This window comes from Panthera pardus, unplaced genomic scaffold (genome assembly GCF_024362965.1).
Source record: "Panthera pardus isolate Hobbes unplaced genomic scaffold, ASM2436296v1 HiC_scaffold_22, whole genome shotgun sequence".
In the NCBI taxonomy this organism is placed as follows: Eukaryota; Metazoa; Chordata; class Mammalia; order Carnivora; family Felidae; genus Panthera; species Panthera pardus.
In genome coordinates, this window is record NW_026526788.1 from 76,881,687 (window position 1) to 77,170,044 (window position 288,358).

Genomic DNA, 288,358 nt, shown 5'->3' on the forward strand with positions numbered 1-288,358 from the left:
CAGGAGGGGGAGGTAGTCCCCCTCCCTGCCCTTTGCGGCATGGCGTGGCCCATGGGACAGTAACATGACGCCAAAAATCCCACCAACAGTTGACGTATGAGAGCTGAAACTACGGCAGGGTGAGAGGCTCAGATTCCCACCCTTCCCCTGGAACCCCCCCCCCCCCCCCCCCGCCAACCCGATCCCCATGCCCTGGGGCTCAGCACCCCTGTAGCCTGGGCAGTGCCCGTGGGCAAGAGAGGCAACTTCGGGCTCAAACCAGCGGATCAAACAGACCACAGCTCTGCTCTAGGTCACCGGCCATTAACGTGGCTCCTCCCATCAGTCCGGCTGGTCACAGCTGCCCGGACGCTCTCTCCTGATGTCATTAAGAAACTGCTTTCATAGCACACCAGCGGCGGAGAAGCCCTGTCAGGGATTTCCTAAAAAGCCCCTGAGACGGCCGAGCACTGCACGCACGCGGCCCGGACAGGCAGATGTCCCCCGCTACCCCTGGGGCGCTCCAGGGACCAGCAACCCCAGTGTCACCTGGGAGCTCTTAGAAATGTAGAATCTCAGGCTCCGTCCAGATTGCCGCGCCACCTCCACACGTGACAAGGTCGCAGGTGGCTCGTAGGCACATTAGAGCTCAAGAAACACGCATTCACGGAGATCGTGGCATTTCAGCCAAACCATCCGAGGTAACAACCAGCTCCCGGCGTGGTATCATTTGCGAGGCTGGCTCTATCCTCAAAGCCACTTGGAAACAGGATGTGGGGAGGGGGGTGAGGAGGAAGTGCCGTCTTTGGTTTGAATCCTGTTAAATACGGACTACACACGGGTGATGCCGAGCCCGACTCCTCTCCGTGTGCGGGGTGGGCAAGGAGGCTGGGATCGCTGTGGCTCCCGATAGGGCTCCGCATAAGACAGGCCCACGGTTCCCACCTCAAACTCACAGGGAAACGGGAAGCTACCCAGCAGACAAGCCAGGCCAGTCCCATTTTTGTACTGCTTTTTCCAATGCGCTCAATTATAATGGCAATTGTTATCGTGGGGTTCACAGCTACACTTACTGAAAGTTGAAAAGCCCGCAAATGTATGCAGTTCACTCTTGTAATTGCCCCCACGAGCCCTCGTTCTTGAACCTGTGGCCCCACGGACGGTTTGTGCTGGAAGTTCGGTGATCAGAACCTGGGCAAGGTTCTAATGAGCTTCAGAAAGTTCCACGTGGCAGGTGGAGGGAAAAAACAAGCAGGGAACCCAGAGCTGGACGCTAAGCCTGGAGCCGGGGATGAACAGCACCGGGGATGAACACACTGGAGCCTGGGGTGTGAAAGGCAGGAGGGGCCGGGGACCTACATGTAACCTGCACAGCCCAGCCAGGAGAGTTCTCCGGCAGGTTGCCAGTGAACTTGAGGCAGGGTTTGCAGAGCATGGTCGGCTGCCTCTCATTCCCAGGGCCATCCCCCCCATTGGCCTCTCTGTCCAGTTTCATTTGGGTTCACTGAGCATGCCCAGAACAGGCAAATCCATAGAGACAGAGAGCTTAGTGGTTGCAGGGCCTTGGGGGCGGTGGCAGGAGAGGCTACCAGGAAAGGGCTTTTCTTCTGGGATGATGAAAATATTCTGGAACTCTACATGGGTGTGATAGAACATAACACTGTGAATACAGTGAATGCTACCAAAATGTACATTTTAAAACAATTATTCTTGTGTGTATTTTACTTCAATAAAGAAGTGAAAAAGTCTAAGGCCCCAGAGGTCACGCATTTAAATCGAAGAGGGGGGCGCCTGGGTGGCTCGGCTGGTTAAGCGTCCGACTTAGGCTCAGGTCATGATCTCGCGGTTTGTGAGTTTGAGCCCCGCTGACAGCTCGGAGCCTGGAGCCTGTTTCCGATTCTGTGTCTCCCTCTCTCTGCCCCTCCCCCGCTCACGCTCTGTCTCTGTCTCAAAAATAAATAAACATTAAATCTAAGAGGATATTTGTCTCCTTCGGGTGGAAAGATCTTCCCGGCTTTGGTTTGTAAGACCCTCTCGAGACCCTCCAGAGCCAGTCACGGCCTCAATGTTCACAGATGCCCCCAATTCAGGAAGGAAGGCAGAAGGCCACGGCTGGGCTTCTGAACGCACTCGCTGTTTCTGTCACTCTGGGCAAGACGCGTAATGTCCTCAAGCCTCAGTGTCCCTTATCTAGAATGGCTGAGGATGGTTAGTTCTACGTGCTTCATAGGAGATCGTAAAGAACAAAGCCAACAGGGCCACGAAAGCCACCCAAACACCCCGCGCCGTCATGAAAGTAGGTTTGCTGTCAGGCAAGGAGCTAGAAGCAGCCTGCTGATTGTAGGAGAAAACCCACACAAAGGAGATCCACGGGGATCCCCAAGAATCCATTCGGTCCAGCCCCCAGCCTCCTGGGGAGAATGGCTGTGCCGGGCTATGGGGCTCTGATACATTCACTGGTTCGAAAACTATTTTGAGGATGCCAGTTCTAGGCCAAACGCCCACGTAGGTGTTTGTTGTGGAAACGGAACAAGATGGATGAAAATCTCTGCCCATGTGGAACGTTCCTTCTGATCCCAGGGACAAGCAGTGGGCATGCAGGTGCCAACGTGAGGCTCCATTACTCACTACCCTTGTGCACACCTTCACCAGGCAAACGTTCGGGAGCCGCCCCTCTAGGCCGATGGAAGAAGACAGGGCCCCTCTGTGGGCAATGCAGGGTGATCGTGAGGCCGTACACGAAGACTCATCTGAACAAGGCAGTCACCCGATCCACCTGCCCATCTCGCAGAAATGCCACTTTTCGGAGACTAGCATTGTCCCGTGCGCTGTGCCATTTAAGTTATAGAAGCTCTGTGAAGCCAGAAGCCATAGGATTGGCGTGACTAGTTTATCAGACCACTGGTCAACCCAGGAAAGCAGAAAGGCAGTGGCAGCAAAGACACAGGTATACACCAGGTGCCCAGAAGAGAAGGGGGCACAGAACAGGAGGTCTGGGCCAGAGTATAATGTCCATCCCTGGCCAACCTGGCTCACGGGGCCAGAATACCTGCTGGGTCCCTAGGAGAGCAAGGGTGCTTAGGGTAGTGAGGAAGTGGGGGAGACAGAAAGCTGGGGAACATCCTCTAGACTCATGACCACAAGATCAGAGCCAGGAAGAGCCCCGATAATGCCAGTTGTGACATGAGAGGGATAAGACATTAAGTCACTGACTCCAGTGGATACATCAGCCCAGATGAGCTCAGATCAACCAGATAACTCAGTTCACTAAACAAGGGTTTGGGCTCAAAGGAAGCCGCACGCCCTGCAGGGTTCGGAGGGCGCTGGGACCCAGGACAGGTAAGTCTGGATGAAGAGAGGGGAGGGGTGTGGGAAGCGGACCAGGCAAGGACTAACCTGCAGACGAGGGGTGCAGGGTGCCGGGGTGGGAGCACAGGCCAGAGAGGGGCTAGCCCGGGGGAGCAGGGCTCTTGAGGGGAGGGGAGGGGAGGGGAAGGGCGGTGGGGAGTAGACACCTGCCGCTGTCTATGAATAATGAATAAGGAGAGTGGGAGGGGAGGGGGAGAAGATGGAGGGAGAGAAAGGGAGAGGGAAGAGAGGGAAGGCGGGGGCGGTGGGGAAGGAAGGGGAGGCAAGGAGGGTGGGACTGAGTACAGAGAAGGGGATGGGCCACTCAAGGACCCGGGAGCGGCCTGTGCCAGCCCGCTGCAGTCCGGCTTGGCTCGCGGCCTCCCCAGCCTGCCCACAGCCCGTCAATGCCGCTTTTGTGACCCGTGACCCAGGTACAAGACCCAGCCCCTCCTCCGCCACCAACGGGGAGCTCAGCTCAAGGCCTCACATCATCTGGTACCCCGCGCGGCGGGTCATAGGGCAGGGAGGCAGCCTCTCTCACTGGCACCAGAAGCTGCAAACAACCAACTTATCACTGCCCCTTTGTGTGGGAACAATGGGGTCCCCAAGAGCTCTGCCGGCCAGAGAGAGGAAGTCTCAGGACAATGACCTCCCTTCCCCCATTTCCTAGTCTGTGTGACAATGTGGGGATGGAAGAAATCTCAGTGCTGCAGAGTCCCGGTGGCTCAGTGACCCCGGCGGGCCCAAGTTCCCACCTGTATATTGTCATCGCCTGCGACGCAGTGACTGCTGGGCCATCTTCTTAGCCGGCGTGTGGCCTCCAGAATGCCTCACACCTCAGCCTTACCTCCTGCTCTATTTTTTATCACCTTTGGACACCACAGCATCTACTTACTTGATTGTTGTCGGACTCTCTTTAGTGAAATGCAAGCTCACTGGAAACAGAGAATTTATCTTGTTCAGCGCAGAATTCCCTGGCATTTAGTAGGCGCTCAATAAATATTTGTGGAAGGAATCTGCCCCCCCCCAACTTCCCACAATGCATTTTGCTCTCCCTCACCCCTAAAGACTCTGAGCTCCACTCATGCTGTTCCACTGGTCTAGAACACACTTCCAGCCCCTCCTTCGTCTGGACAGGTGTCACTTACTCTCCAGCGTTCAGCTCAAGGGATTCACAGCCCCACTGTGGGCTCAGTGCCTCCGTCCTGGCCAGTAGATTTGCCACAGCGCGTTGAAATGATCAGCTTCTGTACAACTGTTTCATCCAACGGGACTGGAAACTCCTCGCGGACAGGAGAAAAAAAACGCTATCTTTTAATTTCACTAACTTCAAATTAATCTTCAGCATTTCCAACAATTAGAAACACAGGCCCCACACCACAGCAGCATTAGCAGTTACCTGTGATTACTGGCCCCAAGCTGTCTTATAACTGTTGCAGACATTGTAAAACGGCATTTACCCTCCTCCTTACCTTGAAATGTAGTTAATACTATATTTGTTACTGTAGTCATTATCCCCATATGGACTTTCATTAATACAGAAGCATATGTGCTATTATACCACACACGCTTAATATTTTCATAGCCATGTAAATTGTATCTGAATACATTCGGCGTCCTTTGTGATCTTGTGTATTTTATTTTATGCATTTAAAACCATCATTCTGAGAAGGTCACTGGATGACCGAGGGGTGCCTGAACTCCCGGAGGTCAGCCCGCCTCTAGGATTTGGGTCTCCCGTGATGAATAAGAATAGGTAAATCTCCCCTAGAGCCGCGCTCCGTGGGGTGAGACGGAGAGTGAACACGAGCACAAGTGAATAATAATGTAACTTCACATCGTGAGCATTACGGTAAGAAAATAGAGCAGGGTAAGGGATACAGACAGAGGAGGGACTGTCTGGATGGTGGGTCAGGAAAGGCTCTCAGAAGGCAGCATGTGTGAGCAGAGATCTGGAGGAGAAAACGTGAGCAGTACAAAGAACTGAAAGGACGCCATGGCAAATGCAAAGGCCCTGAGGTAGGCCTGAGAGGGCTGTGCTGCCTTGTGGCTAGAGGAAGCTGGATGGGGGATGGAGATATGGAAGGGTAGCCGACTGGGCCAGGCCCATAGGACTCTACCGGCCTGGGACAGAGCTGGGGTTTCATCCCAAGTGTGATGGGGGCTACCCGGGGTGTGACAGCAAAAAAAAAAAAAAAAAAAAAGCAACAACAACAGAGAATTTCCCAATCAAATTTACAGCTGAAAAGATCATTTGGAGGCTGCCTGGGTGGCTCAGTCGGTTAAGCGTCCAACTCTTGATTTCGGCTCAGGTCACGATTCATGGTTCGTGAGATCAAGCCTGGCCAACAGGCTCTGTGCTGACAGCATGGGGCCTGCTTGGGATTCTCTCCCTCCCTCTCTCTCTCTGCCCCCCACTCACACTCTGCCTCTCTCTCAAAATAAATAAACATTTTTTTTTTAAACTAAAAACAAGAGAAGATCATTTTGACTGCCAGAGGGAGATGGAAACAGAGGCTGGTGAAGAAGCCATTGTATTCACCCAGCCAAGAAACAATGGAGCCGTGGCCCAGCATGGGAGCTGGAGAGAGGATAAAAAGTGGCTGGGTCTGGAATATATTTTGAAAACACAGATGACAGGACTTCTGATGGCCTGGAGTGGGGAGGGCCCGGGAGGAGGGCTGAAAGAGAAGAGCCCAGCATCTCCCGGCTGGGGGCCTCGACAGAGGAGGGCAGCAATGCCAAGATGGAGAAGCCAGAGAGAGGAGCGAGTGGGGGCAGCGCGGGCCTGGAGCTCTGCGCCCAGCCGCGTGGGTACCAAACGCCAAGTCCCCACACCCTGGGCCAACCGACATGCCCATCCCCGTCCGGCTCTACCCGTAAGGCAAATCCTCTGCCCTGGCCGAGTCCCTCTGCCCCTTAATGCCCCCCGTCTCCCACTCCACTCTCGCCTGAGGACCCCAGTCCTCTGCTCACACGCGAGGGCCCAGAGAAAGCCCCCTCTTCCATGCAGACTCCCTGCGGTCCCTCTTTCCTCCGAACCCCTGGTTCCTCTAGGTCCCTCCTTTTGACTCGGCGCGGCCTGCCTGCTTCTGCTCACTTTTCTTCCACCCTCTCTCCAAGTTCTATCAGTCCCTTCGGGGTGGGAGAGGCGTCCCCATGATGCTCAGAAGAGCATCGCGCCCAGGGAGATGTTCCTGGGCTAGTCTCGACACATCGCAGATGGTGTATGACAGATCAGAGGGTCCTTGGGTCTGCCCGCAGCTGAAGCCACTGGTTTTGAAATCACTCAGTGTTTTTGAAATCACTCAGTGTTCACGTCTCCCAACGTGAACACTGAGTGAAAAACAACTCACTGGGTTATCATCTAAAACGCGACTTTTCAGAGTGTCCGCGAAGTTCTGAAACTCTTTTAAGGATATTCCAGAATCATCTCAAGCAGAAAACCCAGCATGGAGTTCGTTCCATCAGTAGGCCAGATACCCATCTGGCCAACACCCAGCTTGTTTGGAATTTCTTCACTAGCTTTCAGATCACCTTGGCAAGGCAAAACGCGGGTGTTGCCTTTTAGAGGCAAGCCTCCGCATCTACCGTGTCCTCACGCTAAGGAGGGGAGAGACGATTCTCGGTGTCTCTAGGCTGTCGGCTTTGTTTCTGCTACACAACCAGGGTACCGAGCCTTGGAGGTTAGTTCCGTGTAACAGTGTGTAAATCACACGTCCGCAAACACTGCAACGTGGCCTTCGTCCTCAGCATGGAGATCTCCCGTTGTCGGCCAGATTAGAAACGTACAGCTTGCTCTCAACGGCCCGCTGCCGTTTCATGATAAGACACAACCCTAAGAGCCGGCGCGCCGTTGAGACAACCCGTAAGTTCAAGAGCACGATCCGTTTTCATCACGAAAGCCCCCTTCCTTCCCAAGCAACCACCAGACACACTCACCGCTGGCTACGCGCACCGCAGATTCGGCAGGGAGATCCAGCAGCTTCCAAGGATTAAAGATGGGGTGATGTCACAGCAGCCCCACATCGTGGTGATCCGAGGAATGCTTTCACCTGGTGACTTCAATGCGTCTTTGACAGAGGGACGGGGTGACTGGAGGCTGGACTCGTTCAGGATTCCACAAACAACTAGGAAGCCTTTGAACATGAGGGCAGTGGGGCAGGTGCGGAAAACTGGGGCCTGCTCTCCTCCTCCAATGTACTTGAACTCTAGTCGAGGAGGTGAGAGAAATTCACCAGCCCCTGCTCCCATGTGCCACGTGGAGGTACAGACAGTCGCCAGCTTCTCGTCCAGCCGCGGGGAAGGGCTTCAGGGGGAACCCGGACGTGAGAAATGATCCCGGGGACGTGACAGGTGCCATGTTTCAGACTTCAGGCCGTGGTTCTGATTGGTTCTTCCAATTCTCTGCTTCTGGAAAGTGATATTAGAGCAGGCTTCCAGAAAGACAGAGTCAAATTTGTATCCCAGCCCAGGCACCCAGCCACTTTTTCACCTCGGCACATTCTGCACCTCTCTGATGCTCAGTTTCCTCCTTTGTAAAAGAGGGATAAGACTTTAAGGGGTGCTCGGAATAAAGAGGAGAGAGAGATGGTTCTGAAGTTCAGAGAAGCATGCCTGGCACACAGCATTTGCTCAGGAAATAGTAACTATTGATCTTAGGAAGCAAGACGCACATGGTCATTGGAAGACAGAGAACATTCTAGGGCAGGGTCTCAGGAAGGGCAGCCATGAGCACAAGCCGGCCTAGAAGTATCCCTATGGAGATGCATCTGCTCAGCCTTTTTTGCCACTCTTCTGGTGTCATGACACAGGCCGGTGTTCGCAGCCGTGGACAGACCTGCCAGCCTCCCCGCCCCCATCCCCAGGCCTGCTCTGCGCCCACCAAGCAGCACAGGGCGGAGGGAAGGCCGAATGCCAGGGAGAAGAAAGCCTTGATGAATGTGAAACAGACCAAGGAAAGCTTTGCAGGCCAAATAGATTTTTTGCAGCCTATTGATTTTGGAAGCCCATTTGCAGAACTCATCTAAGGCTCGTCCTGGAGGCCTGTCCGCAGCCCGGCGCCTGGAAAAACGAAGCAGAACACTTGTTAATTCCTTCTGTGGCTCTGCGGCCACCGCGCTGTGCCAGCCCCCGCTCTGCCGGCTGCAGGGCTCGCTCGTTCCACACCTCTGCTCCTCTGGCCATCCTGGGGACCTGCGTGAGACAGCCAATTCCCCGCCTGGGTTACAGAAAACCGCAGGTTCGTGAGCAGCCCAGGGAGGCAGCTGAGGCCAGTGGGACATATTAATCCCCTTCTTTCTACCTGCACTTTTCTCTGAATAAAAATGCACTTCAGAATGGTAAGAGGTAAGTAGGACAGTGAGCCTGATCAACCTTATGAAAGTTTTAGCCTCAAAAATATGCACCAGTCACGTACCCACTTTATCGGCTTGCGGTTAGAACAGTGACCCACCTGGCTGGTCACGCTGCAGGCACCCCAAATCTAGACCTGTATTCCAGCCTTCTTCTGTATGGACGAGGCAGATTCAAACAAAGCCAGTTAGCGTCATCAGACCCACCGCAGGTTTTACCTGTAGACGTAAGGTCAGTTATCACGGCCGATTTGCCATCTTTAAAGACGCCCCTGTTTTTGTTTCTTACAGGTTTCTTTAGTTAGGTAACCAGACCGAGGGTTGACTCTCGACTCTGACACCTACTAAGTGCTCGATCTTGGGACAACAAAACCTCTACATGTTTTGTGGGCACCATCTGGGAATGTTACCTCCTCTGTACAATTGCTGAAAAACGTTTTTCAGGGAAGCCACAGTACCTCGTTACTGAACCATTGGTGAACTCAGAAAAAAGAAGCCGTCAATTAGGTCATTTATTTATTATTTAGTATTATTTATTTATTATTTTTAAGAGAGAGAGAGAGAGAGAGAGAGCACGAGCAGGGGAGGGGCAGAGAGAGAAGGAGACACAGAAGCCGAAGCAGGCTCCAGGCTCGGAGATGCGGGCACAGAGCCCGACGCGGGGCTCGAACTCACAAACCGCGAGATCGTGACCTGAGCTGAAGTCGGACGCTTAACCGACTGAGCCACCCAGGCGCCCCCGCAGTGCTTTCTTATCACTTAGGACAGGCCTATCAACCTGCCATCTATTTTTGTATGGCCCACAAGCTAAGAATGGCTTTTATATTTGTAAATGGTTTTTAAAAAAATACACAATAAAATAATACTTCATGACGCACAAATGGTATGAAATTTAAATTTCAGTGTCCATAGATGAATGTTATAGGGTATTTATACACATAGAAGAACACAGTCATGCCTCTCCCCTTATATGTTGTCTATGGTGCCACAACGGCAGAGCTGAGTGGTTGTGACAGAGACCGTCTGGCTCACAAAGCCTAAAACACTTACTCTCTGGCCCTTTATAGAAAAATGTTGCCAATCCCTGACTTATAATACTTATTTTATACTCATCAAGAGAAATCTTTTAGATTTATTTACTTTTTTAATCATACACCATTCTATTGCATTCTTGATGAAATAAGATATATAAGTGAGTTTTAAATAGGCTAGAACATTAAATCTTCTCGTTCAGAGCCCTATTCTCAATTATCTTTTTTTTTAAAGTTGTACTTATTTAAGTAATCTCTACACCCAACGTGGGGCTCAAACTCACGACCCCGAGATCAAGAGTCACACGCTCTACCACTTGAGCTGGCCGGGTGCCCCCCTCAATTATCTTTTTATTTTACTAAAAAAAAATTTTTTTTATTTTTTTGATTTTTTTAAATTTACATCCAAATTAGTTAGCATGTAGTGCAACAATGATTTCAGGAGTAGATTCCTTAATGCCCCTGACCCATGTAGCCCATCCCCCCTCCCACACTCCCTCCAGTAACCCTCTGTTTGTTCTCCATATTTATGAGTCTCTTCTGTTTTGTTCCCCTCCCTTTTCTTACATTATTTTTGTTTCCCTTCCCTTATGTTCATCTGTTTTGTCTCTTTAAGTCCTCATATGAGTGAAGTCCTATGATTTTTGTCTTTCTCTGATTGACTAATTTCACTTAGCATAATACCCTCCGGTTCCGTCCAGTTGCAAATGGCAAGATTTCATTCTTTTTGACTGCCGAGCAATACCCCATTGTATATGTATACCACATCTTCTTTATCCATTCATCCATCGATGGACATTTGGGCTCTTTCCATACTGTGGTTATTGTCGATAGTGCTGCTATAGACATGGGGGTGCACGTGTCCCTTCGAAACAGCACGCCCGTATCCCGTGGATAAATGCCCAGTAGTGCCATTGCTGGGTAGTTCTAATTTTAGTTTTTTGAGGAGCCTCGATACTATTTTCCAGAGTGGCTGCACCACCTTGCATTCCCATCAACAATTCTTTTTCATGTTTATTTATTTTTGAGAGAGAGAGCATGAGCGGAGGAGTGGCAGAGAGAGAGACACAGAATCCGAAGCAGGCTCCAGGCTCCGAGCTGTCAGCACAGAGCCCGACGCGGGGCTCAAACCCATGAACCGTGAGATCATGACCTGAGCCCAAGTCAGTAGCTGAACCCACGGAGCCACCCAGGCGCCCCTCTCAATTATCTTTTTAATCGACACTTGTCACCATCTATGTTTCTCCACACAACACTGTACTCTGTGCCTGTCGGAGACACAGCATTTTTAAAATCCTCATTCTGGCGTATGTAGCTTCTCTTAATTCTCCTCCTTATCTCCGGGATTTTTATCAAAGGTGCTGACTTACAAGAACTGATGTTCACGCACAGGTAGCGACGTCTACAGCTGGCTCTGTGACAGCCGGCTGGGATAAAACCACGCTGGTTTTCTCCTGGTAAAAAGTGCGAGCGTTGGGGGAATGTGCACTTTCGAGTGTGTGAAACCCGAGGCTTGGCACGTTGCCTGGCCTGAAGGAACACTCAGTCCACGCGAGGTTCCCTCTCGCCATACCCTCGTCCCTTTCCCCTTGCAACCAAGAAAAGTTGCTGAGACGCGTTGGTTGCAAGCAACAGAAACCGGCTGGCAGTGATTTAAGAGTTTCCTTGGGGGGGCGCCTGGGTGGCTCGGTCGGTTAAGCGTCCGACTTCGGCTCAGGTCATGATCTCACGGTCCGTGAGTTCGAGCCCCGCGTCGGGCTCTGTGCTGACAGCTCGGAGCCTGGAGCCTGCTTCCGGTTCTGTGTCTCCCTCTCTCTCTGCCCCTCCCCTGTTCATGCTCCTCTGTCTCAAAAATAAATAAACGTTAAAAAAAATTAAAAAAAAAAAAAGAGTTTCCTTGGAAGGGTGGAGACTGAAAGAACGGCTGACCACCTGCTTCCAGCTTTTAGAGCGGGGGGAAGCCCTTCAAGAAAGAACCTGGAGCAACCTTCCCATTGGAGCAGGGCTGGGTGTGGATCCTGGAGGGGCACTGGGATTCGGCGGGGGGCGGGTAGGAGGCTGGCCGGGAGGCATGCAGTCACCATCTGTTTGTTGGGTGCCCACCACCTACTGGGCACTGTGCATACAGGATGCGTGGGGGGCGAGGGGGCATCGCTCAGGAAGAGTGATGGGAGATACAGGCACAGGAGTAGAGGCCGGTTTCTGGAAGATCTTAGTGTATAAAAAGCCCCCAGTTTTTATAAACAGGATCCCGTCCAAAGCTCTAGAAGGCTTGTTTGGTTATCCCGGCCCTAGCTTTTCACGACCTGGGGGGCGGCCAGTTTAGTGGATGCACCGTGTGTCCTTGACTCTCCAGATGGTTCCCATCTTCAGACTCGACTTAGGAGCCCGGATGAGGGGTGTGTGGATGCCCACTCCCACCGAGGACGCTGAGAAAGCAAAGGCAAGGGCCTGGCGCCCGGGAAGGAGGGCTCCCTGGGCAGGAAGGTGCTGCGCTGGGAGGCCCGGCGGGCAGCCAGCCGCTCGGTGGTATGAAACAGCCCAGAGTTTCCGCGGGGAGAGCCAAGCGTGGAAGCAGCTCTTAAAGCGTCGCTTCCAACCGTCGGGGCGGCCAGGGAGCGCGGTGCCAAGTGCGAGACTGACAGAGAGACCCAGGGGAGCCTCGGAATCAACACTTGGCCCGGGGGGTCTGGCCGCAGGTCAGCAACAACACGGGCGGCAGCGATAGCAGGAAGGGAGCACCCGGGTTCCGGAGGGGAGAGTGGAAACCCACATCCGCCCGGCCGACCCCCTCCCTGGGAACAGCGCTACCTTTGTGCTCCTTCCAGAGCCACGCTGTGTGTCAGGGAGCGCAGGTACTCACCTCCTCCGGCGGGAGAAACACCTCCTCCGTCTGGGAGAAACTGCTTTGCAAGGGAAAAGTGCTGTGATGGTGCAAAACCCCACACCTGCCGGTCTGACTCGGTTGAGTGGCTGCTTCCAAAACTCGCGACAGGAAAACGTTCCTGCTCTCATGGCCTTACTCTGAAGGACGTACTAGTTCGGGTCTCTCCGGGGAAGGCGGGGGCAACCCGAAGCCGGGGGAGCCGGGGCCTCCCACAGGCATAGCGCGGAGCGTGTTGGTCCTGGGAAGCCCCACAGAGCAGAGGAACGGGGCGGGGGCTGCTTTATAAACCAGGCCCTCTAGAAGGTTCTTCTCTTTGGCCTCATAAAACCTCCTCCCCAACCAGTTCCCCTGCCTGATCCCCCCACTCTGTTCATTCAACTCAGTTTAACCCATATTAATTGAGCAACTACTAGGAGGCAGGCCCTGTTGGGGCTTTGGGGGGCTAGATCAGTGAATGAAATAGAGGAACATCCCTGCTTTAACCGAGATCGCATTCTAGGTGAGGGGGGCTTGGGGGACAATAAAATAAATAATAAGCACAATATACAGGTAATTTATACAGCCTGGCACAGGGATCCTGTGGGCATTAGCAGAGTCGATAGATGGAAAAGCTCGAGAACCATGAGTTTTCACACCTAGCGCTCATCAGGCATCAGCTAATGTTATCAGAGGCAGCGGACTGGAAGGGCTGAGATCCGGCTCTCAAACCAGATGCCCGGCTTCCGACCCCGCCTCTGCTGTGACCCCCTGCAGGGCCTGGGCAGAGTAGCTCACTTCTCTGGGCTGAGGTCTCCCCTCTGGGCAGTGGGGAGAATGGTAGTACTTAGGCTGGGGGCTGCCCCCCGGGGATTAACTGAGACGATAAAGCAAAGCCCTCAGTGTGGTTCAGCCACGGCTTCCTTGCCCTGTGCTTGTTGGCCGAGGTTGTTAACCCTCTTTTCTCCACACCCCCCTGCACCGGCTGCTGACTATTGAAACCAGAGCCTCCTTAAGGGCCAGCTGCGATGTCACCCTCTGTTTACAGCATAGAGTGTGCTGGGAAGCCCCACAGAGCAGAGGAATGGGGCAGGGGCTGCTTCATAAATCACACCCTCTAGAAGGTTCTAGACTGCTTACTCTGCCCAAGGCACTGTGCCGCTTTGGTTTTAAACTCCTTATTTTGAAATAATTTCAAGCTGACAGTTGAAAGTTGCAGGAATAATACAGGGGAGCCTCCATATACCCCTTAACCAGATTCATCATTTTTTAACGTTTTGCCACATGTGTTTTATCGCCATCTTTTTTTTTTTTTTCCTGGATCGTCTCATAAAGACCGCAGACATCATGCTCCTTTGCCCTTTATACTTCTGTGTGTGATGCTTAAAAACGAGGACATTCTTTCGGGTAACCACAGCACAGTTCTCAAATTCTGGAATTTCACATTGAGAATAATACTTTAATCGAAAGTTCAAATTCCAGTTTTGTCCATTGTCCCAATTATGTCTCTTCCAGCATTTTTTCCTCTAGTTCAGCATCCCGTCCAGAATCATTACTGCATTAGTTGTCATGTGTGCTTGGGGACTTAGGATTCACTTCACAGCCATGGAGTTCTGTCCCTAACATTTAAAGGCCCCGGGCAGGAGCCCTAAAGGAGACACACGAGCCATAGGTCTAAATATCTAAAGGATATTTTTGTTCAAAATAACATTCACTGAAATACGTTCTCTCTTCCTGCTTTGACAGATAGGCTCTCGTAACCACTGGGAGATCCATTTTCCAGTGTAGAATTCCTGAAGTCCCTGGGGTTCTCTGTGCCGGAATCCATGACTTGGGAAGAATGGCCCCCTCTCTCGGACCTGTAGCCTGCCCCCTTTCTCTTGCCATCCGGACTCTGTCCACATCACTAGGAGCTTTGTATGCACACAAGTAGACACCCCATTCTGCCCTTCCGAGTTTCATCTGTGCCCACAAATGGCTGCCCTTTGGACCACCGCTTGGACTCAGGGGCATGCATACGAGTGACGTGACAGGGAAGAGGCCTCCTCAGGTCCACGTGGACCGAGAATTCTGGCCTTGGTTACCGTTGGCATTGGCCATCTGTGGCACGACTTGAGAGAGGAGAGGAGGCATGGGCTCCAGGTGACTATGTCCCTGGGGCCCCACAGATTCCTTATTCTGTGGAGATGGGTGGCTCGTAGGACAGTCAGAACAGGGTCCTGAAATCGAACAGAGGTCCCTCTGTGTAGGTCAGAGGGTGGTGTCAAAAACATGGTCTCCATGTTCAAGAGCTTGGAGTCTAACAATGAAGATACACAGATAATCATAATCCTATGAAGTCAGTGCTCAGGGAGAGGTGAGCCCACACCATTACTACCCCCTCAGAGCCCTTTTCTTCCTCTAACCTGGCAATCCTTTACTTGCCCCTGTCATGGTTGCAGCTCGGTCATCTGTGTAGGCACCGTTACCCTCCTTGGCTTGCCTTGATGGTAAGAACTGGACTTTTTGGCGCTGCATTTCTTTCTTTTTAAAAAAAAATTTTTTTAATGTTTATTCATTTTTGGGAGAGAGAGACAGAATGTGAGCAGGAGAGGGGCAGAGGGATACAGAGACACAGTATCTGAAGCAGGCTCCAGGCTCTGAGCTGTCAGCACAGAGCCCGACATGGGGCTGGAACTCACAAGCCATGAGATCGTGACCTGAACGGAAGTCGGACGCTCAACCGACTGAGCCACCCAGGTGCCCCTGGCTCTGCATTTCTTAGCACTCAGTATAGTGTGTGCACCAGCATAGGCCTCCAGAAGACAAGGACTGGATGAATAAACAAAGGCACAGCTGATAAATGGATGGAGAGGTGGGTGGGAAGATGGATGAATGGACTGCTTTATGGAGAGATGGATGATTAGATGGGTGGCTGGGTGAATGGATGGATGTTTGGATGGGTGAATGGGTAGTGGATGGACAGCCATGTGATTGGACAGGTGTATGTACCTGTGGCTGGATGGATGGATAGATGAGTGGACAGATGTTTAGATGGGTGGATGAAGGATGAATGGTCAATTTCTGATCTTTCTTGAATGGCAGATCAAGGGAAGGGCAGTGACAAGAACCATCAGTCCTGTAAAGGGCCCAGAGGTGGTTATGTGACTGGCCAAAGTCACCAGAGGGTGTCAGCAGCAGAGCTGAAAAGACAACCTGAAATTCTTGACTTCTGGAATCACCACTTTTGCCATGGAATGGAGCACCTTCCAACCTACAAGCATCGTCCAGCCTGACTCTCCCCCCAGACTCGCACAGAAGTCGAAGCGCTCTATACCGCCACAAAACTGGGTCATCGACAATTAATCTCTCCAAGTTTCCATGTGAAATCTCCTGCTACATGCCTAAGAATTTTTAAAATTCTTTTAAAAATATATATTTCTCATTAGCCCTTCCTGCTGCCTCAGCTTTCAGCAAAAACTTAGAGCATAAAAGCCAATTTACCACATGCTCCCAAACGATTCACGGATTTGAAACAGCAACAAAGACTAGGACTGGCCACATGCAGGAAAAAAAAAAAAAAAAAAAAAGAGAGACGACAAAGAAGATTAATTGCCTTTGGAAATAGAAGATAATCATTGGGAGCACAGTGATAGTCTGTGCCAGTGGGAAAGCATTTTCAGAAATACCATGTTAGTGTCACAGAGAGCTGGGCTCAAGCTCCCCCTGTGACATCAAAGAGCCAAGTCATGTGGCTGGTAACGGGATGGGTGGGGGTGGGGAGGGGGAAGGCCTAATGATAGTCCTGTTCTTGCTAGCTCTGCCCATTTTGGCATCAGAATGTCCCCTCCAGGGGCAACCTGGACAAATGGCCAGGTGACTCTCACCTGGAGAACTGTTCAGCTTTTGGGGCTTCTTAAGGGCTGGGGAGGACCCTGAGGCAGGGTGGAGGGTGGTGGGCAGCAGTCAGCGGCTGCAGCATCTGACCCCAGGAGAGAACAAGAGAAAGAGAAGCAGAGTAAGCGGGAGAGAACTCACTCCGCGCTCTCTCCTGGACTTCTTCCAGACCTCCAGGGGCCCGCACCTTCCCCCTCTCCCCCCGGCCCTCCCACTGGCACGAGCAGCCAGCTCCCAAGGAGCCACCGGGACAGGAAGCAGCGGCAGGTCCACAGCTGGGTGCTGGGAAGCTGGCGCACGGGAGGCTGAGGATGGGAGGAAATTTGTTTTGGATGTGGCACCCAGATGGTGGGGGTGCGGGGGGAGAGGAGCGGGGCGAGATAAGAAGACACAGTGATTTAACCAGAAAGAGGGGGGTTGCTCGGGGCCAGGAGTGTTAGATCCCTCCCATCACAGCTGCAGAAACAGCTTTCCTTCTGCCAGCTCTCCACGGCACATGGAGCGTCATGATTCACTCGGCCCACAGTCTAATAACCACCTGTCCACGATGGCAGCCGCCAGCCACACGTGGCTATGAAGCACGTGAAAAGTGGCCCATCCCAACTGAGACGACCCAGGAGCGTGAAATGCACTCCTGATTTCCAAGAGCTAGTATGAAAAAGAAAAAATGTACAGTATCCCACTAATGAACTTTGTATTGATTACGTATTGAAACAATACTATGTGCATACACGGTTTAAACAAAAGAAATAAACGTTGATTTTGCTGTTTGGGGGCACCTGGGTGGCTCAGTTGGTTGAGCATCTGACTCCTGGTTTTGGCTCAGGTCACGATCCTGGGACTGAGCCCCATATCAGGCTCCACACTGAGCGCGGAGGGTGGAGCCTGCTTGAGCTTCTCTCTCAATCCGTCTGCCTCCCTCCCTTGCTTGTGCTTTCTCTCTCTCTCTCTAAGTAAAAACAAAAATCCACTGTTTCCTTTTACTTTCTTGAATGTGGTGACGAAAATATTGGAAATTACAGATGTGGCTCATATTCGTGGCTCACATTGTATCTTCACTGATCAGTGCTGGTCTGTGGCCTTATTTACTAAGTCCGCCTCCAATAATTCCATCAAATTCAATCAATACTTGAGGTGAAGGGTACCACCCAGGGTATAAAGATGTTCTCAAAGCATTGCTGCATATCAGAATCGCTTGGTGAGCTCTTAAAACTGCCCCCCACTTGGCTGTACACAGACTAACGATGTCAGAATCTCTAGGCGCGCGACCCTAGACCTTAGTGTTCTTTTAAAGCCCTCCACAGGGTTCCAACATGCGGTCAGATTGAGAACCAGAGCTTTAACATATGGGGCTCAATATTAAGTGAAACAGAAGGATCTGAAATACTACTGTGTAAAGCAGCCTGGGATAATTAGTCAATGTGGGAGATTCCAGAGCCATGGAGGAGAGGAGAGGAAGGTGCAGCTCCTTTTGGGAATCAGGGTGAAGGGGGATTTGGATAAGGCCTTGAGTTGGGGGCTTCCAGGTTGAAATGGGCTGAGGGTGCAGGTGAATTGCCAGGCAAAGAGGATGCCATGGACAAATCCCCGGACGAGGGAAGATCCCAGGGTGGGAAGGTGGCTGGGAGGCCAGAGAGTTTCTGGATCCTATGGAGCTCCAGGAAGAGGTGATTCTCCTCGAGAGATCAAGGTTGGAAAGGTAGTGGGCCAGAACCTACAGGTCACTGAAACCCGGGATTCAGGACTGAGGAAGCCTAGAACGGCTGAGTGAAGGAGTTGGGCACTCGGATGGTGATTTGGAGGGTGACAGATTTGGTGGGGGGAGGAGGGAAGAGGGACAAGAGAGGCAGAGCCACGTGGCTTGGCTCTCCAACTAAATGGTCACCCTTCCAGGGGGGCCATGCCCTAGCCCAGTTCTGAGCAGGCTCACAGCAAGTGTTGGTGGAATAAAGCAAATAGTCAAGAGTTTCAAAGAAACTGCTGGTAGTCTGCTCCCACCTGGTTGCTAGAAAAAGGAGGGAAAGGTAAGAGTATTACCTTCAGTTTTCCCAAAGTTTTCGGTTTTGCCCTCCATGAAGCAACCCTTCAAGGCACTGGTGTTTGCCCACAGTGATCCGCGGGGACAAGCTAAGGGCCCGCTGTGGTTCTCAAGAGCAGGCCTCACGTTGGCACCTGTGCCCTCCAGGCCATGGTCCCCGCTTGCTGCTGGAGAAACCCTGCAGGAGCAGGTGTATTTCCAAAGTCATGACTCCTTGTCCCCACGGGCAGCTAACCTGGGCCAGCCCACCCCACCCTCTCCCTCAATTCTGTGTGTCCTTGCTTACCAACCTGCAACAACATCTCATCCCGACCAAAAATAGCCCCTTCACCCATGCACACCTTTTTTTTTTTTTTAAGTTTATTGATTTATTTTGAGAGAGAGACGGCGGGTGGGGGGGCGGCAGGGCGCAGAGAGAGAGAGAGAGAGAGAGAGAGGATCCTGACGCGGGGCTCGAACTCACGAACCATGAGATCACGGCCTGAGCCTCAACCGAGAGTCAGACACTTAACTGCCTGAGCCACCCAGCACCCCAACCCACGTGCAACTTCTAAGGCAGTAAATCATGAACCGCTGCTTTGAGTTGTCGAAACGTTTAGAATCACGTCTTCCAGGAAAAGACATCAGTCCTCTGAAGCTGGCCCCTCTGCCAAGCTGACTGTGATCTGCTTTCCGGGGCCTCCAGTGTCGGAGCAGAGACCAGCTCGGGGAATGAAGTCCCAGGGCATGCTCACAGGACGAGGCCTGAAGAATACAGACCCGCTGCTGAGGATGCTAAGACCACCTTGCTCTCTGGTCTCAGCAAGTCAGGCCCTGGGCTTTCCTTTCTGCTTCTCTATTCTATTAATGCATCAGTTGCTACAGCAGATAATAATGCTCAGGGCTGCGGGAGGAATTGAACTTTAACCCACCAAACCGTGGATGAGAGTAAAGGACGCAGTGGGGGAGACGGGAACGGTCAGCTAGGACGTAGACAGGGTGGCCTACATCCGGCCTGTCCGTGTTCCACCCACCCCAGAAGCCTGGGGGTGGGAGGAGCCAGCCAGGTTGTCCCAGCGCATGAGACACGACCTGAAAAATGACCAAATACACGGGTTCCTATGGCACTTGCCACGGGGACGGAATTGAAATGCAGACAGAATACAATTTAGTGGATTTTCCTCGAAGAGATTTTCGCCTACGGCTAATTCCGACTCTTACTTTACAGACAGGAAGGCAGCTCGGAGAGTTTTAAGTGGTTAACTGAATCCGCACAATACAAACAGGCCCCAGGCCGTCCAAATTTGCACCTATTTGCAAGCCGACGGGGGTGCAAAATTGTTCCCGCAGTTGCAGCTTGCTCACGGAGTCTTTTTCCTGCTCGACCAGTTCAGACTATATCTCCGGAGCATCAGTCATGCTCACTGCTGCAGGATACAGTATCTGGCAGACAGTAGTTGCTCGATAAACGTTTTTGAAAACATGACAGAGAAGACAGAAGCGTTCTTCTTAAGGGACCCGCAGACCGGTGTGGACGGGGCTACAAACAAACCGTGGCAGTGCGGCGTGCAAGGTGCCTGAGTGCGTGGTGGCAGCTTGGCCTCCAAAGGAAGACAGCGCAGGCTGTCCGGCAGAGGTGGCGGGACGTGGGTGTTGGAGGTGAGTTTATTGGGTTTGCCCAGATGACAAGGGGGCAGGGCATTCCGCGAAAGGAAAGCCCACCGGGTTCGTTCAAGGAAAAGCAGCTGATTCCAGCCTGTGAGTATGGTGCCACCGTCACCGTCCTAGGGGCCTAGCAGGTGGGCACGCACTGTCGTGCAGCTCACCACCAGACTTGTGAACAGTCAGTGTTGCACCCGAGCTGATGAGGCTAGTTACACACCCAGTGACTGACACCAGGGAAAAATAACGAGCACCGCCTTTCTAAAGACCAGCTCTGATCCCAGCCGGCCTCAGTCTGCAGACTTGACGGGCTCCCTGCTGCCCAGGAAAATCCCCCCGCCTGCCGTGTGAGACCTTATTAACCTGGCCCAGGCTGCCCTTCTGCCCTCACCTCAGGCCCCCTGCCTGGTCCTCTCTGACTCGGCCACATGGCCAGGTTGTGCACACTAACTCTGGCCAGTTACCCCACCTGAACAGTGTCCCTGCTTCGGGTCCACTCAACTAGTCCTTCTTCGAGACCCATGTGAATCTACTCTCTGGGTCTTTCTTCAGTGCTCTACATCAGTGGTTCTCTATTCCGATTGGTCAGTAGGCTGCCTCAGGGCCCTTTAAAACATCGCCAGATCTGACTGGCCCCAGACCATTGAATCAGACTCTCTGGGTGGGGCCTGGGTCTCATAGTTCTGGAGGCTTGAAGTCTAAGACCAACGTGTCAGTTGGATTGGTTCCTTCGGAGGCCTCACTCTTGGCATGTAGATGGCGTCTTCTCCCTGTGCCTTTCTGTCATCTTCCCTCTGTGCCGAGCTCTTGGCCCAAATATCCCCCTTGATAAGGACACAAGTCATATTGGACTAGGACCTACCCTAATGACTTCGTTTTAATTCAATTACCTTTCTAAAGGCCCTGTCTCCGAGCCAGGTCACATTCTGAGCTGCTGGGAGTTAGAACAGACAGCATATGAATTTTATGGATTGAGTTATGGAACACAGCTCAGCCCCAACAGGGGCTGTAGTCACTTCTCAGGTGCTGCCAGCCTATAGCCAGGCTCAGGACCTTGTTCTAAGCTGACGGGGCGGCCAGCACCTGCTAATGCTCCTGATAACACACTGGGGCGTCAGGAATTCTGTTCCGCTCTGAGGAACAGCATTCTGAGCACTGTGGTTTAAACAAATTAAGAGTTCCTTTTTCCTGTGTTAAGGAAGCACAGAAGGGGCGCCTGGGTGGCCCTGTCGGTTAAGCGTCTGACTCTTAACTTCGGCTCCGGTCGCGATCTCACAGTTCGCGAGTTCAACCCCTGCATCAGGCTCTGCGTGACACTAACAGCATAGAGCCTGCCTCCGATTCTCTCTCCCTCTCCCTCTGTCTCTCTGCCCTTCCCCCTGCTGCCACATGCTACCTCTCTTACTCTCTCAAAATAAATGAACTTAAAAAAGCACAGCACAGATAGGAGTCCTGGCAGAGGTCCAGTTAAACTTTCAGACCCCTCCCAGGTTATATTTTGTATTCTTTTTCTCAAAAAAGGCCCCCCTCAACTGGAGAAGCCTCAGGCCTCACAAAAGCCGGCTCTGTCCCACAGAACTACTCCAGGGTGGGGAAGGCTTCCTCACAGAGTCCCCAGGGACCCCGGCTCCTTCCAGTTCGTCTCTGGCCGTCCCCAATATGTGACTTTGATCCTTAGGGTCACCGCATCACGATTCTGTTCCCACTTAAGCAATTCCCCAAAAGGCCCAAGCTTCTGTTTACATCTTACTGGTCAGAACGGGGACGCATGGTCCCCTAGCTGCAAGGGAGCTGGGACTGTGGTTCTTCAGCTGGGCTCGTTTTCTCCCAGAACAAGAGGACAGACACGTAGCACTGTCCACTGCGGCTCTCCACATCTGCGGTGTCTGACCGGTCCCCTGTCTGTTTCCCACTTAGATCTGCTCGTGCCCTCAGCCGTGTGGGAGCTGGCCCAGAGGAGGAGGTGGCCTGTGGCCGGGACCTGAAGGACAGATAATGTAGCAACATCGGAGACAACAGGAAGGACATCCAGGGAGGAGGGAACAGCATGAGCAAAGGCACGGGCATGGAAAAGAACGGGTCTGGGGGTAGCTGGTAAAGGGTTTGGCATGGTTCCAATACAGGGTAGTGAGACAGAAGGTGAAGACAAAGCGGGAGGGCCTCAAAGCCTCTATAACCCTGATTCACCAAATAGCCCTGATTCACTAGTCATAGAAATGGCACCTGGGGGCTTTCAGAGCTAGCTCGACTGAAGGACTACCTTTGGCTGCATGACTCAGCCTGACAACGTGTTCACTCAGCCATTCACCATAAATCCCGGATGGAAAACAACCCTGGCCTCGTTTTCTATAAACTTCCCCCATGAGGCGCCTGGATGGCTCGGTCAGTTAAGCATTCGACTCTTGATTTCGGCTCAGGTCATGATCTCACAGTTCACGAGTTCAAGCCCTACATCAGGCTCTGCGCTGAATGTGCAGAGCCTGCTTGGGATTCTCTCTCTCTCCCCCTCTCTCGGCCCCCTCTCCCGCTTGTGCTCTCTCTCTCTCTCTCTCAAAATAAATAATCTTTAAAAAATACATAAATAAAATTCCTCCTGAAGATGCATATTTGGGAGAGAGGAAATATTCTATGCAGATAGTCTATTGCATTTATCACCCTTTACCCTTCCCTCTATCTCCGCATACACGCTTTTGACAACTTCGAGGGCAAGTGTGCCTTTACTAGCCTGGGCATGCTCACTGCCCACACTTGCTGCTTTCCTGGAGCTGAGCCATCAGCGGCACTTTGTTACAGAAACTGTGGCAAGACAGACATAGGACACGGCCAGCAGGGCAGGTACGGGGCACTGCTCTGCTTCAGTGGGGGACAGACTCCTGACATCACTTCCCCATCCCAGCTCAGGGCTGGGTCAGAACAAGGTGGGTGCTGAGCCGGGCAGCGTCAGTTGGGGGAGCAAGGCGAAAGCTTCCGGCAATCTCCCTGTGGCTGATCCCGGCCCGGGGTGAACAGGGGAGGTAAGACACGCCTTGTCTCTGAAAGGGACAGAAGTGGCACCAGAAACTGACAGATCTGAGGCTCGTACCTGAGGTCATCTGTCTTTAGGTTCCCAGGTTGTCCCGGCATGCCAGGAGCCCCTGGCGGATACCTACACACACACCCCCGTCCCCCAACCCCCTTCCCCCATCCTGGGACATGCCCTGGACGTGCCTTGAAGACTCGCGTGACTTGGGTGGGGTCGGAAAGTCCTCCAGGACCCAGAGAGCAGGTGCGGAAGATTCTCTCCCTCCTCCCTGAGCACTGCGGTGAGTGGGACTCCTCCCAGGAGGAGCCAGGGGGGCTTCCCTTCCCCAGCTGGCTGCCTGGAGAAGCTAGGGATTCATGCACTGCTTCGGAAGGACACAGGGCGTGGAGGGGCTGAAGGGGAAAACAAGTCCCCTTCATAGGTGTTTCTTTCACTTACAGGAAAACCAAGCTCGTAGGCTGTTCCCACCAAAGCAGGTCTAAGGGAGTGGAGGCAAATCTGAGCCCCGAGCCAAGGAGCTTCTCACCACCCTTAATGCCATAGTTTTTTCGGTCACTGAATGAAGTAAAACCCCTTTGATGAACACCACTAGCAAGGGTGACTGTAACCACAGAGAAGTCAGGAAGGTCTTCTTGGTTGAGTTCCTCAAAATGCCCGTATTCCAGGGCTACTCTTGTTTTATTTATTTTTTGAGAGAGAGAGAGAGAGAGGGAGTGGGGGAGGGACACAGAGAGAGGGGGACAGAGGATCTGAAGCGGGCTCAGTGCTGACAGACTGACAGCAGCAAGCGTGACACGGGGCTCGAACCCACAAACTGCAAGATCACGACCTGAGTCGAAGTCAGACGCTCAACCGACCGAGCCACCCAGGGGCCTCCTGAGGTTACTCTTACACCCACCAGCTTGAGAAGCACTTGCCCATCCCCGGGGGAGGATGTGTAGCATGAAAGTTACAGCCTGGGCTCAAATCCAGACCACCATGGTGTGGCCCCAGACTACTTGCTTGACCCCTCCGTGCCTCGGTTTTCTCACCTGTAAAACAGGTGCAATGGTACTAACTTGACAGCGTGGCTCAAAGGAAATAAGGCATTTGATGTGCTTAGCACACTTCCTGGCACATGGTAGAGCCTCCAGAAAGAAAATCGGGGGTGCCTGGGTGGCTCAGTCGGTGAAGCGTCCGACTTCGGCTCAGGTCACGATCTCACGGCTCGTGAGTTCGAGCCCCACGTCGGGCTCTGTGCTGACAGCTCGGAGCCTGAAGCCTACTTTGAATTCTGGCGTCTCCCTCTCGCTCTGCCCCTCCCCTGCTCATGCTCTGCCTCTCTCTCTCTCTCTCTCTCAAAAATAAATAAACCTTGAAAAAAGTTTTTAAAGAAAGAAAATTGGCTACTTTTGTTGACGGAACGTTAGAACATTTGAGAGATGCCTAGGTTAATGGAAATAGTTTTCTTCCTTGGAATGCAGGCTGCCAGCTTTCCTGTCCTGCCGGGGGTCACAACCCTCCCTGTTCCTCTGAGCACCATCTCCCAACTCAGAGGGGGCTCCACCAACCCTCCCGCAAGCCGTCACTAATACATGCCCTGAGCGGCAAGTTTTTGGTGGTAAGGAATGTGAATGAGCTTAAGCGCGTCTCCTTACCACGGAGACCCAAGGAGCTGAGAGCAAAGACTTACCCGGTACCTGCAGAGAAGACCACATACAAATGACTTTGCTTAAACGTAAGGAGGTGCTCAACCTTCGTCATGAAAAACAAAAATACGGCACAATTTACATCCTGTTAGATACCATATTTCACCTCCCCGATGTGCAAGGCTCAAAAGGATTGCAAACAACCCACATGTCCATTTTTAGGAGGCTGATTAGGTTTATTGCAGGCCATGCAGACCACGAAGAAGAATGGAGGAAACATTATCCGAGGTGTTTGCTCAAATCGAGCAGCAGTGAGTATAATGTGCTACAGGTAAGGAGGAGTCACAGAGCATTTGTATGTGTGACGGGGTCTGTGTGGACCATCTCTGGAATATTCCCACCAAATCAAGGGAAAGCAGTGGAGGCCTCTGGGGAAGGAACTAGGACCAGGTGGGGTCTGCACTCCCTTTGTTACCTCTTGACTTTCTGCTTTGAAAACTTTTATCCTATTTTGTGCGTGGCTGGAGAAGAGCAATTTAAGTATTTTAACCCACAGCAGCAGGGTGAAAGCAGGCCTAGATTTCAAAATAGGAAATTCCGAGTCTTTTCACAAAATACACATGACACAAAGCCTATGAATGCGCATCGAAATCAAAGTCTGTGCCAAAACGCTGCTTGCTTAGTGTGATGTCTGGCGGTGGGGGGTGAGGGTTTTGCAGGAGCTATTCGCCTTGGGACCAGATGGAAGTTTCTAGTTAAACTCTTGCCCAGTCATGGGGAGGCCAACTTCCTAACACAGTTGGGGCTGGAATGCGCAACAGAATCTCTCGAATTTTCTAGGCCCAAGCAGGATGTAACGTGGGGCCCTTAGGGAGGACAACCACCAAGTCGTAAGTTCGTCCTGGGGAAGAACCGGGCCCCTCACGCACACCGGAAGGCTGTTTTGTGTCGTCGTGACCACCAAGGGTAGCTCTAGCTTTGGTCAGAGCTGACAGAGGAAACCCCGTTGTCCCACTTCCTTGGGTCCCTCGGTCCCTCTCCTCCCCCGGCCCTCCGTGGCTAACGGAGTCAGACACTCCCTCAGCAGGGCCCCAGGAGCCCGCAGGGAGAGCTCCAGACCAGGGCCCTGAGGCCGCTCCCTGGCCCAATGCTGGCGTCGTTTCCCTTCACGGAGGTCCTGAGAGGCTGTGTCTTAGTGAGCTCAGGCTGCCGTAACAAGATTCCACAGAGTGGGGGGCTTAAACCCCCACATTCATTTCTCAGTTCTGGAGGCTGGAGGTCCGAGAGCAAGGTGCCAGAAGATTCAGTGCCTGGCGAGAGCAGATTTGGCGTCTGGCTGGCAAAAGGCCCCCTTCTCGCTGTGTCCTCACATTGTGATGAGAAAGAAAGCTGTTGTGTCCCTTTCCTCTTTTTATAAGACACGAATCCTCTCATGACCTCACCTGAAGCTAATCCTCTCCCGAAGGTTCCATCTCCAAATACCACCACACAGGGGGTTAGGGCCTCGACACAAACATTGAGTCCATTAACGGTGGCACCCCAAAGCCCATAAAGGCTGGAGAGAGAGGTTCAAGGTTGATGTACCCTCAGAGCACAGTTTACCTTCAGTGCGTGAGGATTTGGGTTTATCAGATGATATTATGAGCCTGGGAAGAAAGATCCAGGGATCCAGGCTCTCATCTGGCCACTCCAGGATTTTCCCCACCAGAACGTCACAAGTGTGTCCCAAAGGTAATTGCTTTTCTCTGACTTGGTGACTGTTGGGGTTAAGGGAAGTGGGGGAAAAAGGAGCCAAAGATGACCCCAGAGTTTCAAGAGAATGGGGGTGGGTGACAGGAAGGGCAGCTGAAGAAGGTTCTGGTTTCCTGGTGATGCGGGGTGCGTGGGACGTCGGACATGGGGGTGGCATTCAAGTCCGGCCGTGTTGGGTTAACGTACTGGGCAAGTCAGGACATCAGGGAAAGATACTCGGTAAGAATCGCAAAAGTAGGAGGCAGATACCTGAAGGCACCTGACAGGCAGAGACCGAGCCCCTAAGAAGTTCACGTGCAGAAAGCACCTGGGACAGCACAGCTGGGGTTGCCTCCCCAGGCAGCACGTGACAGCCTCCCTTCCACTGATAACCCCCAAGTAAGGAGCAGGAGACGGAAGCAGCACAGTCTGAGCCTGAATCCTGTGCTGAACTGAGCCTCCGTTTTTACACGCATAAAACGGGCACAAAACGCCTTCCCCAGAAGAGTGTGCGGTGATGTGTTTCAAAGCATGGTGCCTGGCATTTAATAAGGACTTAGCAAATATCTTATTACTATTAAATTATCATGTTAATCATATTAAATTATTTAAATATCAAAATTAATATTATTTAATGTAAAATTAAATATAGTATACATATAATGACCTATTTACTATATATGTAATTACATATTATATATGACATAATAGTATAACTAATATATTATATATCATGGCAATCTATTATATTAATGTTATATAGTGTGTTATATAACATTTATATATTAAATATTTGATATTATTATTTATTATCTGATATATTATTATTATTATTAACTGCTGTATAGTGGTTAATAGCGAGGCCCCTGGAGTCAGACCATAGAGGTTCAAACCCCTAGTGGTTAAATCTCAGTTTTCATCGGTAAAATGAGGCTGTCGTGAGGGTTAGCTGAGCTCCCAGGTGACCAGCACTCAGGACAGTGCGGGTATAGAAGTGTTAGCTACTGTCACTCAGCTGAGTGCTGACGCTACTGGGCATGGAGCCGGACAAGGGTCTTAGCAAGCAGGGCATCTGTCTGTCCGTGATGGCGACCTTACTCTCTCAACATACAATACAGTATGGCATCTTTCTTCTCTCTTACCACTTCTTTTTAAAATTTTTTTTAACATTTATTTATTATTGAGAGAGAGAGAGAGACAGAGCATGAACATGGGAGAGGCAGAGAGAGGGGGGAGACACAGAATACGAAGCAGGCCCCGGGCTCTGAGCTGTCAGCACAGAGCCCGAGGCGGGGCTCGAACCCACAAACCGCGAGATAATGACCTGAGCCGAAGTCTGACGCTTCACCGACTGAGCCACCCAGACGCCCTTCTCTCTCTCTCTCACTTCTTAAGTGAGGTTGTTAGATATAGGTCCTGCTTTACCTCCTACTCACCTTCCTGGAGCTGGAGGCTGCTATCACACAGAGGGCCCTCTGGCCCCAGGGGGGGATGTGGCCGGCCATCCACCAGCCTGTGTCTGCCAGGCAGGAAGCCTGGATGCAGGATGGACGCCCTCCTCTTGGGAGACCCTGCCGCCCACCCAGGGAGCTTATGGCCGAGACGGGAGCCTCTTAGGGAGAAAATTAAAGTGCCAACTTCTATGCCCCAATGCAGCAGCCGGTCGGCTCAGACCGGAGGCCAAAATTCAGAAACAGCCTGTGAAAAGGGGCCTGGCCATCTGTGGGAGAAGGGTCACAAAAAACAGGCAAGGCTGGAGGTGGGGGTGGAGGAAGCAGCCTCCTTCTCACCTGTTCAAAGGACCAAGAGGAGACAAGGACAGAAACAGGCTCCGAGGGGAAGAAAGGTGGGCTGGGAAGGGTCCCCGTGGTCCTCTGGGGGGACAGCTCTCCTGGCTCCTTGGGACAGTGAGGGGAGAGGGGTGTGCAGCCACAGAGCTCGGGTTGTCAGGCTCGTTTCCCAAAGAAATGGAAAACCCTCAACTCTGAAGCCGAACCCGGGTGAGATGGAGAGAAAATGCCTGGGGAGTGAACCCTGAACCTCCAAATCTGGGGCCTGGAGTTTTGGGTTTCCTGAAGCGCCTCTCGACCCCAAGGCCTTCTAGTCAAATCTAACTCACAGGGGTTGGCTGTTCTGCGGGTTTGGGGACTTCACTGTTGGTGCCGTCGTGTTTTGCCACCCCTGAAGAGGCCCGGCCCCGAATGCCAGGACGTGGAGACAGAAGCGAACTGAGATCCAGGGTCCGGGGTCGTCTGAGGCTGTAAGGTAGGTCCTGGCGGCCTGGCCGCATGAATAGGAGACATTTCACAGGCTTCCCAGAACCTGCACAAGGTGACAGCCCCTTGTTTCCTGAGCCTGAAGGAAGAGCAGACTGTCTCCCGGCTGCCGGAGAATCTCGTTTCTACACGTACCAGGAGGCTCATTAACTCTGGGTCTCAGAACGGGTCACCATGTGATGGTTCAACCCCAGGGTACCTCAGCCGTTCACACTGGCCCACGGGGTCCTGCCTCCGTGCCTTTGCTTCTGCAGTTCCCGCCACCTGGGGTGTCCCTGTCCCTCCCCCACAGACACCAACACTTCCCTGGTCAAAGTCCTTCCTTGGCATTGAGAGAGCTGAGTGACACAGCGAATGTGACGTGCCCAGCAGGGGACTGGAAGGGCAGGTCCACAGGATGCTGGGAGTCTCAGGGCTGAATGTGCCTGAGATTTATGGGGACAGTAGAGCGGGCTCCTGGTGGCACCCAAGGAATCAGCTTAAAACGTCCCAGCTCTAGAGCAGGAAAGAGAACCCCCAGTATCGGGAGAAGGGGACAGGTGCCAAGACGGGGGGGGGGGGGTGGTCAGCCTCTGACGGAGGGCAGCACAGCCCTGCCCAGCCCAGAAGTCAGCCGACAGGAAGCCCCTAGGCGCAGAGAAACACATAGCACGGCCAGAGAAGGGGCTACGGCTCCCTGGCCCCTTAAACAATGGCATTTGTAAGAAACTTTTTTATTTTGAAATAATAATAGATACACAGGAAGCTGCAAAAATAGGGCAGAGAGGGCCTTCGTACCCTTCACCCCCTTTCCCCCCCTTGATAACATCTTGTGTCACTAAAGTCCAACATCAAAACCAGGAAGCCGACGACGGGACAATTCACAGCCCTCATTCAGAGGGAAACAATGGCATTTCAGTCACCTCGCAAAATGGCTTTAAACAATGGCTATGTTACCGGCAACTTCCGCGCTGCGCTTAAAATGACTTGGCCGCGCATTCGTGGTATTCGTGCTGTGGATGTTCAGGAAACTCTGGGCTCCCCTCTGCCATCATTTCCTGACAAGAGAGTCTGAGGCAGGTGGAAAAAGACATCGGCCCCTCCCTCTTTCCCTCAGTTTCACCAGAAGCCACGGAGAGCAGGCTGACGAGGGAGATGAGGAGACAGAAGACAGAGGTGGCCGGCGAGCCCTCCTGTTCTTGCCTCGTCCTTCGGCGCCCTGTCCTGGGCTTTTTAGGAACGTAATGCTCGGGCAGACGCGGTGCCGAACCTCCACGTGAATGGTGGGTTGTCCAGCCTCTTGCCTGCCCTTCCTAGGAAATGTCCCTGCAGTCCGTGCCATCGCCTTTAGAGCGGCCCGTGCCTCAGTTTTCTCATCTGTGCAATGGACGTAATAACAGAACCTACCTCATAGGAGCACCGGGAGGATTCAATGAGGTGATACTTGTAAAGAGTTTGGAACGCAGTGGGCACACAGTAAAGGGATATATGTGCCTGATAAACGGTCAATAAAAGTTAAAATAAAAGAGGGGCTCCTGGGTGGCTCAGTTGGTTGAGCATCCAACTCTTTGATTTCGGCCCAGGTCGTGACCTCAACGGTTTGTGAGGTGGGGCCCCGCATCCTGCTCTGTGCAGGCTCCAAGCACGGAGTCGGCTTGGGATTCTCTCCCTCCCTCTCGCTCTGCCCCTCCCCTGCTCTCTCTCTCTCTCTCTCTCAAAATAAAATAAACTTAAATATAAATATATCTATAAGTGACTTTTCAGGAAAGCCAAGCCAGTGTTCAGGTTTTTCCAAACAGCCTGGAGTACATGAGGCTTTGGGAGAGCATATAATTCATATGGGGGACTTTTTTGCTTATCAAATCAATATGATATGCAAATAAACTGGAGATGATTGACGGTTATTAACCACATGCTCTGAATGTGGCTGTATTTGACAACAACCATCAGCTCCACCCCCGCCCCCCGCCCCGACCATGGGCCTTGTCTGTCAGTAACGTTTTTGACCCTTGTCCTGGTCCCTGTCCTCCTTCCTCCTGGGATTGGCAAGACCCAACTATGCCAGGCCTGCAGAGTCGCCATCGGCGTATCCACGAGGCTGGGGGTGAATCTGGAAATTTATTCAATACTTCGTTTCCTTGTTAGAAAGTCGGTGGGTCCGCCCTGAAAGGACACAGGCCAAATGCTATGGGGGAATTTCTAACAATAGAATGAGGATTCCGCTTAGTGGCCATTTCAGGACAACCAGAAATGATCCGATCCCAGAACGGGCCATGCCCTGGGGCACATCTGCTGACTGAGGCTTGCTGGAAAGGCCTGCTGCCCAGGGCTTGACCCTCAGCTGGACCACGCTCTCCCTGGTGCCGTTCAGAGAAATCCTTTTCAGGTCAGACCATGGCAGCTGGGACGGGGAAGGAGGAGGTTAAACAGATTATGTGCTCAACAGCGACAAGCTCCTAATAGAGCCTATTCAAAGGAGACCTAAGACCCACGGATTCCGCAGCAGAATCTGGCAAACCCACAGTTCTTTATTTCATTCGAGCGGTTGAAAAGGAAAGCTGAGATTTTTTTTTTTCATTGTGGTAAATTGTAAATAACATGAAGTTTACCATGTTAACCGTTTTTAAATGTACAATTCAGTGGCATTAATTACATCCACATTCATCATAACGCATGCTCGCGTGCGCTCGTTCTCCCAAAATAAATAAATAGATGTTAAAAACACTTTTTTTGAAGTACCTAGGACAGCGCCTGCACGTAAGTGAGTTTGGGGAACGAACATTATTCACGGGATACGAAGACAAGCCTGGGCCCTGATTTCAGGTTGCTCGTAATCTAGAAGAGATGGTTTCTAGCCACGAGCTGAGGAAGGTGTCACCGATCACGGGGGATGTGGCATTTGACCTGGGGTTCCGGTGGGTATAGACGGGGATGAAGCCCAGGCATTGGGATTCGACCAGGGCATTAGAGAGGAGTGTGCACCAGCCCCGTGCCACAGCCCCGGTGCTCACACGTTCACGTCATGGTGCCCAGGGAGCTTGTTAGAAACACAGATTTTTCTGGCTCCCTCCCCAGAGACAGCGGCTTAGGAGGTGTGGAGTGGGGCTGGGAAGCTGCGGTTCTAGCCAGTCCTTTGGGGGTTCCTGGTGGGAGTGGTTCTCAGGTATGGCTTGGAGATTGCTGGCCAGATCGGAAGGAATCTAGTTAGGAGGGCTCAAGTTCAGATGAGTTAAGCCTCCGAAGGTCTTGAACTGGGGCGCCTGGGTGGCCCAGTCAGTAAAGCATCTGATTCTTGATTTCTGCTCAGGTCATGATCTCACAGCTTGGGAGTTGGGGCCCTGTGTCAGGCTCTGCACGGACAGCACGGAGCCTGCTTGGGATTCTCTCTCTCTGCCCCTCTCTCTGCCCCTACCCTGCTCGTACTCACTTTCCCTCTCTCTCTCTCTCTCAAAATAAATAAATAAACAAAAAAAAAAAAGAAGGTCTTGAGCCAGAGTGAAGGTGTGGGTGGAAACGGAAGTTCAAAGGAGAGAAAATAGGAAATAGAACAGGCATTCTGATGCACACCGCCATGGGGGTGAACCTGGAAGGTTGACACCGAGTGAAGGAAGCCAGGCAGGAAAGGCCCCCGTTGTCTGCTTCCACTTACATGAAATGTGCAGAATAGGGAAGTCTGTAGAGACAGAAATCAGACTAGCGGTAGCCAGGGTTTGGGGGAGGGGAGAGGGGGGTGATTGCCGATGGGGACAAGGCTTCTTTTAGGGGCGATAAAAAGGTTCTGGAAGTAGACAGTGGTGACGAGCGCACAATGTTGTGAATACACCGCCTACCACGGAACTATCCCCCTGAGACTTGTGAAGAGGGTGCATTTTCTCATACGTGTATTTCACCACAATGAAACTAAAAGGTAACTGAGCATATATTCACACGGGTCCATCTTATAGAAAGTAAAAGGTGACTTTTCCCCCATCCCAGCATGGAGCACGTGGTCTGTGGTCCCAGCCAAAGAGCGTTTTGGTGTGTTTTACGTAAATTACTTTGAAGGTGTTTACTCAGGACCTCTGCAGGGGACTTTTGCGAAAACAAAGTCAAGAGAAATACAGCCTAAGGTGTAAGGATACGCTGAAATGCAGACACACAATCTCTCTCTCTGTGGGCACACACCGCGTCGTCTTGAGGGAGGTCCGCCATCAAAGCTGTTCCCCTCTCTTATTTTTACTGGCAGGGGAGAGCAGGAGGCGGAAAGGAATAACAGCAGACTTTGGGGCCTTCTGAGCAGAACCGGTGCTCTGGCTTGCAGCAAAGAGGACAGAACCCTAGGTGATGGGGCCCAGGCCCCGAAGCCTCCGGGATGTGGCTTAGAGAGCTCAGGTTTGCCACGGCTCCTAAGTCTCAGGGGCTATATTTCCCCTTCTTTGAAGGAAGCAGAGCAGCAGAATCCATCCCCAACCAAGAGGCAAGGCCTTGGAAACCAAGCTGACGGCCTGGCCAGCTCTCGTGGCAGATACTCAAGTGCCCATGGAGCCAGCCAAGACAAACACTCGGGGGCTTTCAAACAGTCTCTAAAAGCCATGTGCACGTAGCACCCACTTCCTGTGCCCACCTGAAGGCGGGCAGGGTCGACCCACCGCCTGCAAAGATGACCCCGTGCCCACAGGTGGGCTTCTTCAGGAAGGAACACCATCAGAAATATTAGTTTAGCTGCTGGCCCCGAGGGGTGAGAAAGCTACAAAGCCCCGGTGGGTAGAAAGGACTGGTGTTTTCTTTTTCTCTCCTCACTGTTGGTTACGAGCTCTGATGAAAGGGTGGACTCTGGTCCCCCTCTTGCTCAGCCATCCCCAGGAAAGGGAAAGCCAAGGAGAGCCAGCAAAGCCAGGAACCTGCCACGAATGGTGCAGAGTCAGCAGAAAGTGGTCTCCCTTGATGTGGAAAGAAATTGTTGCTTGGGACTTACTGAGCCCTTCCAGAAGGTTACATTTTAGGAATCTCCACGCCTCAATGCTCTGCTTTGGCTCCACAGACCTAGAGAGACCCTGGCTGTGTATTCTTTCCAGAGGTAGGCAAGCACGCCTGACATGGCTTGGTTTAACCCAAATCCATTCATTCATTCATTCATTCATTCATTCATTCTTCACTGAGTGTGTTCTCTGTATATAGAACTGGCCCAGGGGGCACCTGGGTGGCTCAGCTGGTTAAGCGTCCGACTTCCACTGGGATCATGATCTCATAGTTCGTGGGTTCGAGCCCCGCATCAGGCTCTATGCTGACACCTCAGAGCCTGGAACCTGCTTCAGATTCATTCTCTCTCTCTCTCTCTCTCTCTCTCTCTCTCTCTGCCCCTCCCCCACTTGCACGCTGTCTCTGTCTCTCTCTGTCTCTCAAAAATAAATTTAAAAAAACATTTAAAAACCATGAGAACTGGCCCAGGTACAGTGAAGGCCCAAACCCAGCACCTGGGCCCAGTGCCCCATAAGTAGAAGACAGTGAATACATACCTGCTGAACAATGAATGAACGAATGAAACTTGGGCTTCAAGAAATTCACAACCCAGTTTGGATGGCAAAACCTACACGGATAAGGTTGACCCCATGAAATAAATAACATCATGAGGGGAGTCAGATTAGGGGTCAGAACGTGCATGGATGGTTCAAGCTTGTGGGAGGGAGGGAGGTTCTTTGTTGGTGTGAGAAAGTCATCACGGGAAAGTTAGATTTGAAAGGAGCTGAAGAGTGAGAACGTGGGGAAGGGATGAGAGAAGGCATGTGAGCATGCAAATAAGCATGGCGTGTCGGGGAGATGGTACATAGAACATTCTGGAAGAAGAGGTGCAGAGAGCCTCAGGACAGGGAACCAGGCAGGCCGCCAGAAGAGTGTGTGCTGTCTGCCCGCAAGGGGAGCCTTGGCAGGCTTTGGCTTGTGCTACAAGACCTAAAGGTAGATTTTGGATAGATTACGCCGTCAGATCCAGGATGAGCTGGAAAGAGAATGAAATTGGAGGCAGGAAACCAGCCCGAGTGATGGCCATGAACTTTTGCCAGGTCTCGGACTCCTCCTAGCATCCACCGGGGACCGACCACAAGCCCCCTCCTCACCAAGACAAGTCTCCACACATAAAAACTGTGTATATGCTCTCAAGGAGTGGTCGCAACCCTAAAACCCATTCGTGGACTCTCTAGGGTCCAGGGACCTCCCAGGCTAAACATCCCTCTGTTAGGGAAACTAACCTTTTTTGAATCCCTGTGTGCGCCAAGCTGGATTCTTTACAGAAGGCTGGAGAATGATTTTGCATGAGGGTTGAAGGGGAGGAGCAGATACTTTAAGGGTTAAGCACGAAGCTTGGAGAAGGGCAGCAGTGGCCGCTTGCCCAAACCATCAGTACGTGCTGGCCAGGGTGTGGACGAGTGGCAATGCCATGTCTCGACACTGAAGACACTATGGGACCTTTGGCATATGGCTGTGTGTGTCACCTGCAACACAGAACTGAGCAGGTGTACTTTCTACGGGGAACTGAGCAAAAGCACGTTACGTCAGTGAAAAGAACATGATGAACTAGGCATTTGACATGTAAAACTATTGAACATGTTTTCTTCTTGTTATTAAACCCGTACCCCTCTAGCTAAATACTTGTTCTCAAACGTGACACATCCTTTGTGTGGGGGGCGTGTTCTGTTTTTCTGAAGAGCCAGAGGCATCCCTATGGACGTTTGGTTGTTGTTGAACGTGTACTCCCATGATGCTGATGGGCTCTGGGGGGCTGGTATGGGGTGTGGTTTGCCAAGACACAACTAGGGCATAAGGATCAATTCTAAGAGGAAGAGGGAAAGAATTTAAAGTTCTGTGATTCGTACGTAAACCTAAAACAAACGTGATATGAGAAGGCCAATAAACTAGAATTTTATGCACACACACACACACACACACACACACACACACACACACACAAAGTGGATTATGCACTTCCAAGTTGTCATCGACAGTTTGGGGGTCATAGAAAACGAGCAAGCAAGAGAACGCGAAGGCCTCCAAACCTTTAGAAGAGGAGGCCTCCACCAGCTTTCCATCATGTCATGGGGAATCCAGGCGATTCTTCAAGGGGAAGGTTTAAAGAATTTTTAAGAGAAAGTCCCCTTTGATAGAGTTTGCACCAAATGTGTTCTAACAGCTGCATTCACGGGAGACCCAGCTGCGCTCTTTAAACACAGTATTCAGCCCGCAAAGCATTGTATGGAAGGAACAAGAGGCCTTTGAAGTTGGTTGTGTTTCTTCGGGTGGCTTAGATTTTCCTGGGTGACTGGTTTTCACATATCCATCTTCTGGTTCTAACTTGGCCTCCACCAGCCCAGTGACTTCGGCTCTACCTTGTTGCTTATTAACTAGGAGCAATGCATGTGGGGCTTTTAGGTGCTTTCAAGAACTTTGCCATTGTAACGGGGCTGATTTATGGTTCTGCTTTTATAGATCCAGCTCTGCTCAATTTGCCCGGAGACGCGGAGGGCGCTCTCCCGGACAATGCGTCGATTACTCATGGATCCCAAGCGAGGCACAAAGGAAGGGGAAACCCAGCTGCCCCGGAGGCCGATGCTGTCCCCTCCCAGGTCAGGAGTCCTGGATAGAACATGGCCAACAACCTGTGGGCGAGACGATAGAATTCCCCGCTCGAGGGCAACTGAGTCATGCAACACACAGGCGGGTGGCCGTTCCTTACCACTAGGATCGTTCGATGCTCTTCAAGAAAAACAAACATGCCTCTCACCAACAGGAGGAAGTCGCTTCACGATTGCTCATCACTATTTTCTTCTCACCCTGCCTGACGGCCAACACTTCATCTGTTACGTTTCGCAACCAACGCGAAGGGAGAAATAAGCAGCCCTCGCTTCCGAGAAGGGAGAAGAGCCAAGCCCTCTCATCAGCCAGACAGGTCTCTTCTGGGTGAAAATAAAAATTGCCAGCGTGGACACCCAGGGCGAATCCAGCCCGAAAGGCTCCCCGCAGCTCCGTGGAGGGTTGGCTGGGGTTGCAAAGGGAGGGTCTAGGCTGACCCGTCCTACTTCCCACCACTGCTTAGGCTGTTTCTTCCTCAACTAGAAGGCCTTTGGGATTTTTCAAAGGCATTTTAAAGGAGTCTCGCCCACTCCTGTACTCGAACCAAGGAGCCGAGAAGACAAACGTTTTCTGCTTCTCTTACTTACTACGACTACTTACTGTCTTCAGCTTCTTCTTATTATTATTACTAATATCCTTCTTATTATTATACAGCTAGGTTTTAAGTCTTTGCATGAATAGTGTGTGTGCCATTTCTTAGCTTTATTTACTGGCATTTATTGAGGATGGCCTCCTTCCCTTTTGCTTTTTAAAATTTACTTTTAATTTAAAAAATCTTTTTATTTGAAAAAAATGTTTCAGGGGCGCCTGGGTGGCTCAGTCGGTTGAGCCTCCAACTTTGGCTCAGGTCATGATCTCACGGTTTGTGAGTTCAAGCCCCACGTCGGGCTCTGTGCTGACCGCTCGGAGCCTGGAGCCTGCTTCGGATTCTGGGTCTCCCTGTCTCTCTCTGCCCCTCTCCCCGCTCTCAAAAATAAAGATTAAAAATTTTTTCATTAAAAAGAGAAAAAGAAAAAGAAAAAAAATGCTTAAGCACAACACCAATCCCAGCCTCGGACCCTGAAGGAAAAGTGACCGCTCACGAAGGCCAGAGTCTTCAACACCTACTCCGTCCCCCACCCCACCGTCTGATGGTGGCACGTCAGGGACAGCTCCCTTTATTGTAGCATTTGCCTCCAGGTATAGAAATCTTGAACAACTGCCCTTGCAGGCGAATCTGCAAACTGCCTGAGCTTGCCACATGTGGAAGGGGAAAGGGAGGCCCACACATTGCCAGGTTTCTGCTGGAGGGCATTAAATCTCAAGGGCCAACACAAAGGAGGCTTTGCTCAGAGCACAGACCCCAATTCGTTTACGTTGCGGCATAGGCTGTGGACCCCATACTATTTTGGATTTTTAAAATAAATAGCCCTGAGGGGAAAGCTGGCTTTACATCAAAACACAGAAATTTAATTTTAACTTCCATGAATACAGCTATTAACACACGGTCCCTTTCGGGTGAGAAGGACTCCTACCAGCAGAGGCCTCGGCTAGGACTGGAGCTCATGTGTTTCCAGAATAGTCCGGCGGGTGCATCTGAGACTGTGGGTTTTAAAAAGTGAAAATAACACTGCACAACACAGTACCTTTTGCTTGTCTCTCTCTCATTCAGAAAATTCTTTCCAGATCCTATCATCTTGAGTGAGGGAACCACTGGAGAAGAAACCAGTGCTCTGAATGGAAAGTCACATGACTACCAACTCTGAAGGGGACCATCCCAGACCATGGCGCTGAACGCTGAGTTCTGGCGGAGGGCAAGCTCTCAAAGCAGATTGCAAAAAGACGGTACGAAGGCAGCGCTGAGCATGTGGCCCAACACAGGATTCATCCAAAAGAAACAATCACTCTGCTCGGAGGGGAGTTTGGGTGGAGGCGGAGTTCATCAGGCTAACATGAGTGGATTTAGCAAAATAGTTTGTGTGTCAGAAAGGGCACAAGACAATTTTAAAGAAGCCTGCACCGTACCGTGGAGAGACCTTCTTCCTCAACTGTATTTTTCTGCAATATTCCCACGTTTTTGATTTTTTTTAAACATTTTTAAATGTTTTTATTTATTGTTGAGAGAGAAACAGAGTGAGTGGGAGAGGGGCAGAGAGGGAGAAGGAGACACAGAATCTGAAGCAGGCTCCAAGATCTGAGCTGTTGGCACAGAGCCCGGTGCGGGGCTCGAACTCACGAGCCATTGAGATCACGACCCAAGCCGAGGTCAGAAGCTCAACCGATTGAGCCACGCCGGCGCTCCTCGATTTTTAAGACATTTCCTGAGCAGCAAAAGGGAAATTTCCCGGTAACATCTTTAATTCATTTGCCCTGTGTCGAAAATATTATTTTCCTACTAAAGGCTGATCTCTTGTACTGTGTCCTTCCATATTACCACACACCCCATCTAAGAAATCAATAAGACATGCTTGGCTAGGGAGGCATATCTCTTCCGTTATCAAAAGTCCTAGGGGCGCCTGGGAGGCTTAATCAGTTGAGCGTCTGACTCTTGATTTTGGCTCAGGTCACGACCCCAGGGTCATGGGATCAAGCCCTGCATGGGGCCCTGTGCTGAGTGTGGAACCTGCCTAAGATTCTCTCTGTCACTCTCCTTCTGTCCCTCCCTTGCTCGCAGGCACACACACAGGCACTCTCTCTCAAAATTAATTCATTTAATTTAATTAACAAATTTAATTACTTATTAAAATAAGAGTTCTAGATTCAGTTTAAGCCTATATGCTGAATATAGCCTGAATGGGTTTGAAATTGTGGCTCAACCCACAAAGTGTTTTCTATAGAATACCTGGATATGATAAACACATTGTCCACTAGGGCAGAAGAGGCCTCTTGGTTCATGTAGTTCATAACCACCACCTTGTCTCCTCCCCACACTAGCCAGGATAGGCAGAAGGATTCAGTCGGTTAAGTCCTAGACTAGAAATATCACAACTTGTATTTTAATGCGGGATCTTTCTTTATGAGCTTGGACGAGTTAATTGACATCCTGTTTCCTGACTTCACTTCTCGGCAAAATGGAGGCTTTAGAAGTTTCAGTCGCGGAATGAAATGATTATAATTCGAATATAACACTTCTTTGTAAATCAAGGTCAAGTTTAGGAATTTATGAGAATTATTTGCTTGTTCCCCAAACTGCCCGGCCCCAGCCTCCCTCCGTCTTAGCTGAAAACCCCAGCCTGGCCTCTGAGGCTCAGAATGGATCCCTTTTTTCCTTCGTCTCCTCCGTCCCCAACCTTTGGGGACATTTTGCAAATGTTTCCACTAACTCCTCTATTGATGTCTACTTTGTGCCCACACTGGCCCTCCCCCTGGCATGGCCATGGCATGACTGTAAGAAATGGATATCTAAGGGGTGCCTGGGTGGCTCAGTCGGTTAAGCGTCCAACTTCAGCTCAGGACATGATCTCACAGTTTATGAGTTCGAGCCCCGCAATGGGTTCTGTGCTGACAGCTCAGAGCCTGGAGCCTGCTTCGGATTCTGTGTCTCCCTCTCTCTCTGCCCCTCCCCTGCTCACACTCTGTCTCTCTGTCTGTCTCTCTTTCTCTGTCTCTCTCTCTCAAAAATAAATAAATGTTTAAAAAAAATAAAAAGAGAAAAGGATATCTAAGAAAGACTGCTTTTCACAAAGATCTGCTGCCTCAGTTTCCCCGCCTCTGTAAGGATGTGTATCATAACCCTGTGTTGTGTGCATGCATATGGACCCAGCCATTTGCACGTCGGCCTTGAATTCCTTACAAGATGCTAGGCTCTGGCTTATTTTTTTAATTGCTTATTACATGTGTCACTTCAGAAGAGGGGTAGCTGTAATAAGAACAAAAAAAAAAAGCTAGGGGCGAGTTTGTAAGGAAAATGACACCAATTACCGCACATCCAGATCACAGCTCCGAAAAAGTAGCTGAGGACAGGAATTAAGATGATGAAGCTTTTTAAGCCTTGTAAGTACAACTCTTTGAAACCCACTATCTTTCAAAGACATCATAATGATCTTGCCATCATGACTTCAAACAGTCTTAATGAAACCCACAGAGAAAGGTATGCACAGCCTCTCAGTGGTGAGGGGGAAAGATTCGTTTAGAAAATTAGTAGAAAGTAGACAAGTCATTACACGTAGCCATCCTGTTGCTACAATAAATTATGGCATTGTTGGAGGCTTTTATAAAATTAGATACCGCGGCAGCAAGAAAAAAATGAAACCCTGTCTCATTTATCGGCAGGATCAGTGGGAACTGAAATAATTCCATCCTGAGAGAGGATTAGATTCTAACCTTTCCAAAAAAAAAAAAATGTCATTGAAATGAAAAAGCCCATCTAACATGGGGCTTCGTGCTGGAGCCTGAGCCTGCCTCCGAGATGTGGACTGTGATGGGCTCCCGGCTTGCCTGTTCCTGCAGGTGCTGACGAGATGATGTCTTCCTTATCCACCTGCCTGTCTCGCATCCAGGCTAGATGACAGCTAATAGCCAGCAGCTCAGAGCGGGGAGCAGCCTGGCTGGCTTGAACTAGTTTAAAATGACACAATGTAGCTTCCTTATCCCACGTTTCGATAGGTTCGCGGCTCCCCTCACGGATCAGATACCCAGGGGAAAGGATCTCTGGGATCATTTTAAATGCTCAGCTCCCTCTTTAAGGAGCATATAGCGACCATCTTGATCTAATTAAACTGCAAAGAAAAATGTCTATTCCGGTGGCCTCCCAGACCACGGGTGACACCAGCTCAGGATTTGGTTTACATGCTGGCCTCGTCTGGACTAGAGGAACTGTATCTTCTGAAATTCTTTTTGCTAACTGATATGCCTCCTTCTTGGCTCAAAAGAGCCTTTGCTTAAGTGCCCGCCTTTCACATCCTTTGCGTGCATATGCGCTCGATGCTGAGGCCCGGAAAACAGCCCGGGGACCAGGCTGAGGACCCCGTCACTACTGGGTGTCTCTCCTTACGAAGCATCCAGGAAGCCTTCCGCTTCTTCGCTGCTCTCCGGGTGAGAAAGCGCAGCAGCCAAGACCCAAATCCAGAAACTGCAGCCACCAAAGCGCTTCTGGGAAAATCAGCTGGAAGAAACCTTAGAAGCCGCTCGGTCACGTCTCCCACTTTGTGAATGAAAAAAACGGAGGGACAGAGATGTCTCGCCGTTGCGGGATCCGACGGCACCCCTCCCTCCCCCGGACCCTGTGGTGGCTTCCCAGCTCTCTTGCCACTTTTCACCCTGGAATGCTTTCTCACCCACTTGGGCTGCTCCTCCGTGGGAGGCCCACCCGAGCCGTGAGGAGGCAACACGAGGAGGACTAAGGCCCTGGCCAACAGCCGCCGGCCAATAGCCCGCAAGAGCGAGCCAGCCAAGGGAGTGAGCCAGCTGATGCCACGTGGAGCAAAGACGAGCTGTCCCCACCAACCCCTGCCCCAATTGCAGAGTCCTGGGCGAAGAAACGGTGGTCTTAAGTCACCTCGTTTTAGGGTGGTTTACTGCACAGCAATGGATAACCAACCACTATCTGAAATAACCTCGGTCACACACTTGTTAACTTTCCATCACCTTCCTCCCCTTCCCCTGTGTCCCCCTTAGGAGGTAAGTTCCGTGATCTTACCCATGTTCATCCCGGGATCTCCAGCACTCAGACGGTGCCCGGCCCCCACTACACACTCAATAAATGTTAATTGTATGAATGAATGAATGAATGAATGAATGAGTCATACAAGTTTTTTTTTTTAATGTTTGTTTTTAAGCGAGAGAGTGAATGCAAGCTGGGGAGGGGCAGGGAGAGAGGGAGACAGAGGATCTGAAGCAGGCTCCACGCTGACGACAGAGAGCCTGATGTGGGACTCGAACTCGTGAACCGCGAGATCATGACCTGAGCTGAAGTCGGTTGCCCAACCGACTGGGCCACCCAGGCGCCCCAAAGTACGTCTTTAATTCCTAAGGAAACATGCTCAAGACTAAACACATCCCTAGCTAACCATTCAGGGACTGATTTCCTGTGGAGACAGAGGTACCATAGTGGACTCTTACTGAGCTCATCGATGGCCCAAACGCTGCATTCAGCCCTTCATATGCTGAATGGGTCCTTGTCACTACCCTATGAGATGCCAAGACACAGAGATGGAGAGAGGGTCTCCAACGGGCCCAAGGTCACTCAGCTAAGTGACTGGTCAAGCTGGGGGGCCGGACAGGCTAGCGCGGCCTTCGGAGAGTGGATAAAGGATCCTTCCTCCTGCCTTGAAGACTGAGTGGCCCCCTGCTGGTCTTATCAGCATGGTCGCCCACATCTCCCTGTTCCTGGGAGCAGGCTGGAGGGTGCCGCTGTCGTCATTCTCCTAGAATGGGGACAGCCTCCCATCAAAGGCTGGGCAGGTTAAGGAAGCAAATAGCTCATCTTCTTCTGAAGCCAGAAGTTTCCAGCAGAAATCCAGCCCAACAATTAAGGCACGGGGTTGCCTTGGGGCAGAAGCTGGTGTCTGGGTGGAGGGGGAAATGTCTCCAGTTCCACACAGAGAAACTCATGGATTTGAGGTAGCTGGTCCGGCCGTGATGAGAGCCACCCAGCTGTCGTCCGTAGGGCATGGCCTCCTGTCAACCACTCTGTCTTCGGCTCAGTGCCACACGCAGTTACCAGGCATCCAGCATGACCTGGGTGTTGTGCTGAGTGAGACCTTCCCTCATGTTGTCAGAAAAGTCAAGGGGAGCCTGGGGGCTCAGTCGGTTAAGCGTCTGACTCTTGGTTTCAGCTCACGTCCTGATCTCGCGATTCGTGAGTTCGAGCGCCGCGTTGGGCTCTGTGCTGGCAGCTTGGAGCTTGCTTGGGATTGTCTGTCTCCCTCTCTCTGCCCCTCCCTTGCTCGTATGCGCTCTCTCTCTCTCTCTCTCTCAAATAAAGAAATAAAAAAAAGTAGAGCCTAAGAGTAGGCAGCGATCAGAAGGAAGGAGTGCGGAGGGTCCCATACTCAGAAGCAAAGAAAAATTCTTTTTCTTCTTTTTGGTCTTCTATTTCAGGATTCAGGCAGAAACCCACCCAAAGGCACCAGCTATGATGACCCTTCATAGGAGCCCCGTGGCCAGTGGGGCACACAGAGGCTTCAAACAGAGGCAAAATAAGCAGCCATCCGGCCTGGCACAAGCCAACAGAGTTTCTGCTTCCCGGGCTGGTTTGTGCCAACCTGGGTGCCTTTTATCTACACCCCCCGCCCCCACCAGCCACTGCCTAGAGCCCACATTCTCCCTCTACACCCAGCTTCCTGGGATTGGCAGGAATGACGTGCCCGGATGGAGGATGGGTGTGGGGAGAAATGCTTTCCGGGGCCTTCAGGTCATAGCAAGGCACCAGTGATCCGAGGGAGGACGGATTCCCTGACAGGCGCGGAGTCGAAGAAATAGCACCACGTCGAGGCTGAATCTACTCCAGTGCTCACCATGCAAGGGGCAGAGTGCAGGACAGCAAGCTCTGCGGACTGGGGCTGCTCGTCGGGGCCCTGGGACAAAGGCTCTTTCAGGTGGCTTTCTGAGGGTCATGAGAAAAGCTGCCCTCCCTGAGTAATGTGAGCAAATCTCCAGTGGAGCGGAAAACAGTGGCTGCACCAGACTCAGGTTCTCTTTAAAAATGGTTCCACACAGGGGCGCCTGGGTGGCTCAGTCGGTTAAGCGTCCGACTTCGGCTCAGGTCATGATCTCTCGGTCTGTGAGTTCGAGCCCCGCGTCGGGCTCTGTGCTGACAGCTCAGAGCCTGGAGCCTGCTTTGGATTCTGTGTCTCCCTCTCTCTCTGCCCCTCCCCTGCTCATGCTCCGTCTCTCTCTCTCTCTTCTCTCTCTCAAAAATCAATAAACATTAAAAAAAAATGTTTTTAAAATGGTGCCATATCCTCAGTGTTTTAAGGCACAAACAAAAGGAAACAGTAATTATCCTTGCTTATTCCCCACGTCAAATTTATAAACACGCCATCCTGAACCATCAACAGGTACGGCCGTAAGCTCCAGAAGACCGTCTTTCTTCTTTAGTGCCTCTAGGTTAAACTTAGAAAATTGTCTAAGTTTGAAATTTTCACAGGGCTAAAAAGGGAGAGGGGGCTTTTTACCCACACTTGATATTTTTAGCCCAGCAGAGAGCTTGAATTCTCAGGCTCCAGAAATCACGGGAACTGGACCGAGGTCCTGGCTGTCACTGCCCAGCTGGGTGGCCCAGGCACCTTTCTTAACCCCTCTCACCTGCAGGTTCCTTTTCTATCAAACATGGACCATCACGTCGATGATATGGATGGCTTCCCCGGGAGCCTGCATGGAGATTCCAGCCTTTGCTACCTGTTCTGCGTGTGTCAGGTTGAGGGCGACAGGAGACTCAGAGCAAAGGACAGTCGCATTCACCAAGTACCTCTGAGGTTGGCACGACTGTGAACTTTTTATTCAAGAGGAAACTGAGGTGCAAACAGCACGGGCGGGCAGCCCAGAGCCGCAGTGCAAGGGAGGGGCTGCTGGGGATACGGGTAAAATAGACGTCTTTTGATTGCTAGCCCACAGGACAGTGACAGGGACAGGGGTGGGGAGGGCAGCACAGAGGGCATCCAGTTCAAGGATATAGAAGGATATATTTCCAATCTTCCAAGTCATTCCCTCCGAGTAAGTAAAAATGGGTCAATTGCTAATATTGTTCTTCACTTCAAATTTTAATGAAATGAACTCTAGTATGGCTATAACTTACAGATAAAGTTCAGGAAAGTATTTCTCTCTCCTTAAGAATGGGTATCCAGACTACCTCTTGTCTCTTTTTTAAAAAGCAGCATTTCTAAAACAAAAAAACAAAAAAACAAAACAAAACAAAAACAAACAACAACAAAAAACAACAACAAAGCAGAACTTCTGATTTTTAGCTGGGCACGTGGTTACTCGGAATAGAAACCAGATCTCCCTGACTCACTTGCAACCAGATATAATGAAGCTATAATTTAACTTCTAGCAAGCAGGATGTTAGAGGAAGTGTAGTGTGCAGCTTTCCCCCTTTTCCTGCTGATCGGTAGGTTAATGGAATGGCTGGAGCTCAAGCAGCCATTTTGCACCACGAGTACAAGCTAAACCTGGCAGAGAAGCAAGACAGAAGAAGCCAAGTGGATCATGGGGCCACCATCTCAACCTAGATTGTCTATCCTTGGACTGTTAAAGGAGAAAAAAATAAACTTCTCTCTCATATAAGCCCATATTACTTTGGGTTTTCTGTCACAGCCAGATCTAATCCTGACCACCTTTCCATATATTCTCCCATAGAACCATATCTAACCACTATCACCCTTTTCCCCCTATGTGATTGGTGATCTCTCTTTCTGACTTTATTTTTTAAATCTCTCTCACTAATTACATGCCATTATTTCAAGATGTCAAACTTTGGAAACAGTATACAAATGATGAATCCACATCGTAGTAATATAGTCACTTACCCTGATGGCACCACAGAAAACTCCTACAGGGATTTTTGTGGCCTTAAAAGAAAGTAGCTTTGGAGATACTGAAATGAACAGGGAGGTGAAGTCCATTTACCATGACTCTTGGGTACAAGAGCTTAAGTCCTGTTAGCTCAGACGCTTCCATGGTCCCTCCAGACTAAGTGAACAGACTAGAGCCTGTTAAGAATTCTCACTATGGGGGCGCCCGGGTGGCTTAGTGAGTTAAGTGTCCTCTCTTGAGTTCGGCTCATGGTTCATGAGTTTGAGCCCCGCACGAGGCTCTGCGCTGATGGTGTGGAGCCTGCTTGGGATTCTCTCTCTCCTTCTCTCTCTGAATCTCTCTCGGTCTCTCTTTCAAAATAAGTAAATAAACTTAAAAAAAATTTTTTTTAAATAATCACTATGTCCCTACCCAGAACCAAATCACCTTCGCCAAGAAGTTTAGATACCTGGTGGATTCTGTGTTTGTGCTTTAAAGACCCTTGATGAGTTGAATGGGAAATCTTGATGTTTACCAAGATTTTCAGAACAATTTTATATACCCTAGAAAACACTCGTTTGTGCTACCACCCGAGAACAAGATTTTACTGGTGGGACTGACACCCCCAGCTTTCTCCCAGTCTCCACCTTCCTGAGACCTCTCGAAAAACAATCATGTATCCAGCTGTACCTGCGAAAGGCTTAAAAGTATCAGCATTTCACCGTTGTTTGGGGACGGCTGAACGAATTTCTATACTTCCCAACGTTCATGTAGACAGTAAGGGCATTTTTATTTTAGCAAACCAGCTTACCCCTTCTCCTATCTCCCCTCCCCCCAAAAAAACAGAACTCACCCTGACCTCACCGTCTCATTCACAGGAGCAGGCTCCTTGGCCCTCACCCCGACGTCTGCCTCGAGTTTTCCTCTAACGTATTGCCAAGGAAGTGTTTGCAATTTTCCAAAATGCAACCCTGACGGAATTACCGAAAGACATTCAGCAAAGGAAAGTAAATAAAAAAATAAAATGCAGGAGCCTAAAATATTTCAAATGCCATGATCATCTATCATGAGCTGACTCTCCTTGGAAAAAAAACAAGACATAAATAGCTCCTTGTGCACAGGCGACCTCTCTACGACGTCAAACATCCACGTGTGCGTGCGTGTGTGAGGGTGATGCTGGTTTTGATATCGATTTGAGCAAGTGCTTTAAGAAAAAACTTTCCTGGAAGCTATTACAAGTTGTACCTTGGACTCAAAATTAACTTAGAATGCAGTCCTGAGGCTCGCACTTACTCATCTGGTGACTGTGCTTGTGTCCCAGGGAGTAGGGTCCTTGGAGCAAGGCGGAGCAAGGCTGAGAAAGGCTGAGGAAGGCTGAGGAAGGCTGAGGAAAGCTGAGGAAGGCTGAGGAAGGCTGAGGAAGGCTGAGGAAGGGTACGACAACGGCCTACAAAGAAAGGCCTAAGGCGCACGGGATTGATTGGGACTGCGGAAGACAGAGTGGGGGAAGCCTTAGAAACAACCAGCAGGCAGAGGAAGCTCCTAGAAACCTTGTGTGTCCTCCATTTTGGGAGAAGACGTTCCCAGTAAGAGGCTTGGAGCAAAGAACGAAAGATTAAGGTACAATGACAGCATGATTTCTTAGCCAGTAGAATAATTCGTCAAGGGACAGGGCACCAGAAAAGGCAGTCGTCGCTTATTCTCCGCGTGTCTTTTAAAGGCCAGAGAGGCCACTCACCTGGGCCCAGAGCTGAGGGTCACAGAAGACATCTCTGCTTGCAGTGTGACCACGGAAAACCAGGTCACCTCAGGTTCCAGATTTCATGTCCTTGGGGTAGGCAGCTTCGTGCGAAGGTGACAGTCGTGAAGTCTCTAGAAGCAGAGGGACACGTGTTGCATGAGCACCGGGCAGAGCTTACGGTCTGTGAAGTCCCAGCTTCAGCAAGCCCGGAGCCTCCTGGGCTATGTGACTACGTCAACAATAGCGCCTTGGTGGTGAAGCCCTCGCCTGAAAGCATTATTTGTAATTTTTTTTCTTGTCTTTACTTCTTTTAAATCTTTTGAGAGAGAGAGAGAGAGAGAGAGAGAGAGAGAGAGTGCGAGCCGGGAGCCGGGGAGGGTTAGAGAAAGAAGGAGACGCAGAATCCCAAGCAGGCTCCGGGCTCCGAGCGGTCAGCACAGAGCCCGACGCGGGGCTCGAACCCACGAACCTCGAGATCGTGACCTGGGCCGAAGTCGGACGCTCAGCCGACAGAGCCACCCAGGCGCCCCTGAAAGTATTTATTTTAATGGAAAATAAACACCGTTCGGTAAACTCAAGCAAAAATGGGAAAATACCCCATTTATTCCAATATGGCTCTGAAAAAGGCCACTTGGAAAACCTGCCAGGAGACCCCAAGAGATGCAGGGTGGTTTCGGGGCCTCGCAAAGAGTAACTTCTTCCCTCTTGATTCCCGCTGTAAATACAGTTTGGGCTCTGAGTGTAGACTGGCCCACCACGCACAGCCACGGCTGATGCTATTACCAAGGCATAAAAGGGAGGAAGTTCAAAGTTATGAACACCACTGTAAGAGTAACACACGTCGTGCAATCCGTTTGTAAAGTGTGCTACTGAACATCGTGTTAACTTTTATGGTCTCTATTCCACATGTGTGATGTGAAAAGGTTATAGCAGGAGAGGGAGTCATAATTCTGAGTTTTCGGATAGTTATGACTTTCAAGTGAGAGTGAGATGTCCACTCTTTCTCCCCTGCTTGTTCTTGCCCTCCGGTTGAGTCTGCCTTTCACTGTATCTTCGTATCTCAGAACTTTTCTGGCAGATTCTTTATTTCAATACAGAGATTATTTACTTCTGTCCCCCCAATATATTTATTTAAGCGTCTTTAGGACAAGTGGAGCTTCAGGAGATACAGAAGGGGCTGAATACCTTGCGGGGTCTCCATTTGATGGTAATCACAGAGCATAGCAATGTGCTAAGCAGCTTATGACCATTATATTTTATCCCCCACATTTTATACGAAAGGCAGTATCCCATTTTCTAGATGTACGTCCCGAGGCTCACACAGCTAATACTAGCCACGAAGTAGTGGGAGCTAGGTCTGAACTCGTTAAAAAACATTTTTTTAATGTTTATTTATTTTTGAGAGAGGGAGACAGAGTGAGAGTGGGGGAGGGGCAGAGAGAGGCGGGGCCACAGACTCCGAAGCAGGCGGGCTCTGAGCTGTTAGCACAGAGCCCAATGGGGGACACGAACTCACAAACTGTGAGATCATGACCTGAGCTGAAGTCAGACGCCTAACCGACTGAGCCACGCAGGCGCCCCTGAACCCACGTTTAAATAACCAAAAGCTCATTCTCTCTTCTATCATCCGAAAGCAGAATTTTCTGGCATCCCAAGCTAGGTCTTGAAGAATATGTAGGTTTTATTTTTGAAACCCTTTCTTTTGTTTTTTGCTTTCTTTTTCCAGGCAAAATATATTTAATATTAAAAATTCAGGAAACGCAGAACGAAGAAAAAAAAACGCATGCATGACTCCAGTACCCAGAAATTACCACTCAGCATATTTTAGTGTCTTTTCCTCAAAAGTTTTTCTTTTTTTTTCCTTTTTGTCTGAATAAGAGCTTTTGTTTCTTGTTTATTACACAAGTGTCGTTCTTGTGCGTGAATGGTTTGATGATTTTCTTGTTTTAATGTATCATAAACTGGCCCAGGTGGGGAGAGCGCAGCAGGTGAGAGGCAGGTGAGTGGAAAGGCGTGTGGGGAGGTGGACGCAGCAAAGACAGGGCACGGGGCATCCAGGACACCACAGAGTGTGGCGGACACATCTGAGAGGCGGGGGGCTCTGAGCGGGAGCTCACCGATGCTTGGCTTCAGGGTTAGGACACTGTGCTGTAAGCCACATACGTGTGAACTCTTTAGCATATGGATGGCAGCTAACAACACGAAATACACCTGGATGGCTTCTGATCGGGGGACGGACGTAGGGCAAAGGTGCCCTACGTATGTTATCCAAGCAGCAGTGCAAGGTGGGGCGGCAGGGGGCACAGAGGGTTCTTCTTACAACATCCACCCGCGGAAGCAAGGGCCATCTGAAGGCAGGCAGGTGCAGACTATGAAGAAGGAAGAATATGGATGCATGACACATGGACATCTTCCGCGGAGCTGGACAGGTATTGTGACCCCAAACTCCAAAAGCAGGAGACCAGCCCAAAGCTTCGGGTTGGAAGGGCTGAAAAGAACACCGAACTGTTTCCGGTTTGGTTTTTAGATTCTCATTTGGGACCAATTTCGGGCAAGAAAGAACCTCCACTACCCTCCTAAGACAAATTTGCATTATACTTAAATAATTTTGCACATTGTTACCACTTCTCATGCATGGGGCAATTTATCCATGTGACCACATCTTGGCACAGAATTCTCGGCTTCCTCCTGAAAGCCGCGGACAGAGGTGGAGGCTGATCGCGACACGGGGAGGCTGGATTTCACAAGTGGTGGGTGTGAAAGCACTCAGGACTGTGGCCCTGGGAATAAGTGATTGCAAACATCGCCATGTGGGTCGTGTCCCTGGTATGAGAATTATTTGTTTCCATGTCTCATTCCTCTTGTGAATTTCTTGAGCACAAACCATGTGTCGTCTGTCTTCTAAGCACCTGGTACAACAGGACACAGGTGAGCACTTGATAAATGGTTCTTGAATGAAGGCATAAATGGCAAGAAATTGGGTGTGTGTGTGTGTGTGTGTGTGTGTGTAACCACATGTACGTGTATACGTGTATATCTATATATAGTTGTCTACGTATGAATAGATGTACATGTGTATATATATATATATATATATATACATATATATTCATCTATCAAGTTGTACTTGCCCCTCGTCTGGCTGTACTACCCCCATTCCTGACCTAAGCAGCTTAAGAAAGAGATCTTGGTTACTCATGAGTGCCTCATCCTACTAAACAGGAAGGCCTTGCTTCATGCAGGGGTTGTGAAAGAAATCCCCTGCAAATCGGAATTTCTACACTGACTCCGATTCTCAATGTACCGAAGGAGTCTGTGATTTAATGCATCACTCACCCATATGTTTGCAAGGTGCATTTTAGAGAAATGGAAATCACCAACCTTAAATTTGTCTGTCTTCAGATCCAGGGTTGATGCTTAAAATTGGGGCACGCCTACCCCTTTCTGCCTCAAACTTTGCTCATCCCCCCGAGCAGTTGGAACAGGGGCTTCCCTTGCTCGCTTGCATAGGGCAGGGGTGGCTTGGTAGAACATAGCATAGGATCCATGTGGGGAGGCTCCTGGGCCCCCAAACATTGGGGTTCCTAGGATGCGTAATAAGAATGAGTCTATCGGGGCTCCTGGGTGGCTCGGTCATTTAGGCGTCGGACTTCGGCTCAGGTCATGATCTCACAGTTTGTGGTTCGAGCCCCGCATCGGGCTCTGTGCTGACAGCTCAGAGCCTGGAGCCTGCTTCCGATTCTCTGTCTCTCTCTCTCTCTCTGCCCCTTCCCACCTCGTGCTCTGTCTCTCTCTCTCTCTCAAAAATAAACATAAAAAAGAAAAAAAGAATGGGCGTATCATCCGTATCGTATTTAGCACAGAAGTTTTACAAAATAATGCACTAGTTCAACATCTGCTCCATTAAATGTGCCAATAACATGTAACATTGAAGTCGGATGCTAGTATAAAGGAAAAAGCTGGGCCGCTCAGAAGGGAGCCGACAACTTTGGGAGCTAATGTTGCTTCAACGGCAGGATCTTCGGCTTGGGAATGTGACACGTGTTTTTCTCCAGAGAGAGAGGAAAAGGGAGAGAGTTTGGCCCTCACGGGACCTTCTTACCTGCTTCTTCTGTCACGCGTCTGGCAGAGCTGAGAAATTGTCTGCCAGGGCCGCCATAACAAAATGCCTCAGACTGGGGGGCCTAACCAATGGAAATTTATGTTCTCACAGCTTTGGAGGCTGGAAGTCCAACACCAAAGTGCTGGCTGGTTTCGTTTCTTCTGAGGCCTCTCCTCCTTGGCTTGCCGACGGCCGCCTTCTTGCTGTGTCCTTACGTGGTCGTCTTCCTGTTCACGTGTACTTCTGGCGCCTCTTTGTGGTCCCTCCTCTTCGTAAGGACACCCATCACATTGGACTAGGGCTCACCCTGACAGCCTTATTTTAACTTAACGTCCTCAAAGATCCCGTCTCCAAAGGCAGTCACATGCTAAGGGGTCTGGGGTTATAACTTCAGCATATGAATTTGTAGGAGGACGCGTTTTGGCTCGTAACGCAAGAACATTCTCCACAGCAATGCTGAACCCGGCATCCTCTCCAGCCCATCTAGAGTGTGAGGCCCAGGAGACAGAAACACCTGCCTGCCAGTTCCTTCCTCCCCCACAACAACAAACTGGGCCGATAAGAAAACCTCCTCTTTGCAAAGCCCTTACCCCAGGAGCGGTGCCGTGAGCCTGAAACCTGTCTCTAAGATACGCAGTGTCCACCGGGGAGTAAAGCGGCTCCCCTCCCCCATGTAATTAACTCTCCATGCTGAAGCTACTCCCCGGGATGGATCCCCATTGCCTTCTTCCCCCCACCCATCTCTGGCCCAGTGAAAAGCAAGTTAGGCGATTATGCAGACCCATGAATTCATAATTCAAAATAAACCCATCAAAACATTTGCTCTTACTTTTAACCCCATTGTACCCCGAGTGGAAATGTTAACACACAACAGCAGAAGAGATAAATATGGCAGACAAAAGTTTTCCCACAGCCTTTAGCCCCTTAAACATTCTAATCCCATCGAGGATATTTATGCCTGGCCAAACACTGCCCCCGGGGGCTGGGCTCCTGCCGGCGGCCCCTCACAGCGCCCGCTGCCTTTGTAGAGACCAGCTGCCCGTTGCTATGGCGATTTGGTTACGGAAGGGCAACGCAGGGCACCTAACCCAAGTGCTTTTTTAACCAAACCGCATGCTTATTAAAAGAAAGGAGAAAGTTTCCATTAAAATATCTGGGCTGATTACATTTGGAAACTTAATAACATGTGTTGACTCAAATAACTCCCATTGAATTGAACCTCAGCAGGACTTAAGAGTTCACCGGGGGAACAAATATCTCTGATGAAACTTGGCATCTTAACCCTGTTTAACATTTTAATTAAGAAGGGAAAATTCGGTGTCATTTGCTTTTCTGCGGTCTCCAGGAGCGGCAGGGGACATGCTTGAGAATTCCTCCAAGAGGGAAGGCGGAAAGAAATACATTAGCTAATTAGGGATGAGGCAAACATCTATATACAAGATATATACGCCACTGCTCGCTTTCCTTGCCCGACTTTTCCGCTGCTCCTCTCTTTCCAGACGGGCTCTCTCAGAAGAGGATGCATGAACGTGCTTCTTTTTAATACTGTTAATGGAGAATTAAAGTATTGCTTGAGTCTTTTATTCTACGAAGCTAGAGAAAAGCTGGGACAGGGGCACGCATCTACAGACAGCCCCGCTCTTGGGAAATACCCAGAATTTGGTAACTTCAGAAAAACTCTTCCCAAGCCCTCCTTTCATAACCATCAAAAACTCATCTTTTTTTATGAGCATTTCTTTTTTCTAGCCAGGCAGGCACCCTGGGGAAAATTTGTTAGGATGGCCCAGTTAAGTAGAAAATATTATCTTCCCTGTTTTGCAAATGAGCCTGTGAAAGGGGGTTGATTGAAACGGCAGCCAGGCAAAGTTGGGGCGCGGGGACAGTGGTCGCGTCTACACCCACCCCGCCTGGCTACCGGATCGTCCCGGTCCTGGAAAAAAAGCAAATTGAAATAAGCAAGAGTAGAAAAATCAGTTTGGCCAGAGGATGTAGAGAGAGATTTTCAGTGTATTTCCGACTCCCAAGAGTAGCAGGCAGAGACTTAGCTGTTTTATTTTGTGTCGCTTTCCTCCGCAACACGGAGTCAAACCCGCACCCTGAATTTTTGTTAATTTTAAGCTCCTTCCTCCTTTTGAGGTCCCTTAATATGCAGCCTAGTGCTGTACCCCTGGGACTTTACCTCCTGGGAACCTGCCCTGCCCTGCCTGGTCCGATGTCTCCTGCGGGGCCCCCGGGGAAAGCAATCCCCCCCAACCCCCTCCATCGCGGGGCCCCAAAGGGATGGGGAACAACTGAACTATGTGTTAATTGCGTTAAGGCGCTTTCTCTAATGAAATAGTGGCTTTCTCCATAGCAACGGTGATTAAAAGATGCAGAATGGCGGGTCCTCCAGGGCCCGTCTGTCTGGGAAGTGATTGCCACTTTACAGAACAATTCAGTCCAGATAGAAGTTTATTGTGCACATTCCGCCTAAGCTGACTGCTCAGGTCACACTTCCCAAAGCCACTTTCTCTCCCTCTGAGCGCTATTTTCAGGCTGACTTGGGGGAGGGGACCACGGGATATTTGCCGCCAGGCTGGGGGTGGGGAGTGTAGTTGGGGGCTGTTTGGAGCTGGGGGTGGGGGAGAAAGAGATCTGACCTGCTAGGGCTCTCCTTCAGAGGATGGGGGAGAAACGAAACCCAAAGCCTGCAGCTTGAATGTAAGTCCATGCTAAAGAAGCCCCATGCTTCATTAAGCACCTTAAAAAATGCTCGTTGAAATGCCCAGAGGGGGTAAGGTGAATTCCCTTTCCATTTTTGTGCCCCTACTAAAGCACACAGCATTCCTATTTTATACACTAGAGGGTAAGTGATTCTCCAAGTTGGAGGGAGGGGGGCAAATAAACATTATCTGGACTGCAAATGCAGAAGAGGGTGACATAATGGTCCTAACAGATTGCAGGGTCTCAAACAGGCGGCGGGGGGTGGGGGCGGAGGCATCCTTCCCGCTGCTCTCTCTTGCTTCTTTTTTTTTTCTTTTATTTTTTTAAAAAATATTTTATTTCTGAGACAGATGGAGACAGAGCATGAGCAGGGGAGGGGCAGGGAGAGCAGGAGACACACAATCCGAAGCGGGCTCCAGGCCCTGAGCTGTCAGCACAGAGCCCGATGCGGGGCTCGAACTCACAAACCGTGAGATCATGACCTGAGCTGAAGTCGGACGCTCAACCGACCGAGCCACCCAGGCTCTTTCACACCCTCTCTTGCTTCTTGCACACCAGGTTCTGGGTCTCCTCTTGTAGGCAGACCTGAAAGGTGAGGCTTGGATCCTTCACTTGTGCCGCTGCCTGCGACCCAGCTCGCACACGCCCGCACCGCCTCTGATGCCCGCATACGGAGGGACCATCAAGCCCGCACTTCAGGGACCAGTGAACTAAAACTTGCCAGGAGGCCCTCCCGGTAGGAAGAGCACGTTTTGGAACATGAAAAGAAACTAAATAAAACCGTGATTTACAGATCCAGACTCAAGCCCGAACACAGCCCCAAATACGTTCTCAACGTACAGTGGAATCAGATTTCAATGTTTCCGATAGAAGCGCATAGGAGTCCCCAGGTCGCGGTTAGATTCCCGGCTCTGCCTGACCTCGGCCAAATTACCGAATCCTCAAGTTTCTCCATTTGAGAAAAGGAGATGAGAATTACAGGAGAGAGCTATGTCGAACATTCACTTCTGGCGTGCGGCACATGTTCACAATTTATAAGTAATAATAATTATTGTTATGCAGCGAAATGCCCTGTTACATTTGTATAGCACTGTATGGCTGACCAAGTGCTTCTAGGACCTTTCCTCTTATCATCTCCCTAACGACCCTGGGCTGTTCCAGAAGCCAGGGCTGTGCCTAGCTGACTGGCAGGTCAAGCAGAAAAGGCCGGTTGCCGGGGACAAAACAGGCAGAGAAATCCAAACTTCCAGACCCAGCCCTGGGAGCTGGGAATGTTCTAGGCTATGGGATACAGAGCTGAACAAGAACAAGGCAGTCCTGCCCTCCTGGGGCTGACAGTTCAGGGCCACGTTGGAGAGGTGGAGGACGCAGAGGGAGTGCACGCCAGAGGCAGCTGACCCCGGCCCAAGGAAGGCTTCGTGACTCCCTTTTATTCACAAAATTTTAAAGATAACACACTTAACGGGCCTTTAAGTGTTTAGATTTCTCTGGGAAATAAAAGTGCTATTTATGCTGGCATCGAGTAGAATTATTCACACTTTGAAAAGTGTTTGAAGCAAATTGGAGGAAGGCCACAGATCTAAATATTTATAATGCCAAGAAATCTGTGTGCTTCTGTGATTTGTGTTCGACCTAGGAACTCACTCATTTTAAAAATGATGATGACCCAAACTTTCTAATCCTAAGGGAAAACTTCAAATTCTAAACAAAAGCTAATACACAATTTACCTTGGGCAAAAAGCCTTCTAAATGCACTTTGTACCTGGCCCGTCCGTCTGGGTATTTAATACAAATACTCAACATTCCTCAAAGGTATTTACCCAAACAGCTGCAGGGTAATGACCCAAACAGCTCCCAAACAGGAGCATCAGTTACAGATCAGTTACAGAAGACTCCAGGGGTCTGTGGGACTGAGCCGCCCTGACAGCAGACAATCTGTCCTACCCTTGAAGTGTGGGACTTCAATGTGGTCCAAGAATCAACAGGTTCTGCCTCACCTAGGAGCCTGTTAGAATACAACACTCCAACATTCCCCCCACCCCCCAACCCCATGTCTACTCAATCAGAATCTCCATTTTAAAACAAGATCCTGGGTGATTCCTATGATACGAAATTTGGAGACTTTGGAATCACTGTGGCACATCTTTATTTCTCCATCTTTTATGATACCACCTTCTACATGCAGCCTGTATATACGTTATTTCTCATCACAGACTGCAAGCTTCTTGTACATCTTGCCTACAGTAGGTACACAAAACTCTCAGTTAAATGAATGAGCCAACGAACTAATAATGAATGAATGAATGAATGAATGAATGAATGATTTATTACTGAGGGGTACTTGTTAACCTCCCACTGGCCAGAGATGGTATTTAGGAGCTTCAAGAAGGATAGGGGCGCCTGGGTGGCTCGGTCGGTTGGGCGTCCGACTTCGGCTCAGGTCACAATCTCGCGGTCCGTGAGTTCGAGCCCCGCATCGGGCCCTGGGCTGACAGCTCAGAGCCTGGAGCCTGTTTCAGATTCTATGTCTCCCTCTTCCTATGACCCTCCCCTGTTCATGCTCTCTCTCTCTGTCTGTCTCAAAAATAAATACATGTTAAAAAAAAAAAATTAAAAAAAAAAAGGATAACAATCACAATGGATTAAAATTCATAAAATATGTTCAAATATGTTAAATATGCTAAAATCTACAAGTTCAGAATATATGTGTGTATTCACACAAATACATATCACGAGGACAGTACAGGAAGGACTTCTAGGGAAACTGTTATAAAGTTCTATTTCATGATCTGCATGGGATTTACAGAGGCATATGCTTTATTACAGCTTATTAAGTTATTTTTTTAAAAGATGCATGGGAATCATGCTGAGGTGCCATGATTGTGACTCTGTGGCTGTGCTACCAATGAGAAGGACACCAAATTGGCCACATCCCCTTAACCAGTCTCAACCCAGAATTAAGAAGAAAGTTTAGACACGCTTATATATAAGCTATTTTTTAATTTCTCCAGCTAAATTGTTGAAATAGTTCTTCTATTTCCACTTCATTGGAATTAAGTATATTTATAACTTAAATTTTATATGTTGAGTCAAAAGTAGAGATTTCCCCCAAATTATATAGATTGTCCTCATCAGTCTTGTCTCCCAGTGTTTGTTTATGAGACTTCTTTTTTTCTAAAACAGTACAAACCTTGGATGTCAAGGTTTTAATCTTTGACAGTGTGATACTACAAAGAAATTGCCTTTCTTCAGTTATTGTCCAGTTCAATCATCTTCATATGTCCTTAAACTGTACTAGTCATTTGTTATTTCATCGTAATCTGCGGTTTGTTTTTTTCTTTTTTTTTCATTTCCCTTGGAATATTAGTGTCTTTGTTACTGGTTCCTAAGAGATCTTTTATGACTAAGGATGTTAACCATTTGCCACACATTGCAAATGAAATACCATGTTTTTTCCCCAAAAATTTTACGATGATATTTTACTTTTTGGTTGTACAGAAGCTGTGTATTGAAATATAATAATGTTGTGCTTCACACCTTTTGTGTTTTGTGTTTGTATTTAAGACACGTTTGGGGGCGCCTGGGTGGCTCAGTCAGTTGAGCGTCTGACTTCAGCTCAGGTCATGATCTCACACTCCATGAGTTCGAGCCCCGCGTCGGGCTCTGTGATGACAGCTCAGAGCCTGGAGCCCGCTTCGGATTCTGTGTCTCCCTCTCTCTCTGCCCCTCCCCTGCTCGTGCTCTGTCTCTCTCTCTCAAAAAATAAATAAACATTAAAAAAAATTTTAAAAAGATAAATAAAGGCTATTTCCAGTTTCTGCAGCCTCAAACCACAATTATTGCAAATTCATGTGTGCACCTCCAGAAAATAATTTATGCAAATATGTATGTGTAGTATATCCATAAGTATATATGAATAGTCCTCAGAATATTTTTACATAAATTATATATTGTATACAGATCGGTCTTTATATTGCATTTGTCAATGATATATTTGGGGAAGATTTCTATTTTAGCACGTATAGCTATGCTTCATTCTTTTCTCTTTTTTCTTTTTATTTATTTATTTTGAGAGAGAGCAAGTGGGGGAGGGGCAGAGAGAGAGGGAGAGAGAGAATCCCATGCAGGCTCCATGCTGTCAGTACAGAGCCCGAGGCGGGGCTTGAGCCCACGAACCGTGAGAGCATGACCTGAGCCGAAATCAAGAGGTGGACACTTACAAGGATGGGGCTGAGTTGAATAAGCGACTGACTCTTGATTTCGGCTCAGGTCACGATCTCCCGGTTCGTGAGTCTGAGCCCCGCCTCAGGCTCTGCGCTGACAGCATGGAGCCTGCTTGGGATTCTGTCTCTCCTGATCATGCTGTCTCTCTAAATAAATAAATAAATAAATAAATAAATAAATAAATAAACAAACAAACAAACAAACATTCGAAAATAAAAAGAGCTGGACACTTGACCAACTGAGCCACCCAGCCACCCTGGTACTTCATTCTTTTTAATAGTTGAGTATTTTATCATATATCTGTTCCGTGATTTATTTAACTATCCTTTATTGGTACCACTTAGGTTTCTTGCCGTGTTGTGCTACCACAGACATCTGAAGTGAACATCCTGGCACGCAGACCGTTGTGTGCCTTCCAAGTATGTCCATAGGGTGGATTTCTTAGCAACGAAATTGCTACGCGAAAGGATATGGGCTTTTTGCATTTTGAGAGACGTTGTCAAAATGGCCTCTCTGCTTTCACAAAGTTTTATGCTCCCCGCAACAATGGACTTACTGCCTATCTTCCCATGTTATTCATAGCACAGGTTATTACTATAGACTTGCATTCTTGACAGTTTTGCAAGAGAAAAACTCATGCATCACTGATGGTTTGACTTGCGTTTCTTCCAGTGGGGGGTGAAGTTGTTTATTATATCATGTGCTTATTGCTAACTCTGATTTTTTTCTGTGACCTAAACATTTAAGTTGTTTGTACATTGTTTTTTTCTTATGAGACGTATCACACTTCCTCTTAAGGGGATCAGAAACCTGGATTTCTGACCTCAAGGATGCCTTTCGTATTGCCAGAAGGATTAATTTCATATGGCGTACGATTAGCTTCTCTATTTTAAAATCTGATCACTCTGAAGGGTTCACCCTTAGACAGTGTGGTCAGATAACATAAGAGAGAACCGGTCACGATACTCCCTTACCATCTTTTTTATCGTTTCTGACATCTATTTAGCCATGATAAAATTTAACCTAATTCCTAATAATTTTGTCCTTATGCAAATTATTTGGATTTAAGCTCCCTCTTCCCCAATTCCAGCAAAAGGCGAGCACATGAACACACCTCACCACCTTGCACGTTAAATAAAAACATGAAAACATATCATAAGCATACCGCACCTCTCAGAGACCCAATTTCCCCATCTGTAATAGAAGAGGGTTGAACTAGATGTTCCCTGAATTTGCAGGTCTTTTTAGATCCAAAATCCCGTGAGGCTGTGCCCACAAACCAGGAGCTCAAACAGAATTAGTTTAGGCCTAAAACGAGGCCAGGTTATGCAGAAAGAGAATAATATCTAGCGTGAAAACCTGACAACAGGTGACCAAAGATTCCTTTAGTCTTATGGCAACGGGACGTATAAAGATACTTGCAGACCAACCCTATCTAGACTTCACAGCTTCCAAAACCTTCTTCGCAACCGTGGACGAGGGTACTCAAACTCCACTGAATCCCTCCTTTGTTGGCTGAATCCTCTGTGAGATCCTAATTCCCTGTGCACATGCAATTAATTGTCCCAAATACAAACTGAGAGTCGAAGACACTCAAGCAAATCCCTACATCGTGTGCTCTTCAACTGAAAACCCATTTCAGTAAGCATATTGCTGGCAAGAGTGTTAGCATTATTATTCTGAGACTGGCGGGGCTGTTGTGGGATAAAATCAATGAGTAATTATGTTGGTATCATCGGGAACCGGGATTCTTCGACATGGAGAAAAGAGAGGTAGGTAGATATGAGATTGGTCCGGTTAAGTAAGATATTTCGAGTCCGAGGGTGCCTGGGTGGCTCAATCGGTCAAGCGTCTGACTCTTGATTTCAGCTCAGGTCATGATCTTACAGTTCATGTGTTCAGCAAGGGATTCTCTCTCCCTTTCTCTCTGCCCTTCCCCCACTCACGCTATCTCTGTCTCTCTCAAAAATAAATTAATTAATTTTAAAAAAGATATATAGAATCCTAAATGTGGATTGGAAATATTAAGAACCCATCCAATTTTTTTTTTAATCATTTGTTAGGTTTGTCTCTTGAAAAGGCCTAAAGTGACTCCCAGCCCAGTAGCAGTGAATGTCCTTAGTACTAAGAAACTTCAGGACTCATAGTTAAGTGGCTTGATCCCAAAGTGCTCCCAGAAATTTGCAAGACGAGCTCAGAACAACCTGTCATCCCAAAAGGCACAGAAGCTTTCAAAGACTTTTGGGATTCTGTCAAAAGGCCACAACAACAAATTTGAAAAGGCACCCATGGCACAAAGATAGGATAATTCATTGAGCAATCACTTAAGAACAATAACCATAATGGATTAAAACCCACCAACCCTGCTTAAATCCACAAATTCATATGATATTTTAAAACAAACTTATTGGTTATCTTTGGAATATGCTAGGAAACCAACTCTTTATTTTAAAAGTTGCTAGATAGCAAGCATGAAGCACTTAGCCTAGCTTTTCTCTATGAACTGTGCTTTGGGGTCACATAGTTGATGAGGTAAGTTATCTTTATAGGTAAAAAATGAAGATGAAAAGATAAAATTAGACTAGCATCATTTTCAACCCCTAATCAAATAACGGATCTGGGCAATAATCACTAATGGCTGCTAATATCAAAAAAGAGAAACAACCAGATGTATTTTTTAAATGTTTATTTATTTATTTCTGAGAGAGAGCATGAGTGGGGTAGGGGCAGAGAGAGAGGGAGAGAGAATCCCAAGCAGGCTTAGTGTTGTCAGCACAGAACCCAATGTGGGGCTTGATCTCATGAACCGTGAGATCATGACCTGGCTGAAATCAAGAGTCAGATAGATGCCTAACTGACTGAGCTACCCAGGTGCCCCCCAGTCATTTTTTTTTAACTCTTACTGGGAGAACACACTGTTACCTATGAAGGAGTCTTATTAAAAAACTCAAACCTGGATTTCATTAAGTCTTGAGATGGAATCAGCAATTGACAAAAGGTACAGGGGAAAGAGGAACATGTTCAGTGACACCATGGGGACATGCCTAACAAAATCTGGACTTTGAGAAACTCTGCGGGACAAGTAACCAAGTTTCTTCAACAAGTAACTTCCAAGGTTGGTAGGGGGGTGTGCAGAGGGGACTCATAGATGAAAACAAACTTAAGAGATGTTATTAACTGATTGCAATGAGTGGACCTAATTTAGATCCCAATTTGAACAATTAGTAAAACATTTTATAAGATAATTGAGGAAGGGTTAACGTGGAACCCTTCCATGTCAGTCACTGACATGGAAGAATTATTGATGATTGCAAAAATAGAGCTGTGATAAGGAATGCCAGTGGTTTGTGGTTAAATATGAACATACATCTTTTAAACATATACCCTGTACTGATGGAATGACATCAGAGTTTTATTCAAAATAATTCAGGATGTGGGGCGCCTGGGTGGCTCAGTTGGTTAAGTGTCTGACTCTTGATTTTGGCTTAGGTCATGATCTCATGGTTTGTGGGATCGAGCTCCCAGTTGGACTCCATGCTGACTGCACAGAGCATGCTTAGAATTCTTTCTCTTTCCCTCTCTCTGCTCCTCCCTGACCCGTGCAGGTGCACATACTCTCTCTCTCAAAATAAATAGACTTAAAAAAAAAATTCAGGATTGGGAGGGTAAGGGGGAATAGACAAAATACATGAGATGATTATTGTGGAGGCTGTATGGTAAGTATATGGAGGCTTGTTATATTATTCTAATTTGTATATTTGAAATCTTCCACAATGAAAAATTTATCTTTTTTTTAGTAGAATTACCTGCAATTCCAAGGGTGCTGGTCTCTACTTTCTGATCTGACATTGGACACCCTGAATAAGCCCACTGGGCCCTCTTAATAATCCCGTAAATGAATAACATATGAAACATAACAACCTCGTGAAATTGACATTCCTCATGAGGTCCATGGGAGGGACTATTGCTGTTCTCGCTTATACAATAGCCTCTTTGACCTAAAGAAATACACCCTGACCAAAGATACCCTGAAAAGGACCTCCCTATACACACACACACACACACACGCAGACACACACACACACACACCCTTAAGACAGGGGTGGAGAAGTGTCATTATAATTAATGACAGTTCTAGAAGTCCAACTCCCTCCTTTCCATCATTAAACTCTGAAAGCTCAACCTTTCCTCCTCTGGGAGTCTTCATTCCTGGAGAAATGAGTGTATGTTGCATAGGGGAAGAGCCCAGACAATACTTTCAAGGGATTTAATCCAGCCTTCAACTGGGATATGAAGACAAGCTCGGGCAGCTCATGCAGCCAGCATCAGAGAGCATCCCCCCCTTGGCCTGTGGACTTTTCCTCTGACCGTTTCTCTACTCTCGCTTATTACCATTGGGTTACTTGTGAATTGGTTCATTAACCCGATGGAGAGACGGTACAACAGTGACTTTAGTCCATAAACGAGACATGGCCCCTATTGCAAAATGTTTGCATCATAACCGTCCCATTCCGCAGAGGGACACCTTCTTGATGACTGTAGCCTGTGAAGCTGTACCTTTTAAATAACTTGCAACATAGAATCAAAAGGACGTTCTCTTTTGTTGCAGCCTCTTTTCAATTATTATAGGGTAGTATATCAGTAATATAAAGGCATATAAATTCATTTTGTTTTAAAAGGTAAATTATAATTGCCTCACATGGGCTGGAAACAAGTTAAGTGTTCTCCAGTTCCTTGTAATCACCAACTTCGTTTTCTACTGGAAAGTGGGAAAAAGCGTGGAAGGTTGACTTGTTTCCTTGGTGGTCAAAAGCGAATGAGTCCCTGCTGCCTAAATGCACTCAGTGAGCAGTCCTAGACTGGAAGGAAAAAAAAGATCTACAGAAGACATTATTGGAGAAATCCCCCACATTAGATCTACTGTAAATAACTCTTGTGCTAATGTTTAATTTCCTGAGCCTGATCATTGTACTATGACCATATGAGACAGAGAGAAAGAGAAAGAAAAAGAGAAAGGCAAAGTATTAATAATGAGGAATCTGCGTAAAAGATTTGCAGTGGGGGGCGCCTGGGTGGCCCAGTAGGTTAAGGGTCTGACTTCAGCTCAGGTCATGATTTCACGGTTCGTGAGTTCGAGCCCCACGTGGGGCTCTGTGCTGACGGCTCAGAGCCTGGAGCCTGCTTCGGATTCTGTGTTTCCCTCTCTCTGTGCCCTTCCCCTGCTCATGCTCGGTCTCTCAAAAATAAATAAACTTAAAAAAAAAATTTTTTTTAAAGATTGGCAATGGTTCTTTGCACTGTTCTTACAAATTTTCCACCAGCTTGAAATTACTTAAAAATACAACATTTTAAGTCACAATGAGGAATCTGAGACCCAGGCCCACTGGCACCAGAACCAGGACTTCCCATGGTGGCCCGGTGCTGTGCCGTGCCCTGTGAGCAAGGTGGTGTGTGATTCCAAGCAGAGAGGGGAACAGGCAGCCAAGGAAGAAGTGATTCCTTCTAAAGGGCAGGAGATGAACGGAGTCAAAAGCGAGAGCCGTCAGCACTCTCTTAGGCCAGATGGCTAGGGACCTTTATTACCAAAACAAAATAACAGCTATCAGAGCAAAACAAATATTCTGTATGGTTTAATCTTTATTTTTACAGGATTTGGCAGGAGCCATGAGGTCTGGAACGGTGGGCCATTTGGAGAACTCTGTATTTATTAAAATGATCTGGACACTGCCTCTTATTATTCTTTGTCTTCCTTTGAAACAGGAGTGGAAAATCTCCTGATAAATGGGCAGCCCGCGGTCCAGATTTGTGTCACTAACTACTCACATATCCTTTTAAGCTCCAACACCAAAAGGTACTCCTATAATTCACCTTCTTGAGACCCTAGGTTCTCAGCTACCTAAACTTGCTAGAACTCTTGTGCCAAGTACAGCACACGGACCCTGGGGCATGTCAACGACAGGTTTCAACTGGAAAGCTTCATCTAAAAGAATCTTATAAATACTGTAAATTTACTACATGGGATCTAATTCATCCTTCTTAGAAGAGAGATGGAGTTTCTAACCTTAGAGTTCACGTTTTGTTATTCTACAAGTTCCACATAGTTTACAAAGTTAACTTCTTCTGCCAAATACTGAAATTCATCTTCCTGAAACACTGCGACAAACAACCATGTTGCTATATCATAATGTAAGCTTAATTTAAAATTGTTTTAGGGGCGCCTGGGTGGCTCAGTTGGTTGAGCGTCCGACTTCGGCTCAGGTCATGATCTCACAGTTCATGAGTTCGAGCCCCATATCGGGCTCTGTGCTGACGGCTCAGAGCCTGGAACCTGCTTCGGATTCAGTGTCTCCCTCTCTCTATGCCCCTCCCCCACTCACACTCTGTGTCTCTCTCTCACAAGTAAATAAACATTAAAAATAAAATAAAATAAAATAAAATAAAATAAAATAAAATAAAATAAAATAAAATAAAATAAAATAAAATAGTTCTGGGACGCCTGGGTGGCTCAGTTGGTTGGGCATCTGAATCGTGATTTCAACTCAGGTCATGATCTCAGGGTTGTGGGATCGAGCCCCATGTTTGAGCTAACAGCACGGAACCTGCTTGGGATTCTACCTCTCTGCCCCTCCCCTCCCTGTGCATGTACTCTCTCTCTCTCAAAATAAATAAATAAACATTAAAAATATATTTAAAAAATTTAACTGTTAAAATACACATAACAAAACCTACTATCTTATCCATTTAAAATGTACAGCTCAGGGCGCCTGGGTGGCCTCAGTCATTAAGCAAGCATCTGACTTTAGCTCAGGTCATGAGCTCACTTTTTTTTTCTTTAATATAATTTATTGCCTTTACCTCACGGTTCTTGAGTTCGAGCCCCACATTGGGTGAGCTTGGGCCTCACATTGGGTGAACACAAGCCCTGCTTTGGATGAGCCCCACTTCTCTCTCTCTCTCTCTCTCCCTCTATCCCTCCTGGGATTCTCTCTCTCTCTCTCTCTCTCTCTCTGCCTCTCACTCACTTGCGCCTTCTCTCTCAAAAATAAATACAATACAATACAATACAATACAATACAATACAATACAATAAAATACACAGATCAGTAGTGTTACATATATTCACACTATTAGGCAACCAATATCCAGGACTTTTTCATCTTGCAAAACTGAAACCCTGTACCACGAAATAACAACTCCCCATGCGCTTTCCCCAGCCCTGGCCACCACCATTCTTCTCCCTGTCTCCATGAACTTGACTCCTCTTGATATAACCGTGGAATCACACAGTATTTGGCTTTTTGTGACTCCCTTGTTCCGCTTAGCATAATGTCCTCAAGTTCCATCTATGTTGTAGCAGGTGTTAGAACGCACTTGCTTCTGAAGGCTGAATGGTACTCCATTGTATGTATTTACATTTTGTTCACCTATTCTTCCATGAACAGATGCCTGGGCTGTCCTCACCCTCTGGCCGTTGGGAATAACGTTACCGTGAACGCAGATGGACAAATCTCTCTGTGAGATCCTGTTTTCAATTCTTTTGTATATATACCCACAAGTGGAATTGTTAGATTATATGGCAACCCTCTTTCTAATTTTTTGAGGAATCACCTTATTTTCATAGAAGCTGCACCATCGTTACATTCCCACCAACAGTGCGCAAGGGCTTGCAACTTCCCCGCGTCCTCGTCAACACTTGTTCTGTTCTGATTTTTCTATAATTAGCCATCCTACGGAGGGTGAGGTTAAACTTTTACCTTTAGTATTCAATTATGCAGTGAAAGCCTGGCCCAAAGAAATAGCAGGAACCAGCCAAAAGGCATGGAACGCATTATCTTTTTTTTTTTTTTTAAGAGTTTATGTAATTTCTACACCCAACGTGGGGCTTGAACTTACACCCCCAAGATCAAGAGTCGCACGCTCCGCCAACTAAACCAGCCAGGTGCCCCTACCTTAGCTTATTTTAAGAAGAAATGTCCTTTGCCAGTTATCTAACAAGACATCACTGCATTGGAGAAAAGACTGAAGCTAGCAAGCCCATGAGGAGCCTGCTGGAGTAGCAGAGCTGAGAGCAAACAGGTGGCGATCTTTGCCAGCCTCAGGGTAACAAAAGGATCGAGATGCTAGAACCACATTGGAGATGAGATGGATAGGGCTTTTCAGGTGACTCTAGGCTGCACACAAAAGAGAGGAGTCCATGATAGCACCAAGGCTGCAAGGTGGGTGACCTGGGGAATTAATGGCATTCCTAGACCAAGAGTAAAGGACCAGGAGCAGGTGGGGAGCACCCAGCTGCAGGGAAGCAGCTCAGGAATGAAGGTGTCAGCGAGAGGAAGTGCGAGCAGAGGGAAGAACGTGGCAGGTGACCCCACGAGGACACCCTTGGAGGAGGGAAGCCGAAATCACAGGGCGTTAGTAGAACAAAGAAATTTTTATTAATCTGTCCCGCGTAGGGTTGTGCTGCCAACTATTTCACCTTGAGCAGAGCCAGAAACCCTCCCCAGCTTTGGCTGCAGTGGTCCAGCGAAGGCATCTGCAAGAACAGGCTGATAAGCAGCTCCCAGCCCCCTGGCTGCAGCCTGCGTGGGGACCCTCAACAAATCCTTTTTCAAAATGAAATCCACGGGGGGCGGGGGGGTCAGTGCTCCTAAAAAAGCCAAGGGAGTCTCTTGCTACCGCCAGCAGGTCGGTGGTACCTCCTTACTGGGGGTGCGGGCGAGGCCCAGCGCTCTCTCCACCAGCAGGGCAATGAGGGCCAGTCATGGAGGGGAAAGGTAAGAACATCTGAAGTACATTCTTCAAGCTGGAAACGCACGCTACCTTGCTTCGATACATACGTGTTGTCAACAGGATAAGGGGCCAGCCGATCCCCCAGGGAATGTAATTTGGCGGTACAGTCAGTGTTTCTCAGCCACCGCAGCAAGGAAAGAACATGGTGTGCAGAAATGGTTGATGTCCTAGCATTCTGCCTCCTATAGAACGAGCAACAAGTTTACATTTCAACAACAGTAACTACCCTTGGCCTATCACACATAATGAATATTTGCAGAATGTGGGCGCACGTCTGCGGGTCTATGTGGGCTTGCGTGCAAGCTAGACACATTTGGTTTTCATTGTCCTTGACGGACTCGAGGAGTGAAAGCTCTCTCTTCCCTGGGGAGCACGTGTGGGTCAGCCCATACATTTTTCCAAGCACAGCATGTGGTTTCCGTCACATGTCCCTTAGTAATGTCCGTGGGAGCGGTGTGGGGGTCTGGGAACGTGTGGCCCCACAACTCCCTGAGGAAAGGGGGCCTTAGTGCCAGATTCAGTAGCCGGGGCAACACGTTACAAGGTGTCTTATTCCCGAGCAGGTTCGCGTGGTTCTGATGTCAGTGGCTGACTAGATTACCCGTGCCCCCGGTATCAGGACCTTGCCTATAGATATGTGTTTAATGGCGACACCATAAAGAGGTGGGCTGAGGACAGGGGAGAGCAGATGGGCCCTCCTGGTGGGCAGAAAGCAGGCAGAGACTCAGAACGTCCAACATCAGCCTCTTCCAAACCAGCAAAGGGACAGTCAGGGCTCCAGCAGGACAAAAGTGAGCACACACCTAAGAAAGGGGTCGGTGGGATTTTCCTGTTTTGTTCTTACCAAGGGGAGGAACAAAACCAAAGCCACATTTAAATAAAATGCATACTTGCTTTTTTTAAAAAATCATTTGAGGGGCGCCTGGGCGGTTCAGTCGGCTGAGCGTCCGACTTCGGCTCGAGTCATGAACTCGCGGTTTGTGGGTTCGAGCCCTGCGTCGGGCTCCGTGCTGACAGCTCAGAGCCTGGAGCCTGCTTCGGATTCTGTGTCTCCCTCTCTTTCTGCCCCTCCCCTGCTCACACTCTGTCTCTCTCTCTCAAAAATAAATAAACATTAAAAAAATTAAACATCATTTGAGACATGTCCCAGTCACCTTATGTTTCCATACTTCTAAAGAAAGAAAATATGGGCTACAATGGATATTCTCAAAGAAAAATATGGAGTGACCTTAGCTGAGAAGGCCTAGAATATTAAGGCCAGGGATATGTAGAATCTCACAATTTCCTTGGTCCTTCCTCATTTTTATCTTCTTTTTCCCTCTGGTAAAGCCTATTCAATCATTCAGAAAGTGTTCACCGAGAGCCCAGTAGGGGCTGTTCTGGGCCCGACAATGGAGCAGCGGGCAAGCCAGAGCCGACCTCTTCTCCCAGAGCTACCAGTCCTCTGGGGAGACAGACAGACACACAGACAGACAGCAAGACGAACAGGAAACGTGGTCGGTAGGGAGCAGGCCTAACACAAGAATGCAACAACGTTCTAACGGTTGTGTTGAAAGCCAATGGTTGGGTGCTAACTTTGAATAGAGGAGACAGAGGCCTCGAGGGGAAACAGGCGGAGCCAGATCAAGGAGAACAGCATTGTGGGCAGGAGGGGCCGCTGGGACCCAGCACAGCGAGGGGGGTGCCTTGTTCCTTCTCAGGCCAGGTCTGGAGAGGGTAGGACGCCTGGCCAAGTCCACAGGTGCTTGGCGTCAGAGGCAGGGTGAGGACTAGGTCTCCCCCTAGTCCCCTGCTCTCCTCCTCGGCCCCACAGACACGCGTTTTCCTTTTACCATCAAGTCAATTACCTTAGCCCTGCCTCCTTTCTTACCTCCGGTGACGCCCCACGCCGACCTTCCAGCTACAGTTGCCATCTTTCCGGATCACACGTCCTGCTTGGGTCAACAACAGGTCCCTCTAGCCCCTCACAATCAAAAGGCGGCTCTCTCTTGTGGCCTTTTCACCCAAGAACACACCGATCGCCGTCCAGGGGTCCGACCACAGTGGCGACGGCCTGCGGTCACGGTGGCCGCTCACCCCAGGAAGAGGAGGGCTGCAGGGAGCCTGGCTCCGGCCACACGGGAGGGGCAGTGGGGGCGGGGCGCAGAAGAAAGAGCTTCCCCTCTCTCACGGCCACAGCTGACACCTGTTCATCGGTGGGCCCAGAACTCTGACCACGCGCCCCAGCAGCAAAGGCTTCTGAGCGTCGTAGCGGACGCTGCCCGGCGCCCGGACCCCAGCGGCTCACCCTACCGGGTTGCTGAGGCGTTGCCACGGAAACCATCCGGCCCGCGAGGTGACGGTCCCCACGGTCCCCACCCGGCCTGGGCCCCCACCTCAGCTGAGCCCAGGCCTGCTCAGCCCCTTCCCAGGTGCAGCTCTGCTTCCTCCCTCCCCTGCTCCTCAGAGAACACCCTGGATACACCCCCTACCCAACGACCCCCTGTCGGGCTGTGTCCAGGGGAAATCTGACCCAAAACGAGCCTGTTTACCTCTCCAACACACATGGTTATTTACTTACAGATTAAATCCACGTGCAACGCTCAGATTTTCCTCTTCTGGGGACATTCCTCTTCTGCTGTTTCTTTCTTCTTCCTCTTCTTCGTTTTTAATGTTTATTTATTTTTGAGAGAATGCAAGCAGGGGAGGGGCAGAGAGAGAAGGGAAGAGAGGATCCAAAGCAGGCTCTGTGCAGACAGCAGTGAGCTCTCTGTGGGGGCTCGAACTCATGAACCGCGAGATCATGACCTGAGCCGATGTCTGACGCTCAACCGACTGAGCGCACCCTACCCGCCCGCCCCCGCCAGGTGCCCTGGCCTTTCTGTGCGGCCTCCCCACTGGGTGTTCCCTATGGGGGAGGCTTAGGATTCCGGAACGGTCCATCCCAGGTGTCCAGGTGAAAACAACAAACCAATTTAGCTGATGGTAAGAAATCAGCTGGCTTCTCGATTTTGCGGTGGGCGTGCTCTGCTTGCATCCTGGGAGATCAGGAGGTGGCCTCTCCTCTCTGGCTGGGACACTGTTCCTTCCAGCCACGGCTACTCTCCCCTGCCATCCAGAGGGGTTCCCCGGTCGGGGAGGGGGGCGCCTGGGTGGCTCGGTCCATTAAGCGTCTGATGCTTGGTTCCGGTCGAAGTCATGATCTCACAGTTCGTGAGTTCAAGCCCCACGTCGGGCTCTGTGCTGGCAGTGCGGAGCCTGCTTGGGAGTCTCCCTCTTTGCCCCTCCCCCACTCGCTCTCTCTTTCTCTCTCAGAATAAAGAAACTTTTAAAAAAACAAAGCAAAGTGGTTCTGGGCTGCCGGAGAGAAGGAGCCCCGCACACGCGGCCAGAGTCCACACCCGCCCCTCAGGGGGTGCTGTACTAGGCCTTCCAGCTAAGCACCCATGATTTCCTTTCAGAGTCTTTATATTTCAGCCAAATGAAACTGCACGCTGCCCCCAAAGTATTTCGGCCTCCACTTGGGGGCTTTATTCCATTCCTTCTGCCAGGAACCCTGACCCTCCTTTCTGAAAATCGACTGTGGGTCAAAGATCAACTCCCTCAAGAAACCGCTTTGACTGCCTTCAGCCACATGCAAGCTTTTCCTCCCCAGGGTGTCCATAGGATTTCATCTGTGCCCTCAGAGCGGTTCTCATCCCACCCCATGGGTTCGGGTCTCCCCTCCGGGACTGCGGCCTCCAAAAGGGCAAAGGCCACACCTGTTCCATCTCGGATCCTTAGTAACTCCGTGTGTCCTTGTGTTCGTGGTTTCATTCACTCAACACGCTGCTTCCAAAGGCCGTCCCCGAACACCCTATGCAAAGTGGTCTCTCGGGCTACCGAACACAACCCAGCGTTTTGCCTCTCTGCTTACTGTGAATTGTCTCTCCAGAGAAGGTGATTCCAAGAAGACAGGGGCTCGGAGTTGTTCACCTCTGTGGTTCACACTATACTCGGGACAGGACAGGCGCTCAGACAGCCGTCGGGTGAATAAATCAACCAAAAGATGAATGCATGAAGCCTGTGTGCGTGGCCTGGATGTTGCAGAGAGCTTTCTGAGAGCAAGCAGGTTGAGAGCCCCAGGCCTCCGGGAGAGATGTGCGTCTGCAGCCCCGGGTGTGCTGGGTCAACACGAGGGCTGTCTGCCCCGGAACCACCCCTCCCTGCCAGCCAGTTGTAACGGGCACGTTCTGCCAGTGGGCGATGCGGAGGTTCTCCGCGAATGTCCCGTGTCCTCATCGCTCGAAGCCGGTCACAATCCCCATGCGCTGAGCAGCGCAGCTCACGGAGTTGGGCCAGTTCTTGCGCCCTTGGGAGCCTCAAGGAGAAGCAGCGGCCGCAGAAAAGTTAGGAGGAGTTAACAGAGGTTAAGACCAAGTGAAAGAAATGGCCGCGAAATAGGCATCATGAAGGCTCAGCCTCACTTCGGCACCTCGGGCTCAAGGAATCCGCTGGCCTGGGAGGTCCCGTGGGAAAGGGAGGCTGTACCACCCGTGCACTTGGGGGCCGGGGAGGGCTCTCTTCTGCACTTGCAGTGGGTCATTTGCAAGGGTTTTCTTCTCCTTTCAGGACCTCAGCGGGTGCAGGAGGACTGATCCCCCGGAGCAGAGCGTGTCCGCATGTGTAAGAGTGCCTTTGTGTCCCCTGTAAGAATGTCTTACCATATGCGAAATGAATTAAGAGGAAAAGTCCAAATTAAATAGGGATTACCCTGATCCCCTTTAAGAATTTTCAACTCATATTGGTGCATTTTTTTTTTTTTCTTTTTTTGGTATGAGAGCACTAAACCAAAACAGGCCTGCCCTCAAGTACTGGGGTCCACATAGCCATTAGACCAGGAATTCATTATGCGAAACAGCCAAATGTCCCCAGACGATGGCTCTCCGCATGTGTCCCCGCTTGCTTGCCAAGGCACGTCAGCCCTCACACACGGGATCCTTTATTCCTTTCTCTCACTGTTCCTTTGGCAGCAGGTGACCATGAAGGTACCTGTCGAGGCACAAATATCCACATAAGCATAATCTTCACCTCTGCTAACATCCGAAGCGATTCACGAACGTGTTCACCCCCCCACCCATCTGTGAATATACAAGCAGCCAGAACAATGGATGCGTTTCCTACAGATAATCCTTGGCCCATTAACAAGCAAGCAGACTGGCACCCTTCTAAGGTCACGAAGAAAAACTCCTCATCTATGTACATCAAATTTACAACCCTTCTTTATGGGCATTTCCGTTGTTCTTAATGTGTTAAGAGCCCGCGAGGTTCGATAGATCCCACTGTGGGCTCACTTCTCGGGAATGCTGTCTAAACATTCCCACTGAGTGCTGTGAAACTGACCCCAAGGAGCGGACCAGACCCATCCTGGCGTCCTGGGAGCTGGGTCTCAGCACCCACGTGACCCAAAGCACACTTTCTCTAGGGAGGTTCCTCGAATGAATCCAGTCTCTGGCCGGCTTTCCGAGAGCAACGTGCATCATTTCCATGGCCCGCCTTGCGTTTAGTTTCTTGGTTGTCTCCAGCCTTAAGAAAGAACTGCCAGATGAGGAAGGACTTCGGATATTGTAGACCAGGCACTCGTTGGGAGGCGCCATCTGGTCTGGACCTTGCCGATTTGAGTGTCAGCCGCTGGAGATTGGGCAAGACGGATGAGGGGACAGACCCAACGGAGGTCAAGAAACAGGCAAAAGACTGCTGAGAGTAGGGTTTATGGAAGGCAGATGTAGCCAAAAAAAAACCAAAACAAAACAAAAAAAACAAGGTTGAAAAATACGTTGGGCATGCCAGTGGGGCACAGAGATACGTCATCAGATGTGTGTTGGGCCCATGAACTGGCTGGGAAGGCTGGCAGGCTATGGCAATGATCCTGGTAAAAGGGACCGGGGCCTGCAGTAGCCCAGTGAGACTGCAGACACGGGGGAAAATGCAGGTGAGACTGGGATGCTGAGTCAGGCCTGGCCATCACGTAGCTAAGTCACCAATCATACAAACGCTGAGGATGTGCGATTTCCCTTTCCTGATTGCTTTCGGCGCAGAAAGGAGACTTAATTCAAAGACCACCCAAACCTGAAAAAAAAAAAATCAAGGATATGGGAAGTAGGAAATGCAATTTATATCAAAAACATTGGCCCAAATGAACCAAAGGAAAAGTTCACTTTCCCCTCTCTAGACGGGAGGGGAGAAAAAGGGCAAGGAAGTTTCTTTCTGCCCCCTGGTGGCTTTCGGGAAAATTGAACGGAAAGGGCAGAAAGAAGAGAGGGGACCAGTTTGTCCAACTCGTGTCCAATGTCAACTGAGCAAACAGCACTCCAACCACAGCGAAGGCGTTTCAGGCATCCTGACATCTCAGCCCTTCTGCCTGAGGTTGGCGAGCGGAGGTCGGGCCACCGGCCGTGTCGTCTGCTGAGCGTGAGCGGGGGGCTCTGCGCGGCGCCCAGCGGGACGGGGGGAGGCGGCCGCTGAGATTCCAACTCCGCTTCCATCGGGCTTCCACTGAGCCGTTGCTAGAACGTGATCTGTGAGCAGAGCGGCTCTGACAATGCTCAGGAAACAGCTCCACTGGCCGCCGTGTCGAATCGCATTGGCCCAGGGGCCGGGCACACAGCTCTGCACATAGCAGAATGCACTTTTAATTAGATCAGGGATTTTTGGTTTGGGGTGGGTTTTGTTGTTGTTGTTGTTGTTGTTGATGGTGGTGGTGGTGGTGGTAAAAGCTGCAAATCTATTTCCAACGTTCATCTTTCTAGATCGCCTTTTGCTCCCCGCGAAAGGCAGCATTCCACGGTCCTGCGCAACATCACTCCTTTTCCACTCGAAAAAACGTGCTTTGGATCTCCTGACCTTTTTGATAATGCTCTTCAGCTAACGTGTGGCTCTGTGAAAAGCCACTTCTAAGAGGTAATGCCTCTTCCAGAATTTGCCTTCCGAGTGCAGCGGAACAATGCAGAAGGACGAAGAAAAGCAGGAGCAGTTGGGGGGCTGGCTGAAAACAGTCCAGTCATTACCAGGTCGGCTGTAACTGGATACGGCAGCCTGCTGTGCAGAGCAAACAGCACAGCCCACAAAATGCTGCTGCTTTTCCAGATATCCTGTTGTTCAGTTTTGTCTCCAACAAAACAAACAAAAATGCGCATAATTGTACCAGGCCTCAAAACCCATTTTATTCTCCCAGTATACCAAGGAAATCCGGAATAGTGGCGCCACTGGAGTGAGGCTCTCCGTGGGTTCCTATGAATAATTGTTTATCCACATTCTGTCAGGCAAAGGCCAGCCAATGGAAAGTGCTCCCCCTCCTAACACGTGAGCGTCCTTTGCGAACGGGCATTTAACATGGATTCTAACTCCCTCGTCTTGAAGACCTGTTTCAATATGGTGAATTTTGCAGATAACTGTAATTTATCCACTAATAGATTCTTCTTGTTGCCTGAACGATTTCGAACAGAAATATGTGAATGCATTATACCATCTTGTTCCTGGGTTAGAGGATACCGAATGTACTCTGTTTCCTTGACAATTTCAGCATCGCCATTACCGAAGTCAACGATGACGGACCCGACACTGTTGGTGCTCAGGGGCCGTTCAGATGTTTGGGGTCCTACGCCTCGGATTAGTGGGGTGTACTCTTTCTTTTTTCTTTAATATTTTGTTACAACTTGGTGACCTTTCTTTTGGTCCACATCCGCTTTGGGCAGGGCGTCACGGGCCGCAGAGCCGTGGACCAGCGAGGCGGCGTGCTCAGCCTTCTACAAGGCAACTGCCCTCGACTCCTACCAGCGGGGCCCCCGCCTGCCCAACTCATCTCTCCTGATGAGGAAGCCGAGGTTTGCCCGCCTTCTGGTCCTTGCCTAAGGCCACACCATTAGTTAGGTGATCCTGGGACTTGAACCCAGTCCAGCTTGAAGGGTCCCCTCCCCCACGCCGTGTTTTGGTTTCTGGTTTTTGGTTTTAACTTATTAAGGTGGATAAAAGGGTCTGTTTGCTAGTGGAATGTGGCCAGAAGGTTGCTTTAGGCCTAGTGTTGCTCACCGCCCGCCCCCCCCCCCCAGTCCATCTGCCCTCCTCCAGAGCAGACTCCCAGCACCGCCGTCCACGGAGACCGTGTTGAACGTCAGCGTATATACAGCAAGAGCTGGCCAGGAGCTGATGCGCACCCTTCCGTTAATACGTCATTTCCTGTTCACTTTATTCTTTTACTTTGGAACCAAAACTTTCTTCTCCTTATGCCACGTAGCCCGAGTGGCTTTCCCATGGGTAAGGATGCCCTTTAGTGCCTGGATTCGAGCCCACTTGAGCTTCCAAGAGGCAAGTTTCTTTCTTTCCTTCTTCTTCTTCTTTTTTTTTTTTTAACCTTACTTTTGGATACTCCCATTTATGTTCCAGATGGTGAAGTGGCTAGATAAGCAACCTGCCGATAAGCCAGGCCCAAGATTCATCATCACTCACCGATAATGCTGACATATAGCAGTTTCCGTATCTTAACAAAGGCAACCAAGGGGTAATACAAATGAATAATGAGCTCGTTATAGTAAGCTCAGAGTGTTCTCCGGACTTTTTCCTCTAAACTCGGATCCTTTATTTCTAAACTTTCTCGACAGCATCTTTGGTGACATTATCAGAAATATTAATTGCCCCAAGCATGAACCACCAGCTGCTGTAGACGCGAAGCTCGTAATTACACACAGTTGGCCACACACTGATGTTTCTCTGGCCTTCTTATAAACAGCGTGGGGAATGGAATTAAGTAAATCACAACGTGGCTCTCAAGAATAGGCAGAAGGCCAGGGAGACCAGCGACGGTAATTCTTAATTCCTGCAGATACTGTCCCTCACCCTGTGCAGAGCCCTGGGGCCACTGGCCGACACCAGGGTCTCCTTCAGCCCTCCCCACCGCCAGCTCTGCTCCTGGGTGGCCACACACGGTTTCATGAAGTGAATCCGGACGAATGTCTCCGGGTCTAAATAACACGCCTCTAGCGAAATTCCACGAAGACCCCCACGTTGAGAACACGGATACGCGGTTTTGGTCAGAAGTAGGCTTACTAGGAAAAACAACAGTAATCAAAATCACCCTTAAAAATGCAACACTAAATTGGGGCGCCTGGGTGGCTCAGTCAGTTAAGCCTCTGACTTATGCTCAAGTCGTGATCTTGCACTCTGTGAGTTCGAGCCCCGCGTCGGGCTCTGTGCTGACAGCTCAGAGCCTGGAGGCTGCTTTGGATTCTGTGTCTCCTTCTCCCTCTGCCCCTCTGCCCTCATGCTCTGTCTCTTTCTCTCTCTCTCAAAAATAAATAAACATTAAAAAAATGGAATCTAAAGGAATAAAAAAAAATCTTTAAGGCAGACCCGCAAATCGATTGAATCTGTCCTCTGGTGAGGTAACCACCACCTGTGTATTAAACAGTACAAGAGAAATGTTGTAATGAGGATTTATTTTTCCCATTTCCTTCCTTTTTTTTTTTTTTTTTTTAAGGTTTACTCATTTTTCAGAGACAGAGAGAGACAGAGTGTGAGCAAGGGAGGGAGGGGCAGAGAGAGGGAGACACAGAATCTGAAGCAGACTCCAAGCTCTGAGCTGACGTGGGGCTCGAACTCACAGACCGTGAGATCCTGACCTGAGTTGAAGTCGGATGCTTGACCGACTGAGCCACCCAGGCGCCCCTATTTTTCCCATTTTCTTTCGCACACAGGCCACTGCATACTTTTGGGTAGACTTCTTGTGAGAGATGCATTTAAATCCTTTTACTGGCATAGATTCAAAGATTTTTATTGATAAACTTATTTAAAAAATTTCTGCGTAATCAAAATAAACATGTAACTACAACAGTTTGAATTCTCTGAAAGAGAATATGAGATGCCATCTAAAAATGGAAATAATGAAAGAGCAGGGGTGCCTGGGTGGCTCAGTCGGTCAAGCGTCCAACTTCAGCTCAGGTCATGATCTCACGGTTTGTGGGTGGAGCCCCGAGTCGGGCTCTGTGCTGACAGCTCGGAGCCTGGAGCCTGCTTCGGATTCTGTGTCTCCCTCTCTCTCTGCCCCTCCCCTGCTCCTGTTCTCTCTCTCTCAAAATAATTGACATTAAAAAAATTTAAAAAGAAAGAGCAGAAATACTTTAGAAATATTTCTGGATTAATATCTCAGTCATTCAAATTTTTAAACATGATCTCTGCACATAGTTGAACTTTATTTTTTTTTATTTTTTATTTTTTAAAATTTACATCCAAATTAGTTAGCATATAGTGCAACAGTGATTTCAGGAGTAGATTCCTTAATTTCCCTTACCCATTTAGCCCATCCCCCCTCCCACAACCCCTCCAGTAACCCTCAGTTTGTTCTCTGTATTTATGAGTCTCTTCTGTTTTGTCCCCCTCCCTGTTTTTATATTATTTTTGTTTCCTTTCCCTTATGTTCATCTGTTTTGTCTCTTAAAGTCCTCATATGAGTCAAGTCATATGATTTTTGGCTTTCTCTAATTTCACTTAGCAGAATACCCTCCAGTTCCATCCACGTAGTTGCAAATGGCAAGATTTCATTCTTTTTGATTGCTGAGTAATACTCCATTGTATATATGTACCACATCTTCTTTATCCATTCATCCATCGATGGACATTTGGGCTCTTTCCATACTTTGGCTATTGTCGATAGTGCTGCTATAGACATGGGGTACATGTGTCCCTTCGAAACAGCACATCTGTATCCTGTGGATAAATGCCCAGTAGTACAATTGCTGGGTCGTAAGGTAGTTCTCTTTTTAGTTTTTTGAGGAACCTCCATACTGTTTTCCAGAGTGGCTGCACCAGCTTGCATTCCCACCAACAATGCAAAAGAGATCCTCTTTCTCCGCATCCTCGCCAACATCTGTTGTTGCCTGAGTGGTGAACATGAGCCATTCTGACAGGTGTGAGGTGCTATCTCATTGTGGTTTTGATTTGTATTCCCCTGATGATGAGTGATGTTGAGCATTTCTTCATGTGTCGGTTGGCCATCTGGATGTCTTCTTTGGAGAAGTGTCTATTCATGTCTTTCGCCCATTTCTTCACTGGATTATTTGTTTTTTGGGTGTTGAGTTTGATAAGTTCTTTATAGATTTTGGATACTAACCCTTTATCTGATATGTCATTTGCAAATATCTTCTCCCATTCTGTCGGTTGCCTTTTAGTTTTGCTGATTGTTTCCTTCGCTGTGCAGAAGTTCTTATTTTGATGAGGCCCCAGTAGTTCATTTTTGCTTTTGTTTCCATTGCCTCCGGAGACGTGTTGAGTAAGAAGTTGCTGCGGGCAAGGTCAAAGACGTTTTTGCCTGCTTTCTCCTCGAGGATTTTGATAGCTTCCTGTCTTTCATCCACTTTATTTTTGTGTATGGTGTAAGAAAGCGGTCCAGGTTCATTCTTTTGCATGTCGCTGTCCAGTTTTCCCAGCACCACTTGCTGAAGAGACCGTCTTTATTCCATTGGGATATTCTTTCCTGCTTTGTCAAAGATCAGTTGGCCATATGTTTGGGGGTCCCTTTCTGGGTTCTCTATTCTGTTCCATTGACCTGCGTGTCTATTCTTGTGCCACATAGTTGAACTTTAAATCACAATGACATGGCAGTTATCTTAGGAAACTGGGGCAGCCTCCTGGTAATGAGATACTGCAAATTCATACATTATGTGTAGCTGTACTTTAATCAAAGATGGAACTAGACTGCACGATGTAAATTATAATGAGAGACCAGAAAGTGCCAAAATAAGTTGCCCTAAATGTTTGTTCTGCTGTGTTAGTTCCACGGTGTTTTGCTATGTAGACACGTAAAATAGATATCATCAAGCCCTGACATTTTCATTTTGTAAGATGGCCTTTCTGCAGCACTGTCCAGGTACACTTGCAACAGTAGAATGCCTCTGTATCTGCCCTGTCCAGGGTGGCAGGCTCTGGTGGGTTGAACGGTGTGCCCCACAGGGGCACCTGGCTGGCTCAGTAGGTAGAGCATGTGACTCTTGATCTCGGGGTCATGAGTCTAAGCTCCATGTTGGGCATGGTGTCTACTTAAAAAAAAAAAAAAAAAAAGAATTGTGTCCCCCCACCCAAAACAGTATGTTGGAAGTCCTGACCCTAGGTGACTGTGAATATGACCTTATTTGGAATTAGGGTCTTTGCCGATGTATGAAGATAAAGTCATGCTAGATTGGGGTGGGCCCTAAACTCAATAGGACTGGTGTCCTTATGAGAAGATGACCTAGAGAAATGCACAGACAGGAGACGGCCTTGGGAACCCGGAGGAAGAGGGAGTAAAGCAGCTGCCAGCCAAGGGACAGCAAGCGTTCCTGGTAATCACCAGCAGTTGGAAGGTGCCAGGAAAGGTTCTCCCTGGATCCATCAGAGCGAGCATGGCCCTGCCGGTACCTTGATTTTGGACGTCCAGCCCCCAGAACGGTGAGAGAACAAATACGTGTTATTTTCAGGCACCCAGGTTGTGGTAAGTTGTTAGGGCAGCCCCTGGGCCACACATGGCTAGCCACCGAGCCCCTGCAACGTAGCTAGTGAGGCTGAGGAACTGAATTTTAATTAAAACTTTTTTTTTAATGTTTATTTTTGGCAGAGACGGGGGTTGGTGAGGAGGGGCAGAGAGTGAGGGAGACACAGAATCTGAAGCAGGTCCCAGCCTGTGAGCTGTCAGCACAGAGCCCGACGCGGGGCTCGAACTCACGGACTGCGAGATCACGACCTGCGCCGAAGTCAGGCAGGCACGTAACCGACGGAGCCACCCAGGCGCCCCTGAATTTTAATTTTAATTAAGTAAGTGGACATATGCGGCTAATGCGGACAGAAAAGCTCCATCAGTTTGTAGGGCTCCTACAATAGTCTTACAAATCTAAACCCTTTCACGGCTGACCCTTGAACAAGACGGGCTTGGGGCACCAACCGCCTGTGAGTCAAACATCTGCAGATAACCTTGACTTCCCCCAAACTTACCTTCTAACGCCTACTGTTGACCAGAGGCTTACCAATAACATCAACAGTCAATTAACACATATTTTCTACGTTATACGTATTATATATTGTATTCCTACAATAAACTCTTAGAGAAAACAAAATGTCATTAAGAAAACCAAGGAAGATACATTTACAGTACTGTATTTATTGAAAAAATCTGCATGTAAGTGGACGCATGTACCGTTCAAACCCATGCTGGTCAAGAGTCAGATGTATTGATTCTTGGAATTAGAATAAATCACACTGTTACTAGTGAGCTTTAATCAAGCACACGCTCTCTTTCACTGTATATGTATGTACATATAATCTCTGCTTTAATGGTCAATAAAATAACATCAGCAACAGCTTCTAATTCCAGTCTGGCCACCTCTGAACATTTTTAAATGTGCTTGAAAAGTGTTGGGAACCGTCCACGTAGAACTGAGCGAAGATCCTTGAGCTCTGAATTCACAAATCGAAATGCTTTTTATTTCATGATCCAAAAGCTCCATTAGTCAAGAGATGCTATTCAGACCCCCTGAATACTGAATTAACAAAGTATGATGAATGGGACTTCATGAAGTATTCATGAGTCCTCATCTAACGTTAATTAAATAAAATTTTATAAAAGGCCAATGTTAAATGATTTCAAAACCCTGGCCCAGACTGACAAAAGCATGAAAAATGCAGGGTCAGGAGAAAATGTGATCCAAAATCACATAGTTGGACTGTGCGAGCTGGGAGCACAACATTTGTACCTTCTTGGTATAATGGCTTTAGCTTGCGGCATAGAAATAATTTTAGAAACCGCTTTTTGTCCATTGGCTCTAATCAAACTGTAATGATCAGAGAAACAAAGCTATTTGTGCTAGTCACTCCTGGTCTGCTTTATGCATGCTAGACGTGGGAAGGAAAGGGTGTCTTTCTCTCCTCCTCCAAGGTGGCTGAAACATTGATTTTTGAATTCCAAATTAGAGAGTGATTATTAAAAATCACAAATGCCACATAACATTAAAACTTGCTGTGCACTACTAGGTATTTATCTGAGGGATACAGGTGTGCTGTTTCATAGGGGCACATGCACCCCAATATTTATAGCAGCACTATCGACAATAGCCAAAGGATGGAAAGAGCCCAAATGTCCATTGATGGATGAATGGATGAAGACGATGTGGTATATAGATATATAGATATTGATACAGATATAGATATAGATATAGACAGATATAACGGAGTATTACTCAACAATCAAAAAGCATGAAATCTTGCCATCTGCAACTACGTGGATGGAACTGGAGGGTATTATTATTCTGCTAAGTGAAATTAGTCAGAGAAAGACAACAATCACAGGACTTCACTCCTATGAGGACTTGAAGAGACAAGACAGATGAACACAAGGGAAGGGAAGCAAAAGTAGTATAAAAACAGGGAGGGGGACAAAACAGAAGAGACTCTTAAATACAGAGACCAAACTGAGGGTTGCTGGCGGGGTGATGGGTGGGGGGATGGGCTAAATGGGCAAGGGGGCATTAAGGAGGACACTTGCTGGGATGAGCACTGGGTGTTATATTGTAGGGGATGAATCACTGGAATCTACTCCTGAAATCATTATTGCACTATATGCTAACTAACTTGGATGTAAATTTAAAAATAAATAAATAAATAAATAAATAAATAAATAAATAAATAAATAAATAAATAAATAAAGAGAGACCTAGAGGGATATGTTGTTTAAAGGAAATAATAGCGAATTACTTTATAACATAAATTATTACCCCTTCAAAAAACTAAATCTCAATGGAAGTAAAGAAAAAAAGGTCATTATTTTTCTCATATTAAATTGCACATTTTCTGAAAAAAAAAAAAAGGTTTACTGTGCATTTATGCATATCTATACTGCGCACAGAAAATTGCACATTTTCTAAAAAAGAAAAAGAAAAAAAAAAGAAAAACGATTTCATTTTGTTTTCTAAGAGCGCACCCCTGTGGAACTGTTTCTTCACACCGCAGGTGATGTGCTGAGGAAACCAATTGGTATAAATCTGCAAGCTATTTTGAAGCTCTGAAAGAATAAGAATTTGGCATGCAAACTATATTTAGCAACTTTAATTCTTGGTCTAATTGAAGCCATCAATAGGAAACGATTTCCTGGACGGGGCTGGACTGAGGATACTGCCCGTGACAACCAACTGGACATAAACATACGATCGTACTGAGAATTCAATCTGAAGAAGCCAACAGCTAAAAAGCTTAGCTAAATTAGCAACTGCCCACCCTCTCCACATTCTAATTTTAAGGACCTCTGTTGTCTAAAGAATCAATGAATCGGAAACTTGTTTTAAATAACGTCAAGTTTTTAAGACATTTTCTAACTAGAAATTTTAGAGATGTGCAGACTGTAAAAATGGTATCATCTCCCAGAAAATATTTAGCTGAGAGATAACGAGAGAAAGGGACACTAAGTTTTAAAAGCTACACATTTCTTGGGGCACCTGGGTGGCTCAGTCGGTTGAGTGTCTGACTCTTGATTTCGGCTCAGGTCAGGATCCCAGGGTCGTGGAATCAAGTCCCACATCAGGTTCCGCACTGCGTGTGGAGACTGCTTAAGATTCTCTCTTTCCCCCTCTGCCCCTCTCCCCTGCTCATGTGTGCTCTCTCTCCAAAAAAAAAAAAAAAAAAAAAAAGGTGCACATTTCCTGAACCTTCAAGTTAGGAGAAAACCCCTGCTGTCCAGGGAAAGGCATAGGGGCTGGGAAAAATGAGGAGTAGGAACCATGTGACCGAATGTTACAAGCAACTGATGAAAGATATGAATGTCGGTCAGTTACAACTCCGAGTGCCCATAAGGAGGGGCTGACGTCTTAAGACTCCTTTCTCAAAAGGTACTAGACATAGCAGAATATTATCGAACAGCTATTAAAATGATTATATTCTTCCTCATTTAGCTTCATGTTCACAGATTAATATGTTCAAATATATTAAATAGATGAAAAAAAAAATAAAACCCTATACATGACATGATTCCATTTTTATTTAAAAATAAAAACACAGGGGCGCCTGGGTGGCTCAGTCGGTTAAGCGTCTGACTTCGACTCAGGTCATGATCTCACGGTCCGTGAGTTCGAGCCCCGTGTCAGGCTCTGTGCTGACAGCTCAGAGCCTGGAGCCTGTTTCAGATTCTGTGTCTCCCTCTCTCTCTGACCCTGCCCCGTTCATGCTCTGTCTCTGTCTCAAAAATAAACATTAAAAATAAATAAATAAATAAATAAATAAATAAATAAATAAATAAATAAATAAATAAAAACACATACATACACGTAGACTGAAAAAACTATGAACGGGTACACACATCAAAGTGTTAACCGTAGTGGTGGTGCTTGCTGATAGGATGGGAAGTGATTTTGTATCTTCTTTTGTGTACTTTTCTACACGGTCTAAGTGCTCCCTGGTGAACACCGTACACTTCAGGTAAGAAAAACAACAACGCAAATTTCCATTCTAGAAAAAAAACATGTCAGTGGGAATTCTAACCAATATTTCAATCACTTGGAAAATCGTACACCTACTAGGGTCCTCTTTACTGTAAAAAGACAAAACATTTGTAAACATATTTCATAAATACACTGTGTACTATTATGAACCATTAAAGCGTACTTTGTTTTATGAGATATTAATGAAAATTTCTCTGTAAACTAAGCTTTTTAAGACAAATTATATTTCAGTTTGCTACTTAAATGCCACTTCTAATCCCTTTGGGTAAGAGAATGTCTATTCCCTAATTTATCTTGTGAAACCCGGATGTTTTGCTTAAAGTGAGATTTATTTTATTTTTATTTATTCCTAAGAAAGGAATCCATCATGCTTTGATTTAGGTAACCAAATGATCTAGAATTCCAATTACTGTAAATTAGATATTACGATTCATACAGCCAGTGTTTTACCTCTGTTTTCTGAATATTCACTACAGGTAAAATGTATTAAAAAATTTAAGAGTATGGAAACATAGGTCTTTTAAGTATCGACCAGCACGAGCCACTGCGGATAGAAACAGCTTTATTTTTTTCCACTTAAGCTTTATCAAATGGACTATTCAAAAAGCATACACAAGAGCAAAAAAAAATATATCACATGCAATCAAACTTGTTTTGCTTTACAGTCACTGGTTTTCTTTTGGAGAAGAATACACATTTGAATAACTTCTAATTCAAACATTTCCCATATGTTTCCATTTCATTTCCTTCTTTAAAGTTAGCAACAAACAACACATTCTAGATAACTGGTCATCACATTCTTTCTCACTTTTATTCATACTGAGATAGTATAAAGACTATAAAATCAAACCATATACTGTTCAGAAATCTGAAAAGCTTCATTTACAGAATAGATTCCAATGTGTTAAGAAACCACACACAAGTGCTGTTTTGCAAAATGGATAAAAAATAGGAAAAGTTGTCTGAAAGCAAAGATAAACAGTAATAATTTCTTATCTAAATAATTTTAATCAAATGAATAATATATTCATTTGGTAATAGCCTCTATCTTTCATAGAATATAAAAAAAGTGCTCAGATTACATTTAAAAAAATAACAAAAATCTCACAGAACTGAAAGAATTTAAATAAAGATAGTAGCATGGGGACATCTCGATTTCATTTCTGCTCCCAAGACAAGGAGGCAGCAGATGTGAATTTACCTGAATCCAGAAAGGGACTACAACTCTGAGACTAAATGTGCAGCTGCCAGCCTTGAAAAGATAAAGATAGAAACTGTCTTTGAAAGGTTCTCGAGTGTCCTTCTTTGGATGAAAGCCATTAACATAAAACCAGATTTCTCAGCTAGACTGCATGTCGACTGACAAAGCTGGGTGGCTCTCCTTGTTGTCCTTGTCTAGCACTCTTAATACTCACTCAGCTAGGGCTCAAAAGAACAAATAATTAACTCATCAGGATCAATACACTATCTATTCCCAGAACGGCACATGAACGCAGCAAGTGAGCAGAAGAATCTTTGCGCCCAGCTCTGGCAGTTCACTGCAGCCGACCTTGAACGTCCGCCTCAGGGGCAGCACCGTGGTTCCCCGACAGGGGTGACTGATCGCTTTCCTCTGAAGGAACCTTAACTGAATTCTGCAGGAGGAAACCACGCTTGTGGCAAGATGGAAGAGTCCAGTCTTCTCTTCATGGGATACTCAAGAGTTGTGATCGCCAACAGTGCCCTTCTACCTGCCAACCGCGAAGATGTGATGCAGCACCTAACGACGAGGACATTCCAAGGCCAAGGGTACTATGGACCAAGCCTACCCTGCTGGCTTCACTGGTACTGAGATTACTCACAACACCTCTGAAATCCTATTCTGAAACTTCTTTCAAAATTCAGGTATGTCCACAAAACAGCATGTGGAGCATAATTCTATTTATGTTGAAATTATACATGCATGCGTGTGGATATACAGAACAATTCTCTCTTTCTCTGGTATGGTAGAATTTCAGATTACTTTTACATTCTAATTTATAGTTTTATTAATGTTTTAATTGCTTACAGTGAGTACCATTTTGTCATCAGAAAACAACTAAGCTATCTTCATTTTATTACTATTTTCTAATGTTCGTTTTGTTTTGAGAGAGAGAGGGACAGAGCCTGAGCAGGGGAGGAGCAGAGAGAGAGGGAGACACAGAATCCCAAGCAGGCTCCAGGGTCTGAGCTGTCAGCACAGAGCCTGACGTGAGGCTTGAACTCACGGACCGTGAGATCATGACCTGAACCGAAGTCAAGACAAGACGGTTAACCGACTGAGCCACCCAGGTGCCCCAAGCTGTCTTCATTTTAGAGGGAAAAAGAAAAAAAAGTTCTATAGACTCTGAAGGCAGTTCCAAATACGAGTCTATCAAATACTCTTGGGAGACTTATTTTGCGGAACAAAATTCCAAAAGAATGCCAAACCCACGCTATCAGAAAAAATGGCTTTCCTCGCTACCCTATCTTCAGTTAGCCAGGTACCTGCCCATGGCAGGTGTTAACACAGACACACATACACGCACACATCACACACACACCCTATCTGAATGAATAAATACACAGTTTATTTAGATGTTGAATTTCTAGACGTGTGATTTTTAAAATCATTCTTAGGATCTTTCCCTTAGCTAACTGAAATTATTTTCTAATGTTTTATCTAAAATCAGCGCATCTAGGAGAAAAGTTTAAAATCAGTAGTGGGTTTCCAAGTACTAACTTTTATAATATGTGTGTTTTTTTAAAAAAGATCAATAGAAAAGAGGCAAAATGGGGTATGAAATGAACTAGTGGCCGAGCAGCTGGCTGCAGAAGACGGGGAGGAGCTGATACAGAGCACAAGAAACCAACGCTGCTCTGTCGCTCATGGTCTCCAACCCAACTCAGTTCTAACTACAGACTGAGACGTGCGAGTCTCCTCTTCCTTCCCGGCACAGTGCCTGTCACCTTGACGGTGGTGGACGAGGGACACTGGCTGACTGGGTGAGGGGCCAAAGAAAAGCAAGTGAGAGGGGAAAACAGAAGCCGGCCTCTGCCTCAAATTCCTGAGTGCAGCACCTGCTCCGTGACTCGCAAACCAGAGGGCAAGGCACGGATTGTTCACCTCGTGCCCCAGAACAGAGGTCAGAAGATTCCTGGGCTTCGTTCCGTGTGACCTGTAGTGCAGCTAGTAGTCCGATATTAACTAATTTTTAATCAGCAACCAAAGACGAGTGTCCTGAGTTCGAAGGAATGAAAAATTTAGTGTATGTTTACTTCTGGCGGGTCTTACTAGGCCAAGGCAGGAGCCAATATTTTACAAAAACAAAATGAAAAAACCAAAACAATCACAAAGAAAACTCCATTTCTTAGATTTTTAGAAATACGGCAAATCATCTACACAACATGTATTTTGCTGTCCAAACTGGGACACTCTTGTAGTAATCGTTCTAGGAAAAACTAATCCCGTCAAGACAACAGACACGATGGCGACTGTCCTGGGTAGATGAGTATCTGATGTTCACATGACATCCTTTCTTCAATGTTTATATTCTTTTGAGTTTTCTATTAACTACATAACATTCAGCAGTAATTTAATACTCAACACCGAATAACAACACAGTCTCGTTCTCCTGAGAAGACGTTTTCCAAGTGGTGAGACAGACCCCCTCGCTGTCCTCCCCACACGTAAGGTTTTGTAGCATAAACTAATGTGTTGAATGGATCTGAGAAGTCTGTTGGAATTTCTTTGACAAAAAAAAGCACAACAGTGATTGAAATTACTTAAGATCCACTTACTAGCTTTACTTTCCAAAATAGTAACATGAGAAGTTTATACCGTATCTTGCTCATAAAACAAACTTCCAAAATGATAAGCCCCAATTATGAGGCTAGGTCGCGACGTATTTTTAAAATCTTTGTATTAACCAGGAGATTCTCACAAATACATTGCCACAAAATATTTTAGAAAAGCCATATCATAGTCAAAATAAAAAAGTCTAATCTGTGGGCGGGTCCGGAACGTCCCCGGAGGGAGGGGCATGTACCGTGCGGCGCGCGTCATCACGGGCACAGGGTGGGTGCCCGGGCGGGAGCGGGGCGGCGCGGGTTCAGTTCCGGAACAGCAGCATCCGCTCGGAGCACGTCTGCCCCACCAGCCTCGCGTACTGCAGCACAGCGGCCTCCTCGCCCGGGTCTTTCTGCTGTTTCTTGTAAACGCCGTAAGGCATTATGGCTTTCTTGTAGAACACCTGCAAACGGTCAGGGTCTTTACTGCGACCTTCATCCACTGCAATAAGAAAGAAAATATTCATTAAGAAAGTCTCATGTCCAGCTACTTCTCATTTCTGAATTTAAAAATGTTTAATTTCTGGGGCGCCTGGGAGGCTCGTCGGTTGAGCGTCCGACTTCAGCTCAGGTCATGATCTCGCAGTTCGTGGGTTCGAGCCCCGCGTCGGGCTCCGTGCTGGCAGCTCAGAGCCTGGAGCCTGCTTCGGGTTCTGCGTCTCCCTCTCTCTCTCTCTGCCCCTCCCCTGCTCACGCTCTCTCTCTCAAAATATTAAAAACAAATGTTTAATTTGAGTAATAATTATGTGTTGATGTTCTCCTCGAGCTGTGTATGTTTAAACGAGGGCGTGCGGCATGAACATTAAGATGAACCTGAGTATGTTAATAAATAAATGCCCTGACAAAAGGTGATAAATTCCCTCCCCTAAGAGAGCTGGAACATCCGGAAGAGAACTGCATGCAATTAAACAACCGGCCTTGAACACATTCCTTTCTCCTAACGGGAAAGTTTACAACTCTCTAGCATCTTTCCTGGGTCTGAACTGAACGGACCTTGCCTGTCCCCAAGCCAACGTACTGAGGTTCTCATCACTGCAACAAAGCTTTCTGCAACCCAGCGGCTTGGCTGACTCGAGCCGAGCAGGTCAGCGCACTGGGCAGGCAGGGTCCGGGGGCAGCGGGCAGATTCTTCCGGCTTTCGTGGAGGATGCGGCAGGGACGGCCAGTGGCTGCGGCTCTCGCTTCTCCTCTTTTCTCACAGAAACAAATCCCTGGTTTCTGCAGGACACAACGGTCGCCTGGAGGAAAGCCTGATTCCCAGCTGCTCCTGCTGTCGGGTGCGGCCTCGTGACCAAGCTCTGGCCAACAGGATACGAGCAGGAGTGTCTTGTGGCAGTTTCTAGGAATCCTTTAAAAGAACAGCTGGTCTTGTGCCCTCTCCCGCTTTTATTTTTCAACCCTTCCTTCACTGTGCTGCCTGCTTCATGAACGTCATGGCAGGGCTGCCCACCTGTCTCCTCCTGAGCTCGAGACTATGAGATTTCTCTTAGGTCAACAAAAACTAACGCAAGAAGGAACTCCGGTACCAGAGGACTCCGTGGGCTAAAGCTACCAGGGCAGCCCTGGACTGCCGATGTAAAGAATTTCATAGAAAAAAAGAAACTCCCTGGTTTCAGCCAATTTACTCTAGGTCTCAATTAATGGCAGCTGCTCCTAATTCCAGCGGATACAGGGACCACCCCGACGGTGTGTACTTCAACGTATAATGTCTTTTATCAGGGACTTGGCCAGGCCACTTCCAAGAACCATCCTCCAGCTGCGGTTCTCAATCCTGAGTACATACTGGGTCTCATGACTGCCTGTATATCTCACCGACAGTTAATATGGGGCTGAATGATAAAGCACCAGAGAAATCTTGTGAAAGTGGTTTTATGAGTAGAAAGTTGAAGAAGACATTTATGATATAATACTCCCTGCATATCCCCCTCTCCCTTGAGCACTAGGCATATAACCACCAATTCCTCTTGCCCACAGGTCCTGTCCCTATGCTATAATAAAAGCACATTTTGGCACTGGAAACGTCTCAAAAATTCTTTCTTGACCGTTCATTCGTGGCCCTACATAATGTCTACATTTATAAAATGATGTGTAACCATTTAAACATTTACCCTAAAATATTTCAGGACAAACACACTTTTAACATTCAAACTGATGGAACATTCTAGCAAATAAAAATGTAAAATCTGATATGCCATCATCTTATTTTATCTAGAACGAATGCCACTCTTTTATTCTTTGCTAATATGACACATAAAAATAGAAAATTAGGAAAATCCCCACCATGCAGAATTTATATGAACTATTTTTTAATGTTTATTTTTTTATTAAAAAATTTTTTTAATGTTTATTTTTTTGAAGAGATGGAGAGACAGAGCGTGAGTGGGGAAGGGGCACAGAGAGAGAGAGGGAGATACAGAATCCGAAGCAGGCTTCAGGCTCTGAGCTGTCAGCACAGAGCCCGACGTGGGGCTTGAACCCACGTATCACAAGATCATGACCTGAGCCAAAGTCAGACACTCAACCAGCTGAGTCGTTGGCTCAGTAAATGGAATGCAGAGCCACAAGGCGTCGGTAAGAGAAACAAAGGGAAAGATATTATCATAAATTTTTAAAAACCTGACATTTCAGTAACTTGAACTAACTCAATGAATTCTCTGGGAATTAGTCATCAACAAAATTACCAAATATTCAATAAGCACATTAATTTTTAAATTAATCTTTTTCTAATCATAAAAGTTATGCAAATTGCACTACTAGGTATTTACCCAGAGAATACAAAAATACAGATTCGAAGGGGGTACATGCACCCCGATGTTAACAGCAGCATTATCTACAGTAGCCAAATTATGGAAAGAGCCCAAATGTCCATCCACTGATAAAGGAATTGTGGTATGTGTATATATGTCTATATATTAGAATATTACTCAGCTATCAAAAAGAATGACATCTTGCCATTTGCCACAACATGGATAGAGCTAAAGTGTATTATGCTAAGTGAAATAAGTCAGAGAAAGACAAATACCGTATGATTTCAACTCACGTGTGGAATTTAAGAAATAAAACAGATGAACACAGGAGAAGGGAAAAAAAAAAAGAGAGGGAGGCAAACCATAAAAGACTCGTAACAATAGAGAACCGAGGGTTGCTGGAGGCAAGGTGGGTGGGGGGATGAGCATTAAGGAGGGTACTTGTGATGAGTACTGGGTGTTATATGTAACTGATGAATCACTAAATTCTACTCCTGAAACTAATTATTAAGTATATGTTAACTAGAATTTAAGCAAAAACTTAAAAAAAAGTAACGCTTGTAAAAACTCAAATAATCCAGAAATAAAAAAATTGAACGATGTCAGCACATGGAACCCTTTCTCCCCCACTCCTCTTTTCCTCAGCAAACTTCCACCCACGTTATCGGTGTTCGACAATTTCAGAGGATACATTTAAATATTAGGAGTTTCGGATCACATTCTATCCATACCTTAAATTAAGGCCAGAAAATCAAATCAATCACCCTTTCAGTGGATATACTGTATTAAACTTCAGAAACCGCCGATTATCCTTATAGCGAAAATACGATGCGCTTTTCTCGGCTTAACGATCTGCAGTGTTACTGTCCCTAGTTGCATCTGCAATGAAGGTTAATTCTGATTCGCGGCACATTTTATGTTATTAGTATTAAAACCAATTTAAAACCTAAACAAGAAATATTCTGCCAGATTCTTCCATCCAAGTACTAACCAGGCCCGGCCCTGCTTAGCTTCCGAGATCAGACGAGATCGGGCGCCTTCAGGGTGGTATGGCCGTAGACACTGCCAGATTCTTAAGACACCAAAAATGTGGATTTATTTACTGAAGTAAAACAACAACAACAACAACAACAAAAAAAGCATTCCCGCACCCTCACAAAACGTTTGTGATCATCCTGAATCGCTTGCCTGGTAAGTGTCATCGGTGCTGGTAGACAAAACCCCACACAGCTAAAGCCACGTGGCACAACAGGCCTCTTCTTCAGGTGACTCGAAATTGACTAGAAAAATAAGCCACTCTGAGATTAAAGGCCATCTGCCATCTCATCCAAGGGACACTGCCAGCTTACTGACAAGTCTTAGAAAGGTGTGCCAACAAGGACCTCTTGTACCCTTTCTTTCTCCAATGTATCAATCACAGTTTTGTAAGATAAAAACCAAAGGCAATCCCGCAAACTCTCAGAGTTGAGTATCTGATCACTGGCAATACAAATATGCTGCTAAATCTATGATGTTTTAATCTTCAAGGGAATCTCGTCACGATGGGCAACGACTGCTGGATTTTCCCCAGCTTTTTATTTGCAAGGGATGAACTGCACCTCACAGGCGCTTTCCGACGAAAAGAATCTAGAGCTCACGGCTTTACTTCTTCTTACAGGGATTTACCTCATTCGTGATTCTCCTAACGTCTAGGCTTCCCAGAAAATGATGAAATGGTCTATTTTCTTACCTTCATTATTTACTGGTAGAGCATTATTTCACAAACATGAAAACAAGTTACATGCTTGACAGTTTCTCAGGACGATGGCCGTGCAGACGGCAAATGTGGCAACGCGAATGAAGCCAAAGTTGAGTGAAACTGTGATGCAACAGAAAGTGTGTGGAATTGTGAAGGCATGAAAGAACCCACTCTGAAACCAGACTCAACTATGGGAAGTTCACTATCAAGCATGATTTAGAGTATCTTCATGTGACAAGAGGTATTAACAAACGTTTCGATCACTATGGGGAAGGGGGAGAATCCGTGAAAGGCAGATTTCAGCGCGGGCAGCAAAGGGCCGGGCAAGGGAACGCGTGGCACATGTGACAGAAATGAACTCCACTCGGCAGCTACTTGGTCAAGTTCACTTGGTGGGAGGCTCAAAAAATTGCTCTGGGAATCCAAAAGCAGTCGGGGAGAATTACACATTTTCATAATCTATAAGGAATAATGTTGCTAGTCATTTCTCTTGGAATATTCTTTTGGACAAAATGAAAACAAATCTAAACTTAGCTTATGTAAAATACCATGGAATAGCTTTATTGACATATAATTCTCCTACAATTCATCCATTTAAAGCGTACGATTCAATGGTCTTTAGTGTATTCACAGACTTGTGCAGCCATCAAAACAAGCAATTTTAGAGCATTTTCAGCATCCCAGAAAGTAACCCTACACCTACTAACAGTCGCTCCCCACCCCTCCTCAGCTTCCCTAGCCCCAGGCAATACCAGTCTATTTTCAGTCTCCACATGCAATCTTTTGTGACTTACTTCTTTCACTTGGCACAGTTCGCCCACGCTGCAGCATATAATTGCACTTCATTCCTTTTTATTGCCAAATAATATGCCATTGTATGGACACGCTGCTTTTTACTTATCCAGTTGATGGGCACGTGGGTTACTTATACTTTTAAACTATTACGACTAACGTTATGAACATTCAGGTCAAAGTTTTTGTGTGCTTTCACTTCTCTTAGATATATACCAAGGACTGAAACTGCTGGGTCATAGGAAAACTCTACATTGAACCTACTGAAGAAAGGCTAGACTGCTGTCCAAAGTGGCTGCACCGTTTTATATTCTATCAGCAGTGTAGAAAGGTTCGAATTTCTTCACATCCTCATCGACACTGACATTACAGCCATCCCTAGTGTGAATGAAGTAATATCTTACCACGGTTTTGGTTTGCATTTCCCTGATGGCTAATGATGTTGAGTTTCTTTTTATGTGCTTGTTGGCCATTCACGGATCTTCTTTAGAGGGATGTACATTCATGTCATTTGCCCATTTTTAAACTGAGCTTTTTATGGAGTTCTAAGAGTTGTTTGTGTATCCCGGATACTAGATCCTCACCAGATAGATGATCTATGAAAACATCCTTCCATTCTATGGACTCTGTACTTTGTTGATGTGTCTCTTGAAGTGTGAAAGTTTTAAAATTTTGATGAAGCCTAATTTATTCATTTTTTTCCTTTTGTTACTTGTGCTTCTGGTGTGATATTTAAGAAATCACTGCCTAATCCAAGGTTAGGAAAATTTACTCCTATTTTTTCTAAGAGTTTTATGGTTTAGCTCTTACATTTTGGTACAATCCATTTTGAGTTAATTTTTGCATATACTATGAAATAGGGAACAAGTTTCATTCTTTTGTATGTGGTGATCCAGTTCACCCAGGACCATTTGTTGAAAAGATTCTTTTTCTCTCACTGAAATGTCTTGGTATCATTTCTGGAAATCAGCTGATCATAAATATGAGAGCTAACTTCTGGACTCTCAATTCTAGTCCACGGATATATAGGTCTATGTGTCACAACCACATAATTTTAACCTTATTCTTTTTCATGACTGTTTTGGTTATTCTGGATTCCTTTAATTTTCACATGAATTTTGGAATCACCTGTCAATTTATGCACAGAAGCCAGCTGTTATTTTTTAAACTTATTTACTTCTGGGAGAGTGCAAGCAGGGGAGGGGCAGACAGAGGGGGACAGAGGATCCAAAGTGGGCTCTGGGCTGACAGGCTGACAGCAGCCAGCCCGATGTGGGGCTCGAACTCATGAACCGAAAGATTATGACCTGAGCCGAAGTCGGACACTCAACCAAGTGAGCCCTACCAGCTGTCATTTTAATTGGGATCGCATTTAGTCTGTAGATCAGTTTGAGGAGTACTGCCATCTTCCCAATATTAAGTCATCCAATCCATAAACATTGGATGTTTTTCCATTTACTTAGGTCTTTTGTAATTTCTTTCAATATTTTGTATTTTTCAGATTATAAGTTTTATACTTCTCTGTTAAATTTATTCCTAACAGTAATTCTATCTTTTTACCCCTTTTGAGGCAGGGGGTGGGGGGGGAAGGGGCAGAGAGAGAAGGAGACACAGAATCTGAAGCAGGATCCAAGTTCTGAGCTGTCAGCACAGAGCCTGACGTGGAGCTTGAACTCACAGACCACGAGATCATGGCCTGAGCCGAAGTCAGACACTTAACCAAATGAGCCACCCAGGTGCCCCAGAAAATCATCATTTGGCAACCATCTCAGTAATAAATGATTCAAGCAAGAATCATCAATGGATATAAAAACTGGTAGATAGAAGTTTGATAAAATAGGATATTTACAATGTCTCAAAGTATCTCCCTATAAAATATCAATTTCTTATTAACATATACAAAATGCTAATTTTACAGTGGAGACACTTGACATTATTATACCAAGTGATACAAATTCAAGTCCCCAGCAGTGAGATGGATTGACAGTGCGACTGACTCCTCGGATGATGCAGTGAGAACGCAGCATCAGTTCTAGGGTGTTCTTGCCAAAACGAAGTAACCTGCGTCCAATTATGAAGAAACGTAACAGAAATTGATGAACAGAAATTAAGGAACGTTCTAGAAAGCAACTGGACTTCAAAAATGTCTTCAAAAATGTCAAGGTAATGAAAGCCAGGGTGTACTAAGGAACTGTTCTAGATCAAAGGAGACTAAAGGGACATGACAACAAATGTAGCCCACAACACTGACTTTTACTCTGGTTTGGTCTGCCTGTGTGTACATGGGCTTCTGTGTAATACACGGTGCTAACAGAACATTGCTACCGTGCTCGTCTGGATGGCTGCCTGTGTGGAAAAGTATCCCTGCTCTCAGGCAATATATACATTGAAGTATTTAAGGATGACGGTGCAAGAGATCTTCAACTTATTCCCAAATGGTTCAGAAAAAAATACAGAGTAGGGGAAAATGAGAAGGCAAACGTGGTAACACGTTCACAACTGGGGAATCTGAGTGAAGGGTGTGCAGTTCCTCGTATTAGTCTTAAACTTTTTCTGTACATCTGCAATTATTTCAGAATAAAAAATTAACAGGCTAAACTATGTTCTTCAGCCTCTCATCATATTCTATGTGTATATTTTTAAACCCAAGCATTACATTTACACTTTTTAATTGTTAAATTTTGTCCGGACATGCTCTCATCACTACAACCTATGGAGGTATTTTCAGATTCTGTTTCTTCTGTCAGGGAGCAGAGTTATCAAGATGAAGAATAAAAATCTTAAGTAGAGTCCTGAGAAAAAGAAACTGTAAAAGGTAATACTGTATTTAATATAAGTTAATACATGGATATCTGACAATTTTTTTATTATCAAATATACTGAATTAGTTCCTTTTATGATCTATGATGTTCAGTTGATTTAACAAATTAGTTTTCATTTTATTTTTTAAAGTTAATTTATTTTGAGAGAGAGAGAGCGCGCACAAGTGCACAAATAGGGGAGAGGCAGAGAGAGAGGGAGAAAGAGAATCCCAAGCAGGTTCCATGCTGACGCGTGGCTCCAAATCACCAACTATAAGATCATGACTTGAGCCAAAATCAAGAGCTAGTTGCTTACAGACTGAGCCACCCAGGCACCCCTAGTTTTTTTTTTAATCAACAGCTTTAAATTCCACATGTGACAGTTTGTTAAAGTTAATACAATAATAGGTAATCTCACTGGTAACCTCACTGATAGGTAACCCCATTGGGTCACAAACAAAGCCATTAAAAATGAAAGCCATAAAATAACTTCCAGTGACTGAACTTGACATTGAGTTAACTTTGCTTCTTTCCAAGGGAACCGAGCTAGACACGTCCAAAAGTACCTTCAAAGGGCAAAAACCTTTAAGAATTTCCAGGGGCATAAAATTAAATTCAAAATTACAAAATTACAAAATTTTTACCTACAGGCAAATACAAATTCATTTTTCTTTGCCAAAGGCCTCATTCCAGGAATCTGTCCTCTTCCCCATTCTTGGCCTCAACCCATCTGCAAACAATCTCTGTAAGTTACAGTACCTCCTTCTACTAGTTCCTTTTTACTAACTTTCATAAAAGCTTAAGACTGCCACCTGGCAGAAACAAACAAAACTCTGACCCCTGCTCACCCTCCAGTTAATCTTATTCTACTTTTCTCTCCTTCGTTAAAGGGTATTTAATGTCCATTTCCTCGTGTCCCACCCACTGCACAATCTGTCTCGCTGTGTGTCTCAGCCCCGTCCAGTCTACTCTCTTCACTAAGGGCAAAGGTCTCACTGTTCTTGAATACGGCGAACACGGTTCCGTCCTCGTCTCCCTCAGCAAAGCGTAAACTCAGAAGACCACCTCCCTCCTCCCTGAAATCCACTCCAGCCTTTCTGACGCCACGCACCCTGCTTCTTCTCTTTCCACCAGGGCAATTCTTTGCCTGATCGTTCCATGTTAGGAGTTACACAGTATTCCGTTCTAGGTCATCCTCTCTTTTTGCTCTACACTTTCTCCCTAGGAAACCTTAACCATGTTCATGGATTCAATTTCCATCACTTAAGTCTGACCTCCCAATCCTCAGGTTCCAGCCTAAATCTTTCTTTTGAGCCCTAGGAGACTCGATAATACTAAGTGGAGCAGAGGTGGGAGGCTATAGTCTACAACTTGTCTTCTGCTGGGCAAATTCACATGCTCTTGGGCAGAGCAATTCTTATTTTAGGGATGTGTCCTGCAGAAATATTAGTATGTGTGCAAAAAGATGTATATTTAAAAGTATGTTGTAGCGTTATTTGTAATAGCAAAAAATTTACAACTTAAATGTCCGTCAATGAGGTAACTATTATCAATAACGTGTATCATTGTCTGCAGCCATTAAAAAAGAACAAGTAAACACATGTATACCATATGGCCCCATAATTATGCTTCTCGGTATTTCCCCAAATGAGCTGAAAATTTTTTAAGTTTTTTTTTTTAATGTTTATTTATTTTTGAGAGAGAGAAAGAGAGAGAGCAAGTGCACACAAGCAGGGGAGGGGCAGAGAGAGAGAAGAGACAGAATCTGAAGCAGGCTCCGGCCTCCGAGCTGTCAGCACATAGCCTGATGTGGGGCTCAAACCCAGAAACTGTGAGATCATGACCTAAGCCGAAGTCAGATGCTCAACAGACTGAGCCACCTAGGGGCCCCTAAGGTTTTTTTTAAGATTTATTTTTTAAATAAGCTCTACACCCAATGTGGGGCTCAAACTTGTGACCCCAGATCAAGAGTCACATGTTCTACTGACTGAGCCAGTCAGGTACCCCAAGGAACGGAAAACTATGTCCACACAAGAACCTACAAACAAATGTTTAGAGCAGCTTTATTCATAAGTGCCAAGATACAGAAGCAACCAAAATGTGCTGCAATGAGTGAATGAATGAACACACTGGGTGATACATTCATACAATGGACTATCATTCAGTGATGAAAAGACAGCAATTTTCAAGCCATGAAACAACACGGAGGAACTTCAAATGCATATTACTAAGTGAAAGAAGCCGATCTGACGAGGCTACGTACCTTATGATTCCAACTATGTGACACTGTGGAAAAGGCAAAACTATAGAGACAGTAAAAAAAATCAGTGGTGGCCAAGGGTTGGTGGCTTTGAAGCGGGGATGAACAGGTGGAACACAGAGGGTATTTAGGGCAACGAAACTATTCTGCAGGCTCCTGTAATGGGGGATACATATCATTACACATCGTACATCATACAATGTACACCACGAAGAGTGGATCCCATTGTCAACCATGGACTTCAGTTAATAATAATGGATCGATATTGGCTTATCAACTGTATCGAATAGATCTCACTAATGCAAGATGTTAATAATAGGGGAAATGGGAGGTGGGCGTTGGAGGACAGATGGAAACTCTCTGTACTTTCTGCTCAGTTTTTCTGTAGACTTAAAACTGATCAAAAAAAAGTCTAGTAATAAAAAAAACTACAAATGAGAAAAATGTGAGATAATGACAACAGGGGAAAGTGGGTGCGGGGGGTACAGGAGAATGCTCTATACTATCTTTGCCATTTTTCTGTAAAGTTTAAACTCTTCTAAGAAAGTTTACTTTTAAAAGGAATGAGGAAGTTCGTGATAAAACATTTTCACGATAACCTAATTTTAATGTAAAAAACCAAGCCACAGGATATTTTAGAAGGATTTAATTTACACATATAAATTCTAGGTTTAAATAAATGATGTGATTAAAAATTAAAATTAGAAAATATACGCACAGGAAAAAACCCAAACTTCCCACCAAACTTCAATAGTGCTTACCTCTGCAGAGCCTGGGGTGTGGATATGTATGCTTATATGCATGTGCACTGGGATATGTTGTGGGATTTTAACTTTCCACACCATATTTTTAATAATAACAATCATATAATCAATCATGTTTCTAGTAAAGAAAATTTTCAACACAAAGAAGCCACCTAGGGCTAAAGTGCTGGTGAATAAATAAATATGAAGCGTCCAGCACAAGACCGATGCTAAAAGCAGCAACAGAGCTACAATTACTGTTGATAGAATTCCCACTTCGGTCACTTCGCCCTTATTTAAAGAGAGTGCTCACATCTGTGCGGCTTTTAGCAGGTGAAGCCGTGAGTCAGAGCTGGGTAAGGAGAACGCCTGCCTGCCGTGTTCTCGGGTACAGGGGGGAGCTTCTGAGTCAGCTGACGGGGACTGCACACAGCACACGGACCTGCCTCAATGCGAAGTCACCCCTGAAGGCTCATCTAGACTTCTGGACCAATGAATCGTCCAGCAGGCAGAAGAAAGCTCTGCCAGTCGCCCAAATAAAACACATATTACAAATAGTAAGCTAAATTCTAGCACGCTGGTCCTCAACTTTGGCTGCATACTAGAATCACGGGGGACGTTTTAGGAAATTCTGACGCTCAGGATCTCTACGGACCATCGGAGTCCCTGGGAGTGGGGCCTACAGGCAACGGCACAGAAACACCCCATCATGTAGTCAGACATGTAGGAGATCTTAAAAAACACACCGGCGCATGAATCTAAGGGTGCGTTAACAATTTCTTGCAATTGCCTTTAAAAACAGTGCTCTAAGACAGGGAAATTACCAAAACAGACAAAAAGCAAACCCATGACAAAAACCAAAAACCAAGGCTATAGCAGGGAATTTCTCCACTGCCACATTCATGTGGCCATTTTTCATTTCTGCTCCTATTAAAGCCTCAGAATGGAGAGAGTGACCCTCTGGTGTGCCTTAGCTACAGTGCAAATAAGAACGTACAAAATAACCTCAGTTGTCCTTTCACATCTTCTATAATAATGCTGTGATCCACTGTTTTTGTGTTAGAAATCAGCAGATTTCCATTTAATTTTATTCGTAATTTGATAAAGTGACTCTGTGGAGACTGAAAAAAAAAAACTCCAACATATTAACATAGATGAGAGAAGAGGAGACAGAGATGATTATCGATAGTTCCTTAAAAGTCAATTTAAGACCATCACAACATTAGGAGTAAGGGGCACAGTGGTGTCATCTATTGTAAGTGCCTTTTTATTGTCACAGCTTTATGATTTTGAAATCTGGTTTTCTTTTGGATTTTTAAACCTGAAACTAGGTGTTGTCATCTCTCTGAAAGTTAATCAAGTAAGTAGTATTAGCGATACAAATAAGCCTTTTTACAAAACTTGGATCAGATTTTATCATGTTTGATTTTTGCTAAATTTTCTCAATTACTCATTTGCTGCATATTAACTACCAGTAGCATGCATTAATGGTCTTCATAGTATAGCTGTAAATGCACAGCTGAAACAGGAATAATAGTTTACACGTTCCTAACCAGTTAAAAAAAAAATACTTCTTAGGACTTTTTTTGAGAGAGAAGGAAGAGAACACGCATGAGTAGGGGAGAGGAGTAGAGGGAGAGAGAATCTTAAGCAGGTTCCACTCCCAGCACGGAGCCCCACGTGGGGCTTGATCTCACTACCATGAGATCATGACCTGAGTTGAAGTCAAGAGTCGGATGCTAAAGGTTAAACAAAAAATAAAAAAAAGGGGGGGGGGGCGCGCCTGGGTGGCTCAGTTGGTTAAGTGTCCGACTTCGGCTCAGGTCATGATCTCACGGTTCATGAGTTTGAGCCCCGTGTTGGGCTCTGTGCTCACAGCTCGGAGCCTGGAGCCTGCTTCGGATTCTGTGACTCCCGCTCACTCTGCCCCTCCTCTACTCATGCTCTGTCTCTCTCAAAAAATAAACATTAATTTTTTTTTTTAAAGAGTTGGACGCTTAACCAACTGAGCCACCCAGGCACCCTGGCATTTTATTATTATTTTTTTCTAATTAAGACAAGAGAAGACAGGGGCTTTCACTTCCAGCAAGATGAGGCGCACCTACTTTTCTGCACTGCCCCACTGAGGATGACAGAAAACCCTGGACATTATGCATAAAACGTAAGAAGACACTGGAACAGGAGGGAAGGCGCAGCCCGGTAGGGACTCGGAGGCCCGAGGAATGATAAGGCGGTGAGCGTCCTGGGCTCTTTCTGCCTCATGTATTCCAGAGGGGATCCTGGAAAAGCTGGTGACCCTGAAAAGCCAATACACAGAGACAAAAAAAAATGTAGCAAGAAAAAAAGCTTTCTGAGAATAATCTCAAAAAACATACTGTCCCAACTCACCCAATATGAAATAATATAAATAGCCCTATAACTAACTAGTAAAGAGATTGGATTTGTAATTAATTTCCAAAAAAGTAATCTCTAGGCCCCAATGGGCTCCCTGGAGAATTCTACCAAACATTTAAATAAGAATTAACACACCAATTCTACACAATCTCTTTCAGAAAATAAAAGCAGGAACCTAAATTAGACAAAGCACAAGTAAAGAAAATCGCAAACCAGTACTCCTTATGAATACGGATGCAAAAATCCTTTATGAGATGTTAGCAAAAAAGAATTCAGCAGTTGCATTTATCCCAGGTATGCAAGGCTGATTCAGTATTTGAAAGCTAACCAATATAATCTACCATATTAACAGTTTAGAGAAAACAATCACAGTCACATCAAATGAGGCAGAAAATACACCTGACGGATTCAACAACCAACCATGCATGTTAAAAAGTCTCAGAAAACTAGGATTGAAGGGGGATTTCCTCAACTCGATAAAGAATGAATGCTTTCCCCCTAAGATCAGAAACAAGGCAAGGATGTCTGCTCTATTTTTATTCAAGGTAGTGCTGGAAGTTGCCACTGCAATAAGGTAAAAAAAGGAACAAACATGCACCCAGATGGGAAAAGAAGAAATAAAATTGACCCTATTTGCATGTAACATAGCTGTCTATGCACAAAACCTCAAAGATGCTGTAAAACAAATCCTCCTAGAAATCCAAGTGAGCCCAGCAAAGTCACAGGATAAACATCAACATACACCAATCAAATGAACTACAAATCACATACCTGCTATGGTTATTAATATCTGGGATATAAAGAACTCCTAACACTCCACAACAAACCCCAAATAAGTTGATTCAAAAACAGGCAAAAGACATGAATAGACATTTCTCCAAAGAAGACACACAGGTGGCCAAAGAGCACATGGAAAGATGTTCAACATCAGTCACCATTAGAGAAATGCAAATAGAAACCACAATAAAATAACGCTTCCCACCCAGATGGCTATTGTCAAAAAAACAGAAAACAGCAAGCGTTGGAGAGGATGTGGAAAAACTGGAACACTTGCACTCGGCTGATGGGAATGTGAAATGGTGTGGCCATGGGGAAAAACGGTATGGTGGTTCCTCAAAAAAATAAAATTAGAATTACCATATAATCCAGCAATTCCATTTCTGGACATATATCCAAAAAACAGAAAGGGTTTCAAAGAGATATTTGGAGACCCGTGTTCAGAGCAACATTATTTGCAACAGCCAAAAGGTGGAAACAACCCAAGTGTCCACGAATGGATGAATGGATAAACAAAATGTGGTGTATACATACAATGGGATATCATTCAACCTTAAAGAGAAATGAAATGCTAACATCTGCTATGACATGAGTGAACCCTGAAGGCACTGTGCTAAGTGAAATACGCCAGTCACAGAAGGACAAATAATGTACAATATCACTCCTATGAAAAACTTAATAATCAAGCTCATAGAGACAGCAATTAGAATTATGGTTGCCCGGAGCTGGGAGAAAAGGAACAGAAGTTAGTGTTTAATGGGTACAGAGTTTCGATACGGGACGATGAAACAAATTCTGGAGAGGGATGGTGGTGATATTGTACAATGTGAATGTACTTAATGCCACTGAACTACACACTTAAAAATAGTTAAAATGGTGAATCTTATGTTGTGTGTATTTTGCCACGATCGAAACAAATATTTTAAAAGGCCCACTGTATTCAATAAACAATAAACATGTGGAAATTATGAAATATAAAAAACCACGCCATTTATAATTACTTGGAAAAAGAAATACCTCTAAACCTAAAAGAAATATATGGGACTTGCATGCTGAAACCCACACAACGCTGCTGGAAGAAATCAAAGATCTAAATGAATGGACAGATGTTCCATTTTATGGACTGAAAAACTTGTGATAAAAATACTAATTCTCTCCCAGCTGATCTATAGATGTAACACAGTTCCTAACAAAATCCTTGCAAGTATTTTTATGGATACAGGCAAGATTATTCTCGAATGTATGCAGAAAGACTAGGAGAGCTGAAACAATTCTGAAAAAGAATAAAGTTGAAAAAGAATCATTCGACTGAATTTTACGTCTTGTTACATAGCTACAGTAATCAAGACTGTAGGGGCGCCTGGGTGGCTCAGCTGGTTGAGCGTCTGACTTCGACTCAGGTCATGATCTCATGGTTGGTGGGTTCAAGCTCCACATTGGGCTTTGCACGGAGAGCATGGAGCCTGCTACGGATTCTCTGTCTCCCGCTCTCTGCCCCAACCCACTCATGTGTGTTCTTGCTCTCTCACAAAAATAAACATTAAAAAAAAAAAAAAAAGACTGTGTAATATTTACACATTACACAGGTAGACACACGGATCTGTGGGACACAACAGAGTATCCAGAAACAGCCCCACACAAGTATGGCCAACTGATTTTTGACAAAGACGCAAAAGCAATTCAGTGGAGGAAGAGACTTCCCAGCAAACAGTTTTGGAGCAACTCGATATGCACAGCCAAAAAACTAAATCTTGATCTAAACTGCACATCTCAAAAAAAATTAACTCGGAATGAATCACAGACTTAAACGTTACCTGTAAAAGTATAAAACTAACAGGAGAAAAATATTTGACACCTAGGGCTTACTGAAGAGTTCTTAGACATGAAACCAAAAGCATGATTCATAAAGGAGAAAAATGATAAGTTGGACAGTATTAAAATTAAAAACTTTTGCTCTGTGAAAATCTGTTAAAAGGATAAAAAAACAGGCTACTAAAGACTGATATTTAAAGTATATAAAGAAGTGGGGCGCCTGGGTGGCTTGGTCGGTTAAGCGTCTGACTTCGGCTCAGGTCATGATCTCACGGTCCGTGAGTTTGAGCCCCGTGTCGGGCTCTGTGCTGACTGCTCAGAGCCTGGAGCCTGTTTCCGATTCTGTGTCTCCCTCTCTCTGACCCTCCCCTGTTCATGCTCTGTCTCTCTCTGTCTCAAAAATAAATAAACGTTAAAAAAAATTAAAAAAAAAAAAAAAAAAAAAAAAAAAAAAGAAGGGCACCTGGGTGGCTCAGTGGATTAAACAACTGACTCTTGGTTTCTGCTCAGGTCATGATCTCATGGTTTGTGAGTTCGAGCCCACACAGTGGCCTCGGCTGCTGCCAGTGAAGAACCTGCTTGGGATTCTCTCTCTCTTCCTCCCTCTCTGCCCCTCCCCTGCTCATGCACGCACTCTTTCTCTCACTCTCTCTCTCAAAATAAATAAATAAACCTTAAAAAAGTATATAAAGAGGGGCTGGCTGGCTCAGTTGGAAGAGTGTGCAACTTTCAATCTTAAGAGTCGTGAGTTCGAGCCCCATGTTCAGTGTAGAGATTAAACTTTAAAAAAAATAAATAAAGAACTCTTATAACCCAACAATATAAAAACAAACAATCCCTTTAGAAAAATGCACAAAAGACAGGAGGATACATTTCACCGAAGGGAAAATATGGATGGCAAATAAGCACATGAAAAGATGTCCATCAGCCATTAGGGAAACGCAAATTAAGACCATAGTGAGATACTGCTATCCACCTGTTAGAACAGCTAAAACAAAAACATAGAAACAAAACCAGTGCTGGCAAGAACGTGAAGGAACGGTGTCTTTCATACATGGTGGTGGTAATATAAAACGGCACAACTCTGGAAACCAACTTGGCAGCTTCTTAAGAAACTAAACCTACTTTTACCATACAACTTGGCAATTACACTCTTGGTCATTCATCCCAGAGAAGCGAAAATTAAGTTCACACAAAAACCTGTATAACAAATGTTTATGCAGGGTTTTTCTGGTGATAGTCATAACCTGGAAAAGCACAGAAATCCTTCAACAGGTAAATAAACAAACAAGCTGGGGCACAACGATCATCCACACCATGGACCACTACGCAGCAGTAAGTAGGAATGGATTAATAGATTAAGAAAGACAGAAAGACACACACACACACACACATACTCTACCCACCACTCTCCCCCGCACATACAGAGGAGAAGAGAGGGAAATTACAAAGGAAATATAGTACAATATCTAAGACATTCCCACTGGGCCATGTCTTTGTACTTTAGCATGAAGATCCTTAACCTCTGAGATTAGTAGTCAAAGGTAGTGTTTCAGGATTTTATTGATTTTCATAAGCTAAAACAAAACTATAGCATCTTAAGTGCAAATTTGAAATATTTTCAGGATTTATTATATATTGTGTTCTTTAAAACAATCTGCTTTTGAACCTTAAGATCAATTACTTCTCTGTGGCTTAAAGTTCAAACAATGCTATGAACCGTATATACTCTGATCAATAAAGCCAAAATTCAGTAAGTCTGATCTGACTTAATAAAGCAATAATTCATTGTGCTTAATTTTTAATAATTTTTTATTCAAGATGAGTGGAGGATTTATAAGCTATTTCCTTAACTGAAAAAAAAATCGTATCGGACCTTTCATTATCCACTGCAATTAAGAGCAATCTCAAAATGAGACTCTATACATTCACTGTTTTAACGTATCTTGATAGAATGAACAAACATCTCAAGCGTCTTAAACATAAAAAACTCCAGTCTTAAAGCAAACTAGGATATCTGTAAGGATGGCACCCACCTTGTTGAAGCTTGCAAAAATTCTGAAATAAAGAAACATTTAATACCCACAAATGAAACTAAGGCTATCAGGGGAAGAAAAAAAATGCAACCAAAAGAAAACATCAAATCGGGTCCCTCAAAAATCTTCACAAAAAGCTGAGTGAGATAAGTGATGGAAAGTCAGTCACAGCCATCTCTCTCTGCTGTAAATAGTGATTTTCTGAATATTAAAATGAAGACAGTCTGTGGGGGTTAGGTTACCTACGAACCATGCTTAATGCAAACACAGGTGCTGGCTCCCTGGGAAGAAAGCTTAGAAGCAGCTCCTCCCTCAGCCCCAGGTTCAGCAGCCAGGACCATCCAGCTATCCTATAATCCTAAGGCTTTTTCATACTCAAAAACATACCTTAGATTTTATTTTTAATCCCAAACAATGGTGGGAATGCAAAGGCCAATGAACAGAGTTAATGGCTATCATCCAAGTTTCCAAGATCTTTTAGGCAAATTAGAGACAATGTAACTCTTACTTTGCTTAGAAAAATGCAGTTTCAAATCTCAGCAATTTTGTCCCTGTGAGGCATCTTATGTCCACTTAGTTTTTTCTTCTATTAAGACCATTTAAAAATGGTGCTACCCCTGGCAACCAGCTTTGTTCAGGTAAACTTGACAAATAAAAATTAGAATTGCATACACTTAAGGTGTACAGCATGCTATTTTGATATATGTACACACTGTGAAATGACTACCACAATCAACCTAATTAACACATCCATCAAAAGTGTTCAAAAAATTGTTTTAATGTTTGTTTATTTTTGAGAGAGAGACAGAGAGAGCGCGCAAGCGGGAGACAGGCAGAGAGAGAGAGAAAGACACAGAATCCAAAGCAGCCTGTGGGCTCTGAGATGTCACAACGAGCCCGACGTGGGGCTTGAACCCACCAACTACGACATCATGACCTGAGCCGAGGTCGGACACTTAACCGACTGAGCCACCCAGATGCCCCTCGATAGTGCTTTTTAATGAAGAAAAAACCTATTACAGGAACAATATTTTGATTGCTCTCTGTCATCTTATATGTGGATGGTCTTCCCATCCTAACAGTAAACTCCCTGAGGATGGGAAGCAAATCTTGTACTTCTTTGTAGCCTCAAGGTCCAGGCACCATGCACCCTCGATCCTGGAGATACAAAGTGCTGAGTAGGCATCCACTAAATGCCTGTGGTTCATGGTGCTGATCTCAGACTCCAGACTAGCAACACATCTTCACAGCAACTATCCAGCTTTTATCAACTATCTTGTTAATTAGTACCTCATGTTTATTACTCAATGTCTGAATTCCCAAATTAAATCATTCTTGGATTATTTTGTTTCTGAATATGTAATAAATATTGAAATTGATCGGGTCACAATCGCTTTGAATTGTGCTCTGTTTAATCTGTTTTTAGAACAAGAATGGTATCTGACATCTACATAAAACTCCTGTTAATTAGCCACAATAAAATGTAAAGAAATGATGCTAACTGTAAACAATCCATCAAACACAACCTAAGTCCATCTGGAATGAAAAGGCTGTGTCTCACGCTTCACGTCCTAGACCAGTATATGTCTGCTTCTCCAGAGGGACTAAGAATTTTAGAAACAGAGACACTGCATGGAGAATACCCATGTTCCAGATCTTTTATGAACTGGCAGGGCTCAACTGATGATTTATATGAAGAGAGGAATTTGGGCCCAAACCCAGCAGTGAACCACAGCCAAGGTCAACTGCTTAAGCAGCATTTACGGACACTTGTGAGGCAGCCGTGAGCTAGGAATTACTTAGATGCCGTTCAAAGGCCCTGTTGGTTATTGGTCCCCAATCCAGGGAGGATAATCGCTGAGTGTGTTTTGGTTCTATCTTTGGATGCAAGATTGGAGACTGCAACCCACTTCCTCAGGGGAAACGCCCTTCTCCAAGGTGATAAACAAACTCAACCAAAGAAGCTTTGCCACATTTCCTTCCGGTATATTATCCTCCTGCTTGGAGGAAGAAAGGTTTTTTTCACCCTGCACAGCCACGCAGGTTTTGCCGTTTTTGCCTCTTTTTAAAAAATTTTTTATGTTTATTCATTTTTGAAAGACAGAGAGAGACAGAGCACAAGCAGGGGTGGGGCGGAGAGAGAGGGGGACACAGAATCTGAAGCACACTCCAGGCTCTGAGCTGTCAGCACAGAGCCCAACGTGGGGCCTGAACTCACGAACCACAAGATCGTGACCTGAGCCGAAGTCAGACGCTCAACCAACTGAGCCACCCAGGTGCCCCAGCTGTTTTAGCTTTAATTATCAGATCCTCCTATGCCTTCCTTGAGTTGCCAGTCCAGTGGATTGTTCCATGTTCTTCCAGAGTTTCTGCTGTGCTTTCATTAGTCTACAATTGCGTGTGATGAAATCCATCTGTTGCTTGCTGACTCCAATCTCCCCAAATGACTTGATGCTCTTGGTTTTCATTTTCATTACAGTGCACTGAAAAGATCTACTCTGAAGCAAAATGTTTGAACAATGAAGAGGTGTGTGATGGGAACTATAATAAGATTAAAACTCCTTTCTTGGCATTAAATAAGCTAACGGGTAACCAACTCAGGCGAAATCTTACCAGTGATACATAGAACCTCTGGACAACAACAGGAGAGTTCTCTTTTGTTCCACCAGGCCACTCCTGGGACTTTCCGTGTCCTTCATCAGCTCTGACAGGTCTGACACAGAAACTGAGTTTTTGTGTTCATGCTGCTCAGGTACACGATTTATTCATGAATCCCTAAAACTTGAGACTTTCTAAAGTAAATTCCAGTTTTTTTTTTTAAGTTTAAAATAAATCTTTAAGAACGCTTCCTACATCTCAAATACTTCTTCCTAAGACTTGAGCCTGTTATAGAACTTTTGGGCAACAACGTAAGAGGACAGAATCTGAGGCCTTTTATAGAACAGTGTTGCTCAGTCCTTTGAATCCAAGCACGTTTCTGTGACGTATTTTTTAAGAATCTCGACTATTCCCTTAAAGTATTTTGAAAAACAAAATAAAGTATTGTGACTAAAAACGAATAAAGCAGTGTTACAAAGCACTGTACTTAGTTCATACACACTCCTCTTTGGAAACCAATTTCTTTCAAAAATACAGCTGATCCTTGAACAATACAAGTTTGAGGTATGTGGATCTAGGTACATGCAGACTTTTTTTTTTTTTTTTTTTTTTTGATAAATACAGTACAGGACTGTAAATGTATTTTCTCCTCCTTATGATTTTCTTAAAATTTTTTTCTAGCTGACTTTATTGTAAGAATACAGGATATAATGCATATAACATACCAATTATGCATTCACTGACCATTTACGTCACTGGTAAGGCTTCTGGTCAACAGGAGGCTCTTAGTAAAGTTTCAGCAGAGTCAACACTTACATGCTGATTTTCAGCTGGACGGATGAGGGTACTCCTAACTCCTGTGTTATTTTCAGAAGTGTCAACTTCTGTATTTTCGGAAGGGTCAACTGTATTTTCAGAAGTGTGCAGTTGCGAAAGAAATGGCTACAGTTTGTAGTTAAAGCCAGGCCTACGGTCCCAAAGCAAACACTGGACCACTGGCAAATTCAGAAAGTGCAAATAAACTAAATAGTCCCTTCTGATTTTCCTTGCTTTCTTGAATGCAGTTTGAGTGCTTTAAGAAAACATGTTCAAAAATCCTAATTTTAAAAATGAAAATATAACACAGATGATTAGCTGTACTGCAAGAGAGTCTTTGTTTTGTCAAAGAATTCGCAATAATGGATTTAACAACAGGGTATTTTTGGTTTTGTTTTGTTTTTTAGAGAGACAGAGAGAGAGCGTGTACACATGTGAGAGTATGAGTGGGGGAGGGGCAGAGAGAAAATCCCAAGCAGACTCCACGCTGTCAGTGCAGAGCCCGACGTGGGGCTTGAACTTCTGAACCTCAAGATCATGACCTGAGCCAAAATCAAGAGTTGGACACTTAACTGACTGAGCCACCCAGGCGCCCCAACAGGGTGTTTTTTAAAAGAGACATTAAAAGATAGAGCTCAATTTATAATCACTAGATCCCATTTGACTTTTCCGAAACCATTATTTTATAGAACAAAGATTATGCAAATTTGGTGAACCAGCTCAGATACACTTCTTTACATTTAGTCAGTAGATCACAGCACCTCACCCCTCCCTCCACACACCCTCTAACTGCATTAACCCGAAAGACCTTGTTTTTTGGTTTCATTCAGTTTTGAGGAATCACCTGGCATTGCTTTAAGATGTGTATCAAAGCTCCCACATGAACAATAACTCGCTTCAGACTGAGAAGGCCTGTGCAGAAGACAGGTGGAGAAAGAGCCGAGGACAAAGTTCAAAGGGCATAGCGTTCCCGAGCTCTCCCTGGCACCTGCATCACGGGCTTCCATAGCCACTGTCATACTTACAACCGACTCCTTGGAAGAGAGGTGTCTTGACGAAGGGAATGTAACTTAGATCTGAACATGAAATTAGAACTCAGAGTTCCTGATGCCAAGGTTCAGACGACTGCAGTAAACTCTGCTGCTGTCTGCTCAAAGAAATGATCTATGCAACTTAACATTAAGTAAGCAAAAAAGAAATTAAAAGAGGAAAACACAAGTGGTATTGATTTAAATTTCCCCTAACATACTCAAATCGTGTTTACTTAGAGTAAAATATGTTTTAAAGGGCATCTGTGACTGCATCATAAAATCAACGGACATAGTATTTCAGTCCAGAGTTTGTCAAAAGAGGTAAGCCTCTAAGGTCGTATCTTTCTTCAAAGGCAGACACATCTGGAGAATCCAGACACTTGGTAGACAAAGACAGTTATGTAACAAACAACAGTGAGGAGGTGTTTTAAAAATTGGGCATACAACTGTGTAGTTTGCTAAGATACATGATAAACAGTAATATTATTGTGTGATACCACAGAATACAATTTTGTTTAGTTTTATATGCAGTTGTCAGTTAACTATCTAGCTAGGACATAATCTTTAGAATACCTGATCAGTAAAATTACAAGCTGAGGCCCCAGTAAAATATAAAAACACGAGAATCCTGACCAAGATGGACAGCAGACCACTTACGAGAACATAAAGGTCTGTGCGACCATCCTGAATCCACATCTGCCACAGCAGAGGAGAGGCGGAGAACCATTCTGGCACCTCGCCAATGTACTGGTGACTTTTCTCACCCAAAGCCCATGTATGTGTGCATACACAAGGCTAAAACACAAAACGAAAACCATGAGCAAAACTGCTATCTTAGTTACTAATATCACTGGAATTAAGAAACAGAGAGGCCTGTCAGCAACTGACCAAGAAAGCCTGGAGAGACAGAAGTGCTCTTAAATAGAAAGAAACCAATTCAAACTTGTACCATTTTTTTCTTGCCTGTAGTCCAGTTTTTGCCTATGGCCCAACACTTCCTCAGGCTTTTGATGAGTGGGCCCATTATTTCAAACACACCAACTACACCTGACAGGCTCAAAATATCCGATCTAGAGCCCCCACCCAAAGCTGTCTAGGGTAGTAACTGGTCATTCAAATATGGCCACTCAGGACGGTAACGTAGCTGTGTGGGGCACATTCCTCGGTCTGTCCTCAGCTCTCAGGGCCAGGGATCGCTGCACGTACATACCACATACACACAATATCCACCACTCGGCAAAGGACTCTCAACAACTACAACTGTGAGATGTTCAGAGAGTAATTTAAATAGGTCCTTCCAGGGACAGGAATACTCTTACTACACTCGCCCAACTCAACTTCTTTCTACTACTAATCAGTTGTTTGCCTCACGAATACTGATCGACAGGTAACAGCAATAGTCAGCGAGGTGAATGTGAGTCAGTGGAAGGATGAATTAAGATGACAAATGCTAAGTGATGAGCACAACAGGTGGACCAACCAATATTCATCGTGGCAATCGCTGCTACCATGACTACGTCTATCAGAACAGAAGGAGAACAAAGTTGGAGTGAGAATCCAGAGCTTTCCCCCCCCATCCTCATCTCTCAATCCTAGAACCAACTCAAAAATACTGGAGTGCCTCCCATGAGTAAAGATGAGTAATGGTCAGCACAGCTTTGTTTCAGCTGTGTTTGCGAGAAACGCGGAAATGTGTACTGTCACACTGGAAAATCCCTTTTTTACAGTGGACCATATTCAAGAGTTTGGAAAACACTTTCTTAAAGACTTGGCCTCATCTGAAACTGCAACTTGAATCTTCTGCTCCTAATAGAACAGAGAAGGCGGGTGAAAGGGTTCACTGTAGTGAAGTCCAGCACAACTATGGAAAATGCTACAAGGTTTATGTGATGCTTATCACTTGATGCTTCAGAATCGTATACCTTACCTTTATGTAATGCATTCTAGTTTTTTAATAGTGTGATCCTCACAAAAAGTCCTAAACATTTGGAGGTCCCAAAACATACTCGAATCCTTTTCTTCGGGGTACTGAGTTTTAGTTCTTTACGTATTTTGGATGTTAACCCTTTATCAGATATGTCAATCTTCTCCCATTAAATAGGTTGCCTTTTAGTTTTGTCGTTTCCTTTGCTATAAAGAAGCTTTTAATTTGTATGAAGTCCCAATACCTTATTTTTGCTTTTGTTTCCCCTGCCTCAGGAGACCTGTCTAGAAGGAAGTCGTTGCAGCCAATGTCAAAGAGCTTACTGCCTATGTTCTCTTCTAGGATTTTTATGGTTGCAGGTCTCACATTTAGGTCTTTAATCCATTTTGAATGTATTTTTGTGTATGTTGGTGGGAATGCAAACTGGTGTGGACATTTTGGGAAACAATATGGAGGTTCCTCCAAAAGTGAAAACTACCCTATGATCCAACAGTTGCACTACTAGGTATTTACCCAAAGAATATAAAAATACTAATTCAAAGGCATACACGCACCCTGACGTTTACAGGAGCATTATCCACAACAGCCAAATTATGGAAACGGCCCAAGTGTCCACCAACCGATGAATGGATCAAGAAGATGTGGCATATATGTACACATATACGTATACACATACATATATATATATACACATACATATATACACACACACATACACACATATACACACATACATACACACAATGGAATAGTAGCCATAAGAAAGAATGAAATCTTGTCATGTGCAATGACACGGATGGAGCTAGAAAGTATTACATTAAGCAAAATAAGTCAGAGAAAGACAAATACTGTATGATTTCATTCGTAAGTGGAATTTAAGAAACAAATGAGCAAAGGGGAAAAAAAGAGAGAGAGGCAAACCAAGAAACAGACTCAACTACAGAGAACAAAGTGATGGTTACGAGAGAGGTTGGTGGCAGGGGGTGGGGGGGTGGGTTAAACGGGTGATGGGGACTAAGGTCTGCACTTGTTATGATGAGCACTGGGTAAGGTACGGAAGGGCTGAATCACTGTATTGTATCCCTGAAACTAGTATTACGCTCTATGTTAACTAACTGGACTTTAAATAAAAACCTTAAAATTTTTTTAAAAAAATCCTTCATTTCATGTAGTCTGAATGCCCCACTTCACAGATAATGAAACTGAGGCTGAGAAACTCGTGACCCACCTAAAGTCACAAAGCTAGCGTGTGGCAGAACTACTGTCTTCATACTTCTACTTTAAATACTGTCACTAGGCATTCATGCTCCAGTGACCTGCTATTATATGGGAGTAATGGTTAAGTATTAAATATAAATAAAGTTAATAGACTGGTTTTGGAAGTTGTGAATAAATAATCAGAAAATGCTACGAAAGATACTAAAAATTCAACTGAATGTAACTACCATTCAACTCGCGATTTGGACGACCCTAAGAACACAACAATGTGGTATGTTGGTCAACGTGACAATCCCATCAGCTCAAGGACCTTTAGAGTTAGTTAGAATCAATGACCCACCTTAAGACCTAAACGCAATGCACATTCCAGTTAAGACATAACCTTTTGGGCTCAAGGAAGGCAAACTGTAGTCAGCAGACCATGTAATCAGGTAAGAACACACTTGGTCATGGGCTACGTGTCCACCTCTTTGAGATACGAGGTCACTGAAGAGGCACTGTAAATAGACTCTGGTTTTGTCTTTCAACCTGGAAAAAACCGAATTAAGAAGGAAAATGTCTGAGGGGCCCTTGGGTGACTTAGCCGGTTAAGCGTCCGACTTTAGCTCAGGTCACGATCTCGGGGTTCATGAGCTCAAGCCCTGGATCAGGCTGTGTGCTGACAGCTCAGAGCCTGGAGCCTGCTTTGGATTCTGTGTCTCCCTCTCTCTCTCTCTCTGCCCCTCCCTCGCTCATGCTCTCTCTCTCTCAAAAATAAACATTAATTTTTCTTTTAAGAAAGACTCATTTTTTAAAATAAAATAGTAAAGAAGATGGAGTGTATCACATCTGCAGGAGGATAAGCACTATTTCATGAGACTCTGGCTTCAAATCTATATATATATGGACATGACACTTGCACACACACATAAGCACCGTGTACTAGCTGGAGATATAAACTATGTATTTTTCAAGGGGTTGTAGTTAAAACTGTAAAAAAACAAAGATAGACAGGTGTTCTCAAGATCACTGTCTGTACAAAATGAGCTTTTTCTGGAAAACAGAACTCTATTTGTTCTCTATCCTATACTGACGGGCGGGAGGCCCTTGATCTTGTGTTTATGTTGCCGGGGGCTAGAAACATCAGAATTGTTTGATAAATAAGAAGGAGCTTCACTTAGGGACATCACCACTCTTGCATCTAAATGGCACCAAGGAACGGAAATCTCCGGCCGGTCCCTGTGGACTGCCATCCTCGTTCCTTCAGTCTTCTTCAAATAACTCCACCTTAATGCGACTTAGGCTCCCCAAACCCCAGGCCAAAGCTTGTCATGCCTCCAAACTGTAAAATCAGACCCTCTTTCTTCTCTGGACACCATTTCCTATCCTTGCAGGGAGTTGTCAGCCCATCATCCTGGTTTTGGGACCTCCAGTCCTTTGACCCCTTCTATGACATGTAGCTCCATTTGTCCCTTCAGTTCCTTTCTAACTGAATTCAGATGCCATCACCATACTCCCACCATTTCGTTGCCAACAACCTTCAATTCTTGCCCTTCCACGGCAACGGCCTGACAAGCCCACACCCTGGAAGCCAGACAACGGTCTGCCTTCCCCAGGCCGTCAGAGAAGCATCTCCTCTACATGATCTCACCCTCACGGACTCTGACAAGGACTGGCCATCAGCTCTGTCTCCCATTCTTCTTACCCTGCCATCTCCCCCCTCCACCAGCACCCATTCCAAACGGAAAAGAAAAGGTACCAAATGAGAAAGCATCCAACTTGCTGCCACCACACCAATCTATTTCTCTTCAGTGCACTGAGCCCTTCCTCACCCTCTCCTACAACAAAGGGTCCTTACGATCTAAGGCTGGTCTTCCTGTGTCCTTGATTTTCCTTGTGCTTCGTCCCAGAGACCTTGATACACTGATTTCCACCTCTCTCTTACTGTTCATCCTTCTCTTTGCTAACTCCCATCTGCTTTTGACAATGTTCAAGTCTCTCCCACTTTTTTAAAAGTCTTCTGCCATCAGATTTACCTCTCTAGAGTTACTATCTTCAAAATTCATATTTGATCATGGTCGCCTTCTTAACTTCCACTCAGTTTTTAAGCCTTGACGACACTATTTTATCCTCGTCCAAACGAACACAGGTCTTGCCAGGATCCTCCAAAGATGCTTCCCAAGCCCTGTTGGCAGAATCGGACACTGCCATTGCTCCCCGTTTCTTGAGCATGCTTCACGTGGCTTCCATGACCCCACACTCCTTTGGCCTCTTCATCATCTACTCAGTCATTCCATAGTGGGGTTCCATAGTGGGGTTCCTCGGGCTTCTCGTCTAGGACTGTCGTTCTTCACTCCGAACTAGGGCATATTCACTCGTAAGACTTCCACACACGTACTAGTGCCTCCTTCCCAGCCTGTTCATCAGTTTAAGGTCGGTATGTCCACCTGCCTCCCCAACGTCTCTGTCCATGTCTCCAAACACCCCCGATTCAACATGTCCAAGCCGAACTCACCATTCCTCTCCTCCTCCCCCCCAAATCTGCCCCTCTGTTCATGTGCTTCATGTCACAAATGAAGAGTAAGCATTAACTCAGTTCGTGTCACAACCTAAACTCTCTCCCCTCACCCTCGCCATACACAATCAACCAGCCGGTTCCATGTACCCCACCTCCTGAATATCCTTAGCATCCGTTTGCTCCCATCCCATTCCCAACAGTTACCACCCACGTCCAGGCCACCATCATCCTTTGCTTGGAGTACTGTGTGCAAAACCCTCCTGATTAGTCTTCCTACCTCCGGTCTGAGTCCTGGTCACTCTCCACATGTGGAGTAGAAATGACAGAACGTCCGGATGCCATCGGGTGCCTAAACCCTCCCCTGGCCTTCCGGTGCTCTCAGGAGAAACATCGAAGTCCTTACAATGAGCAGTCCTTCGCTAGCCAGCTAGATCTCCCCCACCCAGCCTGCCCCCCAAACTCTAGGTGTGCTCTCTGCCCCCTGGGCCTTCTGAACATGCTGTTGTCTCTCCCTGAAGCTCTTGCATTCCCTTCCTCTAAAAATTCTGAGACGTCATCCAAGAAGCGTTCCCTGCCCTCCCACACCCTGCGCAGATCTGAGCTGAGGCCCCTCCTACGTGAACTAACTGCACCTCTCTCCCCCAACAGGCCGCTTATCACACTTCACGAAAACTGCATGATGGCTGTCTGCGTCCTCCGCAAGCCCTCTGAGGGCGGGAGGACTAATTTACCTCCCCGTCATAAAGCGTAATACCCGGCTGAGTAAGTATTTGTTGAGTGAGTGATTTTATGAATTCTTCACATTTATGATTCTAATCCTGCCTGGCTCCTCCAACTACTTTTTACGTCCACTACTTCCTCGTGTTCACGGTCCGGATGCGATCTGCGCCAGCGCGGCTGACACGGTCAGCTAACGCGAGGGACGTGCCGCCTCGACCCGCACTTCTTCTGGATTAGACACTCCTTGGGCACTGCCCTGTAGCCTCGAGCCCCATCTCTGACTCGCGGCGCCCCTACTGTGCACGGTTCTGTGAAGGGTCCACCGGCCCGCCCTGCTTCCTTTCAGATGCAGCGGCCCGCTCTCCATTTGCACAGGTACAAAGGACAGGGCAGAGACACTAACACCCCGTGAGCTAATCAACAGCCAGTGGAGAACGAAAGCCAGGTGAGCACATACGTCTTCCTTTGGTCCCTCAGGCAGTCGATTCTGAAATAGGTTTCTCAAGGGACTGACGTCCAGTCGCTAAAGTGCCGGACCGCACCGTGCGCACACACACTTCCGTTATCTTCTCCTCCTCCCTTCGCTAGTTCACCCGCACCAGCCCCCACTCCCGCTCCCATCAACGCAAGCCCGCACGTCAGGATCTGCTTCTGGAAGGAAACCCGGCCGAGAGTCGCTTCGGCATCAGAATTTTTCCTCTTGCTTTTTTATTTTGGTAGCAGTTAGCGGAGCAGGTGGCTTTACTTCTTTCCCGATTGTCAACAGGTCCTTCCTAATTTCCGACAAATTTCATCTTGTTATCAGTGAACACGCTACAGAAGCATGAACAAGTCAAGTCTCCCATAAATGGTACCTATTTCAAATGGATGGCAGCTAGGAAAACACATTTCTTACAAGAACAGGAATTCTACCCCAGTTTCCATATTTGTATTAAAAACATTTTGCTGGCATCACATAAAAGAACACTCCTAAAATAAACAGACCTTCTCGTACCTTCATGTTATAGCTTATTTTCCTGCAGAGAGACTGAATATTAACGGACACAAGAGAGAATCTGAACAGTTTCAAAATACCTTGCAGACAAACGCAGTGACTTCATTCTTATATTGGAGCTGGGTGTGCGTGATCTAAGAAACCTTCGGACCGTGGCTTGTCTTTGTCTCAGCTCCTCCAGTAGCCAGCAGACACTGCGCTGAACAGCAAATGATGCAGGCTCCAAAATAGAGCATCAAACCCCCTTCCAGAATTTTTTCCCACTAAGCTAATGATTCACGTTCTGTTACAATGGAGCCACAAGTTAAACCAGGAACACTCACTGATAATTCACAAGTGTTCAATGAATGGCACGACTTAGGGTTGATGACAAGCTTGATGGCATCGAAGGATAGGATCTTCTGCCCCTTCTTTACTATTTCATCTTTAATCGTTATTCCATCAGGTGTCCGAGATCGCTGAATTTATGGGCTAAGCAGAGTTTAATTTAAATTCTCTGTTTTTATCCTTGCCTTCCAACATCAAAGTTTTTAAATTTTTAAAATGTGTTTAAGACCAGAATGCATTGAAATCATTAATGCTTACAGAATGTCACTGCTTTTTGAGTAGTAAAACATTTTTACTTTCATTACGATAAAGTATCCCTGTGAAGTAGTTACAGGTCTTCTCAAAATTTTCTGAAGTCCATGGGAGAGGGTATTAAAAGAACTCTGTTGTTGTCATATATCCATGACAGTAATCTTGTTTTTATCAAAAAGCAGGTGGAACTGATGCCTTCTAACTCTGACACATAGGTGTGCACCCCACTTATAATATATTTAATGCCTACAAGCGAGATGCCACAAAGCTCCCTAACAAATAAAAACAAGTCTCTTACGTACTCCATGGCTTTGCCCAGTACTGCGGTGCACAGACTGAACCACATTTCCTCTACGTCATTAAGATTCACATTTTCACACATTCTGGTATTTCTGAAACCCAGATGCGTCTTACAACTGACAGAGTCATAGTCTAACTGGCAACATTTTTTCTTTCTTAGCGGTACGTAAGATAGAGGACTTAAAACGGACGGTGTCTTCCATTCAACGGCGTATCATCGTTCAGCCAGCACTTAAGCGGCTGTGGGCTTTATTTTTATTCTCTAAGTGACATTTTGGACAACCTCTTCGTTACATTCAAAAATGTCAGTTTCTTTATTCAAACGAACAAAGCACTACTCTAAGACGCCACACATTAAAGCCAGGCAGAACTAGCATTTTTTTTAGACACAGTCTGAAGTGTATTGGTAGTTTCCGGCCTACTGGAATGATTTCAAAATGGATTAATTAATGATTTCAAAATCATAGGATTAATTCAATTTTAAAAACTGGGTGACCGTAAAAGGAATTGTTTATTTTTAAAAATTGATCTGTTCCATAAGAAAAGACAACAGGATCAGGGAAATCTTTCTTTAACAGCTAAACGGAAACCTCAAGTCTGCTTTTCAAAGTTTTTCAGAGCTATTTCAGTCCGCCTCTGGCCAGGGCTCCAGCCAGCTTCGGTCACTGGCTTACTGCTCGCGCGTGCTTTACTGAGCAAAGACTGCCCGGTAAAAATTTGCAAAGCAGTAGTTTTAAAATTTCTCTTGTGCGAGACTGGCTGTAAAACACCGAAAAAATGCACACGGTCTTTGCAACTGTTGGAAGTTTACCTTAAAAGTCCGTCTCAGGTTTTCTGGTAGAAAGCGCACACACTAAAATGTTACAATCCTTCAGTGTTACGCACAAATATCGTAGGAAAGGCCTCTCTCCTTGCTCCTCTCTGTCCTCATTAGAAGACCGTGTCACAAGGGGGGAAACCTCGTTTCTCACTTTTAAGCCAGCAGTCGTGTTAGTGCTACACTAACATCTGGATTAGAAAGGGTACCTCTGAGAAACGGGTAAGCGGGAAAAGAGAGGAACGCTAGAACGAAGAAGCATTTTTCAGCAGACAGAGAGTAAACTGAAAACTTACAAGGCTTTAACTTTCTATGTTTCTACGTTTGATGTTTTCCACGTCAAAAATACGTTCTCCAGGTTCACCAAATCCAAACAAGCCGAATTTCCGAGAACATTTTGTCTCGACGCCGGGCTTCGGCCGCTCCTGTCTCCACCCAGCTACGTCCCGGCACCACCGCCTTCACCGGCAACAAAGAACTTATGTTTACTAAGCGTCCAGCAATCGAACATCATTCACTCTGCGACTTCAAGCGGGAAGTCATCCTCAGATCCAGCTTCACTGCACACCTCTGGTAACTAAGGAAGACACTGTCCACTTAATTGTAACTTCTCACCGCAGCGCATTTTTAGGAACCCTCGGAAGTTCCGGTTTATCTTTCTGTCATTCTGCGTTACTTCCTAGTGACCAAGGCGACACTGTGGCTGAGGGTACACCCTTTGGAGGGACCGTGAACACAGTATTCAGGAAGCGAGACCGGGCTTGGAGACACCAGGCAAGCGAATACAGTCAGAATTCTTTCTGAACCTGATCATCCCACACGCGGTCAGAGTGGGACTTGCTTTCTCGATGGGCATTTACGACAGAAACCACGACACTATAGAAAAAGTGCCAGGGAACCATGCCAGCAAGAAAGAAGAAGGCAGTAAAGAGAAGAGACAAATGAAAGCATCAAGTAACACAGATTTGAGTCTTGGAAGTTCAGGGTTGAGCTCCTTACACTTAGATTTTCATTAACTGGCTGCAAAAGGTAAATGTCTTAGAAATCCTCTAACTTGGAGAAATGCAGCAAGCACTAAGACAACATCAGGTGCTGTCCTTTTTACAGCAAACTTAAATTCAATATTCTGATATCATGACTTAGACAAATTAGGAAATTTCTTGCAATCAGTTTCAAGTATGTATAGAAAAGAGGGAGTGAAATCTAGACTAATCTGTGGTAAAATGTCTATACTGCTGTAATTATCAGTAGAGACAGAAATAAAGATCATTCTACTTAGCTTCTTTGAAATAAATGCTAAAAATAAGTACTCATAAAAATGAAAGAGCAATATCTGAATTAAAATTATTTTAAATCTCTGGTTAAAAAACAAGCATCCGCTGATATTTTCGCGGTAAATAATATCTGAGGAGGTCAATCACGAAACATTCCATCACGTGCTGAGGATCAACTGGGGTAACGCAGGAGGAACCGGAGATGGTACTTGGGAACCAGCATATGCTCAGTGAGGTTATCCTTTTTTACGAGTCTGGAACCAAAGGGACTTTTTCTAAGTAGGCTCCACGCCCAGTGTGCGGCTTGAACTCCCGACCCCGAGATCAAGAGTCACATGCTCTACCGACTAAGCCAGCGAGACCCCCCCAAAAGGATTCTACTACCAACGATAAATAGTATAACACCTGTACGACATTAAGAGTCAAATCAAACCATAATTTATCATGGTCCTCAAACCAGCTCCAAAACATCCGCTTTGCTTCCAATGCCTCTTATGAAGTATCGGTGGCAGACACTGCCTGTCACCTAAGTAGTGGCATTTGTCAGCTGAAGCCCCAAATCAGTGGCCCAGTAGGTTTTGCCTTACTAAAAGGAAGAAGAGACACAGAGTACTCAGAAAAAAACAACACAAGTGTGAAGGATGATTCCTGCTCTGTTGTTTAACCAAGGTATGCAGAGAAAAAAGATCCGGATGAGAGCATAAAAATACTGACAGTGATTACTGCTGTAGAGAGAGATCGATGGGCCGTTCCAATATTTCTTCCTGGCATGGTTTTATGCATTTGGATAAATCTTCTACTACTGTTCCCAGTAAACATTTTTTAAAGATAATTCAAACAAAAGAGGCAACATGTAACTGTAATGCAGGATTTTTGAATTCTACACATATCCAACTATCAATTTAATAAGCAACCTGACAGATTTTTTACTTAAGAATGGTGTGAGAAACTTCTAAATTCCTTTCTTTGGAGTAGGCAGAGTTCCTGAATTCAAAAACAAAAGACCTATTTATGAACCAAGGGACGTCTTTAGAATTTTCCAAGTTGCTCCCTTTTGTCGGCCCCTCCCCCCCACCATACACGAAAGCAGTAACTACAACAGGTTTTTACCCTTATGCACACTTCCTAGTTAAGCAAATAACCATATAACCCCAAACCTCCAAAATGCGGGAGGTAGGGGAGTAGGGGGTGGAGGGCAGGGAGGAGTAGGATTTCCAGAGGCTTACATCAATTCAGGAGAGAGGGAAATGCAATTTTTCTTACAAGTGGCTCCTGATACGCCTTGTAGCCGAACTGTTTTTACAGAGACCTGTGGCGATCAGCTGTGCCTTCTGCAGAGTAATGTAACTACTGAACAGCTGGGAGGAGAAACAGATTTAGTGGAAAAAAGCACCATGCCGACTAACAACGGTGTCCATATTAAACTCTGTATTTTGTCTGAGTCGGAGTTTGGGTCACGTAAAAGTAAAACGGACCCAAGAGAAGAGAACGGTTTCTCACAGATTGCCATTTAAATCTCAAATGACCATGTTTCACAGCATGCTCAATACCTTTCAGCATGTAACTGCATTTTAATTTCCTAAAACCACAGGACGTAAGTCTGATTTCAAATAGTGTCTGGACTGTGATATTCAATACTGATAAAACTGTACGGTGTTCTCTTGCAAGTTCCAAAGACTCAGCATACGGAAAAGGATCTTCCTTTTCTTTGAAGAAGAAAACTTAGTCCTCTGACTTTGGTAAATGGATTCTAAACAATGAATATGTTAAGACCTAGAGCTTATGCCGTAAGAACTGGAATGTAACAGATTACAGGAGAAAAGCATGTCGTGCACACTCTTCACTCACCATGGTGTAGTCCCGTCGAAATGAGACTTCAAATTTTCTTTGCCATGAAATGCTCCTCAGTGCTAACTTCAGAAAATGAATTTGAAGTCTATTAACACGAATAAATCTTTACTTGAATGTTCAGTGCATGGAAATTACTCAGTTAGTTACCTTTTCAGCTTTCTACAACAGACAGAGCCTGTGATTGTTTTAATCTCCAAATACTATATAAGAGAAGCAACCTTTAAAATAGATCCAGGAAAGAAAAAGGGGACAGTGAAACTGCGTCTTAAGTTTGGGAGTCAGAAACCAATTCGTGATCATTTTTATTTAGTTGGAAGGAACTTATCCACTTTTGTATGTGAACGTGAAATAATGCAGTAGGACGGTTAGCTGTTCTCACCAGAAGGAAATGACTCTGAGCTGCCCTTGAGAAAAGCTAAAAAGGAAAAAACAATTTTTTTTGAAGGGACAGCAGGTAAGTATTTGCTTTCCTCTGAACTACCACTGCCTTTCGCTTTGAGCCTGACTCAAACGCTGACAAATTCAGTACGGCTGTCTGTAAGCAACGCGTCTGTCTGTCTGATCAGTCAGGTGTAATTCTACTTAAAATGAAATAATGAAATGCTGACAATCGGAGGTGCAGAACTATAAAGCCCTGGTTGTTCTACAAACCCTAAATGTCTAGGAAGCCTGGGGTGACCTCGGGGTGTCTGGTGTAGGAGTCAGGTGGGTCCCTACGGCCGCTTGTTCATCAGATTCTAAGGTATCACCATGTGTAAGAAGTGCCCACTCTTGATTGCATAACAGCTTTTCAAGGAGATGCCAAAATACAATGAAACATGAACCAATTTTCCTTTTTTGGAAATAAAAAACCTCATTTGTGGCGGGGGGCGGGGGTGGTAAAGAACGCACATCCTAGAACAGAAGAAATTCCTGCATTTCTTTGCTTGTCCCTTTGTCTTCCTATTTGATCTTTCCATTTACTCCCTGCCCCTCCCCCGGCCTTTCCGTTTCCCTTTTCTGATTTTTCTCCAAGCTTAGACCACGGGTGACTAGACAGAAAATGTGACTGTTAACTGTGCACCGGGCGCCTCCTCTGGCAGACGTCAGTGAGGCACAGGGGGGACACCCAGGAACTCCAGTCTGAGGAAAACACACATGGGGAGTCGATGCCCACCACGAGCACAACTCGCGCCTGATGGACAAAGCCGCGGGGGAACGCAGGGAGGGTGAGAAAGGCTGCTGAAAACTGAGCGAGATCTAGACAAAAGGGAGGTGACTAGAACTGCGTTATTTTTCTGGAGACAGGAATCAGAGCAAATAAAGGAAATGCAGATGAAAGCCCGTGGCAGAGTCTACGGGACATCGCGCGCTCATTTGCCCAGCCATCGCCAACCCAGCAAGACGAGGGGGCTAGCCTCAGTGTGCCTGTCTTACTCTAATCTTCATGACAGCTCAGCAAGGTAGGTTCTATTATTATCTTAATTCTGAAGGTCGGGAATCTGAGGCCTGGAAGATCACGAAATTGCCCAAGGGCACACAATTTACAGGCTGATGATGGAGCCAGGACCCACCTGCAGGGAGTCTGACCCCAGGCTGTATGTGCAAGTGTCTGTGCCTACCACCAGTGCACAGACTATCCAAATGGGGAGTACCAAGAGATAAGACATGGCTAGGGCTGGACTGCGTGCGCAGGAGGTGGAAGAAGGGACGGGAGAGGAGAAGCACCAAAGATGTAAGAAAAAGTCAACAAAGTATTGTCAACAACAACAAAAGTACTGTCACAAAACCCATCCCAGCCTGTTGGCCTTCGGGAAACCATTCCCCGGCCTTGTTCAGTCGAACTGGTCAGTATTTCTATCTTCTTTACCTAAACTAAACAGTCTAGGGAAGAATTTTTATGCACTGTGACAGCTGTAGCAGAAATGGAAGGTGGTACCAATGCTCAAAGTAGAAGGAGACGGGTTAGTAAGGAGCAGAAGCACATGAGGTTTCTGCATTTATTTCCAGAAGCGAGAGTGTTGTGTGTGTGCACATGTGGTATCTCCCGGTCTTACACACACATGCGCGCGCACACACACCATACACATTCTACGATAGATGAAAAGCTACCTGGACCCTATTAAGAGCCAAAGCCACACACAAGGAACCCAAAAACAATGCCAAGGATTTCTGGCAGAGCTCTGCTCCAAACGTACCTGCTTCTGGGTCCCGGTTGAAACGGCAGTACTTTGAGTTCTCAAGTGAAGGCAGGCACTGTTCGATGGGCACCCAAACATACGTCTCAGGACACAACAAATCAGAAGGTCTATACTGACCCTAAAGAGAAGTGAAGGAACAAGAACACAGGCTTTACAAACACAGTAACTTCCTGGTTACAAGGCTCCAGAGTTCCAGGAAAGGTTTTAATCACAAATTTAAACAAAGTCAACCAGAAACAGCTTTACTGTAAATACTAGCTGTCTCTAGTAACTGCTTTCCTATCTCAAGAATGCACATTTGATTCAAAAGCTCTCTAAAAGCAATGCATCACTATTTGTGATGCCTGCATTGATGTGGAAGATTTGAGTTTCTACTTCCTTTTGGAAGAAATATTTAATATAGGATTCTTGCTGAGCTGACTGCAAAGAATACCCAGTTTCAAAATCAAAGTGAAATGTCTTTTCATATATGAAAGCATAATTTATATATGGAGTGAACTCATTTTCAAAAATGAAATTTTAGAAGTTTTTAATTTGTAGATTTAGTTGATAACACTGATTCCATTCCAATGTACTAAAAACTACTGCTTTGTCAAGAAACTTTCATGAACAATCTAAACTGATATATGTAAAGTTTAAAAAACATTACAGAAATTTTAGAGAAACGTCTATAATTCTCTAGCTTCTTCAAAAATGCCATTTTGCAAGAATGTTTTATATAGTTATAGCCCAATTATGTACCCCAAGTCTAAAACAAAGACTACACACGAGATGCTGAAGAAAAAAAATCATTTGCCCACAGGTACAAATTATGTGAAATCATTTAGTGAAAAATTTCAGGAGTACCAAAGTTAGTTAAAAATTCCAAATATCTCTTCTCTAAAATTGCAAACTTCAAAACTCATTATAGAGGTTAAAATCCAGTGCGGTGTCTCCCAATTCTGTTTGGTACAACAGAACGCTTACCCGTGTTATGTAATCTTTTATTTCCTAACCTACTCCATTTTGGTTTTTTTAATGATGCTCCTGAGCCATAAAAAATGCTTTTATGAACGGCAAATGGGTCACAATTTCAGAGTTTGAAAAACACTATCGAATGCCAAACGCTCTACAAAGAATACCGCTGTTATGGGCTCCACACTGTCACATACCTTTATGACAGACCGGCGCTCTGTAACCGGCCCGCCACGTGGTCACTGTATGAAGCCCCACTCAGACGTACAAGAAACACCACACCCCCCAGAATTTGAAGCAGTCAGAAGTCCGCAAGCTAATGGGGGAGACCGTACAGAGAGAGTGTGTGCAAACTAGTTTCTTCTTGAGAAGCCGGGAGAGAGTTCAAGAAGGATACGGAGTTTTATTGCGGATTTAACAGACTGACTGCAGTTAAGTCCAGGGCAGGATGAAAAGGAATGAGAACAATCTAGAAGAAGGGAACAGTAAAAACAGAGACGCAGAGTTGCAAGATCACCCTGAGGAACAGGAAATAGCGGGGCATTGCAGAAATGGAGAGGTAGGTTGGGACCAGATTCTGTGAAGCCTCAGAATTCAAGTTTTGAACTCTATTCTGGATGAAATGGGAATGCTTGCTGGACAGGAGGAAGACCAGAACTCAGGTCTGTGACCCTGCTTTTTCCAGACTGTTCACTGCCCTGCTGATGCCTCACCGCCCTGGCACGGGCAACGTCATCCATAGGGGCAGCTCTCCAGGTGGTGCATATATTCGTCCAACATGAAAATTCACAACACAGGATTATTTGAGATGAATGAATAATTAGCAGGTGCAATAAAGCCCAATATTCAATGATACCTATCTTGTTAAAAGCAAGATTCATTCAGAAAGTGTTTTCTTGGTGGAAAGCAGCAGCATGATATGACAATGTCCTTATTAACAAATCTGAAAAACCAGCAGTCTAAAAGCACTGGGTCTAAACCTTTTTTATTTTCCTTTTGGGTCATAGACCATTTTGAAAGCCTGATGAGGAGGAAAAAGCTAAGTTTAAAAAGCTAAGCATAGTTCTACAGAAAAAGAAAAAAGGAGTAAATTTTCTTCACCTTGCAGTATACAAAGATTTCTTAGTGCACAAAAAGCATAAACCATTAAAAACAACAACAACAGGGGCGCTGGGTGGCTCGGTCGGTTAAGCGTCCGACTTCGGCTCAGGTCATGATCTCACGGTCCGTGAGTTCGAGCCCCGCGTTGGGCTCTGTGCTGACAGCTCAGAGCCTGGAGCCTGTTTCAGATTCTGTGTCTCCCTCTCTCTCTGCTCCTCCCCTGTTCATGCTCTGTCTCTCTCTGTCTCAAAAATAAATAAACGTTAAAAAAAATTTTTTTTAATAAAAACAACAACAACACTAATGAGCTGGACTTCATGACCATTATATACTGCATTAAAAAATTAAGAAAATAAATAGGGAGCAGGGCGCCTGGGTGGCTCAGTCAGTTGAGCGTCTGACTTTGGCTCACGTCATGATCTCACGGTTGGTGAGTTCATGCCCCGCGTCGGGCTCTGTGCTGACAGCTCGGGGCCTGGAGCCTGCTTCGGATTCTGTGTCTCCCCCCGTCTCTTCCCCTCCCTTGCTCACACTCTCTCAAAAATAAACATTAAAAAAAAAAAGAAGAAATAGGCAAGCGAAAGACTAAGAGAAAATATTAACAAAACATATATTAGAAAACATAGCTGTATCTAAAACGTATCAAAAATTTAACAACTCAAGAATAAAAAAATCATTTTTAAAAAGGCACCAAATATATATGAATATAAATGAATGTTTAGTAAGTACCTGAAAACATATTCAGTATCAGTTACCAGAAATGCCATTAAAACCATAATAACATACCACTGCATAACCACCAGAATGGCTAAAATTAAGCCATTAATTTTAAACTGAGTAACAAGTTTTGGCAAGGATCTGGACTATGTAGAACTTGGATATTGTTGGTTTAAAACGGTAGAACCATTTGGGAAAATACATTCTTGGACATGTATCATCTGTGAATATGTCCAGGATAAATTCCTTGAATTGGAATTGATGGCTGTAAGGGTTTTTATGTTTTATTAGCCCAAAACTATTTTCCACTGAAGTTGTGCCATTTTACATTTCCATCAGCAACATATGTACACAGTGCTAACTTCCTCAAATCCTTACCAACACAGCCTATAATCAAAACTTTCAATCTCTGCCAATCTGAGAAATGGCATTTCATTGTGGTTTGAATTTGCATTACATAGCATTCCATAAGTTGAAAGGATTTGCATTTCCTTTTCCATAAAGTTGGCCCCCTCTGTTGTTAGATTTCTGGTTTTGTTATTTGAAAAACTCTTTATATATTAAAGAAATTCACCCTTGGTTTGCAAAATATGTTGTACTTCCCTAGCTTATCTATCTTTTGACTCTGTATGGTATTTTCTTTCACCATGTGGAAATCTGATAAGTGGTCAAACATATCATTTGTTAAAACAGTGTCTAAGTTTTGCAATATGATTTTAAAAAGTCACTGTCACTCAAATATTATAAAAACATTTACATGTTCTTTTCAGTGCTTTTATGGTTTCATAATTTTACATTCACATGTATGCTCCATCTGGAATTTATTTTGGTGTAAGGTATAAGAAAAGGATCTAACCTAATTTCTTTCAGATGTTTACCAAGTGGCCTCAACATCATTTTAGAACCGTTGTTTCCCCCGCTGATTTAAACGCCTTTTTGATAACTTACTAAATTTCCATATATATTTAGATCTCTTTCAGCACTTCCTATTTATTTAGACACTATCTGTCTATTCATGTACCAATGCCACACAGTTTTAACTATTAAAGCTTGATATTGTATTTTAATCTCTAGTAGATCTAACCATCCCCCTACGACTGCTCTTCACATGTGCAGAATTTCCCGGCTCTTCTTGTGTAATTTTTCTAAAATTCTGTACTTAGGGGGCAGGGCGCCTGACTGGCTCAGTCAGTAGAGCGTGTGACCCTTGATCTCAGGGTTTTGAGTTCAAGCCCCACGTCGGGTACCGTAGAGATTACTTAAAAGACAGAATCTTAAAAAATAAATAAAATAAAATAAAATTCTGTACTTAGTACAAAAATATTACCAATATGAACAAGGAAACAGTAATAAAAATGTTATGGTGTATCTTGTCTGTTGTGATGGAGGGACACAGAAGCAGAGAACCCCAAGAATGTCTAGTAAAAAAACAGATGCAGATTCATCCACAGACACCTGAACCCAATGTCTGCCTTTAACGGTGACAGTGACATTCAAAAACAGTCACTGACCACGAAACGAATCCTCACTGTGCGGCAGACGCTGGGTGGCTGGGAGCAGAATGATGAACAGACGAGTGCCTCTAGGTAACTCACCATCTCCCGGTAGCGACAGACCAGGACAAAGATGAAGCGCACGCCAGGTTATAGCAAGTAGGATTGAGTGCAGGGGGTCAGGGTTTCTAAAATGTCACGTTCTTTTCAGGCAATACTTGCTCACAACAGCGGGTCGGATAGCTTCTTTTTAACTCTTTAAATACTTCATTTATCTCGCTGAAGAGTCACAAATGAATACATTTTGACTTCTGCTCATCATCCGAAATCAAGTGTTCAGATTAGGTGAAGACATCATTTTTCTCCAAAGCGTAGGCTTATCTCAGGGCTTTGCGGCAGCTATTCTCCCGAGCCACCAAAGAATACAAAGAGTTTTATGAAATAAACCACTTTGAAACATTACGCTTTCTAACATTTCTAACATTAGCTGGTTGAGAGGGAGGGGAGGGAAGTACTTAAAGCTCCACTGAAAGTCACCGTCACACAAATGAGAAACGCAAGGGCCTGGAATCTGCCCTGCCTTTGCAGCTAGTGTGAGAAAATGAGAAATGTCTGTGTTAAGAATGTAATTACTTAAGGATTTGGACATACTTTCCTGTAGTCAGAAGAAAAAATATTTAATCAGCCCCTAAGTACGTTCATTCATACTGGAACAATGAGGCGAAAGCAGATTAATCCTCTCCTAGGGTGCAGACTCTTTGCAAAGAAGAAGAAATCAGAGTTACCATAGATTTCTCAAGTACTCGAAATTCTGAAAACGTAATTGGTCTGACAGGGCTTATCTCACAATTTTTCTGAGCGTTCCTGCAATCTGATGTACAATTTCAGAAGAGGAGCCCCAGAATCACCACGCCCCATCTCACAACCGCCCCGTCTCACAACCACCCCATCTCACGACCCCCCCATCTCACGACCCCCCCGTCTCACGACCACCATCTGACAAGGACAGGGCCCCAGGGGCCAGCAAAGGCACCGGTTCCAGGAGGGGAGGCTCCGGATGACGCACTTCAAGAAGCCTGGGCAACGTAAAAGCTATCTTCTAAGAAGCCCAAATTTAGAGGAGGGAAGGCCTAGTCCTCATTATTAATTACACATTTCTGGGAGGGACAACCACTCCGGTCAAAGTCCTCAAAGGGAAGCAAGTTCGGTGACCTCTGACCTACAGCTTCACCAACAGAAATCACTTCTGCAGCTGGTTATAAACCATTTTAGGGCAGACAACAAAAAGGAACATGAAACAAACTGAGGGCCTCTACATTTTGAGTTATCACAGAAGAGTGAATGTTTTGCTTGGAGTGCTCAGCAATAATCAATGTTCCATTCCATGACTGTATTCAATGATTTCATTTCATTTAAAGAAAACCACTTAGACTATTGGTAAAACCCAAATTATGCTTATACAACCCCACCAAAAGAAGAGAAAAAATTAGGATATGGTCATAATATTTCAGTCAACTTTACTAGGCTGTCATAGATTGAAATTCAAGGAAATTCCAAAGTTAAAGCTAAAACGGGGGTGGGAGTGGGGGTGGTAAATACATTTCCTGTTCTATTTCTATTAAAAATAACTGCTTCTTTTGGAATAAGAGGCATTCAATTTTGGGTTTTGGTCAATAGAACGAACAGGTATTCTTTTCACTTGCATGCTTTAGACCATAATTTGAAGAACATTATCATATTGATCTAATTTTCTAGCCTGTAGATGACTCACAAAATAAACCGTATGGAGACTATCTTAGTGTAGCAAAATGTATTAATCAAAAGTCGACCTAAGAATTACATTCATTTTGCTAACCAGAGGTTGAAAACATCTTGCTATCATTTCTTACCAAGTAAGAGTCACACAGGTATGTAAAGTGCATATAAAAAGGGTGTCTGGAATAGTCTGATTTCACAATTGTTAACAATTTCAGCAAGGATACTTTAAAACAGACGAACATCCTTTACTTCTAATGAAAACACAGCCAAGAACACTAAGACTTTCCCTTAAGGTATAACTAGTTAAAAACCTGGATCTTTTTTTTTTTAAAAGAAATGTTTGTTTGTTTGTTTATTTATTTATTTATTTATTTAGAGAGAGAGAGAGAGAGAGAGAGAGAGAGCAAGCACATGTGTGCAAGAGCTGGGGAGAGGCAGAGAGAAAGAGAATCCGAAGCAGGCTCTGCGATGTCAGTGCAGAGCCCAATGTGGGACTCAAATTCACAAAATGTGAGATCATGACCTGAGCTGAAATCAAGAGTCGGGCGCTTAACTGACTGAGCCACCCAGGTGCCCCTAAAAACCTGGATCTTCATTTTTTTTAATGTTTACTTATTTTTGAGACCGAGAGAGAGGGAGACACAGAATCCAAAGCAGGCTCCAGGCTGTCAGCACAGAGACCGATGTGGGGCTCAAATTCATCAACCACAAGATCATGACCTGAGCCGAAGTTGGACGCTCAACCAACTGAGCCACCCAGGCGCTCCCAAAACCTGGATCTTTAAAGGTAAAATCTACCTTAGGTAGATGGAGGAAAAACAAAAAAAAAACGGTTCTAGCCAGCCCTGGCAATCGACCACTTTTTGTAATTTTTTTTTGAGATGCAATGCACATACCATAAAATTCACCTTTTTAAGGTGTACAGTTCATTGTGCTTCGTGTATTTTGCAAGGTTGTGCAATCAACACCACTACCTAATCCCATAACGTTTTTATCATTCTTTAAAAAAAAAAAAAAAAGCTCTCTACCCATTAGCAGTCCCTTCTCTCTCACTAAGGCCCTGGCAACCATTAACTCTACTGGCAATCCATTTTAAAATGGGGAGTATTTGTTTACGCTGCCACACTTCTGTTAGAGGCAGAGCAAAACCCAAAGCCACAGCACTGCCTACGAGGCCCTAAGTGATGTGACCCATGTTACCCTTCCGGCTTGTCTTCTACGACTTTTTCCTTCCTTCGTCATTCCACTCTGGCTGCACTGGCTTCCTGGTTGCTCCCACCTCAGGCTTCTGGCTATTTTCTCTGCTGGTCTTACAGATATTCCCAAGACTGTCATCCACTTTAAGTTTTTGCTCCAGTGCCACCTTCTCAAGGAAGCCCACCTCTCCCTCCTATTTTCTTCCGTAGGACTTACCGCCTTTTAACACTCTTCCTCCTACTTACTTATTAGATCCATAGGAAACTCCTTGCAGGGTCAGGAGTTTTAGTCTGATTTTTTCACTGACGTATCCCCAAACCTTACTCATCAGCTGACTGCTGGCTGGATGAATGCAGGACACTCGGCCCGGAGGCCTTTTCTACTTCCTTCTCTGAACACAGACGTCACTTTGAATACGCCCTTCTTACACATAGGAATCGACCAGTGTCTGCTCAACTTGTATTTATGAGGCAGCTTCACTGCATTTTTACTGTACAGAAACAGTTCCCAACCTTTAGGAGTTCTGTGAATTACCACTGGATACTAAAAAGTACATGATCACGACAGGATCTAGAAGAGTCACTGAAATCTAAACGGCGGTTGTCATACTTGAGAACGTCAGAAACTTCTAGTTCGCGTCAATTTAGCTTTTTCCCCCTCAGAGCTGAAAATATTCCTTTCCTTATTTTACTGGTATACACTGTCTTTTTAAAAAAAATGCATAGCTTGTTAAGTTTCATTTTAGGAAAAAGGAGGGGGAGACATGACCTGAGAAAAGACCTCCTCGTCTGTGCAGAGTTCAGCAGTGTCACTCTGGTGACGACAAGAGCATGAACAATGTCGGGGCGCCTGGGTGGCTCAGTCGGTTGAGCGTCCGACTTCAGCTCAGGTCATGATCTCACAGCTCGTGAGTTCGAGCCCCGCGTCGGGCCTTGTGCTGACAGCCTGGAGCCTGCTTCAGATTCTGTGTCTCCCTCTCTCTCTGCCCCTAACCCGTTCGCATTCTGTCTCTGTCTCTCTCAAAAATAAAAATAAACATTAAAAAAAATTTTTTTAAAGAACATGAACAACAAGCTCCCCCAGCGTTTAAGCACAGCCTCCGTAATGACTCTGCACATCCCAGGAGCTAAATCTCCGAATAAATGACAAAGGTAATGAAAACAGATGCTGTTTCTACTGTGCAGATGAAACAGGAAGGTCCTGTAATGGTAGCAATGAACTCAGACCTAGACTCCTGATCCCCTTTCTCTTTCTATACCTAAATGCTAAGATATTCGCAATTGTTAAAAAGTATTTTCTCGGGGCGCCTGGGTGGCGCAGTCGGTTGAGCGTCCGACTTCAGCCAGGTCACGATCTCGCGGTCCGTGAGTTCGAGCCCCGCGTCAGGCTCTGGGCTGATGGCTCGGAGCCTGGAGCCTGTTTCCGATTCTGTGTCTCCCTCTCTCTCTGCCCCTCCCCCGTTCATGCTCTGTCTCTCTCTGTCCCAAAAATAAAAAAAATAAAAAACGTTGAAAAAAAAAAATTAAAAAAAAAAAAAAAAAGTATTTTCTCTCTTTTCATATTTACTTTTGAGAGAGACAGAGCATGAGTGGAGAAGGGGCAGGGAGCAAGGGAGACACAGAATCCAAAGCAGGCTCCAGGCTCTGAGCTGTCAGCACAGAGCCTGACATGGGATGGGGCTCAAATTCATGAACCATGAGATCATGACCCGAGTCGAGGTCGGAGGCTTAACCGACTGAGCCACCCAGGCGCCCCAAAAGTATTTTCAAAATAACTTCCCAAAACCTTAAAATCACAACTGAGTCCAACATGAACAGGACTCTGCTTGTCATCAAGGGTGGAAAGATGGAATGAGCCTCGCGAGGCACTCATGATCAGCTGGGGAAAAGGGAGGCATGGGATCCCGTGACTTGTGTAGCCAGGGGCAAATGCAGGGTGGTAGGTACAAGGTGCCATGGAAGGACAAAGAGCTGCGATGTGGCTGTGATACCTGGCACAGCAACAAGGACTATAAACAAGCTGCAGGTCAAACACAAGGCGGAGACAACCAGCTTTCTTGGGAGACTCCTCAGAAGAGGTCCCTTCTGTAGCATGTCCAAGTCTGAGTGGTACCATGTTTGGAAAAAATGTCAGGCACTTACCAAAAGCAAAAACAGACCCAAGACCCACATGGCTGTCTCCTTCCTGAGCCCCCAAATACATGTCCGTCAAAATTTCACCAAATAGGAAATGTGATGGGAAACCGTTTCGGTTCCACAGATTAGTAGTATGTGGTCCTGTGTCTGTGGCTTGTGGATGCTTCAAAAATCAATGTCTCTTCAGCTTTACACTCAAAATGTTAGGTTAGTTATAAAGATCAATTCCATCTTTTCTCTGAACAAATGCCAGCTTCCATAAATTCAAATTTATTGCCAGCGTGTATCTTTCTTAATATGGAATGACATATTCGAAGTAACTTTCAAGCTCATGTATGGATCCTAATGTAACTTAGTATTATCTAGAGAAATATTATGAAACTGACAGCTTCAAAATAACATTCCGGTTTATCTTATCACACCTTAGATTCCTACAGAAGGACTTCTTACAATTCAATGTACAACTGATCAAAAATAAAAGCTTATTACTAACCACCCCTTTTAAATAAATGTGGGGTATTAAAAGGTATACTCTTTGATTATAGCAAATCCAGAAATACATTATTTTCTTTTAAAGGGCTCCAACATCTTTTAGAAGCCTTTTCACTTCACCTTTATAAGACGACATATATGAACCTCTATGCATTCGGGACTACACGTTTGCAAATCTGACATGTAAGAATTCTCTTTGAATGTTACATTGTCTTTGTACGAATTTAAACAACATGCAAATGAGAAATTATTTCTTTAATTAAAGTTAAAGGAATTGAGACTGTTATTTTTCTCAGAAAAAAAAAATCAGAGAAAAGTAAAGAAATGCTTTCATATGATATTCACCCAAGTTAGCATTCTTGGCTTTTAATTGGAAACATCTGGGGATGGGCTTGGCAGATTGCAATAAAATTGAAGTTACCAATTCACACCCTGCCATTTTGAGGGTATTTTGTTTTTACAGTTTTCAAATTAAAACCAAACGGACTTTCCTTTGAACTCTGGTCCTGAAGCAAAGATCTTTATGAGATTTCACTCTCAAAAATACTTTATAAATATTTTGAAAAATACGAAGGATTTTGCAAGTATTTGAGGAGAGGATAAACCAGCAGAGTTTATTTTAAAAGTTCAAGTTAAATTAAAATGTAAGAACACTAAAAAGGCAGTATTACTTAAACACACACACACACACACACACACACACACACACACACACACACACACACAGAGTAAACCCTAGTAGCACTGAACAAAGAAGAAGTAAGTTACCAGACATTTAAGTCTTTTTATCAGGTAAAGGTGATATCAGTATCCTATGTTTCTACAATAAACCTATTTATTTTACTAAAACCAATTGCTTAAAGAGAAGCTCTAACACTACATAAACAAAAATAGCTCAAAATAATCCATTAGAGTGGGCTGTACCTACACAGAAAACGAGTAAGAACAAGGGCTTATTAAATCCAGTCTTTTCCCTGAAAGACAACACCAATGCAATCCCATCCACAAAGCACTACAGCAGACCCCTTGCTCCCTGATTTCATTACATAAACAGAGATTGACTTTATCAGTCCCCAAGAGAGTGCTTGAGAAGTAACTCTAGCTGCTCTGTTTTCAGAAACTGTGTTTGGATTGTGCCACGCTCAGTTGGCGAGGTGAGCGGAGACCAGTGAAGACAAAGGGCCTAAACATCTGAATCCATTTGTGTTCCCTGAGTTCTGAGAGCCAACAGATGTACTCCATGTGCTGCTGGGCTAAGCTTTGAAAATTTAAAAATACATATTTTTCCCACTGACAAACAGAAAGTGATGGTATTCTGTGTTTCTTTAATTAAAATCCAAGAGTTTGCAAAGGCTCCAGGACTTACTTTAAAGCTTCCTTAAGACTGGGCTATTTATTTTACTATTAGTGAATAATAGAGAATAAAGATTCTAATTCAGTTTTAATCACAATCTTTGCTTTTATTTTGGAAACCCTGGGTTAATCTTTTTTCTTCTAGAAAATACAAAGAAGGCTTGTGAAGAAAAGATTCAGGGAGTCAACTTACAGCCCAAATTTAATTTCAAACTGAAGGGTCATAAGTTGAAAAGGATGAAGAAAAAAAGAGAATGAAAGACGAAGACAGAGAAAATAATATAAGAGAAAACGAAAAGGTGAAATCCAAAGCTGCTTTAATTTCTGTTAAAGATCAAATATTCATGTGAATATCGTGTATGTGTGTGTATATTAAATTTGGCCTTCACCATACTAGGAAGAACAATCAGGATAGACGTTTGCTTTGTCGGGTTTCAGGCTGTTGCGTAAGAAGCGGCACTGAGAGTCACTGGTTCTGTCCCTACCGTAGGCGGAGATGTCCTTACCTGGACCACAGCGAGAGGGACTGATTTCAAGTTCTCCTGCTCTGAATCCATCCTCCTACTGCCAACAGAGAGAACTGTCTGTGTAAATGCCCCATTTAAAGCCCCTTACTGGCGCTCCAATATGTATAGCAAAGTAGGATAATCCTTTTTAAGGTAAAAAAAAAAAAAAAAAAAAAAAGTCACAGGCCTTTATAAGATAGTATTGTAATTTTAGTTAAAGCAGATGAGAAATAACATAAGATAAAAAGCCACTACAAATTCATGAATGCTTTTAAATGAGTATGGATTTTACCAATGACAACAGGTCTTAAATGTGTTTGCACAAGGACAGTACTACACTCACGGGTGTATCAATCTACACCCACAACATGTATACGGACGCACAGACTTCTCGCTCCCTGGTTTAGCGACATCACGCACCCTGAGTGAATGGCACAAGATGTGCTTTCAGCCTGCTTGCTTATCTGGGCACACTCACCGCAGGGTACTCACATCTAGGCACCAGGAGGACTACTCACTTGGGTCTAAATGCCTCCAGTGGACCTAAGTGCTGTCTACTCTTTCTCTGCCAAGCTCTCCTCGGACTCTGCTTCACCTCACCACCAACTGCTCTCACCCCCGGACAGAATCATCCCACACGCTCTCTTTCCTGCAAGTCAACGGGTTATTATTAAATGCCTACCATCTGCCAGGCTCTAAGGTAAGGTCTTGGGCATGCCATGGTGAATAACAACACTCACGAGTTTCAGTTCTCAGGGAACTCCTAGTCTACAAAGGGAGAGGACTTTAAGAAAATCATCACACAGAAACATATCATTACAAAGTGTGGCAAACACTGTGAAGAAAAAGCACTCAGAGAGTACAACAGGGAGACCTAATTTAGACTGGGAGTGTCAGGGCTGGTGTCTTTAGCGGGTATCTGGGTTTGTACAGAAGTTTTTTCTAGAACTTAATACGAAGCTACTGGAGTGGTCTGTTTACGTGCTGTTTCTCTTACTTCTGCAACCTCCCACCTCCCTTCCCCAACCTCAACTTGGGAGTTTCTGGAGAGCTGGGAGTACATCATTTCTTTGCATTCCTTGTGCCTAGGCAGAATTCCTTATATGGACTGAGTTCTCAATAAATACATATTGAATATGTATTAAATTAAACTGAATGTGTCAAATTGTGTTTCTTAAAATAGGCAATCAGATCATTTTAAAACTAGAAGGGCTGTAGACCTCCCGAGTCAGTATCCAGTTTCATTTTAATATTTAAAAAGGGAGGGGGGACAGAGAAGTTAAGTGACTTAAGGCCAATGACTGGTAAAGGCAAGATCATAAGCTCAATCTTAATATTCTTTTTTCTGTTAAAATTCCCAAGGTAAAGCCAGACAGAAGTATGAACACCTACGTGTGTCAGCAAAGTCCTATGTTCCTGTTTATGAAGATTTGCCTAATCAGAATCATTTAGAATCTGGACCCATTAGAAACATACAACCAGCAGTATTTTTCCAACATTCTTTAAGTTGATATGCCTTGAGTCAAACAAATGCTAACAGCAATTCACCACAAATACACAGCTTTAATAACGTCAGTAAGCCGTATCTGATTGATCGTGTCTCTAACTGAAGCTATTACTTTTTTCCAGTAAACATTTTTCAATGCCTGAAAACCTTAATCGTAAAAGTCTGTTTAATTACACCCCTGAGGGAAATAAGAAGTTAGCTATAACCTCATATTTATCCCCAGGGTGTGATCTTTGGTAATCATTCCTTTTTTTCTGCCTGATGGAAAATTCATCACAAATGACTTAAACGCCTCAAGTCTGAGGATAACCTTTCCCCTCCCCGCTGTAGCGGTAGGAGGGCGGGTAGAATTTACATCCTGTCCCCTTGGATGTCATCAGTATTCTGTGTGTCTGTGTAAGGAAGTACTTGGTAGAAGGTCAATGTGACAGCTGAAGTGCCCACACTTCAGCAAGCTCAGAACATATCTGGTAGATTACTTCCTCCTTTTCTACATGATCAGTTATAGAATTATGATGAACACAACGACTTTTAACTTAGTATTTGACGGGGTGAGCAAATCAAGTCCAGTCATAGAACTGTAGATAAGTTATTGTGAATGATTTCTTATGTCACAAACACCCAATAATCTTGGGTGCCAACTTGCGAACCCTCATGTCTGCATTTCTTCTAAGACATCCAGCCTAAAATATCACACTGGTCCAAACTCAACCATGTCGCTAGAATAAAATTTAGAGTTGTACAGCTCCCCAAGATCACAGCAATCATTAATGTCCTTATAAATGCTACAATTTTATCCATTATTTTGCCCATGACAAAACCATCTATGCACCAAATACAAAAAAATCTTTATGACGTATTAAGAATTTTTCACATTTTCATGTAGGGTCTGAAAGTGTTATTTAGAACTCAATTTTATTTTATTGTTATTTTTTTAAATTTCTTTTGATGTTTATTCACTTTTGAGAGAGAGGAAGAGACAGAGCACGAGTGGGGGAGGGGCAGAGAGAAGGGGAAACACAGAATCCAAAGCAAGCTCCAGGCTCCGAGCTCCGAGCTATCAGCACAGAGCCCGATGTGGAGTTCAAAACCACGAACTGTGAGATCATGACCTGAGCCGAAGTTGGACACTTAACCGACTGAGCCACCCAGGCACCCCTAGAATTCAATTTTAAAATATATGTATATAAAAGCAAAGTGTTCAATGGTTAAACCATTAAAAAAAGTTCCCCTACTTTCACTTTATACAAGAAATACATTATCCTAAAAATTTTTTTTAATTTTTTTGATGTTTTTATTTTATTTTTGAGAGAGAGAGAGAAACAGAGTGTGAGTGAGGGAGGGGCAGAGAGAGAGGGAGACGCAGAATCAGAAGCAGGCTCCAGGCTCCGAGCTGTCAGCACAGAGCCTGACGTGGGGCTCGAACTCACAAACTGCGAGATCATGACCTGAGCTGAAGTCAGATGCTCAACCGACTGAGCCACCCAGACGCCCCCATCCTAAAATATTAAGGAGCCAATCAGCACCTCTCTACCCAATAACAGTTTGGTGTAATCGAAACAGTATAATCATCTTGTCAGTTTACCATGTCAGAACTCTCTGGGAACAGAATAAAAATTAAAGCTGAAATCCACAATTTCCAGATGTGGGAAAGTATTATTTTGACAAGTTACTATTCGACAGAGCCTGGGATTATGATATTGGTATGGTTTTGAGCCTGAAAGTGTGAAGCACTGAGGATTGTTTAGAAGCTGTCAATCCACAGGCAGGCCGTAGGCTTCTGGGGACGCAGCCTCTGGGTAATACAACGTGGACCACAGCACACACTCCAGCAATGATTCTTCTGTATCGGTACGAGCTCACAGGTATACAGATACTTAAGGTGTTTCAATCCACTACAGTTATCCTTTCTGATGTTCAAACTGGCCATAGTTTGGCCAGTGAGAGTCAATTTCAGTTGGCCCCTGAGAGCTTCGGATATAATTCTAGTTGCTAATGATGTCTATGCCCGCTGATTTCATTTCATCCTCATAGAGACTGTTTATTCAAGTTTTCACTATCCTCTGACATCACTGTGTATTTCTGGGCTATAGATTCGACAATCTATCACTAAATGAATTAAGCTTCCATCCAGTTATTTAACCGTAGTTTTGGGGAACAGTATAGTCTCTAAGCTTCCTTCCCATAATAACAGCACGAGGCACTTACAAGATGAATGCAAAGGATCACATAAGACAGAATTAAACGTCATCTTTCCAAAGCACTTTTAGTAAAATATCTACCCTTAACTGAAAGGCATATTTAAAAAATGTCTAAAAACTAAATCAAATGCATTAGGAAAAAGGAAATTAATTATATTTTCAGATCAAATTTGGGTAAAATAACTAAATAAAGAAATGTTTTTTCTTTGTATAACTTGAAGTCACCAGTTCTTAGTAAAAATTATGTCTGCGTGTATAATTAAATAAATAATGTTGGTATTAGTAAAAATCATGACAATAAGCTAATCTTTACTGAGTGGTGACTATGGGCTGGGCACTACACCAAGCACTACACATACTGCCTCATTAATCCTTACAATCATCCTATAAGGAGTAGTGATGATTATTCCCATTTTACAGATGAAGACACTGAGGCTTAGAAAGTCTGTACATACAATAAGGCATGTAACCAAGATTTGAACTCAGCTCTTTGTCTTTGGAAACTTGACCTTAACTGCTTTCTCCTAATGAAATGGTAATTCATGTTTAAATTCTATTTAAAAATATATTTGTAGTCCAACTTTCAATAGTATTTCATTAACAAAACGCATGTTTAAATCGAAGATGTTTACAAACAACTGGAATTATGGAATTATGTTTTAAAAATCCTACTGTTCAGGAGCACCTGAGTGGCTCAGATGGTTAAGCATCTGACCTCGGCTCAGGTCATGATCTCACGGTTTGTGAGTTCAAGCCCCGCATGGGGCTCTCTGCTGTTAACACAGACCCGCTTCAGAGCCTCTCTCCCCTCCCCACCCTGCCACTCCCCCAACTCACGTGCACGTACACTCTCTCTCTCAAAAATAAATAAACATTTTTTTAAAAATTAAAAAAACTGGGGCGCCTGGGTGGCTCAGTCGGTTAAGCGTCCTACTTCGGCTCAGGGCATGATCTCACGGCTCCTGAGTTCGAGCCCTGCGTCGGGCTCTGTGCTGACAGCTCGGAGCCTGGAGGCTGCTTCGGATTCTGTGTCTCCCTCTCTCTCTGCCCCTAGCCCACTCACATTCTGTCTCTGTCTGTCTCAAAAATAAGTAAACATTAAAAAAATTAAAAAAAAAACTAAACTAAATCCTACTGATCATAAGAAATTGTGAAAAAGATTCTACCCCTGGGTAAAAGGTTGGGGGAACAGGATATCCATAGTCTCTATGACCCCACAGATTACTCACGAACTGCAAAGGGGAAAAAGCAGCTCTACAGACAGATGGACTTGTGATATCCTGAGACTGACACAGCATCACCTCAGTAGTATTTGCACTAAAAAGTTTTACCTGAATAAAATTGTGAAGAAATAATGACAAATCCAAATTATGAGACATTTACGAGACACTGAACTATTCAAAAATGTCAATGTTGTAAAAGCAACAACAACAAAAAAGCAAAGTTACAGTTCTAGAGTAAATGATACTTAAAAAAAAAAAAAAAAAAAAAAAAAAACAGGGACGCCTGGGTGGCTCAGTCAGTTAGCATCTGACTCTTGGTTTTGGCTCAGGTCATGATCTCATGGTTTGGGAGTTCAAGCCAGGCATCGGGCTCTGTGGCTTTTAATTTTCTCCCTCTCTCTCCGCCCCTCCCCTGTTCACTCACGTGCTCTCTCTCTCTCTCTCAAAATAAACTTTAAAAAAAAAACCCATAAAACGGAATGAAATCTATAGTCTTTAATAAGATCCCTGATTGAGAGAAAGAAAGAGTATTATTGGGACAACCGGGAAATGTGAATATTAATTTCACATTTGATTGTATTGTTTCAAGAATATTAAATTTCTTGAGCATGATCACGGTACATGGTTTAGTACAAGAGTATCCTTGTCCTTAGGAAACCCGTGCTGAAACACTTAGGATGACTGTCATGATCTCTGAAACTAACTTTAACATAGCTTAGCAGAAAAATACATACACATGGAAAATTATAGATGTATACAAAGAGATGAAGTGGTAAGATGCTGATCACTGGTGGCTCTAGGTGAAGGTGTCCAGGTGTTTACCGTACTGTTCTTTCAACTTTTCTGCAGGTGTGAAGTTTTCAAAATTTGGAGGGAAAATCAGATTCGATAAATACATACTTTTCTCTACCATGCATCTGTGCACACTCCACGGCATTCTGTCCCTTTCTTGTAGAACCAACCACATTTGATCTCGCAGGATCGTTTGCAAGTGTTTACTCTGTCAAAAAGCTATGTGCAGACAGGGCCTAGATCTACCTCATCAGGACCAGCGGAGTGACTTACTCACTGAAGATCTTCAAAGTGCCTCATTCAAAGCAGGTCTAGTAAACGTGGGCTGAATTAAACACTTGTTTCTTCTGAGATATTACCATATGGGTGATGATAAATAGTTTTTTACAGTATTAAAAAGGACTCACAACAGAAGTATTTCATGACTGATAAACTATACTATATAATCCCTAAACTTAGAATCGTTTGAAAACTATTAAATAGCTGAAAAGTTAAATTAAAAAAAAGTACACAGAGGTGATCAAACAATCACCACTGTTTAGTCTGTAAACCACTCTGGAATAACTCATGGTTATTATGTCATATAGTGTACTTTTAAAATTATATAGGTAAATTATGTAGCTATTTTAAAATTTGTATCCCAAGTTGGGAATATGTGTTCTAGAGGCACCAGGGTAAATTTACCATTGAACTTCACATAGCAAACTGTCCTGACAAGTGGGTTTTGTGATGACAGGAGAACAGCTATCAGGTGCTAGATGATGAGGATGACCATGATGTTCACTTCAATGTGTACAGGCTGGATCATCAGGGCCATAAAATAAAAGCAGGGCAGTGGCATACTGTAAAGTAGGGGTCAGCAAATCATGGCCATGGGCCCAAACTGGCCTGCTGTTCATTTACATATGGCCCACAACCTAAGAATGGTTCTTACATTTTTAATGGTTGAAAATAAATCAAAAGAAAAATACTACTTTATGACAGATGAAAATTATATGACATCCGACTTTCAATGTCCATAAATTAAGTTTTACTAGAGCACAGCCATGCCCATTTGTTTATGTATTTTTTATGGCTGCTTTTGCTACAAAGGCAGACCATATGGCCTGTAAACCTAGAATATTTACTATCTGGCCCTTTATAGAATAAATGCCAGAGACAGAAATTTCAATATCCAGTAGACATCGAGGACCCATGGGTATGTTTATCCTGTGATATTCATGGAGTGCTATGCTTTTGTGTGCTTTTCTGTATGTGTCGTATGCCTCAATAAAAAGGCTTCTTAAAAAAATCCTATTATAGTGAATTTAAGGGTGTATGAAAGAGATAACATTCCCATGTTTCCAAAATTAAACATATAAGACAGTGACTTTCTAAAGGTGCTGTCAGAACCAAGGTTTGACCTCCAGACTATGGATGGGCAGATATGGAAACTACAGAGATCAACCTGAACAAGTCATTTAAAGACAGTTCCAGAAACTAAAAGCAACCTAGGCAAGGAGGCAGTAACAGCAGGACCCAACTCAAGGAGCAGACACACGGACATAGGTTGGGGTTTAACAGTAAGACTCTAGGACCCAGCAGGACTAGAAGAGTGAGGAGAATGAATACGGTTTTAACACTTAAACGGCCACTATGAAAGTGCACAAGCCCAAAGCCATATCCAACTACTCTCTAATCTTACTCATTCGCCAAGATTGAAGGCTTGTGAACTCTATGGCAATACCCACTGGTTAGACCTACTTAATCACAATTTGCTTGAGTATCTTCAATTATAAATAGTACCGAATAATTTACAGTAAACGCCACCACACCCCAAGTGAGCAGGAGTAGTGGCAGGTTAACTGAAAATGCCCTTACAGTGTGTATGGAGGAAAATGCACATAAACACGCATACCTTCAACACTTGACTGCATACATCAGCCATTCTTTGATTTAGGACCACGCCCTTTCTTCGGGGAGGCATCCCTGTGACTTTCAGTCACTGGTTCTTTAAAATACAGTGAGAACTTACAGGTTAGGAAGTGAGAATCTTTCCAGATTTTTATGGATTTTTTTTTTTTTTTTTTTTTTTTTTACTGGAAACACTTTTAGTTATCTTATCCGCAACTAATTTGGCAGTATTTTTTTTTTTATGATTCATCTTTGAATCTATCTAAAGTGCTCAAATTAAGTTTAATGCAAATAACTACTTTTTAAAACAGCGTTCAATGGTTTAATTTCCAATTGAGTTATATCATTACAATAACAAGTAAAATTGGCATTAAAAAACTGACGAAAACGGACATGCACGTGTACCGAAGCGTAGCGTGCCAGCCATCAGCATTAGACCGCCAGGGGCTTCGTTGGGTAAGTTTTATGGAGGGAATGGAAGGCATCAACAGATAAAATGAACACATAAATCACAGATTCAAGGCACTGGGCAGGGAGAAGCAAGCCAGAGCCGGGGCTATTAAAGCAGGGAACAACACTGCCCTAGACACACAGCGACAGAGTTCTTAGGTTCCGTGGGCAGAGGCAAACAGCTGAAAAGGTGCATCTGCAGGAAGATTCGGTGACCCTTCTCAGGGGTGGAAAGGAAAAAGCGGAACAAAGTCGGGACAGAGCCATGCTTCACTGTCGATGGCCTGAGAGGAAATACAGCTAAAGAAGGAAAAAAAAAAGGAACAAAAATGGCAAAAGACAATTACCTACTTTCATATTGTTTGATGTGTTCCTCATTTTCCTGTCAGAATGTCCTCTTAAGAGAAATAAATTTTAAAAGAGAACTTTTATTTGCCTTATTACAAAGAGGGCTGACATCACTGAGCTATTCCATTTTCCTTACAATCCTCTTGAGAACTTGCAAACTCAGGCTGGAAGTACTGAAGGAACAAAAGCCACCTGTAGCGCTTTAACTTGAAATTAAAATAGCCTCAAGAGATCAGCACTACTGACTCCTAAAAGGTAGCACAAAATGTACCAGTGCCTACACAGATCCAGAGAACGGTGGGAATGGGGAGACTGACTTACATTTTATCAATTCACAAAATGAACTAATGGCAATCAAATCAAATTTTAACGTAAAAACTTAAGAGGAACAGGAAAATTAAAATAGAAAATCACTGGTTTATGTCTCCTGAAACAGAAGTATCCTTCGTTATATGCCAGCGTATGTTTACAAATCTAATTTTAAGCAGCTTCCGGTAGATGGCCTTCTTCTACTCCCCACGGGAGAACATTTCCCCAAGGAAGAGACACACTGCGGATGGATTCCTTACTGAATGTGCACAAGAACTAATTCTGCGATAATGTCTCAAAAGGAAACACGCAAAAAGATGTCTGCCATGCCTTATTTGTAACAAAACAAGTGGAATGAACTTAAATGTATGCTCAGTAAATTACGGCACATTATTATGACACTTGCAGTCACCTAAAATCGGGGGTATACAAAAAAGGTTTAAGGAGAATGGGACAACGCTCGTGAAACCAGTGAGAAAAAGGTGGAAAAGAAGATTGCGTGTATCACCTAATAACCATGCGGGAGAAAGACAGTCTGCGTATTTACCAAAGCCTAAGGACACACAGCAAAACGTCACCAGCGATTAGCTCTGGGTGAGAGAAGCGCAAGCAACTTTTATTTTTAATACTCCCTTTATTCCCTTTTCCACAAGAGGAATTACTTTTAAAATTAAAAAAAGAAAAGAAAGAATGAGAATGGAAAGGGGAAGAGCACATAGAAGAAAGCAGGAAATAATCATTTCAAGGAAGGGGGTTCTGGAACTGCACAAGCCACTCCACTCAGTCTCCTTTATAATCCTCGCGGCCCCAGAAGTGAGAACAAACGCCAGCAGTTAAGGAGAGCTGAGAGGTCTTCTCAGAAACATTTACATATTTTACCTGGGAAAGCAGGTCTGGACTTCAAGCAAGTCCACAATATTCAATAAAATGCAGGAGCCCCTCCACCTCTTGGAGCTGGTAACCCACAACATCATTTTCCCTGTCAAGTGGGAAGCCGAAGACGCCCACGCGCACACACAGCCCGGTGGCCGCCACTGATACAGCGTCCAGGGGCTTCAACTGGCCAAGCACACCACCAAAAATAACCACTAAGTCCGCACACACGGGTCTGAGATGACAACTACGTCACCATCCACCGTAAGACACACACCCAGGACTTTAAAAACGAGGGGGAGAAAAATGCAGGTCTTGGGAGGGTTGAGATACGGACTCAGAGGACCCGTGGCCACTCAGAGCGCTTTCAAAACCCACGCAGAAGCCTTCACATTGGAAATGCGCCGCGAGGGCAGTCGCAGAGGACAGCAGGCCGCGGCTCTGGCCTACATGTGCCCGCGGGCGAGTTCTCCGGCACTAACTAGCTGTCCGCCCACCGGCCATCTGTGTCCCGGGCTGCTCATCTATGAGACGGTGACAATGCAAACGCCTGTGTCTAGGAGCGTGTCTAGGAATCAACTGTGTGAGTAACTACACAACACTTATGTATATAGGGGGCGCCCGGGTGGCTCAGTCAGTTGAGCATCCGACCGGCTCAGGTCATGATCTCACAGTTCGCGGGTTTGAGCCCCATTATCAGGCTCTCGGCTGTCAGTACGGAGCCCACTTCAGATCCTCTGTCCCCCTCTCTCTCTGCCCCTCCCCCCCCAAAATAAAGAAACTTAAAATTCTTTAAACATGAAAAAAAATCATATAATATAATCAACTTACTTTCAAGTAAAAAAACAAAAATTAAAAAAATAATATGTATTATGTTATGTACGTGTAAATTATATAACCACACACATTCAGGTATCTGTGTGTACATGGTCGGGGGGCGGGGAGAACAACAGGATAGCAGATGGAGTAAAATGTTACCAATAAGTGAATCTGAGAGAAGGGTATGAGGATATCCTTTTATCACTTTTATTCTTGCACCTTTTCTCGAAGTTAGAAAGTATTTCCAAATAATGAAATAAAAACAAGGTCTACCATTCGACTGTTAATTGTAACAATAAGGCAGTGGGCCCTCTGGTCTTCCTACCTCACCGAGAATACTACGTGAGGGCCTGGGGCCACATCTGCAAGTGGCAAGGTGTCCAAAGCGGAAGTGGATTAATGCTCCCAAAACCGGTAAAACTGCCTGAGTCTCATCTAAGGCTCGCCAACTCTACTACTCGGACCTCAACAAAGGACTGAACGAAGCTTTTGGAATGAGTTTATCAGACTTCAGCTGAATGAAAGCAATAAAAAGGGGCGCCTGGGTGGCTCAGTCGGTTGAGTGTCCGACCTCGGCTCAGGTCATGATCTCGCGGTTGGTGAGTTCGAGCCCCACACTGGGCTCGCTGCTATCACCACAGAGCCTGCTTTGGATCCTCTGTCCCTCCGTCTCTGCCCCTCCCTCACTTACATTCTCTCTCAACAATAAACATTTAAAAGTAAAGTAATAAAAATACTTAGAATCTCTCTAGATCCTTCTTTCTAGGAATCAATATGAAAAAAAATTGATCATGCTTATGCTGTTTTTTCTCCCTTGTGAGCCAAGAGCAGTGCAACTACAAGGTGCTGAACTAGGATGCAGAACCCTGAATACAGAGAAGGCAGAAATGTCCCTTCTCTGGGCCTAATTCCAAATTCTTAACTAAAATATGTGGCTACGATCTATGTGATTCCATACTAATACCAGAGGCATTACAAGCACCCCCAGGACGTCCTTTGGAAGTTTTCCTCAGTTCACCCAAAAGTCATGGGAAATAAATTAAAAGATAAGAGAAAATAAACGGTAAGAAAAAAGGGGAAAAGGGATGCATTATTTTGCAGAGTCTCCTAATACTTCTCATTACTTGGCTCACCACGGTGGTCATGAGGCCCTTTAAAACTTTTTCCACCTCCAATTCAAAGAAATGCAGCCGGTGAGTTTCAGTGAATTACACGTTTCTAATTTTCATTATTTCAACTTCTTATTTTGTTCCCTAAGAATATTAGTGAAAAGCTTCACTGGGGAATTAGTGAAAAAAGAAAATACACATTCTCTACTGTTTGATTTTTTTCTACACCAATGCCCTCTCCCTCGCTTCAATCCTTCACCCTAATTTGGTTTGAAAACCAAGTTGAAAATTTTGCCTGGCTTAGCCGCACATGTGGTCAGCGGCAACAAGCCCTGGAAAAACTAAGTTATTCAAACTAAGTTAAACTTGGTAGTTCCAGGTTCTAAAAGTGACTGTTACATCACCCAGGAAAAACTATAAACTCATTAGCACCACCTCGGTCTCAGTGCTCATAGAGCTAGGCCAGGAGAGTTGAGACGGCCCTCTGTCTCTGAGGGATAAAGGTCCTTTATCTTCTGGGACAACAAAGATCTGTTTTGTCATCATTTTGTTTTTCAAAATTCTCAGGGAAAACAAAATCTCAACCTTAGCAATCTGTTCCAGTATTTTAAAACTTCAGATAATGTAACGTTCTCTACCATCCGCTCACACTCGTTTTTAAGTCAGTCTTTCTCTTTCTTTCTTTCTCTTTCTTTCTCTCTTTCTCTTTCTTTCTTTCTCTTTCTTTCTCTCTTTCTTTCTTTCTCTCTTTCTTTCTTTCTCTCTCTCTTTCTTTCTTTCTCTTTTCTTTCTTTCTCTCTTTCTTTCTCTCTTTCTCTCTTTCTTTCTTTCTTTCTTTTTCTTTCTTTCTTTCTCTCTTTCTTCTGTAGAATTTATCTCACTAAATACTACACCAAGCCCAGGCACAAACATGGTTAAATAACTACTCGTTTGAACTCCCCATCACAATCTTACCGACGACATCTCAGAAACAGAGGATAAAATGTTTCTCTGACCGGAAAGATTAAAGACTATTTATCTGGTCCTGTTCATACAGAATAATTTACCAGCTCTTTCCTGTCTTATTCTCCATCTCAAACTTGGCTGGGCACATGGTTTATGTGGACACACCTATCAGGTACTGACCACAACACGGAGCGCCCAAGGAAACAGCACAGCCGTTGGCCTCTCTAAAGCATCCAGGCTGCTGGGAGACAAGTTTCTTAGTTTGGCACCTGGCCTTGAAGAAACAAAGAAATTCGCTCAGGTGATCCAGTAAGTATCTGGTACTGATGGTGGAGGGGAACACAACATTTCAGGGAGGCACATAGGAAAATGAGGGCAGAAATCTTACCCATGTAGGGTCAGGCTCCAGACGATTCCAGGCTATCCAGGAAGAAGAGGAAATCCAGGCCAGATGAAGGCCTCATGGGTAACATCATAATTCAAGAACTGGCAAGCAGGTCCAAAAAGAGGTTATCTATGTCCCCTCAGCAGCAGGAGGCCCCAATCTGTATTTTCATCTGCTATTTGCCGACTCTGCTTCTCCTCCCCCTAATCTCGCCGCCCTCTCATCTTGGTATCTGTTGATTCACAGATCCCTTTGAAAACCAGATGAAAGAAATCTCAGGACTCTATCCTCAACATAAATGTGCACGTAGACAAAAGTTTGCCCACAATCCAAACGTTATGGACCTGTGCTTATGAAGCCTTAAACTCACTCTGAGCTTTTGCCACGGTTTCTCTAGGTGGCACTGTGTGGGACTATCCCTACTGAGTACTGATCCTCCCTATAACCTCAACCGAAACTTCCTTCTAAGAGAGGATCTCACTGATTTGGTCCCCCACTACTCAGTGGGCAAAGCTTTACTGCCAAGTCCTACGTGACACTAATCCACCCTAGACTGACCACCTTTGCGTCAGGCACTCATGCCCAGTCCGACAGTGATTAAGATGGCAGTGTTTGACAGTCACCAGGCATGGTGGTCTAAACGCAAAGGCTGCATTTCTTTTGACAGAGTCTATAGGAATAGCAAGTTCCCTCAGAAAAGGGGTATGGGCATGGCGGACATCTGAGCGCAATGGACTTCTCCATGCAGACCAAACATAATAGAAAAAAAAATGGAGGATATTAAGTGCAAACCACCACATGGGTCCCAGATTAAATCATAAAAATTACAGGCACATATATATGTACATATATACCCACACACATATATATGACTAACGGTTGAAGGGATGCCAATAAAGAATGGTTAAGGTGGGATAAGGCAGACCATTGGACTTTTACATTTATATTCTTTTTTACAAGAAAGAAATGAACTTGAAGAAAGAATGAAAGAAGCACACCCCGGTGGACAAAGGTGTGTCTAAAGGCCAATGGTGAGGAATCAGGAAGCAAAGGGGAACCCCTGAAGACCAAGCAGAAGAATCTAGATGTAAGAGAACTGTGTGCGACACCACAGATTTTCTAGCAACATGGACTCGTGCATAGTATAAATCATCCTTAAACGGCTCTGGGGTGACACTGGCACAGGATGGAAGGTGGGGAGCAGTCCCCCAGCAGTGGTCACGGAGCTTCCTCTGCTTCTCAGTGTGGTCATTTTCTTTTTTTTTTTTAATTAAAAAAAATTTTTTTTGACATTTATTTTATTATTGAGAGACAAGAGCATGAGCAGGGAAGGGGCAGAGAAAGGAGGAGACACAGAATCCAAAGGAGGTTCCAGGCTCTGAGCTGTCAGCACAGAGCCCAACGCGGGGCTTGAACTCACAAACCGCGAGATCATGACCTGAGCTGAAGTCGGACGCTTAACCGACTGAACCACCCAGGTGCCCCTTTTTAATTTTTTTAAATGTTTATTTACTTTTGAGAGAGATACAGACAGAACCCAAGTGGGGGAGGGGCAGAGAGCGAGGGAGACACAGAATCCAAAACAGGCTCTAGGCTCCGAGCTGTCAGCACAGAGCCCGACGCGGGGCTCAAACTCACAAACTGTGAGATCATGACCCGAGCCGAAGTTGGATGCTTAACTGACTGAGTCACCCAGGTGTCCCTCAGCATGGTCATTTTCAATGCACTGCTCTATATCCAAGATAATTATGCTACTCAAGATTGCTTCCCTTTGGCTAATACACAAACTCAGACTGCAAGGCTTTTGAAGTGTCACATACGAGAATCTTATCACTGCCTTATTTTTGCATATGAAGACCTAAGAACCAAGAGAACATCTGTAGGTACAAGAAGGAAAGAAGATCTGTGCCGTGATGTAAAGTCCTGGAGGGGTGGGAACTGGTTTCATTCTAGCATCAACACTGAGGTAGAATACCCAGCAAGATAAACAGTAGTTGAACACGTAAAACATATGTGCTTCTCTAAGACACCTTAGTTCCAAACACGCTAGGCTGAAGCACATCAACACAGAATGTGCCAAATCTCAATCCCAGTAAAGCTGAAAACGAGCATAACCTCCTCTCTGACTACGTCGATGGCAACACTGTGCTTCCGCACTAAAAAAGATGAACTGAATATAGCTGCTAGGATAAGTTCACGTGGCTATTAGGCTGTCAAGTTGTTTTTTGTTTCCTACAAAGCAAGGAAAACAGAATGACTTATAAATACTAAAGACAGACCCTACCATGCATATAAGAACTAGGAAAAGAAAGCATCACATTTTGGAATCTTTGACCTTATTCGTTGTTGTTGCTGTTCCTTCTGAGAGACCTCAAGATTTGCCAGCTATATCTCATAGTACAGAAACATTAAATTACTTTTAAGTTGACATGAAGGCCACCCATAAACCCCCTAGAGAAAATTTAAGACAGTCCTGGAGCCATCAGTGAGTATATGGCTCCACAGGGTTAGGAATTAGAGACAAGAAACTTCTCTTTGGTGGGTCATACAGGATGGTTTGTTTCAAGACCATTATGGTGAACCCCAAATTAATCCTTCTGACAGCTCCTTTCTGACAGCAACAGTCAAATTACCCGTGGTAATTCAGCAACAAGCGCTACAGACTTTAATGGCAAGTGGGTGACCTTTAAACGGGGATTCCAAACCTTGGTAGGACGGAGAATTCTTTGGGCCAGAGGCTGTCATGTGTACAGCAGAATGTGTCGCAGCACCCTGGGCCTCTACTCACTAGATGCCAGTAGCACACGGACCCCTCCCCCGCTGTCCTAATTAAAAGGGTCTCTAGATATGGGGCAGGGCTGGGTGCAAAACTGCTCAACGGAGAACCACTGTTTAAGGGCAAGCAGCAACTGGAACTCTGGGTGGGAAGCCTCTCACTGCCCCACTCTAGCTAATACGTATGTTCGATCATGAAATGAGTTAATGTGAGTTAAAAATAGCGTTTAGACTATTAAATTTACATAACACAATTATCAAGACTAGGAAAGACTATACCGTATTGTTATCTCAAGGGCTTTACACACAATGAACTTTTTTCAATTAGATACATTTCTAAACCAACCTGTTTAAAAATAAACTTTTTGGGGCGCCTGGGTGGCTCAGTCGGTTGAGCATCTGACTTTGGCTCAGGCCATCATCTCACGGCTTGTGAGTTCGAGCCCCGTGTCAGGCTCTGTGCTGACAGCTCAGAGCCTGGAGCCTGCCTCGGATTCTGTGTCTCCCTCTCTCTCGGCCCTCCCCTGTTCGTGCTCTGTCCCTCTCTGTCTCAAAAATAAATAAAACATTAAAAAAAATAAAAATAAAAAAATTAGTACATAAACCTTTTAATTCAAATATAACCCATATATAATATAATACAGGACTGCCACTTCAGAATTCCAAAGCATTTGCAATGCTTTTCCAGTCTGAATAACCAACGCAAGAGTATCTTCACTGCTCACCTGACAGTTCAAACACAACTTTCTCATTACCTTAAAAGAAAACCATCTTTTAATGAACTTACCTTTAATGAACATTGCTGAAATCATAAAGAGATCTATCCTGTAGAAATGCCAAAGGATACCACTTTATTTGGCCTAGATACGTACTTTCCCTCTAACCAATCATCCAATTAAGTCATCGTTCTCACATGGCCATCCGTCCATTTGTCCAAAGATTTACTGAACATTTACTATAAATCAGGGATTGCTGCTAAAATTGAATAATACACGAGCTCAAACTCCACCTCCTGAGACGTGTAGAGGCTAAAGAAACAGACAGATGGGAACACAGGGATTTATAATACAATACAGTCCGGCAAGGTTTCAGAGCGGGAGCAAACCGGAGATGAATCTTGTAAAGGGAAAGGAGCAAAGCAGAGCATCACTGTGTTAATATGCTGGCACAGAGAAGGTATTTTAAAAGCATGACACAGAAACCAGAAGTCATAGAGGAAAAGGATTAATAAACTGGGTGACATAAAAAATATTAACTTCCGTATAATAAGTTATATGGCATAAACAATGATATAAAGCAAATGACAAAATGGGATGTGACTGGCAAATGAGAAATGTTTGAGATGACAACTGCGAATACACAAAGAACTTTTCATTGTGGTTTGAATCATTCTTGTAACTGAATTTTCACATAACCTATCATCCTGTTTCAATGAAAGAGGTTCTCTGCATCTCCACGACCTTTTATTTTTTAAGTTATTTGGAAGAAATGTACAAGAGCAAATGACTTACTTGCACAGCCCTTGGTACTGAAATCAAACATTCCCTGTAGAATAGGCTGGCCAGTGTCACTCTATAGGGAGAAACCTAAAGTTAAATGAGGTATTTGCTCATTTAACAGAATCAAGAAGAAGTCTCAAAAAGGGGAAGCCGAGACGTTTTATCACGATACAAATATAATGACACAGAAGTTATTTAATTGAATTCTTTATTAAACTGGTTATGTTTAGGGCAGTGCCCTTAAGAAACTAAGAGTAATTACTCATCTGGGAGAAAATAATTCAGTCTTGGCATTTAGCACAACCATACACAAAAAACTGCAGATTACTGAAGAGTGAAAGGTAAAACTGAAACTCTTAGAAGGAAAGAAAACATTTCCATGGCCACAGAAAAGGCGAAATTTTCTTGAACCCGACACAAAAGCCCTAAAGATAAATTGGACTACATTAAAATTAGGAATTTATGCTCATCAAAAGACACCATTAAGAGGAGAAAAAAAAAAAGGCAAGGAGTGAGTGGAAGAAAGTATCTGTAAAACACGTATGCAACAAAGGATTCTCATCCAGAATGCCAGAAGGACTTCTACAAATAAGAGACCGACAACAGATAAACGGGCCAAAGACTCGAAGAGACAACTCCCAAACGGCCAGGAGACACATGATAAGGCCTTCAACTTTGTCAGTCAATGTCAAAATGCAAATCAACACCACGGTGCACCCCCCACATTCCACTATCAGGATGGGAAGCACCTGGACCTTTCCTCTGCTGTGAGTAAAAGTGTAAATTAATACAGTCACTTAAACGACGGGCAGTAGGAGCTAAACCCATGATCTAGCAAGTCCGTACCTAGGTCTAAGCCCATCAAAAATACCTACATATGTCCAACCAAAGACAGGTCTTCACATTGCGCTTCCGTTAGCCAAACCCAGAAACAGTCCATCCCTAGGAGAATGGGCGTACAGGCAATAAGAATAAACCACCTACTGTTACACACAACCACATCAATAAACCTCACAAATATACTGCTGAGTGGAACAAGTCAGTCACAAAATAAAATACAATGAGTGATTCCACGTAAAATATAAAAACAGGCAAGATGAATCTACTGTAGTCATCTTTGAGGTGGGATAATAATTAGTGGGGGCATGAAACAGGCTTGTGGGGGGCTGGCATATTCTGCTTCTTGATCTTGGTGTTGGTCGCACAGTTGGAGACTGAAAATTTATCAAGCTGTGCAATTAAGAACAGTGCACATTTCTGTAGACACATCACATTTCAATAACCAGTTTAAAGAAAAAAAAAACCCAGAGAGAGGCAGCAGAAAGAATTCTTGGAAAATCTAAACCGGACCACTGAGAGAGGACTTCACATTTTTCCTAAGCTCAGTGCTCCAACTAGAGGACCCATGAAGAAGCCAGCTCCCTACACACTTCTATATACCGCTTTTCCTTCACTTCCCAGTTTTATTCCTTCAGACAGATGCCTGCCTTCCACATGCAATGCACGTCAGTAAAGTCACTGAGCACCTTGTATGTGCCAGTTAATGTGCTGGGCACTGAGGACAGCGACAGATCAGCCCTGGTTTGCTGGAGGACCTGACAAGCAGGAACCATGTCTGATCACATTCCTCTTGCCTTGGCATCTAGCACGATGTCTTCTACAGAGCAGGCCCTCCACAAACACTGACTGATCACGTACACCTACAAACAACTGGACCGCAAGGAGAGCTACAGGTAACACACTCGGAAATGCCAAGAGTTCACAGGATCCGAAAGGCTGCCCCCGGCTTCGCTCAGTGCCCAGGGAGGAGAGCTGGTGGGGGCAGCCGGGAGGAGATACAGAGACTGGCTTCCCTGAAGAAGTGGCACAGGACTGTGGTCTGGAAAGGACGCTCCCAGCTGGGGACAAGAACACGGCGGGATAGGAACAGGAGGCAAGAGGCAGCACAACGCCTGACGGAAGGGAGGCTCCAGAGCATGTAAAGTCGTGCCTGACAGCTGGGGAAAGGGGTTGCGGGCAGGAGAAAAGCAAACTTTCTTTTTCAGGAGGTCAGGGCAGAGCTCGGTGGTAGTATTTTCCAAAAGCTCCAAAGACCATGGCTGTTTTTCAAGGATTAGAAATCATGCACTGCACCAAGCTTATTATTTCACTGTGGACAGATGGGAAAGGGATGGGAAAAGACACACGATCAAATACACTTCTATTCCCCAGTTAACATTTACTTTTAGTTAATATGCAAGCATTTTAGGATACTTCAAAATTACAAGTTGTAACTCATAACTCTGATAAACAAAGCCATTTATACGAACTTCAATTCAAACTCCCCCTTATTTTACTAAAATTAAAATGTGAGGAGAGCCTGGCGGGCTCAGTCAGTAAAGCATGTGACTCTCGGTCTCGGGGTTGTAAGTTGAAGCCCCATGTTGGGTGTAGAACCTACTTTACAAGATAAAGTCTTTTTTGAAAAAATATGAGTTAATTCAAACTCTGGGCAAGCTAAGCATATTGAACTTCAATTTTCTCATTTGTAATGAGAAACTTAAAAACACATGACCCATAAGGAACTGCTTTTTGACTCTGATGTGGCAAATTTCCACCTGTGACAATTTTAGAAGCAAGAATTTGTGATGAGCATGTGAATTCTTTTACCTCCCACGGCCTGCAGGAGGCATCAAAAATCCCTTACTAAAATTATTCGGTGGTCATTTTTTCTCCTGACTATGTCTAACTCACTGGACATTTAACATCCAGAAAAAGAGATGCTGAGTCAAAAACCCCAGAGTTTTGTTCTGTGCTGTGGGTAGCTGATGAGATCATTTGTATTTCTTTCAGACCAACAGTAGCAAAGTCACTACCACGTGTACCCAAATGCATCACCCCGGGCTGCAATACTGTAGTAAAATAACACATGCTAATTTGTCTGGTCAGGAAACTGAAACGCGTGGGAGCTTGTGGGAGCCTGGGGATTTCAACAGCCCGTGATTCTGCAGATGCAGCTTTGTAAACCCCAAGTTTTTCCCCGTAGCTGCTTTTGTAACAGTAATGCCAGCTACCTCCTTTCAGGCAAGCCCCTGCAGAATTCCAGGGGTGCTGTCTGACCACGATCGTGCTGAGGCACCGAGCTGAAGAATGATTAATCACAGATGAATTCGCTTTTTGTTTCTTTTCTGACATTTCCGAACCCTTTCTGATGTTTCAACTATCTGATGTCTGGCCATGTCATGCTACCAAAGCAGACTGCCTGAAGTCACTGTTTACTTTGGCCCACATACAAGTCTGGATAGGAATTTAGTCAAAACACCTCTTTCACATCACAGAATGGCCTTACGGCAGAACTCCGAGAGACAACACGAAGGAGTTTGAAACATTACACCTACCATCATTTCCATTTACTCCAATTTTTACTTTTAAGGAAATCGAACAGTTTTAAAACGTACGGGAAGGGGCCACACTGGAAGAGTATAAAGTAAGCTTTACAGGTAAACATTAAACAGTTTGGAAGCACGGGAAAACTCATTTAAAAACTGTTTAGAAAACAAACCAGACAGATTTAAACCAACAGCTCGATTTTTAAGAGCATATAAAATAATAATGTATGGCTATATATGTATATAAACTATATAACATATCTACAGAAGCTGCATAATGCATCTATAAAATAAACAAGCACAAAGCAGCAGCCGCGTTCCTGGTGGTTAGGCAGAGTGAAGAGAAAACCTGCTCAGGTGCTCACCCTCAGATTTCCTGTGCTCCAGAAAGTGACTCCTCCCATCACCAAGCAGAGCTGTGCTCAGTCAGTTCCCTGCCCCTCACCAGCGGCAGGCTCAGGAACAGACAAGAGGCGCAACTCCGAGAGGTAAAATGAGCGAAGTGGGCCAGGAGGCTTCTTGGTGAGAGATACAGACAACCGCACACACGCTGGGAGCACTGCTGTCAAAGAAAACCAGAAACTCACAAGCGTGGGTGAGAATGTGGGGAAGTCAGAACCTGTGTGCACAGCCGCCTCGGAAAACAGCGCGGTGAGTCTTCAAAAAGTTAAACATAAAACTGCCATATCATCCAGCAATTCCACTTCTGGGAAGATACACAAAGGAACTGAAAGCAGAAACCCGAACAGGTATCTGCACACCCGTGTTTGTAGCAGCATTACTCACAATCGCCAAAAGGTGGGAACACCCTGAGCGTCCGTCAGCCGGTGAACGCATAAACATAACGTGGCATCTGGGTACAACGGGGTGTTATTTGCCTTAAAAAGGAGGGAAATTCTTACACTTGCTACAACATGGAAGAACCGTGAGGACATCATGCTAAGTTAAATAAGCCAGTCACGAAACGACAGATAGTGCAGGACTCCAGTCACCGGAGGCACCTAGCACAGTCAAATTCAGAGACGAAAGTAGAATGTGGGCACCAGGGGCTGTCGGGGAGGGAGCGGGGAGCTACTGTCTCACAGATACAGAGTGTCAGTTTTGCAAGCTGAGAAGAGTCCTGGAGATGGATGGTGGTGGTGGCTGCACAGCCACACGAACGTAACCTCTAGAAGAACCTCTAGGACGTAACCTCTAAAACCGTATACTTCAGAATGGTTAAGATGGCCAATTTTGTTACATATATTTGACCACAATTAAAAATATTTGTTAAGAAAATGAGAGGCACAGGAGAAGACATAGCTCTTTTCTGATTCTAGCCACTACTAATGGCTTGTGATGCCCAAATGGGCAGCCCAAATGTCCTTCTGGGCACCACGAGAGAAGCAGACCTGGAAGACGGGCGTCACCGGGCTCGGTGGCCAGAAAGCTGCACCCTCCCCGCCTACTGTGGCAGGAGGACTCCTCCAGGGAGAGACTCTTCTAGGTTGAAAACACAATTTCTGTTCATGTCAGCCAGCTCCTGAGCCCCCAAACTGGCACTGATTTATGCTACAACTATACCGAACCCCATGAACATGGCCATGATTATTACAACAGTTAATGTGAACACTAATAACATATCAAGAAATTTCCTTTCATTAATGACTATTTTCAGCTCTCATTCAATTCATCTGTGACTATCCTATGCCTTACTTCTAAGACTATAGGCCCAGACAAAACACATCTTACTCTGGGGTGCCTAGGTGGCTCAGTCCATTGAGTGTCTGACTTTAGCTCAGGTCATGATCTCGAAGTTCGCGAGTTTGAGCCTTGTGTCAGGCTCTGTGCTGACGGCTTGGAGCCTGGAGCCTGCTTCGGACTCTGTGTCTCCCTCTCTCTCTGCCCCTCCCCTGCTCACACTCTATCTCTCTCAAAAACAAAGAAACAGTAAAAAAAAAAAATTTTAAAAACATTATCTTACCATGCAATGTTTTTGTAAATCAATCTTTTACACACACATACACACACACGGAAAATCATAAGAATTCATTAAATATGCATGTCAGAGAATGTGATGCACAAAAAGAATAGTGCTATAAGCTAGCCAACCACGCACACTCCGAGAGGAGAATTTACAGCAACGTGCTCCACTTACGTAACTATGAAGACGGCCACATGATGATTTTCATCTTGCAGTGTTCATCACTAGCAAGACAAGCAAAATCAAAACACATCATCATGTCAAGAAATGCGTTGTAGGCTCGAGTCAGGGTATTAAACGAAATGCCTTACAAAGATGAATTCACCTAAGCCAACTCGGCACATCTCTAGGTATGACCGCATATGGAAATGAAGTGACTTCGCCGAAACTCTCTCACACTGAGCCATCACAAACTTCTCAGATCAGTTCGGCTCAATTCAGGGTCAATTCTGAGCCTGCACAGCTCAACACAGAATGATTTCTATCTACATGGACATCTCCATCCTACAACATGTGTTTCAGTCATCTGCTACCGAGTACTAAACCACTCCAAATCTCAGTGGCTGAAAACCGCACTAATTTATTATTCCTCGTGATTCTGTGAGCTGGCTACAGCTCAGTCAGGGGGTTCTCGCGTCGGTATCTCTTAGGCTCAGTCAAGGTAGCGGCATTCAGCCAGAAGCTCGGCGGGGGCCGAAACCCCCAGGATGCTGCTGCCATCTCTGTCCAGCAGCAGGCGGCCCTTTTACATGATGACGGCTGGCTCCCCCGGCAGAGGAAGGGAAAGCTGCCAGCCCTCTTAAGGTGTGGGCCTCAAGCCCCCCGAGAGTTCGTTCCGTGGTATCCTGTTTGTGCGAGTCACAAGGCCAGTCCAATTGAGGGAAACAGAATCTACTTCTGATGGACGGAACGGCACGCACACACCAGGTGAGAGGAACTGATGACGACACCCTTGGAAACCAGCTACCGAGCCACGTCCTCCCTACACATAACGAGAAACTCGTCACTTCAGCATGCCTTCGTGAAAGCCCATTACTCAATAAAAAGAGAGCAGGTAAAACCCGCTCTTCTGCGTACCCTGGACCTGCCGTTACATGCTTTCACTTGCTCTGCTTCATATAATCGGTGTACTAGGCGGTAAAGGCTGTAACTGAACAGGCCCAAATCTACGCGAGAAAAATCCAAATGAAACATCACTCTGGTCTCGGGTCCAGTTCGGTACCCCTGGGCGCCACTTCGCGCACTGTGCGATCTACGCGCCCCCTCGGCTGTAACCTCCATCGGGGCAGGGCATCCGCACCGTTTACAGCTGTATTCCCAGTGTCTGCAGGATCTACGACACTGCTCCTTCTCGGTGACCGAAAATATGCCTATTTGAAGATCTACTCCTTCTTTCTTTAATACCCAATAGAAAACACTTCTGTAGATTTTTCTACGTGTGGCAAAAACACGCCGTTACTGATGCTTTAAACACTTAGCTATGCTCCAAGGAAGAAGATATACTTTTAACTACCATTGTAGTTACATGCTAAATTTACCCTCACTAAACCTTGAAAACGAGAGATTTTATAATAGTGTGCCATTCATTTTCTGTGAGTTATCTTTTGCTGGTGTCTAGTTCTGGGCCCTCAAATTGCAACGTGAACTATTCATGCCGGAACCAGCATCTACCTTGCGATTCTGAACAGCACATTTCTAATTGAGAATTCCCACTTTTATAAGCAGTTGTGCTAGTCCTTCATAACTGAGAGTTCTCATTTGCTGAAAATATAATAAAATATCCTCTGGTGAAATGAAAATATCTATAAGTGGAACAGAACAGCCATTTTATTCTACCCACAAACATCTGAGCTCAGACTTTTTCGGCCCTCAATGGACAAGGCCAAAATGAAGAGACACCCTGTGGCACAACACGGGACTGATTCCTGAGAGGTTCACCACTCTTAGCAGCAACCCCAAAGAGTTCAGTGCCACTTTCCTCCAAACAAAAGGCAAGTGTCCACAATTCTACAAATTTCCATAAAGGGAGGCAGAACTGGTATGAACTAGCATAAGCCTCTGCTTCTCCCCAGCATCTGAACTAAAGTAAGAAGTCTGGTTAATAGCACAAGCAGGCCACTTGGAAATTTGGGTGCCATTTATCAGCATATAAACACAGAACCTTGACAGGTCTCAACGAAAGCACAGGTAACGATTCTGTGCATGCTACCCAACTGGGAAGGTGCTATCCTATCAGTGCAGGAAGATTCTATACTCAAGTTGAGATAAAAACACAATATATCCTGGGGTGCCTGGCTCGTTGTTGGTAGAACATACAACTCCTGACCTCAGGGTTGTGAGTTCAAGCCCCACACTGGGTGTAGAGCTTACTTAAAAACAACAACAATGATATATCTCATTTCTACATCGTTCCCATTTTACAGTTGCAAAAACCGAGACCAGCTATAGTTAAGCAACTTCTCCAAAGTGTTGCACACTCCTGTACCGCCACCTCCCTTCGATGCCAGAGTACTTAGCGGTATTCCATGATATCCAGTCATAGTCCGTTAGAACTGCCTGCGTGTCTTAACAAAGTTCTAACCTATTTGCAAAGCAGAAGCTATCCTATTCACACTCAGTAAACACTTGCGAAACAAATGAGGGAGTTTCTCACTATTCCACATGCTTCTCAACCCTCAGTGCTAGTATTGCTTCTCATTAAGTCAATAAATGTCCACTGAAAGTTAAACATCTCCTGTGTGGCAGGCACACTGTTAGGTACTTGCATACGTGATGAAGATAAACATCACGAGGGTCTCACGAGCATATGCACAGGAGACAGACTTGGATTTTGGAAAGAACTGTAGACTGCTAAGGGAGGAGGGGGTGGGGTGGGTGGGTGGGTGGTCAAGTCTAGCCTTAGTGTCCCGTACAGGTTATTGGAGCAAGTGACCGCTAGGCTGCGGAACGATGAATGAGGAGTTTGCAAGCATGGAGGATGTATAGAGAGAGAGAGAGAAACAAGAGATCAGTAAGGGTAAAGGGAACACCCAGCTGGAAGACTCCAGTCACTCAGCCTTAGACGTTCCAGGACCCAGATAACAAAGCGTAGATACGAACTTCTTCAATATGAGTGATTCTCACTTTAATAAACAGAAAAGAGCCAACTTTAAAATGAGAAGTAATCATTTTTCCGGTTCATTATTAGGCTCTGAGATGTGAAAAATTAATCTGGTGTGGTGGTTCTCAACCTTGCCTTCACATTAGAATCCTCCGAGCATTAAAAAAACAATTGATGCCCTTGGTTGAGCTCCAAATCTTAGAAGATAGGGCCCAATTATCAGTATCTTTGTAAAGTTCCCCAGGTCATCCTATGGGGCACCTGAGTGGCTCAGCTGGTTGAGTGTCCGACTCTTGATTTTGGTTCAACTTATGATCCCAGGGTCATGTGATCGAGCCCCGCATCAGGATTTGTGCTAAGTGTGGAGCCTGCTTGAGATTCTCTCTTCTCTCTCTCTCTCTCTCTCTCTCTCTGCCCCTCTCCCCCACTGGAATGTGTGCACACGCTCTCTCAAAAAAAAAAAAAAAAAAAAAAAAAAAAGTTCCACAGGTCACTCTAAAGGATAGCCAAATGGATGACAGCAACAACTCAAAAGCAAAGCAGCACTGAGCCTTGGTCTGGTCCTGAAATGACCCCTCACCTTCCCATGGGCTGACTTCCTGTCAATCAAATCTCAGCCTCAACATGACTCCTCAGAGAGGCCCGCCCTGACCCCGACTCTAAAGGAGCCACACCTAGTATGTGCCACATAACACAGTGCTTATTCCTGACGTCTGTCTTATTACCTTGTTGTAGGTGTTCCAACAGAATGGAAGTTCCTTGAGACTAGGGATCTTGCTGCATTTCCAGTAGGAGGTCAGGAAGTACTTTATGAATGAACGAATGAAGTAAGCCAGAGGACAGTTAGGCATGGGGGTATCTCTCATGGAAATGGAATTTAAAAAATAATATCCTGAAGCTATAATTCTGAGAAATTTCGGTTGCGTATGATTAAGCCAGACTGACCGAACGGCACGGAGAACATTTTTTAATTCTTAACTAAAAACTAGACAAGCCAGATGTCTATTTCCAAGCAGAGCTCTACCTAAGAAGGAGACTGAAGAACACACAGTATTTACTCTGGACTGGAGTCAACAAAGGTGGGATTAAAAGTCTTCATGCAGAGGGAAGGGGGGATGAAAATATGGTCACCATTTCCATGAATAGCAAAAAAAGAAGAAATAGGTCAAAATATGGAGCAATCAAGATTTGACTTTAGGCATGAGGAAAAACTCGCTGAGGGAAATCCTGTGACACTACAGCAGCCATTACAGATGAGAAGTAAAAGTGAAATTTCTGCGGGTCCCTAAGACTGGCATAAAAATGCTTCCATTTAGAAGGGTCGCGCACAAGTACACAGAGGAAGATGAATATCCAAGATGGCTAGAATTTTCTTCTGATTGTTATTATTGTCCTACAACATCTATAGTACCTGAGTTTCCTACCTGAGCTTCTTTAGATCTGGTATCACAAAAATGAGCTAGAAGGAAAAAATACTAGTAAGAACAGTACCGAGTAAGTATTTTTGGAAAGCAGAAATATGTCCATGCTTTTCCTTCTTCATAGAATATATGTTTAGGGGCATCTGGGTGGCTCGGTCAGTTAAGCATCCGACTTCAGCTCAGGTCATGATCTCGCAGTTAGTGGGTTTGAGCCCCACGTCGAGCTCTGTGCTGATGGCTCGGAGCCTGAGGCTTGGAGCCTGCCTCACATTCTATGTCTCCCTCTCTTTCTGCCCCTCCCCTGCTTGTGCTCTGTCTCTCAAAAAATAAATAAACATTTAAAAATTTTTTAAAAAGAACATATGTTTGGACCTATCAACTAAATTAATAATGCAGACATAAAGGAAATATTCGAATATTAAATTCACAAGTTACCTACGATATACACTTAAATATGAGATGAAATGCCAGCAGAGTGCCTTGACCAGACTACCTGGGCTGTCAGCATAAAACCAGCAAGGTAATGTGTATCACCCTTCTTTCAAAGCCAGTTCTGTTAGATCCACAGCTTCTAACAATGGAAACATCCCTTCCCCATACTTGCCGTACTTAACATCAACACTCTGGAACCACTTTTGTTCGTTCCCATATATAGTTAATCACCAAGTTTTACGGAGTATTCCTTTGTACGGGGGGGGGGGGGGGGGGGGTGGAATTTACCGGTTAACAAGATTTAAGAGATCTATCAACCAAACTGTACAGGCCTCGTCTGGGTTCAAAGTCAAACTGCAAAACAAACGGACACTGACTAGATACAGAAAGGTACTTAGAAATACCATTAATACTTTTGAGGTGTGATGATAAGACTGCGTGTATTTTCAAAATGCTCTTGTCTTTTAGAAATACACACCATGAACAGATGAAATGATATTCTGGATTTGTTCCAAAATAATTCAAAAGATGATGGAGGAGGGAATGGGGAAGAAAGAACAGATGAAACAAGAGGCACTGATGGGCTAAAGCTGGATAATAGGTACACGGGGTTCAAGTACACTTTTCAATTTGGTTTATGTTTTAAAAATTTCCCTACCTTAAAAAAGTCATAACTTATATATTCGGATATGTTTTTTGATGTGTAAATGCGATGCACTTGGCTGGGAAAAGGGTTCCCAGCTGCCTAAATACCTCAGAGAAGCTTTCAAGTCATTCAGAGTCCTCTGTTTACCCATTTTTTTATAGGACTAGGCCCTGGGCAAATCCTTACTTCTCTGCTCCTTCTCTTTGCTATGTGCTTCCCCATCAGCCCTACTCTACATCAGGCCACTTACCAAACCACTGGCCTGACCTGTTTTCATGTAAAATGCTTCCCATCTTCACCTAGATTACAAGTTTTCAGAGGAAGATTCATGTTTACATCTTTTTGCCTCTTCAGAGCTTAAAGCAGTGTTCTAAGTAGAGCGAAGGTGTTCGGTTACTGCTTTTCAGGTGGGCAGGATATAGGGAGTCTGCTCCTTCACACTTCTCTGTACCTCCCAGAGTTTTTACACACAGTAGGCCACTAATCCTTAGGAAACATCAAAGAGTTTCATTAAAGAGAATATAAAAGGCAAAACTGTTTTAAAAGGGAAATTCTGAAATACAGTTAAATCTCACAATAGTACGATGAATTACAAAGTCAGAGCGGTAAATGCCGTGGTTCTCACTACAGAAAGCTTAATTTCTGAGGCAGCAAAGCGTTATCCTTAATTAACCCATGTTCAAAACCCAAATCCTGTGCCCTGAAACAAAAATTAAAGATTCATCTTTCTATAATGAAAACCTTATGAACATTTGCATTACTATTATTATTTTTATTATTGAAAATACCTCACTGCTTACATTGAGCTCCAATTTTTCTGGACTGTGACTGGGTCCAAAGGAAACAAAGCTAAAACAGAAGGGAGGGACAAAATAAATGGGGCGGTGGGGGGAAGGGTCAGGATCCACCCGGAAATGGTAGATTCCTACTAGTTGGGTATACCCCAAGTAAGCAGGGCCCTGCTGAATGTTCCAGAATACCTGGGATTTTTAAATATTTGGTTAATTTCTACAAATTAACCTGTATTAAGCAAATATTAAGCACCTATGTGTCCAGCAGTGTTCTAAGCCATGAACAAGCCAGATTTCATGCAAAGTTCATGGAATAACTCATGACATACATTCGAAATACGCAACCAAGTTAACCTCAAATGATGAGAAACCAGAAAAGCACTAATTTTCATGAAATGTATGTACAAGCAGACACGTGAAAATCAGCTTTACCTTGTATTTCATCTTGGGACATGAATGAATGTAGAAACCCATATAATAATAGCTGAGTTGAGATGTTTTCTGATGAAGTTGCCTCGTGAAAGCAATTTCTCTGCCAAAAGAAGAATAAAGATGAAGGCACAGTTAAATCTAGCTCCAATATTCAAAGTACTATGTAATCTGATGTCAAATATCTGATGACATCTGAAATTGTGACATTAGGCTATTAAGAAACTCCAAGTGTTGAAAGAAAAACAATTTCCAAAGTACTGTAAGATAACTTTTACTAAAGAAAGATATAACAACACTACATTAGTTTGAGCAAATGCATCTAAGTTCATGCTTTACACTTTATAGAGCTAATTAGTTGATCAAAAATTCAAAGAGCATAAAAAGAGATCTATTTAGTACATTACTCATTATCCCCTGGAGTTCTCAAAAGATTAGGTTTATCAAGTTAAAAACAGTGCAACAAATTTTACAAAACTCAAAAGCCAACACATTTCAGGAAAAATGACTCTGATTATGACCATTTACACGCACATCCTTGCAAGTGTGTCTGCTGTAGGACTCTCTCCTACATCGAGACGCTACTCTAATATTTATTTTCCCTAAAACTAAACAGTGGAAAAAAACTATGCTATCTCACCACTTTTCCTGTTTGTTGGGCATAGGCGAGGATTAACCGAACAAAGAAGCTGTCAGCAATGTCCATGCTTGGAGTGGTTTTCATTTGTATCAGGATAAATCTGGGCACGGAACTTCATCCTACCCGCCCAAGTGAATGACTGGCTGTATTTAAGAGTTTTAAGCAAAACTTCAGTACATTTCTAAAGTAAGAGAAAAGTTGTTTCATTTTTACGTTTGTTTCTTGAAGATTTTCTTCTTTTCTTTCTCTCTTTTCTTCTTTCTCTTTTGTAGCAACAAATGCTTGAAATTCAAGTGAATAGCCTGTGCATTTTACAAGTTCACATTTAAATCACTGAAAAGGTGTGACCCTACAAATTCATCTGTAAAATAAAAGTATCTCTAAATCCAAGCAGACTGAACGTTAGTGGCCTATAACAGAATAAATCCTACCAACCCTAGAACGAATCCACTTGAAAGGTTCAAAGTGAGGAAGGACGCCGGGCCACAACGGCACTCCGCTTGGTCCTGCGCTGCCACTCCCTCCCTCAGCTGTCCGGGCCCAAACCTAGGAGCCATCCTCAACCAATCTTCTCCTCTCACTCCCATGTCCGACCCATGTCGACAAATCCAGCCGGCTCAACCTCCAAAATTTACGGGGGGTCTGACCGCTTGTCATTACCTCCACCGCAGCCACTATGGTCCAAGCCCGCATCCTGGCTCCCCTGGCTGACTGCAACTGACTGGCTTCCCAGTGTGCTCTCTTGCCCCTCTATAAATCCCGCAGAGTGGTAACCAGTCGTCGTTTTACAATATTAATCAGATCAGGTAACCTCCCTATATCTTACCTTCAGATTTTTGCACAGCTGGCTCCTTTCCTTTTTTTCTGGGCTCCTCCAATGTCACCTGACCAAGAGGTCTTTCCTGACCACCTTATTCAAAAAGGACCTCACCCTGGCACTGTGACTACTTTTGTCACAGCATAACGGAGTATCTAAATTTATGTTGTTGGTATTCTCATTACGATCTGCTTTGACAAAGCTGGAAACCCTGTCTTATTCACTTCTATGAATCATGCCCAGGACACATAGATTCTTCTCAAATAAATATGTTAAACAAATGAACTCATTTCTAAAATCCACCTTGCTAACAAAACATAAATTAATGCCATGTTCATGATCCCCAATTCAAACATTTTTTTAAATCTACAGACTAGGTTATATAAAAATCTATACTAATTATACATTAAAATACAAAAACTAAATTCATTGTAAATTGCTTAAGAAATTGAAGGAATGGAGGGGCAACTAAATGAGTTTCACTGAAATACACTATAATCAATAACAGAATTGGCAATTTACAACCTACTCTCCCCAATTTTGCTTGGAAATGTCAATCTCCTGGCTGCCTTTCCTCTTCCATAAACTCAGCAACTCAGATCCCCCAGACCACTACAAACAAGTGACGAGGCTGTAATCCAGTGGCAGCCTCCCCGCTCTCAACTGGCAACAATGTTCGTGCTCTCAGTCTCCTTTGCTTCCTCCTCAAAGCTCTCCAGCTCTAGCCGGAGATCTACCAAATCTACCAAATCTCTATCTCTTAGAGATCTACCAAACAGTAAATAGAACTCTTTATAATTTTGCTGGGAATTGATTATTTACTATCTCAAATGCAGCAGGATTTCTATATCTCCTGGTTTATTGAGGCATGAAATGATATTTCATACATAGGCTGGGATTCACTATGTGGGAATAAATATTCATAATGTTTATCTGAGAAGTCTAAACAAATCCATAAGCTACATACTGTAAAGTGGAAAAGTAGATACAAAAATAAAAGAAGAAGGAAAATAGCAATGATTACAAAGTGCTGACTGATTCTGGTACAAAAAAAAAGTAGCTTTTCTGAAATAAATACACTCTTCTAAAGTTACAAAATGTAAATGTTTCAAATGATCAATTTCAATTTCATTGATGCCATCAGGAGTCACGAATATTCTTAATTAGCTTATACAAAAATGCAATTAAATACAAAGGAAAAATAAAGGAATATTACAGGGATCAGTCGTAAACAGTGTATAATTGTGAATCGCTATAACTTATCATTAAGAGATGGCTCAGGTTGAAAATACCAAGATGGAGAATTTTTCTTTGGCCCACTAAAACACACAAAATCTATTATGGACCAGACTTTTCACAAAAATCAAACAGTAATTAAAGAAAAATACCCACTTTTCCAATTTTATAATTCAGAAAAAAGTACATACAGAATTAATAAAAGAAATAATCTCAAAATGTATCTTCCTATGATGTGAGATTGTGACCATCAGACACAGAGACTGGGAAAAGTGAAAATACTGACACAATGAGAAACAGAGACTCAAGTTCCCACATAAGCAACAGAAAAATAATTTTCAATCTTCCTTCCCTTCTGTACCACACATATTCACAGATACGAAGGAATAAAAACAGACCCAGTATTTTCATGGAAAAAGACCCCAATCCTTTTACCATTAGGATAATGCAAAATATCCAGCCGATGCTGCATATATCTGCATCCATGGACATGCAAGGGAAATAATCTTTTGATGAGGGCCAGAGAATTAAGCGGACAGTCAGGGACTTGCCACTCCTATTCTGTATACTTTCTATAATTGTATATTCCTTCCAACAGATTTACATTGCTTGAATTCATTTATATGAGATTCATTTAACCTTTAATTATGAAAAAATATCTATAATAATGATGACAAAAAATATGTAAATACTAGAATATTTAAGGGACATTGAGTGGTTTTTGATAGGGGAGCTTAAATAAAGACATAAACAAAAACACCCCACAAATACAATGACTTCTCCTACACTAGATTACATGGATAGCTTAAAAAGCTAGGGAATTACCATCGGGCACTACCCTCAGTTCTAAAAGTGGTATTTCTAAATATTGATATATGAGAGACTACTATAGCAACAAAATTATTATGAACTATCAAATAGGATTTCTGCTGTTATATGATGAAATATAATCAAGTGAGGAATTATCTGAAGTTCTGTATGACCCATTACAGCTGTCAAAAGTAATCTTACCGTAGTGCAGAGTAGACACCCAAAGACAGAAATGAATAATCAGGATCGTAGTACAAATATACAGATGACACACAGTATGGAAGGATGTCAATCACCCCCACAGCAATGATTCTCCCGTCAAGCCAATACTGCTGGTGAAAGGAGCCATAACCACAATCTGGTCCATTAGGGGGATTCTCCGCCTGTGAAAAAGCAGACATACATGTGAACAGTTTCTTTTCGTTTCTTTTTAATATTTATTTATTTTGGGGTAAGCACAAGTGGGGGAGGGGACAGAGGATCCAAAGCGGGTTCTGTGCTGACAGGCTGACAGCAGTGAGCTCAGTGTAGGGCTGGAACTCATAAATCACGAATCATGACCTGAGCCAAACTGGGACACTCGACTGACTGAGCCATCTAGGTGCCCCTTTTTTTTTTTTTTTTTTTTTTAAAGATTTTTACTTTTAAGTAATCGCTACAACTCAATGTGGGGCTCAAACCCACAACCCCAGGATCAAGAGTCACAAGCTCCACTGACTGAGTCAGCCAGGTGCCCCTATCATCTTTTTCTTTATATTAAAAATCTTAATAATTGTCCTGTTATACTTCTACTTTGTAACTCCTAAAATTTCCTGCTGTCATCATCCTCTGCAGTCACACCCTACAAAACTTTTTACTTGTAGAAACACTGACCAAACAAAAGAATGAGAAAAAGAAATAAACTTAAGGTTTTTTAACCTTGTTTAAAAATTTAACAGTAGGAAATACAAATTTTACAGGATAAGTAAATATTAAAGTCTATTTTTCAGTTCCACACAAAAGCTGAGACAGAAATGGTGCAGGAAAGAAAGACGGGGAACACAGAAGGAGAGGGGTGGGTGAGAACAGAACTGCCCCTATACCATCGGCCAGGCCTCATCTGTGACGACCCTCGCACTGGCAAGGCATATGATCCCATTATCTTTTGTAGGTAAGAGTTCCTGTGTAAATAAAAAAGTCTAGGACACTTCCCTTTATGAGCCAAAGGAAAATAATTTCCTTACCATTATCTTAATGTAACTATAATCCCACAAAAGAAACTTAGAGATTTCAGAGTATAACCTTTTATCTGTAAATAATTGAGTGACACTTTTCATTTTAAGATTCAATGTTTTTAAATATTTATTTATTTTGAGAGAGAGAGCGAGCAAGCGAGGGAGAGGCAGAGAGAGGGAGAGGCAGTCCCAAGCAGTTTCCATGCTATCAGCACAGAGCCCAGCGGGGGGGTGATCTCATAAACCGTCAGATCATGACCTGAGCCAAAATCAATAGTCAGACGCTTAATCGACTGAGCCACCCGGAAGCCCCAAAATTCAATATGATTTTAAATATAACTGTTACTAAATGAAAATTATGATGCAACATGAAACAATGCTTTGGTAGAGACTAAATGGATGTTAGAGATTAACAATTTAAGTGAACAAATACAACATACACTATATATATATATATATATATATATATATATATATATATATACACACACACACATGTATATCACATACATCATTTTCACACAGCTAAAATCACAGATAACATGTATACACAAAAGCCGGAAGAGAGAGGTGCCCAGGTGGCCCAGTCGGTTAAGCATCTGACTTGAGCTCAGGTCATGACCTCACTGTTTGAGAGTCTGAGCCCTGCATCAGGCTCTCTGCTGTCAGCACGGAGCCCACTTTGGATCCTGTCCCCTTCTCTGCCATTCCCCTGCTCGCACACACACTCGCTCTCATCGCTCTCAAAAATAAAAATAAACACTAAAAAAAACGTAGAAGAGAATGAAGAAAAATGAAAAAGTCAGTTTACTAATATTAAAACCAGAAAAAAGACACTACAAGACAGGAAATCTACAGATCAGTATCTCTCATAACACAGATGCAAAAATCCTCACCAAAATCTTAGCAAATTAAATCCAACAATGTATGAAACAAATTATACACCACGACAAAGTGGGATTTATTCCAGGTATGGAAAGCTGGTTCAACATTAAAAAAGTAATTTAAAATAAAAAGCAGTTAATCATGGAAAGATGCTAAAGGAAAAAATCATATATCAATTGACGCAGAAAATACCTCTGACAAAATCCAGCATCCAGTTATGACTAAAACTCAACAAACCAGGAAGAGAAAAGAACTTCATCAGCTTAATAAAGAACATATACAACAAATCTACAGCTGACATCACACTTAATAAGAAAATTGATGCTTTCCCCAGTAAGATTCCCTTATTCAACATCATACTGAAAATGCTAGTGTAATAAAACAAAAAAAAGGAAATAAAAGGTATTAAGATTGGGAAGGAAAAGAATAAAACTGTCTTTATTCACAAATGACATGATTTACTATGTAGAAAATCCCAAAGAGTCAATAACAACAAAAAATGGAAATAATAAGCCATCATAGCAAGGTCACAGGACACAAAGCTAACAATCAAAAGCCATTTGCTTTACTACATACCAGCTATAACTGGAATATGAAATTAACAACCCACTGCCATTTTATAAAACCAAAAAAAAAAAAATTACATGCCTAAATATAAATCTAACAAAGTATGTACAGGATATATATGCAGAAAACTGACAAAATGAAACAAAGAGATGGTAAATAAGTGTAAAAATATTATCTGTTAATAGATTGTAAGACTCAATATTGTTAAGCTGTCCATTTTCCCAAGTTGGTTTATACATTTAATGCAATCCCAATCCAAATCTCAGCAAACTATTTTGTAGGTATAAACAAATTTGTTCTAATGTTCATATAAATAGGCAGAAGACCTAGAATAACTAACATAATACTGAAGAAAACAAGTTGAAGGTCTGACACTGCCTACGTCGAGACTTACTGTAAAGCTACAGTGATCAAGATAGGGTCTATACTGGCCAAATAAGAGAAGAGTAGAACAATGTAACAGAACTAAAGCCCAGAAATAAGCCCACATAAACATGGTGGGCTTATCCTCTGACAAAGGAGCAAAGACAGTCCAAGAGAGAAAGGACAGTCTTTCTAACAAATGATGCCGGAACAATTAAACATCCAAATGCAAGAAAATCCAAATGTAGACAAAGACCTTACAGCTTTCAAAAATTCAGCTCAAACTGCACCACAGACCTAAATATAAAATGCAAAACTATAAAACTTCTAGATGATAACAAAAGGAGAAAATCTGGGTGACCTTGGGTTTTGCGATGAGTTTTTAGATGCAATGCCAGAAGCACAAACCATGAAAGAAATAACTGATAAGCTGGACTTCATTAAATTTAAAAACTGCTCTCTCTACAAAGACACTGCTAGGAAAATAAAAAGTTAAACCACTGACTGGAGAAAATTGCAACACATGTATCGGATAAAGGACTGGTATTCAAAAATAGAAAGATTGTTAAAATTCAACAGTAAGAAAACAAACAGCCCAATTAAAAACTGGGCAAAGTATCTGAGCAAACACCTCACCAAAGAAGATGTACAGGTGGCAAATAAGCATATGAAAAGATGCTCAACATCATCTGCTAGGGAACCGAAATTAAAACACACACACACACACACACACACACACACACACCCCGAGCTACTACTACTCAACTATTAGAATGGCTGAAATCCAAAAACCTGAATCAAATGCTGGCGAGGACGCAGAACAGTAGGAACTCGGATTCACTGATGATGATGATGGAATGTAAAATGGTACAGATACTTCAGAGGACAGTTTGGGACTTTCCAGTAAAGATAAACATAGCGTTACCATATAAAGTAGTAATCACGCTCTTAGGTATTTATCCAATTTGTCTGACAACTTGGGTCACGCAAAACCTAAAGGCCTGCATGCAAATGTTCATAACAATGTTATTCATAATTGCCCCAAACTGTAAGCAACCAAGATATCCTTCAATAGGTGATAAACCATGACACATGGAATATTATTCATCAAAAGAAATAAACTATCAAGCCACAAATACACAAAATGAAGAAACCTTACATGCATATTGCTAAGTGAAAGAAGCCAGTCTGAAAATGCTCCGTACATACATTCCAGATACATCCAGTAAAAGGCAAAACTACAGAGGCAGTAAAAAAATCATTGGTTGCCAAGAATTTGGGGGATTTGGAGCAGGGGACTTTTAGGATAAAACTATTCTCTATAGTTCTGTACTAGTGGATACTTGACATTATGCACTTACCAAAACTCAGAACTTTATAAACACAAAGTGAGCCTTAATGGACGCAAGCTAAAAGAAAATCTTTTAGGAGATTAAGGGATCCCGGGAAGGAATGGAGACAGGACAGAGAATCTACCTGTATTACAAATGTATGAAACAACCTGACTGAAAGAGGTCGGTCGGGAGGGGAAAGGTGCTGACTTCAGTAACCTTTGGGGTAAGAATGAAGGCAAAAGGAAATCCGCACATAAGCATTGTATTCTACCTGATAAAGTTGTTTTCCACGAGACTGCAGGTTAACAACTGTGACACTGATACACGTGCCTACTATAAAGTGATGGAGGTGATGGGAACCAAGTTTCTCACCGTTGAAGTCGTAATTTACAGATAAGCAAGGGGAAGAGGCCAGAACGACCCACAGGGTGATGGATTAGTATTGGAGACAAGCGTAAGAACTCACGTTTAGCTTAATACAGACAAGATGGTTACATACAGAAATATTTATAGGTCTGTATATATCATAGATATGTTCAGACAAGGGTTAGTATGCACACACGTTTCTTTACTCTGCCAGATGAGAAGGCCTAAATAAAGGAAACCCTAGTAGCAAGAAGCACATCTAGCACTCAGATCTTGGTTTCTCCATGCTGTAGTAAAAGGAACAAGGCTCTTTGGAAAAATGGCCAATTCCAGGACTGGGACAGGAAGAGCCCGTTTAAGATGAGCCTACTTCATCGTGTGGTGCCAAAAAAGAAAGAAAGTACTTAACAAACAAAAAGAAACACGCACTGATGGAGTTATATCAAAGAGGCACAGAAGGCGACTGAAAAAGCTCCCAATGGCCAAAGCTGGAACAATTTGAGCAAAAAAAAAAAAAAAAAAAAAAAAAAATAGTGTTAGATTACAACCCAAAGTATAAAATTAATATCCGTAAGTCCATACTGACATACACGATTGAAAAAACTAATAAATGAGGAAGAAAGACGAATCTCCCATGCAGAAGAATTCCAAAGAGTTCAGGTAGACAGTCTGCCCTAAAGGTAAGGGAGCATTACTCCCTATGAAGTGTGGGCTACGCACAGGAACTCCCTTTCAGAGTACCTTCCAGAGGTATGGGAAGGAACTTAAGAGAGTAACTGCACAGGTGAGCAAGGTCTACAACAGCAAATGAGAGGACCGACTAAGGTGCTAGCACTATTCATGATTTCTAAACCTTCCACTGCTACAGCTAAAAATGTTGTTCAGACAAGAAATACATCTTGAAACTTTTAACAGCTTCCGCCAATAATAAATTACGTCAAACCCCAGTTTTAGCATTTACTATCATATAGGTTTAGTCTTCAGAAAGATATTATTATTTCCCTGGAAATAGGTACAGTTTAAAGAGCAGAACAGGCAACAAACAGAAGCATTAACAAAAAAAAAAAAAAAAAAAAAAAAAAAGGATATTAACCCATTAAAACTACAACACCACAACTGACACCCATATTCTAAATTGCTAATGGACTTGAAGTCAAATCACTTGTCTCAGAAGCTAGGCTGCTCCAAATATGTAATAAGAAATACACAGATTCCTATACATCACTGAATTTTATGAAAGCCATCTTTTAGATGTAAGTCAGCCCTGAGGCTCTTGGAAATGAAGCTCCCTGTCTTTAAAAGTAATCGTGTAGGAGAGCAATCCCACAGTGACAGGGAGACAAACTGTCAGTCCACGGCACATGAGGTGGGGAGCCTGTCCAACGTCGGGCAGTCAAAAGCTAACTAAATGACTCTGAAATGAACCCGAATTCTTCCACAATTTCAGTTTAGTACGTCATTCTAGGACTCACTAAATCCAATGTGTGCATTCATTCATTAAAAATGTATTTATCAAAGACATAATACATATGGACTTAATAATGGGCATGTTCTCAATAAGTAAATAACCAAAAGACCACGTTAACCCTAAATATAAATCAATCCTGCTTGCTGTACAAGCTTGAAATCTTTTTCCAAACTGCAGCTACCTTCTGAGTTTCCAATTTTAATCATGTCATCCATTCCTGGGACCTCCCATTTAATAACCTCCCATTTGCTTCACTGTTTGTTCTTCTGTGAGTCCACCCATGACCAACATACCCTACCACAGGCATTATTCTCGTGTCTCAATGCCCGTGGAAGTTAACAGTCTTCTCCCTCTGTAAAACCCGCATCTATTTATACAGGTATGGGCTACCTTATAATTATTGAGGAAAAAAGAAGCCACAGGACTATCTACTCTGACCCCCTACTACATCCAGACAAAGAAACAAGAAACCCAGGAGTCAATTAAGTAATACAATCATCATGAAACTATGGAGTTATAAACTGATTCACAAACTATCTTCTTAGCCCCTAGGTCGATGCTATTTTTATGCTATGATAAGAGTATCAGCTAATCATCTAATTCATCGTTTAAATATCCTCACTTTCGAATATCTCTAGGATATACAAGTCACTAAACAAGGCAATATAAAAAACAAACTATTCAATGCATGGTTTTCAACAGCTTTTCTTAAAACCTATTTTGCTGCATTCTTTTTCATTCCAACATGTTTTCTGACAATTAAAATATGAATGATTTCCTTTTCTCCCTTGTGGGAGCTTCAATGACCTAATTTTTTTTTTAAAAAAGCAGATTTGATAAATGGAAAACAATCTCAGTAAAGGCAGGTAAGAAGCTATTTTCCAAAAAGTACATCTGGTTGTTTCCGCAGTACTGATTAATAATGATTTACTATTCCCCAAATGGTAACTCAATCAATACTTCCAAGTTTTGCAACAGGTTAAATGGCAGCTGTGGAAATGGGCTGATGGTGAACCTGAACTATTGATTCCCTTGGCTCTCTGTGAAGATGGGACAGCCGGAACCCCTAGATCACTCACTTCTGGCTAGGAAATCTGGAAAAAATTCTGGGCCAGGCACCTGGGTGGCTCAGTCGGTTAAGATCTGACTTGGGCTCAGGAGTCCCCAGCTGGTGAGCTCGAGCCCCGCCTCAGGTGAGCCCTGCTTCTCTCTCTCTCTCTCTCTCTCTCTCTCTCTCTCTCTCTGCCCCTCGTGGGACTCTCTCTGTCTCTCGCTCCCTCTCTCTCCATCCTTGCTCACTTGCACCCTCTCTCACTCAAAACAAAACAAAACAAAACAAAAAGCAAATGAAAAAAAATTCTGGGGGCGCCTGGGTGGCTCTGTCGGTTAAGCGTCCGACTTCGGCTCAGGTCATGATCTCACGGTCCGTGATTTCGAGCCCCGCGTCGGGCTCTGTGCTGACAGCTCAGAGCCTGGGGCCTGTTTCAGATTCTGTGTCTCCCTCTCTCTCTGCCCCTCCCCTGTTCATGCTCTGTCTCAAAAATAAATAAACGTTAAAAAAAAAAAAAATTCTGGGCCTACCATGTGTCCAATACCATAAACTGAACTGATTTAACTAAGATTCTTCATGCTTGTCTATGAACATACACACATTTGCTGAATCAGCTGACCTAAAAGCGCAATAGGCTTCCCTCAAATGCGATCCCTTAGCTCAAACTTTTTTTTGGAAAGAATACAGGAATTTGAGTGTTAGAGTAAGGCGATAAAAACAAAGAACAATGAGTAAATTTGTGAAATGAGAAATCAGCAGAACTCCTGGTTATGTCTCCCCTGGGCATTCAGCAACATCCCTGAAACCCAGACTCATGGGCTTATGACGCCATATGTTTCAATATGCTATTACCTGGATACCTGTTGGTTTTTATAAGTAGCAGCCAGAAATTACCTTTATGGCAAACGTATGTATTTTCAGCAAATACAGACTTGTCACCCTCACCCCCACTAGGTCAGAAAGATCCACATCTTACAACAGCCCCTTCGCTTAATTCTCCAAGGGGCTCAGTCCCCCAGCCTCGGAGAGGCCTCTCCAAGTCAGTGACCATTCTGTATTTTTATTTCCTTAAGAATCCTATTTCAATACTTGGGATTGTCGCATTTCTTCAACGTTTTACCTAAAGCCTATTAATTGTTAACACCCTTCAACCGCTACTTAAAAACACAGAAGGTGATACAATTACAGATTGTAATTACGCAGGAAAGTACACTTTATTTGAGAACCAACAGAGGCACAATGACACAGGTATCATGTAAATCAACAGCTCTCAAATTTCTTGGTCTCAAAATCCCTTTAACTTACAAATCTTATTGAAGACCGGGAGATTTTGCTTACTGGAGATATAAGGAGTTTAGGAGATATTTATTGCACTAGATGTTAAAACTAGTATTTTTAAAAAGATGTATTTGTTATTCGCTTAAAAATACCAATGAATCCAGTACATGTTAACATTGTTAAAAAAACAACTACTATATTTTCCAAAAAAATTTAGTGAGAAAAACGGCACTGATTTACATTTCTGGAAATCTCTTTGAAGTCCAGCTTGGCAGAGGAGAGTGGAATCTTCTATCCGCTTCTGCATTTGCTGTCATCACGCAGCCTCTGGGAAACATCCCCACAAATTCATAAGAGGATGAGACAATACAGAAGAGAAAAACGCTAATAAAATATAATTTTGACCTCGAGGATCCCTTGCTAAGGCTTCAGGGACCACCAGGGATTGCAGGATGTTTCTGAGAAGCCCTCGCATAAATGAATTTTTAAAATCTACAGGCAGCGGGGAAAGGTATAAGCAGAAAGCAGTAAGCTACCACAGAAAGGGAGGAGGGCTGAGGGACTCGAGTCCAGGATTCTGAATGAAAGGATCTGGATTTGAGCCCTAACTCCACAGTACACTTTCTGGCTATTTAACCTCAGCAAGGCAATAACTACTTTCAAAAGTACCCATTTCTGCCATTGTTTTGAAGTAGGCTCCATGCCCAACGTGTGGCTTGAACTCACAACCCTGAGATCAAGAGTCGTGTGCTCTAGGGCCTGAGCCAGCCAGGCGCCCCGGTGTTTCTGCATTTTAAAAACAGGAATCATACTACTGCTCACCCTCAAAGGGCACTGTGAAAAACAAATGATAACGTAAAAATAAAAGCAGACCGTGAGCAAACTTGGGTCGGTTTTGCTTTTGGTTTTAAGGGGTCTGAATGGCACATCCTCAAAGACTACGTCTATGAAATTACATCAGTAGCTCATTTAACAGAAGTTACTTAAAACTGATAGCAGTGATCTTTAATTTCCTCATAAATAAGTCAGTGATGTGATTAACAGTATTTCATCATTTATCTTTCTCACGCCTGCAGTTTGCACAGTTCCGCATATGTGAGAGGGTAAGCAGAGCTGTTTTTCAGAAGCTCCTCCATTTCCAGGATTTAGCTGATAACAGGAAAAAATATAATAAAGCCCGCCATTAGCTATAGAAAAGAAAAGAATGTCTTAAACATTGGGGAAGAATGGCAAGGTTTATGGATAAATGAGCTACGCGGTACGATACCGAAGGCTCTACGTAGAAATGACATCAATATTAATAGGCCAATCCAGTCTTCTAGTTAAACTGCTCCCCAAATGGGTATATTTACTCTGATGAAGTACACCTGTCTCCTGACCCACCTGCCTCCACATACTTCAGTTATGCTTAAAACAAACACTATTAAGACTCAAAGGGGGCGCCTGGGTGGCGCAGTCGGTTAAGCGTCCGACTTCAGCCAGGTCACGATCTCGCGGTCCGTGAGTTCGAGCCCCGCGTCAGGCTCTGGGCTGATGGCTCGGAGCCTGGGGCCTGTTTCCGATTCTGTGTCTCCCTCTCTCTCTGCCCCTCCCCCGTTCATGCTCTGTCTCTCTCTGTCCCAAAAATAAATAAAAAAAAAATAAAAAATAAAAAACGTTGAAGACTCAAAGGAACAGACAAAGAGGGAGTCATTCGTCAGGCACCAGAGGCAGCATCTGTTGGAGAGACTTAATCACAGGTTCAAAGACAGTAACAGGGAAAGTCTTCACAGGGTTTAGGAGAGCAGAACCTGAGTTGTCCTCGCAAGGCATCCCCGAGGACCTCTCCCAAATCACACCTGTTCACACAAAAATCTATAATTAGACAATATGTGCCCCGAATTTTTTTTAAAACAAGTTTACGGAGGCCCCCACAGGTAATTACCTTAAGCACCTGATTAAAAGTCTGCACTGTTTTAAAATAATTTATTCTTCCAATTGCTTCACCTTTGTGAAGTGTTTCATGAAACACTGCACTGAAGGTCAGATTCCTTTTAAAAATAAACACCCAAAAATGTGCTAAACCACTACGATATCGAAATCTACCTGATTTCTTAAAAAGAAAACCCAAAACTAAATTTGAAAATTTGAGATGATATGGTCTATAAGAAATAAAGAAAATAAACGAAGTTGGAAAATACAAACAGGAACACTCTTGGTTCCTACATATCACACAGCTGCACAAGCAAGTGATTTAAAAACCAAACATAGGGGCGCCTGGGTGGCTCGGTCGGTTAAGCGTCCGACTTCGGCTCAGGTCATGATCTCACGGTCCGTGGGTTCGAGCCCCGCATTGGGCTCTGTGCTGACCGCTCAGGGCCTGGAGCCTGTTTCAGATTCTGTGTCTCCCTCTCTCTGTGACCCTCCCCCGTTCATGCTCTGTCTCTGTCTCAAAAATAAATAAACGTTAAAAAAAAAAATTAAAAAAAAAAAAAACAAACATAACCAGTTCCTAGTCTGTTGGCAATCAATCAGTACACTAAAGATGCCCAACCAATTAAACACTTATATTGATCACCATCTACATTCCAGTTCAAAGACAATTACAGTTAAATGATGCTAATAAAAAAGTGCATATAAAAGTAACTATTTTCTGTTATTCTATTCTTCTTGAGAGAGAGAAAGGGAATTCGAGAAGGGGAGAAGGACAGAGGCTTTCGAAAGGGGGTGGGGAAGGATGGGAGGGGGAGGGAAAGGGAGAGAGAGAGAATATCTCAAGCAGGCTCCACGTTCAGCACAGAGTCCAATGCGGTGTTGGACCCCACCATTATGAGATCATGACCTGAGCCAAAATCAAGAGTTGGACGCTTCACTGACTGAGCCACCCAAGGGCCCCGTTATTCTGTTTTAAGCAACACTTTCTCTGCTCATAAAGAAAGCCTATGAAAGCTAATTTTACTAAGTAACATAAATGACATAATTCCTATAGCCTTAAGCTGAGGAAGAATTCCTTTGATGTTCCTATTCACACAATTCTCTCGAGTTCTATACAGTACTTTATACTGGGTAATCCTCCAAATGCCTCAATTTCATCAGAATCCCTGAGTTAATAAAGATTATCTAGTCATTAGAAAGGAACAAACCATACCAACTGCTTCAATTTTTGTTGATAATCTCAATAAACAACTAAATAGAATCTAACTTAAAAATTTGAATCCGCTCAGACTGAATTAAGATCATGACAACCTCTGTTCACTTCCAAATTGGGAGAAGGAGCCAAATTAAACAAAACTGTAAAATAAAAGAAGTTAATTACAGTACATTCACATGAGGAACTATTATGTAGTAGTTAAAAACTATTCTTACCGAGAGTTTTTAATAACATTATAAACATTTCTCCAAGTAAAACTGTGACGTAAGGTGGCATATATGATCCAAACCACATGAAAAATGTCTTTCTCCATGTATGTACCTACAACCCCCACACAAACTTAAAAAGATGGAAAAAAAACATCGAGGGCTGTCACCACAGGGTTCATGAATGATACTTTTCTTAGTCTTCTCCACTTTCCACATTTTTTAATGAAAATGCACGAATGTACAATCAAGAGCTTTAAAAACCAAGGTTGAAGAACTACTAGTGTTAAAAAGAAGTGTGGTGGGGGGCGCCTGGGTGGCTCAGTCGGTTGGGCGTCCGACTTCAGCTCAGGTCACGATCTCACGGTCCATGAGTTCGAGCCCCGCGTCGGGCTCTGGGCTGACGGCTCAGAGCCTGGAGCCTGCTTCCGATTCTGTGTCTCCCTCTCTCTCTGCCCCTCCCCCGTTCATGCTGTGTCTCTCTCTGTCTCAAAAATAAATAAACGTTTAAAAAAAAAAAAATTAAAAAAAAAAAAGAAGTGTGGTGGCTGCAATCTGATAAAGGCCAAAGAAATTACCGGGCGTCCTTGAAGCGCAGTTCTGGGCTTGATTTTCTATTGATGGGAGTTATTTTACAATCTGTTTGGGGCAGAGGTTAACTTACAGATTTCTGTCCAGTGGAACAGATAACCCAAAAGGTTGCAGTTTAATGCCCTGTAAGCCAGTAATCAGTTGTTTTTATCTAGCCTAGCAATCTCATCTCAATCTCTTATTCAATTAAATTGTGTGTGTGTCTATATATGTGTATCAGCATATTTTCACAAACGCTCCCTGCATCAGTTTTAATATGCTACTGGTTCTTGTGCTAATTAATGAGTCAAGTAAAATATAACACGTGTTCGTGCTCTATCTGCATGAAGATCGTGATTGTACCTTTCTGAAGATTTAGTTTAGCAATTCTGGCAGTCGGCCACCGAGCAGCTCAAGTGAACTCGCTTGGTGGACACAGAAGGGCCCCCAGGGTCTGTGAAGCCTCATCTTTTCTGGGCTCTCAAAGACATTTCCCCGGAGCAACAGAGCTTCAGCTTGGCTGTGTTTCTCTTCTTCTCCCTCTCTACGAAGTCTGTGCTTTTGTTTTCGTTTCTGGTTCTTCTACTACCAGTGAGCACGTCCCCCTTAGTGGCAGTAATATCTGGATTCGGTTTACGGTCTGTTGGATGGATGACGTAGATCTATTCTCTGCTGGATGAGAGGAGACGGAGACTCTGGTTTGTTAGTCCGCGTCTGTGTATTTGTCGAGTTCAATCCTTTAAGGAGAACAACAGCTCCTTGAGATCTGAATCCATGACTTTGTGTCCACTTGTGACCTGTAGCTCAAGTTGCAGAGCTGAAGCTCAGAGATCTACTACATGTTTGTGAATTCGTGGTTCAAAAAAGTCTTTATTTCTCATTGTAGGTGAAATATTTTCCTCCCTTCAGAGGGTATTAACGAATCACACTACCAGGTCTCCTTATTAGAGGAGCTCTGTTAAATTGATTTACAGGCACGAGTACACATTTACGTAAATCAAATATTCTCCAAATTCACAGAAAATAAACTCCTTACAGAAACTGCTAGCTCAGAAACATTTTTAAGATAAATCAAACTGGCTTAATGATTTGGATTTAAGAAAGGAAAAAGGTAGGCCTTTTCTCAGATTAGTATTAAGTATAATATAGGAATAGATTTTTAAAATAATCCTCAGAGTTTGTTTCCTAATGAAGACGATGGTCTACACTTCCCAAACTACTCTCTGGTTTGTTCATCAAAAAAGTTAACATCGTTCCTACATAATGCTCGTGATTCGAAATTTTAAATTTGTGTTCAACTGAATTAAATTGCAATTCTGACATTTAAAAATATTTCATAATTGTGGTGAAATACACATAACATTTACCATCTTAACCATTTTTAATGTACAATTCGGGGGCACCGAGTGTACATTCACGCTGTCGTGCAACCATCACCACCCACCCACAAAACTTTCTCATCATCCCAAACCGAAACCCCGTATCCACTAAACAGTAACACCGCCCCCTTCCCCCGCCCCCCCCAGACCTTGGTAACCTCTGTTCTACTCTCTGTCTCTATGAATTTGCCTACTCTAGGTACTTAAGGTAAGTGGAATCACACAGTATTTGCCTTTTTGTGACTGGCTTACTTCACTTCGCATAATATCCTTAAGGTCCATCCATGATGCAGCCTGTGTCAGAATCTCCTTTTTTAAGGCTGAATATTATGCCATGTTATGCACATACCACGTTTCGTTTATCTCTTCATCGGTCCAGAGCCACCTGGGTTGCTTCTACCTTCTGGCTATTGTGAATAATGCCTCTGTAAACAGTGGTTTGTAATACCCGAGTCCCTATTTTTAATTTTTTGTGTATATACCTAGAAAACTGCTGGATCATGGGGTAAATCGATTTTCAATTTTGTAAGGAACTGCCTCTGGTTTCCCAGAGAGGCTGCACCGTTTTACAAGCCTACCAGCAGTGCACGGGTTTCAATTTCTCCACATCCATGCCAACCTTTGTTGTTTGCTGTATTTTTGATAAGAGCCATCCTAATGGGTGTGAAGGTGGTATCTTATCGTGGTTTTAATTTGTAGCTCCCTAATGATTAGTAATGTTGAGCAAATGACAAACATTTTTATGTGTTAGGTTTTGTGGCGGCTTAAATGGAACTTCTAAGATTCTTATAGAATTTTAAAACATGGATTAATAGGGGTGCCTGGGTGGCTCAGTCGGTTAAGTGTCTGACTTCAGCTCAGGTCATGGTCTCACAGTTCATGAGCTCAAGTGCCCTGCACTGGGCACTGTGCCGACAGCTCAGAGCCTGGAACCTGCTTCAGAATCTGTGTCTCCCTCTCTCTCTGCTCCTCCCCCACTCATATGCGGTCTCTCTCTCTCTCTCTCTCTCTCTCTCTCACACACACACACACACACAAACAAATTAATAAAATAAAAAACATTAAAATTTTTTTAATGTGGATTAATATAAATCAACAAATCTGACAGACAACCTTTGGATAACTAAGTAGTTTCTAAGCAAGAATGAATACTACAACACTGAGTATAATATTTATAAACTTGTCCTGCTTGATTTACACATGCTATAGAATGACTGTATCTTCGGATCATGTCATTAAACATGCTCATCTTTGCTACTGTGAGAAGATGTAAGAGGGATGCATAAGAAATTTGTGGTGTTTGTTTTTAGGTACTTTCCCAGTCTGCTCAGATGCTTCTAGATGACAGAGTTCTCAATGACCCACCTCTGAGTTTTGAGAACCCAAAGCTATTACTTTATTAAAAGATATAATTCATATGTACAGTTGAGACCATATTGAAGGCAAAAATAAGAAACACATTTGGGTAAGCAAGATAACAGGAAAACACTTGTTTTTATAGAAGAAAGTGAACACAATTGTTCTAAGTGTCCGCTTGCTTCAGAACATAAAGCACAATGAAAGACAGAGCTGGAGGGACTACAAGTTTTAAGTTGAGTAAAATGTGTATTATTTGCCTAATTTCTTTTTTTTTTTTTTTTTAACATTTATTTATTTTTGGGACAGAGAGAGACGGGGAGGAGCAGAGAGAGAGGGAGACACAGAATTGGGAGCAGGCTCCAGGCTCTGAGCCATCAGCCCAGAACCCGACGCGGGGCTCGAACTCACGAACCGTGAGATCGTGACCTGAGCCGAAGTCGGACGCTCAACCGACTGAGCCACCCAAGCGCCCCTATTTGCCTAATTTCTAACATTTGAGTCTGAAAAGCAGCTACAGTTGACCCTCGAACAACATGGGAGTTGGGACACCAACATACCCCCAGCACAGTTGGAAATTCACAAGTAACCTTTGACTCCCCCAAACAACTACTAGGAGCCTACTATTGACAGGAAGTCTGATAATAGAAACAGTCAATTATTTTATGTTATAGGTATTATACTGTATAAGAATACAGTAATAAAGTAATATAATAAAGTAAGCTAGGGAAAATAAGATGTTATTAATAAAACCATAAGAAAAAGAAATACATTTACAGTACTGTAAAAAAAAAAAAGTCTGTGTATTAATGGATCCACACAGTTCAAACCTGTGTTGCTCAAGAGTTAACTGTATAAAATGTGTTAAAATGTTGGCTAAGTTCACTCAGTTTTGAAGGAGCTCTTTATTTGAGATACCCCTACTCTATAAGTGAGAAAGTGAGGCTCAGGGTAATGAAGGGGCTTGTCCAAGGTCACAAGACCCATTTACAGGAATGAGAAGGGCGGAAACCTGGAATTCTCAACCTCAGTTCGGTGTTTTTCTCACTGGCCACTGCTTCTGTGGTGTCCCATGTCAAAACAATCATAATATTTAACATGTTCTAGTCAATGCAATGAATTAAGGTATTTTCAGCAACTTACTAAGCCAAGGATGAATCAAGAAATGTATTTCTCAGTGACATAAATCATAGGAAATGAAATGCTTCAAAGCAAGCACAAAAGTTTACCCTAACATTTATAACTGAAAACTAGAAGTACTGTAAAGACGAAAATTTGAACTTTACAAAGAGCTTAAATCACGGAGGAATGGTTTATAGCAAATGTGTTTTAGTAAGTGTGACAGGAATAAGAAAGGAATTTATTTTTGCATTTTCATCACAGCATACATAAAAATGAAGATGTTAATCTGTTAATGGTTTTCTTTACTTTGACATTCCCTTATATTTTTAAATCCTAGCTATCCAACAAAAAGACTTCTGGTGAGACACCACAAAACACTTACAAGGAAAAATAACAGAACTCCAAACTTCACAATTCTACAAATGAGTCCATATTTATTAAACTCTACAACAAACACCTTAGACTCGAGAGTCACGATCTTAACAAAGGGCCCCCCTCCTTCACACCAGTTCAGTCAAGAATCTTGCTTCTCCGGTCTTTCTTACAGAGGGGGAAAGCAGCCCCCAGTGACAACCCAAACCGATATTTTTACTTAGAAGTGAATGACTGCAAACATCAAACAAGACTGACATCCCCGTGGAAACTAATCCACCCCAGGATTTTCCATTCAAACATCTTCTGAAGCATTCACGCACACTTAATGGGTAATGAAAATTGTCCAGGCAGATGACCCTAATTTTGAACACAGTTGGAAGATCCTCGGACCAATGATGAAAACCACTACCTGCTTAAAGGAAGAAGACTGATCTGCCAAAACGATATCTTGAATGGACTTCGGTTTTAAGATGCCTAAATGGATCTAAGTCCCATGCCAGAAAAATCTTCAACAAGGAAATTTATGGCATCTTTCTACTTAATGTCTGGTTTTCTATTCTGGTATGCTTTCTTTTATTCTCAGAATAAATTTTGATATATATATATATATATATATATATATATATATATATATATATATTTTTTTTTTTTTTTTTTTTTTTTTTTACTTACAGGAGGTTGGTTTCCCTAAAAAGACTTCCAGATAATATAACTTCACTATAAAAAAAAGGTTTCAAATAACACTGGCTCAACTATCATGTGATGTCCAGAAACAAGCTGGAAGCAAGTTTGTCTACTCAACAACAGTTACTGAGTGCCCGAGTGAGCCCAGAACACTATTCTGACTGCCACATGAAAGACTTGGTTCAAGCACGATCTACTGAGGCGAATAGAGTGCAAAAAGGAAGGTCTTCAGTTCAACAGATTCTCTGTCAGTGGCCTCACTAGCAGTCCCGCCCCAGCCACAACTGCCCAATAACCTCCAGACCTGACCAGATGGGAGAGTAATCACATGATCATCCCAGTGCACTCGGGGATCTGGCTCCAGAATTCTCACCGGTGCTTCTGCCCGACACCACTCAACCTGATTCCACAGTATGTGGGACTCAGCCTGAAAATGACAGAACTCTTTCCCAAGCCACGGAACTAGGAAAAAAACAGCATTTATATCTCACTTTTGCCCAGTGGATCAAGCCACGGCCTAGCTTTTGTTTTCTGATTGTTCAGTACCAAGAGCAGCCTGATGACCGTTCTCCAAGATCTAGCCCCCGTTCAGACACCTCTGTCTGCCCTGGTCCCGGCCCTTGAAACACAACTGGTGCTCCCAGACACCCTACCAGACAGCAGGTGAAAGCTTCCCCCAGGTCACCAGCTCAACCCTCTCCCTAGCCCTCTCTCCACAGATCTCCAGGTCAAGCCAGCTCTCTGGATATCTCAGCATCCCCCTTATTCGGTAAAATTGTTTGCACTCTCTCCCTCCCCAAGTTTAGGGGCTCAACGTTCTCCACCTCACCCTCCACGACCACCTCTATGAGGTCCCTCCAATGCCAGAGGACCCAGTTTGGGGAAGAGCCATCCCCTCTTCCGAGCTCTGGCCGCTGGAGAGATCCTGCCATCTACCAGAGCCACCCCCAGCAGTGATACTTGATTTGCTGACAGACTGCAGAGATGGTTACTTTCTCTTGGTCCTTTTTTTTCTCGACGGCAAAACGAATGCTCCCAGCCAGTGACTCAGGGGGCAGATCCCCACCCCTGCTACGTGCAGCTTGCCATCGGTGCATATCCACACACCTAACTGGACACACTGCCCCAGTTTACCACAGAGCTCCAAGTGAGAAGGAAAAGAGCTCTCAACTTCAAAAAAAAAGCTTGGAGAAAGGGGGCCGGGGGGTGTCTGGGTGGCCAAGTTGGTTAAGGGTCTGACTTCGGCTCAGGTCACACTCTCACGGTTAGTGAGTTCAAGCCCCCTGCTGGGCTCTGTGCTGACAGTTCAGAGCCTGGAGTCTGCTTCGGATTCTCTCTCTCTCTCTCTCTCTCTCTGACCCTCCCCCACTCATACTCTGTATAAGACGGTCTTCTAAGCTATCAAAAAATACTAATGGCTAACATGTAAATTGAGACTATTAACTACATAGTTAATATTTAAATATTAATTAAAACATATCTATTTCAATACAGAATACCACCTTGCTGAATACTGCAAGTGTGCACCTGTCTACACCACAACTAGGGACATGGCAAAGATGCAAGATGTCAAGCTGAATCAGATCTTTTCTACACATGTTAGAAAACTAAAGGATGAAGAAATGATATACGCCTTTTCTCCCCAGCTTTATTTACACACGACAAAATTCACCCATTTTAAGTGTAGAATTCGGTGATTTTTTTTTAATTTTGTGAATTTTAATATTCATTTATTTTTGGGAGACAGAGAGACAGAGTGCAAGCAGGGGAGAGGCAGAGACAGAGGGAGGCACAGAATCTGAAGCAGGCTCCGAGCTGTCAGCACAGAGCTCAACACAGGGCTCAAACCCATGAAGCATGGGATCGTGACCTGGGCCGAAGTTGGACGCTCTGACTGAGCCACCCAGGTGCACCTGCATTCTGTGATTTTTAGCAAATTTATAGAATTGTGGAACCATCACCACAGTGAAATTTGGGACCATCTCTATCACCACCCCCCCCAAAATTCCTGTGAGACCCATTTGCAGCCAGTCCTCTAGTCCTACCTCTAATCCCATTGATCTGCTTTCTGATTCTCTGAATTTCCCTTTTGTGGGTGATTCATTTAAACGAAAACACACAATATGCAGCCTCCTGTGTCTGGCTTCTTTCACCGAGCATAATGTTTTTAAGGTTCAACCATGTCGCAGCCTGGATCAGAATTTGTGCCTGTTTATTGCTGAACAGTATTCCACTGGACGCATGGACATTTAGCCATTCGCCATTTGATGGACATTGGGAATTATTTCCAGGTTTGGCCATTATGAATAACGCTACTGTGAACTTTCACATCCAAGTCTTTGTTTGGATGTATACTTTCCTTCTGCTTGGGTATATTCCTGTATTTTGGGGTCATATAGTATCCCTATCTTTAATATTTTGAGGAAATGTGAAACCACAGCTATAGCATTTTAACAATCACGCCACAATGTATACAGTTGCCAATTTCTCCACATCTTGCTGACACCTGTTACTGTCTTCTGATTATCGCCATTCTAGTGGGTTTGTGGTGGTATCTCTTTGTGGTTTTAATCTGCCTTTCCCTAATGGATGGTGAGCATCTTTTCATATGCTTATTAACTATTTGTATGTTTTCTCTGGTGAAATATATAATCAAGTTTTTGCCTATTTTTTCAAATGTTTATTTATTTTGAGAGAGAGTAAGAGTGAGTGGGGTAGGGGGAGAGAATCCCAAGCAGGCTCCACACTGTCAGCACAGACCTGATGTGGTGCTCAATCCCACAAACAGTGAGATCATGACCTAAGCCAAAAATAAGAGTCGGATGCTTAACCAACTGAGCCATCCACGTGCCCCTATTTTTTTTTTAACTACACTGTTTACCTTATTATGAGTTCTTTCTGTTACTGAATCTAAATTAATTCCATTTAATTTTTTTTTAATCTTTTTTTTTAAATGTTTATTTTTGAGAGTGAGAGACAGCACGAGTGGGGGAGTGGCAGAGAGAGTGGGAGTCACTGAATCGGAAGCAGGCTCCAGGCTCTGAGTGCTCAGCATAGAGCCCAAGGCAGGGCTCAAACTCACAAACTGTGAGATCATGACCTGAGCTGAAGTCTGACACTAAACCGACTGAGCCACCCAGCGCCCCTAATGTTTATTTATTTTTGAGAAGTGTGGGGGGGGGGGAGGGGAGAACGAGAGAGAGAGAACGAGCACGAGTGCAGGAAGCAGCAGAGTGAGGATAACACAGATTCCGAAGCAGGCTCCAGGCTCCGAGCTGTCAGCACTGAGCCCGATGCAGGGCCTGAACCCACGAACCATGAGATCATGACCTGAGCCAAAGTCAGACGCTTCATCAACTGAGCCACCTAGGTGCCCCAATTCCATTTTGACCAGAGATTATTTCAATCCTTTTCAATTACTAAAATTTGTATAATGGCACAAATCTGTATAATGGTATGGATTATAATCCATAATATATAATGGTCTCATCTTAGTGAATGTTCCCTGTGTATCTGAAAAAAATATGTAGTTTGTAATTCCTGGGTATAGTGTTCAATAGAACTTAATACCTACATATGACCCCTAGCTACATACATGCTTCGGACAGTGCAGATACAGAACACGTCCATATAGCAGAGTTATGGTTCAGATCGTTTCTATTTAGTGTCATCAACAGGGCTGGATTCAAGTGGACAACTTGCTATTCGTTTTCTGTTCATCTCACTTATTCTTTGTTCACCTTTCCTTCTTTTTCTGCCTTTCATGAGACTGAAAACATGTTCTCATGGCAATGATCTCCACTATCGGCTTATCAACTGTATCTCCTTGTTTTTAAGGCTGCCCTAAGGCAGCAGTCTTCGACAAGGAGCCAATTTACCCCTCTGGGACATGTGGCAAAGTCTGGAGACATTCTGTTTCAACTCAGGGGGAGGGTGCTAATGGCACCTACCAGGTAGAAGCCAGAGATGTCGGTAAGAAAGACCCCATGCCCAAGACAGCGCCCACAAAAAAGATTTAACCGATCCCAAGTGCCAAGAGTGCCAAGCTTGAGAAACTTGCTCTTGGGTTTACAAAATACATCTCGAACTTATCACTGTCTTCCTTCAAATGTTGTATCACTTCGGGTAGTATAACAATCTTACAGCATTACCACAGGAGGGGGGATGGGTGAAACAGGTGATGGGGATTAAGGAGCGCACTTGTCACGATGAGCACCGAGTGATGTCTGGAAGTGTCGAATCGCTATATTGCACACCTGAAACTAATACAACACTGTACGTTAACTAATTGGGATTAAAAACTTTTTAAAAAAGGATATTATGGCAGTATTCCATTTTCTCCTTTCTACCTTGTTACTGTTGCCACAAACCAACAGCTGTGACGTTGAGCTCAGCCAATCTACCTCTCTGGGCCCAATTTTTCTTAGAACGAAATTGGGAACATCTATGCCACCGACACCCTGTGAGAATTAAAACAGCAGAAGCCAAGAGCTTAGCTTGGTACCCATCCGCTACAGGTGCCAACATTTCGCTAAGCTATTACGATACCTGTTGAATGAAGACTTTAACTGGTTCGAAATCAAGGAACAGAAGGACACACCTGAACAGAAACCTAAGCAACCTACATGCACACAGGGTGAAGCGTCAGACAAACACCTCTCCTACAGCTCTCCGCCTCCAAAGGGCCAACGAGACTGCACCCTACCGGACTGGCTGGCCAACTCCGATTCGGAAGAGAATTTCAAGAATCTTTTAGCCTCTGATATATAATCCCTTTTATTTACCTACATTTAATTGAAGACATCTGTAGGTGGTGCCACACAAAACGTAATTCAGACTCAGAAATGTCAATAAAAATGTCTGTGAGGGAGAGGTCCGATGTAAACCTAGCAGGGGAGCGCACATCAGCAGCCACAGAGCCACATGAAATTAGAAATATAATGGAAATATGTTGCCTGACTTGACGAGGTGATAAAAGCTCTTTTCCCATAAAGCTTAATGAGCTCTATTAGTTTTCAGCTTACAGGAATGTAAAAGGGTCAGCCCCACAGAGGGAAGTAACTGACTCCCCACACATGGCTCCATTCAAATGACAGCAGATCAAATTACTGATGTAATTACTATAACCTGACAATTTCGTTAGATTCATGTGGCAGTTAACTGTTTAGGACTTACAACAAAGGGACATGGTTCATTCACAGTTCTGTGGACAGAGTGAAGTTTAAAGTCTCCTTCGTTTTCAACTGCAAGTCTCATGTATTTTACAATCTCCACCAGAATTATTTTTCTTTTGATCAAATTTACGGAAGGTGTTTGGGTATTTACCACATGTGTAATTTTCCTTCTTCAGCTAAAACATAAGCCCAATGGCAAAATTAAACATTTAGGACTCCTAACACTCTCCAACTTTGGCTTGCTTTGGCTCTCAGGCTCTGCGTAGTGGCAAAGGGACCAGAATCCTGAGCTCAGTGCTGTTGGAAATCTGGGGGTAGCAGCCACTAACTCTGCCCACAGGCAGCCGCCCCGTGAAACTCCAGGCTAGCAAAATTTCAACAGAAAGCTCTCCAAGTATTTCCCAAATACTTCAAGAAAAGTAAAGCACATTGGTCATCTCTAATTTTGATTTTTTTTCCCCTTTCCCATGTCCATAAGCTCAGTACAAAAACAGATATTTAACCAAGTAAAACACAACTCTAGATTATTAAGCGGAAAAAGCAGATCGGTCAGAAGATGACAAAAACTATCACTAAAATTTCATCATATCTTCCCTTGTCTTTCACCAAAAATTAAAGTTTCCGTACATAGGGATTCCCAATATTTAGCCAGATGTGATTTTAAAAAATATTTGTTCGGTGCAACTCTAGGTGTATGGTTGTGAAAACTCTAAGCCCTATCCCTGAGAGCATCCAAAGATGGAAAAGACAAAGATCCTGATCTTCAACGGCTACAATCTTGCCAGGAAGACCGTTTACCATACTGAAACACGAATATTAGGCCTCGTGTGTGTTTAGCTGACTCCTGCCAAGTTATGGATAAAAAGCCTGCTGCTTGCGGCCTCAGCCCCGCCTGGCTTATTCATTCATTCGTTCATCCATCCACTCAACAAATATTTATCCACTGCCTCCGATGTACTACTTACTATACTTAGAAACACAAGGCAGCAAGAAAAACAGGGTCCTCTTTCATCGGGCTTGCATTTGAGAGAAGTCTGTAAGTGAAATCTATTCAGAAGTCTCTTTGCCACTGTTTAGTGATATTGCCCCAACGCAGTGGACATCAAGCCCCAGCCTCCTTATTCACTCCGTGTCCGAATCAGTCAGACCATTCTTCCTGGTTACTCCTCAGAAGCTCTTGCTGAAATCAAGCGTCCAGCCTTAAACCTCATCAGCATTCTCCTCACCTGAGCTCCTGCAATTTCCTCACCTGCCTTTTTCCCCCCCAAGACTAGACCCTGTTTGCACATCAATCAGAGACTTCCCTGATGTACTTCCCAAACGCTGACTATAAGAGCCACCGCTAAAAACCTACCAAGGTATCTCTTCTCCCCACTGTGGCTCCCTCACAGAAAAGAAAAGGGTAAAACAATGTAACATGTTGTGTATCTCCTTCCTAACTAATTTCTGTATGCTTAAATTATTTTTCAATTGAGATCTGCATTATAATTTTGCACCCTACCTCTATCTCAACATAGCAAAAGTATCTTACGTTGTTTTGTTCATCAATATGTACTCACCAACACGTATATGCAGGATGCCTATCTTAATGGCTGTAGAATGTTCTATCAATAATATGGCTAGCTGTACCATTATTTACTTGACCTTCTCCTAATGCTCCTCATTTACACTGTTTATAAATTTTTCACCATAATGCTATAATAAACATTTATGCCAGTTTTGTCCCCAACTTTATTTCTCTGGCAGTGATTCTTAGACAAGAATTATTCAAGCACACAACTGCAAGGTATGAATTTATAGGTCTTAACATAGATGCCTAAACCCATTTCTGTAAATGGTAAAGTTTAAAAACATCCCATCTCCCCAGGCATTCATTTAAAAAAAAAAAAAAAAAAGATATCTTGATAGGTAAAAAACCATGTATCACTATTGTTTTAAACTACATTTGTTTGATTACTTACAAGGTTAAACTTTTAAAACATTTATTACCATTTGTATTTCACATAAACTATCTCATAAAATCCAACCAAAAATCATGCAAAAAAATAGTACATTTATATTAAGTATAATAACCTTTTTATCACACTTTCCCCAAACTGCCTTTTAACTATACCTGTTTTCATGAAGAAAATTAAGGATTTTTAACAGAAGCAAATCTTATTTTTCTATCCTTTCCTTTGTGATACTTCTCATTCTGCTATGCTTTAAAAATGCTTCATCAACTAAAGAGGAGATTATATAATTTATACTGTCGTCAAGTTTCTTATGGTTTGGATTTTAATTTTTGCACTAAATTTTACTTAAAATTCTATGTGACAGGCATTGTGCTCAGTGTTTCCCATACGCTATTTCATTTCATTTTAATAACCATGAAGTCTTACCATTTCCACTTTTAGATTAACCAAAAAATGCAATGACTTACTCATGGGCCAACCAAGCCTCCATTACTCCCAAGTAAGAGAAGGGAAAGGCAGAAACAGAGTCTTACTGTGTGGGCTGCAGTACAGCCCAAGAGGAAAATACAAAATATTACTAAGGTTTGAGTAGCACTTTCAAAACCGCTGCCATGTCCACTGCTTCACTGGTGAAGGAGGAATTATCATTTGCATTCAAAGATAAGGAAAGCCAGGTTCAGGGAAGTTGCGATTTGCCCAGTGTGGCTAGTGAGGGAAGGTAGGCTCTGAAATCAAGCTTTGGTTCTGAGTGCAAGCATCTCTCCACACTCTCCTCTGCCTTCTCTTTCCTCCTCCTTCCTCAAAGCCTCACCCAACTTCTACAAGTTATCCTACAAGTTATCCGGATAACCGGTTATCCACATCAACTCACAGGACAGCTGCCGCCCTGAATACCTTTATCTCACAATGTTACCACTGCAGTCTCCTCTCTACACTGCAGAACCTTGATGATGGCTGAATGTGAAAGTGGATGAAGCAATGAGAGAGGGAGGGGAGGGGCACGAAGGGGAGGGAGGGGAGGGAGGGGAGGGAGAGGGGAGAGAGGGAGGGAGGAGGGAAAGGGAGAAGGAGGGAGAGGGGAGAGGAGGGAGGAGGGAAAGGGAGTCAGAGGGGGAGGGGGAGGGAGGAGGGAAAGGGAGACAGAGGGAGAGAACATGCCTGTGTTTAAGAGAAGCTCAGTAAGTCCTTTGCTCTTCCCTTATCAATTTGGGGGTTTGAAATAGCGCTCTTAAACCAACAGAAACTTCCCTGACAACGCCCCCTCCACCCATGACCCCTCTAGCTCTCTTTTAACGCCAGCACAGTTAAGACAGAGTAAGGCTAGTGTAACTTACTAAGGAAGCAGATACAATAAGGCTTTTTACAATGAAAGACTGATTTCAGTTTGCTTAAAGAAAGAAAATGTACTTAAAAAGAAGCAACGACCAGTTATAAAGGTGAACAGTTCTGTAACTTACTGGAATTCATCTCATTCATCAACATTCATACGTGTGAAAACAAAATGATCACCTCTAAACTATCAAATAAATGCCTAACAAAACATACCAATAGTGACGTGTCCAATTAGCAATTCTAGTATGAAGGTCAGTGAATAAACGCTTACCTCCAAAGGTGAGCTGCAAAGGAATCTTGTGAACTGCAGAGCCACATTTGAACCGAATCCATTTCATCCAATAAATGGGCAGCAAAAGACAACAAAAAAAGAAAAATTATTATTACATGTTTTTTCAGTAACAGCATCTAAAGTAAACCTTAAAGTCTCTAAAATTAATGGTTTTAATACATTGTGTAACTCATCCACAGGTAGAAAAAAGTTCAATCTACCCATAGCTGGTACTGAGCTACCTGAATTAAAGTAAACATTTTTAAAAACCTGTACAGAAACCAAATTAAAGCACAACAAATTAGTCCTAAAAGCTTTCATTTTTTAAAGTTTCATCTTACAACCCTTCCAAGGGAGGGATGAGCAACCTTCCTGATGATGAATGCCACTGGCAAAACTAAGTCAAGGCTGAGAGAAGGAAAAGACAGACACTAAAGGGGAACCAAGAAAAAAACTAACAAGTCAAGACCAGGAGAGGAGGCTGGGTGAGCAAGAGGGAAAAAGGGGAGTCACCCCCACCCGGGGGCCTGGCTGCCGTGATACCCCCTCCTGTCTTCCCTTCTCTTGTGCAGCCCACGTGCACCGTTGGTCTCTCTGCTGTCGCTTTCTTTGACACAGGGAGGCTTACAGAATTTCAGCTCAAATGTGAAACATGCTAAGCGTTATACACTTGCTGGTTCTCAGCATTTAAAGAAAAAAACAAAAATCTTGGAGGGGCAGCGGGGAGCCACGGACAGACCACAAAGCAAGCTGCTGGTCAGCTCAGAAATGAGGACTGTCACACAACTTCATACATATTCATGATGCTAATTCATAATGTTTTTTAGGTATTATTTATAAAATCAACATTTCAAATCCTCTGAGAGTTACTTGAGAGTTACTGTAATAATAAAATGCCCAAGTAGTATAAACTCTTGATCTTTCTAAATGCAAAACAACCACAATAAAATGCAATAGCAGGCCCGTTTCCAAGCACTCTTGAACTTCCTCTCCACAACAAAGCTAGCTAGTACTCATAGGGAATACAGATAATTTGATTCTCCTTTAGAGATACACACTGAAATATTTCTCAATGAAATTACATGATGTCTGGGATTTCCTTCAAAATCACTGGGGGTCGGAGGAAACTATTGTAGGGAAGTGTACAGATAAAACAAGACCGGCCGTTCTATTAAACCGGCAAGGACCGGAAATGAATATATGCAGATTCCTTATACGACTCCTACTTTGTGAATATTTCCATTTTTCTATAATAAAGTTTAAAAAAGTACGATCAGACACTTCCTCCCCGCAAAACTAGAGCAACTACGTCTGTAAAATGCTAGCAACGTACACCAAAGCCATGTAATTAACTAGTATCATCCAGGCCCTAGGTAACAGGGTGTACTTAAGTATTTTCTTAATTTAAATATCAATATGCAATTAGATATTAACTGTTAAGAGAACTTTCTACTGAGGGTTGATGGGTGGGAGGGAGGGGAGGGTGGGTGATGGGTATTGATTGAGGAGGGCACCTTTTGGGATGAGCACTGGGTGTTGTATGCAAACCAATTTGACAATAAACTTCATATATTGAAAAAAAATAAAAAAATAAAAAAATTAAAATTAAAATTAAAAAAAAGAGAACTTTCTGAAAGTGCAAGATATACCACAACTTTATTTTTTCTGAGTAAGCTCTATGCCCAACGTGGGGTCTGAACTCATGACCCCGAGATCAAAGTCACAAACTCTACCACTGAGCCACTCAGGTGCCCCTAAGATATACCAAAATTCTAAGTTTTCATAATGCTGGTAGGAAACAAATTAATTCTTTTGAAATTTGAAGTGCAACCTTGTGGTCTCAGATTCTTTTCACAGTCGCCCAACAAGAGACAAGCCCTCCTACCCTTCCTCCTAGGAGTAAAAAGTGGTAACTGAAAGGCCAGCTAGTTGCAACAGTGGAGAAAAATGAGGTTCGGCGAATGTGTATTTCAGAATGAGAAATGTACTATCTCACAGTGTCTGTGCTTTTTCTCCACCATGTGCGTGCTAACTACAGTTACACATTAAACTTGAGAACTTAGGAGTAGTTCTGTTTCAGAAGCAAGTGATGTATCAGTTGGGATGGAGGTTACTTTAAATAACAATAAACAGAAGCACATAAATTACTCTCCAAGAAAACTAAGGTCTCCTTGCCGTTCCAATAACTTACATACATCTTTGTCACAGGTGTATATAATACTCCTGTCACAGCTTTTTCAAAACAGACCTAAAATTTCTCACCCTGTTGGGAGCTGCCAAAACATGAAGTACTAATAAGTAAAAGTTCTGAATTCCCAAAGCAGTAAAAACAGAATAAGAAATCACAAGGCGCACACTCTCCTATTCAAAGGACATGAGAAAGGTCCAAAAATGCTGCTTCTTGATTAGTGCACCAGAAAACCCACTGCCAGAGCCCTTCATTTAATTAGTAAATTCTTTCATTGTGAAATTACACATGACATTCAAGACAAATGGTAATACTCTGAAAAAGAACTATAAAAAGAGCAAACATAACTGCAAAATCTGTTTCGTACATACACTGTACCTGACAACAGAAAAAGACACATGTTATCTAGAAACAGAGGCCTTCTAACAAATCCCATCACAGCGTCTGATCAGTATGAAAATGGCTCAGTGCTACTCTCACAACAACAACAAAGATTATGGCCACCGTCAACAATCCACATTAATACCACTTTTCTAACACGGTTATACTAATGTAGCTATTTTAAAAATATTATGTTATGGGCACAGTTAGCTAGTAAGTTTAAGGAAAGATCCTATTTTAGATATTTAGGCAAAATGTTGAGAAAATAAAGAATTTACTATGTTTATAAAATATCTGACTTTACAGACAGGAACGTACTTCATCATTCTAGAAACAACTGGAGGTAAATACAGCCATAGTCTTTTGTCTTTCTATGTGTCTATTTTAAAGACCACTTCTAAGAAATGTTGATTTAATATAGCTGGAAACAGAACAGTCAGCCTGATATTTGGCTTTTCAAACGCAGACAGGTAAGATTTCCCATAACAACATTAATAACATTATTACTTGGGACTCACTTGCTAAAATTCACAAAAATTTTAATTGTCAGTGATTCTGTCTACTCTCGCATTTTTTTTTAAAATACGGATTATGTTCTGTATTTAGCATCCATGCATAAAGAGCCTCGGTACTATTTCAAAAATCTCTCAGGCCTCTAAAAAAGGGAAAAGGATAGACCCAGAACAGTCTCATGTTCCACAGCTACTTACTGACCTTGCTTCTCTTCCAAGCGTCCTCACCACTTCCAGCCACATCGGTAGCTGTGCGGTAACACATCATTCCTTCCAGAGAAGCACTTAACGCTTACCAAAATTTTCTCAACAGTTTTCCAAGCACACAAAATTGTAGTTTAACTTCCTGTCAGTTATGATTAGCAAGTTCTTTCTTTTCCCAAGCCTTGCTGTTAACCCTGCCAGTTATGCTGGTGGAAAGGGTGGGGGCAGCAGGGTAGGAAACAAAGGGAGCAAAGAACGTCCACTACCGGTTTTGTCAAAATATTCCTGTACAACGATAATCATCTATTGATCTTCGTAACATAAGACATTCAACACATAAGAATTTAAGCTACTATATTCCTCAAATGCCTTTCCTGTTTCATCAGGAACCATGTTAAATTCCTATATTTTAACAAAAAAGGAACACTAGACAGCAATTTTTACAAGATAAGCCAGTTTTTTTCTAAACTGAAGAGCATCAGTGAGTTATACCTATTTGTCAAAGTAGAATTGCTTTGCTTAGAACTACTTGCTTATAACTACTCAAGTAGAGTACTCATACAAAGTACTACTCTGTCTCTCTCTCTCTCTCTCTCTCTCTCCTTCAAAAATAAATAAACATTAAAACAAACAAACAAACAAACAAAAAAAAGGTCCAACTCTTGATTTGGGTTCAGGCCCTGATCTCAAGGTCACAGGGTCGAGTCCCAGGTCGGGTCTCCTTGCTGACAGCTTGCAGCCTGCTTGGGATTCTCTCTCTCCTGCTCCCTGCCCCTCCCCGACTTGTGCTCACTTTCTCTCTCTCAAAATAAACTTAAAAAAAAAAAAAAAAAAGAAAAATACATTCACAAGTAACATAAATGAGGAGGACATCCCATGCTCTGTTCCCCAGCCTCACCAGCGTCCCTGCCCCCGTGTGAGCATGTCCCGCCTCTCCTGTGGACTGAAACATACCGCCTGACAAAATACACAGGTGCAGGCTCTTTATCCAGGCGTCTGCCAAGAAGCCCCTCCCCTCAGAGCCTCTTCCCCATCGCCTTAGGTAACTGTCACCATCACCAACTCTATCCCTCCCCTCTTCTTCATTAACTGTCAGCACATATTACCCTGACACTATACTTTTTATCTTTCTCACTAGCGTATAATCTGAGGGTAAGAAATTTTCTGTCTTGTTCACGATGTTGCATCCCTAGAGTCTAAAATAATGCCTGGCACAAAGCAGGGACTCAATATTTGCTGCTTAAATGACTACATGCATTCATTCTTTCATGATTTAATTCATAAACGAATAAATGAATATTCACGTTCTTTCCTTTCTCCCCTATGTTTCTTCATGGCCTCTGGCTACTTTGTAGAATTGGATCACATCTGGTCAAGGTGAGATGCCATAACCAGAGAGAAGCAGTCACCAGTAACCAAGAACTGCTATCACTGAAGAAACCACCTGTGCCCTTCTCATTTGATCTTCTCAGGAGGGCCAGTGTCCTCCAGGAACACCTTTAATTTCCTGCAGGGAAACTTCCAGTAAGATTTTTTCTTTTTTTAAGTTTATTTTTAGAGAGACACAGTGCAAGCAGGGGAGGGGCAGAGGGAGAGAGAGAATCCCAAGCAGTCTCCCTGCCCAGCACAGAGCCCAACATGGGGCTCAATCCCATGACCCTGGGATCATGACCTGACCCAAAATCAAGAGCTGGACGCTTAACCGACTGAGCCCCTCCAGTAAGTATCTTTGAGAAACAACCACTCAAGAGACTGAAGGCAAAACCAGGGATCATTTTAAATGCCACTAAGTTGGGTGAAAGAATTCAAATTGCCCTTGAAAAACTGGGTGTCTTCCAAATATCCGGGTAAGAATTAGGGATAAGCAGAAAATACAAAACCTAGAAATAAAAATCAGCAGGAAACAATAATCAAAACAAAATTTATTTTAAAAGCCCTCTGATTAGGGTTGCCTAGGTGGCTCAGTTGGTTAAATGTCCGTCCGGCTCTTGGTATCAGCTCAGGTCATGATCTCACAGTTCTTGGGATCAAGCCCCACATCAGGCTCTGTGCTGACAGCACGGAGCTTGTTTGGGATTCTCTCTCTATCCCTCCCTCTCTCTGCCCCTCAGCCGTGCAAGCACACACTCTCTCTCACTCACTCTCACTCACTCTCTCTCTCACTCTAAATAAAAACAGGGGCATCTGGATGGCTCAGTCGGTTAAGCATCTGACTTCAGCTTAGGTCATGATCTCACAGTTCATGAGTTCGAGCCCCACATCGGGCTCTGTGCTGAATGCTCAGAGCCTGGAGCCTGCGTCAGATTCTGGGTCTCCCTCTCTCTCTGCCCCTCCTCCGCTCGTGCTCTGTCTCTCTCTGTCACTCAAAAATAAATAAACATTAAAAATTGTTAAAAATAAATAAAAATAATAAAACCTTAAAGTAATAAAACAAAAGCCCTCTGGTCAAGATACTAAGAAATAGAATATATGATCACTAATTTATCATTTAAGTATTCATTTTTATTTGTAAGTATTTAAGTATTATTTAATTACTAAAAGCTAATACTTAATTCTATTAACATATTAATAATGGTTATAGGTACCACTTACACACTTATCAAATCACTTATTTCACGCAAGATCCAGTGTCTCCACATCACACTAGGTACATATATTTCCAATAATTTTTATTATTAGTATTTTAACATTAGGATATTAATGCAAACTTATGAAAAGATGTTTTTAAAAGAATTTTTAAATTCATTTTATTTAAGCTAAAATGAACGAAGGACCATGTCTTATCCACCTCTGCATCCCCAGAACCTACCACAGTGACTGGAACATGCTAAGAATTAAATGTTTATATGACTGAATAGAAAAATCACGCTTCTCCACAGCCCAGAAGAAACGAACATGGAGCCATGCTAAGTATAAACTTTTGACCAATTTCTAGAATGACTGTCATAAAAACATATATATATACACAAATACACACACACACACACACACACACACACACACACACACCAATATTTACAGACCTATACAAATATATCTCCCCTATTTCCCTTAAGGCAGAATTATGCTCTGGATAAATAGGTATAGAATACATACTTTTTACTTTTACAACTACTGACTAAAATAAAGTCAACTACTTTTTAGTCGTGCAAGCAGTTGCCTAAAATTATTTGGCATATCAAATGAATTACCATAGCAAAAACACAAACTCTCCTTGTTTAGACTAGTTATCAATAGGCGGTATTGTTCGCTTGTTAGGTCATTACCAGGAGGTCATAAAACTTGAGGTTCCGCAGATTTAATGGCAAAAGCAGAGCTAACATACAAGAGCTAAAGACAAATTGTGCTCAACGACAAGATTACTCCTATCACCTGAGCTTTGCACTCACTAACACGTGCTTAACTCATTGTAGGCAGATTTCTCAACACTCTCTTTCAGGAAATCCAAAACAGCTTTTACTTATTACAGAAGGACAACTGTCAAGGGCTTTTGACATCATTTGCATTCTCCTTTTGCTTCACGTCACGAGTTTCAAGAACACGATTTTCCTTCTGAGTAGTTTTCCATTTGGCAAGAGGTGAGCTCCCTCTCCAGCTGTTTCTCAAGAACAAGCCACTCGGCTGCTCACTCCTGCAGCGCATGCTCACTGGGCCCCTACTCGGTGCCAGACGCTCTGCTGAGCACTGCGAGTTTCTTCGGGTTCTGGCACCAGATTTTTAGAAGTAGGTGTAACAGCACAAAGTATGCTACACATTATGACAGAATAATGAGCTAATTTTTCAGAAGGAGAGAGATATACTCTAAGAATAGGCAGGATGCTCTATTACAAGTGGAAAGAAAACAACAACACAGAAACAGCCACAGTTCCTTTTTCTCCCCTTGTAAGTAAAGCAATTCAGAAATAAATGTTTAGGGGCACCTGGGTGGCTCAGTCGGTTAAGCGTCTGACTTCGGCTCAGGTCATGATCTCACAGCTTGTGAGTTCGAGCCCCGCATCCGGCTCTGTGCTGACAACTCGGAGCCTGGAGCCTGCTTCAGATTCTGTGTCTCCCTCTCTCTCTGCCCCTCCCCTGCTTGTACTCTCTCTCTCTCTCTCTCTCTCAAAACTGAATAAACGGTGGGGCGCCTGGGTGGCGCAGTCGGTTAAGCGTCCGACTTCAGCCAGGTCACGATCTCACGGTCTGTGAGTTCGAGCCCCGCGTCGGGCTCTGGGCTGATGGCTCGGAGCCTGGAGCCTGTTTCCGATTCTGTGTCTCCCTCTCTCTCTGCCCCTCCCCCGTTCATGCTCTGTCTCTCTCTGTCCCAAAAATAAATAAAAAACGTTGAAAAAAAAAATTAAAAAAAAAAAAAAAAAAACTGAATAAACGGTAAAACAAACAAACAAAACCATATGTATAAATCTTCAAGTAATACCCTTTATAAGTTTTATGTGGTATACCAGGCTTTAAAAGACTAAAATTACATACTGATGAACCAAACTGGTTTTGAATATTATTTTCCTTTGAACTAATTCTAATGAAACATAAAATTTCAAACGTAGGTGATCTTTTCATTTGAACAAATATTTGAATTACAATGGAAAAACGAAACAAAGAAAAACAGAACTTCATTTGCAAATGCCGGTGGGATGGGCCAACAGTATCCCTTACTTGCCCATGACCTCAGTATCTCTGATGAGTCCTAGCCGTTTATCACCCGCATTCTAGCAACTGGGGTGTAGTCGAGGACTCTTTGGCCGAGCACCTTCACCTCTATTTAATCCTCATGACAAACTCCTCTGCACTGTTTCCCCCCATGTTTACAAATGAGGAACCTGAACCGAATAAAGCGGAGCCATCAGAAAACTGGCCCAGAGCCACCCAGACACAGGTAAGACTGAAAGCAGGAACGCAGCGTCAGGTTAATCAAGAATCAACGTGCATTTGATGCGAAACACGCCATCTGACACCCACCATTCCATTTCACTGCTGCATCCCTCGGCTTTCAGGAAACAACGCGGGCATGTTGATGTTAACTAGGATAGCTGTTACATACCGGCAGGCCATTTTCACGCCACTCCAGAATTTCAGATAGTGACACTTAAGGCCAAACCCCCAGAAGAGAGCAGGAAAGGTCAAAATGAGGATGGCAAACAACATGCTTATGTCCACAACCCGCAGAAAAATCCCCGAAGTGCCTTCTCCCGTCTTCCTCCTCACAACGACCTTAGTAACAATACACCTGGCAATCTAGTTTCCAAGCCAATGATTAGTATTTCTGCTCCTCCTTTATACCCACTCTGCTTTTCCTTAATGCTCCTCCCCTGCTAACCTACTACATAATTTACTAATTTCTGATGCTTACTGTTTAAATGACCATTTCTGACCACCTCCTCCCACCCCTGACCGTGAGCTCCACAAGAGCAAAGCATCTTTACGCGACTCACTCATCTGCCAACTGTGCTGAGTGCCTCACGAAGAGTACATGGCACACAGTTAAGTGCTCCATACATATTTTAAGGGAAACACTAAGAAGCCACAGATTAGAGAGGAAAAGAATGCTGAAACCAGACAAGCTACTACAGTTCAGGACTGACGGCAAGAAAATAAAGGAAAAAAGATTAAAACAGAGAAACGCTTCGGCGGAAAAACCAGTCGTCCGAGGGCACGTGTCACAGAAGAATCCAGCAAGGATAGAGCGCTCCCGAGGCACCAGGAGAGCCATCAGCAGCAGTCAAGTCCTACACAGCACCCTGTGTGAGAAGACAGGGAACACCACACACTTGGGGAAAACGGTCATTTTAAGCGAGTAGAGTACATAAAGCCTTAGCAACAAAAAGGTTTCTATTACCGGAGAATCTGCTAATGCTGAAGATTTCATTCACTAATGTCAGTTATCCTGTCTTAATTATTGAGGCCTGCTTTCACCTTTCTGGACTTGAGCACCGTGGTCGAGCGTAAATAACACGGAAATTTACAGACATCGTTCTGCCACTAACCATCACCTTATCTTGGACAACCTACTTTAACTCTCTAAATAAGAAATTTACACAATGGCTAAGATCCTTTCATGTCTAATATCGTAGAATGCTGTGATCCTATGATCTGAGACAAGTTTTAGAAACTGCTGACAAAGGAAACGTTAAGGAAAAATGTTCTCATAGCTGTAACTCCACCTTTGCATCTCCCCCCAAATTAACATTATGCTGGGGATACTATCTTGCCTCTGCTCTAATATATTTAGGTAAGTGACTCAAAAGCTTCAGTAATTGGAGTGCCTGGGTGGCTCAGTCAGTTAAGCGTCCAACTTTGGCTCAGGTCATATCTCGCAGTTCATGGGTTCAAACCCCGCGTCCGGCTCTGGGCTGACAGCTCAGGGCCTGGAGCCTCATCAGAGTCTGTATCCCTCTCTTTCCACCCCTCCCCCCTCACTCGCGCTCTCTTGCTCTCTCAAAAACAAAAATTTTTTTTAAATTTTAAATAATGCTTTAGTAACTTAACTACTATCAGTGACAAATGTCTACAACACACCTTAAGACATACTACAATACAAAAGTCCCTTGGCTCAGAGGCTGTTCAGGAGAAGAGCCTTTTTTGACTGAATTGTACAAATGATTGTCAAAGCTACCTACTTCAGTCAAGTACGTTATCCCTGGCCTTAAAAGTAAATAAAAAAAATATTTCAAAATGCTGAGAACTTGCCATCATACAAACTCTGTTAATTATATGAGCTAGATATTTATCAAATAGTACACGCCTATACACGATTGCCTGATTTCTCTACATAACTGAAGAAAAATGTTAGTCTGATACAACGAATACTTTTGTAAATCTAAGTTATTGTTTTCACATATGTAGAGTAAGACTATTAAGATAAAAATGAAGCTAAAGGACATAAGCTTAAGTTCCAGAAAATATTTATATCTTTAAGAAGCAAAGACTCATTTATAAAGATCATATTCAATGCCTCAATGCAAATTACCTCTAACAAACAGCAGAAGAAAAGCATTTATCCAGACTTCACAGGCTGTGAACACACAGCTTACGCAGGGTGCTCGGGCAGAGCAGAGCCAGGGTGGAGGCGCGAGCCTGTTCTAGAGCTGGAGCACCACCTAGTGTCGGAAGTGAGAAAACAACCCAGGAGTCTACCACTTCCGGTCATAATGGACTCACAGCAACTGTCTCCCCTTTTCTTCACCATTCTGTCAAATCCTATATGCCTGAATGCAAGATAACTTTCCCCAAAACAAGTATTCTTCAGAAGAGGAGGACTCCTTACGTTCGAGACTCTCTTAGGAAGTTCTGCGAACTAATAATTTAGAAAACTGCTTCCTGAGAAAGCACAGTAGTGTTAAGTTTTGAATTAATACAAGATCTGATGGAATCAGCCAACAAAAAAATTATTTACAGGTAAAAGGGCACAGTTTCAGGGACCTGTTTCTGGAAAACCCAACAAACAAAAAGTGGGAAGGGGAAGGAAGGCTGGGTTGACAACGCCAAAGTTCAGAGATGAGCACACAGGGGTTCCCTATACTATCTTTAGCCTAAGAACGCTTGAGATTTTCAACTTTAAAGTCTTTTATTCTTTTTAACCTAATTTTATTTATTTATTTTGAGACAGAGAGCAAGTGGGGAAGGGAAAGAGAAAGAGGGAGAGAGAGAATCCCAAGCAGGCTCCAGGCTGCCAGCACAGAACCCGATGCAGGGCTCGATCATGACCTGAGCTGAAAACGAGAGTCAGTCGCTTAACGGACTAAGCCACCCGGGCACCCCGATTTTAAAGTTTTTTTTAATTAAAAATACTCAGATTTACTTACTAATCCTAGGAGACAGGACTTTCACGTAATACGTGAACTTCTTTCCAAAAAGAAAAAAAGCCTTTTAAACTAAAACTCCAAGAACAAAATAATAAAGTTTATTAATCTTTTTTAAATCTTGTAAAGATACCCTTAAGGGGCACCTGGGTGGCTCAGTTGGTTAAGCATCCGACTCTTGGTTTCTGCTCAGGTCATGATCTCATGATTCGTGAGATCAACCCCACGAATGGGCTCTGCACTGCTTGGGATTCTCCCTCCCTCTCTCTCTGCCCCTCCCTTGCTTGTGCGCAACTGTGCACACTGTCCCTCAAAATAAAGAAACTTTCTAAAATAAATAAATTTAACAATAAATATTGTTTTGCTTAAAAAACAACAAATGGTAACACTGTGAATGTCATGATTATCTACAACCAAATAGAAAAAAACTCTTCTGATGTTATTAAATCGAGTACTTGCGGCCTAACACAACATATCCATTAGTTTCATCCATGGATTCATATTTAAACAATCTGAATAGCAGCAAAGATTATGTGCTGTGTAATCTGTGCCAAAGGGGTGGCTCTAGTGCTGACAAAGACACCTGGCAGGTGACAAACCATTTTCACCTTCCCCTGTACTTTCTTGTTACTAATTTGAGAATGTGTAACATAGGAGGGAGAATGAAAATGTGGAACAGCGGGGACCACGAAGCCTGAGAACCTACCTTTGTTTCATCATACAGAGAATGGCGTGCTCACAAAAGGAAATATTTTTGGAATACAGATCTCTAACAGGACCTTATTAAAAGCAGGTAGGGGTCCACTTGCAAACAATGAAGCCAGGGGGAAAAAAAAAGAAAACAGTTCAGGAAGGGTTCTAGTCAATATCATGGAAGGAGAATAAAGTCAGAGGAGTCTCACAGCAGCTCCCCGATCCGTTACCACAGCCCCAGGGATTGTAGGCGATGAAGAGAGGTGAATGATAACGATGCCACCAGAAGGTCCTTTGTGCTGGACACTGGGTTTGCTCCAATATGTGACCAACCCCCCCAAATCACTCAAGCCAGGCTTACTTTCTATCCTCCCTAACTATACCTCAGGTAAAAGACTCAACCTTACCAAAAAAAGGGAGCGATAGGAATATTTCTCTTAAAATTTAAATAAAAATTCCTTTAATCCCATAAAAATGCAACTATGAGATGACGCACACACATACACAACAAAATCACACATTTATTCCACAGTGAGGGAAAAAGGGCAAAAGATAAGCCTACCTATTTATTGCAAACAGAACATTTCTTATGGACCAGTTAGACTAGGTGCTTAAATAAGTATTTTCTTAAGGCAATAAGCTAGATTCAGTCACTAAATCTAACAGAGCAGATTCATATTCTCACTGAGAAAAATGTTATGAGTCATTCAAGATGCTGTCTGTTAGCAAGACAATTTTTCCACCTTATCATTTACATTGTTAAGAACATTCCTAGTACTTCAGGACGGTCACAGTGCTGCCGTTTCTGTCACCCCCTCGAATGCTCACCCCCCTTTCCTTTTCCTGTTGCCATCGGCATCAGTCTGTCACTTGTTTCTCAAAATTGTATAGAGCAAGGGCACCTGGGTGGCTCAGTCGGTTGGGCATCCGACTTCGGCTTGGGTCACGATCTCGCAGTTGGTGGGTTCAAGCCCCTTGCTGGGGTCTGTGCTGACAGCTCAGAGCCTGCAGTCTGCCTCAGATTGTCTCCTCTGTCTGCCCCTCCCCTGCTCATGCTCTGTCTCACTCTGTCTCTCCATAATAAACGTTAAAAAAAATTGTTTTTTAATTGTATAGAGCAGAAATACAAAACACAACTCTCTCTAAAGAAGTTAACCAAAATAAGACACTTCCTCTAACATCTTCCTAATAATTTAAAAATTAATCACGGATAGGTTTCTCACCCATTGTCAAAAAACCAAAAGTTTGCTACCACTCTCTGCAGGGCATGCTGTGGACGAGGGCACTCCCACCAACTTGAGTACCTCTGGGAAGGGAATTTGGCAAGATCTAGCGACATTATATGAACTTCTGCCCTTTGATGCACCATGTGAAATCAACCATAAAAGTATACTTTTACACACGCTCAATGACACAATGTTACTACCGGTAGCAGTACAATATTAGAAATAATCCAAACAACCTGCAGTAGCAAAAGGCCGCTTCAATAAGCTACGGCCCGTCTACGGCCCGTCCTTTCCAAACAGCATGGGACTGAAATAACAAAGAATTAGGGTTCTCTATGATATGCTAGGGCTGTGACCTTGCTTGGATAGGTTTCTAGGGAAAGAATAAAGGTGCCAAAAAGTGTACACAGGATGTTTCTCTTAGTGAAAGAAAGGAGGAAAAATAAGGTTATGCAGATGTATTTGTTTATTTTTGTAAAACCAAACAAAACACCAGAAGAATGTAACAGACACTAATCGAGATGGTTATTACCACAGGGCAGGGAACAGGCTGGAGCTGTGGAAAGAAGGCTCCTCTAAGTGGATCTCCTTGGTTGACTTTGGAATCACATAAATGTATCACCTATTAAAAAACTACAATTAAGAAGTAAACCCTCAAATTCAAAGCCCACAGAAATAAATGAACGTTAAGTCAATATGGTAACATAACCACATAAGAGAAGAAAATTACTCCATGTGATTTCTGAACACAGTATTCTGATGGAATATCTGATGTTCCAAAAAGAATCACAAAAGAATCATAAACTTCACTTATTAGCTGTCATTACTATGGCTATTGATACCGTAATGTTGAATCTACTTTAGGTATATCATAATACAAAGCGAGTTCAGAAATATGCTAATGTAATCAAGAAACACAAAAAAGAGAAACAAATACAAAATCAGAGAAGTTAAGACAACACCGCATGTTAACTCTGAATTGGAACTATCAACATAAACTCATGCTACCCAATTCTTCTTGGTCTCGAAATTCAATCTCCATTAAAAGGAACCACAGCTTCTTGGAAGAATGGTTGGCAGTTTCAAAGACTGGGTTGGGAAATGTGTAAGATGAGACTGGGGTATCTTTCTGTTCTAGAAAACAGGAAGGCTCTCAACACTAAAAGGAGCCTATCAAAAGGACAGAGGCGATATCCTGATGGGAGTGTGTCCTGAGCAAACTTGGGACACGTTTAGCATCAAAAAGAATAATGACTGTGATTATAAAGTACAGTATAAAAAAATATCCAGGAGTTCTGCAGTGATTTAAAAAAAAAAAAGAGGGAGAGAAACTAATTTGTCACCAGCTCCTTTCTCTAAAATTTGTACCTAAGGTGAAAGCATTCAGCATTTACCTTGCTTTCTTAGGAGAAACTATAGGTTAACCTCGGCGGATTAGGAAAATCTCCCCCAGCCTTTTTAACAAAGAATGGCTACTAATACACGTATTAATAAAGAAAAAGGAAAACTATTCTACAAAAAAGAAAAGAAAATCCCTAGTCTACGAACAACATTGAAATGATTGATCCAAAGATCATCGAAGGACGTTAACACCATTACATGAAAGGCTGCTGAGGAAAAAGTATGTATTCATCTGTGCTGAAATACCTCTCTACAGATTACTTGCTCGTCTACAACGAAGAAATCTGGAGGTCGCCACCTTAACACGGTGTTCCAAAGTAGCATCATCAACTCCCAGACAACCCATCATTATGCATCTTCTGACATAAAATGATGTATGCAAAATCACCTAATGAAGTACATATGCCAAAATTGTTTAACCTGAACCTAATCAAGATTTAGACTTAATTTTCAGTCTACAGGAAAGTGGGGCCACAAAGGAATAAGCTAAATTAGACCAAGAAGAAAGATTCAGATAAATACGGAACGCGGGGCATTACGTAAGACAAGTGGCCTGGACTTGTCATGTACCACTGTAGTAATGAACAAAACTGGCGCCCTGATTTAAGCACAACAGTACGATTCTCCGCTAAAAGGAACTGGAGTTCCTTGGAAAAAAGGCAGATTCCAAATCTGGAAGGAAAAAATACAACATTGGTCTGGAACATCTTGTTGTGCCAGACAAAAAGGAAACTCTTGACTAACGGGATCATAACAAAAGGTCATAGGAGCTTAAGGGGAATCCTAGTGGCCCAATTTGGGACAATTTAAACATTAAAAAATGATAGCAAAGAATTATAATATTTCAAAAAAATTTTAAATCCATAAGCCCACAGTGATGTCATAAGGAAAAAAGATGGTGGGTGGGGTGAATGGAGAATTAATATTCCTCTTTACAGTGAATATGCTGTTTCAAGGTCATAAATGTGGAAGAAAGTAATACAATTTGATAAATCACCATTCTGCAGCCTGTCCTACCTTCCTATAACTGATTCAGGCAAGGAATAACAAAGGACATTAAAACGACTGGCTGATACGCTGTTGGGAAAGAGGTTATTCAAAATATCTGAAAAAACGTCACCCCACAGATTACTTTAGGGTATAAGGTGCATTGCAACGGAAAGATCTAATTACAAAGGTGAAAATGGCTCTCGGCGATAAAGAGATCTGATGGCTTTCGTCCAACCAAGCGAGCAGACCTAGCATCACAAATAAGGGACAACCTGACATTGTGTGCCACCAGGTATAATGCTGCAGAGCAAAAACACCAGCACAACCTTGAGAGAAAACCGGTGATACCCGAAAGCTGAGCATCTGCAGAGCCTAGGACATGGCTGTTCTGTTCCGGGTATACACCCAACAGAAGCATGCCCCTGTTCACGAGAAGACACGTACAAGGATGTCCATGTGCAGCACTATTCACGGTAGTTCCGATCCGGGAACTACTCAAATTCCCATCAACAGCAGAAATGGTAAACCACGGTACATTCACAAGGAGAACACTATCCAATGAGCCTGGACATCCTACAACACACAGTAACACAGATGAATCGCACCAACAAAATGCTGAGCAAAAGAAACCACGAGCGAAAGATGACACGTGTAGGACTCTACTTACATAAAGCACAAAACAGGCAAAAATGAATCAGAGGTCTTACAAGTCAAGAGTGTATCAGTAGTAATAACAGCAAAAGGGGGAAAGGAAACTTAGGAGGGGCTGCGAGTAGTCAATTTCTTGATCGGAGAATTGTTACACAAATAAGTTCAATTCACAAAAATTCATCTATCTGAACACTTACGTGCGTTTTTTTCCATTCTACGTTATTCCCCAATAAACAGGTTTTTTTCAAGTACACATCACCTACACCTAAAAACACTTACACTGAATCGAATCACTAGAAAACACTCAAATCCTGAATATAGGACATTCTATAGACAATTAGCCTAAGATCTTTAAAAATGTCAGTCATAAGAAAGACAAAAAACAAAAAAGACTAAAGAAATAACAGCCACTTTATAAACACAGTGTAGACACAACAGTTCATGAAATGCATGAACCTTGACTGGATCCTGTATTTAAAAAAAGAAGCTATAAAAGGTATTTTTGGCATAACTGGGAACATTAAACATAGACTGTGATGTTACAAAATTTAGGAATGATAAATATTATGGTTATGTAGGAGAATATACTTATTCTCAGCAGGAGCATGTTTAGTATTTCCAGGTGAAGGGTTATCGTAGCCACAGCTCATGCTCAAACAGTTCAGGTGAAAAAGGAGAAGAAGAAAGATAAAGCAAATCTGACAAAGTTATTAACCGTGAGCCCTGGTGCACAGTGTGAGTGTTCACTGCAATCTCTCAACTGTTCTGTTCATAAATTTCACAATTTCAAGGTAAAAAGTTGGGCAAAAAACCCAGCAATATCACCACAAATATTTAAAAGACAGCTGTCCTGGAATAAAAAATATAATACAAAAATAATATAAAAACCTAGCTTGGATGCTTAGGTTTAAAAAAAATGGGAAAACGTAAATGAATACAGGACCAGATATTAGACGGCGTTTGTAAATCAATCATTGTTAATTTTCCCACGTGTGACAATGATGTTGCATTTTGAACAAGCGCATCTTACTTTTCAGAGATGCACGCTAAAGAACCTAGGAGTAAAACATCATGGAACACAATGGAAGTTAAAATGATTCTCACACACAAGAGAAGAAGCAAACATGGAAAAAGTAACTGTTGTTGAATCCGGGTGATGAGTATACAGGCGGTTGGTATACCATTCTTCCAATTTTCCTTTCTGTTGGAAAGTCCGTAATAAAATGTAAAATTTAGTCAATGCCTCGGAAATGTGAAGAGACCACTGGGGCTAAGAGTACAGTCTGTTTTTCAAATAGTTTAGAAGAGTTGAGATCAATTTTTTTAATTATTCTAAGGAACCAGTGGCACTTAATAAATACTATTAGATAATGGTAGTTTCTATAATACGATATCAATAGAATTCCAGCTAAGATCCCATGTTTATATGATTTGGAATTAGTGGTATTCTGACAAACAATGATTCATAAATGCTGGTTTCATATCGTACTATACAAAAGATAGGTCACAAAATACACCCATTTTATTTTATATATATTATATTATTTTCGGAAAATCTGGTATCTACCTCAGTGATTGAAAACAGGAATGGAAGCAAAGCCTTCTGGAAGAATTCATCAAGTCCTTTACAATCTCGCTATCTACAATTACGTGCTACTTCTCTAGCGATGTTTCTAAAGAGAGCTGACTTGCTCTTTTATATATCAAAGCAATCTACATCTATTTAACTTCTCATCAAATCTCTGAAAAAACACAATCTACTTTTCTGGGGTGCTGAAATGATTATTTTACGGTTACCGATAAGAGTTAAAATGGATTTTATGCGCTGATATGGTTGATTGAGGTCTCCTAGTAGGCTGACTTTTATTTACTTTAATGCTTTACAACCATAAGAGCAAAAAAACGTATTTTCTTGAACACAAGTAAATTAGTTTCACCTATTATATTAACAAAACCACGCCACAGTGAGCTGCTGCATAGAGGCCCTAACACAAGTCGGGAGAACACTTAAACTTTTCAGAGAACTTTTTTGGCTTCTCTCCCTGCATCCCACCACAGGAACACTGGCCAGGCAATCATGCAGAAAACTGTAGTCGTGTACAAGGAGGCATTACTTCTGCGCTCTAGAATGAGTTGAACGGGTTCCTTCAAAATGAAACGCCACTCTTGGCTTTTTTGGGAAGCAAAGTATTATGTCCAGACCAGTTTCTCGAGACAGCCAACCTACTGACAGGGTGAGCTTACTCTCCATCCATAAGCGAGGGTTTTGCCAAGTGAGGTAAGAATTTCTAGGATGAAAACAGTCTGCAGCAGGGACCCTCTCCTTACATGGAACCATCTTCGAGGCAGTTCACAGGCTTGAAATTCCCTACTGATTTTCTCCGAATTTAATTATCTTACCTAGAGGAGACCAGAGATACTGCTCCTGACCACCACCCTGCTTCTAAACAGGGGTGTCACTCAAAGAGAAAGGACCGTTTTCGCCCCCAACTCCAGCGCAGTGGAGAAATGAGGCCACGGGAACAGAGAATGCCTCACCAATTCTCAAGGGAAATAACTGTATTTGGAACAGTGCATGGGAAAGTTCAAGCCTAAGGGCGCTCTTAAAAGTTGAGGTTCTGGTGATAAGCAAGTAAGAGGGCGCTAGTAATTCCATGAGGGCAACAAGCTAAACCACAAGCTCAGATGATATATCACAGAGAAACAGGAAGAGACTGCTAAGAAGGGCCCTTTTGGGGTCAGAGCAAACCGTAAAAGACTGGCCTCAAAAACTGCCCCAGCAAAGGGGCCCAGATTTCACTGAAGCAGACAAGGAAGCAACATCTGCCCTGGGACACTGCTGCAACACCACACCGCAGTCAGCCAGCAATTAGTGAGCCTAAGAGCTGGGTGTGATGCCAAAAGACACAAAACATCAAAGACCTGGGTGAGAGACGAAACAGAACCCTGGGAAGACCACTGGCATCCCAGGGTGACTGCACTGCTCAAGGCTGAGCCCCCTAGGGAGTGACATCAGAGACTTCTCATATTTTATATAAATGCGTATTATTTCTTCTCCTAATGATTTTAAAACAACTGTATAAAAGCATAATTATATTATTAGAACTATGACATAAAGGAAAGTAGTATGTTTGACAACAACATCATAAAGAAGGTGGATGGGAAGAAAACTGTAATATAGTAAGGAAATTATACTAGATGGTAACTCAAATCCACTCCTACATATATTCCAAAGTGAAATGAGTATGCCCGCATAAAACTTGTACATGAATGTACACAGAATTTTTCACAAAAGCCAAAAAATGAAAACCACCCAAAAGTCCATCGATGGATAGGAAAACAAAACTGTGGTATATCCATACAATGAAATATTATTCAGCCATAAAAAGAAATGAAGTGCTGATACATGCTACAACATGGACGAACCCTGAAAACATTATGCCTGTCAACAAGAGACCGCATACCGTATAATTCCATTTACATGAAATGTCCAGATTAGGTAACTACAGAGACAGAAAGTGGGAGAGTCGTTGCCTAGAGCTGGGGCATTCAGGAAAAAGTGAGGAGTGACTGTTGATGGATATGCGGTTTCTTTTCGGGATGAAGAAATGTTCTGGTGTTAGTGATGACGGTTGCATAACTATAAACATACTAAAAATCACTGAATCATATGCTTTAAATGGGCAAATTATATTATATGGTATGTGAATTACATCTCAGTAAAGCTGTTATTTAAAAAAAAAAAAGCACAGTGCAGGGGGGCACCTGGGTAGCTCAGTTGGTTACATGTCCAACTCTTGATTTTGGCTCAGGTCATGATCTCATGGTTCGTGAGACAGAGCCCTGCATCAGGCTCTGCACTGACAGCACAAGGCCTGCTTGGGATTCTCTCTCTCCTGCTCTCTCTGCCCCTCCCCAGCTTGCTCGCCAGCTCTCTCTCTCTCTCCCTCTATCAAACAGGTAAACTTTAAAAAGAAAAAAAAAGGCAAAAAAAAAAACTTTTAAAAAAGTACAGTACAAAAGTCTTGACTTACAACATATTATTTCATGTTATTCCTTAGAAACTATATTCAGAGAGATAACAGACAGTTCAGCTCATAAGAAAAAAAAAATACCATTTCGTAGGTCTCTGAAAACTCTGCATGAATTCAGTTAGATGTCAGATAAATAAAACGCTATCTATGGGTGATCTCAAAGTCAAAGGATTCATCAAACCCAATATAGTATTAATCAAACCTGTTTACTTGTGAAATCAAAAAGGACTATACCGTCAAAGACATTTTCACCAGTACAAACTTGCTGTAAGGATGTGACCTATAAGACAGATTGTGAAGGCAAAACCATCTGGCCATAATAAAGAAATCCATTACATATTTCTATTTAAACACAGGTCAAATCACATACCCAGAGTTCAGGCTACTAATGGCAGTGAATGTAAATTAAAAATGTACAAAAACTGCATACAGAAGGAAATACAGATCTAAATGACTCAAATTAAAATGTACTATAAAAGGATTTTAATTAAATGCCATGTTCATCTTTCTTAAATATATACGACTTTCAGAGTATGGGTTACTACCCTGTAATATGCGTCACTTATATTATACATTAGAGCTATCCCATAATATATAACAAAATTGAGAAAGCATAATCTACCACTCAAAAAATACAAAGCCTTTTTCTAAAAGCCTGGATCACACCTTAAGTCTAAACACAGAACACCACCTTGGAGTCTCTCCGGATGGTAAGTGCCAGATGCTCATTTCTGATTAGTATCTTGCCACAGTCAGTTGCTTCTCAAACTCACCCTGGAACTCATTTTCTGTCCCAAAGCGCACAAATTCTTCTTCCTCTTGTATTTCTGATCTCAGATAAGGTCACCACGATCTACCCAATCACGCAAGCTGGAAACTTGAAAGATCAATCTGGACTTGTCCCTCTCCTCCACTTCCAACTCCCAAACATCCTTCAAGTCAAACACCAAATCCTCATCAGCTCTCCCTCCGAAGTGTCTGCTGTACCCACACCGTCTGCTTCCTACCAGTGCATATTTCAAGCCCGGCATACCTCGCTGGCTCTGTCTCGAGTCTCAGCACTCTGGAAGAAAACCTCCCGCACAAGCCTGCCACCAAAGGGACCTTCAGTACCAGACAGGATTTTGGAACGTCCAACATTATTTTGGGAGACATTCCTTCACTCTCTTTTAAACATGTGTTCAAATAAGGACCCTCCTCCATCTCAGCTCTTGGGCACAGTGTGCACGTGATCCCACACATGACCACGGTTCTCCATCCCCCAGTCACAGTGACTGATCCCGGGATAAGGACGCATCTCAAGTTGGGCCAATGAGCACCTTCCTCAGGACTTCTTACTGAAATAAGTTAAAACATGCACGTTTTTGCTGCGATCACTCGCTGTGAGAACAACATACCTTAAACTGGCAGTATTCATCTCTGCCACCATGTGCCTGAGAGTCAACCCTTAAAAAGAAAGGGAGCCGGGAGACCACAAGCAGGAGACACTGATGGTATTTTCCCAAAACTTCTGTTTCATATGCAAATACAGTAAAATTTTGGACTGCGAGGAAGTTGTTCTGCGAGTGTTCCGCAAGACAAGCAAACATTTCTAATAAATTTTAACTTGATAAATGAGTGATGTCTTGTAATACGAGTAGTACGTGACGCTGAATGTCACAAGATCACAACTGAGCCAACGGTTCTTCTCTTTCTCACTGCGGGATTGTGGGTCATCGTCTCCCATGCTCAGAGCTCGGGTCTCAGAACGCAGTGTTTGGCAGAAATCACTGATTTTTCAGAACACTGGAAGGTACTCACAACTGGCATTACTGTATTTTTTGTCACTTCAAAGCACCTATGGACAGTCTTTCCAGACAAGAGTAAGCTCAGAAATGCTCTGCTTCATTCTAGGTCAGGCTGCCTTCAGACACAGACCCTTTCCTCTGCTGCCTTATCGTCAGTTACATTAAGTACAGTATATGACAAGAGTTTATTAATACCGTGCTGTGATTAACATCCACACGAGCGTATACAACAGCCCCCATGCAGAAAAAGATTCCACTGAACCAACCGATAGCAGTGATTTGTTGGTGGCAGTGAAAGTCGTCCTACACAATAACCCTCCTCTCTCGTCTCCCTCACACCAGCCACAAAGGTTTTCAAAGGTAAGTGCAGGTTCACTTGTTCATTTTTCTTTGTATTTTGTATTTTATTATTTTGTTTTCTATTACAGTATTGTAATCATCTTTATAGGAATGTTTTTGGGTTGTAGAACAAATCACCTGAGTTTCCATTATTTCTCATGGGGAAATTCGCTTTCATACACAAATGCTTTAGATTACAAGCATGTTTCCGGAACAAATTATGCTTGCAAACTAAGGTTTTACTGTAAATCTTTTCTTAAAAAAAAAAAAAAAATCAATTCAACTTTGGTTTTTGTTGCCTATCAAGTCTTACCACATTTCTCAACAATGAAATGGAATTCTCTAGCTCCACTATACCTGTGCGTGTACTGGTATGTTGTAAAAACACGCATACCAGAGATATGTGTATACACACACACACACACACACACACACACACACACCATATATACAGAAAGATCACACACACAGATAACACATACATATTTGCTTATATTTTCAAAAAGTATCAATAGAAGAAAGCAAAATTAGTTCTAAGATAAACAACACAGTTTCAGGGGGTGCCTGGGTGTCTCAGTCAGTTAAGCATTCAACTTTGGCTCAAGTCATCATCTCATAGTTTGTGGGTTCGAGCCCCTCATCGGGCTCTGTGCTGGCAGTGCAGAGCCTGCTTGGGATTCTCTCATTCCTTCTCTTTCTGTCCTTCTTCCCACTTGCACGGCAGTGCACGCACTCTCAAAATAAATAAACTTAAAAAAAAGAATAAAAATGCTATTAAAAACAAGAGGTTGTTTTCAATTAAAAGATGTTACAAGAATATCAACCAAATGTGATGTATAGATCTTACATGGATCCTGAGCCAAACAAACCAACTATAAAGACACTTTTGAGACAACTAAAGAACAGTGAACATCCACTGGGCATTAGATGATCTGACTATTAATTCTATTGGGTGATGATGGCATTATAGTTATGTATTTTTTAAAGCTTATAACTTTTAATCTAGAGATTTCCCTCTTTTTTTAAAGTTTATTTATTATGAGAGAGAGAGAGAGAGAGAGAGAGAGAGAGAGAATCCCAAGCAGGCTCCATGCTGCCAGCACAGAGCCCAATGCACGGCTTGAACCCATGAACTTCAAGACCATGACTTGAGCTGAAATCAAGAGCTGGATGCTCAAACAACTGAGCTACCCAGGCATCCCACTCCCTCTTTTTCTGAAACACTATTATGTATCTGTCTCATAGAAGTGCCCAGGTGTCATTTTAAATAATCCTCTATCCCTCATTTTTTTGTGAACTGGTTATTACAATTAGAAACTTGTAATTCAAGGGGCTCCCGGGTGGCTCAGTCAGTTAAGCATCTGACTTTGGCTCAGGTCATGATCTCATAGTTTGTGAGTTCAAGCCCCGCATCAGGCTCTGTGCTGACAGCTCAGAGACTGGAGCCTGCTTCTGATTCTGTGTCTCCTTATCTCTCTGCTCCTCCCCTATTCACGCTGTCTGTCTGTCTCTCTCTCTCTCTCTCAAAAATAAATAAACATTAAAAAATTTAAAAAAAAAAGAAGCCTGTAATCCAGGATCAATATCTTTAGCAAGAATATTCCATAGGGTGGCACTTTATATTTCTTATATATAGTTCTGTTGCCGAGAACACCCTTCTCCCTTTTGTCCTGAAAAACATTTACTATCTTTTAAGACTTGGCTCAGATGTCACCTCCTTCAGAAAAACCTCTTTACCCTCCAGTCCCCACTAAGCCGGCTTTCTCTACTAATCCAATAGCTAACCCTAATGGCACTGGACCTGCTTACCCACCTGTTGCCCCAATCAGGCTGTGAACGCCTTTAACAATGGACTAGTCTGCAGGACTAGACTCCACAGAGACCTAAAGCCTAAGTGGGTGAAGTTCCAGGAAAGTAATCTTCACCAAGTAAACACATCGGATCACGTCCTTGTGTTATGGCCCATCCATCTGTACCTGGTAAGCAAGCAGGCACAAAGCCAGGGTCTCCAAGGTAATAGGAAGGAATAATGTTCAGAAGGAATAAGACGCCCTGGGAATATCAAAGGGAGTGTCCTGGGACCTGGCAGATTTCCTTACTGTTTGTAAACACAATCATAGGCAGCTGCAGGTCTCAACGGGGAACTTACAGAAGCGCTGCTCTAACCAGAAGGTGCATACAAATCACCTGGAGACCTGATTCAAAATGCAGATTCTAGGGGCGCCTGGGTGGCTCAGTCAGTTAAGCGTCCGACTTCAGCTCAGGTCGTGATCTCGCGGTCTGTGGGTTCATGCCCCGCATCGGGCTCTGTGCTGACAGCTCAGAGCCTGGAGCCTGTTTCAGATTCTGTGTCTCCCTCTTTCTCTGACCCTCCCCTGTTCATGCTCTCTCTCTGTCTCAAAAATAAATAAATGTTAAAAAAAAAATGCAGATTCTAATTCAGCAGGGCCGCTGGGAGACCCCAGATTCTGCATTCCAGGTGGATTCTGTTGGTTTGAAGACCACTCTTCAACTAGGTAAGGTTCTAAGAGACCTGGCAGTCAGCCCTCTCTCAGGGAAATTACAGCATTAACTCCTGTCTTACTAATCCTCTCTTTTAAGCTAAAACAGTCTGTGTCATTAAAAAGCAAACGAAAAAAAAAATCAAAATTTAATTCTTCCACATCTGTTGGCATCTTTCTTCTAATATATCCACTCCTCTTTGACAATTATGCGATTTCTCATTCATCTAAATATCTCCAGCCTGGAAACTATAAGCCCTCAATAAATGCTTTAAATGATGTTCCATATAATCTCAACATATTTCATTGTTTTCCACTGGCTTGTTTACATAGGTTTGTTCACTGGCCCATCTCTCCCATTTGATTATCAACTCCTCAAAGGCACAGACTCTCCCCTTTGTGCCATGGCACACAGTCTGTCACCTAACCAGCACTCAGTGATGTTTGCTGACTTAGCCAGATGACTGGGAACACGTTACATCAGGTTCTTAGAGACAACACTGAATAAGAACCTATCCTTCTTCCTGGGGGACTTACATACCCACAGATAGAACCTGTTTTCACGAAAGTTTAGTGACATACACTGAAAAGTATGATCGGCTCTACTTAACAAATAAGAAAACAGCAAAACAAAGTTCGATGTTATGCTTCTTCAGACAGCCTCATCAAGATAGGAAAAAACGTTTAACAAAAGGTACCTCAGTCTTCCCACACTCATCGGGCGGGTCCTGGTGTATGGCCATTTGATACTTGACATATAGAGAAAATGACCGGCTGAAGGACGACTTGAACTCTGGGTCCTCAAAGGAGACAGGTACTAACCTCACCTTCAGAGCAAGGAAGATACAAGCAAATGCTATTGAAACATCTCTACCTGATGACATGCTTCTGAAGGTGAGGCTAGAGTAAGATCTCCGCAAATCCACTTCCAAAGCTCAGCGCTGGTATTTTTCATGAAATGAAGGAACCCTGGGGCGTGCTGATTGGCACAGAGCCTCAAGCACTAACTTTACACTAACACTTAGGAAATTTTTAACTCATATGGACCAGGACAAATTTTTTTTTTTTTTTTTTTTTTTTACTTTTTCACTCTTTCCACCTGTTGTGGTTCTCTGCATGGAGTCACAATGTTGCTCATAAGGGTCACTACTTTTGTCTCCTCTATTTGTATCAAGTGTTTTAAGATTCTTCCCCTTCCAGATTTTTCTTGGGTAATTTGATTTATAAAATGATAAGCATATGTGAACTTCTATTAAAATATTCTATTATCTCAAAAAAAATTCTACTATCTTACTTTTCTAATTCCACTCTGTCCTGTATGGGTAGTACATCAATAAAGAATAATTTAGCTGTTATGAACTCTGTTTATACGTGACTTTTACATGCAGATAAAGCATATTAACCATGTTGTTCAAAGTATGCCTATCATAAAAATTAGAGCTCTATTTATTACTAACTTTTAGATAAATACATCTAAACATCGTTACTTCGAATAAAGATAACTCATTTTACGTGTTACTTTCCACTTTGAAATTACACATGACGGGCACTCAACACGTGCTAGGTAAAATTTGCACTTTCAGAATGTCCATTAATCCACAGTCCTATCATATTGCAGATATGCTGCAAATTGAATACAAATAAAATGTACCACAAATAAACCAAGTTTTCATACAATGATATCAAATGGAGGGGAAAGTTCCATTTGCACAAAAAAATCGCACTTGGCCTGCTGACCTGGCTCACAGTTGGCTTATCAGGTGGATCCTTGTGAATAACCATCTGGTAACGTTTATAGACCTGGTAAGACTCCTGAAATGTGGCTTTGAACTGAGAACTTGGTGGAGATGATCTCACCACCCTCACCTTCAGAAGGAGTTAAAAAACAATGTTCATTAATTATTTATTCCACAGAACATGCATTAAAACAGTTACTCCCACCCAAAAAGAACCAAATGTTTCCACACAAATATTAAAGCATAAACAATGATAGTATTTTAACCTTGAAAATCAACCAGATAGTAAATTTTTTTTAAAAGTTATTTCTCCAACTTGCAGACTCATTAAAAAGGCGGAAGATTCGAAGACTAAGGTCTATGACCGATCACAGAAGATGGACTCTATGGTAAAATGGCAGAATGCTTCTGGCACTCCAGAAACAAACGCAAATAAATACTTGTTTCGTTGCATGCAACCCACCTTCAGTAAATCAGTCAGAAAGACAAAAATATGTGAACACATTTTTTAGACGCTCTTCATGCATCACCGCTAACTCTAAATTTACAAAATTTTTTTGTAAGGGTGAAAGACAACCCTCACAAAGTATTCGTACTTCATGGCAGAGTTAAGAATGAAGATTCTAAAGTGAAGTTTCTTCTACTCAAATTTTAACGTCACCATCTTGGGTCAAGTAAATAAATGTATTCTCTGTGCCTTAGTTTCCTCATACGTAAAATGAGGAGGAGTTAAAAACCGTAATTATACAGTAAAGTCGATTTATTTTAACATCAACTATTTACTAACCAGTTAAAATGTGTTAGCAAAACAGAATAATAAAACAGAAAATCGAGTGCAATAAAAAAGGCTAAGTAGAAAATTTTCATGTGTGCCATAAGAAGTAATTCTTCTCCATAAAAAGAGGGTCATACAGTGGACAAAAAAATCTCTGCCCATCCTAGCTATCATTACATTAAAAAATTAAAAAGCCTCCTACTGTACAACATGCTAGATGGGCCTGGTGCCCTGAACACATTACTATTTATGATCACAAGAGAAAAGACTCCTCTTAAAATACGTTAAGTAGTGGGTTCAATTCTTTTTAATTTGGGAAGGAGAAAGTGTCAATACCAAAATCAGAACAGCTAAGGAATTATAACATAGTTAAGACTTAAGTCTAATAATATATATCATCCTAAGGTTTAGATTGCATTAAAGCTAATTTCTTAATAGCAGGTCCTTAGTAATACACTTAGACAATATTAAGCTATAAATTCAAAGGTTGCCCAGTTACTGATGAGAACAAAATTATTATCGTTAATGTTTTAGGGGAAAAAAATGAATACCAAATACCGAAAAATGTAGACTTAATCTGAAATGTAAGTCAAAAATAATAGGAATATTCTAAAAGTATTCGTATTATGCCTATATTGGTTTGAGAGAATTACTGAGAAAGGACTGTAGTAGTACAACTTAGTACTATTTAGTTAATTCCTAATTGCTGGCTTGCATATGTCATACAATTTGTTGCCTTGGTCAAGATCAGAATATTAGAATGGATAAAAAACAAAGATTTGCCTACTGTGATTTCCTTCACTATCTAACCAAAACTACCAAAGATAAAATTGACATAGTATATTTTATCTCTTTCACTACTAAATTTCAATCAAGGGATACAAAAAGCCAGAGTCCCTTACATAGTAACATGCTAAAACTGGAACTGTTTTCACAACTTTAGTAGCCAAATTGCCTAAAATATTTATTTTAAATCTTAAAAAAAAAAGAGGGGGGTTTTCTCAAGTAGCAATCAACTTAGCAAATACAAATGCTACTCCATCCCAATTCACTTTAATTTCCCATTATTTAAACAGCAAAATATCACCTGGTGAGTAGAACCTCAAATGAAAATAAATAAAGTACCCACCAACAACAAAATAAAATAAAACACCCTCCAAAGTACCTCCAACTTGTGTGATGCATTCTCTGGTAAAGATTCAAAAATTAAATCTTCGAGCGATTTGGGCTGGTTGGATTTATTAGCCTTTGGTGGGAACAAAGACGGTGGTTCACCCTGAGCCTGGAAACCCTCAGGTTCTCCAGCCGGGTTCTGCTGCATCAGTTTTAACCTTTTCCTTTCTTTCCGGATTTCCTTTGCTTTTCGACAGGGAGGCTTACTCAAATCTGCTCCTTTGCCTAAAAACAATTTCAAAATATTAGACCACTCACAATTGACTCAAGAAATGTTTTTTTCAAGTCTCAAAGATTCTACAGAACTAGGCCCAAAGCATTTCAACAGTTAGGTTAGCTTTGTAGGTGGATTCTTCAGAAGATTCTGGTGTAGAGCTCTAAGTTATCTTAAAATCCTATCTTAGAAGCAGGAACTGTCAAAGAAAATAAACAGTCACAGAAACTTTTCAGGCAGCTTTTACTGGTGAAAATTCAAAAACAATTTTTTTTAATATTCATCCACTTCTCTGTCTTTATAAGTAGAAAAAAACATAATCAATTATCTTCTGCTTCAGGACATGAATGTTTCCAGCACATTTCTGAGGGACATTTCTCTCAAAGCACTTGTGACATAAACAAACGCTTAGGACCTGGGTGTAAATGAATACTGATCCCAGAAAACACTCTGGCAGGTTTTTTAATGAAAAAATACTCTTGCTTAGTTGAAGGGATCTGTGTCTCTCCATCTAACTGAGGGGCCTCATTAGCTCAGCTCAGTTAATGACAGTTTTTGTTTCAATTAAAAGAGCAAGTATCGGGGCGCCTGGGTGGCGCAGTCGGTTAAGCGTCCGACTTCAGCCAGGTCACGATCTCGCGGTCCGTGAGTTCGAGCCCCGCGTCAGGCTCTGGGCTGATGGCTCGGAGCCTGGAGCCTGTTTCCGATTCTGTGTCTCCCTCTCTCTCTGCCCCTCCCCCCTTCATGCTCTGTCTCTCTCTGTCCCAAAAATAAATTAAAAAAAAAAAAAAAAAAAAAAAGAGCAAGTATCAGACTGAAAGGCCTTAAAGATATAAAAATTTTTAACTAAAACAGGGGCGCCTGGGTGGCTTAGCCGGTTAAGCATCTGACTCTTGATTTCGGCTCCGGTCATGATCTCACAGTTCATGGGATTGAGCCCTGGGATTGAGCCAGCAGTACAGAGCCTACCTGGGATTCTCTCTCTTTCCTCTCTCTCTGTCCGTCCCTTGCTTGTGCACTCTCTCTCAAAATAAGTAAACTTAAATAAATAAATAAATAAATAAATAAATAAATAAATAAATAAATAAATATTTTAACTACAATAAACCACAAATTTTAGTGAGTGCCTTTTCATCCAGTAAGTTGTCTTTAAGGACTCTGTGCTGAGAAAATCAAGAGCTAGAGGCAAATAATGAACACACCTGAAAACTTCAGTATCATTTAAATGCCCAATAGAATAATTATATAATTTTCATTTTATTTTCAATTTCTTAAGTAGACTCCACACCCAACATGGTGCTTGAACTCATGACCCTGAGATCAAGCGTCACGTGCTCTACTGACTGGCCCCCCTACAAATTTTTAAAACAGCTAAGCAACAGAATATCAAAAAGTCATTAGAAATGCTTCAGAAATTTTCAGGGATTTGTCATTACACAAGGTTAAAAAAGATTTCCAATTATTTACAAATAGATACACGAAAAATATTTATTGAAATGCCTGAAAAGAAATATACCACCATGTTAACAGTCAAAGAAAGGACTTTTCTTGCTCTTTTCCTTGCAGTGTTCTCTTTTCTTCAAATTCTCTAACGATGAACATACCTTTGTAAATTTTTTAGCTATTAACAAGATAAAGAAAAATGCTACTTTAAATTCCTAAAACACATATTTACAAACCATATAAAAGTAAGCAATAGGAAGTTTTACAAGACCAGCAAGTTTAATTTTATAGAAAAGAAAATTAAGACCCAGTATGTTAAGAGACTTGCTAGAGACCAAGAGCTGGTCAAAAAAAATTAATCTGATGAGAAAATAGTTCATTCATAGTGAAACCATATTACAACTTCACTAACATGTTTTCCAAATAAAAACAAAATCTACCCATAAAAGAAGACTCTGAATAAGTTTAACAACCAGGCAACAAAAGACTTGACTCAATAATTAACCATTACTGCCTTAGAGAATTAATTTTCTTTGGCCAGGGAATGCGTCTTCCTCAAATTTGTTCACAGAGGCACAACAGCATTTGGTTAAGAGCATACACTCTGACATGGGCCGCAAGAGGTCATCCCTGTCTCTTGGCTAGCTGACCTGAGGCAACATTACTTGTCTATACAAGAAAGACAATAACCAGTCTTACCTTTGGAGTTCCATGAGAATTAAATGAGTCAATACATGTGTAGCTCATAAAACAATACCTACTATTTAACTGGGGTCTTCTATTATTATTAGCTATTATATGCATCACCAATTCCTACAATGGTTCACCTATTTAGGCATTTCCATAAATGGTAATAAGGCAAAAAAGAATCCTGCATTTTCTAATAGTTACTCAAAATGACATTCTCTAGAGTGAACTGAGAAACAAGTTTTCACCATTTTTATGAAAGATCACCTACGTCAGCTTTGCATTAACGGATTCATTGGACTAAGCAATCCTTCTTGTGGTTGTTTTACTCTACACGTATGTACTATAATGATATGAACTGCAAAGGATAAATTAGGATTTCAGCTTATTTATGGGAATAAAGATCCCCCCAAAGCAAGAAGCTCCTTCAATGGAACAGAAACAGATCAATATAAAATCACTGCACCGTGCCAACCCAGCACCCACAGATGTTCAAACCACTCAAGGATCCTAGATTAGTCCCAAGAGTTTTGAAAAGAGTTCAGCAGACCCGCATAATTCCTAATTAAGTTTCAGGAAATATACCTTTAATATTTTGTAAATAAAATGGAAATGCGTGTTTCTAGACAAAATCCAAAGCTTCCTACATTTTAAAATAATCTCACATTTTTATTGAAAAATATAAAAGGAAAATAAGTGCAAACTTTTTTTAATGTTCCAGTAATCATACTGCTGAAGAAGTTAGTTTTGTTATTATAAAACTGTTGTGTAATGTAGGGTAAAGCAAATGGGTAACTGTGATATTCTAATTCTACCCTTCTCCTTGTCCTTGAGAGCAAGGTTTCTAAGTGTGGAAGAAAGAAGATCCAATGTCAAACAAGCAAACAAACACGTAAAAACAATAACAGTCCTGAATTTGAATTGGAAATATCAATATGACCACACGACCTATTAAGTCTGTTCATGGAAAAAGCCTAGAAAACAATAACCAAGCCAGTAACAATAGTGGTCACCTCTGGTCTAGTTGGTGATCTTCAAATGCCATTTTCCATTAAAAGAAACCAGGGCTTCTTGGGGAAATGGCTGTACAAGACGTTCCAGGAGCATCATGTCATAGAAAGCTGCTAAGACTACCAACATTTTATCAAACCAGAAGCCAACTTAGAGAAACTCCCACAGGAGCAAGCATTAAAACATGGCAAATGTGTTTAAAACTCACTGTTAGAAGTGGTTATTTTGTAAAATGGATGACACAAAATGAAAGAATCAAGAATTCCTCTTGCCTTTGCTGGGAGTTCTTATGGGAGACAAGTGGATGAGAAGGTTCTGTTTATGGAAGTATCCAGTTAGTAAATGAAAAATGAATTACAGACTTAAAATATCTAACGGATGAACGGATTTAGGCATTGAACATTGGTCCACAGCTACTAGCATTAACAGAAAGAGAGGCACCCGGACATTATGTGTCTCCTGAAAGAACATCCCACCACCCATGAACTAACCTTACCCATCCTCAAATAAATAACTGGAACTCCAATCTGATGAAGACATCTCTCTCTCCAAAAAAGCAAAAGAAAACCAAAATGCCAAAAGACAAAAAAAACAAAACAAAACAAAACAAAAACAATTTAATCTTGAATTTGATCAAGGCTCTACATCCAACTATCAATTTACAGGCAGGTACGGCAACATGTTAAACTGCACTGTAGATGTAACTGTTGGTCAAATAACCCAGGTCAAACAACCCAGTTTCTTCAACAAATAAAGTGCAAATAAAAAGGCTGGAGTAATGAAAGATCTACTGAGATTTTTTAACTATAGCAACCAACTGCAATATGTGGCCATATTTGGATCCTGATGCAAACAAATACTTAAAAACTGGAAACTTTAACACTGAATATTCAGTATCATTACGGAATTTTACTTAGGTGTAATAATGCTATTGTGAGTACGTATTTGAAAGTTCTAATCTTATAGAGATGCAAAATGAAGTTTTTAAAAATGTAAAAAACTGTAATTTTTATAATAAACAACTAAAATAATAAAAGAACTGGCCCTATCACCTAAGACAGTAAGAGATGTAAGAAATTTATCTAAACCATTCAGAATATTTTATTGGACTATTCTTACTAGTTAGGATGAAATCTCAGGTTGACATCCAATTAAATGCCATGAAAGCCTTGCGTAAAAATACCTATTCAAAAAAAATGCAAAATGGGGCACCTGGGTGGCTCAGTTGGATAAGCATCCAACTTCGGCTCAGGTCATGATCTCATGTTTCATGAGTTCAAGCCCTGCATCAGGCTCTCTGATGTCTATGCAGAGCCTGCTTCAGAGCCTCAGTCTCCAACTCTGCCCCACTTGCACTCTCTCTACCCCCGCCAAAATAAATAGAGGTTTAAAAAAAACCCAAAACAAAGTTTTCTGTGCATTAATAGGATTTAGACAGAAAAACCGTAACAGTAATAAAAATCTCTCCTTTGGATCATTTTGTATAAATAAATATAAGAATTCAGGAACTGAAACATAAACATCTAAATTGACATTTTATGAAATAATTTTTTTTTTAAATCATACAGGGGGTGGGGTGCCTGGGTAGCTCAGTCAGTTAAGCATCCGACTTCAGCTCAGGTCATGATCTCACGGTTTGTGGGTTCGAGCCCCACATCGGGCTCTGTGCTGACAGCTTGCTCAGAGCCTGGAGCCTGCTTTGGATTCTGTTTCCTCTCTCTGTCCCTTCCCTGCTGGCGCCCTGTCTCTATCTGTCTCTCAAAAATAAATAAATGTTAAAAAAAATTTTTTTTAATCACACAGGGGTGCCTGGGTGGCTCAGTTGGTTAAGCATCTGAGTCCTGATTTCAGCTCAGGTCATGATCTCACGGTTTGTGAGACTCAGCCCCGCATGGGGCTCTGCACTGACAGTGCGGAGCCTGCTTGGGATTCTCTTTCTCTTTCTGCCCCTCCCCCGCAAAATAAAAAAATAAATGAACATTTAAAAAAATAAACATTTTTAAAAGTAAATACAGAAAAAAGAAAAATTAAAAAACCATACAAACACATGCACACACACACAAATAAACCCATTTAAAGTTGGATAAAATTTTAAAACCTAAGTATTTTACAAGTGAAAGTATAGGAAAAAATCTGACCTTACTAAAGGTGAAGTAAAATATCAAAATCTGGAAATTTTTAAACTAAAATTCATTATGATTACATAAAGAAATCTAATAATAAACTAAAGACCTTTATAATGTCTGTACTTTGAACATAATACCTAAAATTTACTTTGTCTTACTTCACACCAAAAATAAAAATGTTTAGCACCACATCCTTGCACAGGTAAAAATGCGATTCTCAAACTCTACGTTCCTAGGGTAGTAAGAAATGGCACTCTTTAAAAATATGTGTATTGGGAGATAATGAAACTATTATTTCAGGCTTTTTAAAAATAGCAGTTTTTAAAATATGTGATTTGTCCATCTAAATCCAGGCAATAATAAGTTGTACAAAACAGGGATTTTACAGATTTCATACAACTCATATTTTTAGCTGATGAGACAGCCCAAGGGCTACAATGTTCCAAGCACAAAGAAAATCACTAGGACTTTAAAAAGGCCACAGAGCAAACTTGCCCTACCTGGCTTAGGAGCCATGGGCATTTTAACTGGATGTGATGGCTCACCAGAGCCCAACTTCTCCTCTATATCTTGCGACTGAATGAATTCATTAGATTCTCCTTTCTTTGGGCTTTTTCCTTTCTTCTTTTCTTCACTGTCAAAGCTCTCTGTGAGGTCACCGCTGAGCGTTTTAAGGTCACACTGTATATCCAATTTATTTATTAATCCAAAGTCACCAGCAACGGTGTCCTCCATGGTGGGCTCCATAGGATCATCTACAAATCAGAAAAAATCAAAGTCTATCAGCCATGCCATCTGACGCAATTAAGATACACGTAGTAAAAACAAAATGCCCCTTTTTTCTGATGTGGTAGAGACTACGGTGTGTGCATCAGGTCCATTCTCCCACCTTCCAAAGTAACAGGGCTGTAGTTAAGACTGTGGCACCCAAGCAAGGGAATGCACCCCAGTCCGTCTGCAAGTTGTGACCAAGTTCCCACCAGTGGAACAGAACCAAAACTGATAGGTTCAACTTGGCCTCACTTGTTTCTAAAGGTAATTTGTAACCCTGAACTTCCACCACCCCCCCCCCCCCCCACTGACTGGATTAGTAAAAACCAGCGTGAGCTTGGAAACTACATGTTGAAGGGAGTCCCAGAATGGCTGGGGGCGCAGAGCAGACTGTAGGCTAATGTGAAACACCCACAATGGGCTGTCACACGAGGAAACAAACAGACTTCTAGCATTTGTTAGTCATCGCATGCTGGTGTCTTCTTCTTATAGCTATTTACCCTTCTACTCTAATGAGTACATCACTCCTATAAGTTACAAACACAAATAATTTAGAAGTCTGTAACAAGTCAAATAAAGAGCCAAATGTAAAAGCTATGTATAAAGACAGGCAATCATCAATTTATAAATGGAAGGCACTTCAAGGCTTATCTGAATATTAATTTTTGAAACTCAGAACATGATTTTCAGCCACTGAAATAACTTTTTGACCAACCAACAAAATGTATTTAGTTTTTAAGACTATGTACAGACAATACTAATCAAAGCTGTACCAAAGTTCTGATGTCCCCAATGCCCAATTGTCCCTGAACCTCTAGACCCTGTAAGCCTTCCAGGCTTTTTTGTTGCCCACAGCTCTGCCAAGTCTGCTCCATGATGTCCTGAGTTTTAATCCGTTAAGGACAGTGCCCAAGGGCGAAGAACTTCCCTGGCCTGCTGGCCACTGTATCGCCAGTGCTTAAAACAGGGACTGGCACATTGTTGGCACTGAAAACATACTTGGGGATGTATTAACAAGCTAAAAGTGTTAACAAGTTAAAAGTTAACAAGTTAAAAGTGAGGAAGGCTCCCAGGGTTGGACACTTCCTAGGGCAGATGTGAGAAAGAGCTCTAACAACAGCTGGCATTCCCAATTATGCTCATCGATTAGGCATGGCCTAGAGGAAAACTTTTAAAAAAGAAAAGACAAGATACTGAAACAACTGAAAAAGCAAGTATCTGTAAACCAAAGTTAATTTCTTTTAGGAAACGGACTCACAATTCAAAGTTTATCATACAAAAAAGAAAATTTCAAGCAATATAATGATTTACTGAAGGGCTTCCTCAAAGAAAACCTGGGCTTCACTCAGCATTCAAAGTGGTTGTGTAGTCTTGTGCAAGGGGTACCTAAGCATCTGTTTCTCAGACATTCTACCACTTTCTCTGTACTTCACAAGGTATTATAGGACCAAGTTGTCAAAGTACTGTGAAAGCTTAAGCTCTAATAAACTCTAGGAAATCACAAGAGCTGTAAAACTTTCCTACATTTTCCCTTTCCCCAACAGACATTCCTCATACCCTTGACCTTCAGGCCAATGGCAACAGTACCAGCAACACTAACAACAATCACCATCCTCAGATTAACAGTAGTGCCTGACTATGGCAAGAACCCCCATCCCTACTTCAGAAAGAGCCAGAAGGAAGAACCTTGGAAATCAACATCAATATAAAGAGTTTTTAGACCCAATCTCATCTTACCCTCATAATTTCCTTTGGAAATTTCCCCTTTGGCCAGAAATTTCAACATTTTTTTCAAAACCTTCTTGTGTGATTTTGATGGCTGAAACTGTAAAGGTCGGCACCTAGGAAAGCAAAACAAATATTTAAAAAGTGAACTCAAACCATGAAGAAATAAAATGAGTTCTGGACAGTATCTAGTACAGTGAGGCAAACTTCATGCCTGGGATTTCTGGGTAAAGACAGGGCTTGATGTAGCCTCTAGTCCCACCCAAAATCTCACTAAAAAACTACGTTAAGGAATTAGAAAAAAAAAAAAAAAGACAGGAATCACTGGGGAAAAAAAAAAGAGAAATGTTGGAAGCTGGATAGCACAGGTATAAGTAGTAACTGACTTCGTAGACCAAAGAATGTTAAATCCTAAGCCAAGAGTGTTGAAAAGCCAGAAAGACAACCAATTCTCTCTACATTACCCCTAAAAATTTTAGAGACCGGTGATACCTGATACCTCAGGAGATAAGTGTGAAGGCAGGTCTAAAAATAGAAAATCTCTTGAAAGTCTGTTTTGGAAGCAGTTAGATGTCTGATGCCCTCCCCACTCCTCCCCACACAACTCCTTACACAACCCAGAAGAAAGTTGCAAACTTAGAAAAGAGTAAAAAAACAAAACAAAACAAAACAAAAAAAAACAGGGCCTCCTAAATGAGGATACAAGCACAGTGGAAAGCAATGGAACTGGACTAGAAAAAAGTCTAAAGTCTACATCCTGAATGTTGAGACTTCCAAGCCACTTCCCCAACCCAGCCACAAAAACTGGCACTTTCTCTCCAGAATGTGATCAGACCCCAAGATACTGTCCTCAGGCACTCTCCACTATAAAGTGAGAATCACCAGATACTTGGAGAGAAACTCTACAAAGACACGTTGCCAAAAACACTGGAGAAGGTAACTAGGAAGACACAGAGTACAGAGGAAGGAGAGAGCCCCCAAAATAAAAACATCCTCAGAACACTCTCTTATTTCTCTTTAGCTATTACAGCCACACAACAATGGGAGGTTACAAAACAATAGAGAGTGTCCAAAAAGAAAAATCTCCCAGAAGAAAAAGCATAACAGAAAAAGTTAAAATTTAAACAAGACTTGGAAAATAAAGTTGAGGAAATCTTCCAAAAGATACAGCAAAAGGGATGGAAAACTGAAGAGAAAAAAAATTAGAGGATCGCTCTAATTTTTAATTATTTTGAAATTAATGTTTAAGTTCAATAACTGAATAAAAACATCATCAGCAGTTATAATGGAATAGAAGAAAGAAAATGGAGGGAAGAAGACCAACAAAATAAAGAAAATGTCCGTGAAGTGAAGAATAATGGTGGAAGGAGGTCCCAGGTAAGAAGGGCCACATAAGTCCATGTGTAATGGATGCAAACAGACACTGCCAAACAGAAAACATCAGAACACTGGGAACAAAAAATCCTTCCCCAAAGAAAGAACATTCTCCACAAAGGAACAGGAATCAGAAGACTACCTGACTTAACAGCAGTAAGACAATGGAGCAAAGCCTTCAAAATTTTAAGGAAAATTATTTCCCATCTACACTTTTTTTTTTTTTTTTAACATTTATTTATTTTTGAGACAGAGAGAGACAGAGCATGAACGGGGGAGGGTCAGAGAGAGGGAGACACAGAATCCGAAACAGGCTCCAGGCTCTGAGCTGTCAGCACAGAGCCCGACGCGGGGCTCGAACTCACGCAGTGCGAGATCATGACCTGAGGTGAAGTCGGCCGCTTAACCGACTGAGCCACCAAGGCGCCCCTCCCATCTACACTTCCATATCCCAGCCAAACTATAAGTTCGAGTAGAGAATTAAAACATTTTCAAATGTACAATGTCTAAAAAGTACTTCTCGGGCACTCTTCCTCAGAAAGCTATTAAATGTGCTTCACGAAAATGAGGAAATAATCCAAGAAAGAGAGGTCAGGAGATAGGAGACACAGGATCCAAAAAGAAATCCAAAGAGAATCCCCACGATGGCAGTAAAAAGAGATCCCAGGGTGACAGTGATGCAGGAGTTGTAGAGACAACCTGTCCAGATCAGAGTACGTCAGAAGACAACACAGAGATATTCATCAAGAAGATAAAAGCAACAGAGTACCTGAAGCATCTGAAAGTACCAAGACGACATTTACACTACTACGGAAGCATTTCTAAATCAACTGGTGATGGGTACGTAAAAGGCTATGTAAACACAGAAGACAATTATCAATTCCATGGAAAGCAAAAACTCGTACAGGAAGGAAAAATCATAGCACACTACATGACTCAACTGTAAAGCGTATTTATAGGTCATAACAAAGGGATTACACCTATTTAAAATTACACTACTTCTAAGCTGGGAAGTTGACAATGAGGACAAAAAGGAGCTTGAATGTGACAAGGGAACAGGGAAGAAATAAAGTTAAGTCCTTATCTTTCAGAGACAGAAACCCAGAGATAGTGAGAAAAAATAAAGTTGAATCCTTATTTCTGAAAGAGAGAAACACAGAGATAATGAGAAAAACCCAAAGATAAGGATATATAGTTATATAAGCATCTCAAGTAAAAGGTAGAAAGAAGATAAAACAAAAGAATCTTAAAAAATTTGAGTGTGCCCTGTATTGGGAAAGAGGAAACAAGGCTCAGGGGACTGCAATTCTGCAAAATACGTTTTATGAAATGTTTGATTTTTTAATTATTAGCATATAATTTTACATAAAAATAAAAACTAAAAAAAAAAAAAAAATCATCGTCAAGGAAGCTCATCCTCATTTAAACTCACATACTGGGCAGCCCCTGACCTCTCTCTAACAAGAAGCTATGCCATAGGTTATAATCACCTTGCCTTTACATTAGGTCTTATTATAACTATTGTAGTCAACAAAGTAAAAAAAAAAAAAAAAAAAAACCCAGAAGAGTAAATATACAAAATGACTCCATAGTGTCATCATATATAACGAAGTTGTGTAGAGGATAACAATTCAGGAAATGTTTGATTTCATGCTCTGTTTTGCAATGTTAATTGAGTCCCTTTTCATAAAAGCAATCAATGTACCTGGAACAGTGCTTGGCACTGAGAGGCACCCAATAAATTATAGAAGGTTTGTCTTTTTTCTTTAACCCACTGAAATTGACATTTTCTGATTAGAGAGTCTCAGGGTTCAAGCTGATCAGCTCCAGACTTAATTTAAACAGAATCCTGGCCATAATCCAATAATAAATTGCTATTTGAAGGAAAAGGACTTCTGCCTTTGACGATGTCACTGCTTTATAACCACTAAAACTGAAAGAGGACAGCACAATTCTGTCATTTTATTCTTTGTGTAAGTGAGACGGTGTCACCAAACCAGACAGCCACCTCTTCTCTTTATTGCCCAGTCCTATGATCAGTTAGATAAGAGAATGGATTCTTAACCAGGAATCGGTGGAACTTCGGGAGTCTATGGTCATCCTAAAATTAATATGCAAAATGTTACGTATTCTTGCCTCCAGGCCCCTCTCCCTTTTGTTCTGTTGCAGAGAGGATCTATAACTTTTCATCAGATTGTCAAAACAGTCTTCAACCCCAAAACAAATTAAGAGATGGGACAGAAGTGTGAAGACCAGCCAAAACATGATGGATACAACTACATTTGCTTTTTTTATCTAGAGAATATATTTACATTGAAACTGTACTCAAATGCTTAACAACGATAACATGCTTTCTCTTTTTTCTACCAGAAGAAGAGGAAGGCAAGGAGGACAACAAGGGAGAAGAGGAGGACCTTTAGAACCTAAAAAGGTTAAATCCTTCCATGTTATGCTGGGGTTTGCTGGTTAAGCAAACACTCTGTAGGAAAACAGACTTTCTAGCTTAAGTTTTACAATGAAGAAAACAACTCTGAATACATGTGGCAGATTAAATGTCAGCCCCCGCCCCTTTCTACAGATCCTATAGTACTGTATGAATATGAGCACGACGTCTAGTATTACACTAGAATGTGGAAAGCCCTAAGCTAAATTTTATAAAGAATTTGATACCTAAAAGTAATCAGAGTATTTGCTGGTATTTTCATAATATGTCATAGAATCATTGACTAGACTACTAAATAGTACACTTTTTTATATCATACTTACACCCAAACCATGAATTATTAATAGCTACTGATGACGTATAAATGTAGCATTGGTATGTAAAAAAGATACAATTCATTTGCTTTTCTTTATAAAGGATGTCTACCTACGACAAAAGTTAACATGTAAAAAAAAGCAAGGTGCCACTAAAAAAATTATACAAGACAGATCCTCTTTCTTACCTTATCGTGTACTGGGGACAACATGTTTGATTCATGACAGGCTTGTACACATATTTTCCACTTCTAAAATTGAAAAATGTTTTGTTAATGTCTCATACGTTTCTCACATGTACCAAAGCAGACTAGTACAGGGGCACAAAATTAATTACGGTAAAAATCTGATCGATAACATAAAAACATATAGATGTAGTTACTCCTCAGAACTAAGCAATCTTGCAACACTGGCACAGCAAGGACAGAGCCCAGCCTTTCCTTTCCTAAACCTTTACGTACATACTCCAAGCCTCTTCACCTCAGTTACCCTCTTAGCATCACCTGCCATCCTTCCAGGCCTCAACCCACCACCAATCCTCAATACCACAAAGGCAATCACAGAAAACTGCTCAGGATGTGGGGACCCTGACGTGTCATAGCCTAGGATATCCACACTTGAGGGTTCCATGTGCACTAGGGCCACGAAGCCCAAAATTAACCCAATCCTTTCAAGGCCTTCTGGATCTTGGTTAATGGCAGAGCCATGACTTTATGGACTGAATTCTGTCCCCTCAAAATTCATATTTTGAAGCCCTACCCCCACTACCTCAGAATGGGACTATATTTGGAGAGAAGGCCTTTAAAGAGGTGATTAAGTTAAAATGACAGTTAACATAAGCCCTAATCCAATCTGAATGGTGTGCATATCAGAAAAAGAAACTGGGCATACAAAGAGACACCAGGCACCAGGGACATACATGCAAATAGAAAGGACCCCATGAGGCCACAGCAAGAAGGCGGCAACGTACAAGCCAAGGAAGGGTCTCCAGAAAAGAAATAAAGCTGAAGACACCTGGGTTTTGGAAATTTCAGCCTCCAGTACTGTGAGAATACAGATTCCTGTTGTTTAAGACACCCAGTCAGTGGTATTTTGTTACAGCCATCCAAGCAAACACACATGAGTTCGGTTCCTGACCCAGAAGCCTGGGAGTCATCTCAAATTCCTCCCTTTAAGGCACCTCTATATCCCGTCAGTAAGCTTTCTACTTCTAAACCGTACCTTGTTTCCATCCTCTTTTACCTATCTTCTAACCTATAGCCACTGATGATGACGGCATCGTTGTGAGAGGACGATTTCCTATCTGGACCGTACAGTGACCTTTAGAACCGGTCTTTCTGCCTTCAGAATCACCCCCTCAAATACCTCTCTACGATCTGAATGGTCATTTCCAAAGCACAAATTCCATCACACTTCTGACATAAAAGCTTTCAATGGCTCCCCTTCCACCTTAAAAAAAAAGTTCTTCATCATGGCATACAAAATCCTTCAACATCTGACCCAGATCTTCTTTTTGGGTCTCATGATTAACTTTAAAGAAAGCTATGAAGTTTCATTTGTTGCACTCAATCCCATATCTTTTGGGTAGTATTGGCACAAGGCCCTTACCATTGCTTATATTTACATAAAAAAACTTTATATACTCTAAAATTATCTATATAAAAATAATTACCAAAAAATCTTAGCCATCAAAGGCAATGTGTAAACCTTAATGGAATCCTGATTCAAATAAACCAACTATTAAAAAGGGGCATTTTTGAGACTAGTAGAAACCTAATCAAAACTAAGTAACAGATGACATCAAGGAATTATTAATTTTGTAAAGTATGGTAACGGTATTATAAATACATTAAAAAGGAAACAAGAATCCTCTCTTAGAAACGTATCTATTATAGGTGTATTGACAGGATACCTAAATTGCTTTAAATTATTTTGTGGAGGAGGAGGGAGCATCTCAGCTGGTTCAAGCTGCTGTAACAATATACCACAGAGGGAGTTGCTTATAAACACAACAACGTATTCCTCATAGTTCTGGAGGTTGGGAAGTCCAAGATCAAGGGTGTTGGCATATTTAATGTCTGATGAAGACAAGCTTCCCGGTTCATATATTTGTTGTAACCTCACATGGCAGAAGGGGCAAGAAAGGGAACTCTCTGGGGTCTCTTTTACAAGGGCACAAATCCCATTCGTGAGGGTCCCACCCTCTGACCTAATCACCTCCCAAAGGCCCACTTCCCAATACCATCATATCGGGGGTTAGGATTGAAAAGATGTACTTGGGGGTTGTGAGGGATGACACACGAACATTCACACCACCACAGGGAGCAAGGAGATTTGACGAAACAAGACTGGCAAAACAAACCTTAACGACTGCCAAAGCCTGCTGATAGCTACATCAAGTTCATTAGAACATACTCTCTACATTTATGTAGGCTTGAAGTTCTCCTAATGAACATCTTTCTTTAATGTTTGTTTATTTTGGAGAGAAAGAGAGCACGTGCACCAGGGGGAGGGGCAGAAAGAGGGAGAGAGAGAATTCCAAGGAGGCTCCTCGCTGACTGTGCAAAGCCCGACACAGGACTCAATCCCACAACTGCAAGATCATGACCTGAGCCAAAATCAAGAGTCGGATGCTTAACGGACTGAGCTACCCAGGTGCTCCTAATAAATGCCTTTAAAAGAAGAGACAGCAGAATCACCACATAAAGAAATATAATTTAAAAACATCTTGGGGCACCTGGGTGGCTCAGTCGGTTAAGTGTCTGACTTCGGCTCGGGTCATGATCTCACGGCTCGTGAGTTGGAGCCCCACATCGGGCCCTGTGCTGACAGCTCAGAGCCCAGAGCCCGCTTTGGATTCTGTGTCTCCCTCGCTCTCTGCCCCTCCCCCACTCACACTCTGCTTTCCCTCTCTCTCTCAAAAACGAATAAACATTTAAAAAAAAAAGTCTTAAATCTTTTTCCAACAACAGGAAAACATTTCACAGGCGAACAACATTTTCTAGTTATAAGAAGAACCGGAGTAATAAGAGAAGCATTTTTGTATGAAGGACCTTTACCTCCGCCATCCTCGGTCTATGAGATCCTGATAATCCTGTACCGTCATGGAGTGTGCCCACATGCCTGAAAAAGTAAGTGCCATGTACCAAGTTAATCTTAGCAGGTTGAACTTTTTTTTTTTAATTCAAAGCGTTTTCTAAATGTGAATATTGAAGCAAAAAAAAAAAAAATCTAGCTCACACTGGAAAAATGAAAGTTTGCACATACTTCACACCATGTGACATAATACACAACAAATGAAAAAAAATTATTTACCTTAATCTTAAAAATAAATGTAATCACTTTGATTTGTTTGAATTCCGAATTACTCTATAGTCTCTTTGACACCGTAAATTTAAGGTCCTCCCTGAGATCAGATTACACAACACCTTTAACCATAATAATATCCCCGATAATTTATTAAGCTGGTCCCCTCCGAAGAATTGGAAAGCAAATGTTTTCTTATGCATTTAATTCTCATTATGTTTTTAGCATAGTCTTGGATGTTGAAAATAGAACAAAAGTATACAGCAGTATTCCTTTTAAGTATAAAAACTGAAAGCAATCGAAATGCCCAGGAACAAAAAAGTGATTACAGAGGACATTATCAGTATGATGGAATAATTCATGATGCAACCATGAAAAAACATTAAAAGGTATATCTGAATTAATGTTAATAGAAAAATAAATGTTTCTCTCGTAAACAGCAAACTGCATCAGAAGTATGTAAAGACAGGGGTGCCTGGGTGGCTCAGCTGGTTGAACGTCCGACTTTGGCTCAGGTCACGATCTCACAATTCGTGGGTTTGAGCCCCACATCGGGCTCTGTGCTGACAGCCTGGAGCCTGCTTCAGAATCTGTGTTGCCCCCCCCCCACCCCCCACCATTCCTCCCCTGCTTGCACTCTGTCTCTGTCGCTCTCAAAAATAAATAAATATTAAAAAAATATTTTAAAAAGAAGTATGCAAAGACAGAGGTACGCTTGATAGCACAGGTTGTATTAAGAAACAGAAATGTCCAGAAGCCTTGCAGGTGCTCATTAACACTGAATTACTTTATGAGCCTCAATTTCATCATCTATAAAAATAGGAATAATAAAACCTACTTAATAGGTGCTATGCCCTATAGTAAAGATTATCATCAGAACTAAAATAAATACGATGGAAATTTACAGTTGTCTCTTTAGGTGAAAAGGCTGAAAACTGATTTCTTCCACAGAACTTTAAACAAAGGACATCTATATTAATCAACTTCCTCTTATTAAAGTTACTGGGAAAATAATGAAGAATCTATGAATATGTTAATTTTAAACACACAATGTAAAGTGCTTATTACACACATACTATAGTCAGAATACCAAATTCTGAAAAAGATGAGGAGGAAATCTCTAATACCCGAAAGCAATCACTGCCACCATTTGGTGTGTTTCCCCCTGGGTTTTCATCCTCCCAGAGATCCTGTCACACATGTCATTTGCATCCTGTTTTTCTCCGTCTAACCCTACGTTCTAAACATTTTTCTGCTTAGCTCTTCATAACCATCACTCCAAATGATTGCATTATATTACATTCTACTTCCTCTTACCCACAAACATCTAATGAACCATTTCAACTAATGAGTAAACGGACACACCATAATCGTCCACATCATTGCCCTGCTGTAGGACATTTATACATATTTTTAACGGAAACTACCTAAACGTGTATCTTCATAGCTTTCCCATTTCCCACCATGATGCACTATTTCTTAAAATAAAAGATTCTATGCTTGCCAATGCACGACACAGCAGGTAATATAAACATACTGTTTTTGTTTACAAACAAATCTTCCGGAAGAAACCTGAACCATGATGGGGGAAAAAGAAAAAACAAAACAAAACTGTGAGCTGGCTTTGTTGTTCTGGGGGTGGGTGGAGGAACGATAAGGCATATGAACAAGCACCTGGTAAAATTTTCAAACGCATTAACACAAACAGGCTCCCTTGCCAGCAGCGTCTACGGTCCGTCACCGGCGTCTCCAGACGCATTTTATCGAGATGCCCCCGCCCACGTATGCACACACGTCTCCCTGTACACAAACAGCCCACCCGACACGCCGCATTCTGCACTTAAAACCGGGGATGATCCCACAGCAGCATCAGCACTCAGAGGCCCGCCCCGGCGGGACTGACCACTCGGCAATGCTCCCCGGCATGGCTTGCTTGCTGTCACATATTTAACCCTGTCCTACTGGTGGATGACGAGCACCTGTTGCCACACTTCGGGCTGCGGCGAGACCATCATCATCCCGCACTTCCGACCACCTGTGTGAAGGATAAGCACCCAGATGCTTCCCTGATGAATCAGAGCGGAGATTCGTTTTTAATTGTGACAGCTACGGCCCTCCCCGGCGAGCAGCGTTCCGCAACACCCTCCTCGAGACAGGATCTGGCCGGGGGCTCCCGCCGCCGCGCGTCCCTAGGGGCCGAGAGCGCCGAGACCCCCCACCCCCGAGGCCGCCGGCCGGCCGGCCGCGGAAACCCGAGGCCGCGACGCCCTCCCCCACCCGCCGGCCCGCTCACCATTGGAGCGACTGCCCGACTCATTCTTGCAATAGCCGCAGCGGTAGGAGTCCTCGCCCTCGAAATACTCCACGATGCTGGGCGAAAGAGCTGCCCAGGAAGCCATGGCCCCGGCCCTCCAAGCGCGACGCCGCTCGGCCCAGCCCCGCCGCCGCCACCCCACAATGCAGCGCGCCGCTCGGGAGTCCCCGAGGCGCGCGCGAAGCTGCTCGGGCGCCCGCAGGCCAGGTTCCCCAGGAACCCCGCACGCTGACGCCGCCCGCGCCATCTTGACCGAGGGCAGCCGTCCGCTATTTCCGTTCCTTCTCCGACCTGGACCGCCATCTTCGGTGAGGGTGAGGAGGAGAGAGGAGCGCGAAGGGAACCAGTCGGGGAAGAAACGAGTGGGAGAGGGACGCGGGAATTGGGGCGCCGGGCCTGTGCGCTCCCGGGCCGGGGACTGGCGTGGGGCGCGGCGGGCGGTGCGGGGATTGGACGCCAGGCGGCCACGCCGGCCCCGTCCGTGGGGACACTCACCGCAGGACACCTTGCCCTCCTCGGAGTCGCAGTAGCCGCAGTGGTAGCCGGCCTTGAGCCCCTTGTACTCCACCACCGAGGCCATGGCCGCCTCCAGGGTCCGCCGAGGCCGGCCACGCCTCTCGGCGCCCCGGGGCCGACCTCGGCGGAGCGCGGGGGCCCGCGGCGGGGAGGAGTGGAGGACGAGGTCTGGCGGTTGCGTCCCAGCGCCCCGACCCGCGCCCCTAGCTCCTCCTCGGGGTCCCGGTCCGTGTTGGGGCCGGGGCCTCCGGAGATGTTAGCGAAAGTGGTAGTCGTGCCCCTCGAGCCCCGACTTAGGGCCGGATCTTTGCATAATTCCTCGCCAAGCATTCCTACAACCGCGCATCTTCAGCTCCGTTTTACAGATGGGGAAACTGAGGGCCGGAGGTTGTGACTCAGTCATTTCCTGCAGGTCTCAGTTTAAAAGTTAACCATCTCGGGCCGCCCTGACCACCATGTGGGTAGCCAACTCCAGCTTCCAAACCAGCACGTACTCACTTAAGTGCCAAAATAGAATAAGTATACTCGCAGGTGTTCTGTGAATAGCTGTCGTGGGTGAATTGAAGACAATGTTTTTAAAGCAAACAACTGCCAGAGCCCGTATGTGCCTTGTGCTGCTATCAGCCCATTGCCTATAACTTTTAAAGAGAAACTGACAAATCTAGATTTTTTTTTTAGATATTATTTTAAAAGTTTTTCTTAACTGTGCAGGGCAACCAAAACATTTATGTAGATTGAATTCAGCCCGTGGACTTCCAATTTGCAACCCCTATTTTAAGAGTCTGGGGCAAAGTATAAAAATGAGTACCTCCAACAAGCTAATTTTCCTTAATATTTATGTGCACAGATAATTTAAGCCTGTCTGTACAGTTTTCCTAGTCAACAATAAAACTGATTATCTTTTTGTAGTGTTTTGAAAAGTGAAATCGTGGGGCGCCTGGGTGTATCAGTAGGGCTTAAGCGTCCGACTTCCATTCAGGTCGTGATCTCCCGCTTCTTGACCTGTGAGCTGGACCCAGGTGATTGGAGGTGCCTCACCTGTTCTCCTCCTTGGTTCCCACTTGGCTTTTACACTTCCAGGGGCTGCTTCGAGGTTATAGCCTTGAGATAATGATGAGAACACCTGCACAGTATACTCGGCTGAACCCAATTAAGGCCTCTCTGTACAAACTTTTTAGATATGGTAGGTGGGTGTGTGGATCCATTCTTCCTGCTGCTGCCCAAGCAAGCCTCATATGTAAGTTCCCTTTACTTATTAAAACTGCCACCTACCAACCTGGAATGGCCTACCACTTCCTTTGGTCTGTCCCTGCCCTCCACGTATACACTCTTATGTCTGTTACTAGTTGTATGATCTTGAGAGGTTATTTACCCTGGCCTTCATTTCCTATGTTGTGAAGTTACTGGAAGGATTAAATGAGTTGTCACATATACCTAGGACATTGGCATTGTAGCTCGAGGCTGGCATTCCCTGCTTGGGATGAGGTGGGGACAAAGGGACAGAAGTCAATTGGTAGAGGGCTATAAGAAAAGCAGGAAGCCTCCTGGCTTCCTACTCTCTGTCTGAGCATGGCATTCTGCTCTCTGTTTTGTCCACAGGACTTTACTTCAAAATGAGAACCCGGCTGGGAAAGGCCCGTGAATAGAGCCAAATCTGCCGTAATAGACAAAATGAATGAGGTCTGTCTTAATGGATACTGATAGGTAGCAAGGGACCTTCAAGTTTAAGGAGTTGGAGGAACTGGAGAAACCCAGAGGGGCCCTAAGAACCTCCTGTATGCTACACCACTATCCCTTAGGTTTTTCCCCATTGTGTAGGCACAAGTGATGCTTAGTAATGTAGTAAGGTCACTGGGCTACCAAGAAACATCTTCACCTTAAGCAAGTGTGTATCCAGCACAGTAGACGTTGGGCTCAAGAATGTGGAAACTGACCTTCAAAGTTTACCTGTTTCTCCAAGCTTCATAATTTCACTTTATTTTAATGTTTATCTTTGAGAGTGAGAGAGATCGCAATCAGGGGAGGGGCCAAGAGAGAGGGAGACACAGAACCTGAAGCAATTCTGGGTTTTCGATGTCTTTTCGATGACCTGCAACAGAGGGAGGAAGGTGATAAAAATAAAATTGTGAAAAAGATCAACAAAGACTCTAGGGCAGTGGTTCCTAGATGTCTTTATTTTGCCGAAAGAGAAAATGAGTTTTCATCTTCCAGGCGCAAGTGAGAAAAATAACTTTCAGCTTCAGTCCCCCCACCCTTTTTTTAATGTTTATTTATTTTGAGAGAGAGAAAGAGCACCAGTGAGTGAGAGAGGAGCAGAGAGAGAGAGGGGGAGAGAGAATCCCAAGCAGGCTCCATGATGACAACGCAGAGCCCAACAAGGGGCTTGATCTCATGAATCATGAGATCATGACCTGAGCTTAAATCAAGAGTTGGATGCTTAACCAACTGAGCCACCCAGGTGCCCCCAGCTCCCCCTTTTTGTGGGGAGACATGGGAAGAAGACATTATTGGAATGTTCCCTTACGTATGAAATTGCAAGCAATAGGTAGTTGTCTTTTAATTTTCTTGTTTAATGGAATGAAATGCTGGCAACACTAGCTGTGAGCCCATTAATGTTTTTTTTATGTCACCAAGTTTTTTGTGTCACTAAGTGAGCCTGCAGAGTGGAAGAGGGAGGCCCTGATGATGTCAAGGAAGCTACATGGGCTAGGCCCAATTCATGTTTCTTGAATTGTGGAACGCATTCCTCTTTCTTCTGAAAAAAGTGAGTTGATGGGGCCTAAGTAAAGTCAGGGGAAAAAGAGTAAAATACAGATAACCGGAGGCAGAGAAGAGGGGCACTCTAGGAGGAGGTGGCTAGGAACACCAGGGGTCTCAGGTGCTGGCATGGTAGCCACCTAGAAGATGCTTTGCTCTGTGGGCCACTCACTGTCAAGAGGCCTGATTGGACATTTCCCTCCACTGGACAGACATGTACTCTCCAATGTACTTTCCAATTTGGTAGTGTGAAAATTAATAAAAGAAACTGTGTTTAGAATAGGGTTGGGGAGGGGCACCTGGGTGGCTCAGTACGTTAAGCATCTGACTTTGACTCAGGTCATGATCTCACCGTTCAGGAGTTCAAGCCCCGCATCAGGCTCTATGCGGACAGCTGAGCCTGGAGCCTGCTTCGGATTCTGTCTCCCTCTCTCTCTGCCCTTCCCCCGCTTGTGCTAGACTCTCTCTCTCAAAAATAAACTTGAAAAAAGAAGGGGCACCTGAGTGGCTCAGTCAGTTAAGCGTCTGACTTCGGCTCAGGTCATGATCTCGCAGTTTGTGAGTTCAAGCCCCCTATTGGGCTCCGTGCTGACAGCTTGAAGCCTGGGGCCTGCTTTGGATTCTGTGTCTCCCTCTTTCTCTGCCCCTCCCCCACCCACACTCTGTCTCTCTCTCACTCTCAAAAATAAATAAACACTAAAAAAAAATTTTTTTAATGCAGAAAATCAAAGACAAACAAAACTCTTGAAAAAGCCAGAGGAAAGAAAACCCTTACTAATAGAAGAGCAAAATAAGACTTACATCAGACTTTTCTTTAGAAAGCATGTAATAAGAGAGGGAAGTGAAATACTTAAAGTGTTGGGGGGGGGGAAAACACCAACCTACAGTTCTATGCCCAGTGAAATTATTCTGCAAAAGTGAAATAGAAGTACAGGCATACTTTGGAGATGCTGTGGTTCAGTTCCAGACCACTGCAGTAAAGCAAGTACCGTGATAAAGCAAGCCAAATGGATGTTTTGGCACATAAAAGTTAATGTGCAATGGCATCATGTCTAAAAAAAGTACACTGATTTAAAATACTTTATTACTAAAAATGCTAACCGTCATCTGAGCTCTCAGCCAGTCGTAATCACTGATCATGAACCACCATAATAAGTATCCTAATGAAAAATTTGAAACACCACAAGATTTACCAAAATGTGACACACAGACATGAGGTGAGAAAATATCATTGGAAAAGTATTGCCAACAAATTTGCACGATGCAGGATTGCCACAAATCTTCCATTGGTAAAACACAGTATCTGCAAAGCACAGTGAGGTGAAGTGTAATAAAATGAAGTATTCCTGTAAAGGCTCCTCAAACAAAAATGGAGGGTGTCTATCACCAGTAAACCTGATTGGCAAAGGATGTTAAAGAAGATTCTTAAGGAAAATAATTCAGAAACCAATCCACATAAAAAAAGGAAAAGCATTTGGAGAAGGAATAAATGGAGATAAAATCAAATGTTTCATTTTTAAAAATTTAATTGCTTGTGGGCCGCTGGGTGGCTCTGTTGGTTGAGCATCTGACTTCGGCATAGGTCATAATCTCACGGTTTGTGGGTTCAAGGCCCGCGTCGGGCTCTGTGCTGATAGCTCAGAGCCTGGAGCCTGCTTCTGATCCTGTGTCTCCCTCTCTCTCTGCCCCTCCCCTTCTTGCATTCTGTCACTCTCTCAAAAATAAATGAACATTAAAAATTTTTTTTAATTTAATTGCTCTAACAGATAATAGGCAGTTCAAAATAATAATAGCAACTTGTATAGGGTAATTTTACAAGTTTATGGGTAAGTTGAGTGAGTGACAGCAATGTTATAATGGATGGGAGGGAGGAATTGGAAATACTCGTATAAGGTACTTGCACTGCCTGTGAAGTGGTGTAGTATTCTTTGAAAGAGAAGTTGGATTAGTTGTAAGTGTATAATGCAAACTCAAGGACAACCACTTAGAAAAGAAAAAAAAGGTGCTATGCTGAGAGAGGAGTAAAACAGAATCATGAAATGCATAATTTAAACCAGAGAAGGCAGGAAAAGACTGGAGGACAGAAAGAAAAAGAAAGAAAGAGAGAAATAAAAGAAAGAAAGAAAGAAAGAAAGAAAGAAAGAAAGAAAGAAAGAAAGAAAGAAAGACAAAAGAAACCAAGAACAAGAGCAATGAATAGAAAACAATAACAAATATAGTAGATATTAATCCAGTTGTATCAACAATTACTTTAAATGTCAATGGTCTAAATACACCAATTAAAAGACAGACTGTCAGACTGGATAAAAAAAATAAGACCCAACTATATGTTATCTACCGAAAAAAACACTTTAAATGTGAAAGCAAAGATAGATTAAAAGTAAAGGGATGAATAAAGATATACTATTGTTAACACTAGTCAAAAACTGGAGTAGCTACATTAATTTCAGCAAAGTAAATTTCAGAGCAAGGAAAGTCAGGGATAAAGAGGACCATTACATAATGATAAACTGGGCAATTCTCCAAGAAGACAATTTTTAACATGTATACAATTAGCACAGAGGGGCAAACTATGTGAAGTAAAAACAGAATTGCGAGAACTAGATGAATCCACTATGATAGAGACTTCAGCACCCTATATCAGTAACTGACAGATCCAACAAGCAGAAAATCAATAAGGACATGATTGAACTCAACAACTCCATCAATCAACTGGATCTAACTGACATCTATAGAATACTTAATCCAACAGCAGCAGAATACACACTCAAGCTCGCAAGGAACAGTCACCGAAATAGACTACCTGCTGTGCCACAAATTTCAAAGAATAGAAATCATACAAAGTATGCTTTCAGACCAAAGTGGAATTAAGGTAGAAATCAACAACAGAAAAGTAGTTGGCGAATTCCAAAATATTCAAAGATTAACACACTTCTAAACAACACTTGGGTCAAAGAAGAAGTTTGAAAAGAAATTTAGAAATATTTTGAACCAAATGAAAATACAAATGACCCTTGAACAATGCTGGGGTTAGGGGTGCCAAACCCCACATAGTCAACAATCCACATATAAATTTTGACTTCCCAAAAACATAGCTACTAAGAGCCTACTCTTGACCAGAAGCCTTATCAGTAGCCTAAGCAGCTGATGAGCACGTATTTTTTGTGTTATATGTATCATTTACTATATTCTTACAAATGAAGTAAGCTAGAGAAAGATGTTATTAAGAAAGTCAAAGAAGAGAAAATACATTTACAGTACATATTTCTCAAAATCCACAAATAAGTGGGTGAATGTGTATTCAAGAATCAACTGTACAACTTACTAGGTTTGTGAGAGCAGCAGTGCTTAGAGGAGATTTATAACATTGGATACATATACTAGAAAAAAATCTAAGCTATCTCAGGAAACTAGAAAAAGAAGAGACAAATCCAAAATAAGCAGAAAAATAAAGAGCAAAAGTAAATGAAAATACAAGAAATCAATAGAGAAATTCCAACAAAACCAAAAACTAGTTCTTTTAAAAGGTCGGTAAAATTGACACACCTCTAGTAAGACAGACAAAATGAGAATACAAATTACCAATATCAGAAATGAAAGAAGGACCATCACTACTTATCCCATGGGCATTAAAAGTATTAACAAAGGAATATTATGAACAACTCTATGTCCATACATATGATAACCTAAAGGAAATGCATCAATTCTTTGAAAGGTGCAATCTACCAAATCTCACACAAAAATAAATAGATAATCTGATTAGGCCTATAGCAAAAGTAATGGAATAATAATTAAAAACCTTTGAAAACAGAAAACCCCAGGGTTGGGTTGGGTTCATTGGTGAATTCTACGAAACACTGAAGGAAGAAATTATACCACCTCTCCATAGTCTCTTCCAGAAAATAGAAGCAATTCATTTTATGAGGCCAGCATTTATTAATTCATTCTATGAGGCCAGCATTATCTTAATACCAAAATGAGACAAAGACATTACAAGAAAACTACAGACCATATCTCTAATGAACATACATGTGAAAATCCTCAACAAAATGTTAGTAAATCAAATTCAACTATATAGAGAATCATACACTCTTATACCTTTCAAAAACAATGTAATCCATGTCATTAACATGTTAAAGAAACAAAATCATATCATATCAATAGATGCAGAAAAAGTATCTGACAAAACTCAACATTTATTCATGATAAAAATTCTCGGCACTAGGAATAAAGAGAAACTTCCTCAACTTGAGGAAGAACATCTACAAAAAAAACCCATACAACTATATTTAATATTTTTATATTTCATATTCAATGGTGAAAAACTAGATGGTTTCTCAGTAAGATCAGGAATAAGGTAAGGATATCCCCACTCACTACAGCTCTTCAACATCATGCTGGAAGTCCTAGCTAATGCAATAAACAAAGAAAGGAATAAAAGGTACAGATTGGGAAGAAAGGAATAAAACTGCCTTTGTGCACAGATGACATGATTGGCCAAATGGAAAAATGCAACGAATCAACAACAATAAAAATCCCCTGGAACTAATAACCAATTATAGTAAGGTTGCAGGATTCAGGATTAATATACAAGAACCAATCTCTTTTCTACATACCAGAAAGGAATAATTGGAATTTGAAATTAAAAACACAACACCATAAAATAAATTGAGTGATTAATTAATTTTAAAAAGGAGTGCCTGGGTCACTCAGTCATTTGATCATCCGACTCTTGATTTCAGCTCAGGTCACAATTCCAGGATCATGAGATTGAGCCTTGGGTTGGGCTTCATGCTGAGTGTGAAGCCTAGTTGAGATTCTCTGTCTCTCTCCCTCTGCCCCTCTCAGCAGCTCACATGCTGTCTCACGCTCTCTCTCTCTTTAAAATAAAATAAAAAATAAATATACAACACCATTTATATTAGCACCACAAAAAAAGGTATAAATCTAACAAAATATGTGTAAGATCTAGAAGAGGAAAATTACAAAACGTCAGAACAAATAGAAGATCTAAGTAAACAGAGAGATGATCCATGTTCATTGACAGGAAAATGAATATTGTTAAGATGTCGTTTCTTCCCAACTCGATCTTTAGGTTCAATGTAATCTCAACAAAAGTCCCAGGAAGTTATTTTGAGGATATCAACCATCTGGCTCCAAAATTCATATGGAGAGGCAAAACACTCAGAATAACCCAAATAATGTTAAAGGAGAAAACAAAATCAGAGAGCTGACTCTACCAGACTTAAGATTTATTATAAAGCTACAGTAATCAAGACAGTGTGATATTGGTGAAAGAACACACAAATAAATCAGAGTAGACAGCCCAGAAATAGACCCACACACAAATACCGTTAACTGATCTTTGACAAAGGAGCAAAGGCAACTCAATGAAGAAATGATAGTCTTTTCAACAAATGGTGCTGGAACTGGGCATCCACATGCAAAAATAAATAATCTAGACACAGACCTTATGCTTTCAACAAAAATTAACAAAATGGATCATAAGCCTAAATGTAAAACATGAAACTAAAAACCCCTAGAAAATAACATAGGAGAAAATCAAGGCAACCTTGGTTTTAATGATGACTTTTTAGATAGGACCCTAAAACATGGCCCATGAAAAAAATTAAGTTGCACTTAATTAAAATTAAAAACTTGTACTCAGCAAAAGACACTGGTAAAAGAATGAAAAGACAAGCCATGGACTGGGAGAAAATCATAGTCTCTGCCAAAAGACTGGTATTTAAAACACACACACACACACACACACACACACACACACACATTTTAAAGTTCTCAGCAAGAAAACAAACAACCAAATAAAAAATGGGCAAAAGATCTGAACAGATACCTCCCAAAGATAAACAGATGGCAAATAAGCTCACAAGACTCTCAGCATCATACGTTGTCAGCAAATTGCAAATTAAAATAATAACAAGATAGCATTCACACTTAGAATGGCTAAAATTCATAACACTGACAACACTAAATAATAGCAAGGATGTGGGGCAACAGGAACTCTCATTCATTGCTGGTGGGGACACAGAATGTACAGCTACTTTGGAAGATGCTTTGGCAGTTTCTTTTTTTTTTTAATTTTTTTTAACGTTTATTTATTATTGAGAGACAGAGAGACACAGAGCGTGAGCAGGAGAGGGGTAGAGAGAGGGGGAGACACAGAATCTGAAGTAGGCTCCAGGCTCTGAGCTGTCGGCACCAGAGCCCGACGTGGGGCTCGAACTCACAAACGGCAAGATCATGACCTGAGCTGAAGTCGGTCACCCAACCAACTGAGCCACCCAGGCACCCCAATGCTTTGGCAGTTTCTTATAAAACTAAACATACTCTTACCATATGATCCAGTAATCACTGGTATATAACTAAATGAGTTGAGAGCTTACATCCACACAAAAACCTGCACATAAATGTTTATAGTAGCTTTATTCATAATAGTCAAAACCTGAAGCCAGCAAGATGTCCTTGATTAGGTGAATGGATGAACCAATGATGGACTATTGTTTAGCAATAAGAAGAAATGAACTATTGAGCCATGAAAAGACATGGTGGAACATTTAAAGTATATTGCTAAGTGAAATAAGCCAAACTGAAAAAGCCTTTTCAGCATGAAAAAGCCATACTGTATGATGCCAACTCTACAGCATTCTGGAAATGGGAACACCATGAGACAGTACAAAGATCAGTGGTTGCTGGAGTTTAGGGTGCAAGGGGAGGGGGGGGGGTGCAAATAGCTAGGAACATATGGGATTTTTAGGGCAATGACCCAATTCTGTATGATGCAGTGATGATGACACCTGTCATTATACATTTGTTAAAATCCATGGAGTGCAGAACACAAAGAGTGAAACTCAGTATAAGCTATGGACTTTACCAATAATAATGAGGCAATATTGGTTCATCAGTTGTTCCAAGTGTACCACACTAATACAAAATATAAATAACGGGGGCAACTTGAAGACAGTAATTTTTAATCAATATCTCCGTAAACCTATAGGTGCTCTTAAAAAATGTTTATTAATGAAAAACAGAACAGCAGTGTAAAAAATTTTTAATTGACATGTTGAGATGATAATATTTTGGATCTCGTGGATAATATTTTGGATATCACTAAAATTAATCTCCCTTGCTTCTTTTTACTTTTTTTATTTTTAAAAAAATTTTTTAAAGTTTATTTTGAGAGAGAGAGAGAGAACAAGCAGGGGAGGGGCGGGGGGGGGGGGCGGACAGAGGATCTGAAGCAGGCTCTGTGCCGACAGCAGAGAGCTCTATGTGGGGCTTGAATTCACAAACCGTGAGATCATGACCTGAGCCAAAGTCAGATGCTTAACCAACTGAGCCACCCAGGCGCCCCTCTTTTTATTTTTATTTTTTAACATAGCTCCTAGAAAAGTTGTGACTCACATTCTATTTTTGTAGAACAATGCTGGTCTAGAACCAAGTTCTTACCGCTCTACTGGCCCAACCCAATTCTCGACTTGTCTGCTTCTAGGCCCTATGGTTTGGGGATCTTTTCTCTGGTGCCACATCTTTTTAATCATTTTCCTATTAACCACATTTCATAGTTGTCTATTTGTTTTGGGAAGTCAGCGTAATTCCTCTACACCATATTCTGGCTCTAGCTGCTACCCACGTGTGGTATCCTGCCTCTGCAACTTCCTCTAACAACCACTGACAGTCACTCTTGCTTGGTTGGTCTCAGGAGTATCCCCCACGTTTCTGCCACTCTACTCAGAACATGCTCCCCTCCAGGTCCCCTGTATTCAGCCCCACCTCACATGAATGCCTCCTGCTCTGTTTTTGCTCCACACCAATGCATCCCGTTTGTATTGCTACACCATACACGTGCACCTATGTACATTTCTTGCCTCCCTCATTGGGTTCTGAGCTCCACAAAGGTGAGGGCTGTGTTTCCACTCCTTCCATTTTCCAAGGTCAGGTGGCATGGCGTGGGCTAAGACCACAAGTTTGCTTGTAGACATCCATGTTCAAGTTTCAGTCCCCCTCTGGGCAACCGTGTGGCCTCAAACACATCACGTTAACTCTCTTAGCCACGTTTCCTCGTATAGAAAATGGGCAGAATAATAATGTTACCGAATAGGGTGGTTGGAGTATCAGTGTTATGTTTAGGTACTAGAAGGGACACTTTTATTTTTTATTTGAGTCTGTTTTCAAACTCCTGCAAAATAGAGTCAGTGGGCGGGGTGCGGTTTCTGATGCTTGAAGTTAGTCTGTGATGACACTCTGAAATTTGTTTCAAGGTCAGTGTCATGAGAAGTGGTTAACAGTAATTTCAGGTCAGGAACCACTATCGTCTCCTTCCCCAGCGAGGACTTCTCATAACTGTTCAAACACATTTCACGATTTTTGACAAAGGATTAAAATTTAGGTATATGATAAAATGCTTCTTAGCAAAACGTCCTTTTGTTTTGGTATTTCTCGGAGAAAGACACAACTCAGGCTACCTTTTGTTTATGTCAGGGGCAAGTGTAGTGGTGCTGACGGTTTGTTCCAAACCAATCTGCTGTTTCAAAAAGGTTCTTTAGCTCCCTGGTTGGTCGTCTTCATCCCGTTTATCTTATCAGGAAAGAGAAACAATTCACAACATAATACTTAAATGAAGAGTACTTTTAGGTCCACATGGTTGTCTTTATAGAAGTTTTAATTACGCTGATTCCGTAGTTAACAAGAGGCTGATATTGGGGATTGCATATTTTTCTTTCTCAGAAAAGAGGCTATATTATTTCCACAGGAGGGTAAATAAGGTATTAGCGTTTAGCACTTCACACACAGCCTGGCTCATCGTGAATACGGGGAACTTGTGGAATACTCAAAGCTGTCAGGGCACAGGCATATACAAATTTTGGCTGAATTAATATCACATGAGTTTGACATCCAAGGGACATGACACTTTATCGGTGTTAAGATGGTATCTGGTGAATATTAAAATGCAGATTGAAATTGAGTTCAGGGTTTTGGCATGAAGAGAGAAATCACAGTCATGACTTGCTGTTTGAAATTCTTTTATTTTTTTAAGCATAAAATACCCGCATTTACTTTCCTAAGCGTTTCATTTCCTTTAAAAAAATTTTTTTTTTTAGGGGCACCTGGGTGGCTCAGTCGGTTAAGCGTCCGACTTCGGCTCAGGTCACGATCTCGCAGTCCATGAGTTCGAGCCCGTCGGGCTCTGTGCTGACTGCTCAGAGCCTGGAGCCTGTTTCAGATTCTGTCTCCCTCTCTCTCTGACCCTCCCCCGTTCATGCTCTGTCTCTCTCTGTCTCAAAAATAAATAAACGTTAAAAAAAAAATTTTTTTTTAACGTTTATTTATTTTTGAGAGAGAGAGAAAGACAGAGCACAAGCAGAGGTGGGGCAGAGAGAGAGGGAGACACAGAATCCGAAGCAGGATCCAGGCTCTGAGCTGTCAGACACGGGGCTCGAACTCACAAACGTGAGATCATGACCTGAGCCAAAGGCAGAAGCATATCCGACTGAGCCACCCAGGCGCCCCATAACCGTTTCATTTCTGAATGAGTTCGGGGCTGCGGTTTCAAGCACATCTCTATAAACGGCACATTGGGGGAGGGATAGATTTTATTCTTACTAAGTCAGAAGCCAGGTTGTAGTTAATCACTATATTTTCTCCTTTCACGTTTTGAGAAGTAGAGACATCTCAATTGTAAAAGCATAAAAAATGAGGACTTTATTTGGCCATCTGCAGCTTAAATATATGGTGAAAAGCATCTTGAAGTGAATATGCAGAATCATTTCATTAGTTTTTATTTTAACATTGTGTATTTCCTGCTAGTCTTTAAGAATGACCAGTTATAAACACAAATAATATGTGATTACAAGTAGATGAAAGAGTATTAGAGCTTGGGGCGCACAGGTGGCTCAGTCGGTTGAGTGTTGGTTCACCGTCTGGCTCAATGTTGGTTGAGTGTCTGACTCTTGATTTTGGCTCAGGTCGTGATCCCAGGGTTGTGGGATCAAGCCTCCCATTGGGATCCGTGCTGGGCATGGAGCCTGCTTAAGATTCTGTCTCTCTCTCCCTCTGCCCCTAACCCCCCGTGTGTGCGTCCTCTCTCTCACTTAAAAAAAAAAAAAAAAAAAAGTAGGAGAACGCAAAACCTCCACAGCAGCAGCAACGTTTAGCCAAGTGACATACCTGCTAAGGGATGGTGAGACCATATGACCAGGCCACCCGCACAGTCCAGCCTCTGCCAGCTACAAGTGTGCATGCAGGATCTGCCCCGAGGCCCTCCGCCTCCCTGGGGGATACAGAATATTCACCACCCCCGCAACACACCAGCCAAACAAAAATGACAAAGACGCTCCCGTTGCCTTGGAAGGGGCTTCCTCCAGCGGCAAGGCTGCCTGTGTCTCTGAAACCCAGCCCCTTCCGCTTTGTGGCCATTCAGCCCAGCTCGCACAGAAGTTCATTCCCTGCCAGCCGGACAGTGTCCCCACCTACCACTTCACAGTAGCCTCAATCTAGGATGGTGATGACACATACAAAAGCTTGTGACTGCCTCTGGTTGCCCTAGAAATCCACCCCCGGCATCCTGAAGGATCAACAATAAGGGGCTGAGGGTCTGAAAGAGCTGGAAAATAGTACTTTGCAGACTAGAGAATAAGAGATTGGGGACCAGAGAAGGGAGTGAAGGGCAAGCATGTTGTTCCTAAAGCTGGCGATAGATCGGGCTCTGGTGAAAACAAAGGACACGGCAGATAAACGGCACAAGGCTTCTGGAGGGGTGACCACAGGCGCCGGGTGGGGAGGGTCCCCGCGGAACCTAAGGGAGGACCAAGTGTCAGCGCAGACCCCACCCTCACGCCCTCCTCTGGTGACAGACTCAGAATGGTTGGATCTGAGTGCGGAAGAACAGGAGGTATTCCTTCCCTCCACTCTGAGCAAACGCCAGGAGAGTGTTCATTGATCTAGGAACGAGAGTGGCGCAGGAATGGAAATGATGCACTCTGGAGTCGTGCAGGCATGCTTCCTGCCTCTGAAACCGACCCGGGACCTGTGACAAGTCACTGGACCTCTCTCGGCCTCAGAGGTCTTTGCAGTGAGACGTGATGAGTGCCTCCCACACATACTGTTTGGGAGGCAAAGTGAAAGGACCCATTTAAGGTCCCAGCACATCACCCGGTATACAGTGAGCCCAGTATATGCTGCTTTGGAAATAATGCATAAGAACCTCTTAGGAAAGAAAAACACGAAAGCAGAAATAGGGAGTCTGTTTAAGAAATTAGCTTTACTTACACAGTAATTAGTTTGGTTTTTTACCGGTCAATGTTATAAAATCCTTCTCTTCTGCTACAAAGAGAAGTCAGAGAAACAGAATATTCACAACCCAGGTTGCTAAAGACAACCTATTCACTAACTAAGCAGGTTAAGAAACAAGAGTTCTCAGGCGCCTGGGTGGCTCAGTCGGTTAAGCGTCGGTCTTTGGCTCGGGTCACAATCTCGCAGTTTCTGAGCTCAAGCCCCCATGGGGCTCTGTGCTGACAGGTCAGAGCCCGTAGCCTGCTTTGGATTCTGTGTCTCTCTCTGCACCTCCCCTGCTCACACGCTGTCTCTCTCTCTCTCTCTTTCTCAAAAATAAACATAAAAAAAAAAAAGTTCTCCAGAATACCTCAATGTGACTGTGCAGATTTCTCAGCTGTATTCTTCTTTTTTTTTTTTTTTTCAATTTTTTTAAATGTTTATTTATTTTTGAGAGAGAGAAAGAGAGCGAACAGGGGAAGGGCAGAGAGAGGGGAAGAGAGAGAGAAACCCCAAGCAGGTCCCGCACTGTCAGTGCAGAACCCGATGCAGGGCTTGAACCCACGAACTGGGAGATCATGACCTGAGCCGAAATCAAGAGTTGGACGCTCAACTGACACTTAAGGTGCCCTGTCTCGCCTGTATTTTTCTGCATTAAATTAAAAAACCAACTTTCTTGCCATCAAATTGTTTTATTATCTATCTAAAATAAAAGCCTTTGACAAGAATCCTGAAACATGTTACAGTTAGCTGCTGCTGGGAATTAATGATAGCTTCTAAATTATACTATTAATAATTTTATGCATAACTGAAAAGGGACTTACAGCTTTGAAAACTTATTTTCTGATCAAAGCTAAGTTCTTTGTTCTACCAACAATTATACCAACAGTGGTTTGTGGAATGTGAAATCGCAACTGAGCCTCCCCTCTTCAGTGTTAAAGGTATTTGTTAGTCTGAACCTCAAACTCAGTATGGATCTCTGTTCATACTTCTATCAGAGAGCACTCCTTCCTTGCTTCAAGGAAAGACAGAAGTTAGCCAGAGTCCTACCTATCAGCACCAAGAAACGCCTCTTGCTACGTGTGAAAGCAAGTCCCAAATCCTCCCTACCTCAGTGCACACCTGGGCCGTGGTTCCTGAAGCCTTTCTCCAAATCCTAGTGTGATCTCTCTTTTTAATCTTCCAGATTGGCCTGGGCCCAAAACACTCAGGACCCTCGGATTGCAGGGGGTTCCCAGTCCCCACTAGAAAAGAAGATAAAGGTGAGGAAGTACATTTACCGTGAACTTTGGAGCCAGAAATACCATCATAAAAAGTTCCTCTTCAAGGTAGAAACAGCCTGAGTGTTGCAAGCAAGAGTGCTTTGTCTGTTAGGTTCGATTCATTCAGTACCCGCAGTGCTGAACAAAACAAACATCGCTTGGGCCCTCGAGGGGCCTCGGCAAGTGAGGGACCTCGACATTAAACAGACAGCCACAGATTGTGATACGGGTCATGAAAGATGGGATTTTATCTGAAGGAATTACGTGCAAAGTGAGGAAGTGACATTTAAGCTAAAACCTAAACGTTACGTACATTAAGTACCATAGTCAGAGCTGCTGTATTGTGTGTTTGGGAGTATAAGAGAATATATGAAAATACTCAGATGGCAAAGAGAATAGGGTTTGAGGAACAGAGAAGCCAGGGCGGCTACATGTAGCAGAACAAGCAAGCAGTCGAGCTAAGAGGCAGTCAGGAGCGAGATTATGAATGGGATTTTCTCCTAAAATCGATAGGACGCTATCCTAGGTTTCTGTGCAGGAAAGTGACGTGCTGAGATTTGTGTGATATAAAGATCAATCCGGTTGCCGTGTGAGTGGTCTGATGGGGCTGGGGACAGAGGGAGAGAGTGTGGATTCAGGAACTCTAGTCAGGCTAACACCCTAGGATGGGGGCATCCTGAAGCTACCGGGGACAGGACTGGAAGGGTGGAAAATGAAAGGAGCACTTTGCAGTTAGAGCCAAGTGGAGGTGGTAAGTAGACAGTATCTAGGTCTGGAGTTGAGATTCAAGTGCAAGGCTGCGTCGTGTGGGACTGTCTTGCTCATCCCTTACTGCCCCCGCCTAGAGCAGTCTCTGGCCCGTGGTAGGTCACCTTGTTGAGTGATTGAGACTGTCCACATCCAAAAAAGCCTAGATGAGACTATGCTCATCTTAAGTGACAATTTCTCTTATATTTTCTTGCATTACCTCTAAAAGACAGAGCCAGCAAAGCGGTGGAGGGCACGGCCATGAGGTAGGAGGAGAATGAAGGGCTATTCAGTCACCTGGGGATATTCAGCTAATGGCTGGAATTCTCTAGCAGGTCCAGGATAGCCTTGGTCACATGCCCTTGGCCACAGCCGGGAAGCCAGAGAAAAGTAAAGTATTTCAAAGAGGAAAGAGTGGTCCACTCTGTGAAATGCTGCTGAAGTCACGGACGACCGGGACAGAGACGAGGCCGCTGAATTCGTCACTGTGGAGATCCGTCATGAGCTAGACGACAGCAGTCTGGGAAGAGTGGAGGGATGGAAACCCAAGTGAAAAGGGTCAAGGGCAAACTGTGGGGTGGGGCAGTGGAGAGGGGTGGTAGATTTCCGCTTCATGGCACACTAGGAAGGGGAGCCAAGGTGGCACGCGTCGCAGAGTCTTCCCTTTCTGTCGAAAAATGATGTCAATACTGGAACCTTTTTTTATGCGGACGGAGTGATCCAGTACAGGGGAACATTTGATGAAGCGGGGAAGGGAATTTGGTGATTGCAAACTGAAGTTCTGGAAGCTTCACACGGGCATGTAGAAGACTTGGCTTTTGATAGACAAAGGGGCAATGTTTCCATTACGAAAGCAGAGTCCAGGATGGACACACGGAGGTTGTTCCGGCAACAAGAAGAGGAAGATGTTTCTGACTGCCTGCTGCTGTTTCCTCAAGGTCGTCTAAGGCAAAATCTTCAACCGGGAGGGGCCTCGGGGGGAGGGGTGTGTGGGAGGTTTGGAGAGAAAGCCAGGGGACACGGCTAAGAGACCCTGACAGGGACACGGTGTCAGAATGCCAGGCAGAAATGCTAGCCACTTGTGAGCCTGTGACAAAGGGCATCCGACTTAAAAAACTTCTAATGCTTCCCTCTGACAAGAGCCTAGGTGGCGTCCACTCTTCCCAAGTGAGGAAACTGTTACTCCAAAAGCTTCGACAGGAGAACAAAACACTTCATCAACCCAAAGCCATGTCTTTTGACTTCCGGTTTGCCAAAGCAGAGGCATATTACTATCGACGACATCAAGAAATGGTGCTGGGAGAAGCGTGGAAATACAAAATGGTTCCGGGGTGGGAAATTAAAATAGAGAGAGAGAGAGACCGCACAGTGAAAACACAGGAGATGCTAAAAAATGGGACTGTTTAGTGCCTGAGAGGGAGCTGGGCCAGATAGAGAAGCACGTATATACTGAGCCAAACGGGCCAGAGGCCTTGGAGAAGGCAAGCGTCAGCCCCTCTCTCAAAGGATGTGCAGCCTAACGGTCTTCCCCAAGACATTAACCCTAGGGAAGGATGAAAAGACGGACACTCTCCAGAGGACACACAAAACGAAGACCAAAAAGCCCAGGGCGGCCTGGGCCAAGGAACAGATCAAGGGGCATCAAGACCGAATGACTCGGGGGAGACAGCTCACGGAGCAGAGAAGCGAGAGCCGAGCTCGGGGGCTCTCTGCCCCGGCTCCCCCTCTCCGCAGGCCTCCGGTGCACAGGGAGAAAGTGAAGGAATTCGAGCGGGTCACCCCCTATCCGATCGCCCAGCCTTACCAGGAAACGCTCCTAGAAGTGACCATCCTCACGGAAAAGGCCAAAAAGGAGGAGGAGGTCAAGAAGCCGCTCCGCAGAGAGCTCTTGAGCATGCCACCGTTTTGAGAAGTCAGCTAGAAAAAATTAAAGTTTAAGTTATTTTCTGGATTGTTGTATTTCTTTTTCAGGCGAGCATACGTTCGGAATCAGTGCGATAAAATCCCATACCCCTGAATCTTGTTTCTAAGTGTATCAAACTTTGGGGGCGGGGAGGGTAGATAGACCAAGCGTTTCAGCTGTCTGCAGAACTATCCCCCAAAATTTGTGACTTAAAACCCCCACCATCTTATAATGGCTCATAATCCTGTGTCAGGAATTCAGGCAGAGCCCGCCAGTGCGATCTGCCCTACGCGTCCCCATTAGAGCAGCTTGGGGATATTCAGGTGACCGCTGGACTAGTCCGGAGGGTACCGGCGACACGCCCTTGAGGATGGCTGGAAGGCTGGGCTCGGCTGGTCCCGGTCCGGGCCTCCCTTGTTCATGTAGTTCCTGGCCACTGGGTAGCTGGCCTTATTACAGGTGACTCGACTCTGGTAACTCGTCAGACACCACAAGGCTTCTTTTGATGTAGCTTCCGAGGTCCCAGAACGTCACTTCTGCCGTCTGCTGTTGCTACAACAAATCACCAAGACCAGCCCAGATTCAAGGGGGAAGGAAACAGACTTTTCCTCTCAAATTTGCAACCATCTTTTAATCTACCACTCCAAGCCTCTGAAAACTCCATCACCCACAGAGGAAGGCAACTCTAGACATGTGTGCTTGGAAGATTGTAATGTTAAGACCACGTATGTGATTCCATTTATGTGAAATGCCAAGAATAGGCAAATTTTGACAGAAAATAGGCTATCAGTTGGCGCTCAGGGGTGAGGAGGTGGGCGAGGAAGGGTGATGGCCACCGGGTATGGGGTTGGGGGCGAGAATGTTCTACATCAGACCGTGGTGATGGTTACAGAGCCCTGTGGAGAGACTGATGAGTTGTTTGCCAGGAATGGGTGAATGACAAAGAGTATGAAGTAAACCTCTGCAAAGCCGTTCAATGAAACGGAAGAGAGAGCTGAAGTCTGGAGCGGGAGGCGAGCAGGGGTGTAGGCAAGGAGCCAGATCATGTGAGGCCTCGGACGGTTCTGAAAGCTCAGGTTGTTCAAGTGTCAGAGGTGGTGGGGAGTCACTGAGGCTGACGAGCGGTTCTGAAGATGTGCAGGAGATGTGAAGGGCAGGAAGGAAGCAGGGACAGCAGATGGGAGGCTTCTGTGGCAGAAACCTGGGCAGGATGGAGAATCAGGACACCAGATGGGGAGTCGTGACCGATCGAGGTAGAGGGGAAGGAGAAGAGAAATCCTGGGTTTCTTTTGAGGAAATAGAGGAGTAGAGGGGCCAGCACAGGGATTACAGGGAAGACAGACTTGGGAGCTGTTTTATACCTATGTTTAAAACAGCCCCTATGCTGGCAATCAGCCATTGCACATACATCCGTAGCTTTTCGGAGTTGAGTCAAAGTCGGAAGAATGTTTAGGATTAATTCATGAGAGTAAGATGGGGGGAGGGGAAGCAGGGAAAGCAACAGAATCTTAAGTGCCAAATGCACAGCATTTAACCCGGGGATCTATTTGGGTAGGAATCACCAGTTTGGTCTAAAATAGCCCCTAGAGGATGCTGAGAAAGGGGGTGCCACTCCACGCGGATCCAGGACAGCCAGGAGGGGAGAGTAGAAGAGATCCTTGTTGAAAGAGGAGACAGGACAGTAACTGAGGGTTCTGGTAGTGGTTTTCAGGTGAGAGATAAACAAGCATGGTTGAAGGGAAAGTGCTCGGTATGGAGAGTGGCTGACAAGCCCGAGGACCAGGAAGGGCTGGGACCCAGAGCCTGCCAGAGAAGCGACACTCGGACACTTGACTCGGACACCAGATGGGAGGAGGGAGAGAGGGAGGACGTAGCAAGCTGTGGAACGGGAAAGGGAACCAACAAGGGGCTAAAAAACATCAAGGACAGGCCTGAAGGCCCAGCCAAGATCAGAAGCTTGGAGTCGCGCCCGTCTGGCTGTCCTCTGTGTGCACACAGGGGACCACTGTTGGGAGCTGTGGGGATGGTTGTTCAGCCTGGCCTGGCAGAGGACTGAATAGTTTCTCGTGTGTAAATCACAGGCTGAATCATAGAAAATGGCTGATATTTGACAATGTTTTGCCTACACAAACAATTTCATACAGTTCAATCCAATATTGGTTGACTTGACCAGCTAACTTTACATTTAACTAAAGAGATATAAAAAGAACCATAATGATCTGTAGGCCATTGACATCCTAACTAAAAAGGTTTCAGTGGAACAGGACTAGAGAAAGGCCAAACTCTGGCATAATCAGAAAATAAAGAGTAACTACAAATATTTGTGAATATGGCAGTGAATTTCCTTTAATCAAAGACAACCAGGACCAATTCATTAACTATCAAAAGCTACATTTTACTAAAAACAATCTGTCTTTAAAAATGTTTAATCATACAATATATACAATACATGCTGCTTTCCTGTTTGGATTTCACTATCCAGTTGAGTCCTAAGAAAGAGGAAAAAAATAGCTGGTTAACAGTTTGTAAATGATAACATGAATCCAAAGTTTACTAGATATACAGAAATAGACTCCAACAACCAGTGCTTTCTCAGTGAGGAGGGCCCCGGTCCACCCACATCATATATCTTACGTCTGCTCTCTTTCCCTCAGTTATCTTGGAACCAAAGCAGATTAAGTATTCAAAGTTCATTTTTAACTCTCAAAATTACAGAAAATTTGAGTTAGAAAAATAAAACCTTAACAATGTTCTGATTCAAAATCCCCCCCCCCAATTTTACAGATTGGATTTATAGACAAAATGAAGCTGAGTGAGATGAAGTCATCTCAGTGATTTTAATGTTTGTTTATTTTTGAGAGAGAGACAAAGTGTGAGCAGAGGAGGAACAGAGAGAGAGGAAGACACAGAATCCAATCCGAAGCCGCCTTCAGGCTCTGAGCTGTCAGCACAGAGCCCGACTCGGGGGCTTGAACTCACGAATTGTGAGATCATGACCTGAGCCGAAGTCGGACGTTTAACCGACTGAGCCATCCAGGCGCCCCCTCCATGATTTTAAAGTAAGGGGCAGAGCCAACAGAATCCAGGTCTCCTGACTCCCACCCACAGCAAATGCCCGATCGTCACTAAGATTTCCTTCTAGCATGTTCTCCTTCATAAAAATTGAAGAAGTGTTTCACAGCATAACTCACATTTAAGAAACGCCCATTTACTGACATCATTCCAAGGTAAATCTGTCCTAATCCTCCCTTTCTACTTCATAGCTATAAAATAACCAAATCAAATCGGACACTGAACACGACTGATGGGAGGGTTCAGTATTCGATTTATCTAGTTTATCAACTTGTTGGAGGGGGCGGGGGGGGGGGGGGAGTAGGAGGAGCCAAGCCAGGAACACACTCCTGCCTCGCCCCTTCAGAACCCCGAAGTAATCCAAAGAAGGGGACTTGCAACCACTAGGTGGCGCGCTGCCTTTCCCACCAGCACGCACAGTTCTAGGACTGGGGCACTAGAGGGAGGCAAATCCCAATTTCACCAGAATGCGAAAAAGGAAGGTGGTTTGGAATGCTAAGTAACGTTTCATAACATAGGAAATGTTACCTTTGCTGGCGTCAGGCGCTTAGCCTCTGCTGGCTCTGGCCTGAAGCAATCACAGGTTCTGAGATCTCAAAGGTCTTCACGATCTCCTGGTGGAGAACAGAGAACATTTTGGGCACTGGGTTTACAGCAAATGCCGTTTGGGAGACAGAACTACCCCAGGGAAAGGGGCAAGGGGCAAGGCTTTACCTCCCAGTCTCGGTAACTCAAAGCTATGATTCCTTGATTCCTAATTTGGGTGTTTTGGTCAATTCCCTCACTTTCTTCATTAATATTAACGGGCTCTGTTGGAAAGACAAAAGTTTTCAAAGGTTATCGAATCACAGGAGGTAGGCTGAACGGAAACTGTTGAACAGGAACGAAGCCTGTATCGAAAAAACACTTATAATATTACATACTTATTAGGATCCCACGCATCACTGACTTGTTATAGTGTTGTAGCAAGTAATCCATTTGCTTCCATTTTTAAAAAACCCCACAAGATGGAGTGACACGTTGCAATCATTTAAAAACCTCTGCAGATCTAAGTACTAACCACAGAGCTGAGCCCTACTGAGTCCCAGAGAAATTAAGAGCTTTTAAAGTAACAATAAAGGCAATGGATGTACTTGATTCTCTGCAGGAGACCTTAGGAAACAAAGGACTCATGGAGACCGGTGAAATTATTTGAGAAAGATTCTCCCAAGGAGAGGAGGGAGGTGGCTTCAGGGAAAAATAGAAGGAAGGAAAGTACAATAGTAACTGCAATTACAAACATTCTAGATAAAAACTGGAGGGACTTTCTTGTCAGTCTTTAAGGCAGTAAGTGTTGAGTCAATGATACAGATGAACCCTCTGGCTTTAAATGATGGCGATATTTTCAGTAAAGATACAGCAACGTAAAAGTTCGATACCTAAAATGCAAACTCATTTACATTTAGAAAGCTGCATTTCATGACCTCTAACAACACATACGTTTTCTCAAAAACTAATCTTAACATAGTATCCTTTACCTATTACTGGCAGTCGGTCTTGGTCAAGCTTTATTCTTGCAAAACCATCCTAAAACACAAACATGATTTTAGATTTGGATTCAAAAACCGATTTAAAAAATTAGATCCAAAACCCGTAACCACTGGATGAAAAGCATTATTCCTTAATTAGAAAGCTCCATATCCCAGACACTCAAAATGTACCATAACAATAATGAGGTTACGTAGACAAGAAGATACATGGGGCTTCCCTCGGGTTTCTGATCAGCCTCTATCCTGAGGATCTGCTAAATAAAACCGAAACTGGCTTATCTCTTTAACTGATTCATGTGTATTTTTGAACACTCCATATTTTAGCAGGTGTTAGCTCATCATCTACCGTTGACAAAATATGCCTTTGTTATCATTTCTGGGAAGATGCTCTGGTCAATACAAGATTTTTGTTTAAGGTTAAAATCAAATTCATCTTACATATGCACCAGTGCAACCTGTTACAAGACTAAAGATAGGTCTAAAGTATGCTTCTTTTCTTATATTTCAGTATATTTTTGAGTAGGGTTTTTTTTGAACCTTCTATTTTGAAATAATTTCAAACTGAAAAGAGCTACAAGGCTACTATAAAGAACCTTTATAGTATATGTATTTTTTAAGTTTATTTATTTTGAGAGAGAGCGAGCGTGTGCCCACATATGCGACAGGGGAATGTCAGAAAGAGAGAATCCCAAGCAGGTTCCACAGTTAGCGCAGAGCCTGATGTGGGGCTCAAATCCACAAACCGTGAGATTATGACCTGAACAGAGATCAAGAGTGGATGCTTAACCAACTGAGCCACCCAGGCACCCCTCCCTTCCTATATTCTTTACCGAGCTTCACGAAGTTTTTCACCAAGTTTTTTTCACCAAATTTCACTGTTAAAGTTTTGCCACATCATTTCACTCTCTCTACATATTCATTTATAATTGTTTTTTAAGTTTATTTATGTTGGAAAAGAGACAGCAAGTGGGAGAGGGCCAGAGAGAGAGAGAGAGAGCGAGCAAGAGAGAATCCCAAGCAGGCTACACACTGTAAACACAGAGCCTGATGCAGAACCCACGAACCTTGAGATCATAACCTGAGCTGAAGTTGGGACACTTAACTGACTGACCCACCCAGACACCACTGTACTAGTAATTTTTAAAAAAAAAATTTTTAATGTTTATTTACTTTTGAGAGAGAGAGAGAGAGAGAGAGAGAGAGACTGTGCACATGAGTGGGGGAGTGGCAGAAAGAGAGGGAGACACAGAATCCGAAGCAGGCTCCAGGCTCTGAGCTGTGAGCACAGAGCCCGATGCAGGGCTTGAACCCACGAACCATGAGATCATGACCTGAGCTGAAGTCAGACGCTTAACCAACTGAGCTACCCAGGCACCCCAAATTTTTTTAAGTTTATTTCTTTATTTTTGAGAGAGACAGAGACAGTGCAATTGGGAGAGGGGCAGAGAGAGAGAGAGAGAGAGAGAGAGAGAGAGAGAATTCCAAGCAGGCTCTGTGCTGCCAACACAGAGGCCGATATAGGGCCTGAACTCACAAAACCAGGAGGTCATGACTTGAGCCAAAACTAAGAGTCCTATACTTAACAGGCTGGGCCATCCATGCACCCCTCCCGTATTAGTAATTTTTATGAGATAATAAATGATAGCCTGCTCCCTTTCCTTAGTACTTTCAGTATATGGTTCTTGAGGAGAACAAGATATTTTCTTACCTAACATGGCAACTATCAGATGTGGGCAATTTAAATTTGGGAAATTGAACATTTATACCACACTGTTCTCTAATTTATAGTTCCATACTCAAACTCCGCCAATCCTTTTTATAAATAATTTCCAAAATGTAAAAGCAAGCTCACAACTTCTCTTTTTAAGGTTACTTATTATGTTGAGTAATCTCTACACCCAACGTGGGGCTCGAACTCATGACCCTGAGATCAAGAGTCATATGCTCCATCGACGGAGCCGGCCAGGCGCCCTTCACACACAAATTTTCAGCTAGTTTCTTCTGCCTGTGTGCCAATGTTTTGCTACAACGCAAATACATACATACATACTGGTTAGTACAAACACCTCTGCTGGCTCCCACCCATAGCTTTTACTATGTACCCTCTTAAAAGCTATAAAAGATAAAAAAGAGAAATAATCTTAAATCTTACCCTTATAATGAAGGAAACATGAAAGATGTTTTCCACTGTTCGGGGAAAAGAATGTGGATCAACCACAAAGTCAAAGAAGGACATAGGAGTATCAGCTGTAGACGAAAAAGAAAAAAAAAATTCTTCAAAACAGGAAAGATGGATTTTGCTAATCAGTAAGACCAATATTCTCTTGTGTGCACAGAGGAGGGAAATGGGCCCTCAACCCGCTGTTGGGACTATAAAGGGATACGGCCCTTCTGGAGACCAATTTGGCCTACCTATTATAAAATACGTATGCCCACTGATCTGGCAACCCTCCTCCTACAGAAATGTCGGCAGGTGCGTGCAAAGCTGTGTGCCAGGATTCTCTGCTACAGCGGCTTTCACGAGAGTAAGATGCTACAAAGAACTTCCACTCGTCCACTCACGGGGGACTTGTTCAATGTATTTATGACACAGCCCTACAACGGGAATCACTGGAGAGAAGGGCGATCTACCCGTATCGACGTAGAAGAATGTCGACGTGGAAAACTCAGGTTGCGGAAGAACGTGTATATTATGATTAGCTTTGAAAAAAGCAAAACCAGCAAAGATGCCCAGCTTACTTATGTGCATAGTTACATAACTGACATAAAGCTAAGACGATCTGAGTACGCAAGGCACGCCATACAAGGAGCTGCCTCTAGGGAGCGAGAAGTGGAACAGGTACTTGACTCTACCGCTCTCACTTCTATGGCACCTTTTGTTTTGTAACAGAAAAAATACCCCATCTTTTAAAACCAAAAATGAAAAGTTACTTTGCCAACAACCTCACATGGGATATCTAAAGGAGAGAAGCCGCGTTACATATATAGGCTGAAAAGCAATCAAAATGATTCAAACATTGTACAGAACCGAAAATGCGTTTCAAAAACTAACTTCTCATCGAAAGGGACATGTGTCTAACTGATAAATACAAATTGCTCTACTTGAACTTGGTATCATACTTACGATCCTCTCGGAAATAGGTCTGCAATAATCCCAAAATTCTTTCCACTTCCTTTTCTGTTGCTTCTTGATGAGATTCTTCCATTTCACTTAACTGAAAACACAAAGTCGTTACCAGACTGATCTACTTGCCTGTTTGCGTTTTCTGCCCTCTTCCACGCCCATATTCGTCTAAATGTCTTTTATTAGGGATCACTACCAGTTTTGACCCCCATCTTAAAATTTACAGTTAAAAAAAAAAAAAAACAACAACAACTTTGTTTCAGTTAACATTTTTCTATTAATTTTTTAACAGAGGAGTTAACATGACCAAATCAACCATGTTCAGGTTGAATATAAATAAAATAGCACAACACAGAAAGTGGTTCAGAACTGTGGTTCTCAACTGGGAGTGATTTTTGCCTCTTGGGGACATTTGCCAATACCTGGAGATGTTTTTGGTTGTCACAACTGGGGATGGGGAGGAGGCGGCTACTGGCATCTAGTGGAAAGAGGCCAAGGATTGCTATGGGGCCTCCTGCATCGCACAGGTTAGCCAATCACGACGGAGAATGTTCCTGCCCCGAGGGCTGACTGTGCTGAGGCTGAGAGCCCCTGATCCATTACGGAAAGGAATTAAAACTAAGACAAGGGTTAACCCGGTAAAACATTTAAAAGCTTAAATTATTTAAGTGATTATTTAAGTAACCAAGCCTGACTCCAGACCCTAAGGCTTAGAAAAGATGGCCAAATTGCATGTATATTAACAGCTACTTTAACCGTAGGCATTTTCAGAAGACAAACCTGGTCAGGCATGGTCTTCTTCTCTTCTGTCTTGGGACCTTTTCTCGGACGATCGCTTCGTGGCTTTGGCACAGGGAACTCTCCTTGTATTGAACCCAACCTAATGAAAAATATGCTTTCATGTCTTTTTTTGTTTGTTTTCTAAACCAATTTGACTAACTGGAAGCAGCTCCCACGGAATGGTCAGATTCAGACCAGGCTTCAGTGCTGTATGAGCTGACATCAGATCGAAACTCTGGTCGGGTCTGTGACATCCTTTCTGCTCCCATTGTGTTTCTCAAAGAACTCCTAGGAGCTTCTCTCAATTACAGATACCTCCTCAAACACCTTCATATTTTGCTTTCAACAGTAGACCGGTCAACATGCCTGTGGTCTTCCCAGCTAGCCTACTGTGTTCTTGGCAAAGCCAACTTCAGATCAGGGAAGAAGAACATGTGGGGAAGAGGAAAAAACAGCTCCCCTGGGGGTTAAAAGCCTTTGGACTAGGGGTGCCAGTGCCGAGGCTCACAGCCTCGGACTACGGAACATACCTGTCTCAGGAGAACAGTTCAAACAGAAGCCATGGGATTCTTTTCCCTTCTGGACTCCCCGTACCCCCTAAAAAAAGCCCAAATGCAGACTTAAGCTACAGTAATAGATGTACCATGCAGCGATCACGGCCCCGAAAACATAGACCTGTGTGGTCCCTCCGCCTGAGGAGATCAAAGGGTGCAGTGTAGATGGACAGATCCAAATCCACACACACGTGTCCATTTCAGCGCAATGGGGTGGATCCCACAGCATCACACTAGAATAATACTGTGGTGCTGGGAGCGCATGTGGGCAGAGGTCTACCCAGACGTGGGAGTGATCTGGTTGTGATCTCTGACCTTGCCTTCTATCTGTCCGGAGAAGTTACTGGAGGCTTCCAAGTTAGGGTCTGGGACATCAGCAAACATTCCCAGGTGGCAAAGATGGGGGAAGACATTGTAGGCCAAAGAAACAGCAAGTGCAAGGGCACACAGCTGTAAGCACTTCACTGTGGGTGCAACTTCGGCAGGATGAGGAGACAAAGTTTAAGGCACAGCACCCAAGGCTCCCTTTAGATCTTGGGATTTAGGACAGAGCCAAGAACTCAACAGCAAAAAACAGAGATTTGGACTTTATCCTGTAACGAAGAAGTGTGACCTTTATGCTGTAATGGAGGCAGTGGTTCCAGGCACCTGTGCTAACTGAAGGCTTTTTAAAAACCTAGGCCTCGCCCCACACCTGTGCATCTCCAGAGCCTTCTAACTGAGGCGCTACCACTCTCGGGAGGTTTGCAAGGGTAAATCAGAACAGACAAACCGCCCAGGAGCTATATAGCACTTAAGAAGAAACAACAGCAGAAAGATCTGCTGGGGGACACAGGGCATTTGAAGATGGTCTTAGAGAAGAACCAATGAGCACTATTCTTAGTTTCCCCAAAAGGACTGAACTAGGAAATGAAGACGGAAGTTAATGTGAGTATAAAAAAAAAAAACAAACTTTTCAAAACTAGAGCTGTATCCAAAAAATCAACCTGGCACTGATGTGACCGTGACTCAAGCAGGCTTCAAGTATAGGTCAGTTGATCGTCCGACAGGAAATTACGGTAAGTGGCAATTTACATACATTGGTAGGATCTGAAGATACTCTCCATAAGAGGTATCGTCCTCCTACATGGTAAGGATTAAAGGTGACAAAACAAAGCCAGACGTTTTGCCCCAGACCGGAAGTCTCACATACTAGGAAACAAAGGAGCCGGCAGGGCACCTAGTAAGAGGTCCTGGCCCACAGCCTGCCCTGCTTAAATTAAGCAGGATGAGGATCCATCCACATCGAGATTTTATGGGCTTTTCAATCAAAGTTTACAAAGTCTCCAAACAATGGCATCATGACTGTCACCTCCACAATACCAAATAATGTTTGTTCCTACAACGAAAAAACAACTTAAGGTTTACAAATGACTGGTCTGTCAGATTTTTAAAATAATCTTACAGAAAGTGGAATGTATGGGTTTTATTAAAGGTGTTTTCTGCTGTTTTGCCTGATATTTTCCAGGAGTCATAGACTATGAATTCAAAATCAGAACTATCTTCATCACGGATGAGTTCTTCAGCTTCTAGCGGATTTACACCCATATGTGTCAGCTACAAAAATGAAGGGAAACAAAAAACCCCAGTTAAGCCACAAGCAATCATTCACCACATCAAATAATCTGCATCAGTAAACTTTAAGAGGCCAGAGGCAAAGCCTGTTTTCAAGGCCCTAACACGCTGGCTAAATTTCTTTCGATACAGATAATTTCATACATAAATTCCAACTTTCCAAGGCAGCAACACGAGAATGAATGAACTTAGTCCATCAAAGTATTAGGAAAGCAGTTCCGGCATACAAATCTGAAATCACATCCCAAATCAAAGCCTCCAACACAGAACAGGCCAGGTTTAGCTGGCTTTTGGATTTTCATTTTAGCCAGCCTCCTAGAGACCACTACTCAGCTTGCGTCTCAGTATATCCAGAGAGCAGTGGCCTAGCGTCAGAGAATCATTCATCCTAAAACTGCCTTCCTGCGAAGAGTTGCCAGAAGTTTAGTAATTCTCTCATCCCCAACTATCTTACAGAAAATGAAAGTGCTTTGATTACATTATAGAATTATAAAATGCCTCCAAGTTATCAAATTAAAACAGTAATATCAAATATAAACAATCAAAAAGCTCTCAAGGAGCTGACCCCTATTAAAGGCAATCAAGTTGTAAAGAAAAAGGCTGCAAGAACCGGATCAGAGACATAAGGTCGGCATCCATCACCCCCGCCCCCTGCCACCTTGTCTCCCCCCCCCCCCCCCCCAACGTGGGAGGACGGGTCCGTTTCTGTCTGGTCCAGTCTACCAGTCTTTTTTTTATAGAACCTATATTTGATGTACTCAGAAGGATCTTCCCCAGCCAGCCATCACAGAGCTATTAATTTAGGGTTTTACTCTGAATGCCTTAAAGACTTCCGGAATTTATTTTGATTTGTTCAAGTACACAGCTCACTTGGATAAACACCAGTAATTTTAAAAAAGACAACCCAGTATATGGTCATTTTATCTGTTCAGCTGTATGTTAGTGTGCATTTTCCAAATGCATTATGCCTCACAATAAAAAAGTTAAAAAAGAAGATTTTACGGTTTTAAATGTAAGTTAAATTTCAGTTTTAAACCATTTAAGGTTTTAAAAACAACAGAAAACTCATCTGCCCCCTGCCTTTACAAAAGAATGAATGTATCTGGTCCGATCTCACAGTACTAAATCATTTTAATAGCCATTTGACAAACATTCAGTCAGAAATTCAAAGGTCTAGCAGAAATGCTAGGACAGAGCTTGGCTCAGAGTGGAACCAAAAAAAAAGAAAAAAATAATCCACAACAGGGTAAAATGCAAGGTCAGCTTCACTGTGCCTTTTGTGGTAAATCCACCAAGGAAAAATTTTTTAATTTTGGGTAACAACCATCCAAAAGAAAGGTAAATAAAACAACAACAAAAAGACCCACAAAATAGCAAAACCCTAAGCATATTCATGTGGTTCCCATTTATTCTCAAAGACAGAGGAGAGGGGCACCTGGGTGGCTCAGTCGGTTAAGCATCCGACTTCGGCTCAGGTCATGATCTCATGGCTCATGGGTTCGAGCCCCGCATCGGGCTCTGTGCTGACTGCTCAGAGCCTGGAGCCTGCTTCGGATTCTGTGTCTCCTCCTCTCTCTGTCCCTCCCCTGCTCTTGCTCTGTCTCTCAATAATACATAAATGTTAAAAAAAAAAAAGAAAGAAAAAGAGGAGAACTTGCCCCCCCGGGCCTAACTCATCTCCAGCTGAGCTCTGCCACCTGCTGCGTGGGTTTTGTCCAGCCAGGACGAAGGGTCCCCAGTCACTGAGAATGAGCTAGAATACTTATGAACTGATAATTCAGGGGAAAAATGGCCATTTGTAAATAAACATAGCACCCAGAATCTTTACTTCGAATGCTAAGAGATTTTTCTAAACCTCTAGGCTGCCGCCCTGTATTCCTCGACATGGCTCTCCTGTCATCGTTTAACTTGGTGAGATGAGAGCTCTTTGGGGGAATCTGAGACTTGTGCCCCCCCCCCCCCAAGAAAAGGAAAAAGGAAGTGAAGGCCATTTGCATACAGATCTAATCAAAGCAGATAATTAATCTGTGACCTGGGACACATTTTTTGTTTAAGATTCCGCAGCTTTGAACTTACTAGAGTTTCAACGTAGCGCAACATATCGAACGAGTTCAGATCAGAACGCAGCTGCTTTGCCTTCTCTTTGCCCAAATCTGAAGCCAAAACAAGAAAATGGGCATCCAGGACTGCTTCTCTTGCCCGGGACACTGTTCAAAAAGAGAAGGAAAATACACATGATTCACAGGGATTTTCCCGAAATTTCCACCTACTTACTTGCCATTTCCCACTGGACCAACCAAAAAAAAAAAAAAAAAAAAGGAAACATACCCATCTCCCTCTAAAACCTGGCTCTCATGCCCAACCCACCAATATCTGGAGTCAAAGCTGACCAGTCCTCCGGGCTCTGTGCAGACAGTTCAGAGCCTGGAGCCTGCTTCAGATTCTGTGTCTTCCTCTCTCTCTGCCCCTCTCCCGCTCATGCTCTGTCTCTCTCTCTCTCTCTCTCTCAAAAATAAATAAACATTAAAAAAAAAAGCTGACCAGCCCTCCTAAAAGCCCCTCTCCCTCCAGGGTCCTTCTCCTCCTGTGAATTGAACTACCATCTCTTTATAGCTTGGGTTCAACAAAGCCTGTCTCCTCTCTTAACACCCAGCTTCTCCCCCACCCCCCTCCGCCCCTAACGCCAGCAGCCCCACCTCGGCGTCCCTCCTTAATGCAAGTGGAGGTAAGTCAAAAGGAAGGCCTGCTCCGTGTAAGGCCTGGTGGCTTGTTGAGCGGCCACCACAAACCGTCAGGGGACATCAACAGAAATAATGGCACCGTCTGGGCAGTCAGCCTAAGACGCCCAGGTGCCAGCCCGGGCCACCACGTGGACAGAGGCCACGCAGCAGGGCGGCGACCCTGAGGATGGAGGGCCCAAAGGCGTTTGACAGAGGACCCGGGATTTAAGACAAGCTATACAGAGAAAAAGATTTAAACAGGAGTCAAGAAGGGAACAGGACGACGAAGTGTGCAGAGGCGAGGGACCGGCCCTTTGGAGGAGACGGCGGGGCTGGCGGGACTGGGAGGGTGAAGAGGGCCCTGGGAACACCCGGAAAGGCAAATCGGAAAGGGAGCCAAGAAGAGGCGAAGGCGGCAAAGTTCAAGTACAGAAACACCTGTGCCTGGTGTGCTCCCGGAGGCCTTGTGGGTGTCACGCTTCCTGAACACACACGTCCAGTGGCTGAACTTGGCTGACTCCCGTTTTTGCTTTTATACATCATTCTTCTCCCTTTTTATTTCGGGGGTGCTGCTGCGGGAGCGACCATGCGTGAGAGAGGGAAGCAGAGGCCAGGCTGCTCCGGGTGCCTTGCCTGCTGGCCTCACAGCACGGTCGGTGAGAAAAGCGCAGACTTCTCGGCCACAGCTGGCTTTGAGGCTCCCACCGAGGGAAAACCATGAGTGCCAAGGATCTAGAATTCTGTGTTTGCTGGGCGAGTGAGTAACTTTGCCTTAAAGAGGTGACCCAGTCAACACAGGGGCATCAGCCGAGGAGGGAGTCATGTGTGGCCCAAGAACTAATAAGATACACAGTAAAGAAGCAAAGGGGTGAATGAGTCACAGACAGCGCTAACAAGGGGTGAGGAGGGATTTAACCAGGTGAAAGGGAAACGCTCAGTTCTGGAAGGTTTTAACGAGATTTAGCAAATGTGGGAGACCAAGATGGGGAACGGTGCAGAGGCTGTGACCAGGGCTAGAAAGACAGTCATTTGAGAACATGCGGACGCGGCAATGTTAAAAGCGAGCAACAGTTAAGCCATTAGTCGGACTGGGAAATTACTAGAAAGAAAGGGTCTGGTCCTCAAAGAACATGAAGAATTGTCTGGGCAACACAAGTTGTTGACTCTTCCTTACCACCGAATTTGTCTGCACTCTGCCTTTCTGTTGCCACAGAACTGTTAGGGGGACGGTGGGCAAAGTGGTCTGGGGACTTGCTCTAGGGTTCGGGGCCCCAGTGCCTACATCAGGGGGTGCCCGACCTGCCTTCTGTCTTTGAACAGACTACTGCTGCCACAAACCCTTTTAATTCAAACCAAGATATTTTTTTTTTTTTCATTTTCAGAGAGAGAGAGAGAGAGAGCACATGCACACCCATCGGGGAGGGGCAGAGAGAGAATCCCAAGCAGGCTCCACGCTGCCAGTGAGGAGTCCTACATGGGGCTCAAACTCACCGAACCATGAGACCACGACCTGAGCCAAAATCAAGGTCGGATGCTTAACCGACTGAGCCACCCAGGTGCCCCAAACCATGATTGTTTTTTAAACTCCCCTCTCACCGTGGAGGGTGCTCAGTGCTCTGACGTATCTCTTTATCTCTCTCTCACCACCCCCCTACTAGAGACCAACAGCTCCACTAGTGGACATGGCCACTACACCCCTGCCCCCCACCATAGGCGGACCAATAGCAAGGAGCTGGGAGGAGGGCAGGACTAGAAATAGGGTGTCACAGCCCAGCTCAGTTCTTCTTTAATTCATCTGTTCAACAAACGCACCCTGGGGATACAGCAGTCAATACCACAGAAAGATAAAGATAATTCATGCAAGTATAATACAAGTTCTCAACCTTGAACGAGCAACAGAACCACCTGGGGGGCTTGCTAAAACAGGCTGCTGGCTGCGCCCCCAGAATTTCACATAAAGCCTTCAATACACCTTAGGGAATGGTAAGCACAACACAAGCAGTATAACCACTCCAACGAGAAAGCTTCCAAAACCAGTAAAGAAAACACTACTATATTATGTGGGAATTGTTTGATGTCAATAATATGGCTCTTCTATAAAACTAATAAAAAATTATCCTAAAACTTACAATAAAAAGCTCCCATATATAAAATAATGAATTACCTCCATTAAACAGAGTGTTGGCCTCTTCAAGGACCTCAGTTAGTTTGTCGCTGGCATTCAGTATATCCTCTCGGTTTTCTACGTAAAGAAATACAAGATTTGGCAAATGTGCTCGTCATTCACCAAGTCCTTAACAAAGTGGTCACCTGGGGTGCTGAGGAGTCCTGCCCCTGCTCCCTGGGGTGATTATTTCACACATCTCTATCTTTTTAACCAAAGCGTCTCCGAAAGAGAAAGGTGACTGTACCTTTAAGGAGCATGAACTTTAAAAGGGGCCTGGCTGCCTTTAACCTTCACCCAAAGGGCTCCACTGCTTCTGCAGCCTCCTAACAGTGGCTCCCAAACTCTGCAAGCCACAGGGGCCCCTGGAGGGCCACCCGACAGATGGACGCGCCACCCCGAGTTTCGGAGTGGGTAGGTCCGGGGTGCGGTCCTAGTGCGGGCCATTTCTGACAGCTCCCTGGTGGCGCCGCCCGCGCTGGGCGGGCGACCCCTCGCGGGACCCACCGACTGCCAGATACGACACCCGGGGCCCGAGCCCCGCCGCCACTCCTTCCCGGCCGTCTGGGCTCGGGCGGCGCCGTCCGGCCCCCTCGGGGCCCGCGCGCCCCCGCCAAGGTCGCGCGGCTCGCTCCACGCGACGGCGCGGGGCCACCCGGCGAGCCAATCGAGGCGCGGCCGGGCGGCGCGGGGTCGGCGCGGGCGCCGTGGAGCAGCCGGGCCGCGCGGGCCTGCGTCCCGCACCTGCCCCCGCCCGCGCCCCGCCTTACGTTGGACCGAGTTGATGAGCGCCCGGTACTGATGGCGGATCTGGCGGCACAGGCCGTGGTCGGTCTCCGCCTCCAAGCTCGCGGGGTCCACCATCTCGTCCCCGGAATCCGACGGCTCTGCCTCCTCCAGGCTCGGGCGCTCCGGGGCCTCCCTGCGCTCGGGCGCGGCGCCGCGGCGGGACACGGGCGACAGCGGGGACCGCGAGCGGGAGCGGGAGCGGGTGCGATCCCGGTGCGGGTCGCGGCCCCGGCCCCGGCCCCGGCCCTCGGACCGGCGGCCGCTGCTGTCCCCGGACATCGCGCCAATTCGCCGTGCAACTTCGGAACGGCGGAAGTTCGCGCCAGAAACTGAAACCCCTGCTCGGCGCGAGCGCCCGCTCCCCGCGGAACGCGGCTCCCGGGCCGGCGCCAGCGCACAGCGACGCCTCTGGCGGGAGGCCGGCGGCGGGCGCGGTGCGGGGCGCTCCCGAGGCGCCGCGGGGCCCCGGCCCCGGCCCTCCGCTCGCTGGCCGTTTGCCGCACCCGGGGCCCGCTGACTCCTCGCTGCGCGGGGGTCACGGCCTTGGCCCGCCGGGCCCCCCGCCCGGCCCGCATCTTCCCGGGTCTCTTTGGTTCCCCGGGACACCGCCACGGCCTGGCGACGTCAGGGCGCGCAGGGCACGTGTGTCATGGAGGCTGCCGCGGATGACGCCGGGCTCGGAGGCAGAGATGTGGCTCTGTGACCTGAGTTTCTCCGAGCCATCACGGGGCGGATCCACTGAGGTTCACGTGCAGCCGGCAGTCCCACTCTTGGTGAAGCCAGAAGGACAACAAAAATGAACAACAAAAATTGACTTTCTCCTAGTAAACTGTGAACCGTCCCTTCTAAACAGCTACAGCATGGCAGCTTGTGTTCACAATTGGTTCTCAAGCTAAAATATTCTGAAGTATCTTCAAAAAGGGTCCAAGACAGATGGAATTCTATTCAGAAAAACATATGACTTTCATGTCATGCTACGTATTTGGGGTTGTATTGCAAATGTTGTTTCTCAAAAGTTCCCTTTGGTGCTGAGAATGCATTCGATTTTCTCAAAGAAACAATAATATAAGTTGCGTTTCTACGTAAGGCTACAAAAATACTTCTGTGCGTCTTGTACAGTCAGCTGGAGGTAAACGCTGTTTGCAGCTGCCCCACAGCCGGTACAGCACCACAGCCCTACTTACCTGGGTTTCAGAAAAGGTAAAAGCTGGTGCCTGCTTCATTGGATGCATTATAATTGGCCTAAATGAGTCGTGGCAATCTTATCCTCCTTCCTCAATGACTGGACTAGGGACGGGCATGTAATCCAGTTCTGGTCAGTGATATGGGAGGGGGCGTCCCATCTGCATGAAACACAAAGCCTCCAGAAAAGAGAGGCTTTATCCCCACCCTCACTCCTTCTTTAAGATGCTGATGTGATAAACGGGTACCCGACACGACAGCAGCCATCTATGACGAAGTGACAAGCATGAGGAAAAGACCAGGATGCTAAGGGACGGAGGAGAAGAAGGACGGACATAGCTGAGTTGCTGAGTAACTGCCTGTCTCCAGACTGCTTGTTAAGTGAGCTGTAAATATCCTGTGCTAATTGTCTTGCGGTTATCACTTGCAGCTCAGCGCGTTGGGACCGAAACAAGTAGTTAGCATTCTTCTAGGTGGAAATTCATTCCGAGCTCCGGATACAAATACCTGGAGCATTTCATTCAGTTCCATAAGGTTTTGGTGTGTTCTAATGAGCCAGACACCCTACAAACACAGTAGATCACGAGGATGGCTCAGAGACTTGTCTTTGCCTTCCATGGTCTCACGAGGAGACAGACATGAAACTGATCCTAAAATTCGTATGGAAATACAAGGGATCCAGAAGCCAAAACGATCTTGAGAAAGAAGAACAGAGTTGGCAGGACTTGCATTCCTCCATTCCAAGACTTACTACAGAGCTGTAGCAATTAAGACTGTGTGGTGTTGGTGTAAGGATAGACAGATTGATCGATGGGATAAAATCAAAAGTCCGGAAATAAACCTTTTCATCCACGGTCAATTGACTTTTTACAAAGGTGCCAAGACAATTCAATGGGGAAAGAACAGTCCTTGCTACAAATTGTGCTAGGACAATAGGATATCAACATGCAAAAGAATGAAGTTGGACCTCTCCCTCATGCTATATATAAAAATTAACTCAAAATGGATCTGATCTAAATAAATGTAAGAGCTAACAGGATAAAAATCCTGGAAGAAAACACAGGTACAAATCTCTGTGACCTTGGATTAGGCAATGGTTTCTTAGATATACCCCAAAAGCACGAGCAACCAAAGGAAAAAAAAAAGATAAATTGGAGACCAGGTTAATGGTCATTTGTTAAAGCAGTAAGAAGAAACTAATATTGGTATTTAGGATGAACACCTGTGATAAAAATTATCATAATTTTTTAAAGTTTATTGATTTATTTTGAGAGAGATCACAAGCAGGAGAGGGGCAGAGAGAGGAGGAGAGATAGAGAATCCTAAGCAGGCTCCACGCCATCAGCATAAAGCCTGACGTGGGGCTCGAACTCACGAACTGTGAGATCATCATGTGAGCCAAAATCAATAGTCAGACGCTTAACTGACCAAACCCCAAGAAAGGTGGAGGTTAATTTGAGGTAAGGGTGGGGACAAATGGAGAATAACCCACATGATGGGTAAAAGGTTTATCAGGGTTTCTTCAGCTAGGTATAATAGAAACTCCAGTACAGGACCTTCGCCAAAATTGTTACAATTTTCCTTGTGACACTGGAAAACTAGAAGTAGGCAGTCCAGAATTAGTGTGTTGGCTTAATTGCCTCAACCCAAATGGGCACATGTCACTGCCGCTCACATCTGGTCACATGGCCTCAACCCAAGTGCAGGGAGGCTGGGAGACGTGTCTTCTCTTTCTCTGTTTCCCCATCCCTTCTTTTTTACTGCCAACGCCCGCTTTCCAAAATAGAAGCCAAAAACAAAACAAAACAAACAAAAACCCCGAGATACTCCCCTTTCCTCCCCGCCTTGGACCTAGGGCGTGGAATATGGTCATTCTTGACCAATGGGACTAAGGAGAAGTCTATGGAAGGTCTACTCAGAAATGTTTTCTCCACAATAAAAATAGACACTGAGAGGAAACGTTCCTCTTTAGTCAAACGTCGTTCTGTCCACACGCGGTGCTCAAAGTGAGGCAGCGGTCTTGGGGCCACGTGGGGACAGATTAACAAATGAACATTACGAGTCAGGAAGAGATGATGGAGCAGAGACCAGTGAGCGGGGGAAGAGGGGACTGAGTGTACTCCCTCCTCCTTTCCTGGGAGATGAGCTTCTGGATCACCCTCCCGATTAACATGACATGACAGTGAAGAACTGGCCAGGAGTAACCTGGAGGGGGACATCTGGCCAGCAGGCCTTAATGAACACCGGGCAGAGAGGAGAGAGGCAGGAGAGTTTCGGGTGGGGCAGAGGTGGAGGGACTGAATCCCTCGGTGCATAGAGTGTCCCTCAGGCTGTGGCTGGGTACCAGCTCTCCCGCAAATCAGATGGGAAAACGTGTACGCTCTCGGGTGGGAAACAAAGTTTCTAATAGTTCCGGCACTGAGGAAGACAGCCAGCCACTGGGGGATCCTTCTGGTCAGAGCTGATTTGGTGCCAAGAATGCTGGATGTGGGGTCTGTGTATGTCCAGCCAGGGCCGAGTTAGATCATCCACGATGCGTGTATAGCGGCTAGTGTCATAAACATGTCGCTTGGTGTGATTTGGTATTCAGTGTATCTCTCGGGGAGATCCTGGCGCTCCTCGTCGGCCAGGCTGCCAAGAGAAGGCAGTAGTTAGTAAAAACTCAACGCCCTCGTTCTCCAGTAGCCCCTGCTATGCTGGCGATTGCGTGAGTCTGTGATGAAACCCTGCCCCCTTTTCTGGGTGCTTCATTTATTAATGCATGTTTATTGAGGGGCCACTATGTGCTAAGCCACAGGCTGGACGCTCGAGATGCAATATTAAAGACTGCGAGCAAGGCCCTGCACGCATGGAGCTTACGGATTTTGGAGAGAGACGGACATCAAACAAGCGAAATAAAGATGAATGTATATTACCTGCTGTGTTAGACGCTTGGAAGGAAAGGATTTGGAGCTAGGCAAGAATCTGACCTGGCTAGCAGAGTCAAGGCCGTTAAGCTGAGGTGAGAAGGAGCCCAGGATGAAGTCAGGGCGCAGGCGGGGAGGAGAGCAGAGCAGGAGGCAGCCGGGGCCGTCGCTTGGTGTTTAGGAACTGCTTTGTTCCAAGGTGGGAAATAACCAGAAATGTGTCAGGGTAGACTGTCCGAAGAGTCTCCTGCTATAACACAACTCAATCCTGTATATGCCATAATTTGTATGACACTCCTGGGCTCGTGGGAAATAAAGGAAATGTCTACAGGAACGCAAAGGCGAGCCCAGGACTCATGGGAGCTCTTGACACGTGGAAAACTGTCCACCGTGGTTGCAGGTGCACTCGGGGGGCGGCGGGGGCACAGGGCCTGAGCATCCACAGCCCTGCTACACACATTGTTTGGCTTAAGGCTATCAAGGGCCCATGAGACGCCAGGCTCTGTGAGCAAGACAGACAAGATCGCTGCTGTCACAGGCGGATGCCAGCCGACAGTCTTATCAGGGAGAAAGACAACAAACAGGGAATAGATAAATAATTTCAGATGGCGACAATATGAGGAAATTCAAAGGCAGCATATTGTGGGAAGGAGTTACCTACCAGGTGGTGAGCAGTGTGGGTGGGTAACTTTAGCTGGGGTGGTCTGGGAAGCCCCTGCCAAAAAGCTGACATTTCAGTTAAGAGCGGGAGTCCGCCATGTGAATTGGGGGGGAGGGGGGACGCGAGTGTAGAACTTTCCGGATCTAGAGACTTCTCTTTTCCCAAGCGTCTGCCCTAAGTCTAGACACTGATCCAAAAGCTTCTGCAAGAAAACAAAGCCCAGGACTGGGACGTGCCTCCCTTCACTGTCAAGACCTCCAGGCCGGGGTGCCCAAAGCACCCCAAGTATGAGAGGGAAGCGTATGTACAACCCCGAGCCCGTCTCACCTGGACGTGGACAGGAGAGGAATCACCTGCCGTGCGGTTTGGCCAGAGAGCAGAGGGGCTGTTTGTCGTCCGATATATAGCATGAAGCCACACACACCGTGCATGCTGCTCACCTGGCGTGGGACTGGGGCGCAGAGACAGCGAGAGATTATTAAATCTGTGCTGTTTCAGTGAGGTGTTAATTGTATCATTTCGGGAGAGAAATGTAATAAATATTAATTTTTAATTTGTACGGTGAAACAATGAGTGCAAATTCTCAATCAAAACATGCAAATAAATATCTCCCAGGCTCTCGAGGCCGAAGGCTCTAAATGGTCTAAAAAGGATCATTAGCCTTCGCGCCACGGCCGCCTCCCTATTTTTATGGAACAGAACTACAGCCATCTTAGTAACCAGCAGCGGATCGGTGAGACTTCTGCTCCTGGAGAGATTTCCAGCTGGCAAAACGAACAGCTGGTATTAGCCTGGGGACATTTTGGGACACGCTTAAGCGCAGTGTCTCATGCCATCCTCCAGGACGCCGCCTCCATTTGCTTTTCTTTCGTTTTGTTAATGTTGAAGAGGATCTGTAAATAAAGAAATAAAAAGGGCCAGTAAATTCAAAACATTTTTTATTTATTTTTTTTCTTTATTTTTTTTAAATTTGTTTTTATTGCTTATTATTTTTGAGAGAGAGAAAGAAAGCGAGCAGGGAAGGGGCAGAGAGAGAGGGAGACACAGAATCGGAAGCAGTCTCCAGGCTCTGAGCGCCCAGGACAGAGCCTGACGTGGGGCTCGAACCCACAGACCGTGAGATCATGACCTGGGCCGTAGTCAGCCGCCCAACCGACTGAGCCACCCAGGCGCCCCTCAAAACATTTTTTAAATGTCATGTCATGTCATTGAAATGGTGTCTTAATGTGACCACGCCTGCTATGTATTTGTCATCCCAAAACTCGAGTCCATGGCCTCAATAATGCTTTAGAGCAGTGCTTTCCAAATGTTAGCGTGCATTTGAACCACAGGGGATGGTTATTAAAAACACAGATTCTGGGGGCACCTGGGTGGCTGAGTCGGTAGAGCGTCCGACTCTTGATTTTGGCTCAGGTCACGATCCCAGGGTCATGGGATCCGGCCCCTCATCAGGCTCCGTGATGAGCGTAGAGCCTGCCTAAGATTCTCTCTCCCTCTGTCCCTCCCCCACCCACACTCTCGCTCTCTCGTAAATCAATGAATAAATAAAATTAATCTTAAAAATACAGATTCTGATACAGTAGGTTTTGGGAGGGGGCCTCTGATTGGCCACTTCTAATTCCCAGGTGATGCCTGTGCTGCTGTTCAGGGATCGTACTTAGACCCACCAGATGAATGGAGAGGCAGAACAATTTAAACATGTTTACTCACCTCTGAAGGCCAGGGTGAGATACTTTTTGTCATTGAGATATAATTCACCTACTGTAAGATTCACACTTTTAAAGTATATGATCCAATGGTTTTTATTATATTCACAAGAGTTGCACAACCATCACCAGAATGAACTCTAGAACATTTTCATCACCTCGGGGGCGGGGCGGGGGGGGGGGAACCAACCCATACCCATATCCGTTCAGAGTTATTCCCCATTCCCCCGGTGCTCTCGCAGCAAACACTAGCCTATTCTCTGTTTCCACAGACTTGTCTATTCTGGATGTTTCGTGTAAGTTGAATCATCATCATGTTGTCTTTTGTGTTGGCTTCTTTCATTTAGCACCATGTTTTCAAGGTGTATCCACGTTGAAGCATCATCTGAATAATATTCCCTTGTATGGATATGCTACAGTTTATCCACTGGTGGACATTTGGATGGCTTTCACCTTTTTGCTGTCATTTATGATACCTTGGCATTCTTCAGTCATTCGAATATTCTTATTTTTTTTTAAGTTTATTTACTTAGAGAGACAGAGAGACAGAGACAGCATGAGCAGGGGAGGGGCAGAAGGAGAGGGAGAGAGAATCCCAAGCAGGCTCCACACTGTCAGCACAGAGCCCAACACAGGGTACAATCTCACGAACCGTGAGATCATGACCTGAACTAAAGTCGGACCCTCCGACTGAGCCCCCCAGGTATCATGTGAATATTCTGGTGCCACACTCCCTGGTTCATCCAAGAGGAGTTACTGTTGTCCAGCCTAGAGTGCTTTCAGCAGAGTTGAGGGCTGTAGCGGGGCAGGGTGGTGGGGGTCTCAGAAGAGGCCCAGCGAAGCCATTAGCCTTTAGGGGGTTTAGTACAATTTGGTCAGGTGGTCTGAGAGCACAGATATCACCATTTAAAAAAATAATTTATTTTGAAATTTCAAATTTATACAAGTTGCAACAAGAAAGACCTTGGGGCGCCTGGGTGGCTTAGTCGATTAAACGTCCGACTTCAGCTCAGGTCACGATCTTACGGTTCGTGAGTTCGAGCCCCGCGCCGGGCTCCGTGCTGACAGCTCAGAGCCTGGAGCCTGCTCCAGTTTGTGTCTCCCTCACTCTCTGCCCCTCCCCTACTTGCGCTCCGTCTCTCTCTCAAAAATAAACATTTAAAAATATTTTTAAAAAAGAATACAAAGATCTCCCGTATCCCCAGTCGTTAGTTGTATTTATGCCCACCCCCCCCGCCCCATGTGGATACTCACTGTTACTGTTCTTTATTTGGGGTCAAGTTGTAGACTTGATGCCCCTCTTTCCTCAGCGTGACCCCGCCACCCTGGACTCTTCCCTGCGTAACCACAACACAACCACCCCTATCAGGAAATCAACACTTTACAACACTGGCATCCCGTCATTACACCCCATTCCGACTTCTCCTTTTGTCCCAACGGGGTCTTGACATTTCTGGTCCAAGATGTCATCCAGGATCACACGATGTCTCTCTTTTTCATCTCCTGCAGGAGCAGCTCCTTGGTCTCTTGTTACTTTCACTCTTGACAGCTGTAAAGAATCTCCCTTCTGTAGATTCTCCTCAACTTGGGTCTTCTCAATGTTTCCTCATGTCCAGACCCAGGCCGCGTATCCTTGGCAGGCGTAGCACCAGAACGAAGCGATGTTCTCGGTGCTTCACCCCAGGGGCACGTGAGGTCTACCTGCCCCACTGGTGATGTGAATCTTGATCACCTGGTCATGCCAGTGTCTGGCAGGTTTCTTCACCATAAAGGAATCCTTTCTCCCTTTGTAGCTGATAAATATTTTGTGGGGGGATAACCCAGGACTATGGCACTATCTCCTACTTTTGTATGCTGGGATATCATGGCTTGTAGACCCCCTCAAGAAATAGAGATCGGGGCACCTGGGTGGCTCAGTCAGTTAAGCGTCCGATTTCAGTTCAGGTCATGATCTCGCAGTTCACGAGTTCAAGCCCCACTGTCAGCTCAGAGCCTGGAGCCCGCTTCAGATTCTGGGTCTCCCTCTCTCTCTGCCCCTCCTCTGCTTGCATTCTGTCTCTCTCTGCCTCTCAAAAATAAATATTGAAAAAAACAAAAGCACCTTCTCCATGAAATCTGTTCTGGTCATTGAACTTGAAGGTGACCTCTGGAAAAAAAACAACAACAAAGAAACAGAGCTGGAAAATATATGTTCGTATTTACCTACTCACACATGTTAAACACATCCTATTTATCTTTTATCTTTATCTCTAGATAGATACATAGATAAATTTAAAACGTGTTCAAATAAGAAAGGGGGAAAAAAAACCTACACGTTTACACCAACCTCTAATTCCAGTACAGCACCTCTAGGTTTTTTTTTTCCTAGCCTTCTCTTTCCATATTACAAATCCCTTCTCAACTGTGGGAAAACTTGGTCACCATTATCATCAGTAAGCATATTTACTTATTTGCCTTGTCCTTCTGTTTGTAACCAACCTTCACATGCGCTGGCTGCATGCTTGGGCCTCCAGCCTTCACATTAGCTATCGTTGCTGATGAATCCCTCTCACCGATATGCTATCTTGTCCCAAAGCGGTCATCTTGGCAATGGCCTTATGGCCACTACTCCTTTCATGTCACTAACACCTGACACATCGCAGCAGCGAATACATTTCTTTCATTGAGGTACCATCTGAGCTCACCGCCAGCAACAATTTTAACAATCGTACTGCCACATTGTACCAGGGACGATTAGTGTGCATCAGTGACGGTGTCCTCCTTGTCAGTCAGGTAGCAGGTGAAACCACTCCCAAATCCTATCCTACTGTCCATTTTTTTGGACCACCCTGCTTCTGGCACCAGCTCTCACTCTCTGTGACACCCATTGGCCTGCAGGAATTTTGTTAGGGGTGCAGTCATGGAAGGGAAGGAAGCAGGATTGGGCAGAAGGGGAGGCCGAATTGCCCTTCACGCATCTCTCTTCGGCTGAGACCGTCCCCAAAAAGACCACAGCACTTCCAGCAGCTGGGGTAATAAGGAAGTTCTTTTTTTTTTTCCCCCCTAGAGGGGCATCTGGACAGCACAGCACAAGGTCAGCCACAAAATCATCCAGGCTGTTCTGTAACGACCTGTAGGCACTTTGTGCTTTGTCTATAGGTCGATTCTCAAATCTGAAAATCAACGAGCATGTTTTTATTATTGGATTTCTGTGACTAGCATTTCTCGCAGAGCTAGAGGTCAAGAGGATTACTGATTACATTTTCTTTCTTAAACTTTTGCTTCCCTCTGTCGTTTTTAGTTGCTTTGAGTGCATCTTTGAAGAAATATACTGTCCACTGTTTCTAACCTCTTCACCCAGTCCACTATCTATTTTTTCTGGAGATCTCTGTCCCAGGACCCCGTCTACACCCTTGATTTGGATGAGCCGTAAGCCCCGTCTTGCTGGACATTTGTCCCCGTGGGGCTTCCCTCTCCTGCTTTCTTCTGCTACATTCTATGTTTAAAACCTTTCTTAGTTTTGGGGCGCCTGGGTGGCTCGGGGCGGTTGAGCATCTGACTTCAGCTCAGGTCATGAGCTCATGGTTCGTGAGTTCCAACCCCACATCAGGCTCGCTTCTGTCAGCATGGAGCCCACTTCAGAGCCTCTGTCCCCCTCTCTCTGCCCCTCCCCTGCTTGTGCGCGTTCTGTCTCTCTCTCAAAAGTACATAAACATTAGGAAAAAAAAAAAACACCTTTCTTAGTTTATGCCCTGGTTTTACTGGGGCAAATTTTTTGAATCTGAAAAATGTCTCATTCCACCCTTCCATTTGCTTCATAGTTTGGCTGGATATAGAATTTTGGATGGAAAATATATATTTTTTTTTTCATCAGGAATTTAGAGACATTGTTTCTTTGTCTGCTTGAAACGGATTCTGAACCACTCAACACCCGTTCCAGGCACTGGTCTTCGTGCTGGAGATACCATGCAGAAGGAGACAAACTCCCTGCTCTTAGGAGACAGATAATAAACAAAAGCAAGACCAAAAAATAACATTTTGGTAATGATTAGTGCTATGAAGGATGTAGCCAAGGCTAAGGGTGTAAATGCTGATCGTGACTTATGTTAGATATGCTGGGCAAGGACATCTTCTCTGAGGTGACATTTGAGATGAGACTTGAATCGTGAGAAGGACTGAGTCACATGAAGATACAGGGAAATTGTATTCTGGTCAGAGGCAACGGCAAAGAGAAGTCTGTGAGGATTCAAGGAGTCTGGCATATTGGAAACTTCAGGAAACTTCAGCATGGGTAGCTGGAGTGTGGTATCCAAGGGAGACAGTTCTGGAAAAATGAGTTTGGTTCTGATTCTCATTATTGATAAGTGACCTGTGATCTGTTTCTAGAAATACTTAAGACTGGTGGTGGATCGGAGATGGCCATGAATTCTTTGAAGCTCCTCCCACTGAAAGAGGGGATTTATGTCTTTCTCCCCTTTAATGTGGGCCCCACGACCATCTGACCAATAGGATACAGGAGTGACACAGTGCCAGTTTCTGGATCCAAGCCTTAAGAGATTGGCAGCTTCCACATTCTGTTTAGCGGAACATTTACTCTTGGAACCTATCCTCTGTACTATGAGGAAGCCCAAGACACATGGAAAGGCCATGTGTAGGTCACGGGCGAGCTACCAGCCAAAGCTTGTGTCACCTGCCAGCCATGTGAGTGAGTCTTTTGGGCGTCCAACCCCCCGAGCCTTCAGATGGCTCCAGTTCTAGCTCTCATCTGACGACAGTTTCGTGAGAGCCCTCCCTCAACATAAGAACTACTTAGCAGAGCCCAAGAACACGTAGACCCATGAGGGATTTGTAAGATACTGTGCCAGGCACCTACTGGGCCCTTTCTATCTGGAGATTCACCTGCTTCAACTGTGGGAAATAGTCTTACATTCATTCCTTGATAATTTCTTCTTTCCACTTTTCTGTTTCATGTCTGCATCTCCGTTAATGAGATGCGGGACCTCATGGATTGATTCTCTAAGCCTGTCATATTTTTTTCCTATTTTAAATCTTTCTTTCATTCTATTTCGGGACATGTTTTTTTGTTTGTTTGTTTGTTTGTCTGCCTTCGACCTGCTATTGAATTTTTTATTTCGGACTGTGTGGGAGGTTTGGGTTTTGTTTGATTTTGCTTTCGTCTGGTCGACGGGCATCAGGGGGATAGGACACGGTGAAAACCCAGGCTCTGCTTATACCAACTTTTAATTTTCAAATTTTGAACCCCAGTTCCTTTCCCTCCATTGTTCCTGGTGTTTCAGAGCCTCTCCTGGGTCTACAGTGCAGACTGGGTCTTGTTCGGGTCGAAGCCCCACCACTCTCTCTTATCCCAACTCTAGGCGGTGGCCTGATACGTCCATTACCAGACCTCAGTCCTCTTTCCGATGTCCACAAACATGGAGCAGTCTCTTGACTGATGTTCTGTCCCAGTTCGCTTCATTAGGGTCCCAACAAAAAAAAATTCCTTTGCTATCATTTCAATGAATTCTTGAAGGAGAGGAACTCTGTCTGCTTCATTAATGAGAATTTCTTTTTCACTGCGTAGGGAGATAATGGGCTGTAAACATTATCTTCTTATTTTCATAAATCCACCTGTTTACTGTCATAACATAACTTTGAATTATTTTCCCCTCGGAATTTCAAAAGAACCAGCAGCTCTAAGCATTGCCTGCAAAATGTTTTGTTCTTCTCGTGTTCTCTGCCATCTGCCAGTCATTTTCAGTAGGGCTGCATTTATTTGAATTTGAATTGGGCAAGATGGGAATGTAGCAGTAAAAATATTAATGAGGGGCGCTTGGGTGGCTCAGTAGGTTAAGCCTCC

The 288,358-nt window shown here is 43.9% G+C and overlaps 2 protein-coding genes across 10 annotated transcripts; both read right to left on the reverse strand.

Moving 5' to 3' along the window:
* Positions 1-84,368: 84,368 nt before the first annotated feature.
* On the reverse strand, positions 84,369-241,950 carry ATE1 (arginyltransferase 1). Of its 8 annotated transcripts, XR_002082696.2 has the most exons (14): positions 241,227-241,332; positions 238,687-238,750; positions 235,816-235,878; positions 231,509-231,612; positions 229,501-229,755; positions 223,512-223,744; positions 221,573-221,701; positions 220,534-220,662; positions 195,136-195,168; positions 169,257-169,438; positions 165,556-165,655; positions 124,566-124,686; positions 98,011-98,163; positions 88,013-88,111 (listed from the first exon to the last, which is right to left on the reverse strand). XR_002082696.2 is itself a non-coding variant. In XM_019459641.2 (13 exons), exons 1-13 carry the CDS (start codon positions 241,825-241,827, stop codon positions 87,933-87,935), a joined length of 1,677 nt encoding a protein of 558 aa, XP_019315186.1. In that variant the 5' UTR covers positions 241,828-241,950; the 3' UTR covers positions 84,369-87,932. The 8 variants fall into 8 exon arrangements, 7 of the variants coding, with proteins under 7 accessions (XP_019315186.1, XP_019315183.2, XP_019315188.1 ...); XM_019459641.2 differs by lacking the exons at positions 98,011-98,163; positions 241,227-241,332 and adding an exon at positions 241,743-241,950 and having other exon boundaries at positions 84,369-88,111; XM_019459638.2 differs by lacking the exon at positions 98,011-98,163 and having other exon boundaries at positions 84,369-88,111.
* A 20,091-nt stretch (positions 241,951-262,041) lies between these two features.
* On the reverse strand, positions 262,042-276,458 carry NSMCE4A (NSE4 homolog A, SMC5-SMC6 complex component). 2 transcript variants are annotated; one of them, XM_019459646.2, is made up of 11 exons: positions 276,049-276,458; positions 275,279-275,356; positions 272,471-272,601; positions 270,225-270,376; positions 268,227-268,326; positions 267,447-267,537; positions 266,475-266,569; positions 264,311-264,359; positions 263,508-263,602; positions 263,322-263,407; positions 262,042-262,210 (listed from the first exon to the last, which is right to left on the reverse strand). In XM_019459646.2, exons 1-10 carry the CDS (start codon positions 276,344-276,346, stop codon positions 263,333-263,335), a joined length of 1,164 nt encoding a protein of 387 aa, XP_019315191.2. In that variant the 5' UTR covers positions 276,347-276,458; the 3' UTR covers positions 262,042-262,210; positions 263,322-263,332. The 2 variants fall into 2 exon arrangements, 1 of the variants encoding a protein (XP_019315191.2); XR_002082697.2 differs by lacking the exon at positions 262,042-262,210 and having other exon boundaries at positions 263,379-263,407; positions 263,508-264,211.
* Between the last annotated feature and the right edge of the window lie 11,900 nt (positions 276,459-288,358).

What these genes read in the sequence shown, in the direction of transcription:
- NSMCE4A (XM_019459646.2), bottom strand. Translation starts at nt 276,346, where the DNA reads ATGTCCGGGGACAGCAGCGGCCGCCGGTCCGAGGGCCGGGGCCGGGGC. An exon ending in CAACACTCTGTTTAATGGAG is followed by an intron (nt 272,602 to 275,278) that starts GTAATTCATTAT and finishes CTTTTTGAACAG; the next exon opens with TGTCCCGGGCAAGAGAAGCA. An exon ending in ACCCATACATTCCACTTTCT is followed by an intron (nt 268,327 to 270,224) that starts GTAAGATTATTT and finishes ATTTTTCATTAG; the next exon opens with GTTGGGTTCAATACAAGGAG.
- ATE1 (XM_019459638.2), bottom strand. Translation starts at nt 241,332, where the DNA reads ATGGCTTCCTGGGCAGCTCTTTCGCCCAGCATCGTGGAGTATTTCGAG. An exon ending in GTCGGGCAGTCGCTCCAATG is followed by an intron (nt 238,751 to 241,226) that starts GTGAGCGGGCCG and finishes TTACTTTTTCAG; the next exon opens with GCATGTGGGCACACTCCATG. An exon ending in ATGAGTGTGGGAAGACTGAG is followed by an intron (nt 195,169 to 220,533) that starts GTACCTTTTGTT and finishes GTGGCTCTGCAG; the next exon opens with TTCACAAGATTCCTTTGCAG.